Below are 288,358 nucleotides of genomic sequence, written 5' to 3' on the forward strand. Positions count from 1 at the left end.
TGTTTAGCAAGTATTACTTATGAGGACACCAGCAAATGTATTACAGTTGTAGTGACCGATGCAAACGCACCACCTTTATTAGGTAGAAATTTTCTACGTGCATTTAAATTTTTGCTAGTGCAAATGGATCAAAATCATGAGAACCTTGTTCACTCGATTCGATCTCCAGAGAATCGAAGTTTGTCCGTAATTGTAGACCAAATTAAAAGTCAATTTTCAGAACTTTTCGATGGCCAATTGGGCAAATATACTGTTTGTGAAATTTCATTGCAAATTGATAGTCAAGCCAAGCCGGTATTTTGTAAGCCACGACCAATTCCAATTGCTTGGAAGTCTGAAATTGAACAAAATCTGAGAGATTTAGTTGCAAACGGCGTTCTTGAACAAATTGAAACTGCGAAGTGGGGAACACCGTTAGTTCCCGTTCCTAAACCAGATGGCAAATTACGTGTTTGTGGTGACTACAAAACTACAATTAACAAGTTTCTTGTTGATGTTAAATACCCATTGCCTCTGATCGAGGAAATCTTCACATCGTTACAAGGTGGAGAATTATTTAGTAAATTAGACATGAGTGCTGCCTATAATCAATTGTGTTTGGATGAAACATCATCTCTATTGTGTGCTTGGAGTACTCATATTGGTACATTTAAAATGAAAAGATTACCTTTTGGCGTAAAGCCGGCAGCTGCTATTTTTCAAATGCACATGGAAAATTTACTAAGGGGTATCAATGGCGTAGTTGTATATCAAGATGATATCACAGTCACTGGAAGAGATTTCAAAGACCATCTCTTTAATTTAAAATCGGTTTTAAAAAAAATGGCCGATGCTGGTTTGAGATTGAATGCAGTTAAATGCATTTTCTTTCAAAAACAAATTTCTTATCTTGGTTTTACCATTGATAAAAATGGTCTGCATAAGAACAGAGAAAGATTTGCGTCTATTTTGGATGCACCTATTCCTAAAGATATTCATGAATTGAGAGCATTTATTGGCATGGCTAATTACTACTCACGCTTCATAAAAGATTTTTCAAATAAAATGAATCCGTTGTACATTTTGCTTCGGAAAGACGTTCAATTCATATGGAACACAGATTGTGAAAAGGCATACGATTTAATAAAACATGACATTTCGTCAGAGCAAGTGATGACTCATTTCAATCCAAAACTTCCAATCGTTCTAACGACTGATGCATGCAAACATTCTGTGGCAGGAGTCTTATCACACCGGTTTCCGGATGGGCTCAAACCCGTTGCTTTCATTTCGAGATCCTTATCCAAAAGTGAATTGAATTACTCCGTCATTGAAAAAGAAGCATTAGCCATATTTTTCTCTGTCACTAAATTGAAACAATATTTATTGGGAAACTTTTTCACCATCTCAACAGATCATAAACCCCTATTATCTATTTTTGGTGAAACACACGGTTTACCTTTGATGGCCGCAGCTCGCATGCAGCGCTGGGCCCTGATATTGAGTGGTTTCAATTATGAAATTAAATATGTAAAGGGCATCGATAATGAGGCTGACAGTTTATCACGTTTACCTCAGCTATCGTACATTGAAAAATATAATGATGCAAGCTATATAGATTTGATTGAAAAAGATAATGCTTTACGAATAAATTTTAAAAATATTGCCATTGAAACGAGACGCGACCCCATTCTCAGTAAACTTTTGGAAGCTATCGAAAGCACCACTATTGACAAATTGGATTCCAATTTTGATGTGTTCAAAAGCAAATCACTTGAACTTACCGTCCAATATGGATGCATCATGTGGGGGTTTCGAACGGTTGTGCCAACAAAACTTCGGCAATATATTCTTAATGAATTACATGCATCCCATATGGGAGTAGTCAAAACCAAATCATTGGCAAGATCATACGTATGGTGGCCAAAAATTGATTCTGAAATTGAAAATTTAATAAAAAAATGTGTTCCGTGTCAACAATTGCAGGCAAGTCCACCCAAAGCCGAGCTAATACCATTATTTTTTAATCGTGGTAGATTCACACACGAAATGGGCTGAAGTTTTTAAAACAAAAATAATCACATCTGCCTTTACTATTGGTAAATTGCGCGAGTTGTTTAGTCGCTATGGAATTCCAGACAAAATTGTTAGCGACAATGGAACTCAATTCAAGTCTGCCGAATTCAATGACTTTACCACACCTAACAATATTGAACACATTTTCACTTCCCCAGGTCATGCCGCAACAAATGGCCAGGCTGAGAATTTTGTAAAAACGTTCAAAAAGTCATTCATTGCTAGTGTAAACAGTGCAAAGTCAATGAATTCATCGCATAATATAGACACGATTATAAATCGAATTTTGCTCGATTATCGTAACACAATCCACTGTACAACAAATGAAACGCCAGCGAAATTATTTTTTGGACGCACTTTGCGTACACGCTTCAGTAATTTGCGACCACCAACCGTTAGTGAGGTAGTTGAAAGCAAGCAAAACAAACAAATAAAATATTTCAAAGGCAAACGAAATGTAACTTTTAATAAAGGTCAAAAAGTTATGATTAGAAATTACAAAGATCCTAACAATGCATCATGGTTGCCAGCAAAGATTAAACAAAAAATGGGTCCACGTACGTATACTTGTGTCTACACACACAACAATAAAGAAATAAATCGTCATTTGGATCAAATTCGTGATCAATCTATTGATACAGATAAACCTCTATATGAAGATGTTAAGGCAAATGCGACTGTGATCAGTGTTTCTGATGAGGGTTCAGGTAATGAATTGCAATCGTCACCGTCATCTAGCAACGATTCTAAGGCTAATGATCCGGACTGGATTCCAAATGCAACTCGAAGCACTTCGGATTCGGGCCATCATGAAAGACAAAGAAAATTGCGCTCGTACAGAAATCGTAAAGTTAGTTGAAAGTCTCCTTAATTGCCTGTTTGCCATAGAAATATGAATAGTTAATTTACTTTTAATTCAAATTTTATAATTGTTATGATTCAGTTAATTTTTATATTTTTCATCAGACTAGCAAACATATAATTTGTATTATAAAAAACTTTAGGGGGAGCGTGTTATATATATATGAGTAAATGCCTAAAAGAAATCTACTGTAGTAATAATACACTCTGTAAAACATATCGAAATCACCTTATCGAGTATCATGTAAGCTTTACTGAATACTTCATTATTCTTAATAAAATTCTATTCTATTCGCATACTTTGAACTATCAACAAGTCTTTTCTTTATTCAATACATTACAATGACAAAGTGCATCAAGAATTCTTACCACAAGCAATCCGAAAAAAACGCTCAGATTTATGGAAAAACAATTCATTTTGCACCACAATAACGCGGCTGCTCACTCGTCTTTGCTTGTTCGTAATTTGTTGGCCAAAAAGAATACCATAGTCATGCCCCAACCTCCGTATTCACTAGATATGTCTATGTATGACTTTTTCCGGTTTCCAAAGTTGAAGACACCCATGAAAGGACGTCGTTTTTCCTCGATTGAAGAAATAAGCGACGAATCGCTGAGAATGCTCAAGGACATAACAAAAAGTGAATATCAAGAGTGCTTCGAAGATTGTATAAAAGGCTGGCATACGTGTATTATATCTGGGGGGATGACCTTAAAGGGAACCATTTTGATATAATCGAATAAATTAATATTTTTTTATCAACTATATTTTACTTGAAAATCGGAGATTGGTTCTGAAGAAAGAGTTAAAAAATATCGGAAAACGGAGCAAGGTTTTACGAAAATCCAGTCAAATTCATGAAGACAGGTTTTGGAGCCTATAACCCTCTGTATAGCTTATAACAAATTTACATTCAAAAGAACATTTTTTTTAGCTTCATTATAGAGTTTACATCTTAAGACAGGTTCGTAAAAAATTTGTCCATATATTGTTAATGTTTTGTTTTTGGGTTTAATAAATAAAAAAGAGGCTGGGATGCGACCCACACTGATAACTTCCCATCCCGTCTGTCGATTTGTCTTGTTTAAAAATTTGTCTTTATGTACTCGTATATCAGTTTTTACCAAATTTGCGTACTATTTTTTGTAGATTTTATTTTTTATGAAAAAATGGATTTTTGGATTTTTATATAAAAATTGCTGAATAAAATAAGTTTGAAGCCAATATTTTTAATTTTTGAAAAGCTATTTGAGTCGAAAGTAAATTTTTAACAAGTTTTAGTATTGTTTTTGTAAGAGTTTTATTTTTTGTAAAAAAAACTGTCAATTTGTTTTTTTGCAAAATTTTACTGAATATTGAAAACATTATTTCTTATAAGATAAAATTAGCTTGAAGGCAATATTTCCAAATTTGAAAAGATATTTGAGTCGAAAATCAATTTTTACCAACTTTTATACATTTTTTTCAGATTTTTATTTTTTGTAAAAAAACTGTCCATTCGGTTTTTCTCAACATTTTTCAGAGTGTTGAAAACATTATTTCTTTATTTCTTATAAGATCCAATAAGTTTGAAGCCTAAATTTTAAGTTTTTGAAAAGATATTTGAATCGATAATTAATTTTTACCAACTTTGAGTAATGTTTTTTTTAGATTTTTATTTTTTATAAAAAAAACTGTCAATTCGATTTTTCTCAAAATTTTATCAGATGTTCTTAATTATAATAATTATATAATTTTTTTTACCAACTTTGAGTAATGTTTTTTTTAGGTTTTTATTTTTTATAAGAAAAACTGTCAATTCGATTTTTCTCAAAATTTTATCAGATGTCTAAAACATTAATTTTCGTTGCACAAAATAATTTTGGAGATGAAATCATATTTTATTCGTAAAAGTTTGGAGGTGACACATTTTTTTTCAGTTTTTTTGATTTATAAAAAGAACCGTTAAATGGATTTTTTTTCAAAAAATATACTTCTCTGATATATCGTTACAATATATTATATAAAATTTAATTCAAGTCTCTAGAGTTTCTGGTTCGTAAGATATTTAGGGTTAACCAAAATTTTCATTTTTTTTCAAACTGCCCTTTCTGCATCTTTCTGTTTTATTACCTGTACAACAAAATTTATTTGAAATCGATATCTCTTCTGGTTCTTGAGCTATGGACAACGAAAAAAAGGTCGCGAACGTACGAACATAGGTACACACGTACGCACCGACATCTTTCTAAAAATCTTTTAGTTCGATTCTAGGGACCTTGAAACTTCGAGAAATGTCAAAATTTTTAATTTGAAAAATCGGACCCATTAAACTTCCTATGAGAAGTTAAACATCAATTTTAACCGAAATTCAGATTTCGATGGCGTAAAATTCAGCGTACCTAGGTCTTAGCTCATTAATTTTTTTTTAATTGAGATAAATGAAAGCTTTACTTCTTTGTAGGTTTAATTTATACAAACATTACCTTTTGTAGAGTAAACTAAACTAAGAAATAACATCTTAAGTTGACATACAAAGGATTTCAACTAACACTATTGACAAGACAAAACAGCTTAAGTAAACTTTAGACAAAAGTACAAAATTATACTTTGTATAATGCGCTAGCCTTAAGAGCCTACAAAAATAAAATTTTGAAATAAAGAAAAGTAAAATTAGAATAACTTTTAATTTAACTCCTTTCTCGAAAACTTCAAAATGCTTTCCTGAAAAATGAGTAAAATAGACTTTTGTTGTTTTTCCTTATTTAACCACAGAAAAATCAAAATTAATTCTGAACATGTATAGATTGAGTTACTAATCCTGAGATTCGAAAACAGAAGCTTCCACAAGACACAATACATAACCACATTGAAACAATTTTAACTTTTTGAAATCAAGAAAAGTACTCATAAGCCCAAGTGACCAATTTTTTCAAATCTTACAAAATAACCTTGATAATATTTTTTTTTAATCGTCGTCTTGAGTACAAAAATAAATTAGGTGGCAAAACAGTCTGTTGCGAACTAGGGCCTAGGGACTTACAATTGACAACCATTCCTGTGTGCGAGTAATGTTGTCAGGAATAGAGGGGACCTCCACTTTTAAGCCGAATCCGAGCCACTAATTTAAGAAAGCACAAGAAATACTCTTGGAAGATTTTTCAATTTCTCGCAAGAGGCATTCGTCGCAAAGTTATGTACCGCAAAAAGCCCCAAAGCCATTTTTATAATATTATTTCCGTTTCTATAGGTAACTTAACTTGCTAAAATGTTAATCTTTCGTCCAACCGTTCAGTGATTAAAAGCAGAAAGCTTAATCCTCTTTTTTTGACAAAAATATTGAACGGGAGCTTATCACGATAAAGGGGCTTTCGTGGCTTTTAAATGCGGACATAAAATTTTGTGCAACTTTTTACACGAGTTTTCTTTCCAAAAGAAAGATATAAACACATTTTTAACTTACATCTCTTATTCCGAGTTGAAGCCCTATTTAACTGGACTATAGAATACTGGTTTACTAATTTCTTTTGACTTTTACCAACATTTAATGCTACGTATTTTTATACAACCTTTAAGAGTAAGTTTATCAAATTTTATATATATTTTTAAAAATTAGAAGGAAAACCAAAAACAATTCATATTCCCAAATTCACAACATAGAAACTACTCTCTTATACTCAAAAAATGTCTTCACTTGAAATAGATGTATAAACTTCTAGCGACTTGTGAATTTTTGTAGAATAAATATCGAAGTTTAGTAATACAAAAGTCAATAGTCTTAAATCATATTAGTCATATTACAAAATACTTTCTTTGTGCATTATGTTATTTAAATATTCATATGATTAAGTATAATATCAAATGAATATGCAATTTCAAAAAGGGAATATGTCGGATATTTTGTCAAATACGTTTTTATACCAATGTGCCGTAAATGCTTGTCTACACCCATTAAGATCGAAAACGGCACATCTCTGGTAATAATACTACTATAAACGTCATCGCCTGTGCAAACAAAAAAAATGTATGCACTAGTTTGAAAAATAACCTTTTTTACAATTCCTAAACAATTTAAATTTTCAGAAATGTGCCCTTTTCGAAATTGCATATTCGAATTTAGTTTTTAAATTAACATTCCGACGGGTCTTGCTAAATCCGTCTTATCGTACGTAAGCACGTTTTTAAATAGATAGAATTTAATGAATGTGTTTTCACTATTTGAAATTATTTTTACAAATACTTTTTATTTATTTTATTAATATAATAATAATAAATTGTTTCCGAAAAACTCTCAGGAACAGAAAAGGTTTGGAGTTTTATCGTAACCACTTTATAAATTATATTTATCCAAGAGTGGTAATTTTTTAAAAAATACGAGAGTGGTAATCTTTCTTAAAATATAATTATTTATTTCAAATTAAAAAGTGTAGTGGAAGTTTTTTAAAGTTTATAGAACATTTTAGAGAGGTGGCGTTATTTAAAAAAATATTATCGAAGCGGTTTTAATGATTCCATTGATTATTGCCTTACTCATAAATAATAGTTCCTAAATATTACAAATTATTTTCTGGGCTCCAAAAAAAGTTACCAGTGCATTTTACTCTAAAGTTGGCTTGAACACGGTATTTTGAATAACTATTTTTTCAAGTAAGACCATTTTGAGTTAAAGATTATATTTATAAAAAATTTTATAGTAAACAAATTCCAATTTAATAACCTAGAATTAAAGAACAATAAGTTTAAGAAAAATTGAAATCATGATTAAGAAAGTTATCATGAAAGAAATTAGTGTGTTCTTCCGGCGCTATTCATTTAAAATTTACTTTCAAACTCTCGTTGGACATTCTAAATGTTCTTCATTTTTAAACCTCAGCTTATGATTTCAAGTACGAAAACCCAAAATAATATAAATTTAAAAATTGAATAAACTAATCTCAAAATCCCTCTTTTTTTCGTCTACACTAGGTAAGTTTTATATAATTTTGGACGATTTTTTAAATGAATTCCAGCACTTTATGAAATTGTTATACATGCACAAAAATCTTAGAGGGCGTAACTGCAAAATTTCAAAACTGTATATGAAGAACATCATTATTTCATTAATTTGTTTAGGTGTTCAAATTAATTAATTTAATTAGACTTGATTTAAGCTCAATTTTAAGAGAAAACCCAAACTTAAGTTAAATTAACTAAAATTTCCTACCTGTAGATTATCAGTCCTTAATCAAGGACTATATATAGGACATATTTTTGAAAACTTCTTCCAGCACTCCAACCACACTTTTATTAATCCACCACTTATACTCCACTAAACACATACACTCTCACTTTAAAATAAACTCTAAACGTTAATCACTTTTCATAACTTCAAAGTTTTTTCTTTCTTTTTTTTTTGTTGAACTAATAAAAATGTTAAGTTAACCAACAGACATTTCCAAGAGTTGTTTAAATTTGTATACTCCTTCTAGTTCAGCCAAAAGTCCTTTCAAAGCCCGAAGATCTTATCAAGCCAAGGGTAGTAAAACTAATGGAAGAATTTTAGAAGCAATAGCCTTTTTATACCCTTCGATGATGCTGATGATGGTAACGATGATGATGATGATGATGATGGCAGCGCAATTTCAATTCTTATAAGCCCCAACCAAAAGATGAGCCCAATTTTCTATATCATTTAACATCATCAGAATCAGAATGCAACAACCCGAACTCGCTCGAGCCCAATTGCTCGGTCGGTATTCGCAATTCGCAACGCGCAAAGAATTCACAACTCTGTTACTATTAACGCATGCGGCTTGCGACTCGTGGCAAGCGGCTGAGATGTTGAAGTTTTGAAAATCGAAACAGAATGCATCGCCTATTTGTATGCATTGGTGAGAGAGCAACAAATAGTCGAGGAACGAAACAATGGCAAAAATTTGAATGAAAAGATGAGGTAAATTCAAAGGAAATGGTTTCCATTTCCGGGATATCATTTTGAGTATAGCAAAAGTAACAGAAGTTGTTGTCGGTGGTGAGAGAAGAAATTTTGAATTGTATGCAGTTTAAGCTGATGAAGGTAGAGGTATGTACAATGTACATTTACTTTTGACCGAGTTTTGTTTAAAGAGAAGTATTCTAAAAGAGGTCTAGTTGAATGTTTTAAATGTTTTGTAAATAAAAAAAATGTTTAAATAGCCAAAGATGAATTTTTGAATTTAAAATGTGTGCAGTCACAGAGTTACAGGTAGGAATAGATATATATTTTTGCTAACCTGTATATTAAAAGTAGAAGCCTAATTTCTTAAGGTCTAACATATCAGTTTTTTAAGCAAGATGGTTGGTTTGTAGGTGATATCTTATCGTTATATGTATTTGGTCTTCCAAAAAGACGTTTCTTTTTGAACAGAATGCCAATTGGTTAGCTGTCAATACTGAAGCTGTAATTGTTTTAACATTTGACAAATAAAAACAGCTCTATGATTAAAAATGGAATTATACACGCTTTAGATAAATTAAAATAAAATAATAAATTGGGTGGCGCAACAATCCGTTGAGAACTCGGGCCTATTGACTTATAACTCTCAACCATTCCTGTGTGCGAGTACTGTTGTCTGGGATGGAGGGGACCTACAGTTTTAAACCGAATTTGAACGGCTACAAAAACTACTCTTGGAGAATTTGTCAATTCTTCTCAAGAGGCAATACCCGTGAAAGCAACTTTAGATGACATAGGCAGGAATCGAACCCAAGACATCTGGCATGACAGTCCAACGCATTAACCATCATGCCACGGGTACTGGCAATAGATAAATTAGGTAGCGCAAAAGTCCGTCGAAAACTAGTGTCCAGCGACTTACAATTCTCTATCAGGGATAGACTAAAAGTCCCAGTTTTTATGCCGAATCCGAATGGCTAATTTGAGAAGCACTTTTCATGACAAAAATTACTCTTGGAGGATTTGTTAATTTCCAGCAAGAGGCAGTACCAGTGAAAAATTGGATTGAAACCATTACTTCTATCATATAGTCTTACGTACTAACCAAATTGACAAAATTTACTTCAAAAATTTGTATGGGGGGAATACGCTATGAAACGGACGGGATATGAAACAGACACTATAGATATCTCAAAAACTTTTGAACGCAAAAAATTATTGTTTTGGTTGTTGGCACCACTGATGACCATATATAAACCCACAAAAAAGACAGACTCTGGCATCCATTATTTAGTTTACTTTTGCGCACGTGTTTAAGGCTCATTAGTTTTGTAAAAAAAGCGTATATTTGCAATGTGATTAAAAATTCAATATTATCCTAACCTACAATTGTGGTGTTTTTATCTGTTGTGATTATTTGTCAAAAATATAAGGAGCGGTGATTTATAGTTCTATCAGACCTTAATTAGTTAGAATTTGGTCGAACTGTTTAAAGATTAGATTTGCAATGAATTCGACAGGTGCCGTCGCTGTGAAACGGGCGTCCGATTCAATGGGCCAGTGGCTGTCCGATTCATTACTCCTGCATGGAGTTTGTTAATACTTATTAATTTCTAATCATTAGATGCCGCCGAAAGAGAGGTCTTCAACTGCGTTTACTTATGATCCAAATATTGGAAAAAAAGGATTTTTTACACGTGAACAAGAGCAACAACTTGCAGATTATTTAAAAAGATCTTCGATGATGTGCTATGGACACACAACGACAAAGGTGAAAGAGTTAGCTTATCAATTTGGAGCTGCAAATCATGTAGAACCCGAAAAATGGATTAAGCAAAAAAGGCCACAAAGGATTTGTTTCGTGGGTTAATGAAGAGAAATTCTTCATTATCAGTAAGCAAACCTGAAAATACATATATATTCAGGGCAACATCTTTTAACCAAGAAAATGTGTGTAAGTTTAACGAAAATATTGCAAGCATATTAAATAAATAGAAAATTGACCCTCATATTATATGGAACCTTGACGAAATTGGGGGTTCAACAGTGACCAATCCGCCAAAAGTAGTCGCAGCCTGAGGGTGCAAAGAATTTTGACAGGTGACATTGGCAGAAAGAGGACAGTTAGTCACAATGCTTGGATTTATTAATGCTTCTGGTGGTACCGTTCCTCCTGTGTTTGTGTTTTCTAGAGTCCATTTTAAGGAATTTATGTTACAAGGTGGTCCAAAGGTATCACTGGGTCTAACCAACCCAAGTGATTGGATAACTGAGAGAGTTTCTACAATAGTATGGAGTCCATACCTGCGAAGCATATTCAAGATGAGGACGAACATGGCAATTATACAAAGAAAGGGTAACATAGGGATCATTGAACTCCCTTGCCCAGCGTTTTATAAAACCAAGCATAGAACTTGCCTTATTAACAATAAAATTAATGTGATGTGTAAACTCTAAGTTGGAACAGAAATGTACACCTAAATCTTTAAATGTGGAGACACGACAGAGTTTTTGCTGTGATATACAGTAGTCAAATACGTTACTGATTAGTTTTTTAGTGAAAGTAATAGTCTGGCATTTTAAAGGGTTGAGTAAAATGCTATTTTTCCCACACCAAAATGTGAAACTATCAATGTCGGCTTGTAAAAGAATACGATCATGGTTGGACTTTATTATTTTGAAAATCTTCATATCGTCAGCAAAAATGAGAAGTTCACTTGAGCGTAGACATGACGATACATCGTTAATAGACAGGATGAACAGAAAAGGGCCAAGATGGCTTCCCTGGGGAACACCAGATTGAGCAACAAAAGGTTCAGAATGACAATTTCTAAATTTTACCTCGTAGGATCTGTTTTTAAGGTATGACTTAATCCAAGCTAAGAAAAATGGTGGAAAACCAAGAGCCTTAAGTTTAAGTAAAATAATTCCGTGGCTAAGTTGGTCAAAAGCTTTAGAAAAGTCAGTGTATACACAGTCATCTTCATAACCTTGTTCTAAAGCGTTTGAACATATGTTTGAGAATGTGAGAAGATTAGTGACGGTTGATCTTTTTTTTTACAAAACCATGTGGCTGTTCGCAAATGATATTTTTACTTAAATATGCTACGCTTTCACAAACAACTTGTTCAAATACTTTAGGAATGCAAGAAAGCTTTGCAATGGGAATGTAGTTGCTTATATCCGACTTGTTACCTTTCTTGAAAATTGGTGTTAGAAATGACTTCTTCCATATACTGGGAAATTTGCGTGTTTTTAGAGAAAGTTTGAATAAAAACGTAAGGGGTTCAACTAAAGCATTACTACACTTTTTTAGTACTATCGGGGGAATACCATCAGGACCGGCTGAACAGTCATCATTCATCGCAGATAAAAGATCAAGGACCGTACTCTGTAGCACAGGTATGTGACTACAGCTAGTTTGCGAAAAAGTGTGAAGATTATGAAAATATACTTCATCAACTTCTTGAGGGCTATTAAAAAATGACTCACGGAAATTCGTTGCGAAAGAGTTACAGATATCAAAAGTTTTATCTAACGAAAGGTTCTTGTAAGTGAAGTTAACTGGAAAGCCATCTGTTTTTTTCTTTGAGTTTACAAAATTTCAAATTTTTTTAGGATTCTCTTTCAAAGACGTGCCCATATCAGTCACATAACAAGCATATAAAAAATTAGAAAGAGATTTAAATTGGTTAAAGAGTTCAACATAAAAAGAGAAGTTGACTGGAGACATAGTTTTGAGATACGTTTTCCATGCCTTATTTCTTTTATTACGCAGTAAACGCAATTCTTTCGTGTACCAAGGATTTCTTGATTTCTTTATCGGTACATTTTTTTCAAAACAATAATTAAGGATCCTATAAAAAGTTGAAACTGCTTCGTCAATGTTAGAAAATGCTATTGTATCAGCAATTCCAGAAATGTTTAAATCTTCAGACAACTGCTGGAAATTGGCTCTTCTGAAATCAAAATTATGTAAGCAATCAAAAGAATTACTGTGATTAGTAAGGTGATTACTTAAGTCAAAAAAAATGTCCAAAGGGGGGTGATATTTGTCAATATTAGTAATTCCTGATCTAGATTCTAGAACAAGAGTACTAATAGCGTCAGAAGAAAAGACTAAATCGAAAATTCGATTTTTTGAGTTTTTAATACTGCTTGTTTGCTGTAAGATAGTAAGAAGGACTTTATCGAGAAGAGATAGTTCCATTTGTGAAGAAGAAGGAGAGTTTCCATTTACGAGGCAGCTCAATTTGCCAACACCGCGTATATTGCTGCATTTTCTAGTGAAAACAATATTTCGGGTTTTCAGAAAACTGGTATACATCCATTTAATAGAAATATGTTCACTGAAGATGACTTCTTAACATCCTTCATCACTGGCAGACCTATACCTAAGCTCCATAATGCTGAAGTATCAACTAATAATGCTCCTGCAATAATTGTTGAATTTCCGTATACCAGCGATGACCCCACAACCTCTGCTGCCATCTCGTCTTGCTCCGCTCCACAAATAACAAGCTCAGAATTGAATCCATCAACTATCGTTTTATCTCCTGAATGTATGCGACCATATCCGAAGGCGTTGCCTAGAAAAAAAAAACTCAGAACCGATCCAGGATGATGAAGAGCACGATTGTAACTGACACGACTGAGAAGGACGCATTAATGGAAAAACATTCAGCTAAAAAGGAAGTAAATAAAAAGATTATCAAGATGAAAACTTCTAAAAACATTAAAAAGCTTGAACAGTCATCTTCAGAGTCGTCGGATGTAGATTTTTCACTTCGAGAATCAGATGATTCTACTGAGACTTAATATAATCTACCAACTACATCTACATCTACATCTCATGCTAAGGGCGAACGCAGGACCCCAAATACCGCAAAAAAACAATACAGAAGAGAACTATTGTATTGTTTGTAATGGGGCTTATTTATGCAGCAATGTTGACTGGCTAATGTGTGCTATTTGTAAAAAATGGGCACGATAGACATGTGGCTTGAAGGGCATGAAGAATTATTTTTGTACTAATTGCAACTAATGCATCGGTTACGGAAAGCTATTTATTTTCACCAAATTGAAATCAAGAATAAGAAATTTATAGTCTAAATATTTTATTATGTTGTTTTTTTTTTTGTTTATCATTATTATTACAGTCATTATTATTATTATTATTTTTATCACAGTTTACTAAAATGTTTAAATAAAAGTTATTACAAACATTGTATAATAATATCGCTCAAGACAACCATTGTCCTATTCAATGCTACATGTATTATGAAAAGGACATAAGTAAGTTCTAGAAATGACGATCTCAAGGCAACCTAGCCTGAGATCCAATTAGCGCTGTAGTGCGCCGTTTTGATATAAGTAAGTTCAATGGCGGATCCAAGGGGGGGTCGTAGGGGTCATGACCCCCCCCCCTGGGAGATAATTTGTTTGCTTTTTCACAGGAATTCCCTTCAATACAAAACTAATCGTATTGCGTTAATGGATATGACCCCTATTATATTTTGAATTATTTATTTTTTGTATATGAAAACAACATTTATATATTACTTCCTTAAACTTTGTTGCTAAAAGTACTACTTTTGACTGAAGATTGAACCAAGAACATAATAAGAATCGGATATTCATCCTTATTCCAAAAAACAGAACTAATTCATCAACTTTTGACCAATTGACGATCCAGGGGGGGGGTCACATGAGCCAAAAAGCTTATAACAGTTAAGTTGTAAAAGTAAAGATTGCATTTAAAGATTTATTAGTAATTTAACGACATTCACCAAAAAGTGGTTTGCTGTCAAAAACAACTTAAATTTTTATTTTCGCTTAATTTAGAATTTGATAAAACTTTAGTCTATTTTCATAGAAATTGTTTCTAAGAAAAAAAAAATAAATATTCAGGTTCTTAAGAAGAAACTTTGAATAAGAGATCATGAATATTATATTAAGTTGCCTTTTGAATTCCTTAAACTCGCTTTCGATTTTATTATTACATTTTTTTGACACACATAAATAGTGATTATAGAAGTGATTTTTACTGCGACACATAGGAACTATATAGAAAGTTTTGTATAAGTTAACAATTTCAAACTAGAGTTTTTAATCAAATATGACATTACGACGGTAAAGAAGCCGAAAAAAAGTGGGAACCCCGATTCCTTTCGTCTGTCTGTCTTTCCAGCGCCCTACAGTCCCAACAATTGTGTTGATTTAAATTAAGATTTTCAGCCTATTAAAGTAAGGCGTTTTTTTCATTTTATTGATACGAAAGATAACAGCAGACCCCACAGAAATTTTTTTGTTCAAAATGTGATTTTTCTAAATCTTTCTCTAAATTTGGTGTTCTTAATTTGGCTTCTTTCTACAAGAAAAACATATTTTCGTATTGCTCCAGAAGTGTACCATTCAAAAAACCTTAATTTTGTTATTAAGTTTTCTCAAGAACTAATAGAACGATTTCAAAATTCTACTCTTTCTGTGCAAGCTCTTGTCAATGATCAAATTTATGATGATATTTTATGATCAAAAATGTATTTTTTTTATTTTTAATAAAATACTTATTTTGTTTACAAAATCCGATATTTCAGAAAGGGGACAACATGTTTTGACGAAATTTCAATGTAAAATGTTCATATATTTATAAGCTCTTTATTTAGTGCTTATACCTACCAAAAATATTTTTAAGACAAAATTTGAAATGATTTAAAAAAAAAATAGGTTAATCTAGATTTTGACAAATAAAATGGCATTTAAATTTTTGAAAAAAACTTATTTTGCAGGTACATTTTTAAATCTTAAAATATGATAAATATTTTTAAACAGACATTTTGGAAGAAATTATCAAGTTCTAGCGACCCAGACGTGCGTTTCATTTCTTTCAAAATTGGTTTTCTGTTGAATACAAAAGCTTTAAAAAAATAAATAAATCTACTCTTAAAGTGAATTTGCTTTGGATGCTCTAGAACTGAGCTTCAAACACCAATTTCAATAGTACAAATGTCCCAAAAAAATCAAGTGACACTTTTTTTAAATTAATCGCTAATTGAAAAACATAATAAATGTTTCATATCTATTGATATAAAAGCTTTGAAACGTGTAATTTGTGAGTACTACAAAACTTTTCTTCCCAACTTATTTGTTTACTTACCTTACTTTGTTTTAATCTAATTTTTTAGAGAAATTATATACTTAAATGCAGCTATTTTCTTGAATTCAAGAATCAAGCCTTTTTGTCTCTACAATTTTTAAGTTTTGTTGACGCCTTTATAAGATCAAAATAAAAGTAAGTAGACTGATAACGAGAGTAATAAAAGACTCCAGGAAATTGATTTCGAAAAAACTAAATTTAGCTCTTAAATATGGTATATTCAGAAAACTGTTAGAATCTTGGAATGCTTTCAAATGAGTCATCCAAATTAAATAGTAAAACCATACCTTTGCTGGACAGCAGTGTTATCAATAATTTGATAACTAAACTTGGCATTTTAGCAATTATTAAATTTTGTTGGCATCCTTTACAAAACATTAAAGAACATTTTTAAGCGGTGAGTAAAAACTCATCTAAGTATGTGACCCCCCCTGATGAAAAGCCTGGATCCGCCCTTGAGTAAGTTCTAATAAAAAAAATATTTCTTATTAAAAAAATTAAATTTTTATAAAATAGGGTGTACCATATTATATCCGAAATAATTAGGACACTTTATGAGTTTCTAAGTTTTTAACTACAATATTTAAAATTAAGAAAAACGTCCGTTTAATAGCGTATCTCCTATGTACCCTACAAGCAAACAATAGCAATTTTTGAAAAAATAGTTTCTTGACTGTAATAATTGTAGTACCCGTGGCATGATGGTTTGTGCGTTGGACTGTCATGCAAGGGGTCTTGGGTTCAATCCCTGCCTGTGCCACCTTAATTTAAAAAAAATTAATTTTCGCGGGTACTGCCTCTTGCGAGGAATTGACAAATCCTTCAAGAGTAATTCTTGTCATGAAAAAGTGCTTTCTCAAACTAGCCGTTCGGATTCGGCATAAAATTGTAGGTCCCCTCCATTCCTGACAACATTACTCGCACACAGGAATGGTTGAGAGTTGTAAGTCACTAGGCCCTGGTTCACAACGGACTGTTGCGCCACCCCATTTGATTTTTTTTGACTGTAATAATTATTATTTGACCACGAAAAATCTCGTAATTGAAAACCTTTAGACTTTTTATTCGGGAGCACTTAAATAAGGTCTTTGTCAATTCTTACTAATCTATTAAGGACTTAAAAGATAGAAACCTTGAAACATTGAAAAGGATGGTTAAATTTTAGGGCCGGTGTAAATGTGAACTAATACTAAACTTCAAGATTTTGTCTGCATTTTATTTGACACTTAAGTTAAAGTTATTCGGGATAATTATGAAAATAGAGGTTCAAATCAAAATGCATATCATGCACTTCGTGATTTTTTCAGCCAGAAAAATAGTGAGGTTTGAGGAGATGCATAAGGACTTGCATTTACACGCTATGTTTCCAAAATAAGGTCATTCAGGCAGTTACTGTGAGTGTGAATGGTTTTCGATGTCGTGAGATTATAACTAACTTTGAACAATGTTCGTCGATAAGCCAGGAACATTTAAAGAGCTAAAGAACCCTAAAATATGCCTCAGCATCATCGAAAATTTGGACCATCGGATGTACGCCGCCGACGTCGTCGCTAACTGAACCATATCAATATTATCATAATAAAAAGAAATGACAATAGTATCCTAAACAATTTGTGTTTTATACAAAATCAACATCGGCTCTTAACATTTAACCATCCTTTAAATAAAATGCATATATAGTATGTTCCTGAAAATAAACTACCGAAGTGAAACCTGAACAGCTGTCAATTAAATTATTCTTTAAACATTTTAAATGTTGAGGAATCACTAGCGCCACCACCACATCCGTCAATGTTTAAAACTAAAATTCATTGGGTCATGAGAGTACTAAACAAAACCACTATTTATGAAGACCTAAATCCTTCGTGCAAATCCCCCACCAAAACCGATTTATTTACATTGTTGTACCTGCAATGGTAAGATAGGTATTTCAACAAAAAAATCGCTTGTTTTTACGCATACATAGAATTAAGTAATGAGTTTTGCGGAGAAATGCCACGCACACATTTGAGTTTTGAGGGGAAATGTCTCGCACACATTTAATCGCTTTATGAATCAGCTGTTTGGTTAAACTTGTAGGCAATCTAAGATGGCTAACGAGGACGTGAGAGTTTTTTTGGTACTAAATATATACTCCAAAGATATCTTCGCAACATTGTTTCATTTACATCGTAAAGAAATTAATAAAGTTTTGTTTCAATCAAACGCCACAAGCTAAAAGTCTACTTCATCTATCACCAAAACACCCTATAGTGAAATTTTGATTATAATTTTCATTTTAGAACAGCAAACAATATAATTTGCCAAAGCCAACAGTTGTTTTTGATAACAAAAAAAAACACACAAAAATAAATAAAAGTAAGTGCCCTATACCTAGATACTCATATAAACGAAAACTAAAACACATACAACGTTACACACGCCTCATCTCAACACGTTTGTGTCGTTGATTGGTTAAAAATCGTTGCCATAAAAATTATTTTAATTATAGCAAAAAGGTGTAGATATTATCAGTGCTTTGCTTTATGGACGAGTTAAATGTCTGTTACCTTTTGTTTGCCTCTGCATTTTTAATTTATTGCAAGGTCGATCGTCAATCGGGCATGTTGTTTGAAAATATTTTTAAAAGAAGCGTTTTGTAAAAAAAAAAACTGAGAGAAGTTAATCCAATATCTTGTTTATTTACCTGCTATAACTATAATATTAAAAAGGTAATTACCTATAATTGTAACTGTTTTAAAATAAATGTTCTGCGTTTTGTTGTTAAATTCGTTTAACTCAAAAAATGTATTTTTACTAGTGATATATTTGCATAAGTGATATTTATGATAAAATATACAAAATAGTTTAAATTGTGTCAAATTAAACAATAACAAACTGTGACTAAAAAAAAGTTTTGAAGATCTGTTATTTAAATAAATAAATCTTAAGACCAGAATTGCATTTCAATATCAAAATCAAGTGTTTAACACATTATTTATTCAAGATTTCAAAAAAATTGTTTCACTCTACTTTATAAATAAAATGATAAACTATTTCATTTACGTTTCGAACTGTCAAATATGTTTGTAAAGATTACGATCGATTTTCATTAATCTTAGTTTTATTTTATTTGTCTCAATGACACTTGATACAGTTTTTACAAACACAGAATTGTGACATCCATGATTCAATATTTAACTTGAATAAATTAACTCAACTACTTGACATAAGCCACTTGAAATCGCCAAAATACTAAAGCCTTAAACGCCTTAAAAAAAAGTCGCGATTGTACAATATAGTCCTTTTTAGAACTGAATTACTACCTCTGAGTTAGCAAGATTTTCATTCATTCTAATAATTTTTGAATGTTTCTCAATTTTCTAGTTATTTAATTTCAAACAAGTTAAGCATAATTTGCTATCATTTACCAAATAAGTCACATTTTTTGAAATCCGTTAAGACATCAGTCTTTAATTCTTATCTATGGTAACAAAAAAAAACCTTCAAGGTCTACAGGAGACAGATTTTATACCGTTTTTATTTTGTTTGCTCTTAAATACTTAATCATGAATAACATAGTTATTTGTTGTACAGAAATGAAGATTATCTCTTTTTTCTTAATAATTAATTAAGGATCCATAATAATCAAACAGTGTTTGTTGACGTTTTTCCACAAATCGTTCCATTTTCCAGTCTATGTCGGATCAACTTAATCCAAAATTAAAGATCTTGATGACAGTTATTTTTTACGTCAAAAATATTATAATCATTATTAATTTAAAGTAATCTCATTATTCTAAGAAATGTGTATGCTCTTACAAATCTTATGACTTTCCAAGAATTTTTTTATGTAAATATACCTGCAGCTATAAAGAAAAAAAAAGCAGGATAGATGTATATGCCATAAAAACCAAATGTGTGTTCTGCACTTCAAATATGCACAAAAAAAAGGATAGACAATCTTGAAATCACGCAAGTTAGATAGAGATAGTAGACGAAAAATACTAAAATATTCATAAATGTAGATTAAATAAAATGCTATAATGCAGATATGAAGACGAACATGTTGAACAAAAACACTCTTTATGAAGATATAAATCCTTCCAAAACACATTCCTTGTCATTGGTATACCTACTTGCAATGTTGATTAAAAGATGTGAATTCCAAGAATCATTTTTGGCTTGTTTTAACGCATGCTTAGAACTAACTTATGAGTTTTAAGCGCAAAAGCGTTAATTACATCAACTAATAAATAGGATCTTCGCTTTAACTTCTAGGCAAACCAAGATGGTTACTGAGGATTTCAGTATATCTTCATATAGATCGTTTTTATGTTCATAATCTTGAATCACTCTTTCAAACTTTCGGTTTTTGGTTTACAACTATACAATTTTTTCTTAATAATTCCAGATGCAGTTACATGTTCATCCACCATTAGTTCTTACATCTGCATTATGATATTTCCTATAATTTAGAATTACAACAACAATAACATTTTATATAGATTTCAATATTTTCATTCTCTTCTAATGCAAAAATAAAAGTTAAAAAAAAACCATTAAGATTAATTTGTTTAACTTCTTAATTTAAAAATAGAAGTCTTCACATAAATTCGAAAAAAAAAAACAATGATATAATGAAAAGGGAGTATTTCTGTTTACCATGTTAGTTCGGAAATCAATCATGAACAAACTGAATTCCAGTTAATTCTTAATTAAATGTAGCTTTTCGAGTTAAATTGTTCTGAAGTTCACTTCTTACCATAAATTAATTGATTAAAGTTTTATCCAAAAAAAACGCATTATATGATTAACAACTTTAATAATCCTTAAAGTGGATTTACATGTATGTATCTGCATCGGTAGAATTCAGAAAGGTAGAGAAGGAGGCAGATGTGTATATGTCCAAGCCCGAAAGTGAGACAGAATGCACTAGTGGTAATACCTTTTTACTTCCTATAAAATACCATAACTTTTTGACAGTACAGTGCTGCCGCAAGCCTTCAAGCAAATTTAATGAAATAAATCAAAAAACCTAATGCAGAGATTAATTTCTTTCTCAAAATCATTAGTTTTATAATATGTAGTACCTATACTTAAATCAACAAACTTTTCTACTATTATTTTTGATAGAGAAACACATCTTGTAATACGCTGAACGCACTCACATAAATATAATTCACATCCTTATAGAAAACCACAACTGACACGTCGCTGTTTTCATTATCGCAGTTTTCCTTTCACCCTGACATTTCTAGCAAATTATTCTCAAACCCAAGTTTTCTTTTTGTTTGTGGTTTGATTTTACGATGGAGAAGAAGTGAAATTAAAAGAAAAAATATAACTTTTGCAATTAAAAATCTAGTTTTTCTTCTTCCAATCCAATACAGACTAGTTTCAGTTCTTAATCTTGAATATACCAATTTCAATTAATCTCAACAAAACAAAATAAACATCAATGTAAGTAGAAAAAAGGGTATAAAAAAGTGTCAATTTTGGTGGAAATCGATTTTACTTTCGAGGGAACACCTTTTTGTCGAATCGAAAGTAAAAACTTTAACAAAAAATTAACTTTATACTAAATCTAACAACTTATTCCTAAGTGCCACATCAACATGGTTAGTTGCTCAATTCTCGTACATAGTTACGAAGTTAGATCACTTCATTTTGCCCCCGAGTCTGCTTTCCTCATTTTGTTGAGAATTTTGTCAACGAGATTCAAACCTAAAGTTATCAGTACTTGCGTTGCGATAAAGTTTACTCAATTTATTTATGCCTATGTTTGTTTCCATTTAGTTTATATTATGGTAATGGGGCTTTTGATCTTTTGTGTATTTTTATTTATATTTTGACCATACAGCTGTTTTTTGTTGATATCGTATCTTGATTTGGTTGGGGGACACCTCAACTCTGTTGCTCTTCGTCATCACTTTTCTGTTCACCATATTTGATCCCCCTTCTCAGTTGACCCCTCAACATTGTCTTGAATTCGCAAATTTTGTATAAGAGGAAATTTTTCCAACTTGATAATTTTTCTAGGGCAAAATTTATTTATACAATAACAAAAAAGAAACTGCTTATCAGCTTTTTTATTTGTTTGTCTTTTTTCAAGTATACAATAATTTAATTTTATTTCAATTTGTTGGCATTTAGAGACTTTTTATAGTATGTACGTGATGTAGGTATGTGGAGAGCGGGTGGACGGCTGGCGTGGCGGCGGCGGTAGCGTCGTCGGTTGTTTATTTAACTGAAAAGTATTCGCGATCACTGCTCCAGCTCTTCTAATACTTGTTGTGTGTACATTTTCTAGTTTTTAACCTTTTTTTATATATTTTTGTTTTGCCGATCTCTTGAAGCCGAGAAATGGGTAGGGTAGGTAGGTATACCTTTACAGCTTAAACTAGAAATTGTAGGCGTTAGTTTGTTGCTGTTGTTGTCGTCTGCTGGATGTTGTTTTGCCATTATTTTTGCAAATATAATTTTCGCGATCGATTTGGTGTTTTGTTTTTAATAATTTTAAGACACGTATGTAAATCTTTTGAAGTTGTTCCTTTTCACTTAACTCAGTAAAAATTTAACGTTGATGTTAATGTTTTTCGATTTTGCGTTTCTTGTCTAGAACGTTAAATGTATTACAAAAATTTCGGTCTCAATCAGATTGTGTATCTCCTTTCTGACTTAAAAATAAAACAACTTTTTCTTTTTTCTTTTTGTTTCAAACCAACATTTTTAATATATTTTTTGTGTTATTGTTGATAACAAAAGCCCGTTTGTACTTTACGGTTCCATGATCAGAGCTCTTAAAGTTAGAGAATATATCGCAAAGAGTATACCTATCTACATATACAAGCTTCTATACCTAAATATTAGTCGCAATTTATTAAAAACCGGTGTGTTACAGAATGACCGACAAATGTCGTCATTCTCTTTATAAATTAATTCAACTTCAATTGAATGAAAAGTTTTGTTTGAGTGTTGTTGCATAACAAAATGTTTTGTTGATATTTTAAAGATATCCTGTTTTTTGTTTGGCTTTATTTATTTATGTTTTGATTGCTCTATGCCGAAATAATTGACTTTTAATATAATTATTATTCATTAGGCTTTTAAACAACACAGACAATGCTCTTCAATTTGTTTCGAGTATAAACATTTAGTGATATCGATTCAAGGGGTGACATTTAACACTTTACCAGAAATCTTTATTTAGTACGATGGTTGTTGTATTTTTTTTTAAAAGGACCAATTTTAAAGGGAAATAATCCAGTCTATAACACTGAAAAACCGTTGAAAATAAAATTTTAAGAGGTTCCTAAAAGGTGGTTTAGTTTTAAGGGCCGACATTGATTTTGAACAAAACACAAATACTTAAATTATTGTTATCAACTTCCCATAGGAAGTTATTGAAATGGTTCCGATTTTTCGAATTGAACATTTTGACATTTCTCGACGTTTCAAGGTCCCTAGAGTCGAAATGAAAGATTTTTAGAAAGATGCCTGTTCGTGCGTGTGTACGTACGTTTTTTTGTCGTCCATAGCTCAAGAACCAATAGAGATATCGATTTCAAATACATTTTGTTATACAGATAATAATGCAGAAAGGGCTCTCAAGAAAATTGCGTGAGCGGTTTTTTTACCATAGCAGTTTGAAAAAAAGGTGACCCTAAATATCTTACAAACCAAAAACGCTAGAGACTTGTATTAAATTTTATATAATATACTGTAACGTGATATCAAAGAAGTATATTTTTGGAAAAAAATCCATTTAACGGTTTTTTTTATAAATAAAAAAAAACTGAACAAAAATTTGTCACCACCAAAATTTTACGACTTAAATATGATTTCATCTTCAAAACAATTTTGTGCAACGAAGAATAATGTTTTTGACATCTGATAAAATAAAAAATAAAAATTAAACAAAAATTAATAAAAGTTGGTAAAAATTGATTTTCGACTCAAATATCTTTTCAAAAATTGTAGATATTAGCTTTAAACTCATTTTATTTTTCAAAAAATATTGTTTCTAACATTCAGTAAAATTTTGAAAAAAATCGAATTGACAGTTTTTGTACAAAAAATTTAACAAAAGTTGGTAAAAATTAATTTTCGACTCAAATATTTTTAAAAAATTTGAAATATTGGCTTCAAACTAATTTTATCTTATAAGAAATATTGTTTTCAACATTCGATAAAATTGACAGTTTTTTTTACAAAAACTAAAACTCTAAAAAAACAATACTAAGACTTGGTAAAAATTTACTTTCGACTCAATTAGCTTTTCAAAAATTAAAAATATTGGCTTGAAATTAAAAATATTGATTCAGATATTGGATTTAATTTACTTTTATTTTTCAAAAAATATTGTTGTCAACATTCAGTAACATTTTGAAAAAAATCGAATTGACAATTTTTAGTACAAAAAATTGAAAACCGGAAAAGAATAACAAAAGTTGGTAAAAATTGATTTTCGACTCAAAAAACTTTTCAAAAATTAAAAATATTGGCTTCAAACTTATTTTATTTCACAGAAAATATTGTTTTCGATATTCAGTAATTTTTATACAAAAATCCAAAAGTCCGTTTTTTCATGAAAATAAAATCTACAAAAAATAGTACGCAAATTTGGTAAAAATTGATACGAGTACATATAGACAAACTTTTAAGCAAGACAAATCGACAGACGGGATGGGAAGTTATCAGTGTGGGTCGCATCCCAGCCTTTTTTTACGATTATTTTAAAACGGTTCAATAATGTATGAAACAATATATTGGCCAAATGGCCGCTGCCACACCTCTATTCGATGGTCCAAATGTTCGTTGACTCTGAGACATATTTGAAGTTCTTTGTCTTTAATATGCCGAATAATCTTATCATTGTGCTTATTGACGAATCCACTGAGGTCAAAATGTGCCTCATCACTTAGATGATTTTCTTCGAAAATTGATCATCCAATGTTGACATTTCTTGCCACCATTTCAACCATTGATGAAGCTTGAAATGGTAAAGAATCTTTAGTTCTTCAGTAAATTGCACCTTGTAAACGTGTAAATGAAAATCTTTATGCATAATGTTCATCGACGGCGAGCGTGAGATGTGCAATTTTTAGACACGACAACGAGTTTAGGTGGGCGGTTCTTGAGACACACTATCCCGAGCAGCAATATTTTCTGCAGTTCGAGCTTTTCAATAGCCGGGTCTTTTTGGTATTCCATATATCCGCAGTAATGCGGTTTTTATATTTGAAAGTTGATACAATTGAATATTTGCCAGAATAATTTATCAAAAAATTGCGAAACTCTCACCAAGGGTGAAATCGTGTAAGCTGATTTTCGATAGTTGACTATCAAAATCAAGAAAATACGTCTCTGTAATTTGATAGTCGATTTCAAAGTTTTAACCAAACAATTTAACATAAAATAGAAGCTTCAAGACGTGAGTTTGTTCGTAGACTACTACATTAACATGTGGTGTTGAAGCGAGCTTGATACTCGCTCAAATTCTTTATATGCCTGAATCGAGTTGAAATGAGCTTGATTCACTTCGATTCCGGTCGGGGATCGGAGTCGAGTCAAAATTAGTGAAGAAAAACCTGTGTGGAGGAGTTGGCTTTACAGATAATGCATTATGGTCTGTTTATTTGCATGTTTGTGTAAAAATATAGTTTTGTTTTAATCAAATTAAAAATAGCACATACAGTAGGTAGCATATTCTAATAATGGGGCTGAGCTATTCAGTTTATCATTATTTAACACGAATCAGTATCAGTTAGTCCATTTTCATTAACAAAACTAAATAAAATAAAAAGTAACAGATTTATTATTTCCAAAATGGAAAACATATGATTCTAAATGCACAACTACTCAACGAACAAAGCCATCGGGATACAAATGCAATATCAATCGTACCAACATTTGAGAACGAAATCACCCATCCGTAGTTAGATTCTACTTTAACTTATAACGTTAGTATTCACACTGCCGATATTGTTTTTGTTATTCGTGTAAAATCCTACTATACTATGGATAGATTGTTCATCAAAACACGGGTAACGGACGGTTTTATTATGTTATTAAAAAACGAGTATTTGTTTGGAGAGACGAATGGATGTTTATTTCATTTAAAGGAGGAAAAAGCTTTTCTGTTTATCCTTGATTACTTACGATTTCCATATTACCTTATCTTAACTTGATGCTAAAAAAAAGTCTTAAGATGTAAAAAACTATGATCTAAGTGAAAAATTGTGATAACGCAAAATAAGACGAGCAGGAAACTTTTCTTGAAAATTTTTGATTGTTACTTATGTGCCGGTTGTTGAAAATAAAAGTTGTCCACATCAATATCTTCTGCGATTGTGCTACTTTTTAGGTTTTAATAGAAAACAATAAAATTGTTTAAAATTTATATTACAGATTTCCGCCAAGACAGCTCGAATAAAAAGCTTCGAACAGAAGCAGGATTTTGAAAATAAAATTAAATTGAGCTCCTTGAGTAAACTAGAGTAGATGGTTTGTAATTCTAGTTACGTTTTAGTTTTCTAACTTATTATTATTATGATAATTGCGTGTGTTATGACTCTTCCTGTACTTGAATTTTTCAGCTGACGGCTATACCAAAACTTTATAAAATTCGTTAAGTTTATTCAAACTGTATTAAAATATTTATAAATAAATGAATTACTTGCTTAATTACTTGAATTTTGTCTGGGACTAATCTACAGTCGAACTCATGCAGTTGCAAAAAGAACCTACTGAAGTACCCTTCGTAGCAATAAGTCACCGGTGGTTTAATAATTTATCTTACCAAAAAATAAAACAAATCCTTACATCGTTTTGAAGAAAATAAGGTGTTTCGTTGGATATTAAAAAAAAAAACATTTTATAGATTTTGGCACAAGAAAATGCGTGCGTTTGCTATTAATCAATTTCTCTTTTCCCTTCTAACCGTTATGGTAAACTGGGGCACATTTAACGCCAGGGCACATTTGACTTTGTGATGGTGAGAAACTACAAGAGAAATACAAATAGGATGCAATCGACGAAGAAAAGGTGAAGAGGGCTATTACAGACATACGGAAAAAAACTTGAAACGCAAACATCAGCTGCTGAAAAATATGGGATAAATAGAACCACATTGATAATGCGTATGAAAAAACAGGATCCCTTAAAAGATTGGTCACATTCGGGTAATGAAAATAGCCCTGACGAAGGTTTCACTTTTCAATCGAAATATACGCCGTGCCAAACCCTTTCAAAGCTGCAAGAAAAAGAACTGGTAGAATATGTGAAAAAAATGATCTTTTCAGGCGTACGGCTTGTCAAACGATTCTTTCAAAAAATGTGTCTATGACTTAATTAAGGCTAACAATATTAGCTGCCAACCAACTGGGATAATTTCAAAAAAAAAATCATTAAAAAAGCCCGACAACTTGAATTAGACTCGTCGGATGAGATCGATAAAAGCGTTTCCTATGCCGAATCTGATAAATCTAACAGTTTCATTTCTAAACAAGATAATTTCGAAATGGAAAAAACAGAGCTCTTTGACTATAAGCTTACAGATGATAAGAAATTGGAAGTCGGCGGGCATTATGTTCTTGTGTAATTCGGTGAAAATTCTAGGAAGCCATTTTACTATGCGGGGGCATAGTAAAATGGCTTCCACAGTGACTCTACTTACGCTGTTAACTATCTAAGAAAAGCATCATTGAGAGGTTGACTTTTTACTAAACCAGCCGTTGAAGATATTTCTTTGACTTTAAGGAGTGAAATCAAATTCAAACTTCCACAACAAACACAAATCCAGCCTCAACTTCTCGTTGTCGCCAAAAATATTTCATTTGACGTTGACTTCGGCAATCTCTATATTAAATAAGATATTTATAAATGTTCCTATGAATAATTCTTAACGACCTCATGGACTGATAGTTTTTAAAATGAAGTTTTATAACCTGTTATTTTTTTTAAAGAAAGTGAATTTATTGATTTATGCTTTTTATATTGTTAAAATAAATCGTTAAAACAATTTTTGACTTTTTTTTCATTCAGAATATAGACCCGCGGAATAGACCCGCTAATCCTTTTTATACATATGATCATGAGATAAAACTAAAATTGTCAAATTTTCCCCGCGTAAAGTCAAAGGTTCCCCATGCCCGGGACACTTTTGTCAAAATTACTTTTTTAAACAAATTTAAAAATAATGTATGCAGTTGTTGTAACAGTAAAATGTATTTGTGAGTCTTATCTAGAATAGTTAAAGTATTGGAATTTATATATAATCTTATATAAAATTAAGTGTCAAATGTGCCCCAGTTTCCCCTATATACAAAAGCTGGTGTCCCTCAGGGCTCCGTTTTGTCTCCGACTTTCTTAGTTATATTCATAAACGATCTCTTGTCTTCATCTTTAATCCATTAAAGCGTTTCGATGATGACATTAACCTCAGCTTTTCATATTAATTTCTTGATTCATTTGGAATGTGAATCCTCAAAAGCATTGTGAAATGGAGAATCATTAACCGTGTTGAGTTAAATGCTTCAAAAACCTAATTCTGTGTTCTTTCGTTAAAGCGTCACCCATTTCTAATGCCACTATCTATGACATGGGCTGCACTTCCATCTAGGAAACTAATCACACAATTCACAATAGTCATTGCTTATCACAGATCACCGTTTATGGAATGCCAACATATTTGACATTACCAAAAATGGTGCTAGGTGATTAGGACTTCTCCGACGGTGAAAGAAATTTGTCAGTCCCTCTAATCTGGCTGTAATTTACAGAGTCTTCATTCGTCTAAAACTTGAATAACTCTCGCATATTGAGGCAATTCCTTAAAGCGTGAATAAGTCTCTTAAATAGAATCCAAAAACAAATTGTGGAAAGGATTGGCGACGAAACTACACATAACCCAAACATTTATATCACTTTAACACCCTCGCAATGTTTCTTGCCTTTCGTTGTTTTACCAATATTTTTAAAAAAATCTTCTGTCCCTGTCCCCTCAAACAATTCAGCCATAATACTCGTTCTTCTAGGAATGCACACCCGTTTAAAGAGATTCTTTTCTAACCGCACATCGGGAATGTGGAATGCTTTACCCAGCTCTGTTTTTCCCTATCGTTTTGATATTCAAAACTTTAAGACCAATGTGCATTGCTATCTCCTCTTTAATCCTTCCCTATTTTCCTAAAGCTCTCACTGTGTTTAAACATGTTAAGGGTATTAAAATCAACCATTTCTATTTTGAGTTTGACCCAAAACATTTTTGGTCACACGGAATTTTTAAAGGTGTTATAAGTTTCACCTGAACAACATTTTTTCTTCAGAAAATAACCAAAATTTCAAAAAGCCTTAAAACTTCCGAAGAAGTAAGCAAACATTTCATTCTTGAATTGAATAAAATTTCTAACAAAATAAATAAGTGATCTTCCGGGTAGACCTTATAGTGAAAAGAGAAATTAAGTTTTTCCGGTTAAACCGCATAACTCAATGCCTTCTGTTATTCGTTGTTTTCCGAGCTTTCGCTTAGCAATATTTCATTACATTATATTTTTTTACTGAATTTTGTTATATTTTTGATATTGTAACAAATTTATTTCTTTTATAGCCAACAAATTCCAACAACCCATAACAACAACAAAAAACAAATAACATCCTTAAAATGGCTGATGACTGTAGCTGCGAGTGTGTTTGGACGCATGAAATGGCAATCCGTCGATTATTGTCTTTGGTATGAATTTAAATTAAAATCACAAAAATTATAATAATATAAATAAATTTAATTCTTTTGAATTTTAGATTCGACAAAGCCAGTCCCACTGCACAGACACAGAATGTATAGACCGTAAGTTCTTCTCCTTTATTTTAAATTGTATGAATAATTCCTGATTCTTGAATAGAGTTTGAATTGATGAAATTTGGAAGTTGTCTTATTGAAATAAAAGTTCTCTAGAAACATAAGAATTACGATTCAAACTTTTGACGATGTTAAAAATGTTAAAATTTATTTTCTCTTTTAAATTAATATCTAGTGCCTAGTCTTCCAAGTCCAACAGGAGGAGAAGAAACTAGTTTTACCATGATGACAATGTTCATGGTTTTGGCTGTGATCTTGTATTTCATTAAACCCGATTCCATAATGAAGGTTTATAATTCAAAGAAACCCAATGGTGGACGGCCATCTGGTGGGCGGGTAAGAAACTTAAAAAAAAAAAGAAATAAATTATTTTGAAAGTAATGTTTTTATTTCTAAACAGGATCCCCCAAGTGGTGATGCACCGCCAGCTGTAAATTAATATTAATTTCTTTTTGGTTTAAATACAATTATCAAAAAAGACAAACAGAAATAACACAAGTATATAAGTACCAAAACAAAGTATATTATGTACACTTAGCCGATATTAAATGTATTTCATTCAAAAACAAACAAAAAACATCACAAACCACAATATTATTATCTTTTAAAATTTAGTAATAATATCAAAAACAACAACAACAATAAGAAGAAGAAGAAAAACAACAACAACAAAAAAGAGCTTACTTATCCCTTTTTTTATACATGCAAAAAAAAACTTGTGTATTTCAAAATAATTACATTACATATTAATGTATAGGTATTTTTTTTGTTTGTATTTATTAGCCTCTGGTGCAATATTGAATAATATCTTAATTTGGTTTATTTAAAATTTGAAATATTAAAAAAAAATACAAAACCTTTTCTTCTATTTTTAACTATCATAATTATTATTGAATTTAAAGATGATCTTATTGATTTATAGATGCATGAAAAATGAATGTAAACTTTATTTATTTTAAAACATTGAAATACAGAAATAAATTATTCCAAATCTAAAACAAAATATTGTTTATAATTTGTTCGATGACCAGAAGAAATCCGCAGTATTCTTCTTATCAATTTTTGAAAAGAAATTAAACTTTGGTTTTCAGAAAAGACCTGAACACCAAAAAAATTGTTTTTGGGATTTTGTATCCAAAAAAATTGTAATGAGTGGAAAATATAGAGCTAAGTAAAGCGTTCCACATCCGTGTAGTGCGGCTAAAGAAAAAATCCCTTTACTTATTAGTACTTCCGAAATTGGATTCAAGGGTAAACTGATGAGCATTCCTAGAAGGAATGGTATTACTGTTAAATTACGTAAGAGAAGGAATACAACTGCCTATTTCACTAGATAATTGTTTTTGAAAATATCGATAATACATTGACAAGCATGAAAGCAAATGTCTCAATAATGGAACGATAGTCTATCATTTTCAATTCTATCCAAAAGAAGTAATAGTCCATAAATGAGAATTATACTTAAGTTTTGGACGAGTAATAGCTGTGTAAATTATAGCCCATTACAGAAGTGCTAAAAAAACCTCTTCCATCGTTGGAGGAAACCTAAAAACAGCATTTTTTGTGAAGTCAAATATGTGATCAATCCACAAGAAGTGGTTTATGATGCACATACTTAGAACTTTAAAAGAACAACAAAGCAGCTGGGCTGGATGGGATATCTGCCGAATTCATCGAAGTGGACCCAGACTTGGCTGCCGGTATCTTGTTGCCACTTGTTAAGTCTGTTTGGGAAAACGAAACCTTTCCCAGGGAATGGAAATACGGGGTAATCATCAAGCTACCAAAAAAGGTGATCTTAAGAACTGCAAAAACTGGCGTGGAATCACCATTCTGTCCATATTTCCAAAGTTAATGGCAACCATCATTCTCGAGAGGATACAATCTAAGATCGATTCTACGCTCAAGAGGCATCAAGTGGGATTTCACAGTGGTCGATCATGGGTCGACTACATTAACACCTTGCGAATTATTCTTGAACAATCGTCGGAGTACCAATCGCATCTTTACCTCATGTTCGTCGATTTTGAAAAGGCTTTCCTTCGCGTTAATCGTCAGATCGCTTGTTGCCAGAGGCATTCCTGATAAAATTGTTGCTATAGTAAAAGAGTCTTACAACAACGCAACGTATTTCGTTTGCATTTGAAGTGCGACAGGAAGCAAGACAGGGTGATGTATTGTCACCGATTCTTTTCTTGCTTACTATTGATAATGTTATGACTGCTACGGTGGGTGAACACGAGAGACTGGGTATCCAATGGCACCTGAAAGAAACATTAAGCCATTTAGACTTTGCTGACGACATATGCTTAATGGATACCTCAGCCAAATGTGCCACTCTTTTCAACAAAATGAGGAGGTGGTGAGCTTAAGCATTAATGCCAATAAGACTAAGTTAATGCACACCAGCCGAAACCAACAACAACAGGTTATTGTGAGACAAGTAGAAGTAGAAGAGGTCACCCAATTCAACTATCTAGGAAGCTGTTTGGCACTCGATGGTGGAACGGACCTGGATGTCACCAATAGAATAAATAAAGCCCGTAGTGCATTCGTTTGCTTTATAAAGGGTGGAATTCCAGGAAAATAGCGCTCCGTTCTAAGTTAAAGTTATTTGAATCCAACGTAAAATCCGTGCTGCTATATGCCTGCGAAACGTGAAAGTGCTCTGCTATCATCTCGAGAAGGTTGCTTGCACATTGTTGTCAACCGCTGTCTACGTTACATCCTGAACATCCGGTGGCCACAAACCTTATCTAACGATGAACTTTGGCTTAGTACTTTGCAAACCAAAGTGGATGTTGACATCGCGCAGAGAAAGTGGCGCTGGATTGGCCATACATTGAGGAAGCCGGACGACAAAATAGCAAAGCAGTGCTTTCAATGGAATCCTCAAGGTAGAAGACGGCCTGGAAGACCAAGCGAAACATGGAGATCATCTGTCATGAAGGAAGCTCGGTGCCAAAACTTGGAGACGTGGTCCCAGCTGAGGTATCGTGCTAGGAATAGGGAGAGATGTAAGGAACTGGTTGCCGCCCTATGCTCGCTCGAGAGATGGCTTTATTACTCAATTGCTTTCTTAGCCCAAAAAAACAACAGTTAGCAAGAGTAATTCTTCCTTTGATCTCAAAGCTGATGTTGTGTATAGCGGAGCCTAAGTAATGAAAGCACTTAACTACCTCAAAGTTACGTCTGTCAATCGTGACGATTGGCCCTAGAAGTCGATGTTGTAGGTCCTTTATTGATGACAGCATGTACTTTGTTTAGCTCTCATTAACCGCTAAACTAATTTTAGTGACTTCTGCCTCTAAACTTACAAAAGCTCCATTGACATCACGCTGAGTTCTTCCGATTATGTCAATGTCGTCAGCATATGCTAATAATTGGACAGACTATTGAAAGATAGTGCCTCTAGTATCGACGTAGAAGCTGTGTGCAATTCTTTCAAGGATGATGTCTTAAGCCTTTTTTGACATCGAAAGGTTTTGTTAAGCTGTTTCCAAGCAGCAGTGAATTCTACATGGTCATCCTGCACAAACAAATGAGTTTGGTAGGAATGCTAAGACTAGACATGACTATAAAGTTCGTTCCTGTAGATGCTGTAATATACGGCCTTGAAGTCGATGAGAAGATGTCTTTGATATTTGCAGTATATGTCGTAATGTGAATATTTCGTCGACTGTGGACTTTCCTGGTCTAAAACCACACTAATAAGGACCTATCAGGTTGTTGACGATGGGTTTAAGACATTCACATATTATGCCAGAGAAGATTTTGCAAGCGATGTTAAGTAGACTGATTCCTCTATAGTTAGTGCTCTTTAGAGGGTCTCTATTTTTAAGGATCAGGCAAGCAATATTGAGGTTCCATTCATCGGGCATGCTTTCTTCAGACCATATCTTACAGATAAGTTGGTGACTACTTCTTATCAAATTATGTCCAGCTACTTTGAAAAGTACACCTAGGTACTGTACTTCCGTTATTATTTCTAAGTTTTCATTATCAACTTTAATGTTTGTCACACTTTCCCTTGTATTATTACCAATAATCATCACTTTTGTTTTCCATACATTTAATTTTAGCTTGTTTGCTTTAAGCCAACTTAGATTATCCAAATCTTCCTGAATTTTAGCGACACCTTCTTTTAAATTATCACAACTAACATACAAGAACCCATCATCGGCAAATAAAGCATATTCACTGTTTTGTATTAAACTGCCGATATAAACGTTAAACAGAAAAGTGCCAAGGATGGACCTCTGTGGTACACCAATATCATTTAAGATTTCATCCGATAAAATGTTCTTCACTTTAGTCTTTTGTGATCAACCTGATAGAAACGAAATCATCCAAGATAGTGATTTAGTTGTGACCAATTCGGAGAAGGATTTGATGATTTTTTGCGATTGCAGCCTTTCGGTTGTTTTGCCTTAGGTCTGGAAGCCCGAAATGCTGCCTTGGCTACAACGAGGTAATGGTCATGATGCTGGAAGCGTCTCAAGCGCCGATGAAAATATGGTTAATTTTGTCGACGGTAGATAGATCTGAAGAACTCCAAGTTTGTCTCGTGTGAAAAACGCGTACTTTCAACCATAATGTTTCTCCCCACAGCAAAATAGATGAGCCTGAATCCGTTAAGTTAAAAACAAAATATGGTGCCAAGAAACTTCGATAATATTAATACACAGCTCTGGAACGTGTATAAAAAATTTAAACATAAGAATTGTCTAAACGTTTACGGTTTCTATATTTTTTTTTTTTTGTGGAAAAAAGTGTGATCAAAAATCTTAATTTATGTAATTTATATTTACTTCAATTTTGTATCATGATTCTTAAAAAAAAGAAAATGATCTCTAAATATTTCTTTTTAAATTGAAACAATTTATGTTTGTTTTTTTTTCGTAAAAACTCAAAAATGTATGAAAAATATCCCCTAGCCATGCACTTCCTCTAATCCGACAAAATATCATCAAGAATCTTCACTATTAAGCTTAGTCACTATCGTCCGAACTTTCTTGATGACACCTTTCATTTTCTCATAGGTACCCGTTGAATCGGGTAGGTTTTCAAAATTAATCACGTCACTTACACCCACCTTGAAATTATCACCACATGGAAGTTTATCGAATGGAGAGAATTTCAATAGCGGTGTACCTAGAACCGATTCCATTGTATTAGTGACGGCGGTGGGAGTTTGTGGAGGGAGTGATTCTGACTCTGTTTGTGATTCATCAATATTCACAACAACCTCCACCGGCGAATTAGTGTTCTCTTCTTTCTCCGCAATTGGAACAGTTGGTAATTTTACTTCATTTTGAGATTTATTCGGCGTCGAAGTGAAACTAAGTTTACTTGTTTGGCCAGTTTCCAGTTCGAGTACTTCGTCAATCAGAGAGTCTTCATTGTCCGATATTGTTATGGCACTCGAGTTCATGAGTTCTCTTAGCAGTCGCTTTTGTTTTTCCTGGAGATCTTCAAGCGTCGGTGAGGGCGATCGTTTTAATATTTTATTAGTTGAATCTGGTTCGGGTACTGGTGGTGGCGGTGGAGGTGGTGCTGGTGAATCGGCATTCTGCGGTGGAGATGGTGGCGGCGGAGGACGTGTGAATTCAACATTGACAATGGAAGTATTCTCTCCATCATCGATATCCATTTCTGAGAGTTCTAGAGATGGCTTCTCTATTGGATCACACTCCCCTAGGTCTATAAGCTTTTTGCGCTTATATCCCTTGACAACATTGTCACCTAACGATTCAATGAACTTTTCTTTAGCGTCTTCTCGATTCATCGGTGGAACGTTATGATGTTTGTAGTCCTGGAAACAACATTTAAGTTAAAGCAAAAAATATAGTTTAGGGCTTAAACTTACATCATAGAAACTTTGACCAGGACTTGCATTGAATCCTGGAAATGCAATTATTTTATTAACGTCATATTTGTTTTTGTCAGCATCTACTTGGCCTTCTTCTTCTTCTGGATCTCTCACAGACCGACCCTAAAATATTGAGAAAACCAAATTAAATTTAACAAGGAACATTTTTGCTGTGGAAAAAGCAGCCAATTTAACTTACCTCCGAATCAAAAAGTGAAATCCCAGAATGAGCTACTCTGGCGTCTTCTAGCCAACCCGGTGGATATCCCAATACTCTCATGCGGTAAAAGAAAAATGGCAGTTCCCCTCCTCGAATGCCTAACGCTTCTCTCAGCAATTTGCTCACCTGTCCGGGTCGTAGATGAGCGAAACGTTGTTCGATATCAACATGATACCGATCGCGTCTAAAATTCATATTTTTTTTGGCTTTGTTAATTTTTGCATTATTGCGAGGTTTCGGACAAGATCGCAAATCATGGTCATGTTCACCGCAATTGAAGCAAGACTTCATTTGCTTCGGACGCGAGCACTCGTCCTCGTCGTTCTTCTTTTTCTTCTGAGCCGAACTTTCGTTGAGAATTTCCTTGATTGTTCGCTTATACGATGGAATCTGCACAGCATCAACTTTCTCTGCTGGTTGAGTGTCAACCATGAACAATCCCGCGATGCCCATGTCGTCATCTTCAGAAGATGGTTTTGTATCTTCTTCGGATTCAGGTCCTTCTTTCTTTAACTCACCAACGTCTCTTGACTCGTCTTTAACTTCTACAACGGATTCACTCAGAATTGATGATACGTCACCAGCGCCTGTGTCTTCTTGTTCATCACCATCAACCTCAGCTTTAGTTGAGTCTCGAAAAACTTGAATTGTAGAGTCGCCTTCAACGAGTAAAAAACCCTTATGTTGAAGAGATCGGCATAAACTTTCCAACACTAGTTCTTTGTATTCAGTGAAAAGTTCTTCATTCTTGAAATTAACCTCAAATACTAAATGATCGTCATTGAATTTGGAAATCTCATTTTCATTTGTTGTGTCCAGCAAAACCGATTGGTGGTCATCTTGTTCTTCGTCGTTGTTGATGATGACTGCACTGGCTTCGGGTGAATCTGGGATTGTTATTGATTTGGTATCAATTTCTTGAATTTCACAATCACTATCGGAAAGTGTAATTTGTTCTATGTTCTTTGGGCGTTTGGAACCCATGGCTATTTTATTTAAATTTCAAAAGAAAATTTAATAATTTCTTGTTTTAAATGAGAGGAATTAGAAAAATCAGAATGAAAACAAACATAAAATTCAGATAATAATTAAATGACAGTGACAGATGTCAAACAAAGTAACGAATGAATTGAAAACAGCGTCCCTTCAGGGACGGAATGCGTTTCGATGGCAGCTACAGTAGAATAGAGAATTCATTAAAAAGTACCGAGTAATTTTTAAAATAAATCAAGGGATGTTTATTTCATAGTAGCATTATGATGGTTATGTCTGAAACACAAACACGCTTCAGCTTCGGCTTCGCCTGACGTTTACGAGTTCAGCCATAGGAATTCAATGCATGCTATCACAATGGAGCTTCGACCTCACGTTTCGTTTGACAATCGTAAGGAAAAGGACGTAATGTAACGTAATGTGACTCCAAACGGAAGCTCTAGTTCAATTATCTGAACATTTGCTTTGTCTGACAGCTCAACAGCTGTAAAAAAAATGTCAACAAACAAAATATTTGCTCTTTGGAGGGATGAAATAATTGAAATGTCATTCAAAGCAACCTCAAAGCAGGCCTACCGTAACGCAGACGAAACCAAAGCTGAAGCGTGTTTGTGATTCAGCCATTAGTGCGTTGGACTGTCATGCGAGAGGTCTTGGGTTCGATCCCTGCCTGTGCCACATAAAGTTTTATTCATGGGTACTGCCTATTGCGAGGCTTTGGCAAATTCTCCAAGAGTAATTCTTGTCATGAAAAAAAACTTTCTCAAATTAGCGGTCGGTCCCCTCCATCACTGTAATTACTTGCACACAGGAATGGTTGAGAGGTGTAAGTCACTAGGCCCTGGTTCTCCACGGACTGTTGCGCCACCTAATTTGTTTATTTTTATGTTTACTTCATTGGAAAAAGGGGAAGACATGCCAATCAAAAATATTTCACTTCACTAGTGAGCACATTTGTAACTAACTTCACGAAGTCCATCTTTATGGCTGAATCACAAACACGTTTCTGCTTCGGCTTCGCCTGACGTATATGAGTTTAGCCATAGGAATTCAATGCATCTATTTCCTTACGATTGTCACGTTTCGTTTGACAATCGTAAGGAAAAGGACGTCATGTGAGGCTTGTTTGTGATTCAGCCATTAAGTTCTCGAATCGATTGTGCAGTATAAGTATTGAACACATGGCCCAAAAGTGTGTTATTACACTCAGACTTTCTGTATGCAGTGTGTTTCGCATATTTTCTTTTGAACACTTATCCCGTCAATCTCGCATTATTGTACTCGGATGTTTTTCGGTTGCGTGCTTTTGACACTTCTCTTTCATTTGTTGATCTTATCTCATCCGATGAAGAAATGTTGTTAGTTGTGTAAGACCTTTGTGAGGATGCTTTAAAAATTTCCAAACAAAAGAAAAAAGCGAATTGGATTAAAATCTAGATCGGATCTTTCACTTTCTTGACAAATAAACTAAAATCTAATGATAAAGCATCGTTTTAAAATTATATAAAGATAAATGAAGAAAATTTGAATCTGCTTTTGTCGTTCATTGAAAACGCCATTAAAAAATAAAATTTTGAGGGACCCAATATCGCATTGTGACTAGTTGGCTGCCACTTTGTTTTAACGGGTGAACGGGTAGTTTGGAATGCAAAGCTTAAATTATCAAGCTAGACTCTCTCAACTATTCCTTCATTTACATTAATTTGGTTATAAGGTTTTTTCTTCACTTGAAATTGTCACCTTTTCAAGTAATACATTTAACGGACAGAAAACTGTTCTTGCCAAACTGCAGAGTTTCAAAATTTTCCCAACTACTGTTGTGAATTTTAAATGTTATATTAAAGAACGTATTATTCCATTGTATATTGATGGCATACGTTTTACTTGTCAAATGTTCAATTTGGACAGTTTCAAAAGTGACTACTATCTAAATAGGGACATAATCAAAATGAAGGCTCTGGCGTGAAAATGCTGCTAACACACCAGGGAACGTGGCCTTGCTCTATCCACTTTTAGAATTGTCACCCATTTAAAATGATTTATGAAAAATTCAATTAAAAGAAAAATACATTGATATAAAAATAATACATTGCTCTGGTCTCGACGTTACTGCATTTAATGTAACCTACCAAAATATGTTTATATAAAAGGTGGTTAAATTTTAAGGACCGATGCTAATTTTGAATAAAACACGAATTGCTTGGGAAATTATTGTCATTTATCTGTATTATTATTATTATTATTATTATTATTATTATTCGTATGGTTCAATTACGTATGCAACTAATTATCGGCCAAATGGCCACCATTGAATTAGTTGTACCATGTAAGTGTTTAAATGCAAGTCTTTATGCATAACGTTCATCAACGACGTGCAATTGTTGGACACAATGACGAATTGAGGTGGACGGCTCCTAAGCCACACTATCTTGAACAGCAGCCAGCAATATTTTCTGCTGTACGAGGGGTACGAGCTTGCTCTAGTGTTTTCACATTTCCTTCAGGCTTGAATGTAGGAATATCTTGTTGCGTTGCTCTATTCTCTATTCTGTATCTTTAAATGGTTCAAATTGAATTAGTCTGATATTGAGAAATGTCAAATCAAAAAAAGACAACCATTTGACTTAAAGATGTGTTAACATTCAACATCGGCCTTTAAAATTTAACTACACTTTACAAATTTAACTTGTTTCAGTCCTAAAAGTAACCTTGTATCTGGCTCGGCCTTTTAAGAATGTCAAAGTACACATGTCAATAGTGAGTTAATATTTCCAAACATTTATGTACACTTGACAGGCTTAAATCGTCTAACCTCACTTTCTGTTTATATGTTCACCAATGTGAACCCTCGACTATGGATACGATTTAAAAAAAAGATAATGAAATGTCCATATTTCTTGGTTGATAAGCCTTCGGAAAAAATAAATAATCTCAAAAATGTTTCGGAAGTATCAATCAATTTAGTTTATTTTTTTTTCATACCATGTGCACTGATATATGTCATTAAAATAAAATTTGCTTCAAGTTTGACAAGCTTACCTTCAGATTCTTAAAATCAAAAAAATGTTGATATTCATCCATTGTATTTGACAATTTGGTCATATTTTCGAATTCAAGTAAATCAAACTATATTTCTCAATCGTTTTTGAGATTCATATAGATTCTAATGTGAACACACTCATTACTGAAATGTGACGTCAGCCTTAAACCACCACTTGTCAAAATCAATTGTTTAATTTTCTTTCGGCATGAAGTTGGTAAACCTTTAAATTTTGTTTAACCGCCTCAACAGAAAAAAAACACGAATTTCACAAAGAATCAATTTTTGTTTGTATATTTTTTAATATTAAACATTTTTATCTTATTCCCGATATAAAATTTAAAAATCCAATAAAAAAGAAAACAATTAAGTGCATTAGTCCTTCTCAAATTCGTGTGTTCTAAGATGTCCCATCAACAGCTCATAATCGATTTGAAAACTTCCCGCGAATCAGCCATCAAAGCCTTAAATGAAATTTATTCGAAATTAATAAAATGCAAAGATAACACAAAAGCTAAGAGCAGCGTCTCTTACAATGCCGTCCATGCTATGTGTATGGCCATCAAGGATAAAGGACATTTCTACGATATCTACGCTGAGGCAATCGAGAAATTGGTCCCTGATATTCAGGAGGCCCATTGGAATATGTTCGTTGAACTTCTTCGATTCATACTCGCTGAATTCTATTCAAAGGTTTGTAATTTGAAATTAAATTTAAATTTAAAAATGTTGCCGTTTCATAAATGTTTTCTATTTTGTTTTTTGAATCGCATTAAACAATTTGCAGAATCTCTTTGAACGCTCAATTAACTTGGCGTTCCTCGTCACAGCCGATCACATAGTCACTCCAGCCGATGTGAAATCCCATTTAAAACTCTTCTCCCGGCAACTTTACAACACTCACATGCATCTCCCTCCGGAACAATTGAAAGAATTGTTCAAAAACATCGCCCGCGTCGTAGTCAAATCCAAAGAAATTCAATTCGAAGACTTAATCGAGGATTTCCACACAAATATCCTTGGATTTCCATCGATGCTTCAGACCATTTTGGTCAAACATCTAGACAAAGCTTCGATTTTGTTTGAGAAGTTCTTCTCAGCCATAGCTTCACTCAAAATCGCTTCAAATAAAATCAATGATTCCCTAATTCTGCTCATGAAGTACCTGATCCATTTTATTTATCTCGACGTAACCGATAAGAATAGTGTATTCTCACAGAATTTTCTCAGAGCCTGCAAAGATAATCAGTCTTTCAAGGCGCACAAATATCAGAGCTACTCTTTAAATCTATTTTACTACTTCATTAAGCTCATGCTCTTCCCAAACTCTCACGACTTTAACAAGAACTTCGCAGAAATAATTGATAAATTCACGGTTTTCTTCGAACGTTCGGAGTTGTCGAATGATCCATGGTTTATGGATTCTATTGTGACCATAGCCAGAGTCTTGGATGCTTTCAAAGGCCAAAAAGTACTCCTTGAGTCAATGGATGAGGACAGTCATAGACAATTGTACTCTCTGATCGAGAAACTGATAAAACTCGCCCACGGAGTGAACTATGAAAGTGGCCTTTGGACGTGTTGCAATAGCACTAGGAAACACATCATCTTTAAGCTGTGCATTCTCCAATTGACGCTGTTTGAAACCGCTGCTGAAAAAGGATTCAACCGACCCGAACTCAGTAGAGCTGTGATGACCATCTTGAAGCACACCATTGTCGTGGCAGAGTGTTTTAACTGTACCACACTGAACTATGAGGTTGCCTTGATCATGAACTCTCTCAGTCGATGTGCTCAACAAACAAAAACCAAAGAACACGGTGAACTCTTGGCCAAGATGTTGCTCATCCCAACAAAGCTGAGTAAACATCTTCCCGAGAATAGTGTAAGGACAATATTGAAGTGCCTGATGCATGTCCACAAGATCAGTGGTAACACGGAAGGCCAAGCTGAAGCCTGTGCTTTGTATTTGGCACATCTGATGGAGTCCCAAAATATTGACACTGAGTTGGTAAAGAAATACATTCACGCGTTCTATGGCTTTGAGCCTTGTATGAGCGTCTGCGAGACGTTGGCAGAATCCACCTTTCCCTTAAAGCCATCATCATTTAGTCGTCGTTTACTGCACTCGATCGAGACTGGAGTCTATCACAAGACGAGGGCCAACAATATTCTCGTGATAACATCTCTCCTCAAATCAGCAACAAATTGTCTTGATTTCGTTCTCGTGGCTCGTCTCTTTCCTCAAGTGAGTGTCATCAAAAAGTTGGAGAGAAAATATGCCGAACTGAAATCCAACTCCTCTCGTCAACTTTCACCCTTGGAACACCTTGCACTCGGGCATATCTGTAAATTCCGAGCTGTTCAACAAATGGACGACCTCAAGAATCTCTATCAAATCCCAAAAGTAAACGATGAGTCACTCAACCAGATATCAGATCTTGGGAAGCTCAAACAGATCGATGTTGTGGCAGAGATGCAGATCATGAATCTAGCCCACGAGGGAATCGAAGAGTTTGAGAAGTTCTTTGAGTGTTCATCGCAGAAATCTCTGTCCGAGGAGGGCTTCTCTGTGGATTGGGTGGCAATTATCGATGATGTGGCTATGTTAGCGCGATTGTTCCACTTTCGTGGTTACATCGATTTCGCCTATAAAGCGTGGCGATTCCTCCTCCGTATCACCACCTATGTGAATGACATTCTTAATCGAATCAGAGCGTTGGGATTCTTATGTGACGAGTGTCTGTTCATCGAACTCTATGATCCAGACTTCGACATTGAGCAGGAAATTATAAACACCGAGGGAGCAATTTACGAGTGCCTGATGAATCTCGAATACCTTACCCCACGTCGACAGAACTATGTGCTCATTTGTCTGTGCAACATCGGATGGTTTCTGGCCACAAAAGGACGCTTCCGCGAAAGTCAAATTCTCTTGGACATGACTCTGGGAAAAATCGAAGAACTCGCGGAGCGAAAGAACAAATTCGAATTGGTTCGAGCGACGCATTTGGCGACGAGCTTTCGAATCAAATGGAAACTCCAAAAGGAAATATCCAAAAAGAAGGCATTTGCTCAGGTTGATAGAATTCTGGACGAGATTAGGGCGGTGGTTTATTACACCTCCGAGGACTCGGTGAATTTCCCAACTCTGCTCTTTTCGGTGGTCAATGATATAAGTGAATTTACTACGAATCGATTGAGTGAACCAGCGACATTGCCCTATGTCCAGATGGTCCTGAAATTGGCTTTGGATACAGGAGCTGCTTTTCGCATTGTGCAGTTCTTGATCCTATGGACTCATATCAATTTACAGTCGGAAAATGCCTCCAAGTGTCAGGTAAGGACGATAGAAAAGAAAAATTGGCAAAGGAACTTATTTTGTTTGTTTCTTAGACCAAATTAGATCTCATTGACTTGCTATACCGAAACCCACGTCCCTCGAATCCTGAACTCCACATTAACTCCATCACCAGTGTCAAAAAAACCTTCGACATCAATCCTGCCGACACTCGACTCATTTATGAAGGAGAATCTGTCCGGAAGGCAGTGGAAATCAATCCAATATCACCTGTACGAATTGTAAGTATATCTCTAGGCATTTTAGGATTATTTTTTTCATGAAATTGGTCTTCCCCAGAAACACAAACCACCAGCAATTCATCGAGATCTGGTATCGTTCCTTATATCCCATGGTTCATCGTGCAGTTGTGAAAAATGCTCCCACACATTCCTAAGTTGGCAATTCTTTAAAATCGGTTGTCTCAATGCAAGACTTTTGTACCTGGGCGATGTCTACAATGAACCCAAAGTATTCTATGCCAAAGCCATCAAATGGTGTGCCAATAAGTTGCACAAGAAACACACAAAGTTCCATTTCAGGGAATATGAATTCTCGATGTTAATTCATTACATAAATCTCCTGCGTAGAACAAAGAATTTCAATGAAGCTATCGAAACCAGCGAATGTTCGATAGAAGCTTACAATAAGTTAAGAAATACCCTGGATGGAGCTTATCGTGTAAATCTGTCGGTGCAGTTGGAATCGACAAGAACTGAGATGAATAGAAAACCTGATACACCAAAATCCCCCAAAATAAGGAGATTTTTGAAATTTAGTCCAATTGAATCGCAGAGTTCTTCTACAGAAGTTATATGTTCATCGTCATCGTCTTCGTCTGCGTCATCATTGACCACAACAAAACGTCGAGGAAGAGCCAAGAAAGAATCACCACAGACAATCAAGGAGAACATAGAAAATATCATTTACAAAGATCCTGAAGTGAAGAAATCATCATCGCAAGCTTCCAGAGCACGAAGTGCACGACGCAAAGAGAAACAATCTGCCGATACTGAGGCTGTTGATGATATTTGTAAAATTGTCGAAAATATTCAAATATCAGATGAAGTCATGCCAAAGAAGCCACCTTCCTCTCGTAGAAGGGGTGGAAATCAGAATCTCAATACAGCAATTATAATAATTGATGACGATGATTCGCCAGTTCCGTCAGCTGCAAAGTCCACCATTCCAAAGTCAGTTAGCAAAATCGAGTGTACGCCAAGAACTCGAGGACGAACCAAGAAAACACAACCACAACAACCACAGTCAGCTACAGTCTCAAAGTCTGGAGATGCAGAGTCTCGAAGTAAATTGTTAAGAAGACGAATTTGATGAAAAATACTCTCGAACGTTTTTTACTTTTAGAGGAATTATTATATTTTTAAATTAGTTTAGTTTCTTTTTGTTTTTCTGATATTTTATTCATATTTTTTGTTCAATGTACTTCTTTTATGTATGTAGTTATTTATGCAATGTCAAATAAATAAATCTCAAGAGACGCATTTGTTTTTTAGAAAACATTCTATCCTAATGATTCTAAACTGAAGCAGGAGTCAAACAAGGCTGACTTCTTAGACCACTTTTATTTTCGTTGTCATAGATTACAATGGTCCACAAAATTACGTTTTTTTGTGTTTTTTTTTACAATAGTGTAAGCTTTTCCATGTGTCCTATTCTGAAGGTATCTTTCCGAGTCGATGTCCAGTTTGTTTCTAAAAAAATTCAAATGGCTCTTTCGTCCCTTCTTTCCAAGGTCATGGAAACGCGTGAAGAACGAAAGCTTTTTAATGACGGGCAGTATCACCTTCGTAGTACCCGTAGCGTCGTTAGTGCGTTGGACTGTCCTGGTGTTGGGTTCTATCCCTGCCTGTGCCACATAATTTTTTTACGGGTACTGCCTCTTGCGAGGGATTGACATATCCTCCAAGAGTAATTCTTGTCATGAAAAGTGCTTTCTCAAATTAGCCATTCATATTCGGCATATAAACTGTAGGTGATGTAGGTCCCCTGCATCTCTGACAACATTACTCGCACACAGGAATGGTTGAGAGTTGTAAGTCACTAGGCCCTGGTTCTTCATGGACTGTTGCGCCACCTAATTTGTTTTTATTTTTTGTATGGCTTTCATTGCAAAAGATCCACTGGTGATCTAATGGTTAATCTCACGAACAGTGGAACAGAAACAAACAGTGTTCGCGGACGATATAGTTTTAATAGCTGAAACTATAGACGGGATGCAGCAAATGATAAATAGGCTTCAAATTTATTGCAAAACATGGAATCTAGAGGTAAATCTTTCTAAATCAAAAATGATGATATTCAGAAACGGTTGTGGGAGATATTCCAGTACAAGTATCTGGGAGTTTTGATTGCATCTAACTTAAATCTAGAAAAAAATTTACAATCCAAATTATCGGAAGCAAAGCTTGCTATGTGTTCTGTGTGGAGAAGTTGCATTCTAAGAAATAGCGTTTCGCACATAGCTAAACACAAAGTATTTCGAGCTATCGCAATTGTAATACTGTTTTACAGAGGGCAAGTATGGGGGTATCGATGGTTTGAAGTTGTGGAAAAGTTCCTCCGTTTTTTTATTAATAGTACTTTTAAGTTGTCAAGTACGACGCCCAACTATATATTACATCTTGAAACAAGAATGGGACCCCTCTTTTTAGACACATTTAAATTACATTTCAACTACGTGTCAAGAGTTTTGGAGATGCAAGGTGACGAAAGAATTCCGCGAATAGTACTCACACAAGCTATCAATTCTGAAGTTTCGTGTTTTAAAAGAGTGGAAGAAACTGACAATTGAATGTTCAACTACTTTTTCAAGCAGACGAAAGTATGGAAGTGCTTAAGTTGAATTTTGATGACTTGCTGAAAAAAGGCGGCAACATGATGAACGATAAGCATCTATTTACAGATCTTACTACAGTAAAGTTAACTATTTCTTGAACCACAACACCTACTTCTTGGCCAAAAGCAGTTCACAAAAAATCAGCTTGTTACTTAAAGTAAGAGGTGAACTCATCAATTTGAACTACATTCCTCACCGTCCAGAATTGCCAGTATTGTGCGATTTATGCAATTGCAAAGAAGCGAAAATGTATTTCATTTCCTGGGAGTTTGTCCAATACTTAAGGAGTTGCGAAAGCGCTATTTTGGGATATATATATACTCGGTTTAGAAGAAATGATCAACATCTTAAATGGAGAATTAGGTTGGGACCTTCTGTATGAATACTCATTGGACTCTCTTCGCTATAGAACCAGAGAAGTTGAAGAAAATTTGTAAGGTTTGAAAATTTTGAAGATTATTTTATTGAATTTAAAAAAATATCAGTCTGGTAGACGGACTTCGGCCAAACCATTTAAAGACTTGTGTAATCTTACAATTAAGAATATAATGCTTTGTTCTTGTATCTTCTGAAGTCAATAAAACTAACTAACTTATTAAGTTTATTAAAAACTTGTATTACGGCAATACAGTGGAACAAATCTTTACATCGTTTTTGGGAAAGTAAGATTATTGGACTTGATGAAGGCATTTAATAAAGTTTGGCATCAAGCTCCCTTATCGAAAATGTGTTCTTTTGGTATTGAAGAATCTATTCTTTGTTGGGTTAGAAATTACCTTTCAGATTAAATTATTTATTATTGAACGGGTTAAAATCTGACGTTCACAAAATAAACGCTGGTGTGCCTCAGGGCTCCGTTTTGTGTCCGACACTCTTAACTTATTTTTATAATTGATCGGATGTATGAAACTTCTAACCCTCTAAATTGTTTCTCTGATGACAATACCTTCATTTTTCATATCCGTTTTTAGATTCTCATCTTTGTTCTTCGGATGTAGACTACCAACGGCAACATATGATAACCTCATTAAATTCTGATCTTGACAGCATTGTTTAATGGGGAATCATAAACCGTGTACAATTTAATTCTTTGAAAACTCAATGCTGTCTATTGTCGCAAAAGCGTAGCCCTTCCCTAATGCCAATATCCAATACTTGCGTCGAGGAGACTGAACAACCATCAGTCCTAGGTATGTGGATTACATAGCACTTGTTGTGAAGTGATCACATATTTGACATCGCCAAAAATATTGCAAAGTGTTTAGGTTTTCTCAGGATGTAAAAAGTTTTTTTTTACTCCTTCTGATCTGGATATAATTTATAAATCTTTTATTTGTCCGAAACTCGAGTATAATTCTCATATTTGGGCTGGTGCCCCAATAATGTACTTGAGTTTTGGATAGAATTAAAAAAAGAGCTCTAAATACATAGGAGATCGTTCCCTTCCCGAGACAATTGCTTCTCTGGAACACCGCCGCAATGAACATCGATTTCTCCTTTCTAATCCTATCCTCTTTTCCTAATGCTCGCACTGTGTCTAATCATTATGAGCGTATATTCATAACCCCTTTAGTGTGCGCACAATATCAAAAAAAGGGAGCCTAAGCCAATTATAGTATACCTTCAATTAGCTCCTCTTTGCTTTTGTACTGCTTAGCACTTTCATAAACCTTGCTTCTAAGCTAAGCCCGATGGAACCACATGTCGTCTAGGTTCAAATGGTTCAATTCGGGCCATAAGAAATAAGTGATCATCGTTATGTAGCGCTCGCTGTTGACGGTGACCAATTGGTGTTCAAAAAGCACAGACCAATTACGCCATCATCGCGCCGGCGGCGCGGCGTTCCGAGATCCACACCAAACAGTAGCTTTAAGCTCCTGTGTCAGTTAAGTCCAGGCGCAAAATTCACCAAGTTCAAGTCTGCGAAAGGCCGAGTTCTGTTGACGGCGAGGAATAAATTCAACAATAATTTTGATAATAGTCTTATCATTTGAACGTGCTGTTCAATCGTGTAACTTGCCATGATGATTTGGCATAAATAACTGAATAATAAACAAAAGATTTGACAGATGTCACCAAAACAAAATGGCCGCCATGAGGCACCAAAATCTACCCGCACCAATGGAAAAACCTTATATATGAACTTTTGAAATCTTGAATTTAATGATTTAGTGATTTCGAAAAATATGTTTTGAAGTAATTTGTAGCGCGGATTTCGAATCAGAACTTTAATTTAACTATTATATGCTCAAATTTTAAAGCTTTGCATTTTATATTTTTGCAATTTATATATTTCAAAAACTTGATCTTGTAGCATTTTTCAAAGGACAACTACGTTACAAAGACAAAAATTGTATTCAAACCGTGCTGCCCTTTTTTGTCAAAAACCTTTTTACCATAAACGGCTCAGCGTTTCTAAAGATCTAAATAAGACAAGTGAATTCTAAAACATAATGAAGATTTTTTGAACATTTTATGAGATACTTTGAAAATGTTTAAACTTAGTATTGATGATATTTTGATTGCCAAGAACAAAAACCTTGTGGACCAGTATTATCAAGCAAAAGCCATCATAATTTCAGCAACAAGGTCTGGTTTATTTTGGAATTGAAAGAAGTGAAGAAACTTGTGGAGGACTATCGCGAAAAAAAGTAATTAGCTGACTTGGTGAAAATCTACGTTTAATTTCTCATTGACGTTATTTGGAAACGCCCTTATTTGCCTTTGGCTGCGTCCAATTTCAGACAGTTAGGGTATCCGGATACCTTTTTCTTAATTTTTTACGTGTAAAATAACAGCTCAGATTTCAAAAAAAGAATCCAAAGGTATCTAAGAATTTCTGGGGCATGTGTTTATCTGACAGAACAGAAAGAAACTTAAAAATTGATTTTAGCTTTTTGTATTTGTTGGTAAACAAAAATATGCAAAATGTTAGTTGAAGTTGTTTTTGCGAATGTTCTGCACATAACAGATGATGAAGAGGCTATATGTATTTGCCTCCGAATCTTAGAAAGTAATTATGATCTATTTTTTTAAACTTCAAAATTAAAAAAAAGTATTAAATTGTTACACACCTATCAACTCATCATCGTTTGACGAATCAATTGAATTATCCATTAAATGTTTTATCTTACAACAATTTTGACTTCGAAGCTTGTTTATCTGCTTTTGTGAACAGCTGAAAGTTGTTTTTATTTTTTGACAGCAATACAACTGTCCAACTCGTTCAATAAGATATCAAAAAATCCACCTATCCAAGATACCCTATCCAGCACGAGATTGAACGCAGCCATTGTATTATAATAATTCCATGTACGTGTAAACGATTGCAGTAGATCTGTCAAATTCCCTGCTTAACATTTTTTAAAAAAAGAAAAAAACTGATCTGCGGATTTGATCTTAAATCAAAAATTAATCAATTGGTTTTGCCCATGAATTGAAAAAACAGTGGAACTTTGTGATATGAACGATCTAGATAAAATATAAATTGATTTATTATACTAATGGAAACTCCCATTTGTCTGTTCTTTTATTTCCGCCAATGTCGTGTAGCTTCCTTGGGCAATGTCAGAACAGTTTTGATTTTATGACAAGGCGCAAATGACTTAGATTGTCGTTGGGCTATCGATAGATGTGTCTCATGTTTTTGTTTACTAAATTTTGGGCAAAGGAAAGTCTATTGTGGCTGTATTTGTATCTCTGCTTGCAATAGACTTCATGTGCCTGGAAGATTTGTTGATCTTTCTAGAGGAGGATGAAGCGATGTCAAACACTACCTTCCACTTTTTTTTTGTATTATGGCCTTTTTTCCATCCATACCATAGCAGATAACATTATGTTAGTTTGACAGAAAGTAGGATGAACCTGTGGGGAGCTTTAAAAAGGTACATGATTTCTTGGCACGACACAGACCTCAAAACCATATTTGTAATGGTAACAATCTGGGTATTATAATGTCTACAATTCCCAAAGCTAAAATTGAACTTCAGCTTCAAACTTTATACCATACATAGCGGATTTAAACTCTGCATGTATTTTATGGAATACCAGAGAGAGAGAGAAGCACTTCCTTGGAAGAATTTCATAGCGCTGTCTAAAAAAGGTTTAACAACGCCATCCCTGAAAACATTATTCGCACACAAGAATGGTCGTGAGTTGTAAGTCACTAGGCCCTAGCTCTCAATGGACTGTATGAATTTTTTTTAAGACCTATTTATGGGGTCTGATTTGAAATTATAAAAGAACCTTTAGGTCGTATTTCTAAAGAATCGTTAAATGGTTATTGGGTATTTTGAAGACCTAGACCAATTTTTCGATTAACAAATCCTTCATGGGACAGAAATATACACTACGTAGGGCACAGCGAGCTAAAGATCTATTGTACCCATTTTAGAACTGAATAAGGGCATCAATTCAACAATTTGTTTCTAAGTGTATCGCTTTTAGAAACTTAAGTATTTTAAAAATTGTCGGCTCCCGTGCGTCGGAGAGGGAATGTTTTTTTTCTAGTTGGTTGTGTCTCGAGCGTTTCATCTTTTGGTGTATAAGTACTTCTTAATTTCTGAAAAAAATATTATTGAACTGTATGCAATCTTCCTCTTAGCAGATTTCGCGAAAAAATTAACCCCGGTAGACTCAGGTGGGTGACTAGCTCCCATAAGAGTAGAAGAACCAGTCTGGAAAGTCGTTTGGAGTATATTTTATGGTAAGACTACCATCAGCGAGCTATACCATGCTTACGTTGCAGGAAAGAGGATCCTTCAACCTTGAACTGTATCTACACTTCAAAAAATTTCCATTATAAGTCCCAACATAATCTTGTGTGGAGATTTCAATAGCAACCTTTTAACCGAAAATCACTTAGTCGATAAAATGGTTTCAATGAATTTAATCCCCGTGAACACCACTGAATCTACACACTTCATCAGTCATACATCAACACTGCTTGATCTTTTTCTTGTAAGTGAGGCAAATAAGGTACTTACATATATATAGTCAGCTGCCTGTTCATATGTTCTCTAAGCACGACCTTATATATTTAACGTTTGATATTTGTGTCACAGTTTCTCCTAGAATCTTCCAGTTTCTTAAATTTAATAGTATTGATTCGATGGCCTTAGAACGGAGCGTACACGGTATAAACTGGGATATTATTTATACCCTGCAAGCCTCTCATTCTCAAGTCGAGTTCCATAACGTTAATTTGGTAGCATTATTCAATGAACATGTTAATTTAGTAACTAAAACAATAAGTTCAAATAACTACTCTACTGGGTGGTTCACGAGTAGTTTACGCGATCTCATGCTCAGGCGTGACCAAGTTTATAAGCAATGGAAGCGTTTTCGCTATAACGAACTTCACAATCTTTACCGCTCACCGCGTAACAGAGTTTTAATGGAAAATCGAGTTTTTTATACCCGTTGAAATGTTTCTGGGAACGGCAAAAGGATGTGGAGAAACTTACGATCTGTTGGTATCGGAAAATCTAAAGACAGTAACAGTGTAGACGTTGAATTAAATATGCTTAATAAAAAGTTTCATTAGTGGAACTGAAGATTCTTTACTCAGTCTTTTTCTACCAGTTTTGGATTAAGGGGAGTAAATTGTGCTGATGTACTAGAAAGCATACTTTCTATTAAATCTAATGCAGCTGGGCTCGATTGTGTACATCCTCTATTTCTAAAGATTATTCTACCCGTGTTATTGCCCTACTTAACACACATATTTAACACAGTACTTATGACTGGAGAGTTTCCTCCTCAGTGGAAAGTAGAAAAGATATTTCCTATTCCAAAAAATTCCCAAATGGATGATTTTAGGCCTATATCTATTCTACCGTACTTATCAAAAGCCTTAGAAAAATCATGCAACAGCAAATAAGCCAGTATATGAGACCAAGGAACATTTTAACAAACACACAATCAGGCTTTCGGAAGAACCACAGCTGCTTTACAGCTCTCATAAATGTTACAGAAGATTTCCGACAGGTTATAAATGAAGATGGGGTTACATTTCTAGTCCTACGGGATTTCTCTAAGGTTTTTGATATTGTTGATCACAATTCCTTATGTAGTAAGCTCCTAAATAAGTTCAACTTTTCCCCATGCGCTGTAAGGTTGATTTGATCCTATTTGAGAAATAGGATCCAAGCTGTTGAATCAAATAACATTCTCTCAGACTTTTTACTAACTGTGAGTGGAGTCCCTCAGGGTTCAATCTTGGGACCTTTAATTTTTTTGATTGTACATCATGAACTCCCATCGATTATTAGGCAATGTTCTGTACATTTGTACGCCGATGACGTTCAACTTTATGTTAGCTGCCCATTGGGTCTAATCGAGCACACTGTTAGCTGTATAAACGATGATTTGGCAGAAATATCACGTTGGTCTTCAGAAAATGAACTCCTTTTAAACCCCATTAAATTGAAATATTTGGTAATTTCTAGAAAAACACTGGACTTAACGTATTTTCCAATTGTCAGCTTAAATAACTAATACCGCTCGTAGCCTTAGATTTATTTTCAATCGAAATTTAACCTGGGACAACCATATAAATATTGCCGTTGGTAAGCCTTACGGTATCCTTCGTTCATTGTGGAACACACAATCTTTTACTCCCCTGGCTACTAAAGTTATAATTGCCTTAACTTTAATTATTATGCATGTACTAACTTATGGTTGTGAAATATTTTCAAAATGTAGCTATGCTAGTAAGCGAAAACTGAATGTTGTTTTCAATTCCATAATACGTTACATTTATGGTTCTATTTAAGCTTAGCAATAACCTTAAAGATGTTCTTACTTTGTATAAGCCATTAATGAAATAAATATGAAATATGAAATATGCAAACTACTTCTTAGCAGATGTCGCGAAAAAATTAACCTCGGTACACTTCTGTGGGCTGGACATCTCGATTCCATAAGCATAGAAGAACCAGTCCCGAAAGTCCTTTGAGGTGTATTTTATGGAAAGCCTACCAGCGAGCTATACCATGCTTACGTTGCAGACGCCTTGGCGTGTAGAACTGGATAACATCGGCTCTCTGTCGGGATAAATGTTGAATTTTGTTGAGTGAGGCCAGAACCAGATCCCGGTTGTCGAGCCGATGATGATGAAACAGAGGTTAGTGCTTTTTTTTACAAATTCGTCAGCGTTGCAGTTTTCTAAAAATGTTTCTTTTTCTCCCCATCCAAAAGGTGTGATTATTTAACTCTGTTGTCATCTCTTCAAAATTGGTCAACAATTCATGGTTATAAGAACAGAGTTCAATGTTTTTAAAATAGCCAAATGAGGAGTTTCTTGATGACCTGAATTTGTCACCTGGAACAATGGCTAGCTAGTAGGCTTGTTACTATAATTAGCTTATTCCGTTTTGGATATATGTATACATATTTCTAAAATCATGATTTTTTATTCCACAGTAGGCTTCAGGTCCTTTCACTGAACTTATGGCATCAATTTTTGATGTTATATATAAATTACGGTAGATTTCTCAAGGTTGTTGTTGGGTTTATCGATCTTTTAGTTAGAGCATTGCTTGGAATTATATGGAACAAAGATTTGGCTTAGATCAAGCTCCAGATTTCCCTCCATAAATCAAAACCTTTCATATATTTTGTCGTGTAATGTTTATGTCAAACAATAACTGCAATAGCATGGTAACATATAAACCTTGATATACAACTTACATATAACTATAACTATTCCTAAATTCATTAGCTCTAAAAACAAGTTTCTAACACGCGATGCGACAACCTCTACGTAAAGGTAGACAATCCTTATTTCTATTTCAACATATGGAAGCCACCAAAATCATGTGTGCGGTATCACTTTACGATACCATATCTAAAGTTATATAGAGAAGCAAGTCTCCCTCCACATTATATGGCATCGCGTTTCTTGGCTTAGGATTGATTTCCTAGGAACGCTATAAGCTGCATATTCCAACCATACCATTGTTAGACCGTAAAATATAGAACAAAACCACAAATCAATCGTTAGCGTTGAAGATTCACCCGAACAAGAAAGAGCTTGGTATGGTAAGTAATTGCGAGTACTTCACATTTTATGCTTCCATTTAACCACCCTATGGGATGGAATGGCACACTAAAAACCAAAATCCCTCACACTCTCCGTTCCAATCCAAGAAGCATAATACCACATTACCATGACATGCAATCGTCGTAGTGGGTAGAAAGTGAATTGTTAGGAGAGGCTCGTCCTCGTCGTCCTCATAATTTTTGTCGTTGTGACTATCGTTTGAGTTTGCCTTTGACTTCATGAAAGATTTAAAGAGGGTTCACAAAGTTGCCGTGAATACTTTCACTTTCAGTTCAGTCTGAAAACCGACACAATTGGCGACACAAATCTAGAAAACTTCTTGAGAAAATAATAATCGTACGCATATTTTGACATTATAAAGAAAGTTGTCAACTTATTTTTGACAAATGACGATGCTACGTGGCATTGATGAGAACTTTAGAGAAGAATATATGGGTGAAAATGCGAGTACGTTTCTGATATCCCATCCAGGTGGATACTTTAAAGGAACCTACAAGCCGATTTATTTGCGTGGATTCAAAGGAACGATTAACCCTCAAAAGAAGACTGAAATTCAATGGAAAGGTCAAACTAAGGAGCTTAAATGGCATGGACAAGACACGTTACGGAAAATAAACGGAGCTGCGTATTCTATGGCGAATGTTGGAAAATTAGTGAGACAACGAAGTGAGCGAGAAGTGTCAATTAGAGAAGCTCACATGGATGGATTCCGACCTTATGTCGTATACCATCCGGGAGGAATTTATAAAGGCTGCTACAAGAAGAGTCATTTCAGTGGATATGGGGTAAAGACTTTCGCTCAGAAGAATCTAATTTATGACGGTCAATGGAAGGACTCCAAGTGTCATGGACAAGGGACGTTGCGGAAAATCAACCCAGATGGATCATCATCTCGATTGTATGTTGGACAATGGATAAAGGGTAAACGTTGTGGCGAAGGTAAGATGTTCCATGCCGATGGAATTTATTATGGATTCTGGAAGGAGAACAAACGTTGTGGCCTGGGGATAATGTGGTACACAGATGGTGGGATTTTTATTGGAGAATGGAATAATGGCATGATTCATGGCAGAGGGATATTATTCTATGCCAATGGCAGTCGTTATGAAGGATTTTTTGAGAATGGCATGAAACATGGCGAGGGATTGTATATGCACAAAGAAACCGGGCAGATTCAAAAAGGAATGTGGTATCAGGATGTTTGTAAGACTTCGATGATGTTTGATGATTTCAGTCAAGAGGCTAGCAAGCCACTGAAGTATGATTTTAAAGAGGTTTTAATCAATTTTATTGTTATGTTATTGAGTATACTTTGAAATTATGGTTCTTTTTCAAATTTTAGCTCAAGCTTCTGGAACCAAACGAGGTTATCAAGAGGGTTTTTAAGGAGTACATGCCAAAACCTCAAAAAATAGGAAGGGTAAGTATGACATTTTAATGATTCATACATATTTTTGAAATCAATTTTGATTCTATAGAACTGTAGATACGAGCTTACAGAATTCAGTTTGAAAAGTGCTTCCTGAATGGAAAATTATACAGTATACAAAAGTTGATGGTTTTTGATCTTAAAACGATTTAACGACGTTAATATTTTCTTATCTAATCTGCACTTTATCCACCGTTGTACCCTTAAAGTTAGAAAATAATTGCAGATAGTTTCCCGAAGTCGACTGAAATCATATTTGAAAATTTAGTTTTTTTTTCGTTTGATTTTAAAAACTTTGCCAAAGCCATTCAAGTCAAATCAATGTTCATCAGTTTTTCTAGATATTTAATTTAATGGTATAGGTATCGATGTTGTCAAAAACGACAATTAATTGTTGTGGTTCAAAAATTGAAATTGTTTGCATCTTATCCTAACCTGGAAAGAACTTTAAAGCTTCCAACATACTGCAGTTTCTTTTAAACGGGTAATCACGTTCCTTGTCGATAGTCATGTGGCAATCAAGGCCATCACTACCATTTTCACAAAATCAAAACCTGTAAGACAGTGCCGTAGGGAGCTACTTTGCCCAGTAAAGCCAACGTGTGTAACCTTCGTTGGGTCTCAAGACGCCGATGAAAGGACTAAACAGATTATTCAAAAACAAATTACTACATCGGATTCAAAACGTTACAATGGGCAAGTGCAGACAAAATAAGGGACTTCATTTGCAGTCAACTGCATAACTTGAACGTACATTTTGACCAAGGCAACTAGTTAGCTTTTCAGGTTTCATAAACTTCAAACTCATAACTTTACTTCCCTAACTTCTACCTTCAGCTTACCTTACAAAAACTACCAACAAAATTACTGTCTAAAAAACGGCCCTCAGGCAAACTACAAGTCCATCCCAATTTGCATTTCGTATTGTAAAGAAATATTACTTATTTCCATTCCAATGTGATAAGGAACCCTTTGAAATAAAACAATAAAAGGAATTCTGCAGAAAATAAAGGTAATACAGTTTAGTTTTCAGTTCAATAAAAAAACAGGATCAATTGTCCTTTTAACATAAGTTGACTTGACTTTATAGTTAGGGAGATTGGGCAGGTAAGGGACATGAAAGTAGGGCAAGTTTCTAGCCTCTGATTGGCCAGCTGCCAAAAATTACCTTGGCAATTTTTATGCAAAGTTGACTGGAAAGTTAGCCAAGAAAAATCTCCCTTAATATTAAGTTAAGTCTACTTCTATCAAAATGACAATTGATCATGCTTTTTCATTCAATTAAAAGCTGAACTTTATTACTCTATGATTTATTTATCTTCTACACAACTCCATTTAATGTTTACTTGTCAATTCGGAAAAGAAATAAGTAATATTTCTTTACAATACAAAATACAAATCGTGGATGCCTGAGAAGTGTTTTTAGCCCAATAATGTTTTTGGTAGTTTTTGTACTATGAACATAAAAACTTGAAAAAGTAACTAGTTGCCTTCTACAAAATTTCAGTTCAAAAAATGAAGTTGACTGCAAATGAAGTCCCTTTCCAGTCAACTTTCCAAGAAAGTTGCCTTAATTGGAAAGCAATTAACTTTCAAGTCCATTATGTCACCTGAACTTGCCCATTGTAAAGAAATATTAACTATTTATTTTCAAAATCGATAGGCAAACCTTCCACAGAAAACATTAAATGAAGTTATTCTTACAATAAACAAACCATAGAGTAATAAAGTTCAGCTTTCAGTTGAATGAAAAAACATAATCAACTGTCATTTTAAAATAAGTTGGGAGATTTTTCTTGACTTACTTTCCAGACAACTTTCCAATAAAGTTGCCTTAATTGGAAGGCATTTTTTTTGGCAGCTCGCCAATCAGATACTAGAAACTTGCCTTACTTTCAAGTCCCTTATGTTGCCTGAACCTGCCCGTTCTTCTTGACTTACTTTTCATTAAAGTTGCTTTAATTGAAGGATAATTTTTTGGCGGGTGGCCAATTAGATATGTACTAGAAACTAACCTAATTTTCAAGTCGCTTATGTCGTCTGAACCTGCTCAATATATAGTGTTTTACCCTGGCGCTAAGAACCACATTTTTTGTTGTATTTTACATTTTTAGGAAGGCATAATTCAAAAACCTTATGTGATAGAAAAAATTATAAGACCACACTAATATTTAGGACAACTTAAAACTTTAAAAATATATTGTTTTGTTTGAAGGACAGATAATATACTTAATTTTGCAGAGCAGTGTAATCAATTTGTATTCTTTTTTTGAGGAAATTCGAAATGCTTGTATAAGCTTTCATTTTGAAAAGCTATGTGTAGTTTATAAAAACCATTTTTTTAGCATTCTTCTCTTATGAACCCAGCTATTCTGAAATTATTATATCTCACACAGAAGAAAGTGGAAACTTATTAGTAACAGTTTCTCCACACTAATGGATTTTTTTATAATTGTATTTCGGTATTTCTCTTCCTTTTTTTTAGAGATTGTCCAACTCTGGGTTTTTGTTTTCGAGTTTCTTGCATTTTAGACTTTTGCTTTCAAGATTATAGTTAAAAAATGTAGAATTTGTATAGGTACTTTTAAGTGGTTTATTTAAGCAACAGTTAAAGTCAGGGTCTATCAGAGTCATCAAAAGAAATAATACTGACTGTAACTGCAATCTTTTGAACAAAATTACCAGGTTTACAGCTATTTTATGACGTGTCTGTTTTTTTTTTTTGACAGGAGGAAATCTTCAAAAGACACTTGGCAGTATTCCACTGAAACCACCTACCTCTTCATCAGGACCAATCTTGAAGGATCGACTTCCGATTTGTCTTTCTTAATTTTGTACAATCACTTTGGGGGAAGTTTAAACTTTTAATACTTTCCCATATTTTTTTAGACCATAAGCTCGTGAGGCTTGGTTCTTCTTAATCTCCGAACATGGTTTCTTATATTCAAAACGGACTCCATTTCAGAATTAGTATAACTTTGCAGTCTCTGGTTGTGCGATACAGCGTATTTTTTAACAACTTCTGTAACCATTTCTATTTGTAAGTCACGATGTAGATCGGTATTTCTTATGTACCAAGGTGCATTAACTGTTGCACGAAGGACTTTGTTTTGGAATTTTTGAATGATTTCGGTATTTGTTTTCTTTGTACAGCCCCATAATTGGATTCCATAGGTCCAAACAGGCTTTAGTACTTGATTATACAGCATTATTTTGTTTTGGATTGATAAATCAGAGTTGTTACCAAGCAACCAGTACATTTTTCTATATTTCAAGTTTAGTTCTTCTCTTTTCTTTCTTTCCACTTAAGCTTTGCATCCGAAGTCGTTCCAAGGTATTTGGCCGTATTGGCGTAAGGTACAGCTTGATTATTATTGATTATTGGAATATTATTTATCTTTTTATTTGTAAAGTTTATATGCGAAGATTTTGTTTCATTGAGTTTGATACGCCATTTTTCGGTCCAAGCTCTCACTGTGTCGACGGCATTTTGTAGTTTTACTGCTGCCTTAGAGACACATTTGTCGGGTACCAAAATTGCGGTATCATCTGCAAAAGTAGCCATTATGGTGTGATTACCAACTGGAATATCCCTTGTGTATAGTAAATACAGGGTAGGACCTAGAACACTTCCTTGTGGTAAGACAGCTTCTATTTCTTCAATTCCGAGTATTCTTGATCGTACCTTACTCTAAACAATCGGTCTGAGATGTACGATTTCAATATTTCAAAGTACTGCCTGGGAAGATTCCTTTGCAGGTTGTACTCAAGTCCCTCATGCCAAACCTTGTCAAAAGCTTGAGCAACATCTAGGAAAATAACTGAACATACTTGTTTTTCTTCTAATGCTTTTTCTATTACATCCGATATTCTATGAACTTGATCTATCGTGGAATGTTTATTTCTAAAGCCAAACTGTTGGTTTGAGATTAACCTTCTTTCTTCTATGATTTTGCTAAGTCTCTTCAGAAGCAGTTTTTCAAAAACTTTTGCCACAAACAAACGATATTGGTTTGTAAGCCGTCACTTCTGTAGGTAGTTTACCTTGCTTTGGTATGACAATTACTTCAGCAATTTTCCAATGGTGCGGGACATACCGTTGCTTAAGGCATATATTTAATATATATTGGAGTTTTATGAAGGCTTTCAATGGCATTTCTTTCATAACCTGAGCAGTAATTAGATCATAACCTGGTGATTTTTTATTTGGTTGTTGATGACGTGTCTATGCAACAAAATGTGATATATGGTTGCTACAAGTCTTCAGAGAAGATAAATTATAGCTATTTTTATTTTTGCTATCGGACATTTGAAGATGAAATGTTTGACTGTTAACAATCGAATTGTTATTTAATGAACACCGTTTAATTTAATAAATATGATTTAAGATAATGAAAAATTGTTCAAATCATATTTATTAATGTGTAATGGTCATCTTCTGATGAGCCCAACCACTGCATCGGGGCGAAACGCATATTTGAACACCATGCTGGTTTATTTTTATATTCATTTTTCATGATTTTAAATCATATTTATTAAAATGAATATTTTACTTTAAGCATCATGACTATGATTTATTAAAACTTGGATATTTATTTTTTCTTTTCAGAAAATTACTTGCAGCGACTATATTCTTAAAATGAGAAGGTAAGTTAATTTTATATTATGTTTTTATTTTATTATTAAAATAATTGGTCGTATAATTATATACTTTTTGAGAGATAACTTAAACTTATTTTAAGTACTTAATATTTAAAAACAATCATCCATACTCCAGATATCTCGATTGAAGTTAAATTTTCATAAGACTCTTTGAATTTTAATATATTAAGTTTTGTTTTTTGTAGAAGGACATGAATTCAGCTCCAAGTAATTTGAACACAGTTCTATTTATGTCGTACTAATTAATGTCTAAAATCGAGTTACAAGGAATTTGAATGATATCTTTATACATAATTATACAAAATAAAAAAATAATAACAATTTTAACAATTGCAGTGAAAACTATTTTAGATACAAAATATAAATATCTATAAATCTATAAATTTAAAAATACATACAAAATATGTCTTTAAAGGAAGACTATAAATAAGTATACACACATCTATTGCAAGTAATGAGGTCAATATCAAGAAGTCATATAGTTTAACTACAAACAATCTTACAATTAGTCAAAACTAACGAATTGACAATCAAAAAACGGCAATAGAAATGCCAACTACTTACATATTTAAACTCTATTGAAAATTTACAATCTCACAATCCCAAAATAAATCATAAGAACGCGTTTCAAAATAATCAACTTTAGAAAAATATCTATATTAAATTACATTTATGTTACATAAATATATAAACTAGGTTTTGTGTCTTTAGGGTAAAATTAATTTTAAGAACAATTTAAATAAATTTTAAGTATATTCTCCTATTTAAATAAAAATTTAAGGTTGAACAAAATTAATTTAAAAAAAAGTATAAAAATTCTTCGATGACAATATTTATTAAGGCCAATACTGTTTTTCTTAGTATTGTTGCTTAGTAATTTATCACATTAGCATTTCGAGTACAGTCAAAATTGGTTTTCTACATCGTAATAAATTTATTAAAAAACTTGATTTTTATTATTTTTCAGTACTCAACTCCTTGAGCATAAAAACTAAATTAAAAGTATTTCCTTAACCATTGCTTTTTCTATTATTTTGTGGCTTTTGCCTTTTTTAAATCAGGGCTTCTTAGCTTATAAAGGTTTTAAAATCAAAATTTACTAGTACTCTAACTTGTAAAAAACTAAATCCAAATGACTTTCGACTCGCAAACTTTCCTGTTTGCGAGGAATGCCAAAATTTCTGTCGAACTTGAAGGCACTCTTCTTGATAAAACTAACTGATGGAAAATTTTCCAATTCCTCGCAGAGGCAGTTCACGTAAAAGAAGAACTTTCAAATACCACTGGTAGACCTTGGCAAGACAGTCCGACGCTGTTTGCGAGGAATGCCAATGGAGGTGACATAAAGTTTCTGTTGAACTTGAAGGCACCATTCTTGATAAAACTAACTGATGGAGAATTTTCCAATTCCTCGCAGAGGCAGTACACGTAAAAGAAGAACTTTTAAATACCACTGGTAGACCTTGGCAAGACAGTCCGACGCACTAACCAAGTAACCAATAAGCAGGCACGGGTCTTGAAATGTTTAATAATTGTTTCCAAACTTTCCGTCCTCCGCGTTTTAAAGGCTCTTAACCAATAAATTTGTGTCTTTCGGAAAAAAAAAGCCCTGGAGAAGGAAAACTTTTAATTTAGTGTACGATTAAGAAACTTCTTTTGAGGCTACACGAGAAAGTAAAGGGGAATGGGTTTACATAGCTATCGACCCTTTTCCTATTCTGAATCCGTTTCAGTATCGAGTAACATAAAAAGAATCTAGTGAAGCCTTCGCTCTTGTCTGGATTGAATTTAATCTGTTTTGACTGTACTTTTAAATGTTTTTGTTTTTCCTCTGGTTTTTTTTTGTTGAGTTATTACAATTTAATTATTTTGTTTATATCTTTTTTATGTATAAAATTAATATGGTTCATTATTTGTTTTTTATTTGCAGGAAACTTATAGAAGTAGGTCTCACAATTTAAGTGATCATCGGCGTCACACAGCTTTTACACTCATTTTCAAATATCACATTTAAATCGTTTGTTTGTTTTTATGTTTTGTTTAAAACTTTTAAGTAGCGATTATTTTTTTGCTACGAGAAAATTCTATACTACAAAAATTTACATAAAATAATTATTAAACAATTTCACCACTGGCTCCATAATTAAGTCCATTGTTACGATGATGATGATCCATGTGATCTTGTTCCATTTGTTCTTTGAGAATTTCCAATTCTCTTATTCCCGACACTGTGACCTCGTATTTGTGGGTGACCAGTGAACGATAGAAGTGTATGGCAAAAGCAAGAAAAATAACCAAAACCGGGATGAGGACAATACACGCAGACCAAGCTGCTGGTTGACTTAGATCGTAGAACTTCACCCAACAAAGAATTGCTATTTCGAGAAGGAACAATATCAGACCGAGCAGGGTGGAGAAGGCCCAGGCTGTTTCGATGTACCAATGGAGACGTTCGTGCGGTGATTCGTGGACAAGTGAGATACTGTGGAGATTGCAAACAACTTCGATATTTGGCAGTATACACGTACTAATCATCAGAGCTAGCATGTGGACTGCAACGAGCAGGGTTGTACAGATGGCGAATGCAACAAGCATTCCCGCAGGTACTTGTGTGTCGTTATTTAGTTGAACTTCAACCATTGCAACCTGAAATTGGAGAAGAATTTATGTAAATTAATAAAATAGACTTTAGAATTATTGCCAAAATAAAAATTAATTAAATTTGAGATTTAAGTGTAATTAAATGAGCTATACCTCTATAAATCTATCTTGCATGGGTTTGATATGTTGGTCGAAAAACAGTTAAGGGACCTACAGTTTTCTGTCAAAGTTATCATTAAATCTGTTGGAATTTCGAGAAAAGTCCATTCATCCTTCAAAAACATAGCTTTCTACGTCAATTAACGTGACCTTTCGTAATTTTGCTAAAGCACCCACTTGAGCTGCATATTGCCGGCTTTTTAAAGAAAAGACAAATAGTCAAATGCCTTTTCTGACTCATGGTTTATAATTCATACGTTTTTATACTATTTTCTTATTACTTGACAAATAGCCAAGAACTTGTTTAATAGATCTTTGAATTTGTTTATTTTCTGTTATTAATTTATTTGAAATTCGCAACGCACTATCTATGTTTAATATTGTAAAAATTGTTATGTGCAAAAGAGAATTTGTTTTCGAGAGGGTGCTCATTGGACAGTAAAGATGAGGACTCATTTTGCTCAAGAAAAAATACACTAAACTAAAATAAAACATTCAAAAACAATTTGTTTTTTGGCATACTTTTCAATTCTATCGCGTCTGGCCGATGACATTGTTATGAAATTGTTTTTTTTTTTCACTTGCATTCTTTTGTCGATAAAACTTAGATGTGATTAAAAATCTTTTGAAAATTGAACATTCGTGAAGACAATAATAATGGATATTGCTTTTTTTTCTTGCTTTTTAAATCTATTTTAAGATTGATTTCTTTTTTTTTTGTTGAAATTTCAACAATAAGGTGAACAATAAGTAAAAATCACTGTGGCGTGGTAAACAAAAGAAAACAAAAATTGAAGAAAATTAGCAAATCGATCATTGTCACTAGGTTAATGACTATATAGACAACAAATAATAGATATTTTGTTGCAACAATTTATTTCTTATAGGAATTACATTTAAACCAAACTAGCAGACCTGTAGTCGCTTTGCTTCACAATCTTTAGACTTTTTTTTTAGAATAAAGTTATTCAGGGCTATATGGCTATATATTATTTCTGCTTCTCAAGCTACTCGTTTCTGAATCTGGATAAAAGTTTTTTGAAGAGTTTGAAGAGTTTGAAGTTTTTGTCAATTTATTTTGAAACTATATAGACTTACCGGTGGTCTTTTGCAAAGTCTTTCTTTTTTTAAGAATCTTCATTTTATTTTGAACTTTTTTTTTTAATTTATTTTATTTGAAATGCCTTATGAGACGAAATCCTGGTAATAAACATAAATAACATAAAGTTTTTTTTACGGAAATATAAATCTGATTCCGATATAACTTGGTGGTTATGATGGCTACTTCTTGAAGATAATTCGGTATTAGAAAATACTGTTGAATGTGCCATTTTCTAAATGTCTAACCATACAAATTTGGAGCTGGTTATAAATACAACGAGTGTTTGGAATTATAACCAAATCCGAATACTTTGAACCAGGCTGTGAACTGCTGTACCCCATATATTGATTTAGACTTTCAGGTACGTTAATACGAATTCGCCCGAGATCTTCAGCTGAAACTTTTAGGGATGAAAGTTTTATCAATAGTTTTGATATGTGGTATTTTCAGTTTCAGTTTTCAGTGATAAGACCACCTAAAGTCCAAGATATTTAAACTGGCTAACTTGATCCAAAGTTGAGCCAGCCTTGATAGACAATGTTAAGTAGTGTATTCGATATGCTGAAGACTATATTTTTTTTTTGCATTGACACAGAATTTTTGGGCATTCATCCAAGATTGAATCTTAACAATATCATTATTCATCTGTTCTTCGTGTTCAGTAGCAGATCGCGCAGAATAAATAAGACTGATATCATCTGCAAATAATACTTGATATGAATTTAGAATCAAGTTTGTAAGATCTTTGATATATAGACAAAAAAGTGTTGGTCCAAGTACACTACCTTGTGGTACCCCCATCTCAACTGGCTGCTTTTAGCTTGTACATGTACATCCGTCCAAACTTATGTACTGATATCAATTTTTGAGGTAAGGTTTGAACCAATTAAATGAAAAACATCTTACTCCTAGAGCACAAATCTTTCGTATCAGTATTTTATAATTGACAGTGTAGAATGCTTTTGACAAGTCTATGAAAAGCGAGGTGCGAAGGTTGCGATTGTCTTTATTATTTTGAAGGTGTGATATCATGTCAATCAGAGCTGTTTTAGTGTCTGATTTTTTCCGGAAACCATATTGTGTTTTGCTTGACAGTTTATTTCGCTCGATATAGTTTAGTAATTGGTTGTAAGCAACTTTTTCGATAAGATTGGTAAAATTGAGATGGGACGATAATTGGGCTGTTTTCATAATACTTGAAAAGTAGCAAACTTTGAAGGATTTGATGATAAGTGTTGTTATCGGAACACACAAATCTTCTTTGCAATTCTTAATTATTTCGGTAGAGAGATTATCAATGTCCTTAGCTTTTGATGGATTCAATCCAGAAATGACATTTTAAATTTCACCAGGTGATGTCGGTTCGATTACAAAACTTTCTAGTTGCCTTTAAAATGGAAAGACTATATTTTCAGATGTGAATTTTGAGATGATTGTTTTGCCTATGCTAGAGAAGAATTTGTTTAGTTCAAGTTTTTGCTTTCCCTGAACAATTTTTCTGCAATGGACAATCCGTATTCTTTTTGGGTTTTATTATATAATAATAAACTATTTATACTCTCCCAGGTTTTCCTGTTGTCAGTTAAGGATTTTTCAAATTGATTCCCAAAATAATAATTCTTCATTTGTCGCTATCGAATTGTCACTTCCTTACACAATTTGCTAAACTATTTGTCTTTAATCAAGGATAACAATTCGTTGCATATATTGGTTTCTTTGTTTTTACTTTTATGGATGTGCTTTTGATGATGTAATTGGATTATCCTTAAGTTTTTCTTTAGCTTATAAGGATCGAAGATTCGAAATACAAGGCTTTCTTTGAGACCTGCGAATTTCTAGGTCAATAATAATAACATTGTGATCTACTAGATCAAGCTTAGCGTAATGTGCAACGATGCTATAAGTCGGGTTGTTTACAAAAAAGTGATCGATATTAGGTTCTTTACGTGTAACAATATTTTTGTTGACATTAAAATAGTTGTGCAAACGAAACAGGTTTAAATATTTTAGAAGAAAAGACTCTTTAATGTAAATAACAATATTGAAATCGCCAACAAACATTGAGTTCCGTTTAGAATTTTTTGAGATGTTTGATGCGTCTCACAATTCATTGAACTCTCTTGAACAAGTTGTATGCCAAAAATCAAATGTATTTTAAATTTTTTGACAAAATGCATTTTCTTAAACATCAGAATAAAGCAAATTTCTTGGGTTAAGCTGGGATCGGACAGTTTTACAGTAGGTATATTTCATTTATGCTTAAAGTAAAATAATATATTGCAAATGTTTAATACAGATCATTTTGAAATAAGCTTAGGCAAGTTGCAAGTTTTTTTTTTATAAAGCATGGACAAATGTTTACATCTACTTCTATTTGATCAATGGTAACGTTGATGTTCAAATAAGAAATGGATTTCAACAACGTTTGATAAAAGAGATCCAAACCAAATAGGAAAATATCTGCTGGGATACTCATTGGAAAACTCTCTAATTTGATTGAAAGTGAAAGCATATTTCATTAAAAAATAAATAAATAACAGGCCGTTGAGAACTAGGGCCTAGTGAACTTACAACTCTTAACCATTCACGTGTGCGAGTTATATCAGGAACGCCAGGGACCTACAGTTTTTTTTGTACCGAATCTGAACGGCTAGTTTCAGAAAGCACTTTTTATGAAAAGAATCACTCTTGGAAGATTTGACAATTCCTTGCAAGAGGCATTTATTCGATGTTGATTTCACAGTAGCATTCGACTCTGTCAACAAGTGGACTTTGATAAATAAATGAAAATCAGCTGTCCTGAAGCTGTCTTTAAATTCTTAGAAATTCAAAACACTCGCCGGTGTTCCACAAGGATGCATTCTGAGACCATTAGATACATGTACTTTTTAGCATTGTCGTTGAAATGTTCTTATCTTTGAGAATTTGTATTCGAAGATTGTTATGGAGAGCAGTTTCCTTTGAAAAAAAAAGAAATAAGTTGACTTTATTTTCGGTAACTAATTTAACGGCGATTTTTCGAGGCAAGAACGAATTGATCAGCTTAAATTTGATATAGAAGCAATTAGCTGTTAAAATAGATAGTTGTGTTTCAAATCTTATAGATGTGGTGTGGGTCTTCCACAAGGCAGTCATTTGGGTCCACTTCTTTTTTTTTTATAATCTTTATAAATGATTTAACTTCAATTTTTAAATTTTGTAAGTGCTTGATGTACGCCGATGATGTGAAAGTATTCAAAGCAACACCTTCATTTGAATTTTACTTATTAATGTAGTTCGACTACAATCATTTTCAGCTGAATAAATCGAAGTGTAAAATTTTTAGTGTATCTAAATCCTCATCTCTTATTGACTTTGAGTATAAATTCTATGATGTTAGTCTTCTGAGGATAATGTAAGTAAATGATTTTGATTCAAAGATTGACTTTAGATTTCATGTTGATTACATTGTATCGAATGGTAATTCACTTTTAGGTTTCTTGAAGCGGAACTCCAAAGATTTAAAGGATGCCTATACTTTGAAGACTTAAATTATGTCCATATTTCTATCTGTTTTATAGTCTGGTCTCCTTTTTATGAAAATAGTATTTTGAAAATCAAAAGAGTTCAGAAAAGATTTACTTATGCACTTCAATAACTTAACTGGGTTGGGTCTTTACCAGATTATAAATCAAGTAGCGCTCTTATTGCCTTAAAAACGCTTAAGTGTGGGAGACAATTCCAAATTGTTTTGTTTATTAAGTATATTATTGATAAGAAAATAACCTCTTTCGATTTGGTTTCATTAATTCCATTCCATGTTGCATCACGAGTTTTTCGCAACATAAGTGACTTATTTTTTCCACATCTTCATAGAACTAATTATGGTCTAAATTAACTATTAAAGCGTTCTCTGTATCTATTTGATATGGTTTATAATGAAATTGACCTTTTGTAAGAATAAAGTTTGTTTTAAGAACAAAATTCTTGAAATATGTATTTGATTAATTATTATTTAATTAAAAATTAAAACAAATTCCTTGTAAATATGTATAAACATATCTTAGTAGCTTCATTATTTTAAAGTAATTTTGTAATCAGCAATGACTTCAATCCTAGACTCCCTTGGCTCAGCTCAGAAGAAGTTCGTAAAAGACATCTAAAATCAGTTATTGTGACAAATATAGTCGATTGTATGAATCACTTCCTAACAAATGGTAACCTATTTCTTGGCAAATTTGGACAAGGAGTCGCTATTACTTGAGGTACGTGCAATGGTGAATTCAAAATTGTATATAAACATTTCTTTGTCAAAAATATTTGTCAAAATGCAGAAAAAATATAAAAGACTTGATTCATATTTCGTCATAAAGCTATGGTGCTTTAGTTCAAACAACTGAATTTGTGAACAATCAAATATTGATTTGAAGGCTTATCTATTATAGATCTGTGACTAATTATATAATAATACCCTTTTATCGAGAAAAAATTCAATAATAAATAAATAATTTCAATAATCTTGTTTGCTTAAAAAAGACAAATTTTTGTTAGAAATTTACGAAAGTATGTCTAAATTTTATTTAGATATGCCACCAATGCAACAAAATACTGTACTTAAAAATATCTTGAAGTCGTTTTATAACTGAAAAATAGAGGCATATCCATAAGTAAGGTAGCCAAAGTATTTCGGAAGTTCTCTAGGAATCATACTTATACTTATTTACTTATTATTTTTTTTTATTATAAATGCGAAAGTAACTCTTTCTGTCTGTTATTCAATCACGCCTAAACTACTGAACCAATTTGCATGAAATTTAGTATGGAGATATTTTGATACCCGAGAAAGGACATATGCTACTTTTTACCCCGGGAAAATGACACGTTCCTATGAGAAAATTCAGATGGGCCGATCGCTTTTACCCCAAAACTACTAAACAGATTTAAATGAAATTTAGTAAGGAGATAGTTTGAGACTTAAGAAAGGACATGAGTTACTTTTGACCTCTGTGAAAACAACGCATTCCTATGGGAAAAATTACTTTCCGGGGAATCTGATCGCTTTTAGTCCTAAACTACCAAAGATTTGAATAATATTTAGATAAAATTGGTATTACGGGAAAACAATGCATTCCCAAACTTATGAAATAGGTTTTCGAACATGTTAAACTTATCATACACGTATATTAACGCGGGCTTCGCGCGACACGTGCCTCAAGCTCTCAACGTTAGACGCAAACTGTGACTGTGATTTTAAACCTAAACTTTGCTATGCTCAACCTTTTATCGTCGAACTCGAACCATGTAGGTACAACAAATAATTCACTGGGTCTGTTTTCTGCTTCTGATAATTCTGTTTCGGCTGAGAAGCGGGCTTGGGTCGCACGCGGTAGACGAGGCAGGTGGTGGCGCCGAACTACCGAACGGGCACACACGTGAGGACACATTCAAATTGCAAAGAAATCCTGCAAAAATTGTATTTGTCGTATAAATTTAATTGTTTCTTTAATGATTTACTCGGTAAGTCTTTGGTCATTTAATTTACCAAAAGTAGATAGGTAGATTTAAGTTAGTTTCTTTAATTCATCTGCGTATTTCTTTTAATACCTGCTTAATTTCGATTTATTTTGGTTCCTTTTAGTCTGTAAGTAAAACTAAAATGTAAATAGCTACGACAGTCTTAATAATACGTATGTGATTGATCATATAATCCCATCTCAGCACAATTAAAACATACGTACAAAAATGTACAGCTCAGGTTTTTTCATACTACTATCACGGGTAAAAGCTAGTGTTACATAAATGGAAAAAATACACCGAAGTCTGAAGAAGTCCGTTTAAAATTTATTTTTGACACAAAGAAACTTTAATAAGAACATTTTTACAAACCATCAAATATCTGCAGTTAAATTTTGACGGTTTTCTGCATCTCGCAGTAGGCTAACTCTAACGCACCACATCCTCATAGAAGGTAAAATTGGAAAAATAGGGACTGTGAGAACCATCGCCTCTAAGTCATTAAGAAAGCCAGGTAAGTTTAGAAAACAAATTTATTTATTTATTTGAAAAATTTGAGAAGAATTTAACAAAGTCGTTAAAAAAATAATTGTTTTATTCAGCGCATGATCAAATCAAGTAGACATATGGCTTTATTTAAGCTTGCAGCAAATGGACTCCAAAATCTTGCAATACAATATTTCCTTTTAAAAACCATATATTAAGAAACATCTAAAAAAATATTTATTAAGTTGGGATATAACGGCAAGGCAATATGTTTCTAAGACTATATAAATACTTTACAGAACTCGATTCTTGTATTTATGAGATGTTATTAAAAATCATTTTATTGAACAACTTTTTCTGCAATTTGTGATTTTTACTATTCGATTAGCAAGATATAGGAAGGCCGAAAAGTATGCCTATACTGAGTTAACACCATTATCAAATTTGTACCAAAAAGTATCATTCCATTTTTCAACTACAAAATATAATCCTAACAAAGTCGTAAGGTTATGATGGCTTTTACGTATCTATCTACCTAAATTTAATTGTGAGATTCAGTAGGTAGTAACACGTACTTTTAAGGTTAGCTTAGTTCAATATAATAGAGTGGTTAAGTTCTATCTAATCTCTAAAACCCTTAAGATATTAACAGTCTATACTCTGACAGTATTTAAAAATCATTAAAGATTGGTATTTTGAACTCCAGGGGCCTTACTATGTAACTCGATTCTACAATGACCATGTATTTTGACTACTTTCGAAATAACGAGTATCGAATAGTTCTAGTAGTGCCAACTATATTCTTATGAACTTTCGAATAAACGAGGAACTACATAACTCCAAGGTAGAATTCAAAAAAATGAAAAATCGAAAATAATCACTCTACATCAAATGTGTTTGCGAGCGAGTTTTTTTCTTAAGGTGTACGAGTAAGTAGAATGTTGAATATAAGTTCCAACTACACTGCCAAATCGTGATTTTTGCCAAAAATGTCGGTTGGATTTTGGTTTTTCTTACTCATTTATTTCAAAATTCATCATCAGCGGGCACATGACTCTTTCGATTAAAGGCAAAAACTTCGGCAAGTATTTTTGACATGGTTTTCACCGATATGTTTTTGGTCACCTCCTATTGCCAAAAACTTCAATGCTGTTAACTTAATGATAATCCGAAAATCATTTAGTCTTCTGCGAGTAGTCATGTCGGATGATATGGTGTTAAGTAAGAACATAAATCGGTCTTTAGAAAGACGATAGTTCTTAACAAAAGTATATATTTTCCATTAAGAATGTTTAAATATTTTACCGTAAAAATATATATGTATATAGAGAAAGTTTTTCTCACTAAGCGAAATTATGTTGGAAGTATGTATCTTTTATTCTTCTGCGTTCAATTTGCTCGTAGCGTTCTTCATTTCCTTGCAAATTATTTTTCTCCAAAAAATTGATGTTTTATTCTTGTTTCTTGTTTTTTGTTTTTAAAACTGTCATCCAACTCGATACTCGTTCGAAAGTAGAACATTTTTTGAAAACAAGTTGGTATAACCGGCATCCTATTCTACTTTCATAAGTGGTACAATTCGGAAATGAGTTTCGAATAGAACCAAAAGTAGAACCAAGTTTAATAATTTAAAGTGTTTTTTATTTATTGAAATATTTTTTTTTAATGCATCAAGATAGTCAAACTGTTTCTTGAGTATATTTACAATAAAATTTTATATTCAATTAATTTGGATACTGAACCAAATTGGAGAAATAAGAAATATATGTATATGAAGGCTGCAAAATTTTGGCAAAGTTTGCAATAAGGTCGGGTGATAGTGAATCAACTTGTCAAGAAAAAATACATTCGATATCGTTCAATACAATAATATCGTTCGATAATTTCTACACTGCTCAAGATTTTGTAGTACAAAATGAATTCCTCTTTACAATTTAAACAATTTTCTAATAATTGATAAAAATAATTAAAATTTCGATGACATAATTTTCATTAATGCAGGTTATTGATGCATTAACCCTGCTGTCGCTTGAACACTTCATTTCTGTATGTTTGCCATCAGAATATAAAATATATATACGAACTAATTAAAATGCTTCGAATGTTAACCGAAAATTTATCGCAATTAATTAAAAAATCAACATGTTTGTTTCCTCTGCTGTTTTTCCTTATTGAAATTAATGAATTAATGAATTCCCATAGAAAATAATTATTGTATATTCCAAACGGTTCTGACTTCTAACTAATCAACCAGATAAAAACAAGTAGTTCACAAGCAATAAAACAAAACCAAATACAACAACAATGACATGAGAAATCTGTAAATAGGCAGCAAATTGTAAAGCCTATTATAGTAGAGAGTTCTAACTACTTCCATTGAAGAAAACCTATTTCGAGTGTAGTCTAAGCTTATTCCGGATTATTTTTGTTTTTATGGTTCATTGTTAAGCTTAAGTCAGGCATGAACAAAAATCACATCAAATTTTTAAATGAATAACAAATGAAACAAGAAATTAAATTAATAACAAAACAAACTTAAACTTACCATTGCAAAACCGGACAACAAGGCTGATGTCTTACTTGAGGCCTTGAGTTTGGCTCGACTTAGCTGCAACTTCCTCCATGATAGATAACTGGGCGAATGAAGATCCTCTCCGGACTGTGACATACTGCTGCTGGCGGTACGCCTAGGCTGAAAACGAAATTGAGACAATTGTTGTAAGCGATAGGGATTATTTAGACGCGCTGCAGCTGGAGGAAAATTCGTATTCGCATTGGCTGTAGATGGCGGTGTAAAACGCAACGGACTCGGCCGACAACAATCACAGAAATTATAATCGTGCGATAAATTATTACTATGATGGACGACGACGGGGCTGTTTAAGGGCGTAGTCTCCGATCGTGTGTTACAACTCAAATTCGAACGCGAACAACTGAGACTCGAATACATTTTCGTAGGAGAATAATTCAGATTTTTCAGCTTAAAGTACACGAAAATATAATTATTTTTTTTTGTTTTTTTAATTTTCTTTTTCTGTTTTCTTGATTCTTGATTTCTTTTGTGTGTGTGTTTTATTTCATAAAATTATAGTTAAATAAAATAAATTATCTTTTGAGATCACTCGAGGAGATTTTCCCAGAAAGTCTATGTGGGCAAGGGTGATGGCCACATACATTTGGGTGGATTTCGTTTGAAGGGGAAGTTAGAGGAAAAGACTGCACAATTTGGTTCAAATCACTCAACTCAGAACAGAGATCGGATCAAAGAAAGAAAAGGGTGAAACGGGTGCACAATTTTGTGTGATTTAATTAAACATTCACGATGGATTGCACGCAGAGCCATAGAACTATGAGTAAAACAATGGGCATATGAAAATTAAAAATAATTAAATAGTTTTCACCCGATTGTCGCGAGATAGTAAGTATAGTAGCGCGACACGGTTAGTATTCAACACACACTGCCTGCAAATGTGGCAGTCTGAGAAACTCACGGCCACCGGCAGTGGCGACGGAGACAAGCACCTTGCGGAATGGAAATACAAATTTATTTTCCCCTGAGAACAAAACATAAGCACTCGTATTGAATATTGTTTTGCATTTTTATTATATTTATTTTTTCAAGTTCACTAAGCGTCAACGATTTTTCCCATTTCTGGGTTTAATTGGTATTGACTTCTTTTGATGGGAAACAACTTAAAAACTACCCTAAAAGGTTAGGGAACCAATCAAACAAACAATAATATGGTCTTTAAAGAGCTTAAGAGCCATCAATCAACACGAGAACCAGGTAAAGAATTCTCGACGAGTGGACGAATAAGAAAAGCAGCAAGAAAAAAGAAACAACATTTTTATGTGACCATATGACACAGACAGCGGAAAGTTTATATTATTCTTCTTGGTTGTGGTTTATTTTTATAACTTTAGCTTTGGATGAATATAGATTGAATGTGGATGGACATCAATGTTCGAAGAGGAAGACAAGACACCACCATCACATCACACGACAAACGGAAGCGATGATATGACCGGCTTTGGGCCAGAGCTAAAAACACTCTGACTATGTGGGTGGGATAGTTTAGTGGGTGTTTACATCAAATCTCAAAAATGAGTCTTGCTCGACAATTGTTTGTTGTATGGTTGGGAAAATTTGATGATTTTTTTCTCAGAACATTTTCAGTTTGCTTTGAGCTTTTATTTCAAATTGTGATTTCTTTGATTGTGATACGTAATTGAAAGAGAGCTTTTTTTATTTATTACACACGCATAGTAAAAGCTGTTCCGTTTTTAATCAGTAGGGTTGCCAAGAATGTTGAAGAGTTTGTTTTTGAATAAGTTTATGTTTAATTCGAAAGCTTTTAATCGAGAGAAATAGAAAAGTTAAAATCGAAAAAAGTTGAATAAAGCTTAAGGAGCAATCATGGGCTTAGAGTTAGAAGCTTCTCAGTCTATTTTAATGGAAGTTTAAGTATAGATGACTTAAAGGGTGTTTTTTAGCTGCATAAGAACATGAGATTGTCAAACTGAGTTAACATTTCGCTAAACTAATTTTTGCCTATAAACCTGGTCAGTTTATGGTGTTAAGTGTTGAAGTTCATTTCTGTTTAAACGGCTTGCACTAAAATTTAATTTTAAGCGTAGTTTACACGCCAGCTACATCATCGGTTATTTATTTTCGATATTAGGAAACAGCCAAGCTGATTAATTTCGTATTTCTAAAAATAAATCAGATGAACGTTAACGACATTTGGTTTCAAAAAAACCCGGAACTTGTCATAACCATTAATTAAAATTAATTATAAAATCAATTTGGGTAATACTCTATCCCGAAAAAGGGTCGTGCCGCTTAACACCTTACGATTCATTTGTATCTAATATTTAATATACAGTACTGTGCAAATTATTTGAAATTCGAACCTCCAACATTTTTCATTTAAGAAAAATTGTATAGAAAATCAAACAGTTTAGTTTTCTAAACTTTTTTTGATATTACGTTACAATTGTTGGAAATAATAACACTCTTCACTTAAACAAAAAATAAATAACAAAATACTTAAATAGTTGGTCAAATTGCTATGCAAAACATTTGCAACTTAGACCCCACAACTAAATTTTAAACTTTTTTCTTACTTAAAGGTAAGGAAATGTTAATATTTAATTGGGTACCCTTTATTTTTTATAACGGCTGTATATCTTCTGGGTATCGAAGCTATAAGGTTATTAACAACCGTTTTCGGAATGCCCTTCCCCTGCCTCTGAATTCCAGCGAATAGGTCACTTTTGTGCTTAAAAATGTTGCTCCCATTTCTTCTCTTCACAATTTCCCACAGGATCTCTATTGGGTTTCAGTCTGAGGATTTGCCTGGCCATGCTAAAAACTCTATTTTTTTCTGTAATCCATTTTGTGGCCAACTTTGGGATCATTGTCGTGTTGGAAGGTCCATTTTCCAATGGGCATAAGGCAGAATGGTGTTAAAAGGGATGTCTTAATAGTCTTCGGACTTCAATAAGCCCTTCACTTGTCGAATTGGCTCGATTCCTTGGCCAGAAGAGCAGCCCAAGACCAAAATTGAAACACCTGCATGTTTGAAAGTCCTTTTAGTGTATTTTGGATTTAGCCTCTCACCTCTTGGTGTCCCAACATGTTGCTTTCCACCCGATCCGTACATATTGAACTTTATTTCGTCAGAAAACAAGACCGCTTTCCATTTTTGAGGACTTCAATTGAGATGAGTTTTTGCAAAAGCCAAATGGCCCTTTTGCTATCTGAAAACCACGCAATCCGGCATGCAGTGCGAGGTGTTTGATAGCAGATGGGTCAAGTAAAATAAGTTCAATTTTTGCTTCCCTGGATGACGCCGTGCGGTTTCTTCGGAAGAAATTTGTTATTTTCAGTCATCTTTTGCTTCTCTATGATGGCATAACAACTTTCCACTTTTTATGATTCTACAAATAGTTCATTTTTAAATGGAATATTTCTTTGAAAAATCTTTTTGTGATGCTCCTCTTTTGAAATCACTCAATATTCTGGATTTTACATTCGATGAATATTTATACCCACATTTTTAAAACAAATTCTTTTTTTTTTTAATTTAAAAAAGAAATTATTTAAAAAAATCGTTTTATCGTTCATAGTCCCGGATCAAATGTAGCTACACGTATTAACTTAAAAAGCTCCAAATAAATCAGATAAACCGTTATCAAAATGAGAAAAAAGAGACGTTGAAAATGTTTTGCACATCTGAAATCATGTTTTTGTAAAAGCAGTGCATTTGTAGAATTTGCCGGATCAGTGCTTTAAGATTATGAACAGTAAGGTGACATTACACAAAAGACTAAGGCAATACAAATAATTTGATTGGAACAACTTGTACAAATACGAATTAGGGATGTTGCGAATATTCGCATCTACATCCGCAATTGCGGATTATTCACAATGATTCCAACATCAGCATCCGCATAAACTGATGCGGAGTTTGTTGGGGATGCGGATGTTTTTTAACGCTTTTTTCAAATTCGAAAAATAGCAAAAGAACGGCATACTATACCATGATCAATAAAAACGACCCTTTAACCAGTAAAAATTAAAACATCTCGTTCTCAAGTAGGCAACGACAAAAGCAACAACAAGTCATATGTAATGGTCACAGATTTGAGGATATAAAAGCTCTTGCTAAGTGGCCAGGGGACACAGTTTATTTTTATATATTAAGTGAAAAAGTGATACAAATACAGAACATAGATGCCGCCACCAAAGAAAAGCAGCATCTGAATCCAAAATATGTCGTAAAACATACTCACGAGAAGGTCAAGGAAGCACGACTTCTTCGTTGAAAAACCACCTGAAGTCAAAGCACCCAGAAAAGTTTGTTTTATTTGAGAGCGCCAACAATGAAAATCTTTTAAAGAAAAGAAAGAAGATGCAGGTATAATATTTTTCTATAAACATAAAATATAGGCTTGCTTCAAAAGCGATATGGAAATGATGCTAGATTCATCAACTGAAGACGAAGGTGAAAGAAAATCTGATAACGCTAGTCACGAAGCACTTTTCCGAAGGGAGTTAGCATTTTACCGAAATAAAAAAAGACTAGAATTGGATAATAATCTACTTGATTGGTGGAAAGTCCATGAAACAGACTTTAAAAGGCTCTCCAAAGTTGCATTGAGGTATTTATCACTTCCACCAGTCAGTGTTCTCAGCGAACAACTATTTAGCGAAGCTGGATACGATCCACTAGGAAACAGATTACTGTCTGAGAAGGCTGCAATCTTGCTTTTTATTAAATATAACTCACTCATTTTTAAATTTAATTATTAAACGCAAAGATAATCAATACAATTTTCCTTTATTTACGGACTTAAAATTGTTTTTATGTAATAAATTCTAAAATCCGCATCCACATCCGCGGATGTGAGTCTCAAAAAATCCGCATCCGCTTCCGCCAAAATTTGTACATCCCCAACAACCCTGATACGAATGTTTGTTTTTTTTTTATAGGCGGTGATAGTTGTAAAAGTTTTGCGCAGTAATGCATTTCGCAAATTTGTGCGGGTTGCTGAAAATAAGTTTAAGTAAAAAAAGTGTTTTGAAAATAAAAGGTGAAAGTCAAAAATCAGGGTAATATGTTGTATATTGTTCCTGTCTATCTTAATTGCAACTATTGGGAACGAGATTTTGAATCGCTTTATGACTGTCTTTGCGGTTTGAAATCGCAAAACTTGTTGATCATTGGAGATTTAAATGCAAGAACAGCGGCTGAAGAATCGGTAAAAACGATAACAGATCATACACGTCAATCGAAAGATAAAAAAGTGAATGGAGAGGGTCGAAAGATCATAGAATTAGCAAACGAATTTGGTCTGAGCATATTAAATGGGGCTTCAGAAGGAGACTTCGAGGGTGAATATACATTTGTCGGAAAACAGGGTAGTTCTGTTATTGATTATGGCATCTTGGGTGGCGACTGGTGGACATTTTTCGAATATTTCAAGGTAGGAAAGGAAACATTTTCCGATCATCTGCCAATAACGATAACAATTCAAAATAACAAATCCTGCAGTACTCGAGCAGACGCTCGTGATTTGGGTAATAAAATCCTCAAATGGAACAAAACTAAAAAAGAAGAATATAAAACAAAAATGGATGCACTGCTTCAAACAAAACAAAGTGGATCGATTGCAAATTATTTGCCTTTATGTGACCTCGAATCAATCGTCATAAAATCGGCGACATCAATTCCCAAATCAGGTACACTCCATAAGAAATCCGTATGGTATGATCGTGAATGCGAAAAACTTAGAAAAAAGTGTTTAGCCTTGCTCAACTTGTTAAGAAAAAATGAATCCCAGTCGATTAGAATAGATTATATAGAAGCAAATAAGCACTATAAACGGACTGTAAAAATAAAAAAGCGAGCTCATGAAGAAAAATTGGCATGTGAACTAAGTCAAAGCAAGGATGCAAAAGAATTTTGGTCCTTAACCAGAAAATTGTCTGGTAACTTCCAATCAAAAGAACAAATTTCGATTCCCTTGGAAAGCTTACGACTCCATTTTGAATCACTATTATATCAAACGGATCAAATTACGTGGAGTTTTGCACAGCCCAACATTGTGAACGATCTTTTAGATAAAGAAATTAGATTTGAAGAAGTCGAATTGGTACTTAATTCCTTAAGAGATGGCAAAGCATCAGGACCTGACGGCATACCGGCCGAATTCTACAAATATAGCTCCCAAACCTTCAAAGATTACTTCGCAAAAGCACTCGACATCATATTTAACTTTGGAACACTACCTGATCAGTTTTATGAGTCCTTGATATTACCAATATACAAAAAAGGTGACAGCTCAAATCCAGCCAATTATAGGGGGATCACTTTGTTGAACTCGGTGCTAAAAGCTTATACAACATTATTATACAAAAGACTCGAAGAGTGGGTTTCCGTGAACGAAAAACTCAGCGAGTTTCAAGCTGGTTTCCGCTCTGGTTACGCTACTGTCGATAACATTTTCATCTTAACTTCAATAGCACAAATGAAAATTGACCATAATAAAAAGCTCTATACTTTTTTTGTCGATTTTAGGGCTGCATTTGACATGATAAATCGAAATGCAATGTTCTACAAGCTGTACAATTTAGGAATATCTACAAAATTCGTACGTGCATTGATAAAACTTTATCAGCAAACAACAGCAAATATAAGCAATGGTAGAGACAGATCAGAAAGACTGATTGCAAACCGAGGTGTCAAACAAGGCTGCAACCTCAGCCCCTTACTGTTCGCACTCTTTCTCGATGACCTTGTGGAGTGGCTTACATGTGGGGTTGATATGGACAACACAAAGGTAAAGGTTATCATGTACGCGGATGACATAGTCATTCTTGCCGAATCACCATCTTCATTGCAACTGATGATAAACAAGCTCTATCAGTATTGCTTAATATGGGGTCTGGAGGTAAATGTGGAAAAATCAAAGGTTATGATTTTCCAAAAAGGGTCCGGAAGAATAGCAAGCGGTGAAAAGTGGAAATATGGCGAACGTAAGCTAGAAGTAGTAAAAAAATATACCTATCTCGGATTGGAATTATCGTTCAATTTAAAAATGGAAAACCACCTAATAAATAAAGTAGATAAGGCGAAATCAGCAATATGCCAGAATTGGAAAAACATTTTCAGCAACAATCTAATAACTTTAAGCACCAAATATAGTGTATTTAATGCTACAGCCAAATCTATTATGCTTTATGGTGCACAAGTTTGGGGGATAGAACGACAGGAGGTAACTGAAAGCCTGCTGCGGTTCTTTCTAAGGAAAATCTTTTCCCTTCCATTAAACACGCCAAAATATATGTATCACCTGGAGTCGGGATTGCCAACAATGTTTATTTCTGCTCTTAAACTTCATGCAGATTATTTATTAAGGGTGATTAATATGGAAGAATCAAGACTTCCAAAGATGATTCTTAAGTATGCATTGAAAAAGAAAACTCTCTTCGTCAAAACTTGGGTTAAACTTGCCGGAAACTGTGGAATGACGATTAACCTGTCAGAAGCTAACTCAAACCAGTGGAAAAAGATCTTTTATGAAATAATTCAACTGACTGATGAAAATGAAAGATATGCCTTTATCGAAAAAGCTCGCAGTTCAACAGACCGAAAGTATTATTCATTAATCAATTACAATCTTAATGAAAATAACTATTTTAAAAGCTGTTTCTCGTGCTACAACATAGGGACCATTTTCAAAATTAGGGGTGAACTCATCAAATTAAACTTTACTCCACATCGAACGGCGGGGAACTGTAGTTTATGTAATCTGCAAGAGAGGGAAGACATCCTTCATTTTATTGGGGTTTGCCCCGTGCTTAAAGAAATAAGGCGTCACTACTTTGGTAAAAATGTTCTACTCATCGAGGAAGTAAAGAGTTATCTAAATGGCTTCGACTGGCAGCTTCTATTCAACTATTATAGTAAGGCCTATGCTTATAGAACAAGGATAATCACCGAAAGTTTTTAATTAGCTATACAATAATGTATGTTTTAGCATTAGTTCAAATTTTAATTTTTGTTTTAACTAAACTAAAAGTCATTCCGTTTTAACTAAACTCAAAGTCCACGAAAATTGTTTTAAAAATTGTAATATTACAAATATTTGGCAAAATCAGTTAAAAATCAAATTAATGTTTAAAAATTATAAACGAATTATTGTCACTTAATATTAATATTGTATACTACAGACACACGACAAACTTTGTCATGTCTTAATTTATTCATGTTCACTATTCAATACATTGTATAAAAATTTGTTTTTCATGAATAAAATTTATCTATCTATCTAATCTATCTATCTAAAAGGTGAAAGACCTATAACCCGAACTTTTTTTACATTGCTCGAACTCCGACGCAATGCCTCATGCCTCTCGTTGTTTAAGCGATATTTTTACAAACAATGTTCTGTTAAATTAACCAGTTGCACTCCTCTCACTCCCCTCACTGCACAAACACTTCAACTTTATTTAATGCACTTCTAGAAATACCCCATCAGTTTACCCTTGAACTCAATTTTGGACTAATATTCAAAGAGATTCTTTTCTTAGACGTACATTAGGAATGTGATATTTATCCAATTCTGTTTCCTCCAGCCAATTTTTAGTAATAAAGGTTTTTCCATTAAAAGCTTTGATTTTGGATAGCCTGCTATTTTTTTCAGCTGTAACTTTTGAAGTTGCCATAAGTAGAACTACCCCATTACTGGAGCCCTACTATGTAACTCGATTCTACTTTTATTCTATTCGAAACTCATTTCGATTCTACTTTCAAATCGTACTATATACCAACTTGTTTTCAAAAAATGTTCTACTTTCTAACGAGTATCGAGTTGTTTGACAGTTTTAGAAACAAAATAATAAAACAACAAATTTTTGGACAAGAATAATAATTATTACAAAATTGGACACCGTTGGAATTTGGTTCAATTTGCAAGGAAATGAAGAACGGTACGAGCAAATTAAACACAGAATAAGAAAGGTTTGTGTGAATGTATGTACATAGATACGGTAGAATATTTTAACGCGTTCTTAATGAAAAACATATACTTTTGTTTTAGTTTTGTTAAGAGCTATCGTCTTTCTAAAGACGAATTTATGTTCATACTTAAAACCATACCATCCCACATGACTACTCGCAAAAAACGAAATGCTGTTCCGATTATCATTAAGTTATCAGCAGCATTGAATTTTTTGACAACAAGAGTTACCTAAACCAAATCGGTGGTGACAAGAACGCTGGAATTACACAGCAAACCATATTAAAAATACTTGCCGAAGATTAGATCTCAATCGAAGGAGTCTTGTAATGCGTCAAATGCACCTCGAGGTCTATGTTGATAAACAGTATTGTCGAATTTGGCGCTCAGAAAATCGCATTGACCTACCGGGCTATGATAGATAGATTTTCAATTCTGGAATTGGAAGATACGACGGAATTTTCTCCACACAATCAACAAAAATGCAAAACAATTTTTGTGACTGTGTTATTAACTTTCCATAGGAAGTTATTGTAATGGGACCGATTTTTTGACATTTCTCGACGTTTCAAGGTCCCTCGAGTAGAAATAAAATATTTTTAGGAAAATGTCTGTGCGTGCGTGTCTATAGCTCAAGGACCAGTACAGGTATCGACTTCAAATAAATTTTGTTATACAGATGGAAACATCATAGTGGAACCGCAGTCAAACCTGAGGATAAAGAAGGACCACTTCTTCAGACTGTACAACGGCGATGACGAAATGAATTCCCCTGTCAGGCAGGATGATTCATTCAACATAGACGACGAAAGCCAACAATCCCTACCTCCCGACTTAGAAGAAGTAAAGATTGTCATATCTAAGCTGAAGTCTAATAAAACCGCTAGAGCGGGTGGCATGAATGGCGAGCTCTTTAAAGCAGCTGGAGATAAGTTGGTTTGGAGCATGCACCAACTCATCGGTAAGATATGGTCGAAAGAAAGTATGACCGATGAATGGAACCTCAGTATTGATTGACCGATCCTGAAAAAAGGAGACCCTCTACTTAACATCGCCTACAAAATCTTCTCTGCCGTAATTTGTGAACGTCTAAAACCCATCGTCAACAACCTGATAGGTCCTTATCAGTTTGATTTTAGACCAGGAAAGTCCACAGTCGATCAAATATTCACATTACGGCAGATCCTGAAAAAAACCCAAGAACACCAAATCGGCACCCACCATCTTTTCATCGATTTCAAGCCGCTTATGACAGCATCACAGGGACGAACTGTATAGAGCCATGTCTAGATTTGGCATCCCTGCCAAACTCGTCCGTTTGTGCAGGATGACCATGGAGAATTCACGCTGCTCCATAAAGGTTGGAAAAAACTTAAGAAAAAAAAGGTTTTAGACAAGGTGATGCGCTGTCATGTGATTTTTTTAACATCGTGCTTGAAAGAATAGTGCAGAGCTCACACGTCAACACTAGAGGCACTATCTTTCAAAAGTCTATCCAATTACTGGCATATGCTGATGACATTGACATAATCGGAAGAACTCAGCGTGATGTCAATGGGGCTTATGTGAGTATTGAGGCAGAGGCGGCAAAAATGGGTTTAACGGTTAATGAGGGCAAAACAAAATACATGCTGTCGTCAAGAAAGGACATACGATACCGACGTCTTGGTCATAACGTCACCATTGACAGACGTAACTTTGAGGTAGTCAAGGACTTCGTCTACCTAGGCTCCGCTTTAAACGCAGAAAACAACACCAGCGCTGAGATCAAACGCAGAATAACTCTTGCTAACCGCTGTTTCTTTGGACTAAGAAAGCAATTGAGTGGTAAAGTCCTCTCTCGAGAAACTTAAGTGTTATCATATAAGACCCTTATCATCCCCGTCGTGCTATACGGTGCAGAAGCATGGACTATGACAAAAGCGGATGAAAGCCCCTTGGGTCGGTTCGAGAGAAAAGTTCTTCGTGTGATCTACAGTCCCGTATGTATCGAAGGGGAATGGAGGAGAAGATGGATCGAGGAGCTGTACAGCGACGTAAACTTAGCCAGGAGAGTAAAAGTCCAACGACTAAGATGGCTGGGTCACGTAGAGCGCATGGAAACCGATGCTCCGGCAAGGAAAGTCTTCGAATCTAAACCCACAGGACAGCACAGTAGAAGAAGACCGCGGATCAGGTGGCGCGCACAAGTGAAAAGTGACCTCACCCACCTTGGAGCGCGAAACTGGAGACATCTAGCTAGGTACCAAGCTAGATGGAGAAGTTTGTTGGGTGAGGCCCTAGTTCACACAGGACTGTAGCGCCGCCTTAAGTAAGTATACAGGTATTGATGCAGAAAGATGCAGAAAGGACTCTCGAGAAAATGAGTGGGTGGTTTTTTTTACCATTGCAGTTTAAAAAAAAGGTGAACATTTTGGCTAACCCTAAATAAGTACGAACAAATAACGCTAGAGAAAAAACTGAAAGTAAAATTTGCCACCTCAAAAATTGTATGAATAAAAAATTATTTTATCTCCAAAACAATTTTGTGCTACGAAAAATAACGTTTTTAGCAACTGGACAAATTTTGAGAAAAATCGAATTGAAAGTTTTTTGTACAAAAAATAAAAACCTAAGAAAAATTAATAAAATTTAGTAAAAATTGATTTTCGACTTAAATAACTTTTCAAATCTTTGAGGTTTTGGCTTAAATTTAATTTTATCTTATGAGAAATATTGTTTTGAACATTCGGTAAATTTTTTTGAAAAATCGAATTGAAAGTTTTTTAACAAAAAATAAAAAAAAAGGATTCCTAAATGTTCGTAAAAATTGATTTTCGACTCAAATATTTTTTTAAAAATTAATAATATTGGTTTCAAACTTCTTTATCTCACATAAAATATTTGTTTCGACATTCAGATTTTTTTTTATAAAAATCCAACAGGAGAAATTGGTTAACGAATAAAAATGTCTTTAACAAAAATAGATTTTGAAATCAATCGATTTCATCATTTGCAAAATATTGTGGGTTATTTTAAATTTTTTTAGAATAATTTGACTGATAACTTTTTTAATAAAATACGAAAACCTACAAACCTTTTAAGAAAGACAAATCGACAAACAGGATGGGAAGTTATCAGTGTGGGTCGCATCCCAGCATTTTTTTTTCTTAAGAGATGATCACCGCGATTTTGAAACGATTCAAGCAAATATTCCACAAAAGATTCAAGACCTTCAAGATCAAGGTCACGTATGATGCTATTTGTATGTAAGTTTGGGGCGTTTTCCCTGATTGTTTTCTATTGTAACAATGGGCAGATTGAGACGACGATTTCTGGTATCTGATTGGCCAGCTGCCAAAAAATTACCTTCCAGTTAAGGCAACTTTAATGGAAAGGTGACTGTAAAGTTAGTCAAGAAAAATCTACCTAACTATTAATTCAAGTCTACTTCTATCAAAATGACAGTTGCTCATGTTTTTCCATTTAAATTAAAGTTGAACTTTATTACTCTATGATTTATTTATTTTCTTCATAACTTCATTTAATGATTTCTGTAAAAGGGTTCCTTGTCAATTTTGAAAAGAAATAACTTATATTTCTTTATATTACAAAATACAAATCGTGATTGACTTGTAGCTTGCCAGAGGAGTGCTTTGTAGACTATAATTTTGTTGGCCCTTTTTGTGCTATGAACTTAAAGTAGAGGTTTGTTAAGTTAAGTTCTAAATTTGAAATTCATGACACTTGATAAACTAACTACAGTGATTTTATCATGCAATTTCTTTTTTCATATTTTCCACTTATAAACATTATTATAAATCTTAGTATTTGTTTATTTTATTTATGAATGAATATATTCTTTATAATTGATCAAAAAATTATCCGCCATTTACCATCCTCCGCTAAGATTATTAGATGTAAACGCATAAAGGCTGAATGTAAACGCTGCATTAATATTCGGTTTTTTCTTCCTATGCTTGTTTTGACATTTCTTAAGACTAACAGTTTGTTTTCTTTTTTTAATGTAAAATTAAACCAAACTAGTCTGTAGGTTTTCTGCATACATTTGTAAAGTAATTAGAAGTCAAACATTATAGAATTATTCAATAAATAAAACATGGGTCGTAAAGGACAAAATTCGAGTCTTGAAACAAGAAAACTTGTGATTAATCAACACGAAAAGGTGAAACTTACAAGAAAATTGCAGAGTTATTAAATATGAAGCGAAACACTGTCGGGGATATAGTCCAGAGATAAAAAATGAAGGAAGAATCGAGCCAAAGAAGCAGTTGGGCCAACCAAAAAAACTTACGGCGAAAGAAGAACGGCTTATAGTACGAAAGATCAAAGCTAATCCTCGTTTACGTGCCCCAAAAATAGTTGAAGAAGTCATAATTGAATGCACAAAGCAAATATCTGCATCAACCATTCGTCGTGCCATCAAAGCATATGGCTAAGGTGGGTTGCCCGAAAGAAGCCCTTCATTAATATGCGCAATAGGAAAATTCGAGTCAACTTCGCGAAGGAGCATAAAAACAAGGATGCAAGTTGGTGGGACGACGTTATTTTTGCCGACGAGAGTAAGTTTAATCTCTTTGGTTCAGACAGAAGGGTTATGGTTTCTCGGAAACCTAACGAAGAGCTAAAGGGCAAACATTTAAAACCAACTGTGAAACATGGCGGCGGGCACGTCATGGTTTGGGATTGCATATCTGCAAAAGGCATGAGGAATCTTCTTTTCATCGACGGCATTATGAATAAAAAACAATATTTGAGAATTTTGATAAAAAATTTAAGACAAAGTGCTGAGAGAATGGGTGTTTTGCGCAGTTTCAAGTTTTACCAGGACAACGATCCGAAACATAAGGCTCATGTTGTTAGAAAGTGGCTACTCTATAACTGTCCAAAAATTATCCAAACGCCTGCGCAATCCCACGACTTAAACCCCATTGAAAATTTGTAGGATGAATTGGATCGAAGAGTTCGTGAAAACCCCGTTACTTTAATAAGTGGACTTAAAATTCGAGACCAAGAAGAATGGAACAAGATTAGTGTTGAATATCTTTCCAAAATTATAGAAAACATGCCTCAAAGACTTCTAGGAGTCATATCCAATCAAGGTTATCCCACAAAATATTAAATCATTTCTTAAAAAAATGAATTTCTTAACGATGCATTTGTGTTTTAAGAAAAAACCGAATATTAATGAACTTTGTTTAGCTTTTAGTTTGGTAACCAAAAATTATACCATTTAATAAGAAATAATAAATTCTTTTTCTACAAGCAAGAAATAGTTGTATATATTTTATTTTTAAACACCAAGTCGAAGTAAAAAAAAAATAACAAAAACCGAATATTAATGGCAGTCACTGTAGTTGCCTTGGTCAAAATTTACGTTCAAAGAATGAAGTTGACTGCAAATGAAGTCACTATGTTGGCTGAACCTGTCCAATGAAGTAATCTATTGATGTCGCCAAAAAAGACAGTTCTTGTTTAAGTATCTAAATGAAACTAATTGAAAAGCCTGTAAAATATCGATTTTTTTGTTCAGGTAGCAAACATATTTTCAAAACTGACAGTTTATTTTTGAATGAAGGTTTTCAAATTAATTTAATTTGTCTGTTATTTACTCTGAATGTCAAAGATTTTTTTTGCAATTTTAATAAAAAAAATGTTCAAACAAATAGAACTTGGACCTAAAAATCACAGACATTCAGTATAAAATAAAAACAAAAACGAACAACGAGTATTATGTTTTTAGCTTTAAGCAACTTTAAGTAAACAAGTCTCAAACATATTTAGTCGGTAATTTTTGCTTGTGATTTGCAATCTTACCAAACAACTTATGAGACGAATTCTAAGACGATAACGAGAGTTATTGAAAACAAAAATCAGTTCTGAACTTACGAACCAAAGAACCACTGATAATGAATTCACTATCATCAAAAATATATAAATCGAAAGCAATACACATAATATGAATGTATGTCATGTGCTGCTTAGCTCAGCGCTCATGCATAGAACATTGCTTTGAAATATGTGTACCTACATATGCCCACTCGTGCAACGAGAATAGACACAACATACACAACAACATTCGTGGCTCAGGGCCACCTATGTAATTCTCAAGCATTGCTTATTGGAAGGAAAGACCTAAGCAATAAGCAACCATATGCAAAACTAATTAAAAATCAAAACCCACCGACGTCGACGTGAAATCTAAAATGTAAACACAAAGGTATGCCGAAGAGCCGAGCCGCCTTCTACACCACCTGCCTGCCGCCAAAGTAAACGAAATTTAAAAATTATTGTTATCAAGACCCAATTCTATTTTTTGTTGTTCAATTAATTTGCACTCACCTTATTGTTGTACTGTTGTTGTTGCTGATAGAGTTGCTGCTGAGACTGAGACTGGCTGTTCCTCTTCCAGTTGGCTAAAATCGAGATCTGCGACTGAACAGAGGCGATATTGTTGTTGTTACTGATTTGATGATGTAGACTCGCAGCTGCCGATTGCAAATTCGGGTTATTTTGTGAAGATGCTGGCAAAATTAATGTTGATCCATTTATTTGATGTAGACTTGATGATTTTCCATTTATGTTAGTTGGAGTTCCAAGTGCTCCAAGGGCAGTCTCTATGCCAGATGTTGTTGTGGTCCACACTGACATTGCGATTTAACAGGAATTCTGTGAAAAGCCATTGTGATGCGATGAGTTTTGAAGCTTTTTAAAGATTAATATTTGCGATAAATTGCAATTAAAGAGCAGTTAATAAAAATATATAAAATAATAACAATAGAAACACAACAAATTAAAACACAAAAAATAACAAAACAAGATAAAGATTGCTAAGCCGGGGTCTGTTAAATAAAAAATAATAAAGAATTCCTGAGAATTCTCTTTGGCCGATGCAATATGAATTGAAATAATTGAAAACTCAAACTTGTTTAACAACTGGAAAAGTCGAATCGAATAGAAATGGAAAGGGTAAAATGTCAGAATGACGTTTTGTTTATTCCAAAGAAGAGATAATCAGCGATTGTATCTGTCAGACAAGAGATGGCAGTTGAATCGATAGAAGGAGAAAAATGGTTAGGGTGTAATTACATTATGGAGATAAAGATGTTCGTTGGAATTTAAATGTCAGAAAAATAATAAAAATAAAATTAAAAAGTTCCAGTGAAATGTGAGTTGTAGAATGATTTTAGGTGAAGAAAAAATAGCTTACTTGGAAATAATTAAACCCAAGTGACAGTTAGTATTAATTAAGATACTGAGAAAAACATATTTTAATGAATATTGTTACTGCTTATTTTTGATTTAGAGATACATGTATATTTTTTATATATGTATGTATATATTTTACTGTGTTTCCCTTTTATTAATAATATAAATTATATACTGAACGATCGGAAATTACAAAAAGATTTTTTTTGAGAAAAAAAAGTGGAGAATTATGTTAAGCAACCAATAATTCTTCCAAAGTCACATGCGATTACCACACTAATTATTATGGAGCCACGAAACGTTAATAAACGAACTTCGCCAATGGTTTCATATCTCTCAAATGAGAACCGTCTTTAAGAAGATACGAAAATCCTGCCAAACATGCAAGAACGCTAAAGCTCAACCGCAACCACCAATAATGGCTCAACTGCCTATCGCTCGCCTATACTCGTTTAGTAGACCCTTCTCCTTTGTCGGAGTAGATTACTTTGGTTCAATGAAGGTACTCGTAGGGCGAACAACAGAAAAGAGGGGGGGGGGGGTGGCTTGACTGTTAGAGCGGTCCACATTGAAATCGCACATAGCCTTACGACTGACTCCTGTATTCTAGCCTTACGTAATTTTATGGCCAGACGTGGAATACCGATTGAGATCTACAGTGACAATGGCACAAACTTCATAGGAGCCGAGAGAGAACTGAAAGAAGCCTTAGAAAGAGTTGAAACCGAAAAATTGGCGGAACAATTTAGTTCCCAACTGCCTCACATGGGAGGCAGTTGGGAACGTATAGCGCCATCCATCAAGACCGTCCTCTATTCTATTTCATTAGCTAACAATCCTTCAGACGAGCTCTTAAAAAGCATGTTAATAGAAGCAGATAGCATCGTAAATTCGCGACCTCTGACATATATCCTCATAGAAACGGAAAATTAAGAGGCACTCACTCACTTTATTGGCGTCATCTAGCGGCGAAAAACCGTTTGCGGTATTCAACGACGATAGAAGGGTGGTTAGAAAAAAATGGCTTATTTTACAGCAGTTTGCGGATAGATTTTGGAAACGCTGGGTAAAGGAATATATTCCTACAATAACTAGACGCACAAAATGGTTCACACCAGTGAAACCAGTTGAGGTCGGAGACATCGTCCTCATCGTGGACCCAAATAATCCGACGGGGTCATGGTACAAAAGCAAAATTATTCAAACGAAAACTTCAAGTGAAGGATAAGTAAGAAGTGCCACAGTACAAAGACAAACCCAAAGTGGGGTTTACGAAAGACCTATCATACAACTGGCAGTGCTCGACGTTGGCATTCCAGAAACAGCTAAGTCGGTCGGAGTTGCTACAAGGGGGGAGTGTTGTGAACATATTCCCACATTGGAACAGGGCGCTCTGAAACACGCCGTGCAAAAATAATGAAGCTATCTCCTTATGACTAAAAGCTTAATTTCATATGTCATACCCACAGGTGGCCAAATATTCAAAACGGAGAATTTCATATAATTTCAATTTTCATTTCATCATTAACATTCACCAGCGACAGTAATAATTGAATCTTATAAATTAAAAATTGTTAAATATCTTGAGCAATTAATAACTGTAAAATTCTGAATTAATAATTTAATTGTTAAAATTTGTCTTAAGATAACTCTTTTCAGTACAAAGATTACGGCTGTTGCTAAAACACATTGCAGATATTGCAAGTGGCTAAAGTGCCGCAAGTTTAACAAGCACCGGTTCTTTTAGCTTTGTGCAGCAACACCTCGGATGGATTTACTGTCAAAACGTCACCATCGGCAGACGTAACTTTGAGGTAGTCAAGGACTTCGTCTACCTAGGTTCCGCTGTAAACGAAGAAAACAACACCAGCGCTGAGATCAAACGCAGAATAACTCTTGCTAACCGCTGTTTCTTTGGACTAAGAAAGCAATTAAGTGGTAAAGTCCTCTCTCAAGGGACCAAAGTGTTGCTATATAAGACCCTTATCATCCCCGTCCTGCTATACGGATGAAAGCACCTTGGGTCGGTTCGAGAGAAAAGTTCTTCGAAGGGGAGTGAAGGAGAAGTGACGTAGAATTACCCAGAAGGGTAAAAGTCCAACGACTAAGATGGCTGGGTCACGTAGAGTGCATGGAAACCAATGCTCCGGCCCGGAAACTCTTCGAATCCACACCCAAATGACAGCGCAGTAGAGGAGGACCGCGGATCAGGTGGCGCACACAAGTGCAAAGTGACCTCACCAACTTTGATATTTACTATGGTGACTGCTACCACGAAAAGCAACAGCGCTTTTTTGGATGCGGCTTCGTCATTGGAGCCAGACTTAGGCAAGAAGTCTTGAGCTATACAAACTTGAGCATCAACAAACGCCTCATGATCATCCGTATCAAGGCTAAATTCGGCAACATTAGCCTGATATGCGCGCACGACCCCACAGAAGAGAAGGATGATATGTTCTTCAAGCTCTTAGACGATTTCAAAATTGTCATGGGCAATTTTAATGCCAAGCTAGGAAGGGAAGACATCTTTGGTGGAATAATCGGAAAACAGCCTGCAAGACAACGGATTCAGGCTCATAGATTTTGCTGCGGGGTAAAACGTAATGGTAGCCAGTACGGGTTTTCCACACCTCAACATCCACTTGGAGTTCTCCAGATCAATCTACCGTCAACCAGATTGACCATATTACGATCGACGCCAGACACGCTTCCAGCATCATGGATGTCCGAACAAAACAGGGAGGTGCTGAGAGAAGATACAACGTCGAACGGATACAATCTCCACAGATCGCCAAATCCATTTTTGACCGAGTTACAAGTAACCTCTCTCGAAGTTCTCTGCCGTCAACACAATGTATCGAAAACCAGTGGCAACATTGTCAAATTGCAATCAGAGAAGCCACCTCTGATGTGCTGGGTTTCAAGCAGCCACCAACAAGTAACCTGGTTTGATGAGGAATGTCGGCAGGCAAATGCAGCCAAACAACAGGCACGCAAAACGGCGCTGCATAAAAGGACGAGAGCTGCTCATGAGCTCTATAAGCAAAAGAGGCGAGATGAACACCGACTTCTCAGAAGGAAAAAGATAGGGCATGAGAAGAGTGCGGTCGAATATGTTTAGAGGTTTAAAATCCGGAATGAAGTTCGAACATTTTATGAACAGGTGAAACGAAATTCACAGGTACGAGTACATAAACCTATAGAACCGAAGCCTGCAAAGACGAAAGTGGAAACATTAAAGTGGAACCGCAGTAAATGCTGAGGATATGGAAGGACCACTTCTGCAGACTGTATAACGGCGACGACGAATCGAATTTCGCTGTCAGGCAGGATGATCCATTCAACATAGACGACGAAAGGCAACAATTCCGTCCTCCCGACTTAGATGAAGTAAAGATTGCCATTGCTGAAGTCTAATAAAGCCGCTGGAGGGGATGGCTTGAATGTCGAGCACTTTAAAGCAGCTGGAGATCAGTTGTTAAGAAGCATGCACCAACTTATCTGTAAGATATGGTTGGAAGAAAGCATGCCCGATGAATGGAACCTTAGTATTGTTTGCCTAATTCTGAAAAAAGGAGACCCTCTTAACTGCATCAACTATAGAGGAATCAGTCTACAAAACATCGCCTACTGAATCCTCTCTGCCGTAATATGTGAACGTCTAAAGCCCATCGTCAACAACCTGATAGGACAGTGTGGTTTTAGACCAGGATAGTCCACAGTCGATCAAATATTCATATTACGGCAGATCCTGCAAAAAAATCCAAGAACACCAAATCGGCATCCACCATCTACAGGGACGAGCTGTATAGAGCCATGTCTAGTTTTGGCATCCCTGCCAAACTCGTCCGTTTGTGCAGGATGACCATGGAGAACTGTGCTCCATAAAGTTTGGATGTTGGAAAAAACTTAACATAACTTTTCGATGTCAAAATAGATTTTAGACAAGGTGATGCGCTGTCATGCGATTTTTTTAACATCGTGCTTGAAAGAATAGTACAGAGCTCACACGTCAACACTAGAGGCACTATCTTTCAAAAGTCTGTTCAATTACTAGCATACGCTAATGACATTGACATAATCGAGAGAACTCAACGTGATGTCAATGGGGCTTTTGCGAGTATTGAGGCAGTGGAAGCAGAAATGGATTTAACGGTTAATGAGGGCAAAACAAAGTACATGCTGTCGTTAACAAAGGACATACAATTGAGTGGCAAATATAAGACCCTTATCATCCCCGTCCTGCAATGCAGTGCATAAGCATGGACTATGACAAAAGCGGATGAAAGCACCTTGGGTTGGTTTGAGAGAAGTTCTTCGTGTAATCTACGGTCCCGTATGCATCGAAGGGGATTGGAGGAGAAGATGGAACGACGAGCTGCACGGGCTGTATCACGACGTAGACTTAGCCAGAATTGTAAAAGACCAACGACTAAGATGGCTAGGTCACGTAGACCGCATGGAAACCAATGCTCTGGCCCGGTAACTCTTCTAATTCACACCCACAGGACAGCACAGTAGAGGAAGACCGCGGATCAGGTGGCGCGCACAAGTGGAAAGTGACCTCACCAAACTTGGAGCGCGAAACTGGAGACATCCAGCTAGGGACCGAGCTAGATGGAGAAGTTTGTTGTGGGAGGCCTTAGTTCACACAGGACTATAACGCCAACTTAAGTAAGGGAGGGGACCTACAGTTTTAAGTACTTTTGGAGGATTTGTCGATTTATTCTAGTATCTAGTGTCATTCTTTTTGAATTGCGACTGCCACAGCATATCTCGCTTCGGTTATCCTAAAAGGCTGGATTATTTAGCAGGTTTTTCTTTGTTGTTCTTTTGTATCTTTCTTTCTTTTTTGTTTTTCTATTATTTTCTGCGCTTTGTTCTTTGAATAACAAAATCCTTCCAATTTTTTATAAAAAAAAACATTAGACATAACTTTTTTACTTAAGTTCACAGAAATCAAAATTCCAAAAATATAACAGACTATACATATATTTTGTATTTTACTAAAATTGACTGTTGTTGAAGTTCCACGAATTATCTTATTAAGTTTTTTTTTGAAATTATTATAATCGGCCAGACTTTTTGAATAGTAAACGTTCTCAGAGAGATGTTAATGTGCATATGTATCAATTTGTTAAAACCTTAATATTTCAGCAATCAAGCTATCGGTTTCGATACAATTTTATTTTACGTCACACACAATATCTAGCCATAAAGTGACAAAATAATAAACCCAAAGTATTTTCCCTATAAAAAAAAACAACAAAACAAAGGAGTTTCTAATAAAATACTTCTTTTTGAATAGTCAACCAAAAATAAATGAGTATTTTTGTAGTCAACTATCTAAACAGCTGTCCCTTTTGAAGCTGTCATCTTTTGACACTTGACAAGAAAAAAAACTACACCATTACTTTAAAGGTAATCATAAACGCCTCAACGATTAGTTGAAATCGTTTTAAATCAGTGCAAAATGTTTCTATGTGTCACAGAAGTACCGACAAAATCGTAACTTTCCAAACAAAATTTTCTGGAAGGTGACAGAAATCACAGTTCTACCATAAAATACTACTTTATTAATATAATAAAAGAAAACAGCATAAATATCAATTTTTAATTAAATGAATAATTTGGTTTCCGCAAAAATTTGATTTATATTGTTAACAGAAATCATTTTTCCGAACAGCTGATTCTATAATGTCAAAAATGAACCGAATCGATCCACACAAAAATTGGCAGTGTTCAATCTCGTGTCGAATAGAGTATCATGGATATGTGAATTTTTAGATACCTTACGAGTCGAATAACTAAATTGAGATAGTTGTAAAAAAACAATTTTCAGTTGTCCATAAAAAGCAGGCAAATATTTAGTCCAAAATTATTGTAAAACAAAGTTATCAATGGATAGCTTTCATAATTTACTGAATTATCACCAAGAAACATTCAAATTTGAAATCAGTTCTTAGTTCAAATTTTACCATACGTTTAATCAGCTGTAGTACCGTGGCATGATGGTTAGTGCGTTGGACTGTCATGCGAGAGGTCTTGGATTCGATCCCTGCCTGTGCCACCTAAAGTTTTATTCATGGGTACTGCCTCTGGCTAGAAATTGACAAATTCTCCAAGAGTAATTCTTGTCATGAAAAAGTGCTTTCTCAAATTAGCCGTTCGGATTCGGCAAATAAACTGTAGGTCCCTTCCATCTCTGGCAACATTACTCGCACAGAGGAATGGTTGAGAGTTGTCAATCACCAGATCCTGGTTCTCAACGGACTGTTGCGCCACCTAATTTATTTATTTTATGAATCAGCTGTTCTGTCAGATAACCACATAAGACAGAAATCCTTGAATACCTTTGGATTCCGTTTTTGATAATTCAGTTGTTTTTTACTTTCAATATTGTTAATTTCAACTGCAACTAATGTTTGAGTTATGGAACATGAAAAATGAGCACAGTCTTAAAATCATCTGTCATATCTTATGATACTGATAAAGTTCCTAGATTAAATGCTTTGGTACGATTCTCTCAAGAACACATAATTTCAACATAACTAAAGCTTTTCCAAATTTAGAAAGTGGTATTTAACATTTTTTTTTGCATTTATAAGCTTTTTAAATTAAACGACTTATTTTTAATCCCATTATCTTGGACTTATTTTTTGTATCCAAGTGCCAATAATTTCCGATTCTCTTTTCGACTTCTTTAAATCGATACAATGAGTAGACACTTAAGAAATCAACCATCAAAGAACCATCAACTGTTGACGAAAGAGGTGGTAATGACCACTATAAAAGTTCATATAGCGGTCAATGATTTACATTGACAAGGTTGCGAATGCATCTTGTCACAACTTTACCTCAGCTACAACATAGCCTTTATATCGATTGGGACATGTGCTTCTAAATATTATAAAACAACAATATCTACGTATAAAAGTGGTCGATAACGACATCAGCAGTCGACAGAATGATGTTGACCATGAACGTTCTATAAAATAATTCTTGGCAATTGTTTATTTTTAGTTCAACACATAACATATGGCTAGCGGTTCAGTTACCCTTCTAGAAGTTGACAATATTCGATTAAGGGTATTTTTGTGTGTTTTTTGAAAAAATTAAATCAATAATCATTTAAAAAGGAAAGTAATTGTTGAGTGTTTTTGAAGCTAGAGGGTTTATAATAAGATGATTCGTTTTGATGTTAATAAAATTAGTGTTTTTTGAAGAGAGATGTTTTTTGAGAAATTTATTATTACTTCACTGTTAACAATGTAAAACGATGTTTGAGCGTGCTTAGGTCCATTTTTTATAAATTGACTTTTCACTTGCCAAATGTCAAAAAATGACTCCTTTCAAAGTGACATTTGCTGCGCAAATAACAAGCTACTTAAAATGCAACTTTTTATCGTTTAAAACTTTATGAGTTAGTGAAAAATTCCGTTCTGACTTATTTTATGTTGTCAGTTAAATTAAAAACTTCGATTGCCATTTTAGTACAAAATTATCGACTTAACAAGACAATCAAAAGTTATGACTGTGACAAAATAATGCATAAATTAAGTATCATTTAGTTTGTAAAATTAGCAATTAACTTCAAATAAAAAAGGAATCTTAATTTTGTGACAGTTTTTCAGGATTTGGTTAAAAAGTCATGATTTTGTTTAACATATAAATAAACTCTTCAAATTTCTTATCATTTCCCCAAATAGTTGACATCTGACAGTTCACTGTCCGAAATCTGAACAAAAAATATTTTAAAAACAGGGCGGACCAACCTAACGGCGAAAAAATTGCTTGTTTATGCACCAAGATACCCTAGAGGGGATCCAGGGTTCAAAAATGGTGTGAACAACCCTATTATTAATTTGTTTACGATTGAAACATGTCAAAAATTGTTAATTTATTTGTGCCTAAGAATAATTGTATTCTCATCTTAATAGATTTTCTCATTCTCAATTAAATTAGTTATAACTTTATTCATTATGATCAAATCAAAACTATTCGGCCATGTGGTTTTCTTTGCTATAAGTCATAATTTATTATTCAAGGTGCATGTAGGCGTTACACGTGTTTACTATCCAATAAGGAACGGATACAAAAAAAAAACAACTAATAACCGCAAATTGTATGATTTGGTTTGTAACAACAATTAATACAATACTTCTAATTAATAACAATTTATTGATTTTATTCATTCTACCTACGTAATTTCAAAACTTAGCGATGTTTTACAGAATTACTAACAAATTTGTTAAATGGTTTGTGAAAGTTCTTGAGATAATAATCAAGATGTGAATGTTATTTATATGACATTAGGTACATATTGCACAAAAGTTCACAAAGTGTCACATATATTTATGACAACAATATGGCGCATATATATTATAATGACACATAATGCATAAATAATTACAAAATGCTGTTGAAGTGAAGTATATGGAATCTGTGCTTAACGTAAGCACATATATGTAGGTTATTTAGTTGAGGTTGAGAAAGTGTAGTCAAACCACAAGTTACAATAAGTCATTGGCATAATGTGTACTGTGCCTTAGTATACAATAATAATTACAATGTAGAAATTGGGATTGAGTATTCATAAAAGATATTTTATTACAACATCTTATCTGTCATCTCATAATCTCAATCAATAAATAAAATGATTGTGGTATACAACAGTTTTCATCTTAACCATTTAATTTGTATGAAACCAAATATTTAAATACTTAAGACATAAAGTCGAAAGTACTTGATTTTACAAACAATTTAATGTTTATGTTTTTACCATTTTTGGAATGCAATATTTTAAACAATAACTAAGTGAAAAATGTTCTTACTTCAAAAAAAAAAAAAATATGACAAAGCTGAGTTTTGGTGATTGCATTTATACGTCATAAACACACCCTTCAAAGTACACAAAATTCCAAACTTTTCTCTTAAAGTTCGAACAGTGAGTGCAAATTTTTCACCATTTTTTGTAGTGACTTTAAACAATTTCATTGAGCTGTTGGAGCGTATAGTTCCTACTTGTCAAATGTCAAAAGAAGACAGCTCCAAAAAATGACAGGCGTCTTTGAAAACGCTATGGTATTACTAAAAAGTGATATTTTGCGACTTCTTTACGAAAGTCGCACTGATTTTATAGCAGCCAAATGTCCAATTGGGGATTGGATGAATAGCTTTGAATTTTGTTTCATGATTTGTATAGTTCTCATATAATCTTTAAATTGACTTCCATTGTCAAAATTCCAAAAAAGGTTTTTGCATTAGAAGACAATTGCGCTCAAAACATTTATACCTATAACTTAATTTTCAGATGTTTCAGACATCCGTCCAAAATAGTTTTATTGCAAAACTGCGACTATGACTGTAAAATTTTCACCAGTTTTTAGGCAATTTAAGTGCGTTATTGTAGCGTTAATAGCTCCATTTTTGATAATGGCATAGTTTATAGCTGACAAATAATGTTAAAAGATGAAAGCTGGTCAATCAGCATTTTGTTTTATTTTTTTTTTAAAAACCGTATGCATATAATTTCTTTGGTGCATATACTATATTTGACATTCAAATTTTGCTTCCAAGTTTTGAGTACAACTTGAAATAAAGGTACGGTTCAACTTATGTATTTCCTTTAAGTCTGTCAATCTTCTGAACGGACCCAATATGTCACTTGCATTTAAGAAAATCTTACTGTGATTAGAACAGTTCGGAGACGAACGATTTTGTGGATTCTATTTCTTAATTAAAGTTTTAGACGTTTTTCTGTTTTGATTCAGAGCAGAGCCTAATGGCTGAAACACAAACACGCTTCAGCTTCGGCTTCGCCTGAAGCCTTCGTTTACGAGTACGTCCGTACGTCCGTACGTTCGCGACGTTTTTTTCGCTCAAGAACCAGAAGAGATATTGACTTCAAATAAATTTTGTTATACAGATAATAAGCCAGAAAGATGCAGAAAGGGCTCTCAAAAAAATTGCGTGGGTGGTTTTTTTTACCATAGCAGTTTGAAAAAAGGTGAACATTTTGGTTAACCTTAAATATCTTACGAACCAAAAACGCTAGAGACTTAAATTAAATTTTATATAATATATTGTAACGTGATACCAAACAGGAATATTTTTTGAAAAAAATCAATATAACGGTTTTTTTATAAATCAATAAAACTGAAAAAAAAACTGTCACCTCCAAAATTTTACGACTGAAATATGATTTCATCTTTAAAACAATTTTATGCAACGAAGAATAATGTTTTTGACATCTGATAAAATTTTGAGAAAAATCTAATTGACAGTTTTTTTTACAAAAAATAAAAACCTAACAAAAAATGTATAAAAGTTGATAAAAATTGATTTTCGACTCAAATATCTTTTCAAAACTTTGAGATATTGGCTTCAATTAACTTTTATCTTTCAAAAAATCTTGTTGTCAACATTCAGTTAAAGTTTGAAAAAAATCAAATTGACAGTTTTTGTAAAAAAAATTAAAAACACAAAAAAAAAATTAACAAAAGTTCGTAAAAAATGATTTTCGACTCAAATATCTTTTAAAAACTTTGAGATAATTTGTTATAACTAATTTATTCTTATAAGAAATATAGTTTTCAACATAAGGACAAATTTTGAGAAAAATCGAATTGACAGTTTTCTTACAAAAAATAAAAACCTAAAAAGAAATGTATAAAACTTGGTAAAAATTTACTTTCGGCTCAAATAGCTTTTTAAAAATGAAAAATATTGGCTTTAAACTTATTTTATTTCACAGAAAATATTGTTTTCAGTAATTTTTATATAAAAATCAAACAGTCCGTTTTTTCCTACTAAATAAAATCTACAAAAAATAGTGCGCAAATTTGGTAAAAATACATATAGACAAAATTTTAAGCAAGACAAATCGACAGACGGGATGGGAAGTTATCAGTGTGGGTCGCATCCCAGCCTCTTTTTTTTTTTTAGTTCAGAGCTGAGCACTGAGCAGAGTCTGAGCGAACAGAGTAGAATAGAATATTGCTCTGAGCAGATTATGTTCAGAGCTCTCTGATTCAATTATGAAAAAACTTGACCACTAAGCTGTCATGATTTAAAAAACTAGCGTTTTTCCATTTGACGCCTGATATAAATTTGATTCATAAAACTGCTATATGCAAATAGTTTTTTCTAAATTATCTTATATTCTGCACTAGAGCGTCCAGCCTAATCCACCATTTTTATTGTTCTGACGATGATTTTTTTTAATTTCCCGGCTTTCAAATATCGAATTGTTTGTGTTCAGCATTTTATTCTGTTATATTATTCTGAGCTCGCAGACCGCGCTCCGAACATGTTCAGAACTAAAAACACGAAACACGAATTTGAGCTCTGAACGAAAAAAAAAACACAATTATTTTTTTTTGACAGTTCGAGCTGTGCTCTGAACTAATAAGATAAACGCCAAAACAAAACATTTTGTTTTTTTGTACCTCTGAATGTTTAGGACTTAAAATTTGTTTTTCTTCCTTCATTCTGAACGTGTTTTGAGCTTGTTCAGATCATGCTCTATGAGTTCAGAATAAATGGATTACGCAGACAGATTTGCTGAACTCAAGTATCAGAATCTCCATCTTGACTTTCTTTAAAACATAAATTGCTTGATTTTAATTAGTTTTTCAATTAGTTGTAAGTAGTAGTAATAAAATGTTTCTTATTTTCAACTTAATATTTTTATACATTTTTGAGTTTAACTTGAAAGAAAGTTATGTTGAAAGATTTAAAAAACTTACTACAATGACATAAAGAGTCGTCTGTCGGGTAAGTGAAAAGATACAAATTATTTTACATTTAAGTACATTTATAAAAAAGATAACATTTTTTATTTTAGATGAATTTAAAAAGAAATCCTAAATTTTAAAGTTTTAAAGTCATGTGTACACGTTCATAGTTCACAATATTTTCAATTCAAATAAACTCTGCTAAGATCTGTTTTCTATAGCTTATAGCCACGTAAATATAACTCGAGAGTCTGTTCCAATTAGCTCTGCAATTTCCGTTAAGGACAGCACTAATTTCAGCTTCATTTAGAGTTGCCTTTTAAAAATGTCTGAATTCTCTTAGTACGGGATACCTTTCTAGGAAATGTTGTAATTCTTCTTCTTCTCTCATGTTGCACAGGCTACATAATGTTGATGCGTTGCCTCCACGCCTATTTCCGTTGAGTGAGATAATATCGCATCTAGTTTTGTAAATCCATGGTATTTTGGTATTGAATAATCCAACAACTTAAAAATTCGTGTGCTGCATCCTGTCGCTCTCTGTTCTGCTTCTTGATTTGCATACGATTTTAGTTGATCAAGAATTTGTGAGTTACTGACAATCCGATCTCTATCATTTGTCATGTTCTCATCCCAATGCAAGCCGAACCTGTTTCCGATCATTATAATCTCCTTAACCCAAAAAAGTTGTTTTGCTAAGAGGATTTTGGTAAGTTGCTTAGGTAGTCTCGCGTCACTATATTCAAATATTTATAGTCTTTTGTACATATCTAAGGTGTAAGTCCAGCTGCGGTTACAATCGGTAATGCATAGTTTGGAGTGCAAGATGGTAATTTTAAAACTCTTTTCAGAAACTATCGTTGAAGCTTATCTACTTCATCAAAAGTTCCAAAACCCCAGGCTTATGCACTATAAGTTTGAATAGCTCTGCATACTGCCAAAAAGAGTTTCCATTTTGAACTGAGGTTGATATTCTGCTTACTAAAAAACAATGCCATGTCGCGTTGATACTGTTCTTTGCTGCTGCATTTCTTTTCTCTACATGCTTAAAAAGGTTTATCTTTGGAATGAGCAGAACACCAAGATATGTGTACTGAGGTACTATCCGAATTTCTTCTCTGTTGAAAATCCACTTTTCCCTATTTGTTAGCCTGTCACCATTTCGAAAGACCATGATTTTGAGAGGTTCACTTCGAGATTACAATTTTTGCAGTACTCTTCAAAGCGTTCTATCATGCGTTGCGAAAACCTCCACATCCTCTGCTAAGATCACCATGTCGTCAGCATACAGCAACAACCTTATATTCAAACTGTCGATATTAAGACCTCCTTCAATAAGCGCATATAGATCATTTATATATAAAGCAAATAATAAAGGTGATAAAAGGCATACTTGTTTCAACAAATATAGTGTTTCGAAGTACTCCGATAACTCCCTTCCTGTCCACACTGCTGATTGAGTATCAGAGTATATGCACTCTAGCAGGTTTACAAATTTAGTTGAGACTCCCATTTCACGTAACTTGAGCATCTGTCTGGAGATTTTATCAAAAGCCGCCTTTAAGTCCACGAAAAAGCCATAAACTTTCATTTTTTCAGCCAGCTTAATATGTATAATAGACGCCAAGTTATAGATACCATCCACTGTAGAATATTTCTTTCTAAAGCCAGCCTGATATTCTGTTAATATATTATTTTGTTCCACCCAATTAAACAACCTTTCATTAAGGACTCCCATCATGATTTTTGCTATACAATTCATGAACAAAATTCTCCTGTAATTGCTTGGATCATATGTGTCGCCCTTTTTGAAAATTGGAAAAATCACAGATTTAGTGAAAGTTTCTTCTATCCTGCATGTTTCTAATATTTTTCTGTATCTCGTTACGAGTTGTTCCAAAAAAGTATCTGTAGCATTTATTATGAACTCATATGAATTCTACGAGTACCTTCTCCTGGCGCCTTATTGAGCTTAACGTTTCTCAGCATATTCCTTAATTCACCAACACAAAATGGCATATCTAATGTTGAGTCCTCGACGTAGTTCGCTACATAAAGTATGCTGCTCATTTCTTGCCTTGGATTTAGAAGGTCTCTGAAATATGCTTGAAATTCCAAAGCAGTTATGTCAGCAATCACATGTTGGTATTGGTGTTTTATCCCCTAGGCTAAACGCCACCGGTCTCTGCTGACTCGAATTGTATTCATTTTCAATTCTATTTGTTATTAATAAAATTTTTTTACAAACATTTTTATAGTCTTGTTGAGATTTCAAATAGCATAGTTTAGTCTCTTGACTTTTTAATTTGCGAAATGCATTGAGTGATTTGAAAGCTTTTCTTCGTGCGATTTTACATTCGGAACTGTACCACTTGTTTTTCGGATTGAACGTTTTTGAATTGTTGTTTTGAAGGGGTGCAGACAACCTTTTTTATGTTGTTTATATCTGCTAAAACGATTGTTTCTTTTTCGATCTTGACTTGCTGAAGATTTAAGTTTACATTTGTTTGGTAGTCTGCTTTTTTGGTCTCATTCTGTTTGAGTTCCGGCAGGTTCCGCTATCAGTGTTGTTTTTCTGAAAGCTCAATATTATTGGTAAGTGATCCGACCTTATAGCATTTTCTACTTTTAACCGGTTGACAAACATCAGCATATCCTATGAAACCGCACAAATATCATTCACCGATTCTCCTATATTACTAAAGTAAGTTAGATTCCCTTCTTCTTCTTCTTTCGTTCCGCCATTAAGAATAATGAGTCCGTTGTCGTTGCAAAACTCCAAAAACTCGTTCCCTTTTGTATTAACAGTGATATCTTTAGAACGACGTATTTTGAGTCCAGCAGTTAATCTTGATATATAAAAATCCTCGATATCTTACCCAATCTTACATTCATATCACCCATAACTATGAGATTTTCAAAAGTATTTTTATTAAGAAAGGATTTAACTGCCTCGAGATCATTTTGCCAGTTTGCCGTTCTTGGGTACATACATTGGTAAAAGAGTTGACACTTTGCCATCAATTTTTATATAAATTATGTTAACGCTTTCGCCGCTTATAAATTCATGGCGTATATCATCTTAGATCAGGCTCTTTTTCATTCCATAAACCATTTCCCCACTTGCTCTTCCAAAACGGCTACTTCTCGGCTGGCCTCCAATATATGTGGAAGTCTTTAAAGTATTTATTTAACTGATTTATTTTATCGTCTTGTAAATGTGTTTCTATAAGTACAAATATCTCGTGTGATATTATATAACTGAAAAAGTGAGTGAGTAGAATTTTGTTCTCTAAACCGTGTACATCTTATGACATGATTCTAATAGCTTCTTTTAGTTTACAATACCCGTGTTTTGTTGGGAAATCTATCCATAGTAAAGTAGGATTTTTCACAAATAACAAAAACAATATCCATAGTGAGAATAGCACCGATAAAAGTTAGAGTAGAATCTCACTATGGATAGGTTTTTGACATTTATACGAGCCTCGAATGGATCTTATGTGATTTCGTTCTCAAATGTTGGTACGATTGATATTGAATTTGTATCTCGATGGCTGTGTTCGTTGAGTAGTTCTGCATTTTGAATCATGTGTGTTTTCAATTGCGAAAAAAACGAATCTATTACTGTTGATATTATTTAGTTTTGTTAGTGAAAATGGACTAGCTGGGCTTATTTTACAAGAAAAAACAATAGAAAAGATATTTATGTTTTGCTATGTTTCCAAAAAAGGTATATCTCAGTTTAGAATAGATAAATCTCAAGTCGATTCAGGTATATAAAGAATTGAGGCTAGCTTCAATCTAGCTTCAACACCACATTTTAATGTAGTAGTCTACGAACAAACCTCCTTTTTGAAGTATTTTATTATTATTGACAGATCTTCTTTCAGTCGTACCAATTTTTAAATACAAAAATCTGGCCACCGTGGATCGTTTTGTTGGGAATTTCTCACTTTACTGTATATGAAATGCGAACAAAACGCACGTAATATTGTTAATGTTTACAATATCATTATTAACTAGATTTGACATAAAGTGGGACATATTAAAGTTACGACGACAGACAATTTTTAGTTTTTTTGTTGTGGGCTCTCGATTAGTGCATTGAAATTGCAGTTTAGGCTATCAATTTATTCATTATACAGCTCCTTGAGTACGCCTTCACCTTTAAGGGTTCCACATGCAAGTTCATTTTGGCTATACCACTTGAACCATTTAACACCGATACGCATCTTCTCATTGAGTTTTAAAATTTAATTTTGTAGTTTTCAAGTTTGTAAATTATTTATGTAAAAGCAAATGACAAGTAAATTGACAAATGTCAAAAAGTAACAACTAAATTTTCAGTTGTGTTTCACTCTTTGCAGAGGTTGTTTGGAGATTGCTTGATATGCTTGGACTCTGTTCTGTAATTTTTCAAATTTTCTCAATTCAATTTATGATAAAAATAATATGTTTCTGATTGACAGCTTTTCATAACTGAGAATTATTGGCTGCGTTCAATCTCGTGTTGGATAGGGTATCTTGGATAGGTGGATTTTAAGATACCTTGTTGAACGAGTTGGGTAGCTGTAAAAAGTAAAACAACTTTCAGTTGTTCATAAAAAGCAGAGAAACATTTAAGCTTCGAAGTCAAAATTGTTGTAAGATAAAACACAATAAGTCAATTTTGAAGTTTAAAAAAATAAATCATAATTACCTTGTAAAATTCGGAGGCAAATAGCTTCTTCATTGTCTACAGAACATCCTCAAATACAACTTCAACTACCATTTTGTATCTTTTTGTTTACTAACAAAAATACAAAAAGCGGAAATCCATTTTCAAGTTTCTTGAAATTCAACCATGTGTTGAATCAGCTGTTCTGTCAGATATCTACATACCCCAGAAATTCTTGGATACATTTGGATTCCTTTTTTGACATCTCAGCTGTTTTTGATCAGCTGTTATTTTACACGTAAAACACTAACAAAAAGGTATCCGGATACCCTATCTGTCTGAGATTGATCGTAGCCATTATGTTTTACCAAATAAATTTTTTTCCGTCAAAGTGACATTGAAATTTCATTGATATTTTGTTAAATGTCACTTATCCAAAACTTTCACAAACTTCAAAATCCTGTTATATTTAAAGCTTCCCATTGGAAATTCTCAATGCGGGTTATTATCAATGAACTTTAAATTTGACATTTGATATCATAGATTTATAGTTTCTATTAATATTTCCGTTAATCCATCAACGTTATCCTTTGTAGGTAAGTTACAAATATAGCAACAATGAACCTTATACATTATGTTATATCTACGTTTATTTGAAAGACCTCAAACTATTTAGGAATATAATACACTTGTGCGTATCTAGATGTATTTTAGGAAACTCTATAGCAATTTACTGATTAAATGTGTAATCAAATCACTAATTCTGTAGCCCACACAATTGAAATATTTCAATAGATATAAATACTTACACTAATCGACTTTTAGCTTAGAATCACATCAAACATCAATTCATTGCATGCATTCCACTAGAAATTATTATAGCTTAAGTAGATACTAAATGAAAAAACTAGTGATGTTTGTATAGATTAAAATTATATTGTAACCAAATTATTCATATTTTTATTTATAAATAATTGAGAATTATAGTAAAAATTATTACACAAGTACTTATATCAGGTAATAATGCAATTTGTTGAGTGTCTATAAATCTAATGACGAGTTTAAGTTGTGTTGTAAACATTTGATTGTAGAAATTAATTCCTAGTTAGGTGAAGGTATTTGAAGATATACTAAGTTATAGCAAGTTCATCATATTTATTATCAACTTTATTTTTTTAAGCCAAATGTGGAATATAATAATTGACGGGTGCGTCTATACGTACAATTATATTACATGACAACAAAACTCATCGTATATTTTATTTTATTAAACATATGTTTTCTTTTGTCAATGTTTTTGTCTTTATTTGTTTATTATGAAATTGACAACTATTGTAAATTATTGCCACAGGAGATTTGTTTTTGTATAATTAAAAAACACAAAGTTTGTCGCATAAAAATCGTGCAATTCAATTTCGTTTTTGTCTACTAAATAAAATTTGTTGACACTAGGGTTGCCACTATCAGGAATATAATAATTACTGATTAATCAAATCTTTTGTCCTATAATTATGGCTCCAAGAAGTAAACTAACATTACTTGTACGCCATCTTTGGTGTCATTGTATAAAATTTTGACACTACGTTCCGTGTAGTTCCGGAAGAAAAGTGACATATGTCAAAAATAAATTATCAACAAATCAAATTGTTAGAACTTTAAATTCAATTTGAAAAATGAAAAATTTACCTTCACTACATTTTAAAACCTTGTTTTTCAGGCAAACATTTTCAACTAAATCTAAAAGTGAAAACTTTAATCAAGCCTCTTTTGACAGCGGCAACCATGCTTTAATCATATGCCTTGAAAAATTAAACAATAACAAACTAAAGCGGTCACCTGGTTTGAAATAATAATAACATATGTATTTATAATAAAATTGAAAAACGGTGCTGATGACCTTCTGACATTGGGTTGTGCTTTATAGGGAAACGGAAACTACCTATTTATGTAATGTGGTCGCAGTCATTGTTATGATCTAGAAAATAACATAGTAGGTAAAGTACGAGTTGTTTTTTTAAATATATAAATTCGCTTTGTTTAAGCAATCAGTCGCAGTCATATATGATTTTTTTGTTTAAATTTTAAAAACCTGTAATTATTAATGTTTACATATTCGTTCTATAGTTAATAAAATACACACTTCCCTATGTCATTTGACATAATACCAAAATGACAAAAAAAGTTGTTATTAAATTTTAATTGCACTTTACAATCGTGTGCTTTAAAGTTAAATATTATTCCAAGTGCACGATGTAGTTTTTTATTTTTTACATCAGGGTTAAAGATCAAAGTGCATAAATATTAAATAATGCATTCTTTACATTGTTATGGTGTTGATGTAATTAAGTTACGTTACGTTAAGTTCAAAGTGATAAAATGGCTTTATTATAAATGAACACCTAAGAGGTTTTTTTTTGTGAAATTAATGAACTCTTTCCTAGAAACCATGAGGTTGAAAGTTAAGGTCAAGGTCAATTTAAATGGTTTATAATATTTTAAAACATTTTTTTTTGAACTCAATAAGTTTGCGATTAAATATTGTCTTTTTTTTAAAGTGTTTTCAGAAAGAAATCAAAAAAGAAAAGGGGTTCTCTTCGAAGCCCTTAATAGAACATGACTTGTAGGAGTCATAACCCCCCCTAGAAGATAATTTGTTTGTATTTTTGTAGAAGCTCCCTTCAATTTAAAACTAACCGTATTGAGTTAATGGACATGACCCTATTTTATTTTGAGTTATTTAGTTTTTGTATATGAAAACAAAACATGTGCCCATGTATGTCGTGGAGACAGGTCAAAGTAGTTTTTATCCCGAATGTGGGTAGGCGAGGTCACGAATCCGAGAAGGATTTCGGACCAATAAGCTTAACATCTTTTGTGCTTAAAAAGCTCTCAGCATGCTTATCTTAAGGGCAAATCTACGGAGACTGCCCTCCATGAAGTAGTGCGTACTGTAGAACAAACAATCCATTATAAAGAAACTCTTGCCACCTTCCTAGACATAGAAGGTGCTTTTAACAACGTCCTTACCGAATCCATAGAAGCATCGCTCGTTAAGTTCGGTGTAGAGGACTTCATTCGAGAATGGATTATTTCCATGCTCAGTGGTAGGAAGATTCGAGCCACTCTAGGCAATACAATCGCAACAAAACACGTGAATAGGGGAACACCCCAGGGTGGTGTCCTTTCGCCTCTTCTATGTCTTCTGGTCATGGATACAATTCTCGGCAAATTAGAGAGATGTGGAGTGAAGGCGATAGCCTACGCGGAAGATTTGGTGCTATTGGTGTCAGGAAAGTACACCTCTGTGATTAATAAAATCACGGAGTCAGCTTTGAAGAAAGTTAGCAACTGGGCCACTAGTTGTGGACTAGGAGTTAACCAAAGTAAAACTGAAGTGTTGCTCTTTACCACCAAAACTAAAGTACCGCCCTTCACGATACCTCGACTCAACGGTCAAATCATATCATTGTCTTCCAGTGCAAAATATTTGGGAGGTATACTCGACCCTAAAATAAACTGGAAACTAAATATTGAAGTACGGGTTAAGAAGACCTGTGTTGCATTCTACGCCTGCAGCAAAACTTTCGGCAAAAAGTGGGGACTTCAGTCGAAGATGATTTTATGGACGTACACAGCCGTAATACGTCTAATCTTAACATATGGTTCGATTGTGTGGTGGCCTGCTCTTTGCAAAGCCTATAATATTGATTAGCTAAACAAGGTTCAGAGCACAGCTTGCGTGGGCACCACAGGGGCCATGCGTACTGGCCCAACGGACGCCTTAAACGTTATTGTGGATCTTCTACCAATCGACCTTTTTATTAAATACATAGTTTCCTGCAGCGCTATTAGGCTGAAGGAATCAAAAAGCTGGTTGTCAAAACCTTATGGTCACAGCAACAAAACGAAATTGATTCCCTCAGATATTATCTCAGTAGACACTGACCACTGCACTCCTACTTTGAGCCTTAGGAAGGGTTTTAAGGTTATTTTCCCATCCAGAGAAGATTGGGAGGATGACATCGTGTCGATAGGTTTCGACACAACCATCTTTACTGACCGCTCAAAGATGGAGTGCGGAGTTGCTTCTGGGATCTTTTCTGAGTCCCTAAATGTAGCCAAATCCATTAGGCTTCCTGACTTTGCTAGCGTTTTTCAGGCTGAACTGCTGGCGATAAGGGAGGCATGTAAGACACTTAAACAAAGCCCAAACCAAAACCGAAATGCGGCTATCTTTACAGATCTTTGACGGGCAGCTGTCAAAGCCATTAACTCGGCCACATCCTCATCTAAATTGGTCCAGCAATGTCGCGATGAGCTTGTGAGGCTGAATATTAACCTCGGTGTCACTCTGATCTAGATTCCGGGCCATAGTGGTATCGTGGGAAATGAACGGGCTGACGAGCTAGCCAGGCAAGGATCGGCCCTTCATAGCTCACTTGCGGAAATGGTTAACATTCCTCTTGGTGCTATGAAGGATAAAATCTTTTCTAGCTACCAAACTGAATCAAACCGAAGGTGGAGCAATTTACCCAACTGCATTATATCTAGGAAGATATGGCCCACCTATAACAAAACCCGGATTGTTGCGGTTTGTACCGGACATTTGCCTATAGAAGTTCATGCAGAGAAGTTGGGTATCTCTTACAACACCTTTTGCCGTAGCTGTAGTGACCAAAGAGAAAGTGAAACGATAATCCATTTCCTCTGCAAATGTGCTGCAAAATGTCATCAAATTTTGACCAATGGACGGGCCAGGCGGGGGTCATATGAGCCATAAAGATTATAAAGTTAAGTTGTATAAGTAAAGATTTGTTAGTAATTTAACGACATTCACCAAAAAGTAGTTTTCTGTCAAAAACATATACAATTTGTGTCACTTAAGTAATGCTTTAAATTATTTTCATAAAATTTGTTTTCAAGAAAAAAAACAAATATTCAGGTTTTTAAGAGACCTTGAATTAGAGATCTTCAATTTTATATTCAATTCTATTCCTGTTTTAGATTCCTGAAACTAGCCTTCAATTCTATCTTATTTTTTTCATATACATAAATATTGAACATTGAAGTGATTTTTACTTCCGACACATAGAAACTATGTATATGGTAACTATTTCATTCGTAAAAAAATTCGAATCAAACTTGACATTACAAAGCAATGGTAGAAAAGTCAAAAACAGTGGGTCCCCCCATTCCATCCCCATGTCGGTCCTGGCCCCTAATGCCTAAACCACTTTACCGATTGAAACTAAGCCGATTAGCTTGAGGCGTTTTTTTTTTCATTTTTGAATACTAAAAATAACAGCAGTCCCCATACAATTTTTTTCAGAAATGAACCGATAGATTTTTTTAGAACTTTCTCTAATTTTTTTTTATTATTTCGGCTTCTTTCTACAAAAAAAAAACATGTTTTGGTATTGCTCCAAAAGCAGTTATTTTGTTTTCAAATTTTCTCAAAAACCTAATCAACAGATTTCATTAATCTTGTATTTCAATGCCATCTCACCGAACAGTGGAGCAAATCTTTACATCGTTTTGGAGAAAGTAAGATTATTGTATTTATATTTCAAAAGCATTTGATAGAGTTTGGCATCAGGCTCTCTTATAAAAAATGCGTGCTTTCGGTTTTCACGAATCCCGATATTAGATAGTTCAATACAAGTTGTATTGTGATAGATTCAAGTCTGAAAACCACAAAATAAATGCTGGTGTGCCTCAGGGCTCCGTTTTATCTCCAACACTCTTTATCATTTTTATTTACGATCTCCTGTCTGCAACTTCTAATCCAATATATTGTTTTGCTGACGATAGTACTCTTAGCTTTTTATATTCGTTTTCAGAATCACATCCCTCACCTATTAATGTCTAATTACAACGACAACATATTATAGGTTCAATAATATCTGATCTAAACAGCATTGTACAATGGAAATAGCCAGCTGCATTCCTCCCCTTAAACAATACAACCGTAATACTCGCGATTCTAGAAATGCTCTGAGTATACCCTCGAGCCCAACTTCGGTCGTACTGTCAAGTACAGAGATTCGTTCTTCAGCCGTACTACGCGAATGTGGAATTTCTTACCACATTCTGTCTTTCCCAGCCATTGCAATATTCAGGAATTAAAAACCAATGTGCACCGACACCTTTCAACTCCTCTCTTCCTTTCCTAGTGCTCACACTGTGTCTTTACATAATAAGGGAAGTAAAATCCCCTTAAGTGTGCACTTATTAAAAAAAAAATTCTGGATAATATTCTTAATTAGGAGGTCTGTTAAAAAAGTATTATGCGAGTTTTAAATTTTTTGGGGGTTTCATAATTTAGATTTTCAATTTTTTGTTGGCATCATGTTGATAGTCTTGACCCTAATTTATGTTGACAAACTAGGCCATGTTAAGTTTAATTTTACTTTTTCAAAAAACCCATCAAGGGATCTGTATTAAAACACGTTCTCAATGTTGACTATGGGCTTTGGTGAAGATACTATCGGTGTTATAAAATGTTCTCAGAAGGCCAAAAAAATGCAATCAATAAAGAGCTTTTGTTTTCTAATTCAGACGTGTTTCTTTAGTTTCTTCCACAGGATAGAAAGAACAATAAATTTAAAATATTATCTGCCTGTTCTAGAAATTAAAGAAGCCTATGAAGCGATTGAGTAGATAAGGACAACATCGAAAGAGCGCCAACAATTATTTTTTAAAGTGTTTCAGGGTTTGGAAAAAATGTTAGAACAATGTTTATTTTTGAACAAACCCCATGTGTATTTACAAAAAAATGTATGATCAAAATGCTATAAGTCAAAATTGTATATCTCAGGTTGTTCAATATTTTTCATAATTCTGTTAATAGGCTGATAGTCTTTACCGCATTTTAAAGTAAGTTCTTTTTAAAACATACTTTTTTTGAGAACAATTTTGCATAATATCAATCAACAGTCTTTGAATGAACGTTTCGTGATCCTACACAAATATTCCTTTATTTTTTGAATGATGACAAGAATTTCTCTTGAAGAATTTGTCAATTTCTGGCAAGAGGCAGTACACGTGATAAAACCTTTTTTTTTGATTGCACATGCAGGGATTGAGCCCAAGACCTCTTACATGACAGTCCTACGCACTTACCATCATGACACGGGTCCTATCGTTTCGCTCGTGCCCCTGAAAATATGCCTGCTGTAAGTGAAAGTGTTACCAAAGTCTCAAAAGTGTCGATTCCTTGTCGTTCTCAGGAGTAAGAACTGTCTTACGATACATTATGGTGTATTTTGCTTTGGATCTACATCCATATAGAGTCCAGTTCACATCACAACAACTGATCATTCACAATGTAGTAGATGCGTCGAATGGGTGCTTGAAATGTAGGCGGTGGTCGGTGATGTTTAGAATGAAATTTTTTTCAAAGAAGAAGCACATTTCTCGCTCAGTTGGTATCTTAATAGACAAATTGTGTTCTTTAAGGTTCTAAGAATCCTTGAGTAATTGAAGAGAGGCCAATAAATCCACAAAAGTCACTTTTGGGTGTGTTCTTTGGTCCGAAAGTGTGGTTGGACTTTACTTCTTCGAAAACGATTCCGAGCGTATTGATCATTTGTAAACCGAATTTTTCTTGCCTGTTATTGCCGCGTAATTTCTCGTCGTGGCGATATCAACTGTCCACCAAGATCATGCGATTTGACACCGCTGGAATTTTTTTTTCTACGCAAAATACAGTGTTGTTTATACAGATAAACCTTTAACTTTTGAGTACTTAAAAACCAACCTATATCTAGTTTTGGCTGAGATACCAATCAATATGTGTCAAAAAGTGGTCGAAAATTACCACAAAAGAATCAATTCTTGCAACATTTTGCATGGTGGCCATTTAAATTATGAAGGTTTTTGAACATATTGTCAAAGTTCAAACTTTAAAATAAAAAATAAATATCATGAACACAGAATGTTTAATATGAGTATTTTAAAACGAGATGCAATATTCTAGTATTAATTGTTTTTTATACATCATTTTGATTTTCTAAATTTTTTAATATTTTAAAATACAAAATTGTAAGCTTTCAGTATAAAGACTTAACCATTATGAAAAGTAAATATTCAGAATTTTAATCATACGAAACTTAAAAATAGAATATTTTGACCGTCTTCGGTACTGAAAATATTAAAATCCTATTAATAAGTTGTGTTTCGTATTTATTAAAAACATTTTTGAAATATATAACTCTAAGGCACAAAAACCATGAAAACAAACAAAACAACAGATATCTAACAATGAGCTAATTTATTTTGTAGACACTTAAATTTATGAAATGATAAATATTAAGACAGATTTTTGCTAAATGAAATGTGTATTCAACAAGATCAACAAAAAAACGCATTGATATGTACTTAAATAAAATTTGTTGATTTAAAATTATAAAGCGTATAAAAATGTTTAATTAAGAGATTACCTCATCAGTTTTTCGAAACTTCAGGAAGAATTAAAAACGTCTTCACAAACAAAAACTATACAAGATAAGAAGTTATGAAAACAAAAATTGGTTAGCAAAACACAAAATGTCTGTAATTTTTTAGAAAGCAAAGTCTACAAGAAAATTAGAACTTGATAAGATGATTTTAATCCAAGCACAAATAAATGCAAACTGTTTTCCAAGCATCACTCATTCTCATTTGTTGGTTTTTGACTTTTGAATCTCGTTATCATAATAAAATAATATTTGTTTTGACTGCATAAAAAATGTAGATACGTTTATGATTGAATAAACATCATAATAAATATTTTTAAAAGTTCATCATTTATTTTATGAATTCAAATACAATTTCGCTTTAACGTTTATTGCGCTGTTCTTTTGAACTCTTCCATTATTGTGCGCTTAGTTTCATCACAACAATAAATCATCATTATTATCCCGACTTCATATCCGCATTTCTATCTCACAAATCCTATTACAAGACGCTTATGGATGGCATCCTCTTCAGATCTTCTTCAAACCTATAAACGCAACTATTTTTAACGAGCAATTGACTTTGTATCATTCTTTTAGCAAAGTAAGAGTCATCAAAAAATAGAAAAACTGACAATAAAATTATAGACATAAAAACATTTATAGACTTGCTACTGTCATACCAAAACCACCGGCATTGACCCCAGCCTCATACCCCTCCTTTTTGAAACCCTTGCAAGCCATCATACGCCTATAAAACATAGACAGATAAATATAAAGTAAAGCATTTGAATTCAATTGAAATTAATTTGAATAAGTTGATGTCGTTACTTGTTATGGGATTGTGGCGCGGAGGCGCCATTAATAATTATATTTTAGTGATGCAGCATTATGAAATAATATTTCATCACGGTTATCACACAAAATAACCATTCAACGATTTGATTGATTTTCCTTTGGTATAAAATTGAAAGTTTTATTTAATTTATGGAATGTGAGGTATTATTTTGACCCGCGTCAAAAGAACTCTCAGATAATAACGATTTTACTAGGAAAAGCTTTTACTTTGATGTTATTCAAAAATACATCAAATATTTAATTTACAAAATTTATCATTAATAAAACTTTATTATGGTTGAAGAGCTCTTATATTCCTTTAGGCCAATATTATTATAAATAAGTTATGGAATCAACTAAAAGTTTTTCCAGAAAGAGGTTTCATTTTGAATTGTGCCGTTTATTTTTCTAATGTATTTGAAAAATTTCTCAGACGAATTGACAGACCAGGAGCATGAACTAGCTTTCCATTTATGTTCTTCCTTTTCGAAATAAGCAGTAGAGAATTTTAGAGAAATCCAAATTCTCCAACAGCAAAAACGAAAAAAATTGGAATGAGACATTTTCTTTGTATTTCTGAGAATACGGAAGTCTTTGAGATCTTAAAACTATAAAATGGGCAAATGTCTTGCTATTTTGACAGCTGTTACTTTTGAATCTGTCATATTTTGACATTTGACAAACAAAAACTAAACCATTTCTAAAAATGGAATGATTCAGCGCAGCGTGAGACACTAGTAACAAAATAATCGTAATATTTTAAGGAAAGATTTTTGACAATTGGTCACAAATTTTACCATTTAACATTTTAACACTTTTTTTTCAGTGAACGTACGAGAAAGAAAGGGCATATACGAATGCTCCATGATTAGTTCAAGCCCTTGAAAATGGAATTCAAGAAGTGAAAATATGCTTATTAATTAATTAAGGTGCTAGAGACTAGAATGGACCTGGGCCTCCACCACCATGTGTGTCCAGCGAACTTGGTCCCTAACTACCTCTCTCGAAGACCTTCCGAGCTGGATCGTTGGTGTACATTACGAACCAAAAACTCTAGAGACTTGAATTAAATTTTATATTATATATTGTAACGTGATACCAAACAAGTATTTTTCTGGATAAAAATCCAATTAATAAATATTACTCAAAGTTTGTAAAAATTGGTACCCAATATCTTTTAAAAAACTTGACATTATGGCTTCCAACTAATTTTCGACACTACAAGAAGTTTTTGACTATCTTCCTATAACGTAAAAAGTCTTCTTAGACTTGGGAATGATTCTCATAGTGGGGTGGTGTTCCAATAAAGTATTCAAATATTCTGTATAGACTTAAAAAAAAGAGCTTTGAAGTGATAAGCCATCTTTCTATTCGATCCGCAAGGTTTCATGCCTATATCATTGTTTTATCGCTATTTTCACAAACAACAGCTTAAGTAATTCAATTGTAATACCCGTACTTCTAATAATGCTCATCAATTTACCCTGAGCCCAATTTCGAACATACTGTGAAGTATATGGATTTTGTCTTTAGCTACACTATACGAAAGAAGAAGTCCAAGAAGTCACAGGCCAATCAATACCAACGCAAAGCTGAGAGGATTCTAGCCGCAGTCGGTGTCATACCGGCGGAACCGGAAAGAAACCCAGAGCAAACGCGTAAACTCGAGTGGGCTAGTGGTTTCCTAGCAAAAAAGCTAAACCGACCTGCGGCGACTAAACGTCAAAGCGCAATAGGTCTTTCGAGGGCGACAAGCCCGAACCAAAAAGGCAGAAGGTGCTTTCTAACAGCACAACAGCCGTCAACAAAGATCTTTCCATCAGCGACGCGCTCAAAGGTAAGATCATTGCCGCGGTCATCTCTTATGATCATTGGGCAGAGGTCAAGGCTCACCTCGGTTTCAGATTTTTATCTGTCATCGAGGAAAATCCGGGGCCTCTCCTAGACACAGCCGATGCAGGATGGTACCAAAATTGTATCAAACTCATCGCCTGTGGTGATCAGAGATCTTTCGATCTCTTTTTCGCATTCGAAAAAAGTTGGTCTCCTTATTGGTTCAGACGCTAACGCCCATCACACGGTATGGGGTAGCTCTGATATAAATGAGAGAGTTGAGTCCTTATTTGATTATTTACTAAGCACTAACCTACTCATAATAATATTGGTAATGAACCCACTTTTGTAACCAAGAATAGGAAAGAGGTACTTGATATTACACTTACCTCTGACTCGATCCACAATATGATTTCAAACTGGCATGTCTCAAAAGAGAATTCCTTCTCTGACCACAAATACATTCAGTTTGAGCTCAAAGATGTGGCAAATACATCTACGGACTTTCGAAATCACCGGAATACAAACTGGGAGCGATATAGGGAAGTACTAGCACAACTGCTTGATCACAACCTTCTTAAAAGCTCCTCCAGTAAAGATGAACTAGACCTTTCTGTAAATCATCTCACCGAAGCCTTAAATAAATCAATGAGATCTTCATGCCCTGTAACCATTTTAAAGGGTAAAAAGAAAAGTCATTGGTGGCGTAAAGAACTAGAACCATTCAGAAGGAGCTGTCGCAAACTCTTCAACAGATCTAAGTACACTAGATCTCTTTCTAACTGGGACTTATACAAACAAGCTCTAAAGCAATATAAAAAAGAATTAAGGAAGAGTAAGAGGTCTTCATGGAGAAACTTTTGTGGTAAAATAGAAAATACTTCAGAAGCCTCAAGACTCAGAAACGTCAGTTACCAGGCTATCACAACAGCAATGGATAAGCTGAAATTAGAGAAATCACTCATAGATCTTATAAGTTCATGCTCAAAAGCAGGACAATAATTTCTAACATGAGAAGTTTTACTACCACCAGATCGGTGAATCGAGGCACTCCCCAAGGTGGAGTCCTTTCGACTCTTTTATGGAACATGGTAGTAAACGACCTACTTACAGCATTGGAAGCAGAGGGTTTCAAGGTGATTGCTGACAACGTTGCGATATCCGTATCTGGGAAGCACCCCCAAGTTCTCTCGGAACAAAATTAATACTCTTTTCGAGAAGATATAAAATTCCTCAGATTAGCCCACCCAAGATTAGATTAATACCATTAGGCTTTTCCGACCAAGCTAAATATCTGGGCCTCATTTTAGACAAAAAACTAAATTGGAACGCAAATATTGATGAAAGAGTTAAAAAGGCTACTGTAGCGCTTTTTACTTGTAAAAAGGCCAAGGATCAATTTGTTTCACAATAATCTCAAAAATTACAACTTCGACTATCCTTCCATTATTACTCTGTCTTCAATTTCAGTATAAAAGTTATTGCGAAATAATTCATTATTTCTAACTACTCAAAACTTGATTTTGTAAAAATCAAAAAATAAGATATTTTTGATCAAAAAATAATATTTTCACAATATAAACGCTTTTTACAGAAAAAATATTGAAACGGTTGATTAGTTTTTGACATCAAAAAGGCAGTTTTTTTGGAACTGAATATTTACTTGGATATAGAAAATTCCTCCAACCAAGCGGAGATTAAGCTAAAAAATATAATTAATATAGTAATATTAATTTACTACACCATTCTGAAATACTTACAAATAATACTGCAATAGGATATGATATAGTTAAGTTCTTTGTTGAAAAGATGTGGCATTGAAAACTCTATACTTTCGATAAGATCTTCAATACTTTTTAACTTATAAAAACGTAATTTTTAATAAAAAACCTACCCCGTTATCTTATCCAATCTCTTTATGATCTTTCTTAAATAGACACTTTTTATAATTTTAAAGATAATTTATTATGATTAAATTTACAAGCTTATTAGTCTTAAAATAATTATAGATGCCATAACTTTAAGCATCATATACTTTTATTTAATCATCGAGAAAGTACTCATATACCTTATCTGTGAGTAATTTTGTTTTTATTAGTTGGTGTTAACTTACTCTATAATTAATATTTTACTGACAGTAAGTAATAAGCCCTTCACGTTCGTCTATAATCAAGTTGTATAGGTATATTCTTTTCGTTTTTTGTTCTGTTTGAATAATGTTTGTCTAGAGATATACAAGCTTTAATAATAATCTTGAAAATTCTAGGAATTAGAATTTTCTCAAATAAGAAAGAAGAGAAGTATTCAACATTAGTCGCACGTACTTGTTCTTATAGAAATTAAAACAACAAAAAAACATAAAATAGGTAAATAAAATTGTTAGTTTAATTAGTCTTACAAATTTTAAAACTGAAAACAATATTTTTCATATAAAGAAATAGTTTAGTTTGAAAGTTAAATAGATTTTTAGTCGAAAACAAATTTTTAAAAATTTAAGTAGATTTTATTAAATTTTGATAAATTGGATGAATTAATTAATAATTTGAGAGAAATCAAGAACCGAACATCAAGTTTTAAGAAATTTGCGTGACTGTTCTTACCTTCTTACATACTAAAGGTGGCGCTACAGTCCTGTTTGAACTAGGGCCTCACCCAACAAACTTCTCCATCTAGCTCGGTCCCTAGCTAGATGTCTCCAGTTTCGTGCTCCAAGTTGGGTAAGGTCACTTTCTACTTGTGCGCACCACCTGATCCGCGGTCTTCCTCTACTGCGCTGTCCTAGGGGTGTGGATTCGAAGACTTTCCGGACCTGAGCATTGGTTTCCATAAGGTCTACGTGACCTAGCCATTTTAGTCGTTGGACTTTTACCCTTCTGGCTAAGTCTACGTCACTGTACAGCTCGTCGTTCCATCTTCTGCTCCAATCCCCTTCGGGATCGTTGATCACACGAAGAAATTTTCTCTCAAACCGACCCAAGGTGCTTTCATCCGCTTTTGTCATAATTCACGCTTCTGCAACGTATAGCAGGACGGGATGATAAGGGTCTTATATGATAACACTTTAGTTCCTCGAGAGAGGACTTTACCACTCAATTGCTTTCATAGTCCAAAGAAACAGCGGTTAGCAAGAGTTATTCTGCGTTTGATCTCAGCGCTGGTGTTGTTTTCTGCTTTTACAGCGGAGCCTAGGTAGACGAAGTCCTTGACTACCTCAAAGTTACGTCTGTCGATGGTGACGTTTTGAACAAGACGTCGGTGTTGTATGTCCTTTCTTGACGACAGCATGTACTTTGTTTTGCCCTCATTAACCGTTAAGGTCATTTTTGCTGACTCTGCCTCAATACTCACGCTGAGTTCTTCCGATTATGCCAATGTCATCAGCATATGCCAGTATTTGGACAGACTTTTGAAAAATAGAGCCTCTAGCGTTGACGTTGTCTCCAACCTTTATGGAGCAGCGTGAATTCTCCATGATCATTCTGCACAAACGGACGAGTTTGGCAGGGATGCCAAACTAGACATGGCTCTATACAGCTCGTCCCTGTAGATCGTGCCATATGCGGCCTTGAAATCGATGAAAAGATGGTGGGTGTCGATTTGATGTTCTGGGGTTGTGAATATCGATCGACTGTGGACTTTCCTGGTCTCAAACCACACTGATAAGGACCTACCGGGTTTTTGACGATGGGCTTTAGACGTTCACATATTACGGCAGAGAAGATTTTATAGGCGATGTTAGGTAGACTGATTCCTCTATAGTTGGTGCAGTTTAGAGGGTCTACTTTTTTTCAAAAAAAGGACTGTTCGATTTAAAAAAAAAACTACTGAATATCGAAAACACTATTTTCTGTGAACTAAAAAGAGTTTGAAGTCAATATTTTTAATTTTTGGAAAGCTATTTGAGTCGAAAGTATATTTTTACCAAGTTTTAGTATTGTTTTTATTTAATTATTATTTTAAAAAAAAAAACTGTAAATTCGATTTTTCAATGTTTCCAAATGTTGAAAACAATATTTCTTATTTCTAACAGCATTTTTGGAGTTGTTAAATTGTGATCACTCAACAACAATTGGCTTGTGAGGCGCATATCTAGAACTGAAAGCTTTTCAGTCTCCTCAGTGCAAGTACCACCCATGGATAGTGGCATTTAGGGTGGGTTGCGCTTTTGCAACGGAAGACAGCATCGAGTTTTCGAAGCATTAAATTCTACATGGTTTTTGGTATTCCACTTCCGAAAACAAGGATGAGAATCTAAGAACGAAAAGCTGGTGGGATCGACACCAACTAGCAAGGGATTGAGCTGGCTGGACACGCATGTTGGTTCTGTCTGTCTTGGATTGTAGTGCCACCTTAAGTAAGAAACTAAGTAAAGGTGTCCCAAAATTAACGCAAGATTTAAATTTGCCACCATTTGTGCAGTGAAGTGTTGGCAACCCTGAAAAAAAGCAATTTGACAGCTAACAGTATAGGGTTATTAAAAATGGAGCGTAACACGATAGAACAACGTGTCTTCATTATTAAAGAATATTTCAAAAATAGTGAAAGCTTGTTAGCGTTTTAACTTCGTCAACTGTGAAGAGATTAATTGAAAAATTCATGGAGATTGGATCCATTGGAGACGCAAAACACACTGGTCGTCCAAAAACAAGCCGGTAAAATGTGAATGTCGAAGCAGTGCGTGAGGGTGTTGCTGACAATCCAGGAACCTCAATTCGAAGTCGTGGACAAAAATTGCAAATTTCAAGAACCTCTCTACAGCGTATACTCACCAAAGATCTGTATAATCTGCATAATTGGGCCATATTTTTTTGAAAATGATGCTGGTCAAGCAGTGACTGTTACTGGTGCTCGATATCGCGACATGATTACACAGTTCTTTCTGCCAAAATTGGATGATATTGATGTGTCTAATATGTGGTTTCAACAAGACGGTGCCACATGTCATACAGCCCGTGAAACAATTCAATTACTGCATGAGACATTTCCAGGTCGTGTACTCTCTCGTTTCGGTGATCAAAATTGGCCTCCTTGATTGTGTGATTTAACACCATTAGACTTCTTTTTATGGGGTTATTTGAAATCACAAGTCTATGTCAACAAGAAAACAACCACCCGTGCATTAAAGGAAGAGATTCAACGCTGCATCAACGAAATTCAGCCACATTTATGCAGAATGGTCATGGAAAATTTCAACAAAAGAGTGCGCATGATCATGCAAAGCCGTGGAGACCATTTGTCCGATGTGTTATTCCATACATAACCCTATCCTATGTACTTTACGAGTCAATAAAAATATAACTATCAAAAGACTAAAAACGGCGTTTTCTATTTAATTCAAATCTTGCGTCAATTTTGGGACACCCTTTATATTGTGCTATACTGATATTTCTTTACATTATACTGCTACGTCCGTATTCGGAAAAATTCTAATATTAAATATGATAATCAACTATAGTTCCATTTTGCTAAAATAAGGAAATCATTTCAAGAACACATAAAATGGATTACCTAAATTTTTGATATTCATTTTAAACAAAACTTAAAACCACGATAATTATTATAATTGCAACCGAATTCAAGGAATTTTGCATCCTATTTATGCGCAGTGCAACGTGCATTTGACTCGCTGATGTTCAATCGTGCATATAAATTTACATATGTACATATATCTATATACATTTATAGGTAAATGAAAAGATTTTGGTTATAACTTAAGCCGCAATCCATAAATTAATGAGTATTCTATCTCCCAATAAATGTAGTGTAGGTAATAATTATCTATTGAAGCAATTAATTTAATACATTTTCCATTCGACAAAATGTACAATTGAGTTTCCAATATAAATTAATTACCATCTTCATTATAAGATATTATATACATATTTATATCTGTGTATCTTTTAGTATGAATAATGTACATTCATCTGGCTCATTTAAATATCATGATGATGATGATCTGATCATCATATATGTATATGCGGGTATTTTATTAATTTTAGTTATTCAAGTCACGTTGGAAAATAAACAACACCAAAAACACTATAAAAGACGGCAGTTCATTGAAATGAAAAGTTTTGGAGGAGTGTGCCAGATTTTGTACCTTAACTACATCTACATTAAACTTGTGGCTAGATGGTTAATAATGAAAACAAAATAAAAGAAAAATCCAAAATTTATTGTGGATTAGACACCACTCATTGTTATGGTTTGGAATACTAAAGTTATAATATTATGAATCATTTATTTGGTAATAATGTTTAGCAACTTATTAAAGAGCACTGTAGGTATTTCACAATTAAACTTATTTATGGAATTTTGTGTACGTACATAAGCTGAGTAAGCTTGTAAGAGAATTAGGTGTATGCAACAGTAATAATAATTGAAATGAAAATAATGAATTATTTTTGACATTTCACAACAATTCCAATACTTTTAAGTTATCCACATGACAAATGCATAAGAAGTTCTAAAAAGTTTTTCAAAATGAGAGTGATGAAGCGTTGATTCATGTGTTTATGAAACATTTGTTATTTTCAGATGTTCTATTTGGACGGGAAACGTCAAAAATTAGAAAATTTTCTTCGAAAAACATGACAAAGTTGGGTTTCAAGAGAGCTTCATTTATATGTACTTAACTTTTGCTAAAAAGAAGCTTTCTTTTGTAGTGGACCAACACGTTTTAGGAGGATTAAGCAGTTTTTTATTCTTTTCCCTAATAATAATTTGTGTATCTTCTGTTGACAAAATATTTTAAAACAAGTGATAATAATTTAAAAAAGACCAAGAAATGATCCCTTTTTGCATGTTGGAATCAAAATATAAATATTAATAACAAAATTTTGTGTATACAAAATTTGAAGTCAATATCTTAATCGTTGTACTGATAATTGAGTCGAAAACCATTTCTTAACAGTTTTTTTTTTTTAAATTGTTTTTATAGGTTTTCCTTTTTTTGAAAAAAGCTGCTATTAAAATTTTTCCAAAAAATAAACTAAAAAGAGGTTGGGCTGTGACCCACACTGATAACTTCCCATCCCTTCTGTCGATTTGTCTTGCTCAAAAGGTTTGTGGGATTTCGTGTTTTGTTAAAAAAGTTATCAGTTAAATTTTTCTAAACAATTTAAAAATAACCAACAATATTTTGCATGGTGATGAAATAGTTTGATTTCAAAACTAATTTTTGGTAACCAATTTTTGTTAACCAATTTTTACCAATTTTACTAGCATTCCTTTAAAGTTTTCTAATATAAACCAATACAAATTGAATGAATGAAATTAATTTGAAGTCAATACCTTCTATTGTTCACGAGATATCGAAAACCGAACAACAATTTTTAAAAATTTTGAGTAATCCTTTTTGAATATTTTAATTTTTTATGAAAAAAACTGTCTGTTAGATTTTAATAAAAAATTACTGAATGTTGAAAACAATATTTTTTATAAAATAGATTTAATTTGAAACCTATATCTTAAATTTTTGAGAAGATATTTGAGTCGGAAATCAATTTTTATGAACTTTTATTAATTTTCTTAGGTATTTTTCTTGTGTTGAAAAACTGTCAATTCCATTTTTCTCAAAATTGTATCGAATGTTCAAAACAATTCCGACCAGTATCTAATTGGTGCTAAGCTGCGCGTAGGAAGAGCCATGGAAGCTCTAAGGCGAAAATCAACCTCGTGGAGAAGATTCAAAGTTGGAGACTGCTGCAGGAGGATACCCCCAATGTATTTGGCGACCGAGTATCCCTAGAGCTTGCGAGAAACCCAACAACGAACGAAATGTGCCCAGAGACTCACTGGCAGCTTTGCAAACAATCCATCAGGAATGCTGCAAAAGAGCTGCCAGGTTTCTCCCAGCCGCCACCAAGGAACCCCTCGTTTGACTCTGAATGTGCTCAGGCAAACAAAGCCAAAACGGAGGCAACCAGCTGCTTAATGGTGATGAAGTCAAATATTCCGCCAGCGAGCAGCCACGTCAAATCCATTTGGTTGACGTTTCATCCACCCGACCAGAGAGAGAGATCAATCTATTCATCACCAGGCTGAAGTCGAACAAAGCGGCTGGTGATGACGGTCTGCAGGCGGAGCTTTTTAAGTACGCTGGAGCAGATCTGTGTAAGGAGCATGCACCAGCAAGTTACTATAATTTGGTCAGAATAAAGCATGTCCGACGAGTGGAATTTAAGCACCATCTGCCCGATCCATAAAAAAAGTGCCCTTCTCTGCGCCAACTACAGAGACGTTAGTCTTTTAAACATAGCATGCAAGATCTTATGCAGCGTAATTTGTGAACGCCTGAAGCCATTTACTGAAGAACTAATTGACCCTTACCAGTGTGGCTTCAGGCTTGGAAAATCTACTATCGACCAAATTTTCACTCTACGACAAATCCTGGAAAAGACCCAAAAATATAACATCGAAACCTACAATCTTTTCATCGATTTTAAAGCAGCTTATGACAGTGTAGACAGGAACGAACTATACCGTGCCATGTTGAGTTTTGGTATCCCTACGAAACTGATACGACTTATCAAGATGACGCTGGAAAATTCTCGTTGCTGCGTCAAAATTGGAAGAGACTCGACTGAAACCTTCCAAACCACTAGAGGGCTTCGAAAACTTTAATCATCTCAGTCTTGCTGTATAATGCAGAAGCATGGACCCTCTCCCAGTCGGATGAAGGATCTCTTGGTATCTTCGAGAGGAAGGTTCTGCGTACGATCTATGGTCCGGTTTGTGTCGACAGGCAAAGTAACATCAGGCGGAGAAGAAGGAGTTATACAAGCTGCACAGCAGCTTGCCGCTGGTCAAAAAACTTCGTGTACAACTTGGTATTCGAAACTGAATGTAGCAAGGGAAAGTTATTACTTGAGGCCCAGGAGCATAATGCGCTGTACCGCCAACTAAAGTAAGTTAGTTCAAAACAATATTTCTTATAATATAAAATCGCAGTTGTCAATAAAATATGTGTTAAAAACTCTGTACTTTTGTCTAATGATGATTTTTTTGATTTCAACAAAGGAGATTTCGTTGCACTTAACAATTACCTTCAGTCCATTGACTGGATGTATGATCTTTCCGATTTATCACTTCAAGGTGCGTATGAAAAGCTTATAGATATTTTTTCGGTTGGTTTAAGACAATATATTCCAAAAAGGAAATGTTTGAAATCAGTTAAAACACCTTGGTCTAATAAACGATTAATTAATTTAAAAATGTTAAGAATAAAGCTTTTAACAAATTTAGAAAATCAAATTCCGAAGCTGACAGAAAGTTTTTCTGCCGATTTCGAAAAGAATATGATTTTCTAAACAAGTATTTGCACAAGCAATACATATTGAACATCCCAAGCCGTATTTCTTCGGATTCCAAAGCCTTTTGGACTTTCTTAAATGGAAAGAAACTTTCTTTAGCTCTTCAAGAAAATATGGAATTTGTTGGTAGTATTTCTTCTGATTTACAGAGTTCATGTGAACTTTTCTCAAAATTTTTTAAGTCGTTTTATATTCAACATACCAAATTAAATCTTCGTCAAACAGAAAATGTATGCATTAACAATGCTAATATCTCAAAACTTCATCTCCTTGAGTCTGACATTCTTAATCGTATCTCAAAATTAAAATCTAGCTCAAATCCTGGTCCAGATGGAATTCCATCTCTAGTTCTGAAGCAATGTCAATTCACATTAGTGTTCCCACTACTAATAATTTTTAGTAAATCTCTCTGTACTGGCGTATTTCTTGATGAGTGGAAGTTCTCATACATAAGTCCTATTTACAAAGCTGGTCCAAAAAATCTTGTAACAAATTACCGCGCTATAACTAAGCTCTCTGCAATACCTAAATTATTTGAGCTGATAGTAAAAGATCGTTTATATTTTAGTATAAAAGAGCATATTTGCGTTGAACAACATGGATTTATGTCAGGCAAGTCTACTTCAACAAATCTCATGCTTTATTGTAAATATGTCGTCGATTCATTAGAATCTGGTTATCAGGTAGATACTATCTACACAGACTTTATAAAAGCATTTGATTCTATTTGTTATGAAATTCTTTTAGTTAAACTTCGAGCTTTCGGCATTCACGGATTGCTTCTGAAATGGATTTCCAGCTACCTTTATAAAAGAACACAATGTGTGAAATTGGGGAAATTCTTCTCTAATATCATACAAGCTTCATCAGGACTTCCTCAAGGTAGCCATTTGGGACCACTTCTTTTTAATATATTTGTAAATGATATCCCCTCTCTTCTTAAAAATGCATCTTGTTTGATGTATGCTGATGACATGCAAATTTTTCTTTGTATCAAAAATAGAATTGATCAGCAAAATCTTCAAAATGATTTAAATGTTTTATCTGATTAGTGTGATAGAAATATCCTTCCATTAAATATCACATAGTGTAATGTGTTTACGGCACATCGTATTTTAGTTCCTATGATCCACAACTACCATATGTTCAACCAGATTCTTGATCGCAAATCTGAGATCCGTGATCTTGGAGTCATTTTTGATCCGAAGTTGTCTTTTTCGTTACATATAGATTATGTAATTGCAAGGGCTAATTCAATGCTTGGTTTCGTCAAGCGAAACTGCAACGAGTTTTCTAACCCTTATGCTCTGAAATCAGTGTACATGTCATTAGTTCGTCCGATCCCTGAGTACTGTTCAATTGTTTGGTGTCCTTCTACTTCCATTGGCATAACTCGTATTGAAAGAGTTCAAAAGGCTTTCACAAGATTTGTTGTTAGGCAACTGAAATGGAGAATTGATACTCCTTCATATCCGTCAAGATGTGCTTTGATTGGACTTGATTCTTTACAAAAAAGGCGTTCTGTCCAATGTGTACTGTTTGTCCATGATGTATTTTCATACCGTATCAAATGCCCAAAAATCATTTATAATTTTGAAATCTATATTCCGGAAAGAAGATTGCGTCTTCGTCATTTCTTTAACAATCCTAAACATAGATGTAATTATGGTTGCAACGAACCATTTACTAGATGCATAAAATTTTTCAACACTTTATGTAATGAACTTGATCTTTCTACAAACAGATGTAAATTTAAAATCCAATTGCAAAGCATATTATAAATTAGCTTTAAGTATTTCATTATATTTTTATATCAAAATTGTCAGTAATCTGTAAGATTTATATCTGTAGATGAATAAATAAATAAATAAATAAATAAAAATATTTTAGTTTAAATTTTGATTAATATTGAAGTATTAAATAATTAAAACCTTTAAGAAGTTAAATTTTAGGGGCGTTTCAATTCAATGTTCATCATTGCTCTAAATGTTGCTTACATTCAAAATATTTCGTATATCATGAATATCAGATAAACTATCAATTTGTTCCAGTTCTTTCCACATTAACCAAATATTTTAAGAACTAATTGGTCTTATTTAGAAATGTATAAATAAACCTATGCACTGCACTATTGTCGACCTTTGTCAGATTTTTCTTCCGGTCTAGAGAATGTTACAACTTTTGAAATATCTGAATTTAATAATATTTTGTTTAATTAAAAATCGATTATTGAAAATTTATATGAATGTTGAAATTTCAGTTGGAAATCACTTTAAAAATCAAAATTAAACTATTTTTTAATTTGAAGATTTCGATAATTCACTGAATGTCGTAGCTGAAGCTGATCTTGTCATTGTTCGTTTCTCGTTAACCATATCTGAAGAATGGTCAAGAAACAAGACATTCAAAAATTTAGAACATTCTTTTTTGTTACTCAAAAATTTCAAAAACGAAAAAATAATGGTTTTTAACTAAGAATAAAGACGATTTTGAAAGAATTGCTATTATTTTCGAATATATGTAAATATGTTTTACACGATTAAAACTATCTAAAAAACTAAAATTATTGTTGCTTTTTGCGTCGAATATTTTTACAAAAAAAAACAAAGGTTTCTCAAAATAGTCTTACATCTCTATGTTTAAAGTTACAGAGAAAATATATAAGTTGTAATTTTTCAAAGAATACTTTCGACATCTTAGCATTTTCTCTGTGAATTTCTGATCAGCTAACTAATTTGTTTCAACAAAAACGTCCTAATAAAAAAAATAAACTACAGTTTTGTTAGTTAGGTAAATTATTTGTTCTCATTGATTAAATAATAACTTTCTTAAGGTCATAATTTATTTCATTGAGGTAATTTCCAATAGACAAATAGAGGTCACAATTTCCAATAGACAAAAACCAAGTTTAATAATATTTTTAAGTTATCGAACAAGTATTAGCTTTCGTTGAAATTATTTTTAAATTTCAGTTATCTTATACTGAAAACCAGTGTTTTTCAATCTCTTACATGAGACGGACCCTTTAGTACGAAGAAATATATCGCGATCCCTCTATCCATTGCTTTTTTTCCGTATTGTCAAACTTCTATAGCTCGAACTTCGATAGCTCGAATTTTGTTTAAATAAAATAATGTGGCAACATCTCGAACTTGTTTGCTTCTATAATTGTATGAAGGAATTCATAAGTCGACCGGAAAACCTCATACAATTGCTGATTCTACCAAGTTTGTGACCAAGTTTCGCACTCAGTTTACTTTATTGGACATTAAAGCAACCACACGAATGCGTACAGTGCGTACAGAAGAGAATATTGCGTCTGTTTCTGAGAGTGTTGCTGAAGACCGTGAAATGTCGATTCGTCGCAGTTCGCAGCAATTGGGTTTGTGTTATTCGACCACATGGAAGATTTTACGCAAAGATCTTGGTGTAAAACCGTATAAAATACAGCTCGTGCAAGAACTGAAGCCGAACGATCTGCCACAACGTCGAATTGTCAGTGAATGGGCCCTAGAAAAGTTGGCAGAAAATCCGCTTTTTTATCGACAAATTTTGTTCAGCGATGAGGCTCATTTCTGGTTGAATGGCTACGTAAATAAGCAAAATTGCCGCATTTGGAGTGAAGAGCAACCAGAAGCCGTTCAAGAACTGCCCATGCATCCCGAAAAATGCACTGTTTGGTGTGGTTTGTACGCTGGTGGAATCATTGGACCGTATTTGTTCAAAGATGCTGTTGGACGCAACGTTACGGTGAATGGTGATCGCTATCGTTCAATGCTAACAAACTTTTTGTTGCCAAAAATGGAAGAACTGAACTTGGTTGACATGTGGTTTCAACAAGATGGCGCTACATGCCACACAGCTCGCGATTCTATGGCCATTTTGAGGGAAAACTTCGGAGAACAATTCATCTCAAGGAATGGACCGGTAAGTTGGCCACCAAGATCATGTGATTTGACGCCTTTAGACTATTTTTTGTGGTGCTACGTCAAGTCTAAAGTCTACACAAATAAGCCAGCAACTATTCCAGCTTTGGAAGACAACATTTCCGAAGAAATTCGGGCTATTCCGGCCGATAATAAAGAAACGATGAGATTTTGCAAATTGTATGCGTTTTTTTTTTTTAAAGTTCTCAAGCTCTTAAAAAATCACCGTTTACTAAATAAGCAAATTAAAAATTAACTTATATGTTGAAATTATAGTTACATCTTCGGTTTCAAAAAATAAAAACATTAACAATTAACACCACAAAATAGTTGGAAAGTTTTTTAAAAAGCAACTTATTGCAAATTTTCACAATTTCCAATAGACAAAAACCAAGTTTAATAATATTTTTAAGTTATCAAACAAGTATTAGCTTTCGTTGAATTCATTTTTAAATTTCAGTTATCTTATACTGAAAACCAGTGTTTTTCAACCTTTTACATGAGACGGACCCTATGGTACGAAATATATCGCGACCCCTGTATCCATTGCTTTTTTTCCGTACTGTCAAACTTCTATAGCTCGAACTTCGATAGCTCGAATTTTGTTTAAATAAAATAATGTGGCAGCATCTCGAACTTGTTCGCTTCTATAATTGTATGAAGGAATTCATAGGTCGGCCAGAAAACCTCATACTATTTCTGAAAATTTGATTCTACCAGCGGCCTTAAATATTGTAGAGATTATGTTTGGCAAAGAAGAGGTCGAAAAACTCAAAACTATACCTGTCTCTGACATTCAACACAGAATAAGCGATATGGCGACTGATTTTAGTGATCAAGTCATAGATAAAATAAAAGAAAGTACTTTTGTGTCCTTGCAATTTGACGAGTCTACAGATATTTGTGGATTGTGCGTAGTTTGTGGCTTTTGTGCGATTTGAATCCAACAAAAAATTAATGGAAGAAATATTGTCTTGAAGAGCACTTCCCTCAAATACTACTGGATAGTGCTTGCATAATGCGTTCATTGAAACTACGTAAAATATGAATATTTTTTTGGAAAAGAAGTGCATTGCTATTTGTAGCAAAAGCCATGACTGGTGCAAACAGTGGCTTTATTACCAGATTAAAAGAACAGACGCCAAACGCTTATTGGACGCATTGTTTTCTCCATCGCCAAGCTCTTGCCGCATGAATACTGTCAAGTTCTAAATATCATTATAAAAATTGTGAATCCTATTAAAGGCAAAACGTTATATGGGAGCACTCCATTAAAATTTACTTTACCATACTGAGGTTAGGTGGTTGTCGAGAGGCAACGTACTAGCCAGAGTGTTGGAACTTCGAGCTGAACTTTTATTAAAATTGCAGCAGGCCAAGTCGGAATACTTTATTTCATTTGTGAGCCGGAATTCCTTTTGAAATTGGCTTTTCTTTCTGACTTATTTGAGCATTTAATTATCTTGAATAAAATTCTTCAAGAGCGAGGTGAAAACCACTGCTAAAGACGAAATTTATGGCCTTACAAACTAAATTGAATTTTGATCATCGTCTTTCAATCAAAACCACATGGATTTTTTGTTAACTGCAGTACTTTCTCAACCTTTTTGGAATGAAAGTTAAGAATTTTCGTGACCCCCTTAAAAAGGCTTCGCGACCCATACACGAAAAACACTGCTGAAAGCGATAGACGAGACAATAGTGACAAAGTTACATGAAGCAAGTTGCTGACAATATCGTAAATGATAATCGTTTTAACGATTTTTCGTTCAGCCACAAAAATGCACTTGATGAAAGGTTTCAAGCTTTTACAAAAAATATTAATATTCCTTTGCCTTAACGATACTTAAAATTTTAATATTTTAAACTAAGCAATCTTTTTTTAATCATTTTCATACAAACATTAAATTTATGACTTTACTACTTGGAACACTTTAAGGAAAAAAATTGCAAAAGTTCCAGAGAGATGATTATTCTTTCATATAATTTTTTTTAATTTTGTAAGACCGTAAACATTCTCGTTATGAAAAGTTTTAAATGTGGTTAAATATTAAATCTATTATATTTTTTGTTCAGCCTTAAAGATCTCGAATTTATTTCATAAAACCATCAAAGAAAAAATTCTCCTAATTTCCATTTTATAACCAAAATATTTCATTGTGATGAAATTCCAAGTTTAACTTTCGGAAAATTATCATTAAAAAGTTTAAAAACATCACAGGTGTGTTAAATTTTCTGTGAATTTGTTAAAATTTTAACAAAGTTACCTTTAAAAAAATACAAAAAAAACATCAAATATTTATTTATTTAATAAAGATTCGAAGAAAATTTTAATTATCAATGTGTTACTGATGTATCTCTCACATTAAAATTGATGTTTGATATTTTGATTGTGTGAAAATTTGAGTTCCTGTACTTTTCCATTTTTTCATCTAATTTTTAAGAGAATTTCACGTTTCATCCTCCTACATAATCCCTTTGCTTAAAAATTAATTTTTTGAATTCTATTGAAATTAAGTATATCTTTATTCAATAGAAACCTAAACAGCACATTTTTAACTTGTCAAAAACACCATAAACACATGTCAATGAATTCATATAAATTTTTGCATATTTTTCCTATGAAAACTGTAAACCGAACTTTATACGAATAATTAATTCTATAAAATTCATTCAGAAATACTAATGAAATGAGATTAAATAATACCGAAAATCATTTTCCGATCACGTAGTTTTTATAATTGAAACCATGAGTTTTACGAAAAGAATGTTTTACGTTAACGGAAGCTTTGCATTGCACTTTAAGAATTTAAAATACAAAAATTATGTTATTCTCATCAATAATAATAATAAAAGGAATTTAATTAAATTCATATTTGCCGACATTCTTTTATTTGCAGTTCTTACGTTTCAGGTGTTTGTATTGAAATCAACGTCATTATAATGCATTGAAAATTTCCATAGATATTTTTCACAACTTGAGTCAATATTAACTTACCTATTAAAACCAATTAAAATACATCTTTCTCGAAAAAATCACATGTAGTTTAAGTTGTAGAATCAATCGTAAAATAAACGTAAACAAAAATAAATTATCTTTTATTGTATACGTCAAGTTGACATACCGCGAAAATTATCTATGAATTCTGAAACCTCCGAAGAAGGCACGTCTCATAAAAACAAAAAATCAGAAACACCAATTAAAGCCCTATCAACTTCACATTCAGAGACTTGAAATAAAAACAAAACCCACAATCTTTTTAAGTACTAGACAATAATATTTATATTTGTTTAAAAGTCACTTAGCTGATAAAAACAATCAAATTACAATAATTAAAAACAAAGGAAATAAAACAATATAAATCCCTAAGTACACACACTTTCATCATCTTTCATTGATATTGTACACAAAATAATGTTTAATACGACAAGACTGTTTTGTTATAAATTATAAAATTATTAAGAAAATTATTTAAGTATAATAAAAAAGGAAGAGTAATTTTCTTTTTAAGATAATATCAGACATATAAAATTTTTTGAATAAGATCTTAGAAGTGATGAGGATCAATTGAACCGAGGGACTTCTTGCGCTCGTTCACCTCAAAACGCTGCATTATCTTGGCAACAATACTCGATGGCGGTATATCTGGGTTGCCGGTCAGTCCTCGATAACCCAGAACGCTGTTTTCATGCAAGTGGCTGGCCAGTTGGAGTCGTTTGACAAACGCCTCTGTATCAACGCCCCGCACTTGAGATGGCTTGAGAAACCTCTTTGGTATGCGTGAGAGAATGTCTTCCGAGTCGACTGGCCCGAAGCCCAGGTTGATGAGGATCGCCTCTGGATCGGGCTTTCTTGACTCCAACAGACTATCGACACTCGAATAATGGCTTGAGTCGGAGTGAACCGAACTGTCTCGAATGAGGAAGGCTTTGCGACGAGTTCGCGGGCTGGCTATGTCCCTAACAGTCGGGCCACACTTCACGATCGGACTTATGGGCATGAAACTTGGCAAGCTGCAGCAGCTGATATTGTGATCACTCGCACAGTGATGTGTGCTGTCCATTATGTCAATGGTGAGGGGATTGCAACCGGAGTTGTTGGGGGTACTGCCACTGCCTGAGCGGGAATCACTGATCACGTCGTGATAGCTTCGCGATCGTTCCATACTCATTTTTGTATAGCTCGACTCGACTCGGGTCACTTCTCTTATCACACAAAAATCACAGTCAAAACGAAATAATTATCCGCAAGCAAAGCTCGACCCCCCGTTTAGTCTAGAGGTCGCCAGCCAACACTGTTACCTTACCGACGACGACGCGACGCGACGTTTGTGAGTTTTCTTTGGTTTGTAATCTTTCTCAGTTGTTTTTTCGTTTTTTCGTTTTTACCTACTTTTTTATTTCAAGATCAAGTTTTGTTTGTTTTGCTTACTGTTATTCAACACACTGAAGTTGATGATGAAGCGGGATGAGAAGACGGCGGGGCCGGAGCCGGAGCTGGGGTTGGGGCCAACAAGTTGGTTATAAAGAAGGTATAGGTTAAGTACGAAAAGTATCTATGTGTAGGCTTGAGCGAAAGCTTTTTGCGCGCGTTCCCTTTCGTGCACGTTCGTAGCGATAGCTCTGCCAGAAACAGAAACACAACTGGTGCGTTGTTAATTGTTTACTTGGAAGATCACTATTTGCTGACATTATAATCGAGAAGTAAAGTTTATTATATTTTTGTTGTTGCTTCGATCGTTTCGTTATTTTATTTTTTTTCCTTGATTATTCAACTCGAAGTCGAGTGTTATCACGCGCACGCGTCATTAAATTAACCCGTGGATAAATTAAACTTCATTTCGAAAAAATATGTCGAGAAAATACTTAATAAATCTTTTCCACTTGGTTTTATAATTTTTTGAGATTGAAAATTTCACTTTTGCTCACTACATAATGTCAAGTTGTGGTTTTTTGGTGCCTTTCTGTTTTCTTTGGGTCTTGACTTTGAATGTAATGCCCACAGCTGGCTAAGAGGCTTAATTAAACTGACTGCCTGTCCAGCTGGATTTAGTTTACTGGCTGTCTCACTCTTGGTGGCGCTTAATTGAACCTTGTCCAAGTCTACAACCAACAACACACAAACTTTATTATTGTACAATGGGAGAGAGGAATAAAGAAAAAGATCACAAAGCTTATAAGTAAATCGCTGAGCTCTATAAGCTGTCTCCAACTCTAAGTCTCAAAGCCTCGTATCACTGTGTGTATAGGTTTGTTGCTTTTGTTACGATCTCTCAAGTAAGTCGTTTATTCGAGTTTCGTTTGGAGCCCAAAAACAGTCGCGGACGGTCGGAGAGATAAATTAATTCGCACAGTGAGCAGAGCACAAAAAGCGAATGACAATGTTGCAAGTGCCGCACGGTAATTATATTTTCAAAAAAAAGAATGAAAAATGGAAGAGCTTGCTGTGCTGTAGCCTGTAGAGCTAGAGCTAAGGCAAGAAACTATACAAGGTGTGATTGTTGACTATACACAATAAATATTTATGTATGAAGTTCATATATACATATATGAGGGCTGGAGCTTCTGTTTTGATATTTAAATTAAAAGAATGCTGGGGTAGCCAACCTTTTTTTCGTATTAAGCTCAAGACGTTCTTATCTTGGAATTTAATGATATGATTACAAAGTTTTTTTTTCTCGCGTTTACGCTCTTATTCATGTCTATTAGTGAGTGAGTAATAATCCAAACAATAAGTACATAAATTAACAATCTTTAAACATTGGAATAATTCGATTATTGCTAACAAGCGACTTAAAACTGTACCAATAAATTCAAAGTGAGCACACAGAGTTATAAAGGTTCTTTTTCGAAAATGTTCGTTTTTAGGTTATACCTAGATTCTTAACGATAATTTTTACAAACAAATTTCGTAAGCTTAACTTTTCAAACCATGGGACACACTATTCCAAAAACGTAAATTTTGTATTATTTATTGCTAAATAATATATTTTATTTTTTATTACATGGGAAAAGCCAAATTTAAGCTTTAAAATGGCAATGCTATTGAAAAATATCGTATGCCTTAATAATTATGTTACTATCTAAAAAGGAGAATCGATTTTCGCTTTCCACATGCAGGAAATATTTACATTTTACGGTAACAATACGTTTTTACGTTAGTAATGACTTTGTCCGCCAATTCCGGATATGACCTATATTAGTCGGTTTGGAATTCATTTTTTTGTTTTGAAAATTTGGACCCAGGAATCACGGAAAGCTTCGATAAAATTGTCCTTTTCTTCAAATTGGCCAAACGTTTTCAAATATGTTAAAGTACAGTGAATATGGGGGCCATGGCAAAAGTTCTACGTCTAATGATTGAATTCATTTTCTAAAAACCCTTAAAGTGTGAAAGAGGGTGTTTTGTTTTGGAAAATCCAAGGCAGGAGTCCCAAAATGCTTTTCATTTTGAAAAATAATCGTTCCAGCAAACATTTATAGTTCTTGAACTAACCTCTTTTTTCATGATCTTTTTGTTTCTGCCTTGAAATCTTTTTGATTTTTGCTTACAACTTTCTTGCTTCTATTAAGACTCTTTGCTATTTCTAGTCCTAAGAGTCCTTAATCTTTAAAAACATAAATTTTTGCTCTTTCTATAGCTGTCAAAGTCCTTCCAGAGCTTATGTGTGTTTCAAATTAAATTGAAAGAATTGTGTTCAACACTCTTTTGAATATTCTATATAAGAATTTTTAAAAGATCGCACTTGTAAACTCCTGCACGGAAATATTTACAATGGTCTCATCCAAGTGAAGCAAGGCTTTTTTAGTAGTTCATTTTTTCACATTGGCAAGTCGCAAAACTCGTTTCTAATATTATTAATGTACTTACTTACTTACTTAAGGTGGTGCTACAGTCCGGGGCGGACCTGGGCCTCAACCAACATGCGTCTCCAGCCAGCTCGGTCCCTAGCTAGCTGTCTCCAGTTTCGCACGCCAAGTTGGTTGAGGTCCTCTCCCACCTGGATGTGCTACCTGAGTCGCGGTAACTGCGCCGTCCCTCGGGATTGGATTAGAAGACTTTCCCGGCTGGAGCGTTGATATCCATCCGCTCTACATGACCTAGCCATCTAAGCCGTTGGACTTTAATTCTGCTAACTAGATCAGTGTCGCTGTACAGCCCGTACAGTTCGTCGTTATATCTTCTCCTCCATTCTCCATCTATGCATACGGGACCAAAAATCACCCGAAGAATTTTTCTCTCGAAGCATCCTTAGACGCTCTCATCTTTCTTTGACAGGGTCCAGGCCCCAGCACCATAAATGAGAACCGGGATGATGAGTGTCTTACAGATGGTGATTTTACATGCTCGAGAGAGGACTTTACTTCTCAATTGCTTTCTAAGTCCAAAGAAGCAGTGATTTGCAAGAGTTATTCTTCGTTTGATTTCAGCGCTGGTGTCGTTGTCTGTATTAATAGCGGTGCCTAGGTAGACAAAGCCCTTAACTACCTCAATGTTATAGCTGTCCATGGTGACGTTTTGTCCAAGACGTCGTCGTTCAGTTTCCTTTTTTGATGACAGCATAGACTTGCTCTTGCCCTCGTTGACCACTAAACTCATCTTGTTCTCTTCCGTCGCAATGCTCAAAAACGCTCCACTGACATCACGCTTTGATCTTCCAATTATGTCAATATCATCTGCGTATCCGAGTAATTGGTTGGACCTTTGGAAGATTGTGCCTCTAGTGTTGACGGTTGAGTTTTGCACAATTCTTTGCAGAACGATGTTAAAGAAGTAGCATGACAGTGCATCGCCTTGTCTAAAACCTTTTTTGACATTAAATGCATCGGTAAGATCTTTTCCGACCTTGATAGAGCAGCGTACATTCTCCATCGTCATTCTGCACAAAAGGATAAGTTTGAAAGGGATGCCAAAACTAGACATTCCTCGGTAGAGCTCTTCCCTATAGATGCTGTCATACGCGGCTTTAAAATCGATAAAGAGATGGTGGGAATCGATTTGAAGTTCCTGGGTTTTTTCCAAGATCTGCCGTAGTGTGAATATTTGGTCGATAGTGGACTTTCCTGGTCTGAAGCCACACTGATAAGGACCAATCAGGTTGTTGACGAATGGCTTCAGACGTTCACATAATACGACAGAGAGGATCTTATACGCAATGTTAAGGAGACTGATGCCTCTGTAGTTGGCGCAGTTTAGAGGGTCTCCTTTCTTATGTATCGGGCACACTATGCTTAGATTCCACTCATCGGGCATGCTTTCTTCCGACCATATTTTGTAGATGAGTTGGTGCATGCTCCGTACCAAGTCATCGCCTGCTGCTTTGAATAGTTCGGCAGCGATGCCGATTATTAATGTGTTGTGGTGAAATACCTGCCCATTCACAGACAGTCAACATTTTCGGATACAACAATTCCACCATCTATAAAAAACGAAAATCGATTTATAAATTTGTGGCCTGATCATAGTGGTTGGCATTGTATTTATTTCTAAAAATTAACTTTCTTTGTTTTTGTATCTTTTGCTACTTTGACAGCTGTCACTTGATTTATGCTCAATTCGGGTTTCAATAAGACTTATTCCTGACCAAAAAACAATGGTTCGGTTCAATTTATTGAAGAAATCTTTCTCTCGTCCTGGGTCTGTGGCCTGGCCTCCATCGCCGCCTTACTATTTCTTGTGGGGTTATGTGAAGTCGTTTGTTACGCAGATAAGCCCGAAACGACTGACGCCTGACTCAACCAGCCATTTTAAAAAAAAAGAGGGTGGGATGCGACCCACACTGATAACTTCCCATCCCGTCTGTCAATTTGTCTTGCTTAAAAGTGTGTCTATATATACTCGTATCAATTTTTACCAAATTTGCGTACTATTTTTGTAGATTTTATTTTTTATGAAAAAACGGACTGTTGGATTTTTATATAAAAATTACTGAATATTGAAAACAATATTTACTGTGAAATAAAATAAGTTTGAAGCCAATATTTTTAAGTTTTAAAAAGCTATTTGAGCCGAAAGTAAATATTTACCAAATTTTAGTATTGTTTTTTTTAGAGTTTTATTTTTTGCAAAAAAACTGTCAATTTTACAAAATAAAATTTTACCAAATGTTGAAAACAATATTTCTTATAAGATAAAATTACTTTGAAGCCAATATTTAAAATTTTTGAAGAGATATTTGAGTCGAAAATCAATTTTTACCAACTTTTATACATTTTTTTTTCAGGTTTTTATTTTTTGTAAAAAAACTGTCAATTCGATTTTTCTCAAAATTTGTCCTAATGTTGAAAACAATATTTCTTATAAGACAAAATTAGTTAGAACCTATTATCTCAAAGTTTTTAAAAGATATTTGAGTCGAAAATCATTTTTTACGAACTTTTGTTAATTTTTTTTCGGTTTTTAATTTTTTGTACAAAAACTGTCAAATCGATTTTTTTCAAACTTTAACTGAATGTTGACAACAAGAAGTTTTGAAAGATAAAAGTAAATTAAAGCCAATATCTCAAAGTTTTGAAAAGATATTTGAGTCGAAAATCAATTTTTACCAACTTATATACATTTTTTTTTAGGTTTTTATTTTTTGTAAAAAAAACAATCAATTAGATTTTTCTCAAAATTTTATCAGATGTCAAAAACATTATTCTTCGTTGCACAAAATTGTTTTAAAGATGAAATCATATTTCAGTCTTAAAATTTTGGAGGTGACAAATTTATATACAAAAAATATACCTGTTTGGTATCACGTTACAATATATTATATAAAATTTAGTTCAAGTCTCTAGCGTTTTTGGTTCGTAAAATATTTAAGGTTAACCAAAATGTTCACCTTTTTTTCAAACTGCTATGGTAAAAAAACCACAAACGCAATTTTCTTGAGAGCACTTTCTGCCCTATTATCTGTATAACAAAATTTATTTGAAGTCGATATCTCTTCTGCTTTTTGAGACGGAAAAAACGTCGCGAACGTACGGACGTACAAACGTACGTACACACGCACGCGCAGACATCTTTCTAAAAATCTTTTATTTCGACTCTAGGGACCTTGAAACATCGAAAAATGTCAAAATTTTCAATTTGACAAATCGGACCCATTACAATAACTTCCTATGGGAAGTTTAAGGGGCACTCATATGAGAATGGCTGCTTGCCCAACATGAATCAATTACGTTATGCAAAAGAAGGAACGTTAACACGTGTCCCTAATCCCTAAGGGGTCTGAATAGGGTTTTTTTTTAAATAAAGCTGTAATATCTAGATGAGGAGGTGGACCATAGTAAAAAATAAAACATTATTTGAAAACTGTATAATTCTCTAGGTGCCGTAAAATAAATCCAAGTGAAAAATGCCAAATTTCAAGAATTGGTCCTATTTCACTTTTGTAAAGTGTAATAAAGCCAATTTCCAAATATTGGTCTTATTACACTTAAAAAAACTGAATTAAAACCAAATCGGTTTTCTTTCACTTTAAAAAAAGCTTTGCATGTACTCAAACTCTCATCTACTCCAAAATGTATAATTTGGGAATTAGGGGGGTTTCAGGGCGCATCCTCCCTTGCAAACCTTACCGTAAAATAAGTTGGTGTTATTTCTTTAAATAGTTTGGAATTATTTTACTTTATAAAAGTGCAATATAACTAACTACTGAAAATTGCCCTTATTTCATTTTTAAAAATGCAATAAGTCCAATTTTTCAAAGTTTTCTTGACCTATTATTTATATGTATTGAGATCGTTATGAGTGTAAGGCAGCATAATTTCTCCATTAATAACAAAGTTACCATTTTGCCAACCCTTTTCTTTGAAAACTGAATTTTTAACCCCTGAAGAGACTTATTGATTCATTGATTCACAATAAAAATTTATCTTCAAACAGCTTTAGTGTAAGCTCCTACCAAAGTTAAATTATTATTATATTTAAAGCTTCATTAAATTTTTTAAACATGGTTCCGTCTACTTGAGATTTCAAAGCCCTGCAAAATTGGTTTCTCATAACTTAAACGATTTGTAATCATAAAGAAAGCTTAAAAAATCGACGACATTTGCTCAGCTGGTTGGGTACAACATACAATCATCGTATAGCGTCGTTGTTGTCGTTGTCGTCGTTTTCGCTGTCATCGTTCAAAACAAACAAATCTAAGTTAAGACTTTTTTAAATTCCAAAAACGTGACTATAGAAAAAGACAACAAAATATTTTAGAGTGAAAGGAAACATTTATGTTTAGTTTTATTGTCAATTTATTGAGTGCTTTTTTCCGTCTTTGAGCGTGGCTTTTTTTGTTTTGAGAGTTTTTACCATCTCAAGACTTTTTTGAATTGAAATAAGTTCTGTCTAGTGGAGACTTGCATGTTGCAGTCCACTTCACTCATCAGAGACAGGGGTAACTTTTAAACAATAAATTAATAGAATTGATTTTAGATTGCTTCAATTGATCGGTGTTGCCTTCGTTATTGTCTTGTGTGTCATCATTTTTGATTTCTAGATTTCCTAAGCGGAAACAATTAAGAACAAATTTGGATGTTCTTTTGTTATCACACCAATCGATTGCATAAGCTTTCTTAAGTCAACGTTGCTTACCACTTAGAGGTATATTTTTAAATTTTAATTTGAAATAAAATTTAATGACAGACAGTCAGACATTTAAATAATATAGACAAACAAAAAAGTAAGTCATCAACTTTTGGTGATAGAATTTTTAATGAGGTGAGATATGAGTAGTTTTTGAATTTGTTATTAAAGAAAACTGGTAACTAACTTTAAGTGAACACAAACAAATGTTTGAATAGAGGTGCTGGTTAGTTGAACATTTATTTGTAGACTCTTTATAGAGATCTGAATAAAATATAAATTTTGCCAAAAATGGTAGACTAAATTATACCCGTCAATTGTTCAGGTGTTTTTCTTTTTCTTTTTATTTAAAATATTTTTGAATAAAAGAATTTTCGATACTTATGGATTTCCCATTCTTTGAACAGATGTGGGAGAATGAAATCGATACGTTAACAATTAAAATTTGAAGGATTTTTTTTTTCAAAAATAAACAATTAATGGTGGTATTTTTGTTTGTTTGTTTGTTTGTGTGGAAAAAAACAAACTTAATAGGTTATAAATTGTAGAATTTGTATAAAAGTTAATTAAAATAACTGACGGAAATGTCGATATAATAATGGTTAGCTATAAAATCAGCAATTTATTTCTTGTTATTTATTATTAATATTCTAAAATTTATAAATGTGTAAAATTCTATTCCCAAAATTGTATGATTAATAATAACCAGTTAAAAATTTTATTTTAAACAATGCAAGGTATTTAAGGTTAGGTTAGGTTAAAGAGGCTGTTCGGAGTAGGTGGAGTAGGATACACTTAGATCAGTTTATTGGCCCATTGTGATACCACATACATACATCTTGGGGCTTTCTTCCGAGCTCAATGAAAACATTTTTAGTTCCTTATTTAACGTGAAAGACTGATTGTGTTAATATGATTGAGATCATACGTTAAGATCGCTATAGAAAAATTCTACTAGGAAGGTTTTGCATTTTTGAGCTAGTGAACAACTTTTGCTCCTCTTCCTTACCTATTATACAGTTTCTAAAAAAGTCATTTGAGAAGTAATCTTGAGGGTTGGCGTGTTTCCCTATTAGACAGTGCCAATTATTGAGCTTATATACGATCTGTTTAGAGATACGTCCTGCATTACCAATAGTTAACATAGCGATTAGTATGCCAGCATTTGCCAAACGTAGTAGAATGGGTTGTACTGTACCATTCCAGATGAGATTATCTGCCTAACAGTTTCCTGGAATGTCTCTATGGGTCAGCACCTAGCAAAGTGAATATTAAACTGTTGTGCCATCTCCATTAGAGATTTAATAGCGGCCTGACTATCTGAGAAAATACGGATATCATATGTTGACAAGACGTCTTTTACTGCCAAAAGTTCCGCCTGGAACACTCTACAAAGTTTGGAAAGGCGACAGTACAAAGATTTGGTGGAAATAATAAGGGGAATCATTTACTTGCAATTACTCTGCAACTCTTTTGGATTCCGAATTCTGAATGGTACGAGTGATGGAGATGAGTTTGGTGAACATACCATTGTTGGAAAACAGTGAAGTTCTGTCATTTGTTATAAACTTGCTGGAGAGAAATGGAATTTTGTGATTGCTGATTTTGAGGTGGAGCAAGTACCTTTTTCTGATCATATGTCAACTGTCATCCATTTTAGCATTGACAGAATGGATAAAGAGGAAAACAGGAACCAAAAATTAATGCCCAAACTTCATTGGAATCATTCAAATGCAATTACGTACAAGAATCGGTTCGACATAAATCTAATGACAGACGAAAATTATAATTTGAGAAAAATTGAAGATTGCATTAAGAAAGCCGCTCCAATACCAAAGAATTACGATGGAAAGAGAATATTTAAACAACCTTGGTTTGATTCGGAGTGCGTGTCGGTAAGAAAATTAGTTTATACTTGGCTTCTAGGCTACGCTACCTCCAACTAAACAGAAAAGGAAAAGTACTATGTAAGGAGAAAAAAATAACCTACTATGAAAACGAGACAAAAAGTTTAGTAAGTTGTAAGAGTACGAGTGATTTTTGGGAAAAAATACATAAAATAAATGGTAAGGTATTTGTTATTAATAAAAATCCACTTTGTGAGGCGTTAAGAATACACTTTACCGAACTTCTGAATCATTCACTTACCGCCACTGACATAATGCAATTTGCGCAGCCAACTTTTAGTAATGAGATCTTAGAAGGTATAATACAGAAGGAGGAAATAGATACAGCCCTCAATGGACTCAAGGATGGAAAGGCCGCTGGATCAGATAGAATACCTTCAGAATTCTAATAATATGGAACAGAGAATATGATAAACAAATAATGGTATCAAACAATAACATCATTGAGTTACAAAATGTTTGGATTAGGAATGTCATAAAATTTCGGACAATTACTTTTGAATCTTTATCTGGAAACAAAGGCTGCAGTATGGGATGGAGAAAATATTCCAACACAGTTTGAAACGAAAACAGGGGTAGCAAGGGTATGCAGATATAACGGATTGTCTTCCAGGAGGAGTATGCTGGTATTCTTATCAAGACTCACTTTCTTGTATATTGCGTTTTCAAATTGTTTTTTTTTTCTAAAATAAGGCCGAGATACTTAGCCTCTTCTGAGAAATTTAATTGGATATCTTACGTATATCGAGGGTTAGTTTTTGTTCGAAGGAGTATTTGATGGTGTGCACTAAGGTGTGTAACGTTGTTTCCACCGATTTGAACTTACAGCATTCATGTCAAAACCTAAACAGAAGTTTTGTATCAATACATCTTTAAGTATTAAAAAAACAAACCCCTCAAACTTTCGAAAACACTTCAACTTCTATCAAAATGGATTTGTTTGCAATGTTTTATTATAGTTTTGTTTATTAATTTTCAAAAACTAGATTCAATAAATTCAGAATACTCAGTTCAAATTCAAAGTTGACAGTTTAAAATTACCAACAATATTTTACTGAATGTCAAAAACAATATTTTCTGTGAGATCAAATTGGTTTAAAGCTAACAGTTTTAGCATTCAATAGGACGTTATTGAAATGGGTCCGATTTGTTAAATTGAAAATTTTAACATTTCTCTACGTTTCAAGGTTCCTAGAGTTGAAATAAAAGATTTATAGAAAGATGTCTGTGCGTGCTTCTGTAAAGTACGTTCGTACGTCCGTAAGTCTGTACGCCCGTACGTCCTTACGTTCGCAACGTTTTTTTCGTCGTCCAAGTCTCAAGAACCAGTAAAGATATGGCCTTCAAATAAATTTTGTTATACAGATAATAAGGCAGATAGATGTAGAAAGGGCTCTCAAGAAAATTGCGTGGGTGTTTTTTTTTACCAAAGCAGTTTAAAAAAAGGAGAACATTTTGGTTAACCCTAAATATCTTATGAACCAAAAACGCTAGAGGCTTAAATTAAATTTTATATAATATATTGTAACGTGATAGCAAACAAGTATGTTAAAAAAAGACGTTTTTTTATAAATCAAAAAAACTGAACAAACAAATTTGTCACCTCGAAAATTTTACGAATACAAAATGATTTTATCTCTTAAAAAATTGTGTACAGTTAAAAAAAAAACTTTTTTAACATCTGGTAAAATATTAAGAAAAATCGAATTAACATTTTTTTTTATAAAAAGTAAAAAGTAATATTTTGAGAAAAATCTAATTGATAGTTCATTTACAAAAAATAAAACTTAAAAGAAAATTTAACAAAAGTTGGCAAAAATTTTATTTCGACTTAAATTTCTCTGATTATGGCTTCAAACTCATTTTACCTTATAAGATATACTGTTTTCAACATTTGAACAAATTCTGAGAAAAATAGAATTGACAGTTTTCTTAGAAAAAATAAAAACCTAAACAACAAAATTAATAAAAGTTGGTGAAAATTGATTTTCGGCTCAAATATCTTTTCAAAATTTTGAGATATTGACCCTAAATTACTTTTATCTTTTAAAAAATATTGTGGTCAACATTCATTAAAATTTTGTGTAAAATCGAATTGACAGTTTTTTTTACAAAAAATAAAAACCTAACAAAAAAACAATACTAAAACTTGGTACAAATTTACTTTCGACTTTTTTTAACTTTTTTAATTTCACAGGAAATATTTCAAAAAAAATAAAATCTACACAAAAATTGATGTTCGGTGTTTGGTGTCGCTCAAATTAATTTGAATCACCCAATTTGTTAAAATTTAAGGAATGCTACTAAATTTGGTAAAAATTTTCGACTAAAAACTAGATTTTAAAACTAAACTATTTCCTTATATGAAAAATATTGTTGTTAATTTTAAAATTCTTAAGAATAATTCAATTGAGAACTTCTAACCCAAAAACAAAAACCTACAAACTTTTAAGAAAGACAAATCAACAGACGGGATGGGAAGTTATCAGTGTGGGTTGCATCCCAGCTTCTTCTTGAAAAAAGCAGTCGAAATCAGGTTTTACTAACTTTAAAAAAGGTTTTTTGATTTTTCTCAAAATTTTACCAAGGCAAATAGAGTTTTAAGTTTCTAGCAGTTTGGGTCCGTGAAAAATTATGTGTTAATCAAAATGTTGACCTTTTTTTCAAACTGCTAAAAAAAACACCCACTCGATATTTTTGAAAGCCCTTTCTGCATCTTTCTGCAATATGATCTGTATAACAAAATTATATAAATGTCAACATTTTCAATTCGACAAATCGAACCAATTCCTATGGGAAGTTAAAAAAAAAACTTTAGAATCTTACTACGTTCAACTTGTTTAAACGTCTCGAATATTCCGTCAGAAAATGTCATTTTCAAGATTTTAACGGAGGCTATCATTGTGAGTTGCATCCTATCTCCTTTTTTTTTTTTAATTAATTTGACCTTTCTTTTTAATATTGAAAATCAATGTTTTAATGTTTCAAAACTTTAAGGTTAGAGATGATAGCTTCTTAAACTTATTGGTATAATAGAATTGGTTTAAATTACAAGCATAAACTTAGACATATATTTTCAGAACCTGCTTATATTTTGGTATTTATTGGACTTGGATAAATATGTACATGCCACTTGAAAATTTTATTTTCATTTTTTAATATTTTCCAACAAGTGGATGGTGTTTTTTGAAACAATCAAAAATGGTTCAATCGATAATTTAAGAAATATTTATACTCTTAAATAATTTTAATCTGGCTATCACAGAACTCTCATTACATGGAAAAACAATGGAAAATTTATATATATGTATACATTAATAAAATAAACAATTTAAAGAATTAATTTACATACATTTATGCCTCTGGCTAAAGTTGTAATATTATTATTTTAATTAATCAAATCTTTTGTATATTTACCTAATTAATTATTATTTGTATGGAAATCGATACAGAAATTTATTTTAAATAAAATAAAAAACTTTATTGACATAAAATACTTTTTTTCTTGTCATTTTATGAATTTATTAACCGATTTCATTAATTAAATTTATTTTTTTAACTATTAAATTAAATCACATTGTATATGTATGTATGTTATGTAAATATAAATTCGTTTGATTGAATAAAACTTAAACTGAAATCTATATTTTTCTCAGTTAAAAAACAATGTTTGTAATGAAAAGTAAAGTTTTTTTCTGAGCTTAACAATTCCTCTTTTAAATAATATATTAAATGTAAATCAATTAAAATATAAACTTTTTTATTTATTTAAAGTGTTATAATTTCCTTAGTATAAATAAAAAGTTTGAATACTTGAAGATAAAAATTAAATAATTAGATCACCCTAACATTTAAACTTTTATGAAAACTATGTTTGCAAATAAAAACAAATATCTTAAAATAAGAAAAAAAGGAATAAGTCATTTCATTTGAGAACATAGCCTTGTGTGTTGTCTGTTGTCTTAACTAATATTATATGCGTATTCAAATATTCACAAGTTTAAACATATTCAGAAAAACACTTGTTAAAATTTTAAAATTATGAACTTGTGTATTAACATTAAACAATGTTTACTTTTAAGAAACGTGTTTCAATTATTTGAAAACACATTCAAAGCACTTAAACCATTTGCTTTAAAAACAAAATAATTCCTTAAATAAAAAAAAAAAAACATATCAGAAAATGGAAAAATTGTTGTTTAAAGGGTGCTTTTTTTGTCGTTAGTTTTCATGAAGAAAAAAAGAATAAATTCTAGCCGAGATGACAAATGTTATATCACTTTTTGCAGTGATTGCGGCAGTATGCCAGCAATAATGTTCTTTCAATGCTTCAATCTTCTCGGGCTTATCTCGGTAGACAAGTGACCTCACATAGCCACCAGAAAAAATAGTCCATCGGTGTTACATCACACGATCTTTTAGGCCACGGGGCGCTACAGTATCAGGACAGTTTGGAACAGTTTTTTTATTTAATGTTTTATATGTGAAATGTTTCATTTCATTTCTGTTTTAGAATATTTTTGTTATGCTGTTTTTTAAAATATAATAAATTACAATTTATATTTGATTTGGCAAAAAGGTGTTGACCCATTTTTGAGAAATGATATTATGAATATAAAATATTTGTTTAAAGAATCAAAACAAAAAAGTTGACATTTTTTTATAACAAACAATTTTAAAACATTAAATGAATTAAAACATTAAATGAATCAACGAATATCATCTCTCTTAATTTGAATGCACAAAGTCTTCAGGATCACTTTAAGTCCCTCCTTAATACAACATTATTTTCTCCTCTGTTCCTGTACGCGCCCTTTTGTGATAGACGACTTCCTTGATGCACCTTTTTCGATAGCTGAAGTTAAAAATATCATTGAAAACTGCAAATTAAACAAAGCACCAGGAGATGACCGAATTCCGTATGAATTCTACAAAAATGCCACTGATGAGTACATTGCCCTACTAACAAATGAATTTAACCGAATCTTCCAAAACTCAATAATTCCTGATGAATTCAAGAAGTCCATTGTTTTCCCACTCTTCAAGAAAGGAAACGCTGAAGATCCAGCTAATTATAGGGGAATTGCTTTCTTAAACACCATCGCAAAACTGTTTGCTGGGATTATTGAAAATAGATTGTCGGATTGGGTTCGAAGAAAAAGAATTTTGTCAGAGTTCCAGGCCGGCTTCAGGAGGAGCTACTCAACGATCGACCATATATTTTCACTATACAACATAGTTGACTATTATCTTCTGAACAAGAAAAAACTGTATGTGTTTTTCGTTGATTTCCGTGCAGCCTTTGACTCCGTCACCCGTGATCACCTCTTCTATAAGTTATCCACGATTGGTTTGTCAAGCAAAATAATAAATACGCTAAGAGCACTGTACACCAACAACACAGCTTATGTTTGGGACGGAAAATCTATCTCCGATGAATTTAGAACAGAAATGGGACTCAAACAAGGATGTATCCTAAGTGCTTTGCTTTTTGTCTTATATATAAACGACATAACAGATGCTGTTGGCGGTGGTATCTCGTTTGGAGGAATCAAAATACCAGCCCTAATGTATGCAGATGATATAGTTTTCTTCTCGGAAAGAGTAGATGGCTTGCAACTTATGATGAACAAATTGAAGGACTATTGCAAATGTTGGAACCTACAAGTCAACTTATCGAAATCGAAGGTAATGATATTCAGAGGTGGTGGTGGCAGAAATGCTAGAAATGAAAAGTGGTCTTATAATGGGGAAACGGTAGAAATAGTGCGAGAATATAAATACCTCGGGGTTTTATTTACTTCGAATCTTAACATGAAAAAACATCTAGAAGGAAAGTTGAAAGAAGCAAAGCGTGGAATTTCAGCAGTTTGGGAACGCTGTTTCAAAAATAGATGTATTGAGCATAGTGCTAAGCAAAAACTTTTTCGATCTACAGCGTCAGCTATCCTTCTATATGGCTCCCAGGTATGGGGATACAACTCTTTCGAACTAGTTGAAAAATGCCTCCGATACTTCATCAAAAGAATATTTTGTCTTCCAAATAATACACCAAACTACATGCTGTATCTTGAGACAGGAGTCGCTCCAATGTTTATGGAAACATTACACCTACATTTTAACTACATCGTTAAAATTTTCGAAATGTCAGATGAGAGATTGCCAAAAATCATACTGAAAAACACCATTAGAACATCAGGAAGTATGCCATCAGAGTGGAGAAATCTTGCGGCTTTCTGTAACTCAACGCTAACGGTAAACCAAAATGAACAACTCGTTTTGCTCCAGGAAAAGTTCAAAGCATTATTAGAACGATTTGGAAAAGCGCTCTATGACAGATACTTATCCGAGGCACGAGAGTCAACTTTTAGAAGCTACTACAGTCGGTTGATTTTTGACAATAGACTCAATACATATTTCCTCAACTCGAACCAATTACATAAGATTAGTATTATCTTCAAAACACGAGGAGAACTTCTCCCTCTCAATTTTATTCCCCACCGTCCTGACCTGCCAATACTCTGCAGTCTGTGCAATCGCAACGAACGTGAAGACATAAAGCATTTCATCGCAATTTGTCCAATTTTAAATGAGTTTAGGATCAGACACTTCGGTAAACAAAGTCTGAATGATACTGAGCTGCTTGACATTCTAAACGGATCCGTTGGATGGGATGCACTTTACTCGTATGTTGTTGCTGCGCTTCGATATAGAAATTTTATAGTAAACGAAGATTTCTAGATACCTAAAATTGTTATTTGCTATAATTTTGTTTTAACCATTGCCACTATAAATATTATTTGTATATTTCAAAATGTCAGTCTGGTAGACGGCCATAGGCCAAACCATTGTGACGATAAACTTTTGTTGAATATATAACAAATTGTTACTTTGTACTTAAAATGAAATAAAGAGTCAATTAAAACTAAAACTAAACTAACTATAACAAAATTTCAAAAAATTAAATCAGTTATTGAGTTCTCGAGAAAATTTAAAGACAAAATAAGTGTATTGGAGCAATATATAAATATATGTCTTCTATTGAAAAAAGCTAAGTTTAGAAAAATGTTTAGAGAAAATTTAATGAAAATCTATCAGTTCGTCTAAGAGATAATTCTTATTTTCAATGTTTGACCAACAAATTTTATGGGGACTACTTTTATTAAATTAATGAAAAACTTACGAAAATCCGCTTAAAACCTTGGTTTCGAAATTGGACCTCAATCGACCCAGTGGTTCGGGATGTAGTGTCGAGGACAGACAGACGGACTTTTCATGTCATGTTTGATTAAAATCTCGCCTCGCAAGTAAAAAGGAAATCCTAACACTTCAACACAGTAACAGTTCGTAAAAATAAAGAAGAGGCTGGGATGTGACCCACACTGATTTGTAGGTTTTTGTGTTTGGTTAAAAAAGTTGTTAGGTGAAATATTCTTACAAATTTCAAAATTACCAACAATATTTTTCATGTAAAGAAATAGTTTAGTTTAAAAACGTAGTTTTGTTAAAAAGGTGTTTAATCAAAAACTACTTTTTACCAATTTTAGTAGCATTTCTTAAACTTTTACAAATTGGATAAATGGAATAAATGGAAATTTTACCAAATCTGCGTACTATTTTTTGTAGCGTTTATTTTTCTATGAAAAAACGGACTGTTTGATTTTTTTAAAAAAACTACTGAATATATTGAAAACAATATTAAAAAAAAATAATGAAAAAGTTTGTAGACAATATTTTTAAGTTTTGAAATCTATTCAAGTCGAAAGTAAATTTTTACCAAGTTTTATTATTGTTTTTGTATGAAAACTGCTAATTCGATTTTTCTCAAAATTTAACCGAATATTGAAAACAATATTTCTTATAATTTAAAACTACCTGGAAGTCAATATCTCAAATTGTTGAAATGATATTTGGGTTAAAATTAAATTTTTTACTAACTTTTAGTAATGTTTTTCTTAGGTTTTCATTTTTTATAAAAAAACTGTCTATTTGATTTTTCTTAAGACTTTACCGAATGTTTTCTTACATTTCTTATATGCAAAAAATAGTTTAAAGTTTCTAGTGGTATTGGTTCGTGAGAAACTTTGGGTTAACCAAAATGTGCACTTTTTTTTAAACTGCTTTGGTAAAAAAACCACCCACACAATTTTTTTGATAGACCTTTCTGCATCTTTCTGCACGAAAAAAGCGTCTCGAACGTACGCACGTATGGACGTACGAACTAACGTACACAAGCACGCACAAACATTTTTCTATAAATCTATTATTTCGACTTCAAGGACCTTGAAATGTCGAGAAATGACAAAATTTTCAATTCGACAAATTAGACCCGTTACAAAATTCCTATAGAAAGTTAAAAAGGCCAACTCATCTCTTAGCTTTATCAAATGTTGTTCTAAAACATTCTAGAACTCCTGTATCACTTAATAACTATACACCACCTTTGATAGACCTCTCCTTGAATACGGTTGTTAGGTTTGGTCTGCTCAACAGAACTTTCACTCTTAAAGAATTAAAACTGTACAACAAAGATTTCTTCGATTTGAAATCCGCGGTCTTCCTTGGGATTATAATCTATTCTCATACCAGCTTATGAAGATCGTTTTAAACTTATCTGAAAATCCTTCGAAGTCGCTCATATTCTCTTTCTACACTAGCTTTTAGCAGGTACCATAAATTCATCATTTCTTTAAGAAAAGATTCCTATTTTCCACTTCTTTCACCTTCCTTACCAATACAGAATATACCTCTAATTGAGCCACTCAGGAAGAACTTCTTGTGACTGCCATATCTACTTTGGGGTCAATCAATTTTTAACTTCCCATAGGAAGTTATTGTAATGGGTTCTATTTGTCGAATTGAAAATTTTGAAATTTCTCGACGTTTCAAGGCCCCTAGAGTCAAAATAAAAGATGCAGAAAGGGCTCTCAAGAAAATTGTGTGGGTGGGTTTTTTACCAAAGCAGTTTTATAAATAGGTGAATATTTTTTTGTTAACCCTAAATATCTCACGAACCAATTACGCTAGAGACTTCAATTAAATTTTATATTAGTATTGTAACATGATAATAAATCAGTATATTTTTGGAAAAAAAACCAATCAACAGTTTTTCTATAAATCAAAAAAACTGAAAAAAAAATTTCAACTCGAACTTTTTACGAATAGAAAATGATTTCAACTCCAAAACCATTTTTATGCAACGACAAAAACCCTTTTTTTATAACGTGGCAACATTTTAAGAACAATCAAATTGACAGTTTTCTTTTATAAAAAAATGAAAACCTAAAAAAAACATTACTCAAAGTTGGTAAAAATTGATTTTCGACACAAATACCTTTTCAAATCTTTGAGATTATGGCTTTCAATTAATTTTCACTTATAAGAAGTATTGTTTTCAACATTCAGTAACATTTTGGGAAAAATCGAATTGACAGGTTTTTTACGAATAAACTACAAACCCAAACAAAATCTTACAAAAATAGGTAAACATTGATGATCCGTTCTTGATATCTCTTTAATTAATTTCGTTCATCCAATTTGTAAAAATTTAAGAAATGCTACTAAAATTGGCAGAAATTTGTTTTCGGCTAAAAATCTATTTAACAAAACAAGATTTTCAAACTAAACTATTTCTTAATATGAAAAATATTTTTGGTAGTTTTAAAATTATTAAGATTAATTCAACTGACAACTTTTTTAAACCAACAGAAAACCTACAAACTTTTAAGCAAGGCAAATCGACAGGCGGGATGGGAAGTTATCAGTGTGTGTCGCATCCCGCATCTTTTTAAATTTTGAATTTGTTTTAAAGCCATTCTTCTTTCTTTTAAGCAAAATGTATTTAAAGCCGATATCTTTAAGACAAATAAAAAGATACTATAAACATACGGGATTTCAAAAACGTAAAGTATTTAAAATGTTTCAATTTGGAAAATCGTACCTGCTAAACAGTAACTTCCAATGGAAAGTTAAAAAATTGAATATCAAAATGTTATTTCAAAAATTTAATGTTATTAAATTCATTTGAATAATTGTTTTGGTTTCAATTCAACTCTTGCTCAATTTAGATACATCTTAAGGTATAAATTACTCAAATCTGCAAAATAAATTTTCTACAAGCAAATAATTGTTAAATTTCAAAACGCAATATCACAAATCTCCCCCAAAAATTTGCTTAATCAGTTTTCCAAGTAATACCCATGCACAGCAAACCCTCGGATTATTCAAATGCATATTTATTATAATATTAGGCACGCTACCCAGAGGCGAAAACGTTTAATTCAACTGAGCTTAAAATGTATTTCATAGTAAATCAAATTTCTCAGAATATCTATCTGTGTAAAATATTTAATAATTCAATTACCTAAAATTTACATAAAATAAGAAACAGAAATAATGGAAAAAATATTTGTTTTTTATTATATTTTTTTACTTTTTACAGAAGATATATTTACATATATCAGTTTCAATTGGTACTAGACTGCATAAGTCAGGTTGGTATACAGATAATTGATTTGTGGTTAACCAAATAGCATGCAATTTCCTGAAAATATTATCAAATTGAGGAAATATTTTACACCGTCGAAACCACAAAAATATTGCCAATAATATTTCAGCTAAATTAATATTCAACTTTTTTCAGAGATACTTAACATATTCGTATGTTTACTAAAATTATTCATCGTTATGGCTGTAATTTTATTTGGATAATTGGTCATGGGGATTTTTATCTCTGAAATCTCCGAAAAAGAAATAATACTATTTATTTATTCAATTTGTTTGTCTCAGGTGAAAAAAGGAGCATTTATCGTGCACATGAGCTCCTTATTTTAATTTGCATGTAATTTATTATTTTTGTTAACAACATTCCTGAGAAGTCATAAGCAAATTCCCAGAAAAGGAGTAACAAAGTAAATCACAGATTTATCACATCATTATATTTTTAATCAAATAAATCCCCTTCATAAAGTAGATGCTTATAATAAAGTGTAAATAAATGATAAGGTAGCAACAATTAAATAATTTTCAGAAATATTGTTGGTACATGAATAACAAAAATTGTTATTTATATGAATATAGTTTTTGTTCAAAATGTGTCATTTATATTCTTAATTTAAACAATTTAACACTACAATTGCCATTTTTCTATATTTAAATAATAGGAGTAAATAATTATATCTTAATTAAGGTGATAATTGCATTCAAACAAAACAAAACAAAAAAATATACTAATTTTATAACAATTAACATTATAACCATTATACATATGAGGCTTTTGTATAATCAACATTATTATTTTAATACGAGTGTGACTATAATAAATGTTATTGTTTTTTTTTGTTTAATCCATTAAAGAAATTAATAATCGTATTATTATATTTTGAAAATATGAATTAATAGAAATGATGCTATGGTAATAGGTTTTCTAATGGAGTGTAGAGGTAATTGAGCGTTGGGACTTTTCAAAACTTTTTTTTTTATAAATTAATATTTGAAATTATGTACATTCTTTAGAGTTATCGAGGTGTTAAAATTTAGTTATGCTTAAAAACAATAGTAATTGTTTATTATTGTAAGGTTGGGACGACACTAAGGCGTATGAGTAATAAAAAATAATCAGAAAGTTTCATTTTTATATATAAAAACAAGTATTTGTTAAGGATGTGCGTCCTCTATAAAATGACTAATCCCATCTTCAAGCTCTTTAATCGATTGTGGATCCTCAGCATAGACTCTAAAGAACTCTAATTGTAATCACCAGTCATCTTTGATTTTTAAGTTCCCATAGTAAGTTATTGTAATGGTTATGATTTGTCGAACTGAATCTTTTGACATTTCTCGACGTTTCAAGGTCCCTAGAGTCGAAATAAAAGATTTTAAGAAAGATGTCTGTGCGTGCGTGTGTACGAACGTTCGCGAAGTTTTTTTCGTCGTCCATAGATCAAGAACCAGAAGAGATATCGACTCCAAATAAATGTTGGTATACAGATAATAATTTTGAAAGATGCAGAAACTGCTCTGCGTAGGTGGTTTTTTACCATAGCAGTTTAAAACTTTGGTTAACCCTAAATATCTCACAAACCACTAACGCTAGAGAGTTGAATTAAATTTTATAAACGGTGATTTTTTAAGAGCTTGAGAACTTTATAAAAAAAAACGCATAAAATTTGCAAAATCTCATCGATTCTTTATTTGAAACGTTAGATTGGTCCATGACATTTACTTTTTGAAGATAATTTCATTTAAATGTTGACCGCGGCTGCGTCTTAGGTGGTCCATTCGGAAAGTCCAATTTTGGGTAACTTTTTCGAGCATTTCGGCCGGAATAGCCCGAATTTCTTCGGAAATGTTGTCTTCCAAAGCTGGAATAGTTGCTGGCTTATTTGTGTAGACTTAAGACTTGACGTAGCCCCACAAAAAATAGTCTAAAGGCGTCAAATCGCATGATCTTGGTGGCCAACTTACAGGTCCATTCCTTGAGATGAATTGTTCTCCGAAGTTTTCCCTCAAAATGGCCATAGAATCGCGAGCTGTGTGGCATGTAGCGCCATCTTGTTGAAACCACATGTCAACCAAGTTCAGTTCTTCCATTTTTGGCAACAAAAAGTTTGTTAGCATTGAACGATAGCGATCGCCATTCACCGCAACATTGCGTCCAACAGCATCTTTGAAAAAATACGGTCCAATGATTCCACCAGCGTACAAACCACACCAAACAGTGCATTTTTCGGGATGCATGGGCAGTTCTTGAACGGCTTCTGGTTGCTCTTCACTCCAAATGCGGCAATTTTGCTTATTTACGTAGCCATTCAACCAGAAATGAGCCTCATCGCTGAACAAAATTTGTCGATAAAAACACATTTCGAACCGAGCACTGATTTTGGTAATAAAATTCAATGATTTGCAAGCGTTGCTCGTTAGTAAGTCTATTCATGATGAAATGTCAAAGCATACTGAGCATCTTTCTCTTTGACACCATGTCTGAAATCCCGCGTGATCTGTCAAATACTAATGCATAAAAATCCTAACCTCAAAAAATCACCTTTTTTTATAAATTGTAACGTGATACCAAACAAAAATATTTTTCACAAATCAAAAAAAACTGAAAAAAAATGTCCACCTCGAAAATTTTACGAATAAAATATGATTTTATCTCCAAAACAATTTTTTGCAACAAATAATAATGCTTTTAAAATCTGGTCAAATTTTGAGAAAACACAAATTGACAGTTTTTTTTTTTTTATAAAAAATAAAAACCTAAAATAAAAACATTACTCAAAGTTGGTAAAGATTGATTTTCGAATTTAATAATTTTTCAAAATTAATAAAAGTTTATAAAAATTAATTTTCGACTCAAATAGCTTTTCAAAAATTGGAAATATTGGTTTCAAACTACTCGTTATTATATCTTACAGAAAATATTGTTTTCGACATTCAGTATTGTTTTTATAAAAATCCAACAGTCCGTTTTTTTCATAAAAAAATAAAATCTACAAAAAATAGTACGCAAATTTGGTAAAAATTGATGTTGATATTGACTTTAAATTAATTTCATTAATCAAAGAAATGCTACTTAAATTGGTTAAAATGGTTAACGACTAAAAATTTTATTAACAACGATGGATTTTGAAATCAAATTCTTTTATTATACTTGTATGCAAAATATTGCGTTGGTTATTTTTAATTTTTTTGAATAGTTTAACTGATAACTTTTTAAACCAAGCACGAAAACCAAGAAGCTTTTTAAAACAAATCGACAGACGGGATGGGAAGTTATCAGTGTGGGTCGCCCTCCAGCCTCTTTTCTTTTAATTTGTGTTGCTTGCAAGGACCAAATCAGCCACCACTAAAGATGAAATCCTGATCATTTTGATGAATTTCAAGGACTCAATCTGCGAAAATACAACGCACAGTAGTTCCAGGTATACATAAATCAATAGTGATTCAGCTATGGTTAGGATTTGTTCTATGATTTCAGTTTTTAATTAAATAAAATTTTGAGCTGCAAAGTTGATCAACCAAATTCAGTGATTTTGAAGTAAAAAACAAGTCTTTTATAAAGACTATAATTTCTGTTATAATTCTTTTGTGATTTTTTCTTTATTGGGTACATACAAATAAAACTAAATTTTGAGAAAACAAACTTAAAATCTGTGTTCACGAATTTTTAAAATAAGTATATTTTTTTCAAAATCAAATGGGGTGGCGCAACAGTCCGTTGTGAACCAGGGCCTAGTGACTTACAACTCTCAACCATTCCTGTGTGCGAGTACTGTTGTCAGGAATGGAAGGGACCTACAATTTAAGGCCGAATCCGAACGGCTAGTTTGAGAAAGCACTTTTTCATGACAAGAATTACTCTTGAAGGATTTGTCAATTCCTCGCAGGAGGCAGTACCCGCGAAATTAATTTTTTTAAATTAAGCTGTCACAGGCAGGGATTGAACCCAAGACCCCTTGCATGACAGTCCAACGCACTAACCATCATGCCACGGGTACCACGGTATATTTTTTTAGTTAAATTAAAAATTCACCTAAGAAAAAGCTAATAGCTTTTGGTTTTCCCCGGTCGTATACATAGTACAATTTATACATGAAACCGTATCGAAAACCATAAATGACCACAACTAATTTGTGTCTTTTCACAAACTTTTGTTTATCTTTTCAGAAAATAATATATACAGATTTCGTAAAAGCTTTCGATAGAGTCCACCACAGACTTCTTATAAGAAAGTTTATAACAATTTGTTTTTTAAAATGTTTGGAATCATATTTATCAAATCGTTAACAGTTTGTAAGTTTTGTCAGGCCTGGCTCAGGGTAGCCATTTTAGTCCTCTCCTTTTAAACCAAATCGTTAATGAGCTACAAAATTTTTTAAAATTTGCTAATTTTTAAGTGTTTGCAGACGTTTTGAATGTATACTTAATGGCTGTCTTAAGTTCCATCAAGATTCATAGATGCGTTTTTTTTATTGATTTAAATGTTACCGTCTTGAGCTTAATATCTCTTAATGTATACAATTTAAAGGTGCTATTCAGTTAAAGTCTTGGTTCAGTGATAATTTTTCACACAAAGTCGTCTTTTTTTCAAAAAAAAAAATTAATTCCTAAATATCTTAACTGAATTCGTTGTTAGGGTTTTTAAAGCGCAACCATGTTGAAAACGATTTACACATCTTTAATGATACCGATATTGGAATATTTCAAAATTGGTTGCCATTCTTTTTATCAAAACAGGATAAAATAAATAAACAAGATGGCGCAAAAGTACGTTCGGAACTAGTTCGTAGTGACTTACAACTCCCAACCATTTCTGTGTGTGAATACTGTTGTCATGTTAGATGCAGTCCTCAGCTGAATCCGAACGGCTAATGTGAGAGAGCACTTACTTAGCAAAATTTGCTCTTGGAGAATTTGTCAATTTCTATGCACTAACCATATAACTGGTACTTTATCAAAAGAGGATAGTATTTAAAATGTTCAAACAAGATTCATACGTTTTGCTTTTAGGAACTAAGTGTGGTCGGAGAGTTTGTCCAGCTATAGTAGTAGATGCGTATCAATAGATTTGAAGACTCTAAAAAGTCGAAGAGTTCTTTTTATAAATGACATTCTAAGTAACAGAATAAAATTTCTGGATTTACTAGATCTTATGCTTTTTATATCGTTAAGAGGAATCTAAGAAACAGGGACTTTCTCTTTTTGATTTCATACCACACATCATTTTTCGCTTATTATTTAACATTTTTTTAGTTTTACCATAACAAACGTCTAATAACTATTGAACTTATTTAAAAGGCACTAAAAAACACCAAGATCCAACATCATCAGCAAGTATATATATTCACATATATTTTTTGAATTTAACATATGTAAATAAACTCAGCAAAAAATTATATGAAATTACGTTATTTACAACTATTTTTTTAAAAACACAGCCCTTATTTATTTCTTCTATGACAGTTTGAAGACCTTTTTTAAGTAGGTGTGTCATATTATGCGCCTGTAAGGTCTAATAGTAGGTAGTGAACCAACCTTCGTCATTAAAAATCGACAAGAAGTTTAAGATTTGACTCTGGTCGCGTTAAATCTCTCGAATAAAATATTGAATTGAAGAGTATCCAATTCACACTTATTGAAGGGACCCCAAAACCGATCTAATTGCGGAATTATAGGAAAACAGATTGGCCAAAATATAGGGCGACTCTGAAAAATCTGATTAAACCAGAACTTTCGGATCCGCCCTCGGTTAAAAGGTTGATGAGCTTACAGCAGCCCTTAATAAAGCCAAAGAAACTGCATTCCCCTTCACTACAGTGTGAGGAAAGAAGAAACCATATTGGTGGGCTGCTTAACTTAATATACTCAGGAAAGGTTGTAAAAGCCTTTTCAATCGAGCAAAAAAGACTAGAAATCTCCAAGATTGGGACTCTTATAAAGAATCCTTCAAAAAGTATAAACTAGAATTGAGAATAGATAAAAGATCCTCATGGAGATCATTCTGTAACTCCATAGAAGAATCTTCGGAGGCATCAAGGACAAGGAAGATTCTCGTTAGACAAATCCAACCATACCTAGTTGTCTTAAAAACTCAGATGGTACGTGGACTAACTCTCTCGAAGAAACGTTAAACCTGCTACTAGACACCCACTTCCCGGATAGCTCCCAATCCGTTAAACAAACGGATATTAACTTAATTTTTCCTCAAGGTCTGGTTACAAAATAAAAATTGACATGGGCTCTGAATAGTTTCAAACCTTACAAATCTCCAGGTCCAGATCAAATCGTACAATATACCATTAATATAGCTTTGCCCATCATTGAGATGATCTTCAAAGGTTGTATAAATCTGGTCTATATACTTCAGCGATGGAGGGATGTAAAGGTAGTTTTCATTCCCAAAGCGGACAAATGCTCGCATGACACCCTAAAGACCTAAAACCTATTAGCCTATCATCATTCATTCTCAAACCTCTGGAACGATTGATCGATATCCATATACGTAATAGCATTGATAAGAGACTATCAATGTCTCAGCATGCTTACTGCAAAGGGAAATCGGTAGAAACAGCCTTGCACACTCTGGTAAGAACTATCGAATACTCCCTAGAGCAAAATGAATATACTATGGTGGCCTTCCTGGATATTGAGGGCGCTTTCAACAACGTTGACACATTCGCTATCACTTCTGCTATGATGACCTTAAACGTCGAATACTCAATCTGTGAGTTGATTAATCTAATGCTAAAAAGCAGGATCATCAATTCTAAGTTGGAGGATTTTTGCACAAAAAGGTCTGTCAGTAGAGGCACTTTGTAAGGTGGTGTTCTGTCCCCTCTCCTGTGGAACATAGTGGTTAACAAACTACTCATATCCCTTGAGAGAGAATGCTACAGAGTGGTTGCATATGGCGATGATGTTGCTATAACCTCCTCCAAAACACACTCAATATGCTTAGTAGATGGGCTGATCACTGCGGACTTAGTATTAATCCTCAAAAAACAGACCTCATCCTCTTTACACGGAAATACAAGACCCCAGTAATTATACCTTCTTCAATAAAAGGTGTACCACTAATTTTTACCAATGAAGCCAAATATCTTGGTCTAATATTGGACAAAAATTAAGTTGGAAACCTAGCATTCAGGAAAGAGTTAAAAAAGCTACAGTAGCTCTTTTCCTTTGCAAGAAAGCCATAGGTAGCAAATGGAGTTTTCAATCTCGCATTACCTATTGGCTATACACATCGGTCATCCGACCAATACTTATGTATTATAGAAAGTCACATACTGTGACAAGCTCAGTAGAGTCCAACGCACTGCATGTCTCTGCATAAGCGGGGTATTAAGAACCACACCCTCAGCAGCGTTGGATACTCTCCTCCATCTGACACCCCTGACAAACAAATGGCAGCGAGTACAGCTATAAGGCTCAACGCCTCATCTCAATGGACCAACAACAATGTGGGGCACTCCATCATTTTGAGCCTCTTTCGTTCTATACCAAAGTTCCCTATTTGGAAAAAACTTCCAGGTATCCATTCCATCCAGATATGAATGGGAAGACAAAAAACTCCTGGATAACAAAAGTATTAATTTTTATACAGATGGATCCAAGACAAATGAGGGAATTGGTAGTGGTGTGTATTCAGAAAGGCTTAATCTAAGCATCTCATTCCACCTCCCTAATCATTGTAGCGTCTTCCAAGCGGAAATTTTAGCTATCAAAGAGGTTCTCTCCTGGCTTAGAGAAAACGTGATATCAACTGCTGATATCCGCATCTTCTCTGACAGTCAGGCTGTTATTAAATCTCTTGACGGTGCGTGCCTCAACCAAATCTCAAACGGCCCTTGATTGTTGATCGTCTCTTATGGAGATGGCGCAGCAATTTAACATTCACCTATGTTGGGTGCCGGGCCACAGAGATATTACGGGAAATTGTAGAGCCGATGAACTCGCTAAAAAAGGAACCGTCATGCCTATTTCACCTGAAAGGGAGGAGATAGGTATACCGATAGCTACATGTAAACTTATGGGTAAAAAAACAACTTTTGCGATAGCAAATTCTAGGTGGCACAATTTACCAACAAGCGCAACCACAAAACTCATATGGCCTTCACTGGACCTAAAGCGCTCTAAAGGTTTGTTATCTCAAAACAGCTCCCTAATAGGTGTCTGTCTTATAGGCAGACACGCAATACGACTTGGGGTAGCCTCAAATGACTTCTGCAGGAGCTGTATGGACGAAGAAGAAGAGCAAACAATCTCTCGTCTTCTCTGCACTTGCCTTGCTCTTTCACTAAGACGCAAACTTCATCTGGGAGACTACTCTTTTGATAATCCAAGTGAACTAGTTAAAAGGGATATCAAATTCGTTTTATAAAAAGCTCAAAATGGTTCGACTAGTAAGATGTAATTACCTAGATTTATGTGGTATCACAATGGGCCTTTCTTTTGGCCTAAGTGGGTGGATTCTAAATCCGCATCCACTTTAACCTAACCTAACCTAAGGTCAAATACACTCAAATGTTAAGATTCAAGGCTATCCACTTCTAGGAGCTGCTTAAAAAAATAAATTGTTGCACATAGGTTTTGAAAACCCGTACTAGTAAGATGTAAAATTCTTACAGATTTGTAAATACTACCAATGGTTGTTACAGAGCCACACTATCCGCTTTTTTTTCATTTAAAATTTAAGAAACAGACTTGGAAGACCGCTTGTTCAATAAGTATGGTGTATCACGCCACTTGAGCGATCTTGACAATGTTACCTGGTCACCTCTATGTGGACTTCTTTTCATAGGTTATAGTGTTTATAGGCAAACACAAACGAATTTCACGTGATTTTAAATGCACAGACCCATTTAAGGTAGAAAAAAGCTCACATTTTTGGAATTCTTGATAATCGCAGTTTTAATTTGGAACACAAACATTTCTGTTCTATACTATTCCCAGATATTTTAAATAAAGCTTTCAAATTAGGTTTTCTGCTAACCTAGCTTATTCAAAATATTCATCCAATTTTGTAATTAGGTAAAAGTAACTAAACCTTATCAAAGGGATCTAAATACAGCGAATATTGTTTATTAGAAAATTCTTTCAAATCTATTAAATAGATAAAATAGGAATTTTAATAAATTATGTGAACTAAATAGTTCATTCACATCATTTAACCGCTTTTTGTTTTTGTTAAAATACCGTGCAAAGAATTATTTACATATAATTTAATTAAAAAAATAAGTGCAATTTTTCTTAATTGATCCATTGTTTGGCTTTTAATTTTCATTAAAAGTATTCACTATAAACAAAAGGTATTTTTTTTAAAAGACTTAACACAGCTCCAAGTGTAATCAAGTGAATTTATTTAAATTAGTTTTTCCTTTTCAATATTAGATAGATAGATACTTTATTTTTTTAATAGATTAAGGCTTTACAAAAATTTGTGTAATACGCAGCTTGCACAGAAATTTGATATGTGAAATATATTTTACAACTGAAAGTTAATAAATACATTCAAATTCAATATTAAAAAAGAATAATTTAGAAAATTACTTTTTCGTGTTAATCGGCATTTTTGAAAAGAATCAAGATGTTTTAGCTACACAAACATGTCCTCAGATACAATCTTTATATTTATGATAAGATATTAAGTTATGTAATATAGCTCTAGGGAATTCAAGTTTAACACATTAACATCAAGGTTCTTCTCCGGAAATATACACAAATCACATTTTTCTTCTGAATGTCAAAACAAAACATTAGAATTGTGTGTCTGACTTATAAAATCTACAAAACCTATAATTTATCTTTTATTGACTTGAAATCACGCATACTTATTATATTTATCTCATAATAAATAATAAATTAATAACTGTCTTCTTTGTGTACTTTGTAGAGTTTAGTATGCATCTTTATGACATCTCAAAACACAATGAGAATTGTACAAACTTCAATCATTCAAGTATAATCTATCTACGTATTTACATGCATTCATAATTTTTGTTTTTATTAAAAACATGACACTTTATGAATAATTTCCAGAATTCAAAGTTATTTAACAAAATACACACAAATTAACTAATGTGTTTATAGAGATAGACTTTATCTATGATGAGATAAACAAATTTACAAGTCTTAATGAAGGGTTTTGTTGTACTAACTTGACGCAGGTTTGAATTAACATTAATAATATATAACCTTAGGAGCTAAGTTTTGTAAATAAAATTTCTCAGTCATGAATCATGATAAAAATAATAACATTTGGATAAAGAATAGAATTTTTAAAAAAAGTGATGATAGATTCATTCTGTTCATAGCACATTACAAGATCATAATAGAAGCTTCATAAAACAACAAAAAATAAACAACATCTTGATTTCAATCTTCAAATGAAAACATCATGAATGAAAACCAACACAAAAAAATAAGATGGTTTTCCTGAATGTCTGACGTCTTAATTTGGGTAGAATATCTTTTTTATCACGCAACAACAACGCACGCAAAATATTTAGGGGTACTACCATCAACTATTTGAATAGAGGGTAGTAGAATAAAATGTCTTCCACAAAACATTATCTTGACGTGAGCTTGTAGATCTTTTTTTTTAGTTTTTACTTCTGTACATATTTTTTGTGGGAAGGTAGGGTAAAAGAAACAAAAACATCTTCTTGCTGTTGAAAAATAATAAATAAAAAAATAAAACCGAAAGATAATTAATACATCACTACCATTTTTACTTGGCTTAAGAAAACTTAATTAGTGCGAAAGATACGTAGTATGTATTTACTGAGTAGGTTTCTTAAATAAACTATAACATGTAAACATTAGGAACTTGAATAACTATCTATGAATCTACTCATAGAGAGTTCATTTTTCATTCATGGAAGTCCTTTTGTTTAAGCCCACAATAAGTTTCTGATCTAAAGAACACATTAATATGCTTCGTACTGGTTTTTGTTTTGATATTTCTGAAGAAGTGGCTTAAGAATTTTTCCGTGGAAAAATTTTATCCAGGTATTAGAAAGTTATATTAAAAGGAAGCATAAGTAGTTACATATTTTCTTTATAATATTTTAAGGTTTTTGTAGAATCTTAGAAAATTTTCATTAAGAACTAGAGAATGAACAAGAGATTTGTGAATGGAAACGTATCTGTGTAATATGAACTGATATAATTCCTACTCCTTTGAAAACTGACAAATGCTTGATTTGACTCACTTATGTGCGTAATTATTAAAGTAGTTTTTTGAAAGTAGTTTTAATCTTTAAGTTTAATTAAAAAAAGGTTTGTAAGTGAGATAAAAACATTAGTAAATTAGTAGATTAATTACTCTTTTAAAACACTTAATTTATACTTTTTTTTAAAAAATGTCGGAAATAATTTTGGGTAAAGTTCAATTTTATTCTTCACGCAATAACGCTGTACAGAATTTTTATGTAAATTATATTTTAGCTTAAACAAGTAATAATAATATTAGAATTATTTTAATTTACGGCAAAAGACATTTTTGAAATATTGTCAATTTTTTTTACAAACAAAACAAGGACAGGAAAAATTTTAACTCTTCTTTTTCCTTTAATAGTTTTCAGGCACTCAAGGGGTTTTAAATATCCCTTATATGTTCACGTTTTAATACAGTGTGAGTTATCTTGAAAAATTGGGAAGAATTTAACGAGAATAAAATGGGAGGGAAAAAGAGAGGTTATTGGTCCAGAAATGACTTTTATTTCTAGATGTAAAACAAAACAAAACTTTTTTTAACAGCCCATAGGTAGTTATTGTAATGGGTCCGATTTGTCGAATTGAAAATTTTGACATTTCTTCGTTTCAAGTTCACTAGAGTCGAAATAAAAGATTTTTAGAAAGATGTCTGTGCGTGCGTGTGTCTGTACGTTCGTACGTCAGTACGTTCGCGACGTTTTTTTCGTCGTCCATAGCTCAAGAACCAGAAGAGATATTGATTACAAATAAATTTCAGAAAGGTGCAGAAAGGGCTCTCAAGAAAATTGCGTCGGATGTTTTTTTACCAAAGCAGTTTAAAAAAAGGTGACAATTTTGGTTAACCCTAAATATCTTACGAACCAAAAACGCTAGAGACTTGAATTAAATTTTATATAGTATATTGTAACGTGAAAGTATTATATTTTTTGAAAAAAGTCCATTTAACGGTTTTTTTTTTTATAAATCAAAAAAACTGAAAAAAAAATTGTCACCTCCAAAATTTTACGACGTAAATATGATTTCATCTCTAAAACAATTTTGAGCAACGAAAATTAATGTTTTTAAAATCTGATAAAATTTTGAGAAAAATCGAACTGACAGTTTTTTTACAAAAAATTAAAAACCGAAAAAAATTAAAAAAAGTTGGTAAAAATGATTTTCGACTCAAATATCTTTTCAAAAATTGTAGATATTGGCTTTAAACTACTTTTATCTTTCAAAAAATATTGAAGAAAATAAAAACCTAAAAAAAACAATACTAAAACTTGGTAAAAGTTTACTTTCGACTCAAATAGCTTTTCAAAAATTAAAAATATTGTATGTTTTTTCATACAAAAATAAAATCTACAAAAAGTAGTACACAAATTTGGTAAAAATTGATGTATGGTTCTTGATATCTCGTGAATTATAGAAGTCTTTAAATAAATATTATTCATCCCATTTGTATTTGTTTATGTTAGAACCTTTAAAAATGCTACTAAATTGGTAAAAATTGGTTTTCAAATAAAACCCTCGTTAACCAAAATATATTTTGAATTCAAACTGTGTGGGTCGCATTCCAGCCTCTTTTTTTTTAATGAGTTGAGATGTCCTAAATTGGGATCTTGTCTATAATTTTATCCACCACATCATGTTTTTAAAACAATCAATTTTAAAAATTCTAAAGATAATCAAAAACGATCTACGTTGTTGTCGAATTTGCAAAGTACAAGTTCCTATCTTCTAGACAAATTTAAAACCATGTTAGTATTTTACTTAGCTTTGAGATTACTTATGGGTCTTTATTTGACTCTGGTTGAAGTTTCGAAAAAATCTAGAATGTAATTCTATTATGCTTCTAAATTATTTGTTTTAGATTTAATTTTAGGTGCTGATTTGGAAGCCAAACCTCGATTTTAGCTATTTCTGATCATATACAGAAATAGTAGCTTTCAAAATATTAATATACAAAAATCAAGTATCCTGATGTTTGTTTCCAGTGAACTCTCAGCGAAGTTAACCCATTATCTTATTCCATTAATGGTTGCAGTATTTTTTAATAAATAATTTAATGATTACTTACTTTAATTATTGTTATTTTTATTGTAATTTCCAATAGTCTGAAGTATGTAGGCTTATTTTTTCTGTAGCATTCCTTAGGATCAGAGCTTAATATTAATTACTTTTACTTTTAATTGATTTTTTTTTTAATTCTTTATTATATAATGAGCTTGTTTTTTTCTTATTTTATTTTAATTGAAAACAGTCGTAGTCAAAGTGTTACAACTGCTCAGAAACCTGTGAAGCAAGGTGCAGACAGAATTGCTGTTTAAAGGACTAAGACAGTAGAGAGTCTTAACTTATAATCAAGAGATTTTGTAAATTCTTTAAGACATATCAAGAATGCCACCATTCAATCTTCGATTTAAAATTAGGCTATCGATTATACTACTCCGTAATTTGATCTAATATAAACTATGCAACCGAATATATTTGGTGCTTTTGACCATCAATCACAGAAAACGTTCTTGAAGCAACTATTTTGACAAAAAGTTTAAAGGAGCAATTGTTTTGTTACCACGTATTTCGATGATTCCATCAGATCCCCTTTACAAAGTTGCTTAGCTTTTGCGATGTATGTTAATAAATCTCGAGGCCAAAAATGTTTGTTTCTCTCATAGGCTGTAGATGGCTTGTTCACGAGTAGAAATAGCATCGAGTTTAAATGTACGAGTATTAAAATTGTATAAGAAAGGATCGATTAAAAATATAGTACATCGATTGACGCTTCATTAAACAGAAGCTGTGATTTATGTATAACAGTTAAACATTTTTATCTAAAGTATTTATTAAACTAATGCCAGTATGTGTTAAATTTTGTTGCAAGTTATTTTAATATTTTTGTCAATATATTTTAAAAACTTGATGTTATCACTTTAAGACTACGAATTCTTAACAAGATCAAAAATTGAGTTTATACCCTTTTGCGTTTTTCTGTTAAGAACCGTTTTATCATAAATGTTTCAGCGTTCTTTTAAGGTAAATGTATGGCATGAGAAGACTTACTGCTAATGAGGATTGTTTTGAAAAATAAGTAAAATACTGAAGACTTTAAATTATAAACTTAAAGAAAGTGATTGTAGATTTGGAAAATCATTACGATTTGTATTCTTATTTAAAAAAGAAAATACTTAATCAATTTAAATAGCCTCAAAATTATAATAGATTGTGTCTCAAAAACTTTATGAAAAATTCATTTTTATATCGGACTACACCCAAAGCAATTCAAAACCTTAGAAAAAGTAAATTTGATTGCCACCTACATTGCAAATTGAATACTTTCAAAAGCTTAGAAATTTGGTTCTTTACCACAAAAATATCAGAAGCAACTTTTTGAAGCACCAATGAGAAATTATTCGTGCCATTTCAGTATTTATTTTTTCAATTTTGTATTTGTCTCTAGTTTTCAAAATATTGAAATTTTACTCTGAAATGAATATGAACAGCTTTTGATTCAATCCATTAAAAAATGTCCTTCTGTATAAAATGTACAGGGATGAGATGTAATGTGCTTAAAGACTTCTACAGTCAATTGTAGAAAGTAATATGGAATGGCACTAATTTCTCAGGTTGATGTCTTTCTACCTGATGACTTAAACAAGGCTGCAGCTTTAGTCCACGAACTTTATATGTATTCGTACATTGAAGAACTTCATAAGATCATGCCTTACCGAACGGAATCACTTCTGACGGTCTCCAAATCAAAATCTTAATGTACGCCGAGGATATGGTCTTTTTGTAAGCATCTCCTAAGACTTTCCAGTTGTAATCAACAGTTTGCGTAGCTATGGAACTTGACTGTCAATATAAACAAGTCATAACATAATGGTCTTTCAGGAAGGTACTTAGGCTTTACAATATTAAGCAACCTCAATATTGAGAAGCACCTTATGCAAAAACTATCAGTGCAATAGGAACAGTTTGTCAAAATGTGTTCAGAACAAGGACCCTTTTTTCAGTTCAAACTACAAAATTTATGTTGGTATTTCTGAAGGAAATTTGATTTATGAATGCGCAATCTTGGGGGCAGTAAACGTCAAATACAGCTTTTAGACATAGCACAAAACTACAAACTCCTCACAGAAACAGGTTTCTCATCTCTTTACATACCTGGCATCTAAATCTGATAGTATAAAATTGACTTAAGCCCGATTTTGAACAATAAAAATAGTTGCCATATTTAAGAAAATGTGAAGCCTTTGGACAAAAATGCACATCTTCAAAATTTTTAATAGTGCATTGGCTTAATTTGTTCGTGAATCTTGGTGTATTTAAATGATCAATCAATCCCTTATTTCCTGTTCTCTTATTTGAGTCCTTAAAAACTCAAATATATAATATTTGGAGGCAACGGCCTAGTAACTGATAAAGCTTTGGTTAACATCGATCACCGAAATCAAGCTTCAGTGAGAATGGTGAGTAGACAGATGGGGGACTGTCTCGAAACCTTCCGCGTGCTGTTGTGATGTGTTCTATTCTATTCATGTCTTGTGTTGTTATAACTTTACATAGTCTAGTCGCTCAAGGCACTGTGTTATCTACTCTATACATATCAAAATGGGGTGGCGCAACAGTCCGTTGTGAACCATGGCCTAGTGACTTACAACTCTCAACCATTCCTGTGTGCGAGTACTGTTGTCAGGAATGGAAGGGGCCTACAATTTTGGGCCGAATCCGAACGGCGAATTTGAGAAAGCACTTTTTCATGACAAGAATTACTCTTGAAGGATTTGTCAATTCCTCGCAAGAGGCAGTACCCGCGAAAATTATTTTTTTTTTTAAATTAAGGTGGCACAGGCAGGGATTGAACCCAAGACCCCTTGCATGACAGTCCAACGCACTAACCATCATGCTACGGGTACTACACTCTATACATATACTCTATACATATACATTAGTATATTGTGTGCACTTGGGCGTATACGTACTTTTTTCCTTTCTATGTTTTACTAATTTTCAGCACATTAGTTTCGATACGACTTAATAATTATAAGATCTACTTTAGCTATTATAAAGGCTTGAAGGCTTATTTAAACTTTATTTTTTCATTTTTCTGACCACAAACAATGTTTAACTCCTTTTTTTTCATTTAAGAATTGTAAAGAAATAACGTATAGTTAAATTTAATTGAAGTTCATATTTTTGTGGTCAACTAAAATTTTCTAATAGTTTTTTTTTTTTTAAATTGCAAAAATTATTGAATTTGGTTGAAGGTTCTTGGTGTTCATAAATAACTTTTTAAACGTAAAAATTATAAAAAATATTCAACTTGTCAATTTGTACTGACTACCATAAAGTTCAATGCAAATCAATTATAAAAGTACACTGAGGCGTATACGTACTTTTTTACAAATTTGTTTTTTTTTCGAGTTCCTGCTTAATTGATTTCAGATATAATATAGCTAACTTATTAAATGTGACAAATTAATTTAACTAATTAATTTTTACCTATCTTTACCTCAAAAATTAGGTCAATATAATTAAATCTTTTCAAGTTTTCATAAAAAAAATGTAAATGCAAAATGTTTGCATTTAATTATATTTCATAGTTCACAACTTTTATTTTCTCACCTACATATATGTATGTATGAATGAAGGTATAAGACCCAACTATTGTTTACCTTGATAAAGTTGACATTATAAACAAAATGTTGTCTGATATTAGTCGCATAAATATCAAACAAATTATGCTGAATTAACTAGAAATAAAATAATCATGTTACTAAGCAAAAAACAAAAAAATACATTCTCCATCTTAGACAAAAATAAAAAGAAAAACAAGCAAACGAATACAAAACGAACAAAAAAAATAAGAAGAAAGAAAGAAAGATACTTAAAGACTTTCAACAACTTCTATTCAATATACCAATATTGTCTACACGAAGCTTACTACAATACTATAGAGTAGACGAAACTATAGACTATACCCGATTGCACCATCAGCTGATGATTGAATTAAAAATGCAATTAAATAGTCGCACTTGCAATCAAGTTGAAATTAAGCATTAATTAGTAACTTACCCAGGAGGAATTAAATCGATATATGCACAGAACTGAGCGGAGCAGGGATGAGCAGCAGCAGCAGCAGCAACAGCAGCACAGACAAACAGGGAGTGAGAATGCAATCCAATCAATGAGTAGGGTTATTTGTATCTTTTATATTTGTTTGTTGTTGTTGCTGTTTTTATTTGTTTCCCTTTTTTTATATTTATAAATTAATTTCGATTAACCAGTTGTTGTTGATGATGATGATAATGATGATGGTTGTTCTAGAGATATTTATATTATTTTTTAAAACTCTTTCTCTTTTCGAATTAAGTTCACTGCTTACGCGTCCGCCGTCGTTGTACACCTATCCCACTTCCTTGTGTGTGCCACTTAATCAAAAACTCGTGGAAATAAATAAATTGGCCAACATTTAATAAAAAATATATAACGGGGTAAAACCAATAACACTTTTTATAACCAGAATTATAAAGCAACAACAATACAAAAAAAGTAACTACGAGTGTACAAAGAAACTCTCTTAAGGTTGATATCTATGTATCTAGAGTTATGTTCACGACGACAACGATGACGACGACCACTACGATGACGACGACCACTACGATGATGACGACGCGCCAAAATGCATTTCTTTTCAAGATATATAACTTTCAGAAGAGGAAACAACTCAAGTGGAAGCAACCGGCCTGGTTGGTCATTTCATATTTAACTTTGGAAGAAAATTCTGTGTTGAAACTCCAAAGAACACACACTCACCAACAGTCACTCAGAAACAGAAACCGAAACAGAAAGTCTTTAGCCGAAAAAGTCGTTGCACTCGCGGGAGTATAGGAATCTATCTATCTGTGTCTTGTCTACAAACAGCTAGCTATGAAGTTCAACTCCAAATGCACTTATGAATTCCAAGCACACAAAATGTATCTGCATTTGGTTTAAGTTGGAGTTGCAAACGAAAGTCGAGGGCGGCGGTAAGAGACGCGAAAGATGATGATGACGATGGTATTTTTGTTTAAAGATTCAACTCACTTCTGCACAATTTGAGAATTTTATAGGTACTCGTAGAATTGAGCAAATCTTATCTTTTACAAAGATACGAGAAGATAGAGTTTATAGTATCTTGATGAAATTTAATATCTTTTACAGCCGGCACTATATAAACAAAATGTGTCTGTTTTACAGTCTATTTTATCTTTACTTATTACTTTTTTGGCGCAAGATCAGATCGGTGGTCTTGACGAACTTTAGTTTTTTTTTCTTTTGTTTCTATTTACACAAGTTAGAAGCGAACAATGATGAGGTTTGCACCCATTAAGGGTGCTTGGTTGAATGTACCGAACCGATCACACGCTGAGAAAACACAACAAGACAATGCAGCCGACAGACAGACAACCCACAAAACCAAAGCATGAACAAAAATAATAAATTTAAACAAAACAAAAATAACAAAACCTACGAGATACACTACACGAAAGAGAGACTTTATGATTGTGAAGAGACATCAAAGAGTGATCAGAGTTCTGTTTGTTTATAGATTGAGCAAAGGTATGTAGGTACTTTCTGTTTTTAGAGACCCAACAATCCCCACCAAAAAAAACAAAACTCCACATAAATCAAGCATTCAATTTAACGGTGTACTAGTTACTCATAGGTTGGTTTGATTAACTTGAGTAAATAAATTAATTTCAAATAAAGAGAACATATAAAAAGTAAAAGCTTTTATAAGAGAGAGAGAAGAGAAGAGCTTTTGGTATTTTATAAAATTCAAACTTAACAACCGGATCTGTAGTAATTTGGACGTTAGTTTTAAAATTAAAATTTTCTTAACAGTGATTAACGTTCTTATATTTAAACGATAAGGAGTTGAAGTAAAAACATTGATTCTAAATAATGTGCTTGGGACTTTATAAATTTGACAGCTGTCAAATAAAGTGAGCTTGCAGAAAACTTTCTTCGTAAGATAAACTGTGTGTAATAAATCAAGAAACTAAACATAAGGTTGAAATTTGTTGAAAAAAGGTTAATAAGTTTCAATAATTCATCAAAAGAAATCGGTTCAATTAAAGTTGACATTTTGTATTCTAAATCTGTAAATAATTAATAAAACGTTTAATAACTTGCCCCTAATAAGTTATTTTAGGTTATTGTGAACATTTTAATTGTTTTATGCATTTGTGTTTCTATTTTAAGTATTGCAGCTTTGAAAACTTATTGATATCAGTAATGAAAATAACACTAAAATGTGTTTAAAAAAGGTTTTCAAGTATTAGTTTAGGAACATTCTTTCATTTTGAATATTACTGTATTTTGTAACTGTCACTTTTGAAGCTGTCATCTTTTAAAATTTGACATGTAAATACTATACCATTATAAAAATGGTGTCGTGAACTACGACAGAATCTTCCCACTGAGTAAAATAGTTTTAATGAAAAACAAAACAGTTCGGGATTGGTTATTTATTAATAGCTTAAAAGTTTTTTGTTTTTAAAATAAAGAAATAATTACATTAAATCCAATTTACTTTTAAGTGGAAAAAAGTATTCCCTTTCGTCTTCTTTTTCTTCTTCGAATGAAAATTGATTTGAAATTCCCGCCACGCCAGCTGCAACGCCACCTTCCATCTCTGCAGGAACTATTTGTTCTGTTTGTTTATAGATTCGATGCCGGAACTAATTTGCTCTGTTCGTCTTAACATTTATCCATGACAAATGGAACAATACAGACTACTATAAAACAGTAAAATGGTGAACAATTTGGAGTCATAGTTAGCAAAAATAAATGTTTTTATTTGGGTCAGAAGTAGTAAAGCTGGTTGAAAAGTTAGAGTTGCAGTCAAGAATAGAAAGCTTGTGTTGAGGAAGCCCTGGTTTGCCAATTTTTATTGATATTTGGAATTTGACATTCTGAAAATGAGCCTTGGCATGATGGTTAGTGCGTTGATCTGTCATGCCAGAGGTCTTGAGTTCAATCCCTGCCTCTGCCATCTACAGTTTTTCCACGAATACTGCCTCTTGCAAGGAATTGACAAATTCTCCAAGAGTAATTCTTGTCTTGCAAAAATGTTTTCTCAAATCAGCCGTTCGGATTCGGCTTACGACTATAGGTCCCTTACATCCCTGACAGCATTACTCGCACACAGGAATGGTTAAGAGCTGTTGGTTGTAAGTCACTAGGCCCTAGTTCTCAACGAATTGTTATGCCACCTAATTTATTTATTTAAAAATGATAGAGTACTTTACATAAAGATTAAGGTATTAATGCTTTTGCAGCCCAGTGAGCAGAAGAACATAAAACATGAAACTGATCTGGATTTTCTTGAAACATTCATTTTTCGTGGTGAAATACATTTAAACCTTTGAATTTACAACATGAAGTAGAACTGTCGCATTTCGAACTCGAACTATAAATGGTGATTAAATTTCAAGGGCCAAAGTTGAATTTAAATAAAACACATAATATTTTGGAAATTGTTGTGATTTATTATTATTATGATAATATTGGTATGGTAAGATTATGTTTGAAACAAAATATCAGCCAATTAGACCTCTGTGGTACACTTCCATCCGATGATCCAAACTTTCGATGATGCTAAGGCATATTTAAGGTTATATGCCATTTATGAGTGTTGATGGCGACAGCTCTTCAGCGACACTTTCGCGAAGAGCAGCACCATTTTTTGCTGGACGAGTTGTACGAGCTTTCACTGGTGTTTTAATATCTCCTACAGATCCGATTTGGTTAAATTTGTGTACGATTTTTCAGACCCTACGCACATTTGGACAATTAAATTGACCGAAAAAATCACGAAGTGCACGATATGCGTTATGTTTTGGACGCTCATATTACTTAGTAGATAACAAAGCTTAACAAAAGAATTCATAATAAGCTTGATTTACTTTAACGCTTAGATTTTTTGTGTATTTTTCCATAGTAAAAATGGGATAAGCATGAAATTGAGATATGTGAAACGAAATGCAGAAAAAAGCTTGACGTTTAGTTGTGGTTCAAATTCAACATCGGCCCTTAAAATTTGACCATACTTTACCAAAATGCTTGGTGAAAATCAACATGTGACTCTTCGGTACATTTTTTGAGATGTATTTTTTAGCTTACTTATTCAAAAATGAAACCGATACAACTTTTATGGAGCTATGCTCTGTTATTTGTGTGCCTGTAATTTTAAGATATTGATGCAAATGCAGTTTGTTTTCAACAGTAAGGCGCTACGAGCCACATTAATAAAAAAACAAAAGTTATTTTGAAAGAACTATTTCCCGATCGATATATTTTTCGAACAGGTCATCGCAATTTGGCAACAAGATGTACACAAATTCGTTTTTACTTTTTTCATCCAATGTATGTAAATAAATGAAGTAGCTCAGCTCATAAAAATTGAAAGGTAATAACTTTACAAATTTGAAGCATTTGTTCCACAAATTGTTGCGAAATTAACAAACCGAAATATATTATTATTATACTATATTATGATATAGGTTGGCGGAACAACGATCCGCAAATTCAACAAATCAAACCACGAAAACAAAAACGAAACGATTTATATAATTCTTTTATTGCAAACACTTGTAAATGTCAAATTCTAAGAAAGTCTATGGTTTAAATTTTGGTTTTTTAGAGCCAACCATAAATTTCCACAAAATACGAACGTACAAAACTCACTCGAAAGAAAAAAAAGTACTTAGCTTCTTTTGTTTGCAAAATAGATGCTGCCTCTTCCTTTTCCTTTCTAACGCCTTCCTCACAAATTTTATGTTTTTTTGTATCAATTTTTAATCTTATTATCACCCAACGCACCAACACGATTTTTTTTCTTTTTTTTTCTCAAGAATTGTACACTACTTTTTTTCTTTCGACTTCGCTCTTCTTAGCTTCTCTAAAAAGTGCCATATTCATGGCGAACTTCCCTCATCCAAGAGGCCACGATAAGTATGCCATCCTACTCTGACCTTTTGTTATGATCTGGTTTTCTCTTTCGGTCTAACTGCGACACTTCTTTTTCGCTGAGGTGCATGCCAACTTCAAAAACCAGCCAAACCTTTGTGGTCTCTTTCACATTGTTGATTTGAACACCAACCTTGGCTTAATGGGCGAGTTCGGTTCTTATTTGTCGAATCCAATTGGTCTAAAAATGTAAACGAAAAATGTTTGAGAGTTCGCGAATAAAATCCCTCAGGCTAAACCGGACCAGTTTAATAACTGGAGCAAAGCGTTCTGGTAATTAGGAACCTTGGCATTTTTCAACCAAGATTGAGAGGCAATATCCGATAGTTCGCGATTTAGACTGTAAACCCTTAGACTTCCGTGCAGGCAATTTTACGGGAAGGGAAAAACACATCGCAAGGTGACCTTACTTAGTATTCCGACACTTTAGGCTGGGCATTAAGCCATACTAATTATAGGTTGGTGTGCAAATTATAGAAAGGATGCAAACTTTCGTTTTCTCCTTGTGTGTACCACCTGTCACACACTCAATAAGGCCGTCTTCGTGACTCATCCGTCACACAACTGTGTATTTTGTGACCGTCCGTCACAAATTTCAAAAGTAAATGAAAATGTGAACCTTCTGTCACACAACTCCGCATTACCACTGATACCTATTTTGTTTGCTTTTCTAAAATACAATAAGAGCAGGGCACTGACTGATGAAAAGCAAGATTCACTGAACTTTTAAAATATTTTGGAGCCGCAACAATGAAAGGAAGGTTAAATAAACCGAAAAAGGATATGAGATAGGCTAGTGAAACTTGTTGTATTAAATTTTACCGCAACAAATCGTGTTTTTCATAAAATACTGACAGGTGACAAATTTGGCAGAAAACAAAATGACAAATTTTTCTTGACATTTCATATACTGACACATTTGAAGTAATTCCTTTTTGTGGGATGCTGTTAACGTGCACCAATTATATATTCTATGGCTGTTTTTTCGAACAAAACTTGTCTTTAAACTTTAAGACATTTAAGGAATGTTTATTCATTATTTGTTTAAACTTCCGAGGGCACCGGTAACGCATTACACGAAGACCCAACTGAGAATCATCATCACTTTCATTTTCATTTCAAAATATATCTTTAATCAAATTAGGTCTTTTCACTATCAACACTTCACCGCAAATATGTTTTCTGTCGCAATGGCCAATTAAATACTAACAAATATGTAAATCGTATTTTTTATTTTTGTTTTTTTACTGTCGGAAAATTTCTGACAATTGTGGAAACTATTTGACAATTCACTGTCATGACAGTTTCTTTATAAAAAACGATGACAACTTTCGGGTATTTTCTAACGATTCTACAAAATGTTCAAATTATTCATGAAACTGATTTTTACAATTGTTAAGTTGTAAATTGTCATCTATCACCTGTCGCAATTGTCAATGTGTATGGAATAGACCACAGTTATAGTGTCTTATAACTCTCAACCAAACCTGTGTGCGAGTTATTTCGGGGATTTAGGGTACCTACAGTTTTATGTTGTCTCCAAACGTCACTTTTAATGAGAAGAGCTACTACTGAAGGCAGTACCTGTGTTATAATCTTTATGTGGCACAGTCAGGGATTGAACCCAAAGACGTCTAGAATGACTTCAGACTACTACAATGGGTGCAAATATCACACTTGGGTCTCGAAAAATCCAAAAATCATTGTTGAGCATCCTCCCCATCACCAAAGTGTCATTGATTGGTGCATTTCTTCGGCTAATTCTTGGACCATACTTATCGAAAATGGTCCTGATGCAACTATTACCATAAGTGGCTTGCATTAGTTAGGTTTGATCAATGAATTGTGTGACCGAAATATTTCTCGAATGAGTGAACGCAACTGACCACAGAAATCTAGTAATTTAATACCTCTTGACTTTTTTTCATCCATTAACTTTTGTTTTGGATGCTTTGCTAACTTATTGATATCAATGCATAAACACACCTCCCATTAATCGTTTAAAAATGTGAGTTAACTTTGAGAAGTAAATATTTACGGTGCAATATTTTCTACGTCACTCGTTACTAAAGGAAAACATTTTACAAAATTTTAGTAAGGGATCCGGCAAAAAGATCTCCCATATTTTAAAAGTGAACGCCGTGAAGTGTGTGCTGTGGCTTCATCTTGTTGCAACCAGACTTCTTTGTGGTTCCTAGTAAACTGATTTAAGTTTGGATGGAGGAAGGTTTCAATCATGTGACAGTAGCGATCCGCATTAACTGTAACTTTTTGCCCATTTTCTTCAAAAAAATACTGAAATACGGATATATGCGACAAATGCGCGATGCTTACCGTGCCACACCATTATGATTACTAAAAACGGAACGTAGACCTCTATCTATCTGTACCCGGAATACCATTTTATCTATAAATAGCTTTAAATATAAACGTCTAAAAATACGGGAGTTTTTTTTGTCGGACCCTGAAAAAATAACTTTCCTTTCAATAGCTGTGACAAATTAAATTTGATTGCGTCAAGATAAGACTTTTAAACACGTTTATATAATACCTTTTAAAAGAATTAATATTTTTTAAACTTCAGTCCTTCACAACATAGACATTTTTTGTATGAATTTATTCCAACACAACAATAAAATATACGGCCAGGTAGAATGAACTTGCTCATATATCTAAAGAGTGAGTCTGTTTTAAATATTTCCTATATTTTATGATTTAAACATGTATCTGCAAACAAAATTGTTTATAAAAATTTTCAAAAATCCTTTAATTTTTCAAAATTTGTATTTGAAAATCATTAAAGCTATTTTTTGAGTTAAAAAATATTTTTACTTTGCTTTTATTAATAACTTATTAATAAACGTTCTACATTTTTATTTCGTAAAAAAATGATGATCCATTTTCAAGATATCGAATTTAAAAAATAAATAATTTTTTTTTATTAAAAATACAAATGTAATTTTAAATAAAAAAATTGATCATCAAATGTTATTAAGACGGTTGAAATTTCGTTTTTTTATTGCAAAGAAAAAAAAAATAAAATAACTCTTCCTGAAAAATATGCAAATTTTTTTATTTTATTAAAAGAAGCCGAATTAAGAAAACAAATTTTAGCGAAATTTGAAAAAAATCTATCGTTTTGTTTTTAAAAAAATTCGAGTTTTCGGCTTTGACCACAAAATTTTTTAATAAAAAAAAAATGAGAATCCGTTTAAAACCTTAATTTGTAAATGTAAAATCAATCGAACCAATGGTTTGGACTGAAAGGGCGAGTACAGACAGACGCATAAACAGAATCACGAGCCCACGATTTTTTTTTGTAGAATTGGTTTTGAAACTTAAAAACTTGAAAAATTAAGAGAAAATAAAGTAAACTTAAGTTTCTTTTGTATACAAACATTCTTAATACAAAAAAATGGTTGATACGCAAACTAAAAAAACTCGCTTTAAAATTCATTTTAATGGTTTCGGCAAAAAATGTTCAAGTTTGAAAGAGTATAGACTTCATAGTAACCTAATCAAGTATTCAATTTCTTTCTTTCATCTACAAAATTGAAAAAGACGGTTGAGTGCGATCCACACTGATAACTTCTCTTCCCGTCTGTCGATTTGTTTTGCTTAAAAGATTTGTAGGTTTTTGTGTTTTGTTAAAAGATTTTTTAGTCGTTAACCGATTGATCCCAATTTTAGTAGCATTTGCGTACCTACTATTTTTCAAGGATTTTCATTTTTGATGAAATTTTTATAAAAAAACTGTCTGAATGTTGAAAACAATATTTTCTGTGAGATAAAATAAGTTTGAAGCCAATATTTTTAATTTTTGAAAATATATTTGAATCAAAAATCAGTTTTTTTGAAAGTCCTTTCTGCACTTTTCTGTATTATTATCTGTATAACAAAATTTATTTGAAGTCGATATCTCTACTGGTTTTCGAGCTATGGACGACGAAAAAAACTTCACAATCGTTTGGACGTACGAACATACGTACACACGCCCGCGCAGACATCTCTCTAAAAATCTTTTAACTCGACTCCAAGGCCCTTAAAACGTGGAGATATGTCAAAATTTCCAATTCGACAAATTGTACCGATTGCAATAGCTTTCTATTTGAAGTTAAAAAACAACTCCAACAAAACAAAACTTTTCTTTTTGAATTGAAGTTTTGACGGTTTTATTTTCTGGTAACTTTAAACATGTTTTTGATACTCAATAAAAATTATTTTTCAAATTATTATTTTTTAATTATATTACTTATTGGGATTTTCACTCATGTAGGTTTCGTTTGATCCAAATTGTTGTTAATACGGCCTCTTATATTAAATATATTACTTATATATGTATTCATTTCCCGAAAGGGGATTTGATTTAATTTCTTTTTTGCTCATTAATAAATAGCTTAATAATTATTTCGAAAACAATCAATCTTGCATTAAATTAAATCATTTGACTTAACTTTTCATTTTCAACTTATCTCAATTTTTTGTAAAAACAATAAAACATTAATAAATAAATCAAAAAATATAATGCATCCACTTCCGTTCATAAAATACAAATGTTCGTGTGTTAGCAATACTCTTGTACCCTTTGAGAGCGAAAAATTTAAATAAATAAAACTGAAATGCAATTGAAAATAAATTTAAAATTTACATATGTATTACGCTTGGATATACTCGCGTACTCTACTCATGTCAAGGGCCAATGGTAAAAACGTCAAATTATTATAATCACGCAAGCATATCAGACGAAAAAAAAATAAAAATGTGGAAAAACTTTGTGAGCGCACGGTAAACACTTCCGTCACAAAAATTATGTCCTCATCATAAAATGGCAAAAACGTTCTACCACACCTTCCCCCAAAAAAATAACAACAACAACAGAAAAAGTCTGCAAAAGTCAAAAAATACATACAAAATAAAATTTATATATAAAAATAAATAATAAAAATAAAAAAAGGAAATCCCCAGACGCGACAAGGACAACGTCAATGGCGTCAAATGCAAATGAAAAACAATTTTCCAATTTATATGCAAACAATTTCATTCCTGGCTGAAACTTAAATTGCCGCCGCCGCCACCGTCACACTGTGTGGCAGGCAGGGATCAGCCTTTCGCATACTGCACAGGCAACCAACCCACCCACCATCAAAACCACGACATACCGCCCATATAGACACATCCTTGACAGAGGCGATTATCAGGATGATGATGGCGATGATGGTTAAGTAAATAGCTTACTAGATGCTTGGAACAGTTTTACGAGAAGAAAATTTCAAAGGAAGCCCATCCTAGCCCAGCACCATGGATAACATGGCAGGACCCATATGTAAGACATATTTTTGTCTTTTTATGTATTTTTTCATTTTATTTTGATCCATTTTTTTTAGGAGATGAACTCGCATGGATTCACCTTCACCCCACTCCTCTCTAAAGCTTAGCTAGAACTGAGAGCTAAAGGAGATATTCTTCAGTTCAAAGAGTGAACCTTATTGAAATATGATATTTATTCAGGACCTCTGCTGACTTCAGTATACGTACACATCGCAGTTGGGCTGTTCCCGTGGGGCTTTTTGCAAAAAACCCATAAAGCACCCAACCTCCAGCTCCTAGCTCCTAGCTCTAGCTCAAGCTTCAGCTTCTGCCCCATCTCTCGTTCACATGTCACCTTTTTGAGAAGTTGGTTTATCTCAACGCCAGAAGGATGATAAGGCGTCTCTCTACCTTCTACCTATACTACATCACGACCCAACGATGATGATGACGATGATGCTAAGGCTGATGCTGATGCTGATGCTGAAGATAACGATGATGACAACAACGACTGTATACACACGAGTGGTATACAAGGACCTTAGTGCGAGTGTTGCCAAAGGCGGTAATGGTTTTATGCGTCCTTTTCTCTGTACCTACAAATTCTCTTTTCAGTTTAAACTTTTTTTTCGTAGTCCTAGGTCCTGGTGGTGCTGGTTTGAATGATGCCACACACTATGAGCAGATAACTAGAATGTAGATTCGTTCATCTCCTGAAGCCACTAGACGGCTTTTTCCTGTTAAATGAGATCTTCTTTTTGGGATCATCATCAGCTTTATTCCTTTTTTTTTCTTTTACCTAACATAAGGACTAGCTTTATAGTTATGTGTCTGTTTTTCCTATCCTTTTTCTTGTTGTTGTATTTTTTAACATTTCTTTTGGGGAAGTAAATTGAAATAAAAAAAATGCTATATGTAGAGTCTGCAGGATGGCTGGCTGGATATCTGGATGGCTAGATGGATGGATGCAAAGTGAGTACCTTTACGTTTACCTGTGCGCAAATTTAAAGTGATTTCCAGGAAATTTGAAGAAAAAGAAAAAACAAACCTTCTGCAGACTGCAAACTGCAATAAACCTTTTAGACAATTCAGAGGAAAATTGATAAAATCATTGCAAGGTCTGGTGAATAGATATTATACCCTATTTAGTGTAAAGTACTTTTCTATATTTCAATACTTTTGTTTTGTTCTTTTAACAAATAGAAAATCAGTTAATAGAAGGATGCTCATATAAGAGTTTTTATTGATATAATTAGGTATGCATTCTTGGAACAGAAGAGATGCAACATCGTTTGATGTAAATGAACTTTTACAAAACATTTGAACTTCAATGTTCGTTTTATCCATGGATTAGGTAGAAGTATCTTTTGGAAATCGGGCAACAATACATTTTATAATTTCCAGGAAAACAACAAAATTACCATATAGAGGTTTAGAATCCTTTTACACAAAGTGGTCATAAACTTTTTTGTACGAAATAAGCTACTAAAGCCTTTCTTAGAATAAACTTTTTTTTAAGTAAAAATTGTTAAGCGCATCTAAACTTCCCACATTTGAAGTTATTGTAGTCGGTGCGATTTGTCAAATTGAACACTTAGACATTTCTAGACGTTTTCAGATCACTAGAATCTTAATAAAAGGTTCTTAAGCAGATGTTTATGTGTCCTTAATTCCATGATACCTTTTTTCGAGGGCTAAATGCATGATTTTTTATTTTCTAAACAAAATATTTTTGACGTGAATATGTTTATATATGATGAACATTTTTTATCCCAAAAATAATGTATGTGCAATAAAGGTTTTGCTTGCTTTCAGAGCCCATCATGTATCACATCCATTGACGGAACAGCCCGCAACACATTCCTTCGCTTTCGGAATGGTCCCTGCGAAAAACTACTGCTGCTGCACCAACATATGTTGACAAAAAGTCACTCATCGATAAAATCAGACGTACAAAAATAAGAAAAAAAGAGGCTGGTATGCGACCTAACACTGATAGATTCCAACCCGTCTATAGATTTGTCTAGCTCAAAACTTTATAGGTTTTCGTGGTGTGTTAGAAAAGTTGCCAGTCGAATCATTCTTAAAAATTTAAAAACCAACAAAATTTTACATTTGATGAAATAGTTTGATTTCAAAATCTATTTTTGCTAACGAGATTTTCAGTCGAAAACCAATTTTTACCAATTTTAGGAGCATTTCTTAAAATTTTGTATTTCTTGTATAATCAAATAAAAATGGGATGAATTAAATTAATTTGAAGTTAATATCTTTTATCATTCCCGAGATATTGAGAACCGAACATCAGTTTTTACCAATTTTCCGTACTATTTTTTGTAGATTTTATTTTGTTTATGAAAAATACGTCTGTTGATTTCTTATAACAAAATTACTGAATGTCGAAAACAATATTTTCTGTGAGATAAATTAGTTTGAAGCCAATATTTTTAACTTGTAAAATGATATTCGTGTCGAAAATCAATTTTTACCAACTATACATTTTTTTAAGGTTTTAATTTTTTTTTTGTAAAAAAAAACTGTCAATTCGATTTTCTTAAAGTTTTTCCAAATGTTGACAACAATATTTCTTAAAAGATAAATTTAGATGGAAGCCATAATCTTCAATTTTTGAAAAGATATTTGAGTCGAAAATCAATTTTTTTAGGTTTTTTGTTTAATTTGTCAATTCGATATATTCTCGATGTCAAAAATGTTATTTTCTATTGCACAAAATTATTTTGGAGCCAAAATCATTTTATTTTCCTAAAATATTTAAGGTGACAAACATTTTTTTCAAGTTTTTTTCTTGATTTATAAAACCTCGAGAAATGTCAACATTTTCAATTCTATGAATCGGACTGATTACAATAAATTTCTTTATGGGAAGTTAAAAATTAAGTTTTAGCCTATGTTGAAAGTTAATTTATTTAGATTGACGTTTTTAGCTTTTTGTAAAACTTTCAAAAAAAATATCCGCAAATGCATTAATAATAAAATGCGCTACTGGACGAACTTGATCCTGTATCCAAGAGTCTGTTTAAAAAGCAAGTTTGTTTATTCAAAAAAACTTTATTTAACTTATTTTAAAATCATTTTTTTTTCTAATTAATTTTTATATAAATATTTGAGTGAACAAAAATATTTGAAGTGGGCAGTTATTAAGAGCTTATCAATATACTTTTTATTTCATTGGCATTGGATTCGAAGACCTTCCGGGCTGGAGCGTTGATGTCCATCCGCTCTATATGACCTAGCCATCTAAGACGTTGGACTTTAATTCTGCTAACTAGGTCAGTGTCGCTGTACAGGCCGTACAGTTCTTCGTTATATCTTCTCCTCCATTCTCCATCTATGCGTACGGGACCAAAAATCACCCGAAGAATTTTTCTCTCGAAGCATCCTAAGACGCTCTCATCTTTCTTTGACAGGGTCCAGGCCTCAGCGCCATAAATGAGAACCGGGATGATGAGTGTCTTATAGATGGTGATTTTACATGCTCGAGAGAGGACTTTACTTCTCAATTGCCTTCTAAGTCCAGAAGCAGCGGTTTGCAAGAGTTATTCTTCGTTTGATTTCAGCGTTAGTGTCGTTGTCTGACAAAGTAATTAACTACCTCAAAGTTATAGCTGTCCATGGTGACGTTTTGTCCAAGACGTCATCGTTCAATGTCCTTTTTTGATGACAGCATATACTTGGTCGTGCCCTCATTGACCACTAAACCCATCTTCTTCGCTTCCGTAGCAATGCTCAAAAACGATCCACTGACATCACGCTTTGATCTTCCAATTATGTCAATATCATCTGCGTATCCGAGTAATTGGATAGACCTTTGGAAGATTGTGCCTCTAGTGTTGACGGTTAAGTTTTGCACAATTCTTTCCAGAACGATGTTGAAGAAGTCGCATGACAGTGAACCGCCTTGTCTAAAACCTTTCTTGACATCAAATGCATCTGTAAGATCTTTTCCGACCTTGATAGAGCAGCGTGCATTCTCCATCGTCATTCTGCACAAACGGATAAGTTTGACAGGGATGCCAAAACTAGACATTGCTCAGTAGAGCTCTTCCCTATAGATGCTGTCATACGCGGCTTTAAAATCGATAAAGAGATGGTGGGTATCGATTTGAAGCTCCTGGGTTTTTTCCAAGATCTGTCGTAGTGTGAATATTTGGTCTATAGTGGACTTTCCTGGTCTGAAGCCACACTGATAAGGACCAATCAGGTTGTTGACGAATGGCTTCAGACGTTCACATAATACGGCAGAGAGGATCTTATACACAATGTTTAGGAGACTGATGCATCTGTAGTTGGCGTAGTTTAGAGGGTCTCCTTTTGTATGTTTTGGGCAAACTATGCTGAGATTCCAATCATCGGGCATGCTTTCTTCTGACCATATTTTGCAGATGAGTTGGTGCATGCTCCCTACCAAGTCACCGCCTGGTGCTTTGAATAGTTCGGCAGCTTTGTTTGACTTAAGTTTAGATATAGCTATCTTCACTTCGTCAAGGTCGTCAAGAGGTTGAGTGGTTCTATCTCCCTTACAGCGGAATTCGGTTCGTCATCGCCCTTATATAATTTCGAGATATGATCTTTCCATATTCTCGGCATCGACTGCGGTTCTACTACGATGTTCCCCTGATCGTTTTTACAGGCTTCGGTTCGTGGCTGGCACCCTTGGGATGTTTTTTACCTTTTGGTGAAATTTACGAACCTCATTCCTGCTGTGACATCCCTCTATCTCCTCGATCACGCGCTTCTCATGCTCTCTTTTTTTCCGTCTAAGAAGCCGCTGTTCCTATCTCCTCTTCTGCTCGTAGAGCTCGCAAGCAGCTCTAGTCCTTTTGTGCAGCGCCGTTTTGTATTCCTGTTGTTTCGCTGCTTGCGCTTGCCGGCATTCGTCGTCAAACCAGGGGTTTCGCTGTGGTGGCCGTTTGTTATCCGCACCAAATAATTGTCTTCTCTTTGCCAAAAATAACGTTTAACAGTCATCTCCAATTTCCGTAATTTGGAAACTGTTTATAACAAAGAACCTTGATTGTGCATCAACACAGTGCAAATAAAAAACATAAATATTTTATATTTATTTTATTAAAAAAAACAAATTTTTTATTGATTAAAGTCATATACGTATAGTGATTTTGAAAAGTATTCGATGTTTATGAAATCGATTAATTGAGAGAACTCTGAAAACTATTTCATTAGATTTGTTACTTAGGTTTAGATTACATTTCACTCGATTTGGGGAAACTGATTGCCTTTTTTATTTGAATCAATAATTTCGGTCTTTAAAGTCTTTTTCCAAGATCTTGGGGTGAAGAAATATTGTGACAGGAAAACGTTTGTTTAAGCAAAATTGTGATTTTTGTGTTTTATTGTTCCACAATAATTCTTGGATTTTTTCAAGCACTTAAAATGGTTTTGCTTACTAACATAGCGTCCGATGTGCATTTAAGACTTTAACGACTAAGTCGTTGGGCACATTTTTTTAAATTTAGGTGGGGGTAAAATTCCCATTTATTCGGCTTAATTCAAGCTCTAACTTAAGAACTAAGTAACTCATAGTTTAGGATGAGACCGGTGAAAAAACAGACAATGTCTTAGGCAAGAAGTGCTTACATTAAAATCAAAAAAGGTTTTGAATTGAAATTGCGTAGTAATAGTAGTAATAGGTTAATTTGAGTTATAAGAGTGTGTTGGAAGATAAAAAAGTTGAGAATTTTCAAATTACGGGTTTAATGTTAAGGAAGATAGACTTATAATGATTAGAACAGGTAATAGACTTAGAAAGCAGACGATAGAAGAACATGTCAGATATCTGTTTTTGTTCTTGTTGAATCTCGAGTTTAATTAATTTTAGGCGGTTTTGGAGGAAGACTTACGAGTATCAATTTAGGCCTCTAAGGGCAAATCGAACATAACGTCATTAAATGATTCCACCTGAAATATGTATGCCTTGGTAAGGGTTCCAAATTTGAGAGTCGTATTCGAGGAGTGCACAGACAATGGTGATGTAGAGCGGTTGGAAAACTCATTTGACCAACGTTTTACAAAACCGAGCGCTGAGCTGGCTTTTAATATGTAATCATATATATGAGCAGGGAAATCAAGTTTTCGGTCACATAAGAGCCCAATGCCACGAATAACCTTAACAGTGGGTATCGTCTGGTTATGGGACAAGTACTGACGGTGTAAAGTTATTAATTGCTCTGTGAAAAAGTAAATGAGTGATATTTGTTTCTATTTATGTATAAGCAGTTTTTTTTTCAAAAGACTGAGAAACTGTCGAGATAAGAATCATGGATTGGAAAAGATAGATATTGGAAATATTTAGAAATCAACTCCGTATCATTAATATTGAGGATACAAAATTGAGAAACTTAGTGGCTACCTCATGGTACTCCGGAGGAACATATAGAATGAACATTTTGTACACGCCTTTCTATCTAAAAAGAAATCTATTCCAACAAAATCAGTTCAAAGCTAAGATTAGAAAGTTTAATGAGTAAAAGTGTGTGGAATATTTTTATCAAGTCAAAGGCTTTGCAGTGGAAATTACTTCAACTTCGTCTACTTTTTCAGAATACAGTAAAATTTTGTTAGTGCAATGATTAATTTCTAATATCGATATATATCGGTATTATTCAAAAAATTAAAGTTGAGGTTTGGTAATATTTTTTAAGACTAAGAACTAAGGGCTTCCAGAAATACTGTACTTAATTGTTTGTAAGTCTTAAATATCTCAATAGAAAACAAGAAACAGCTCAAACTTTAATTTTTGTTTAAATGTTTTTCTAATAATGACAGTTTAGCTTATTACAAAAACATATGAATTAAACCAATAAAAAGTAAGCAGTGTTTGAGCATTTCAGAAATTGTTTGTCAAATAACCTTTTACTAATGATATAATAAGCAAATGTCGATTCTATAATCCCTCAAAAAATTGTCACCTTTATTTTTCTTCCACCTTTCCAAGGAAGAATTTATAAAGCATCTATCTTAACGCCTTATTTAAGAAAGTTCCTCAGTAAATTGCCTGTAATAAGTTGGTATAAGTTAAAAAAAAAACAAGTTCGTCATGCTGTCTTTTTTTGTTGATAGCTTGACTGTTTCAATACTAAAAAATTAAGTGAAATTAACTTTATAATTAATGGTTTATTGCTTATTAATTTACGCTAATTAGGTGTTAACTAGTCGTGGCGAATTAGATGGATTGAAAAAAGTTCAGCTATTAAACAAATTAAAATTGACAATGTAACCAATGGCTAATTAACAGGAAATTGTTAAATAAACAAAATTTTGGCAGGTTAATGTTATTTCCTAAGCTTGAAATTTATTAGAAAAATCATTACTAAGCAAACAAAGGTATTATTACTCTTTAGTTCGTCCAGTAATGATTTTTCTAATGAATGTCAAGCTTATTAAAGAAAAATGGAGAAATTTCATGCTGTTTAACTGTTGCTTGTTGAGTGCTGTAAAAGTGTAAGAAAAAAAAATTCGCGGTAAATTCAAAAGCTATTCTTGCTTTGAGACACCCTTAACGTAGTAAGCCAGTAGAAAGCCTTATCCCTCTATATGTTTAAATGTTTTAACTTTTTTAACTTTTGTGCAAAATGAATAATTGTTTAAATTATACACCTTCACATGTCAGTAAAGTACATTATCATCAACTCCTGCATTTGAAGTTGTTCGTGCCTCATTGCACAATGCACATAATAATTTGATATGCTATTTAAATTCGTATAAACATTATAATAATATGGCACATAAAATGCTGCTGTCAATTTTGTGTTTTAAATATTTCGAAATTTCATTTTGAACCATCTTTTCCTTTGTGTTTTCCATTTTCATTTCCATTGAAATTTATATAAATAGAAGTTGTTAAAATTTGAAAACAAACCCTAAATTCATAACATAAATCGACGTATGTATGGAATTTCTTCATAAACCGATTCCCTAAAAGAGGTTGTTGATGTAAATTTTGTAATTTGTTCAAACTTCTAAATTGCAATTACACAAAAATTAACTGTAAATTAACTTCTCATAGATGATGCATAGGTATACTAGAAATGGATACACAATAGTTTTGAGCACATAGCTAGATATATGAAATTAAAGTTCCAAACTTATCCCTTTAGCATATTGAAATATGAGAGTACGAGTACTCCTCTATAATAATGTGATTACATGTCTAAAACGAAAACCAACCAACTACCATCTAACAACCTAGGTGCATTGTGTGCCTTAGCAACTTTCATCATACACTCGATATCTAATGTACTCATAAAACATTGCAATCAAAGTACACAATTAGAACTTTTGATAGCTTAGCCATTCACGTTTGGAAATATGGTACATTTATAGTCCCTCTCTTAGTCAGAATCAGAATATGTCGGGCTACTTCAGCATCAGCCATCATCATCATCATCATTATAATGCCTAATATATTTTTCGTGTTAACATGGCAGGTTATTAGGCATCAGACAAAGCTTTTAACTTAAACTCAAAACCGTTCCTATTATACTCGTATAAACATTGTTGTTCATAGCTGGTTCTTTATATTCCCCTAGAACTTCACCAGTGGATATACTTGTAGTAGGTAGTTGTAAATTCGGAATAGTCTGACAGTTGATGTTGCGAATTCTGTCAGTCTGGTTTTTCAAGAACTTGTTGATGGTTTTGAACTGTAGTGTATGGATTGATTACATGATATTCGCCTTAAGCACTTGAATTGAATTTCTTTACAAAAAAAGTTCCATATGGGTCCAATAGCAGCTCTGCGATGATGAATCGAATTTACCAGTTTATTATATATTTGTTAATCCGGTATCTAAAATATTGGCTTGGGGAGTGTGTTGTAAACAGCCTGCCATTTCTTCAATTTCCATTGTAAGAAGAAGTAATTAAACTACACCCAAGCTTGGAAAAGAATGCAATCTTTTGGGAATGCAATCATTATTATTCATTTATTGAATTTAACTCAAAGATTGCATTAATTAATTTCACCTAAAGATTGGGATTTCAAATATTCGAAATCACCAATCATCTGACCTTAAGAACTTTTTCTTTTACAAATTTGAATGCAATCAATGAATCAATCAATGAATTATTTGAGACTAGGTAATACATTAGTTATATCACTTGTAGTTCTAGCATTTACTTGAAGTCTTTGCATTCTTTTGAAGTTTTTGCATTCACTTAAAATTTTTGCATTCAAATGATTGAAGAACAAATTATTGTAATTTTTAAGATAAAAAGTTTGGTGATTACAAAATTTGAAGTCTCAATCCTCATGTGAATTCAATTAATGCAGGTTTTATTTTCAAGTCATTAAAAATGGTATTCTTTTACAAGACTGCCATCACAGCGTCCAGATGAAAATACGACTCGTCAGAAAATATGAACTTCACAAAAATTGTTGTTTAGTTGAAGCTGCTTCTCCAAGTGTAAGAAGAAATAATTAATAAGGATAGTCTAACGCTTTCTATTTCTGAGTTGATTGGACCTTTTAAACTAATAAATGAAGATATCTGCAGAGAATTCATGGTCACTCAGACGGATACGTACTTTTTTAATTTAATATTTTTTTTTATATTTTAGCTAAAATAGTGTAAGCTTAGATTTATTTCAAAAGGGTTTTTTGTACAAAGCTTTTTGCAATGATGACTGTTTTTTGTTTGTCTGTTTTAATTTCAGAATGGTGTTCAAGTACAAACGAAAAACGGATCTAGTTTCTTGGTCAGAAAACTCAATACAAAATGTCATAGATGATGTGAAAAAGGAACAAATATCTATCAAATCATAGGCCAAAAAATGTGGTACACCTTATGCTACCTTGTACAGAGATCTTTAAGCTGGAAGCTCAACGAGGACGATAGGAAGCTTTTATGCTTACTATCAAACACAAAATTATGCATCTTTCTCAAATGGTAAGCAGACAAGGATTGGTTGTCTGGATTTAAGAAAATACAGCAATTGTCTTACGGGCACCAATACCCACTTCTATAGCATAAATGAAAAGATTTAATAGAAAAAAAGTTAAACGATTTTATTCCAAATATAAGTATCAAGTTGACATGCAGAAATTAGACCCTACAAACATTAACAACTTGGATGAGAAAGGAGTTTTAACTACAAGTTCTAAAACTCCCAAGTTGTTAAATATTATGGATAAAAGGCAAGTATGTGTAGTGCATAGCACAGAAAGAACTGTTTTCAAGGTTCTGAAAACGAATCAAAAGAAAATTATTATTTCGTTATATAGTTTTGAAAATTTTGAATAGCGACATTGGTGCTTCAAGATTCTGAAAAAATCACACGATTTTCAACAAAAATTATGACTTACAACTAGAAATGTCAGGAGAAGGGGATACCAAGCTAAACATCGTAGGACCCCCTTACCAAATATAAACAATGATAACAACGTCCCATTGGGTATTATTCATTTTTATAATACTAACACATTCTTTTATTGCAATGTTACCAAATCAAGATCTGGAGAATTTATTACCAGACAATGTCAACAAACTTTTTATCATTCGCGTAGTACGGCTAAAGAACAAATCTCTGTAGTTGACAGTACGTACGAAATTGGGTTAGAGGGTATACTGATGAGCATTCCTAGAAGCGCGAGTATTACAGTTGAAATGTTTAGGGGAGGAATGTAGCTGGCTATTTCACTAGAGCGCAAACCGGTAAAAAAAAAAGCGTGAGACAAGGAACTTTGCGACGATGTTTGAATGACGTAAATGATCCTATGACAGTATTATCATCAATCAATCCAAATGATCTACATTCAATACTGTCCAAGAGGCTTAAGTAAGTTTGAGGAACACCAGCCCAGATATGGGAGTAATGCTCAAGCTTTCATAATATAAGTCTTCTTCCTGCATCACTTTAGAAAACCCAAACATCAGCATTTTTGGCAACATCACGTATTTGATCGTTCCACAAAAGTTGGGTGCTGATGCACATTAGGATGTCAAGATTTTTAGTTTTGTTGAGGAATCCACTCACAAATAATGGTAAAGACGGTATATCTCTATTTAACAATAAAAGACAGCATTGGGTTTTCGAAGTATTAAATTACACGTGTTTTTTTATTTTCCACTGTTTGGGTCGGAATTTAATGAGCAGACGTTGCAGTTCCACATCCAAAGAAGAGGGATGTGATTCTGAAAACAAATATGAAAAGCTAAGAGTACTATCGTCAGCAAAACAATGTTCTGGATTAGAAGTTGCAGACAGGAGATCATTAACAAAAATGAGAAAGAATGTTGGAGATAAGACAGAGCCTTGTGGCACACCAGCATTTATTTTGTGTTTTTCAGACTTGAACCCATTCAATACTACTTGTATTGAACAATCTGAAAGTTAATTACTAATTCAATGTAGAAGGGATTCATAAAAGCCGGAAGCACGCATTTTCGTAGAGAGCCTGATGCCAAACCCTATCAAATGCTTTTGAAATATCAAGTGCAATAATCTTACTTTCTCTAAATCGATGTAAAGATTTGTTAATGAGATGAACCATGTGATTACTAGAGGACCTATTGCTGCAAAAGCAGTGTTGTTGGTTATTAAAAAGCTTCCGATCTTCGAGGTATTTCTTGAGTTGATAATTAATCAGCGTTTCCATGACCTTGGAAAGAAGGGACGTAGGTGCAATCGGTTTAAAATAAGAGTGTGAGGAAGATCCGCCTTTTTTTTAAGATAGGCTGTACCAATGCGGTTTGCAATCCTTTCAGAACGAGACCTGAGGAGTAGGACAGATCAAAAAGCTTACACAGTGGTATTGCCAGCGTTGAAGAACACCTGTTCAGAACAATAGAGGGGATATCATCCGCACCAGCGGATTTATGTATGTTAAGATCTTCAGTACGAATGCGAACAAAGATATGCCCCATAGAATCACTAACGCGTTTGATAACAGGCAGAGCCATAACACTCACTTGCAGCGCTGAATTGGTGGTGAACTGCCGAGCAAAGAGATTAGTTTTCTCTAAAGAGCTAAAAAATGAAGTGTAAAACAATTGTTCAGGTACTCTCGAAAGTGTTTTTTAATTTTTAGAATTTAAACTATTTTGAAAATTGAATTTGGTGTAAAGTTTCTCAAAGTAACATTTTTTTAGTGAAATAAAATTGCAAGTAAATTCCATTAATAACTTTTTTTTCTCACAACTAAAATTTAATTTCACTTTCAGAGTGAACTAACCCTCATCTTTTCCCCAAAAAAAATGTCCACCCAATGTAAGAACTAAGGCCATTTTGTTAAAGTGGATTTCATTCTCACTGAGTGGGAACTAAGTCCCCGGTGGATTATGTTTTGGGCGACTTATTTCCCTGCCTGAACCAATGATTAATGCTTATTATGCACTAATAAATACATAAACCCACCTCAATGTTCACAATGGGCTCACGAAGACTTCTTTCGTTCTGCGGATGTAAGAAACTGGCTTTCCTTTAACATTTCAAGAGGGAAAATCCGTCAGTGCCAAATAACCAATTACCTTGTAGCTTTTTACTTTTTCTAAACAAAATTAAAAACCAACTTAAGGAAATGTTTGCTTTCAATTGAATTATTAAGCAAAATTCCATCAACCTTACTTCTCAGACTAATCCAAATCATTTTATCTCACAAAACCAAATGCCAACAAAAACTGAATTCATCTGGATGTGAGTTTAAGCGAGTCAAAATGCAATTACAACAGCAGCCACTCTCTATCTCTCTAGTAATAGCTTTCCGCGAAACGAAGGCAATTTAATTATTAGTCTCGCAAAAGTAAGTTAGTTAATAATATTGACAGTGACTTTTTAACGAAGGTTTCAAAAACTAGTATCTGCCTGCATCCAGCTTTATACAAAACTACAAAACAAGATACAAGTATACCTAACTTTCCGCCGGCTTTTATGAAAATGTTTTTGAAAAAATTAACTCAATTATTGTTGAGTCATTTTCACACCCTATGGCAAACCAGAAGCCAGAAGATGTGATGAATAATAAAGGTAGACAAAGTGTAAGAGAGGTTCATAAAGCATAAATATTTTAGATGCTTTTGCGCTTGCATCGTCAACAGGTGTTGTATATATTATATGATTATAATAATTATCAAAGCAAGGCGATTAAGAAAGAATTCAGTGATTTGTGTTAAGAGAAAATATATGTTTTATTTGAACTTTTCATTCTTTTGTTTGAATTGAAATGACTTCTGACGAATTGGTCGTGAAAATGATTGTGATCATAATCAAGTTTGACATTAGGGGAGAGGCTTTCAGTCATCATTTAGCTCATGAATTTAATAATGTTATTCAATGGATATTATGTGTAAATAAAGCTTTAATTATGGATGAAGTTTTCTGATAACTTAGGTTGAAAGATACAGTTGCTCCCCGTAAAGGTTTCCCATTTCAATAAAGAAAAACACAATATTTTTCGTTAATTCTTGCCAAGTCCAAGGAAGTAATACATTTTCTGTTAAAAGTTTAAGTTTAAGTTTAAGTTTAAGTTTAAGTTTAAGTTTAAGTTTAAGTTTAAGTTTAAGTTTAAGTTTAAGTTTAAGTTTAAGTTTAAGTTTAAGTTTAAGTTTAAGTTTAAGTTTAAGTTTAAGTTTAAGTTTAAGTTTAAGTTTAAGTTTAAGTTTAAGTTTAAGTTTAAGTTTAAGTTTAAGTTTAAGTTTAAGTTTAAGTTTAAGTTTAAGTTTAAGTTTAAGTTTAAGTTTAAGTTTAAGTTTAAGTTTAAGTTTAAGTTTAAGTTTAAGTTTAAGTTTAAGTTTAAGTTTAAGTTTAAGTTTAAGTTTAAGTTTAAGTTTAAGTTTAAGTTTAAGTTTAAGTTTAAGTTTAAGTTTAAGTTTAAGTTTAAGTTTAAGTTTAAGTTTAAGTTTAAGTTTAAGTTTAAGTTTAAGTTTAAGTTTAAGTTTAAGTTTAAGTTTAAGTTTAAGTTTAAGTTTAAGTTTAAGTTTAAGTTTAAGTTTAAGTTTAAGTTTAAGTTTAAGTTTAAGTTTAAGTTTAAGTTTAAGTTTAAGTTTAAGTTTAAGTTTAAGTTTAAGTTTAAGTTTAAGTTTAAGTTTAAGTTTAAGTTTAAGTTTAAGTTTAAGTTTAAGTTTAAGTTTAAGTTTAAGTTTAAGTTTAAGTTTAAGTTTAAGTTTAAGTTTAAGTTTAAGTTTAAGTTTAAGTTTAAGTTTAAGTTTAAGTTTAAGTTTAAGTTTAAGTTTTAGTTTAAGTTTAAGTTTTAGTTTAATAATGAAACCCATTTCTATTAAACTTTTTGATTTGAGAATTTCCTTTTAGTCGTGAGAATGATTGTTTGACATTAAGGAGGAGTTCATGAAGTTAGAGATTTAAATGTAACTTAAGGGAAAAATATTGCTGGAAATATTAAAGTTGATATATTATCATTTTTTGAGACAAATTAATGTATATACTTACTGAAGATATTTTTAAAAAAGTCTCATAGCTTTGGAACCTTCTTAGAAAAAAAAATAGAAAACTGTTTTTGTATTCATGTTTTTTTTTTTTGTTCGAGTTATAAGTTGGGTTGGGTTTTCCAAGCATTTGTAACCATTTTAAAGTTGAAACTCCCATTTTGTGTTCTAAATTCAAATATACATAATTTGTGTTTCGATCCAATCTTATCCGTGAACTTTAGAACTTTGAATCTTCTGTCATTAGTTCCTTAAGCTTATAAAAACAATCAAGTTTATTTATATTTGGGATTTTTTCTTAAGCTTAAATACAAGTTTTACGGATTTTGTAGTTTGGATCATTTGCTTATTTTTGAGGCATCGCATTCTGACGCCAATAACCCATGGTTTTAAATTAGACTGATGTTAATCTTGAGATTAATCTGAACGATGTTCAGCGCGTTTTTAATTTTGAGTAGAGCCTGCTCAGCTAGGGACCACCGTATTATCGACAACATCATCACCACATTTTACTAGCGTCAAAACAAGTCTAGGGGCCCTTAATTGTATACAATCGGCAATTGAAGGTCATGCCTGACAACCTCACATAGAGTATTTGATAACATTGCTCTGGACGATGGCACATTACATTACGACCGTCAAGATTACTTTTTCTATTACCTAAACGGCTTTTTCTTGAATAGAGGGTCAGATCCTCTCCTCCAAGTACGGGGAGCCGGATAAACTGGTCTGCTGCCCCCAACAACTTTCTACTGCGGTTTAAAACCAATCTCCAGTTAAGGTACTAGGCACACGATGTTCACCACGGGGAGGTGAGAGTACTAGTTAATAGACTGAGGTGGGTTTAGAGAAAACCTGTGGACTCTTGAGGCCCTAGTTCACACAGGACTGAAGTGCCACCTTAAGTAAGTAAGTAAGCTAAGCTATGATTGGCTTTCCTATCCGATGGTTTGGATGGGTTTGTCGGTTTGGGAAACGCAGGAGTACTATCTGGCTGTTAATCACTGTACTCACTAAGGGTTTAGGAAGCATACAAAAATTAGAACTTCCAGTGCTGTTAATACTCCCCGTTATAGACTTGTGGCTGGAGGCTAAAAGTACTTCCTCAAAGTCAACGGATGGTTCGGCATCGAGTGTGGCCTCAAATTATTCTCTGTTGCGTTCCAGTATAACTTTTGCTACTATTTTGGCAACGGCTGGTAGAACGCAAATTCCTCTCCAGTTTTCGCACTTTGTTAGATCTCTTTTTTTTTGGGAGCTTGATGATCATTCTCTTCTTCCAATCATCGGTTAAGCTTTCTGTGGTCCAGGCTTCTTTTATGAGCGGATGAAGCAGTTCGCTTAATGACGTTGGTGCTGCTTGTGAAATCTCTGCGGTAATTCCATCAAATTCTAGCACTTTGATTTTCTTAAGTGCATTGATTGCGGCAACGTTCTTATCTGGAAGGTTCGGCGTGGATTCGGGGATTAGTTTGTTCAGGAGCTTCACAAGGCAACGGCTTCAAGTTGTTTGCAAACACTTTGTTTAAAACCGAGGAAAAGTATTCTTTCCACTTTTTGACTTGCTCATCCACAAAACTTATCACAGTACCGTCTATTTCTTCCACCACGTGTTGCTGTGAGCTGTGAGATCTTTGGTTATTCTGTAAACGGTTCTGCTGTCGCACCTGTTTGCAGCATCTTCTGCTTTTTGCGCCAATGCGTTGATGTAATTACGCTTCTCATGGCGCACATTGCAGTGAACCTCTCTCTTTTTCATGTGGTACGAGGACTCCACCTCATTTCTTTCTGCCCCTTGTGCAGCAAATAGCTGTTTGCGTTCGTTGATCCTTGCTCAAGATTCTTCTGAAAGCCACCAAGTGTTGTTGCTTCCTTCTTCCCGACTGACTATTCTGTACTTGAAATGAAAACATTTTTCACAACATTCCAATGGTGTTCGATGTCGTCATTTACTGTGCTGCTAATTGTTCTCATTTCATGAGAACCTTTAGTCTGGCGATGTAAAATTTGGAGGCTCGTGCCCGCGCCTGTTCTGTTTCGGAGATCCAAGAGACTGCTTCTAAAGAGTCGACTAATCGAAAAGTGGTCAGTATTAAGAGTTTCCTGTCCGTCAACACCCAGCTAATTTTATGACACAGTTTAGGTTCACCGATAACAAGGAATTGGCATTGCAGAAATCAATGAAACTCCGACCATTATCATTGCAATTGCAGACACCATGAACACTCATTACATGCCTTAGACCTTTGTTGTTACTACCAACCTTAGCATTGAGGTCTCCCATAGCCAAAATAATACCTTCGTGGGGAGTGTTATTGTTGGATCCTAGTTGACTGTAAAAGCATTCTTTCTCGTCATCAGATGCGAGCTCCGTCGTGGCGTGACACTGTGTAATGCTGCCGGGTCGTACTTTACTCTGAAACCTAGCTTTGATAAGCCTTTCCCCAATGGGCTCCCGCGAAACAGAGCTTCTGATTGCAGTTTTTGTAACGAGTAACCCTACTACAGCTCCTCGAGCGTTTCTTGGATCATGACCAGAGTAGGGCAGTACAGTGTTACTCGTCGGTCACTTGTACTTGCCCGATCCCAACCATCGCACTTCGCTCAATCCTAAGATATCTATCCTGTACTGCATAAATTCTCTCTCTAATGGGAGGAATCTAGTATTGTGCGGACCTTCACTTTCTGCATCCAGAAGCGCCCTCACATTCCAGAAACCAATCTTTGTCCGGGTACAATAGCCAAAAGTCGTCAACGAGTTATCATTAATTATCCGAGGCGTAATTTCAGTTTCCAATGCGGGATGGAGTTCAGTTACGAAGAGTGCTAATTTCCGTAACTTATCCTAGAGTCAATAAACTTCGACCTTGCAATTTTAGCTTACTTATGCATATAGGGATACACAAATCATTGCCCAGGTGCCACCACGTGGAGGTAAAGCAAGAACTTCAACATGGCAAGAAAGTTGCATTCCTGACCTAAACCAAGTTTTAGGCAATCACCAACTAACCGATCTGCCATGACGCAGGCACCCCAAACATAGAAGTACAAATACGGATCTGGTCCCTAGTCTTATTGAAACCTTTAGATAGAAACTAAGACCACAATTGAGTTAGAATTCACGGCCCTTGTCAAAACAGAACAATCATTATTATTCATAAGGCATTAAAATCATCGTTTGAAGATGGGTTCTGGTGCTAGCTGAATTGACAGTTGGTATATAAGGAACAGAAATATTAAAATTCTTATTTCCATTTCTGTATATATATGTATTTCCTGAGAACTACCTTTGGCTTACCCAAAATACATTCAACAATACGAAGCACAAACATGATCCAAGTTAATTCTTTCAGGAAACACTTTCTCTCTCTACATTCCCCCCCCCACACACAAAATCTTTATTCACGATTCTTCGTAAAAAGTTCACTTTAACCTTATTTTTGTATAAATATAAATATTCCTTATTCCTAATTCAAGGAATTCAAGTGAAGTGAAAAAAATGTATATGTATTTATATCGATTATAACGTCATTATATTCAACAAAAACTTCCATTTCCTGAGATGACAAAAATCCCACAAAAACATAAAAAAAAATAACCAAAAGAACTTTCAATGACAAGGTGTTTTTTAAGTACTTTCCGTCACCACTTGAACTTGAATAAAAGAAAGTGACTTTTGGCCTCACATATTATTTACCAAGCACTAAACTTAGAATCCATATATCCTTCTTTCTATAAGGATATTGGTATATGAACTCATAGTCATAGAAAAAAAATAGGGATTGAAGGCTTCAGTTCGGTTTTTTTGAGGGGTTGATCTTTAAAGTGAATAATGTGAAAACATTTTCTTCAAAACACTCCCAGGCCTCCACCCCCAACAATATCAACATATTCATACCCACATAGAGTAGGTATTGCCCATAGAATTTCGTGACAAATGGATTTAATGTAGTGTGCATAGAAATTGAAAGAAGAAGAAAATTATACAAAAACGAAAAGAAGAAGAAAAAAGAAAATAAAAAGGGTTTATGAAAGAACACGGAGGGAATATACACCTGTTATCCCATTTCCCTGGGAAAATAATAAATATACTGTCATGTGCCGGGAGCATTTTTCCTCTTTTAGGTTTGTTGTTTGTTTGTTGCTAAAGAGCAGCTCTATAGTTACATGTAGCTCGATTATTTTTTTCCGCTTCTTTGTATCTTTCAAGGAATATATACATTTATATGTATCAAGAACGAATGTCTATTGAGTGAGATTTTCATGGGAGGGGGCGTGGTGGGTGGGTGGTTGGTTGGTGAGTTTGGTGGGATATTCCTTTATATTTATTTGTCTCACTTTGAAGTGCTACTTCAGAAATGGAACAAACATTAACCTTTTCACCATCAAAACACAAAAAAAAGAATCCCTGCCTAAAGATGTTAGATGTTCCCACCATATAACTACCTAACTACCTACCTCCCTACCTAGAAATACCTACCTACCTACCAACAAAACTGCTATACGGTTATTTTACAGACGATACAATATTAATGGTCTTTCAATGGAAAAAAGGGGCTTCACGATGACAAATTTTTCACATTAAGTTTTTAAAGGGATTCTTTCTTTGTGAAAGCTTGTTAAGGATCAGAATCTCTGAACAGGTTGTTTTTGTTGAAATTTACTTCAACTTCAACCATTCACTGGAAATGAAGAAGAAGAACAAGAAAGAAAATGGAAACGAGATGGAAAAAAGCCTTTCTTGAAAAATAAAATATCGAAATTGATAATACCAACTTTTTTTTGTATACATTTTTTTATTTTATATTTTTAAAGTGAAGTTGGGTCTTGGGTGATTTACTTTCAAGGTAAATAAATGTGTCAACCTTAGAACAATTTTGTTGAGTTTTTAGAAAATTGACTTTAAGTTAACAGTATTGATGAACCAATAATAATATTAATGATGCTTTACTTTTTAAATATTTAATGTGTCCAATAAAATAACCTTTCAAATTTAAAATTTTCTTTGTAGGACTTTTTCTAGGAAATTTATTTATTTTTATAATTGTACCCAACGAAAAGGTTTCACAAATTTTTCAACAAAGCTTCTTAGAAATAAATAGCAGGACATTAATTCGATTACTTTGAGGATAAAATGTTATGATAAAAAATGAAAAGGATCATAATTAATAAGATTAATTTAGCGAAATTCTAAATAAAGCTTCTACAGAATTTAGGTTACTCTTTTTATAGGGGAGTCATACACTTTTAAGATCTTTGCCTTTGGGATATAATAATTTGGTTCGTTTCAGTAGGAATTGGTAAACATTTAAAATTGTAATAAATATAATTTTAAAGTCCCATCTAAGTTCCATTCTTGCTTCACTTTTTCCCAGCTAAGAAAATTTTGAAGAATTAATCGATACTTTTTCCAAATTAAGCGTATTTTTAAGAAAATATAGAGGGCCACCAACAAAGTTCAGCTTTGTCATAATTTTTCAAAGTAAATATATTATTATTCTTATTATACAGGGTTATTTTTTTGAGGTTAGGATTTTCATGCATTAGTAAAGGGTGATTTTTTTGTGGTTAGGATTTTCATGCATTAGTATTTGACAGATCACGCGGGATTTCAGACATGGTGTCAAAGAGAAAGATGCTTAGTATGCTTTGACATTGCATCATGAATAGACTTACTAACGAGCAACGCTTGCAAATCATTGAATTTTATTACCAAAATCAGTGTTCGGTTCGAAATGTGTTTCGCGCTTTACGTCCGATTTATGGTCTACATAACCGACCAAGTGAGCAAACAATTAATGCGATTGTGACCAAGTTTCGCATTCAGTTTACTTTATTGGACATTAAACCAACCACACGAATGCGTACAGTGCGTACAGAAGAGAATATTGCGTCTGTTTCTGAGAGTGTTGCTGAAGACCGTGAAATGTCGATTCGTCGCCGTTCGCAGCAATTGGGTTTGTGTTATTCGACCACATGGAAGATTTTACGCAAAGATCTTAGTGTAAAACCGTATAAAATACAGCTCGTGCAGGAACTGAAGCCGAACGATCTGCCACAACGTCGAATTTTCAGTGAATGGGCCCTAGAAAAGTTGGCAGAAAATCCGCTTTTTTTATCGACAAATTTTGTTCAGCGATGAGGCTCATTTCTGGTTGAATGGCTACGTAAATAAGCAAAATTGCCGCATTTGAAGTGAAGAGTTACCAGAAGCCGTTCAAGAACTGCCCCTGCATCCCGAAAAATGCACTGTTTGGTGTGGTTTGTACGCTGGTGGAATCATTGGACCGTATTTTTTCAAAGATGCTGTTGGACGCAACGTTACGGTGAATGGCGATCGCTATCGTTCAATGCTAACAAACTTTTTGTTGCCAAAAATGGAAGAACTGAACTTGGTTGACATGTGGTTTCAACAAGATGGCGCTACATGCCACACAGCTCGCGATTCTATGGCCATTTTGAGGGAAAACTTCGGAGAACAATTCATATCAAGGAATGGACCGGTAAGTTGGCCACCAAGATCATGCGATTTGACGCCTTTAGACTATTTTTTGTGGGGCTACGTCAAGTCTAAAGTCTACACCAGTAAGCCAGCAACTATTCCAGCTTTGGAAGACAACATTTCCGAAGAAATTCGGGCTATTCCGGCCGAAATGCTCGAAAAAGTTACCCAAAATTGGACTTTCCGAATGGACCACCTAAGACGCAGCCGCGGTCAACATTTAAATGAAATTATCTTCAAAAAGTAAATGTCATGAACCAATCTAACGTTTCAAATGGAGAATCGATGAGATTTTGTAAATTTTATGCGTTTTTTTTTTTTTTTAAAGTTCTCAAGCTCTTAAAAAATCACCGTTTATTTATTTTATTGTTTTTACGGTTATATACCGCGAACAATATGGCATGTGTCTAGTATTATCGATTTGTGTACTTTTCCAATTCATTTTTAATTGATTTTAAGTTCATGTAGATGTTTCTTGAGGTTCCTTTCTGCAATGATTGTTGCACTGAATGTGAGTGGCATAATCTTGACGCTCCGTAGGTTCCATTGGCTTTTTATATCCATCGCTAGATCTTCGTAACTCTTTCTTTTCTCATCTTAGGGACGGCAAAGTCGATGAGTACGGCTGTGTTGTCTCTTTTGTCTATTACCGTTACATCCGGTCGATTATGTTCAACGCGGTTGGTAATGTGGAGCGTTCGACCCTAGAGTATTTTCACCGTATCGTTTTCTAGAACGGCTTCTGGTTCATAGCGGTAGTAAGGCTGGGGTTCTTGTATGAAAAAGTTCTGATACAGTCTTTGATGAAACAATTAAGCGACGTTGTTATGTCTTCATATAAATCCGGAGATGATATGCTCAATTGCCTCATTAGTTTTGCCCTTCAGTTTCGGAAAACAACTCTCCTGCCTGGACCCATAAGTTTGACGTTTCTGTATCAACATTTTCGCTGCTAAGTGCATAAAAGTGTTTTACGTGTAAAGGTTTTGCAGCCCATGCACGTCTTTCGGTCATCTAAATTGGGTGTTTGCATGTGAAGTTGGTTCTTTACGTTTAGTGGTCTATAATTGTCGTCGGCTCCAATAGTTACTTTGACTAGGTTTGAGCTTAAGCTTTGCTCGGTGAAGTATTGTCTGAGTGACATTATTTGTTTAGTATGCATGCTTTGTAGATCTACGACGCCTCTTCTTCCCTCTCTTCGCGGCAGCGTCATCCCTTCTACCCATGATCTTAGGTGTTGGAGGTTGTATTGGGTCAGGATGGTACGGACTTTTCTTTGTAGGTCTGCGATATCTGTTGTGGACCATTTGATCACACTGAAGCTATAAGTCAGTACAGGTATGGCGTAGGAGTTGATCGCCTTGATGAGGTATTTCCCATTTAATTGTGATTTTCCAATTTTATATATGCGTCCTTTAAACTCGCTAGTGAGGTTTTTCTTTATTTTTGCTGAGTCCATTCTAGGTAGGTGTAGATTTCATTTTCTTGAATCTCTCTTATTCCATAGATTTCATCTTGGGCTGATGGCGATATTTTTCCTCTTACAATACGCAGGGTTTTGCATTTAATCAATCCAAATTCCATTTTTAAATCTCTGCTAAACATGCTTCTTATTTCCAGGAGATAGTTCAGGAGGGCCTTTGTTTGATGTGTAGTTCTTAAGGACGTCCATGTACAAGAGGTGGTTTATTTAAACTCCGAGTTAGTTTATTAAATTTTGAATCCTTACTTTCTGGAGTTGAGCATGTTGCTGAGCGGGTTAATTGCAATGCAAAACCATAGGGCACTGAAGCAGCCTCCCTGAAATATGCACGATTTAATGGGGATCTCTTTAGTTTTTAGTGATGTGCCGTTCTTAAACATCTCTTTGCATGTTTTTCACTTACTCATACTATGTTCAAGGAACGAAATAACTCTTGGGTGGATGTGGTATATTTTGAGGACTTCGATAAGCCAGGTTTGAGGTATTCTATCGAAAGTCTTCTTGTAGTCGATTAGCTGTTATAAACGTTTCTTTGGTTCTTTGTAGATTGCTCAATGATAATTTGGTCGATAGTAAGTTGTTCTTTGCATTCTTGAGCCCCTTTGATTTTTTCTATTCCTCGCATAGTGCCTAAGTGGTCGAAAACCATAGAGTTGCGAGAAAGGTGATGGGCCTACCATTTCCGGGGTTTCGGTTGAAGCCATTACTTTTTGGTAGGAGGTATGTAGCTCCTCTTACCAAGAAGTCTGGGAAATCTGTAGGTGTTTTAAGGGCTTGGTTAAGAAGGTCCAGCAGTTTCGCCTGTGTACTTTCAAAACGTTTGTACCAAAAATTCTGTATTCTATCAGTTCCTGGGGCTTTCCAGTTTTGGGCTTTTGCTAGAGTTTCTTTAAGGGTATTCATTGAAATATTGTTAGTAATCATCTCTGGCATTCCACAGAATCTTTCTTTTTCTTCTTTGATCTATTTGGGTCATTCTGTTTCGGGGTTGCCTAGATGTCTGACCAGAAGCGTTCAACATCGTTACTGTCAGGTATCTCGGCATCGTTATTTGTGTTGTCACTTCTCAGGTTTCTGTAGAATACTTTCTCTTTGGTACTAAAGGGTTTGTTGTTTTCGCTTCTAGCTAGAGAGTTCTTAATTTTCCTTTGCTTTGAGATCTGTACAGATAGTTTTTGGGTCAGGGTGTCCAGTACGAGAGTTGCATTTCTATGATTCGATTCATACCTAGAGTGGTTACGATGTTGGAAGCACATTGCCTTAACTCTGTTTTGCAATCTCCTCGCACGGTACCCTGCCAGAAAGGCTTTGGTTCTCTCGATCGAACTTCGAAGGTCTGCTATTTTACTTATGATTCTTTGCAGTGCTGCGTTGTGGGGAGATTTTTCCCTAGTTTGGTTATTGGTGTAAGTTTCTTGCGACACATTCTTACTACGGTAGCTGCAGTACAGTACATCATGGTGTGGTAGCTTTGTAGATCTGATATCGATTGAGGGGATCGGTTTCAATGAAAAGCGCTTGCTGTTGCCCAAACACGAAGCAAATTTCTTGCTCGAGTTGAAAGTTTGGTGTTACATGGCCCTCTCTTTGGGCCTCAGGATCTCTCGTGAGATAAGTGCCAGCGCTAAATTTAATCTTAATATTAATTTTCATTAATTTCATAAATATACAATTTTTGAGTGATTTGAAACACAAAGTGCGAATAATGTCAAAAACTATTTCTATATAAAAGGGGCAGCTTACAGAATTTGTACACTTTCGACCAACCCTCAGCACCATTTAATAACACATACAATCTTTTCACAGATATTATGCTCTCTTCAAAAAAGCAATCTTCTTATTACCTGCAAAATAGGACATACAGCAATGAAATGATGGAAGTTTTCTACTTCTCTTCTATTGCATAGATGGCATATTTCCTGCTGATCCATTCTATGTGGTATAAAGTTTAAATTAAATTGAAATATCCTACATGTATCTGCAATTGATAGTTGAGGTTTCGATAAATTGTTCTGGCTATGTTCGTTGAAGCTTTGCTAAGATGCTGTTTAAAAATATTTTCATCTATTTTCGCAGTGAGACGTGAAAATTGATCAAGCCACTCTGTTGTATTTATTAGTCAGTTCTTTCCACTCTTTAAAAGGTGATGCATTTGATCGTAGTGCTTTAGTCATTATTTGTTTATGTAGATTTGAATCTTTTCTACCCATGATTGTATTACAGTAATCTGCATTTTGTTTTAGACTTTTTATACAAATTGAGGGTAGTCCTGGCTCTACATAAATAGCATACGTTGGAGTTGACAAAGGTTACTTGAAGATTCGTTTGAAAAAGTTTCTTTGAATTATCTCAAACTCTTCGAATTGAGTAAAACCAAATGCTTGACTACCATATAGTCCATATAGCATATATGAATTAATGGTTACATTGAATACTTTGAATTTCGTGGCATTGCAAACGTTTATAAAGGGTGATTTTTTTGAGGTTAGGATTTTCATGCATTAGTATTTGACAGATCACGCGGGATTTCAGACATGGTGTCAATGAGAAAGATGCTCAGTATGCTTTGACATTTCATCATGAATAGACTTACTAACGAGCAACGCTTGCAAATCATTGAATTTTATTACCAAAATCAGTGTTCGGTTCGAAATGTGTTTCGCGCTTTACGTCCGATTTATGGTCTACATAATCGACCAAGTGAGCAAACAATTAATGCGATTGTGACCAAGTTTCGCACTCAGTTTACTTTATTGGACATTAAACCAACCACACGAATGCGTACAGTGCGTACAGAAGAGAATATTGCGTCTATTTCTGAGAGTGTTGCTGAAGACCGTGAAATGTCGATTCGTCGCCGTTCGCAGCAATTGGGTTTGTGCTATTCGACCACATGAAGATTTTACGCAAAGATCTTGGTGTAAAACCGTATAAAATACAGCTCGTGCAAGAACTGAAGCCGAACGATCTGCCACAACGTCGAATTTTCAGTGAATGGGCCCTAGAAAAGTTGGCAGAAAATCCGCATTTTTATCGATAAATTTTGTTCAGCGATGAGGCTCATTTCTGGTTGAATGGCTACGTAAATAAGCAAAATTGCCGCATTTGGAGTGAAGAGCAATCAGAAGCCGTTCAAGAACTGCCCATGCATCCCGAAAAATGCACTGTTTGGTGTGGTTTGTACGCTGGTGGAATCATTGGACCGTATTTTTTCAAAGATGCTGTTGGACGCAACGTTACGGTGAATGGCGATCGCTATCGTTCAATGCTAACAAACTTTTTGTTGCCAAAAATGGAAGAACTGAACTTGGTTGACATGTGGTTTCAACAAGATGGCGCTACATACCACACAGCTCGTGATTCTATGGCCATTTTGAGGGAAAACTTCGGAGAACAAGTCATCTCAAGGAATGGACCGGTAAGTTGGTCACCAAGATCATGCGATTTGACGCCTTTAGACTATTTTTTGTGGGGCTACGTCAAGTCTAAAGTCTACACAAATAAGCCAGCAACTATTCCAGCTTTGGAAGACAACATTTCCGAAGAAATTCGGGCTATTCCAACCGAAATGCTCGAAAAAGTTACCCAAAATTGGACTTTCCGAATGGAAATGTTAATAGTGTTAAAAGCTGCTACAAAGTCGACAAAACATAAGTAAAGTTTTCTGTTTTTTTCGGGATAATTTTTTCCGATACTTGTCAATGCATAAATTTGATCAACAGCTAAAAAACCTTTACAAAAGCCAGCTTGGAAGGCGCTTAATTTTTGTGTGTTTTCGATACATCCACCCACCTTACCTATTATAAAGTATCGCGGTGAAAACTTTTCGAAGGGAATTTAAAATCGGCAAGATTTCGGTCGCCCGTTTTGTAAAATAACATTTATAACAGCTTTGGTAAAATTCGGGGGTACATAACTGTTCTCATATAGTGAGTTGTAAAGGTCGAGGATATATTTTTTAATTTTTCTACTACTGTATTTGAATATATTCAACAGGAACTCCAACATTACCAGACGCTTTATTGTTTTTTAATTGTTGCAAAGTAAAATCAAGTTCCATTGGTGTTATATGAGCATCGATTTCGTCAAATTCAGTATTTGGAAATATATAAAGCTACTGGAATGCTTGGTATTGATTTAGTAAGTTATTGATTTATTAAACCATAACAATATAGAACATTTTTGTCATTATAATTATGATTTTTTGTATATAAATTTAAAATTTCAATAAGAGGCTTCATTTTCGTAATAAAAAATATTTATTTTGTTCTAAAGATGAAGAAATTACACTAAAAATTTAAAATAATAATAATAGCTTTATTTATTGAACCTTAAACAAATGTTTACAATTCCACATAATGATAAATAAAATTATAGCCGTGGTTTTGAAAACGTCTTACAAAATATATATTTTCAATATTAATAATTGAAGTAAGCTTTTTGATGTGTTTAAACATAAATTTAAATAAATTGCAATACAAAAATGGGTTTTTGTACAATATATACGCTAAAACACTTAATGAATACATTTTTGGGCTAAATATTGCGCAAGAAGTTTCCAGTTTCTTCCATTTAAGATACTTATAGAGTCTGATTCGCTTATTATTGACTTTTTAAAGTATACAAATCTTATTTCTTTTAGAATGGGGCACACTGATAAAAAGTGATAAGAGATTTCTTGTTGATTGGTCATTTAAATAAGGTTTGTAATTTAAGTCAAGAAGCTCTCCCCTAATGTAAGAAAAATGATATAAATTAGAAATAAGATCATTTTGTCTGTAAAATAATTGAGCTCATTCTTATAATTGAGCTTTAGATATAGAGATCTACGTGAGGAGCAGTTTGCTTTCTCAATTAGATCTAGTCTTATTTTGTCATCCAGCTTTTAGAAAATAAAATTTATCTTTTCTCTCATACTCCCATCTTCCATCTCCCAAGAATGCACGGAAATACCGTCAATATGGTTATATCAACCTATTTCCTGAACCAACTTTTTTAAAATCAATTTATCATCATAAGAAAGTATTTTGGCTACATAATCAAAGTGCATTTTCAAGGCAAAAATAAAAATAGGAGGAAGACCGGTTTCAGGCAGCAGCAGCAAATTTGACACTATGTGCAACATTCGTGTTCATAAACAAATTTTGCCAGGTTGATTTTATAGCAGATAACGATTTCTTCAGTTAATTTTGAAAGTGTTTCTTAGGTTTGAGTTGGGGTGTGAGAATCATTCCCAAGTAAGTAAATTTATTCACAGCTTCAATATTTTCACCATTTAGAAATAACGTTTAATTTTTACTGTGTCGTCCTTGCCATGTTCTAAATATCATAACTTTCGATTTTTATATATTTATTACCAGATTCTACATTTTACAGTACTTATCTAATCTATTTATCATGAGCTGAAGATTTTGTAGGGAGTCTGCAAGCAAAACGACATCGTTAGCATATAGTAGGCATTATAGATTAAGTCCTGCAAACAACTTTTGGTTTCAAACCATTCTGATATTTATTGACCGTCCCATACAGCTGATGTAGTGTCTTCGTAAAGTTTTCTTAGTACGTTAGAAATCTTAGAGGATAACCCCAGTAGATTTGATTAATAAAACAATGCTAATCGATCATTTGAAATAAATAAATATTGAATACAGCTTTTCCCATTTTCTGTGTAATAATCTACGATATTTTAGATTGAAAAAATGTGAATCGTTGTTGAATAAAATGCTCGGAAACCTGCTTGAAATTCGTTCATCAATTGTTTCTCATTAACCCAAAATTCAAGCCTTTTTAGTATAATTCCTGTAAATATCTTCGAAATCACATTTAGGAAAGAGATACCCCTATAATTTTCCACATTATTTATGCCCCCTTTTTTGTGTATTGGAAATACAATTGACTTTCTGAAAGTTTCAGGTACTTTAGTCTTGTGCAATATATTTGAATAAGTCCTACCTAAATTTTCAGAAAAATCATCTGGTTTGTTTTTGAAAAAGGAAAGGAACTCTATCGTACCCTGGGGCTTTGCTATTTTTAGCTTTATGTAAAACACTGTGAATTTCTTCTATGGTGACATCCCGATCTAAAGAATCAACAATTATGAAATTTCAGCGAATTGTAAAATAATATCTGCCAAATACTACATTTCTGCTAAGGCGTGTTTTTTTGGTATCGCTATCTGCAGATAAATTCGATTTCCCAAAACAGACGTATCCACGGTTGCGCATTTTTACGTTGGTAAACTTGTCAGATAATAATAACAAATAAAACGAATTTTATTCAAGATTATTTTTGAGTTGTTTCTACGAATTGTATTGTGTACCTGATTTATAATTTTAAATAAATACTAATTTACCTTGTCTCCTGATTTTCTATTTGTATATCCATCTGCATTTAGTCAAAGTTTGATTTGTTATTAACTTCCCATAGAAAACTATTGTAATGGGTCCGATTTGTCAAACTGAATATTTTGACATTTCTCTACGTTTCAAGGTCCCTAGAGTCGAAATAAAAGATGTTTAGAAAGATATCTGTGCGTGCGTGTGTTAGGACGCTCGCACGTCCATCGTCCATAGCTCAAGAACCAGAAGAGATATCGACTTCAAATAAATTTTGTTATACAGATAATAAGGCAGAAAGATGCAGAAAGGGCTCTTAAGAAAATTGCGTGGGTGGTTTTTTTTACCATAGCAGTTTGATAAAAAGGTGAAAATTTTGGTTAACCCTAAATATCTTACGAACCAAAAACGCTAAAGACTTGAATTAAATTTTATATAATATATTGTAACGTGATATCAAACAGGTATATTTTTTGAAAAAAATCAATATAACGGTTTTTTTATAAATCAATAAAACTGAAGAAAAATAATTTGTCACCTCTAAAATTTTACGACTGAAATATGATTTCATCTCTAAAACAATCTTGTGCAACTAAGAATAATGTTTTTGACATCTGTTAAAATTTTGATAAAAATCGAATTGACAGTTTTTTTTTACAAAAAAAATAAAATCTAAAAAAAACATTACTCAAAGTTGGTAAAAATTGAATATCGATTCAAATATCTTTTCAAAAACTTGAAATTTAGGCTTCAAGTTTATTTTATCTTATAAGAAATATTTTTTCAATATTTTGAAAAATGTTGAGAAAAATCGAATTGACAGTTTTTTTACAAAAACAAAAAACCTAAAAAATAAATTTATAAAAGTTGGTAAAAATTGATTTTCGACTCAAATATCGTTTCAAAACTTTGAGATATTGGCTTCAAAGTAATTTTTTCTCATAAGAAATATTGTTTTCAATTTTTAAAAAATCGAATTGACAGTTTTTTTTTTACAAAAAATATAACTCTAAAAAAAAACAATACTAAAACTTGGTAAAAATTTACTTTCGACTCAAATAGCTTTTCAAAACTTAAAAATATTGGCTTGAAACTTATTTTATTTCACAGAAAATATTGTTTTCGATATTCAGTAATTTTTATATGAAAATCCAACAGTCCGTTTTTTCATAAAAAATAAAATCTACAAAAATAGTACGCAAATTTGGTAAAAATTGATACGAGTACATATAGACAAACTTTTAAGCAAGACAAAACGACAGACGGGATGGGAAGTTATCATTGTGGGTCGCATCCCAGCCCCTTTTTTGTTCCAAATTCAAATGGCGCTACAAAGAAAAAAATTGAACTTATGTAAATGTCCCACTTTTTGCAAAAAGAAGAAAACAACATTACAGAAGAAAAATATTAAACACCATAGAGCAACTTTGTTTGACTCGTTCCTAGATTTGTGCGGTGCAATATCAATGCAATATCAAAAAGAACGCACTTAAGTTGCGTTGCACTTTGCGAACAAAGCCATCGAGACCCTTTGAGTTATCCAATTATCCGAGTTACCAACCTAAGAAATTCAATTTTTCTCTGATCGAGTATCGATACTAGAAAAAAAGTCAATATAGCTTCCAAGATGAAAATAGGTCCATCAATTAGGATTATTTTTCGATCAAAATTCAGATATTTGTCATACATTCGAGGTTCACGATGCTGATGGTGATCGAAAGGCTTGACTTTGTTTGTCGCCTGCCTTTTTAAAGTAATTGGACTTAAGTAATAAATACATTGCATCGTTCAAATTAAACATGTCATGACTCCTAAAACAGTTTCATTAACATTTTGGTTTTGTACGATTTGTGCAACCCTTGGGCGTTCAAACTTTTTTGGGTCTTATGACATTTGAAATAAAAAGAAGCTCGGTCTTATTGCCCAGTAAGTTATAACGACTCTATTGCCCAAAACTTTTTCCAAAAGAAAATGTTGCAAAGCCCAAAATCAATGTCATGTTGCCCAAATTAATTTTCAAAATATCAGATCGCCAAAAACTAGGAATCTCGAGAAATCGTAGCAAATCAGCTTGGACTTATTTCACTTTAAGAAAGTGCAATAAGGCCAATTTTGGAAGTGAAATAAAACGAATAAACTGTCAAGTAAGCACTGCACTTTTTGAAATTGTTAAAACTAAGTATGCAATGAGTGGAAGATTATTTGTTGTGAATTAGTTGTGAAAAGAACAAATTCCAAACAAAATTTTAAAAAAGGAGGTATGTTGTAAAACTTTGACACGAAGAACCCAGGCATTAAACAAATTTATTCCAATATGTAACGTGCAATTATTTCTAGCTTTTTTGTTTAAAAAATCCAAAAGCTTTGTATGTAGTATGTTAGTTATATAGTACTAACTTGACTCAAGTTTTTCAAATTTCCTTGTCTTATGCCCGGACACACCTTGTCAACTTAGCACTACTTACACTATTTAAAGAAAATATAAGCACAAAAATGTTTGTAATTTTTTTCTTTCCACAACTAATGTAAAACAAAAAAGGCTACAATTTATTGCATCTTTACATTTTCGAATATTCTGCATACTAAGACATAACTCCAATTTCAAGGATTGCCGAAGAATCAACTAACCTGAGTTTTTGTAAGCACCTCGATCTACAGCAAAAATATTCTATGTATGTTGTTATTAAAGGATTTTGATTGTTTAAGTCACTCAATATCCTCAACATTCTGAAACTAGTTTACTACTGCTAAAATAAAGAATTATTCAAACCGAAACATCATATTGAAAAACCCTTTTTGTATTAAACATATTTAAAACCAAAAAGCCCTCTTTCAATACAAAAAGTTTATAATTCTGAAATTTGAAAATTTTACAGAATCAGTTTGTTTAAAAAAATTACTGAAAAGTGATCAATTTATGAAAATCCAAAGTGGAAAATAAGTCTTCAAAAATTAGACTTATTTTAATCCAAAAAATTCTTAATAGTTTTGCACAAAAATTGATAAAATTCAACAAAACACTCATCGTCATCAGTATGCATCAATTTGGATTTCCTTGTTTTCAGGATATATTTATTCAAATCCATTTTGCACACTTCGTTAAGCATTAGAACACTGTCGAAACGTGTACACAATTTATCTTCATATGACTTATCTTTCTAAATATTTAATATTCAGATTCTCCCCTAAGAAACAATTTTATTTTCCATGAATTATTTAGGAAAAAAAAAACAACACAATTCCGCATAAAGAATTAAATTTCCTAGAACCTTATAAAAATGATCGATGGGGAATCTCTATACATGCATTTATTTCATACATCCGAGTACCAGTATTATAGGCTTCTTTATAAAACTTTCAAAAAATATAAATTTCTAATTTTAATGAAAATGAAAATGATGATAATGATGTTTGTCTAGAAATGTATTTAATTTTGCACTTATGAGAATATTTTTATTCAAATATCCTTCCATACGCCTAAAACGAGTAATGGAAGAAATATTAATTTTCTAAATATTTTAAATCATTTTCAGAATACAAAAAATATTTTTAAATACCCAAAAGTTATATAACATGAAAATCCCATTAACTGAGTTGTGGTGGGTTTGGAGCTTGAAGGTATATCTTTTCTACTGCGTATAAATATATCCTCCCTATTTTGGTGTTATTTTGACGGGAAGAGTATTTATTATGCCCTTTTGTGCCAAAGAGCAGGTAGTTAACCATGAAATAATGTATTTTTGTCTAATAACATTTTTCATAATTTTAAAAAGAGGGGTTTTATTGTAGTGCTGTGCAAAAATTTCTACCAACAAATCTGAATTTATGATTGACGATAAAGTCTAACAATATCGTAGCTGTTGTATATTTTCTAACAGTGTTAAGGTTTGAAAGTTTTACAGAGCAACACAGGGTTGTTAGTGTAAAGGCAACAATTGTAGACAATATTTAGAACATTCATTCAATAGTGTCTCCCGATTTTTCTTTACAGTGTTAAGGTATACAAGTTTTACAGATACAAAAATTGAGCATATGCGCAAATATTAAAAATACTTCAAACTGTCAAATAAAAGGCAATCAAATTCTGGACAACACCAAGAAAAAATATTCAACACTTAAACCAGCTTGTCAGAAGAGGGGTGTGAATCTGAAAACGAATATGAAAAGCTAAGAGTACTATCGTCAGCGAAACAATGTACTGGATTATAAGTTATAGACAGGAGATCATTAATAAAAATGAGAAAGAATGTTGGAGATAAAACAGAGCCCTGGGGCACACCAGCATTTATTTTATGGTTTTCAGACTTGAATCCATCCAATACAACTTGTATTGAACTATTCGAAAGGTAATTGCTCCTTCATTGGAGGGATTCATGAAAACCGAAAGCACGGATTTTCGATAAGAGAGCCTGATGCCAAACTATATCAAATGCTTTTGAAATATTAAGTGCAATAATCTTAATTTCTCCAAAACGATGTTAAGATTTGTTGCACTGATCGGTGAGAAGAACCATGACATCACCAGGGGACCTATTGCTACGAAAGCCGTATTGTCGGTCAATAAGATGTTTGAGATATTTCTTGAGCTGATAATTAATCATCGTTTCCATGACCTTGGAAAGAAGGGAGGTAAGTCCAAACGGTCCTTAATTAGACGGTGAGGAAGATTCGCCTTTTTTGGGAATAGGCTGGGCAAATGCTGTTTAACATCCGCTCGGAACGGGAGCTGAGGAGTAGGACAGATGAAAAAGCTAACACAGTGGTTTTGCCTGCGTTAAAGAACACGTTTTCAGAATCATAGTGTGGATACCATCCAGACCAGCAGGTTTATGTATGTTAAGATCTTTTAGGATTCTCGCTAAAGTTCGAGTGCAAAAGATTTGCCACATAGAATCATTAACTCGATCAAGTACAATCGGAGTCATAACACTCACTGGCAGCGTTTAATTGGCGGTGAACTGCCTAGCAAAGAGATTTGCTTCTCTAAAGAGCTAACAAATGGAGTGTCATTCACAACGAGCGTAGGAACCGAGGAAGAGGAAGAATTCCTCATATTTTTTTCAAACGGCCAACAATTTGTACTGCTTTTGGAACATTGCAGTATTTTTTGCCGTAATTTGTTTTCATTATTTATTATTTATGAATATGGGCGTTGCAGGCCTTCTTGAACTTATTCCGGTTTTCCTCAGTTGGATTGGCTTTAAAACAATGGACACTTACCTTCTTGACCCTAATAACCTCTTTACAGCTCGCATCGAACCATGCTTTTTCCTTAACCCTATTCGGGATAAAAGTTCTCATTACCAGAAGAATCAAACTTGTGATCATATCAGCGCTGGCGTCAAAGTCACTATCGAATAAGCATAGTGACCAGTTAAAGATCCTAAAATAATTGTTGCGACCGTCACAGTTGGCTTTATCGTATTGTCAAACGGTTCTCTTAGGAGATCTTTCTTTAACTGGAAAGTTTTTGCACGAGAAATTTGCTGATATGTGCATAGAACACTAATAGTGTACTTACCAGGGTCAGAGGTAAGAAACAAGTCAAGAGTGTTTTCTGCTCGACCTACTACGTCCGATATTCCAGTGGGCTCGTTGAATAGCTGAGTTAGGTGGTTCAACTCAGCGAAGATTTCTGCACACAATCCATCGGGTTTTATATGGCCTAAATTTTGAAGCCATGAAGAATTGTGTACATTGAAATTGCCCGTTACAACGATTTCAGTGCGAGGATAGGACGAATCAATTCTTTGAATTGTATCACACAAAGCATCAAATTAACGAGGAGTTGACAGTTGTCTAGATTGGGGCTTCGATAAAGGAAGCAATAGTGAATGATTTGCTTATTCACGGAAAATTTAACCCCCATAAAATTAAAAAAAGAATTGGTGTAGAGACCATATTGTGGCAAAAACTGATAACAACAACAACATCATTCCTAATGTATATGGCGAGACCATGATGGGAAAAGAATAATGGCACCAAGTTATACCCGTGAATAAAAAATGTAGTGTGATCGGAATCCTCACCCACTTGGGTTTCACTTAATGCCAATACAGCTGGCCTGGGATCACACAGAAAGAAAATTCGCTCTAAGCCCACGAATATTACAATAATCTATCTATCAAACTGTTTAAAAAGCAACACTTTAAAAAGTTTGAAAAAAAGTTGTTTTATCTAGCTTATTCACTGCATAATAAATCACTGTTAACACATATGCTTTTAATTTGATATCTGATACTGCCATAAATTTATACTCTAAACAATATTTTACTTTTTAAAGGAAAGGCTATAAGATCGAATATATGTATGTACACAGGCTAATTAAACATACTCATTTTAGCTTATACTGTAAATAATTAAAATTTGTATTACTGTCGATATATTTGCCTTTCACGGTTTTTAAATACTTCATACTGAGAACCTGTTTTACTAAACTTTAACACTGTTGTACTGTGAACCAAACAGAATCTGCACGTTAAAAATACTAATCTGTTCCATTTTCTAGAAACACTGTAACACACTGTACGAACTACATTTCTATCGATTTTCAACTGCTTTACCATATAATTGCTGTACGACGTTTATACTGTAAAATCGAAAATCAAATGAATTTGACACTGTCACACTGTTTCACTTTAAAATAAATTTATCTAAAATTCTAGACATTCATATCTCCTCATGGAGAATCACTGTAAAACACTGTAAATAATTTTTTGTTGGTAAATAATTTTTGTCACACTACTGTTTATAATATTTTCATAAGGATACGCACCTAAAAGTCTCACGTAAGTCATGAAAATACAATTTTGTTGAATGAGATGTACGCAGTCGACTAGATGAGTTACCATCAATGTCATAATCGTTATCAGGGCTGGATTGCCAAATTGAGGAAGTCAAGCGGAATGTGTTTCTTATTTCTGGGGCAGGATTTTCTCACGTGTTTTATTTTCAAGAAAATGTATGGAAATATTAAAAGCTTCAAGAAATATAGTTTCTTGCTCCCATAGTTTCCTTTTTTAAAAAGGTTGTAAACGGTCTGGAAGTAAATTTTTTTTTTTGAGAATTTCTTACAAACTTTAGTCTTGAATGTTTAAGAGGGTTTGAAATTTAAAAAACAGTGAATGGGGTAGAGGAATAAAGGTTTCGACTCTGGCATAGTTTTCAAATGTACCCTAATTTCAACTTGGTTTGTATCAAAAGGAATTTTTGAGCTCATAATTTTTTGAGAAGATCAAAAGCTTGCTTATAGGGAACTAAACCTTATAGGCTTTAGGAGTTTTCACTGCTTAAGTCCGACCATGTCTGTTTTTTAAAGATGTGTACCCAAATAATGGATTGTTCGCTTGCTTTATAGCTGCTCATCCCGGTGGGCGATGGGGTAGGTAGGTAATAGGCATAGGTACAGATATATGTGTGCTTCTATCTTGAAAATTCATGGATAACCTAACTGGTGGTTGAGTGTCAAAAAGGCGTTTAGGTAGGTACTCGTCTCTGTTTTAAGTAGACTGTTATATTAAGTCCACTCGTTAAAAGTGAAAAAGGTACTTCCGTTGGGAAATTTAAGGTAAACGTATATCTTTGGTCATTTTTTGTGGTGTTTTTTTATTGTAATTTTGTATTTCTGGACGTGAACATGAATATTGCCTTACACTGCCTATTTGGGGACTTGGAATGTTATTTTATGTATCTTAGTACGTTAGGTATGTTTATGGAAGAGATCTTAATTTTTAAATGAGCTTCAAAGATTTTTGCTTGTTTTTGCATTTTGTTTCCCTTAACAAACAAGGATACCTGCGGCTGGAGGCGGACGTTACCTCATTATGTGGAGTTTATTTGATATGAATCATAACTTCAAATTTCATTAAATTTATGAACTTGAATTTATTGAGAGAAAGTCAAGAGAGTCCCTCGAGTTATAAACAAGACCGCAGACGAAAAAAAATCTAATAAGATTTTTGTTTTGTTGTTTGAAAAAATAACGACGAAAAATAAAGCTTGTCATAGCTCATTTATAGCCTCCGTGGCGCAATCGGTTAGCGCGTTCGGCTGTTAACCGAAAGGTTGGTGGTTCGAGTCCACCCGGGGGCGGTAATAACTTTTTGCTTTTTGTTTCCCCGAAAACAAAATATATACTATATTTGAAGCATAGGTATTTTATTTGTATTTAATAAATTCAACAAAAACAAAAAATTATTCAGAGACGTTAAAATTTTCAAGGAAAACACTAAACTCTTTACTATTTCAAAAATACAGGTAATATATCAAATGTTGTTGACTTTTATTGTTTCAACAAAAGCTGTTGTACACTCTGCTCCACTGTTAAGGCTGAAGCTCAAACAGAATCAGAGTGATGTCATTGCTTAAATTTTACTTTAGAATAAGGCAAATATTTACATAAGGTTGCTGGATGGAATTTCGTTTAAATTAAAAAGAGTATACAATAATATAAAAACACAACTCAAAGTTTGAGGACTGTTTTTTTTTTAAATTCAAATTAACATTTTGAAGAATAGAATATTTTATTTTGAGCTTAGTTTACTAAATAAGATATTGCCAATGTTCAAAATAGAGGGCTTCCAATAATAGGTTTAATTTTTAACAGATCACCAACAGCTGACCGTTACTTTAAAAGCTACCATATTTAGACATCAAAGAGATAAAAACTTCGCCATTACTAAAAGAAGGAGGATAAACCCTAGAAGAATTGAAGGACTTTTTCATGTACGTTGCAAAGCTTTTGTTTACACTTGTTCTTGCATTTACAAGGAGAACCCAATTCACGAGCAGAATTAAGTTTTTTCGCCTTTTCGAAGAGATATTCTTGTCCTTTGTTTCGTCTTCTCTCATTTTTGACCCGATTGTAATTTGAATCACATCTTTGTCTCCAACGAGATGCTGAAGCTTTTTTTTCTGGTGTGGCCTTAGTTTCTGTGGCGATGGAGCGGAAAAGCTAAGTTCGGATTCATTTTCTGTCACAACACTACGTGCCACGCAAGCAATCGAAATAATTGCAATTTTGCTGATCCTGTAATTTCTCGAAGGGTAGATTTCAATCAGCCGGATTTTTTCGGGGACCAGGTCTCTTGTAAGACAAGTTCTATGCCAAGGTCAATTCAAGACCCTAGAAAGAATAGTGGAATTCTGGGAAAATATAGAAGCAAATGCGTAAATTTTTTGATGAACTATTTTTTTTATTTTGCAAAGACACTGTGCTTAAGGGAAAGAGGGTTTGAAAGAAGGTTCGGGTGCACATTGGTTTTGAATTTTTAAGTATTAGAATCACTGGGAAAGGTAGAAATTAGCAAAGCATTCCACGTTTGCGTAGTACTGCTAAAGAACGAATCTTTGTACTTGCAGTTTACCGATATTGGTCTCGACTTTATACCAATGAGCATTCATGGAAGTGCGTGTATTACGGTTGAACTTATTAAGGGGAAAAATTCTGTTGAATCCTGAATCGTAAATGCTTACACCGGGCCTCTGTCTCTACCCAGAATCAGTCTGTTGTCTGGTCCCTAAACATTGGAAATCTGCAAATTTGCTCGAAGGACCACACAGTGTCTACATATCAATCGAAAATACTCAATGGTGAGGCAGCATTGGGTTTCGGGAAGCATTAAATTTCAAGTACCTTTTTATTTCCCATAGTAAAGTCTGAAAGTGAATATGTTTATGTATATCAAAATGATATATTGTCAGCGAAGCAATTTATTGGATTAGAAGGAGACAGGAGATTATTAATAAAAATTGAAAAGAGTGCTGGAGACAAAAAAGAGCCCTGGGGCACACCAGTATTTATTTTGTGGTTTATAGAATTGTTATAAGGTAATTACTAGTCCAATAAACGAGGAATTCATAAAAACCGACAGCGCTAATTTGGATGCGGCTTCGTCATTGGAGCTAGACTTAGGCAAGAAGTCTTGGGCTATAGGTGCATCGATGAGCGCCTCATGACCATACGCATCAAGGCTAAATTCGGCAACATTAGCCTGATATGCGCGCACGCCCCCACAGAAGGGAAAGATGACGACACCAAAGATATGTTCTTCGAGCTCTTAGACGAAACATATGAGCAGTGTCCTAGCTACGATATTAAAATAGTAATGGGCGATTTTAATGCCAAGCTAGGAAGGTAAACATCTTTGGTGGAATAATCGGGAAGAATAGCCTGCACGACAACACTTCCGACAACGGATTCAGGCTTATAGATTTTGCTGCGGGGCGAAACGTCATTGTAGCCAGTACGCGTTTTCCACACCTCAACATCTACAAGAAACTTGGACTTCTAAAGATCAATCTACCGTCAACCAGATTGACCATTTTGCGATCGACGCCAGAAACGCTTCCAGCATCATGAATGTCTGAACTTTCCAAGGAGCTAACATCGACTCGGACCAGTACCTCGTTGTAGCCAAGGTAGCACTTCGGATTTCCAGACCCAAGGCAAAACAGGGAGGTGCTGGGAGAAGGTACAACGTCGAACGGCAACAACCGCCAGAGATCGCCAAATCCTTTTCCGACCGAGTTACAAGTAAGCTCTCACGAAGTTCTTTGCCGCCAACAAAATGTATCGAAAACCAGTGGCAACATTGCCAAGATGCAATCAGAGAAGCCGCCTCTGATGTGCTGGGTGTCAAACAGCCACCAACAAGGAACCCCTGGTTTGATGAGGAATGTCGGCAGTCAAATGCAGCCAAACAACAAACACGCAAAGTGGCGCTGCATAAAAGGACGAGTGCTGCTCATGAGCTCTATGAGCAGAAAAGGCGAGAGGAACACCGACTTCTCAGAAGGAAAAAGAGAGGGCATGAGAAGCGCGCGGTCGAAGATGTTGAGATGTTTAAAAGCAAGAATGAAGTTCAAAAGTTTTATGAACAGGTGAAACGAAATTCATAGCTACATAAACCTAGAACCGAAGGCTGCAAATACGAAAGTGGTAACATCATAGTGGAACCGCAGTCAATGCTAAGGATATGGAAAGACCACTTCTGCAGACTGTATAACGGCGACGACGAACCGAATTCCGATGTCAGGCAGGATGATCCATTCAATATAGACGACGAAACCCAACAATCCCTTCTCCTCGGCTTAGACGAAGTAAAGATTGCCATATCTAAGTTGAAGTCTAATAAAGCCGCTGGAGCAGATGGCTTGAATGCCGAGCTCTTTAAAGCAGCTGGGGATAAGCTGGTTAGGAGCATGCACCAACTTATCTGTAAGATATGGTCGGAAGAAAACATGCCCGGTGAATGGAACCTCAGTATTGTTTGCTCGATCCTGAAAAAAGGAGACCCTCTAAACTGCAACAACTATAGAGGAATCAGTCTACTTAACATCGGCTTTAAAATCTTCTCTGCCATGTAATGCGAACTCTAAAGCCCATCGTCAACAACCTGATAGGTCCTTATCAGTGTGGTTTTAGACCAAGAAAGTCCACAGTTGATCAAATATTTACAATACAGCAGATCCTGGAAAAAACCAAAGAACACCAAATCGACACCCACCATCTTTTCATCGATTTCAAGGCCGCATGTGACAGCATCTACAGGGACGAGCTGTATAGAGCCATGTCTAGTTTTGGCATCCCTGCCAAACTCGTCCGTTTGTGCAGGATGACCAAGACCATGGAGAATTCACCCTGCTCTATAAAGTTTGGAAACAACTTAACAGAACCTTTCGATGTCACAAAAGGTTTTATACAAGGTGATGCGCTGTCATACGATTTTTTGAACGTCGTACTTGAAAGATTAGTGCATAGCGCACACGTCAACACTAGAGGTACTACCTTTCAAAAGTCTGTCCAATTACTAGCATATGCTGATGGCATTGACATAAATGGAAGAACTCTGCGTGATGTCAATGGGGTTTTTTTCAGTATTGAGGCAGAGGCGGCAAGAATGCTTTTAACGGTTAATGAGGGCAAAACAAAATACATGCTGTCGTCAAGAAAGGACATACAATACCGACGTCTTGGTCATAACGTCACCATTGACAGACGTACCTTTGAGGTAGTCAAGGACTTCGTCTACCTAGGCTCCGCTTTAAACGCAGAAAACAACACCAACGCTGAGATCAAACGCAGAATAACTCTTGCTAACCGCTGTTTCTTTGGACTAAGAAAGCAATTGAGTGGTAAAGTAATCCTTCGAGGGACCAAAGTGTTGCTATATAAGATCCTTATCATCCCCGTCCTGCTAGACGGTGCAGAAATATGGACTTTGACAAAGGCGGATGAAAGCCACTTGGGTCGCTTCGAGAGAAAAGTTCTTCGTGTGTGGATACATGGTGCTGTTATGGAAGCCTTCTGCTAATTTTTGTCAACAAAATACTCGATCATTTTAAATATTAAAATGAGTCATATTATTTTAAAATATTATTGGAAAACATTGTTATAATGGGTTATGAATCAGAACTTGATTTAAATGGCTGGCTCTGGTTTTCCCCACAAGAAAGTCTCAATCGGTCAAACCACGGGTGATATTTGTTATCGCTATGGCATGGTTAACATGGCTTTGTAAAGCTTTTAGCTTCACTTCGGGCAAATTTTCGTACCCAAACATAATATTGACTACACAGCATTCAATCTTTTTATAAGAGTAAATAATCATTATTTAAAAACGTTGCTTATTTGTTAAGCGGCTTAATTAATTTTACGGACGTGTAAAAGTTGCCTTCTAACTTTCTGGGAATGAGCTATGTCAATCCTGAAAATGGAGTACCTTCTTCTAGATTTAAGCTCTTAAATATGGGAAAATGTTCTAATCAAACCTTAAGCATATTTATATAATCTCTTATTCAATTTTACAAGTTTACTTTTTTTACTTTCAAAACACTTTTTTAAGAGGTGGATTATCTTGTCACCAAAGTTTAACCTCTGATTATTATTGAATTTTTTCAATAATATTTCATCGCTCAAAAAATATGTTGCAGCCTCGAAATATGTAAGTTCTTAATTTAGAACAAAAACAAAACTCATCTCACCTTTATTACAACACCTCACCATCACATCATATCTCGAAAAAACCATAAAACTTTGACCTTGTAGACCTGATGCCTATATGTATATGTATGGACGAAATGAAAGCAATCTCCTTATTAAATAACTTCTTGTCCTTAATGAAGTTTTCCCTCCTTGGAACTTCTTCATCCTTGTGGAATATTGTAAACATTGTTATTCTGGTCGCAGGAAAAACTTGTTATATCATTATTTGAATAGTCTGTCCAAAAGAAAATTGACTTTTCGGAGAAAATTTAAATTCTTAATAAATTTTCTTTTTTTATTTCAAAAAGCTACATCCACGTTCTCATCGTCGTCGTCGTTGTCGGAGGAGAGGACGACTTGGCCTATGTTCGACGTTCGTTCGTATCGACGATGTCGTCGTCGTTGTGGGTAAATTAAAAACCAGCCCAAAACCAAAAACTTCTTTGAATAAGTTTCTTTCTTGTTGTTGTGTTGTTGGCTATGCGGGTAAGAGTTGTTCAACAACTTAAAATAAACACAAAACACCATAAATACAAAAAAAAAAGGTATATGTATTATGTATAACAACCTCAAAACATCCATTCCCAAAAGGATCGAAAATTGGTCCCATCTGTTTATGGTATCCCTTGGAAAAAGAAACAAAACCAACAACAACTATATACACAAAAGTAAGTTAACTTCTTCAATGATGCACAAAAGCAACCAGACCACTTGGTTATTCAACAACTTTATTGATTTTAATTTTTATTTCTTCTTTTGGTTTCCTTAAATATGAAAAGTCCTTGAGTGTAAAAAGCAACAAAACAAAAAGGAACAAAATTCAAAATATCTATCAGATCGGAAAACGCTACATAATTCCATAAGCCATTGCCACAACATATTTGCATGACAACCCAACCAACCCCCCTACCACCTAACAACCCCTCCCCTATCCTCTTCCACCCCATCAGTTGCTATTCATCCTCAACGATCTATTTCCAAAAAGAAAATAGCGTTTTTGAGAAAAAAGAAATACTTAAACTTTGCCCTTGAGTCCTCGAGGATATTTTCGAGAATCAAAAAAAAAAAAAAAAACAGAAAAAATTAAACAAAAAGAATTCCGAAGTTTGCATATATTTTTGTTTTTGAATGAAAAATGGCACCGGCAGCACTGCCACCCAAGACATTCACAACATTCCTGGCATACTAATGCAGCAGCTGACAAAAGGAAAGAAAACAAGTTAAAAAATATAAAACCAAATCAACCCCTCGAATAATTTTATTTGAAGTTTTTATTTTTTATTTTTCTCTTATTTTTAGACTAAACCCGCAAATATTCTAAAAGTTTTGAAAAACTTTTATGGCATCTTTTTATTTTATCATTTTGTCGTTATGATAATAAGATATCCCTTTGAAAGAGATATTCGAAGGATATGTACCTACCTACAGTCTACAACACCACCACCACCTATCTTCTTCTTCTTCTTCTTATAAATAAATGAAAATATTACCCTAGGGAATCGAGTACTGCATGATGTGGCACGTTATGGGTTGGTTTGTTGCAACTTATTTTGGTTTTTCTTTTTAACTCGAAATGTATTCAAAATTTGATATCCTTAATATTTACATAGAAGTTCCGATAGTTTGGATAAAAAAGTTAACGTGCTTGGAGCGTAAATTGGATTTAAAATGCTAAAACTTGAGGGTTCTACAAAATGAACGCTATCTCACCGTTATTGCCACTGCCACTGAAACCTCCACCTCCACTTCTACCCTCACCCCAACCAGCACCTCGACTGCAAGGTTATTTCTATTTTAAAAGAAAAACAAAATTTAAGCCAATTAAAAGTTTTAAAGCTTACTGTATTATTTAAATCAAATTGCTCTTTGAAGCATGGAGCAATAAATTGTCAAAGCTTTAACATGGGTTGTGATGTTTTCAAGAACTTATACATCTTTAGCAAAAATTATGTCAAACAGAACAAAGATGAACAGATTTAAAATAATAATGGTTCAAGAAAAGGTGGTTTGATCAGAGGAGAAATGGGCACTGGAAAACCCTGACTTAGGAAAAAAATTTAAGTTTGGACTTTTTTAAACTTTTTACCTTAGATCATTGTTATTAATATAAAAATTCAAGATTGATTTCTTTTAAATAAACCTCTGGCATGAACTATTTTTGGATTCAATCCCCGCCTGTTCCATCTAAAGTGTTGTTCATGAATTGTTTTATATTAGAAAAATGTATTTTGACAATTTAAAATGTTGTTCAAGGTAGTGGATCTACAACATTGAAGGCTGAACCACTGAAAATCTTGCATGAGCGTCTTGGAAACATGTGTGCTGGTCAAATAAGAAGCTGTCTAAAATGTAATGAAATTCAATTTTCTGATGAATTAAATTTTTTCTGTGATGCTTTGCAACTAGAAAAATGCATAGACTCCTTTTTCCTAAAAGTAGTTCTCGTGCTTAGGAGGATGGTGAATTGGTGCATCAAGACCTGTGTGGTCCAATGCAAGTTTCATCAATTGCTGGGTCAAAATATTTGTTTGCCTTTTCAAAGATTTACTTTATTAATGAGAAATCGCAAGCTTGTGCGATGATTGAAAAATATATAAACTTTGTCTGTTCTCAGTTTGATCGTCATATTAAAATTCTCCGATCTGATAATGGCTTTGAATTTAAAAATGAAGAAGTTCAAATCTTGCTTCAACGCCATGAAATCTGCCATCAGACAAGTGTCCCTTATACACCTCAGCAAAATGGCAGAGCAGAGCGAGATATGCGGTTTAGAGTTGAAACAATAACTTTGGGCTGAAGCGGTTAATATAGCTGCCTTCATAATAAACCGATTTGGACCTAGTCCTAACAAGTCAAAAACTCCCTTTGAATTGTTTTATAATAGAAAAATGTCTTTTGACAATTTCAGAGTTTTTGGAAGCAAAATTTGTTCACATATATCAAAAGAAAAAAGACAGAAATTAGATAAAAAATCAGAACCAGGAATTTTTGTTGGATACCCTGACAATGTTAAAGGTTACCGTGTATGGTTTCAAAAATTAAACAAAATAGAAATATCAAGAGGTATGTTGTTCAAAGAATTCTCATTAGTCGATATAAATTTAAACCGCCCTCATCTTATGGAGGAATATGATGTTGGAAGTTTGAAAAATGATTCAATTATTAAACCTGAAAAAACAAAGAGACAGGCACGTATCGATGCTGAGCCTACTTCGAAGTCATTCTGAAAGCGTCAAAACACTGGCTTATAAGTCGGATGTATGTGTTGAGGCAAATCCAATAGGAAGCAGCTATCGAGAAAAATTTCGTAGTCATTCCCAAAATAACTTAAAAGAAAGTTCTGGTTTATACACTAACGCCATAGAAGGGTATGCTTTTATTCGCAGTTTTTATGAGCCAGAAACATTTGAAGAGGCTCAAAAATCGGATGAAGCGGATGACTGGAACAAGGCTATGGATGAAGAGATGGAATCTCTGCAGGCTAATGGAACATGGGAGCTGGTTGACCTACCCAAACCGCAAAATAATCAAAAACAAATGGGTTTATAAAGAGAAGTTGTCATCGGAAAATACCATCGAGAGGTACAAGGCACGTATTTTTGCTAAAGGGTTTAATCTACAAGAAGAAATCGAATATGCAGAAACCCCTAGCCCCGTTGCACAATTCACATCGATTCGCACAATTTTCGCTATTGCAGCAGTCAATGCCTAGAACTCTACCAATTCGATGTCAAGACTGCGTTCCTAAAAGTTGAGCTAGACGAAGAAATCTTCATGTGCCAGCCACAGGGGTACAATGATGGTTCCGGCCGAGTTTGCAACGGCTTGAAACAAGCCTCCAGATGTTGGAATAACAGATTCACAAGTTTATTGGCCGATTTTGGTTTTAAGATCTCTAAAGCTGCCCATGTGTCTTCGTACTACAACACAAACAAAGGGCTGTTTATCTTGCAGTCTCGTATATTGATGATGGTTTGCTTGCTGTGCGAGAGGAACATGATATGGAGTACACCAAAAGTTTTTTAACTCAACATTTCGAGATTAAACTTTTTAAAGCAAACTATTATCTTGGACTTCAAATTTTTCACAAAGAAAATGGTGGATACATTGTTAATCAGTTGAATTATGTCGATAGGGTGCTTCGCAAGTTGAACATGTCAGATTCATGTCCAGTAACTACACCCAGTGATCTCGGAAGCAGATGTGCAGTAACAGAAATTTCATTACCTGTGACCAGATTTCCTTACCGTGAAGCAGTAGGTAGCTTGATGTATTTAGCTATTGAAATAAGGGCAGACATTTCGTATGCAGTAGTGAGCCCTTTTTAGGATAAACCAAGTTCTGATGGCGTGAAACCCGTCAAACTAATTTTCAAATATTTAAATTAAACTAAAAATGTTGGTATATTATTTAAACCCAATGTAAATTTGAATTTTTAGATTTATAGTGATACTAATTTTGCAGCAAATTATTCGACAAGACGTTCAACGAGTGGACAAGTTTGTCTTCTTGGAGGAAGTCCCATTTCTTGGTCGTCGAAAAAGCAACGATGTACAACATTAAGTACAACTGAGGCAGAGTATGTAGCTGCATCGGAAGCAGTTAAGGAGTTGATGTGGCTTGACGCGCTCATACACGATCTGCTAATTCCTCAAAACATTAAACCAGTGCTATTATATCGACAACCGAAGTATTTTAAAGCTGGTGAAGAACCCCGAATATCACGCTAGAACTAAACACATCGATGTTCGTGTTCACTTCATCCGAGAGAAATTGAACGAAGGCCGATTCGAGATTTGTTTTGTGTCATCAAACGAGCAGTTAGCTGGTGCTTTTACAAAGCCCCTCGCAGCAGTTTAATTTGAATTATTTTGCAAAAGTATTAATATTTTGAATTGTAATTAATTTATTTATTTGCATTATAATAATAAGTGGGAGTGTTAAAATTGTATTATTATACAAAGAACCTACTCTTTGTTACTTTCGGAGTTCTTTATATACCTCCCTACTCATATACCAATTCTGTTGGTAGATAGTGTTAGTAAGGTTCTCAATAAATTACCACTACTTGCCGAAAATCTTCTTAAGCGAACGGTCGTCTTTTTATTTTGCTAAGTTTAACAGGTATTGACTCTTGAAAAGAATTGACAACGCACTGTTGCCCTACCAAATTCTTTTATTTCTTAAGTAAATATTTTTGAGAAGTGAATTGAAAATATAACCAACAACATTCTCAACTTTAATTTCTTTTAAGATTTGACAGATGAAAATAATGTATTGATCTCTATTTCGTAAAATTAATTCCTGCAGCCTTTTGTAAGAACATATCAGTACAAAATTGTCAGTAAGTTCTTTTTTTTAACTATTATATTTATTTTCCGTAATTTTCCAAAAGTCAATATTTGTCTTTATCAAGATTGTATATGATACAAAAATTGATTCAAATGTAGAAAGCATGATTTACTAAAATAAAAAGTCCACAGCTACAGTTTATAAATTGATCCCCTAGGAATAGTTCTAAGGGGAAAATTTCTTCTTAAGCTAGGTGGGCTCAGATTAAAATACAATCGACAAAGAATAGTTGGGCAGAAAAACGTTCTATTCAATACACCTGATATTAAGCAGAACTGCAAATACTCTCTATGACCTTAAAGAGATGGGATATTTATCAAGAAAAGCATTTTAGTGTAGGAAAGGTAGTAAAAGTCTATACGGCCAGGGGAAAAAACGAAAACAAATTCTTAAAAAACAATGTTGATTACTTACAATTCAAATACGAAACAGTATGGCGCCCATAAAATTCTAGCGTATATAAGAATTGGTCTGACAAAAGAAACATACAGAATTTTAGTAAAATATAAATCACTCGAACTCTCGGGAAAATCCTTTTTCGAAACCAAGTGTTTTGTTAGCTCTTATTATAATATATTTATAGTGATCATTAAATGTTAATTTTGAGTCTAGTACAAGACCAAGGTCAGAAAAATGGATTTTATATTCAAACGTGACGATTTTAACACATAGTCATAACTAATTATATAACGTTCGCATTTAAAACGTATAATTTTACATTTGTCAATATTTAAAATCAAATGATTTGTTTGGCACCATTCCCAACACTAATTCAAATTTTTTTGTAGCTCTATCTACAATTTTTGAAAAGATATTTGAGTCGAAAATCAAGTTTTACCAACTTTTATACATCTTTTTTGTAGGTTTTTATTTTTTCTAAAAATACTGTCGATTTGACTTTTTTCAAAATTTGACTGAATGTTGACAAAAATATTTTTTAAAAGATAAAAGTAGATTAAAGCCAATATCTCAAAGATTTGAAAAGATATTTGAGTCAATATTTACCAGCTTTTATTAATTTTTTTTTGGGTTTTTATTTTTTTTTGTTAAAAATTGTCAATTCGCTTTTTTTCAAAATTTTAACAGATGTCGAAAACATTATTCTTCGTTGCACAAAATTGTTTTGGAGATGAAATCATATTTTAGTCGTAAAATTTTAGACGTGACAAATTTTGTTTATTTATAAAAAAACCGTTAAATGGATTTTTTTCAAAAAAAAATACTTCTTTGATATCACGTTACAATATATTATATAAAATTTAATTCAAGTCTCTAGCGTTTTTGGTTTGTAAGATATTTAGGGTTAACCAAAATTTTCAACTTTTTTTCAAACTGCTATGGTAAGAAAACCACCCACACAATTTTCTTGAGAGCCCTTTCTGCATCTTTCTGCCGTATTATCTGTATAACAAAATTTATTTGAAGTCGATATCTCTTCTGGTTCTTGAGCTATGGACGACGAAATAAGCGTCGCGAACGTACGTACACACACGCACATACATCTTTCTAAAAATATGTTATTTCAACTCTATGAGCCTTGAAACGTGGAGAAATTTCAAAATTTTCCATTTAACAAATCGGACCCATTACAATAACTTCCTATGGGAAGTTAATACAATATTTTTGCTCCTGAAAAACTGATCATAAACAAATTTACCGATCTGTGATTTTATTTTGGTTTCCTCATTTCTTACAAGTTCTGGGCATTCCTTAATGAACATGAACTTAATTGGACGGCAAAACATAGTAGAGAATAGAAGATTTTTCATAAGTCAACACCGGTATTTTCTTAAAATAATTTTAAAGGTGATAATGCTTTCAATAAAAAAATACTCATCCTTGTTTTTGGAACCGGAAAAACTTGTTTATATTGGCTATGGCCGGAACTTCCGTCAAAGCCCCATTTACATCTGAGAAGAAAATAGCATGTGTGTCGCGTTTCATTCAGAAATATCGGCAATACTTTCAACATTTTTTTTCGAGAAGTTCCTGATAGTCAACAGGATCAGTGGTTTCCGAAACTTTTTTTTTTTTTGGAAGCATTTGCTTTTTGAAATTTCTCAACTTATGTATACTATAAGTTATACTAGAAAATAAATCCTTATGGAAATCGTTAATTACAGATCTCATTACATTAAATTTTGTTCGGAAAGATCAAAATCTAAGTAGAGTGCTAACGTATCTTAAAGTGGTAACGTTTTTTTCATCTTACAAGAATCAACTCCAATTTTCGGAAACTTTCGCAGTGATTTAAAATACTGACAGGAAGTGTAAAATTATTATTAAGATAAGCATCGTGTCGCTTCATGAAAAAAGTATGACTCCTTGAATATACATAGCTTCCATTTCCGTTCCAAGTTTCCATAAAAGTTTTTTAATTTATTAACTTCCCATAGGAAGTTATTGTAATGGGTCCGATTTGTCAAATTGAAAATTTTGACATTTCTCGACGTTTCAAGGTCCCTAGAGTCGAAATAAAAGATTTTTAGAAAGATGTCTGTGCGTGCGTGTGTACGTACGTTTGTACGTCCGTACGTCCGTACGTCCGTACGTTCGCGACGTTTTTTTCGTTGTCCATAGCTCAAGAACCAGAAGAGATATCGACTTCAAATAAATTTTGTTATACAGATAATAAGGCAGAAAGATGCAGAAAGGGCTCTCAAGAAAATTGCGTGGGTGTTTTTTTTACTATAGCAGTTTAAAAAAATGGTGAAAATTTTGGTTAACCCTAAATATCTTACGAACCAAAAACGCTAGAGACTTGAATTAAATTTTATATAATAGATTGTAACGTGATACCAAACAGGTATATTTTTTGAAAAAAATCAATATAACGGTTTTTTTTTTAAATCAATAAAACTGAAAAAAAAAATTTGTCACCTCCAAAATTTTACGACTGAAATATGATTTTATCTCTAAAACAATTTTGTGCAACGAAGAATAATGTTTTTGACATCTGATAAAATTTTGAGAAAAATCTAATTGACAGTTTTTTTATAAAAAATAAAAATCTAAAAAAAAAACATTACTCAAAGTTCGTAAAAATTGAATATCGATTCAAATATCTTTTCAAAAACTTGAAATTAAGGCTTCAATTTTATTTTATCTTATAAGAAATATTGTTTTCAACATTCTGAAAAATTTTGAGAAAAATCGAATTGACAGTTTTTTTTACAAAAAATAAAAACCTAAAAAAAAATTTATAAAAGTTGGTAAAAATTGATTTTCGACTCGAATATCTTTTCAAAACTTTGAGATATTGGCTTTAATTTACTTTTATCTTTCAAAAAATTTTGTTGTCAACATACAATTAAAGTTTGAAAAAAATCGAATTGACAGTTTTTTTTACAAAAAATAAAAACCTAAACAAAAAATTTATAAAAGTTGGTAAAAATTGATTTTCGACTCAAATATCTTTTCAAAACTTTGAGATATTGGCTTTTATTTACTTTTATCTTTCAAAAAATCTTGTTGTCAACATTCAGTTAAAGTTTGAAAAAAATCGAATTGACAGTTTTTTTACATAATATAAAAACCTAAAAAAAAAAATTTATAAAAGTTGGTAAAAATTGATTTTCGACTCAAATATCTTTTCAAAACTTTGAGATATTGGCTTTTATTTACTTTTATCTTTTAAAAAATCTTGTTGTCAACATTCAGTTAAAGTTTGAAAAAAATCGAATTGACAGTTTTTTTACAAAAAATAAAAACCTAAAAAAAAAATTATAAAAGTTGGTAAAAATTGATTTTCGACTCAAATATCTTTTCAAAACTTTGAGATATTGGCTTCAATTATCTTTTATCTTTCAAAAAATCTTGTTGTCAACATACAATTAAAGTTTGAAAAAATCGAATTGATAGTTTTTTTTACAAAAACTAAAAACCTAAAAAAAATAATTTATAAAAGTTGGTAAAAATTGATTTTTGACTCAAATATCTTTTCAAAACTTTGAGATATTGGCTTTAATTTACTTTTATCTTTCAAAAAATCTTGTTGTCAACATACAATTAAAGTTTGAAAAAAATCGAATTGATAGTTTTTTTACAAAAAATAAAAACCTAAAAAAAATAATTTATAAAAGTTGGTAAAAATTGATTTTCGACTCAAATATCTTTTCAAAACTTTGAGATATTGGCTTTAATTTACTTTTATCTTTCAAAAAATCTTGCTGTCAACATTCAATTAAAGTTTGAAAAAATCGAATTGACAGTTTTTTTACAAAAAATAAAAACCTAAAAAAAATGTATAAAAGTTGGTAAAAATTTATTTTCGACTCAAATATCTCTTTAAAAATTTTATGTATTGGCTTTAAAGTAATTTTATCTCATAAATATTGTTGGTCAAATTTTTAAAAAATCGAATCGACAGTTTTTTTTTACAAAAAATAAAACTCTAAAATAAAAACAATACTAAAACTTGGTAAAAATTTACTTTCGGCTCAAATAGATTTTCAAAACTTAAAAATATTGGCTTGAAACTTATTTTATTTCACAAAAAATATTGTTTTCGATATTCAGTAATTTTAAAATAAAAATCCAACAGTCCGTTTTTTCATATAAAAAATAAAATGTTCAAAAAGAGTACGCAAATTTGATAAAAATTGATACGAGTACATAAAGACAAACTTTTAAGCAAGACAAATCGACAGACGGGATGGGAAGTTATCAGTGTGGGTCGCATCCCAGCCTCTTTTTTTTTTTATTTTTGTACACTGGTTAACGCACTGACATCATTCAGTTGCGTACTTAAGGCTTTGGGAATCCTGCTCTACCATAAAATGTACTACAAAGGACTTTCAATATTGTTCCTCTTAGCTAATGCGAGCTAGGTGTCCAGCTCACTGAAGTCTACCGAGCTTAATTTGTAGGAATTTATTAGTTTCGAGGTAGATTGCACACAGTTCTCGAACCTTATTAAACATGTTTTATTTTTTGTATTAAATCATCGCAAACTTTTTATTAAGCACCACCACGGCTAGATCAAAGGGGTGGGTTACAATAATTAATTTGATGGTTCAAATAAAATATTGTTATCAATCAATTAGATTAAACGAAATGATTTTTAATTACCACAGGTTGTAAGACCTGAAAAGTAAAAAGGCCACCATCAATTTTTTTTTATGAAAACTTAAGGAAATTTTAAAACCTTTGGAGCGGAACCGACGGTGAAAACGCTTTTAAATAATAGGAATACATTTATATTCCCGAAATGGGATTTTAATTCCTTTAATTGGTTTGAAAACTGGTTTGCTTGGGAAACCTTTTAAATAGGAGTAAAACCCAAGATCTTTTAAAGAACAAGAAAAGAACAATGGAAATTTTGAAATAAACGAAAAATGAACCGCTATTGCTTTGTCCCGAACGGACGAAAGAAAAATTTAATGCGTCACGCGTCTTGTAATTTCGACACAAAATTTAACGGACCACAAGTCAACCGATTTCTGGTCTTTTTCTAAAATTTTTCAACAGTATAATACAAAACGATTTTAAAGCAAAATAGTAAAAATCACTATTCTTATCTTTTTTTCTCTGCTCTGCCTCTGCCTTCTTGATTTCTTTTCCCCTTTGTTTTTCCACCTTTCTTCCTTCATCCACACTTCCTAGTTATTTTCTTCTCGATTTTTTTCCTTTAACTCACAAAATTTCTTGGGTTTCTTTTTTTTCACTTATAACACTCGAAATAAAATCCTTACACTTTGGTACTTTTCTCTCTGATTTGCTTTCTTTCTTCGAAAATATGATCTTGGTCTTTTTGTCATCAGTAAAGAAGTGATCTTTCCATGGTTTTTGATGTCTATCCAAACCTCTGCTTTACTCATCTCCTAATACTTTCGGCCAATCGGAACGCTCGGACTTCGATCACGTCATAAATCAGCATCATACAGCTTATTTGCTGAAGTGATCCGACGCTCTTGAAATCCAGCCGTCCTACCTACTCACACATAACTCCCAGGCTTATGCACAGTCATCGTTGAATTTGCCGACTGCCGGTGTCACTTCCAGGGCGACCATTTCAATGAGTGTGTTCAGACATTTTCCCACTATTTCTTTCGAGAAAGCCAAGCAGAAAGTTAAATACCAGGATTCAAGAATTCTACTTCGAATTAATGAATACATTAGACCCCTCCGAATCTAAGATACAATAATACTCATATAGCGAAAAAATAGGGAAGAAAGCGAAAATGATGGAAATGATACATAATTTCGAAGGAAAAGTTGGCAGTTATATTTATGTATATACGCGATTACAAAAAAAAGAGGCTGAGATGCGGCCCACACTGATAACTTCTCACCCCGTCTGTTGATTTGTCTTGCTTAAAAGTTTGTCTATATGTACTCGTATCAATTTTTACCAAATTTGCGTACTATATTTTGTAGATTTTATTTTTTATGAAAAAACGGACTGTTGGATTTTTATATAAAAATTACTGAACATCGAAAACAATATTTTCTGTAAAATAAAATAAGTTTGAAGCCAATATTTGTAATTTTTGAAAAGCTATTTGAGTCGAAATGTTGTAGTATTGTTTTTTTTAAGAGTTTTTTTTTTTGTACAAAAACTGTCAATTAAATTTTTTCAAAATTTTATCGAATGTTGAAAACAATATTTCTTATCAAATAAAGTTAGTTTGAAGCCAAAATTTCAAATTTTTGAAAAAATATTTGAGTCGAAAATCAATTTTTACCATCTTTTATTAATTTTTTTTAAGGTTTTTATTTTTTGTAAAAAAACAGTCAATTTGATTTTTTTCAACTTCTAAAAAAAAAAAAAAAAGAAACTCAAATTCAATAAATTCTGTTCGTTATATTTAAGACCTACATATCTACGTAATAATGTAGAAAAATTATTTACGTCAAAATGTGAACAATTTATTACTATTCTTAACACTTCTGAAAGATGTATGCATACAGAAACTTAAATTGCGTCACTCTGGCGTATGAGTAATTTTGTATTGGCCTTTTAAAAATGTGAGCGTTTTAAATTTAAATTTATAAGGATTGGCCTAATAGATAAAAACTAAATTTTATTTAGGACCTTAGGTTTGGATTTCATGTTTTATAGTTTATTTTCTCTCGAGAAATGTATCAAATAAAAAAAATTACAATCACAAAGAAAACAAAATATTGGTTGTAATTAATTCAATTCCTTTAAACATATTCGTTATATTTTTTTGACTCTTCCTGCTACAAAAAATAATATAATGTTCAAATGTTTGCTATTCTATAGACTACTCTTAACTTGCTTCAGTATCAAAATGCGTCCTAATTAAATTTAATGTAATATTGCACTCAAGTAAATATGCAGAAACAGCTTTAAAATTCTCATCAATATCTTACCTGCATAATGGATTATAATGATTAAAGTTAAATTAAATTTTGCAAAAGATTTATTAATCTATCCATCGCCCGCCATAGCTTCATCGGAAAGCAAATTTCCCAAAAACTTCTTTCATTAAGTCATTTTAACTTTCGCTTTTTTCGAACTCCAGCATAACAAACCCCCACCCTCCCCCACAAAAAAAAGAAACATCGTGGCACACTTTAAATTATTAACACTCCTTGGGCGCATTTCGGTTCGATTCGATTTGATTCGCGTCACAGAGTGTTGCTCTCGCCACTCTCAAAAACATGTTCATTTGATAAAATCTTTTTTTTTGAACTTTGAGAAGCTTCAAGCAGCAAGAACAAACCATCACCATCATCAGAAAAGAGAATCAAAATTAATGATTCGCCCATAAGTCTTAACGATTTGATTGATTGAAAGTTTTATCAGAAGTCCTTTTTCAAAACACCAACCGGCTTCCTTCAATGAAACTGTCATTTTATCTCTCACTTAATTTATAGCTCAATTTAAAACTTTCTATACTCAACAAACAGTAAGTGTTTGTTGTATCCTTATTTTATATATGTATGTACGACGTACGTACCTAGATAGATGTATAAATAGATGTTCCTTTATATGGTTCTCATAGAATTCCGGGTCCTTTGTCAAAATAAAAGGGACTCAACTCTCGAACTCATTGTGGTAATCAATTTCAAAATGTGGTGGTGTGATGGTGATAGCGGCCAAAAGAGGAAGGATTTTGAGGAGCAACAACTTTTGATATATCAAAGAGGAGGCAATTATTTTATAACTTTTCCCATATAACGTTTTACCAAAAATCATATCAATATTAATTGTTTCATTAAACGAGGGTGATTTGTTCGAATGATCATCAGAGTTTCACACACAACACTCATGTTGTAGATAAAACTTTTTTAATGTACGTATCTATAAAAATAGAACAAAAGGAAATTTACCTTTTTTGGTTTCATTTGGTAGATATTAAGGTTCAATGGGTAGCTCTTGCTTTGCGTATGTTATCTAGTAAGTGTCATCCATCAAGACTAATTAAAGTCCTGGTAGTTGTCCTTCAAGTAAAATATTTAAAAACAGATTTACTATTGTGAGTTTGATTAAAGGAATCGATAGTTCGAGTAAATTATTAATTTTCAAGAGCAAAAGATTTGAGTAGAATTGTGTTGATACTTATAAAGTTAACTATTGCAGAGTTTTCCAATAAAAGGCTTTATTTTGAAATTGAAAAACTAGTATTTTTCTTTTTGAACAAAACACAAAATGTTAATTACATTATTAAGATAAAAGTATTCCGTTAAAAATGGAATACTACGGTAGCTGAACCTTGTTTACATTTTGTGAAATTTTTCATCACTATTGCGTCTGTATGGGCTTAATAGCTTCATGATTTCCATCGATTGTGGACCGTATCTTTTATCTGCGGAAAGGAAAATGTCTAAAGATATAAGATTATAACATCTTGATATAGTCTATTGTAAGAACATTTTCTTGATGAAATGTGAAACACAATCTGAGACTGGAGAATTTTTAAATTTTTGTGGTTAATTTTAACAGTTTCAATGCCTTTTTGCGCAGTCAATGATGAGGAAATGGAAGGACCACTTCTGCAGACTGTATAACGGCAACGACGAATCGAATTCCGCTGTCAGGCAGGATGATCTATTCAACATAGACGACGAAAGCCAACAATCCCGTCCTCCCGACTTAGACGAAGTAAGATTGCCATATCTAAGCCGAACTCTAATAAAGCCGCTGGAGCGGATGGCTTGAATGCCGAGCTCTTTAAAGCAGCTGGAAATAAGTTGGTTAGGAGCATGAACCATCTGTAAGATATGGTCGGAAGAAAGCAAAACCGATGAATGGATCCTAAAAATTGAGACCCTCTAAACTACACCAACTATAGAGGAATCAGTCTATTTAACATTGCCTATAAAATCTTCTCTGCCGTAATATGTGAACGTCTAAAGCCCATCGTCAAAAACCTGATAGATCCTTATCAGTGTGGTTTTAGACCAGGAAAGTCCACAGTTGATCAAAGATTCACATTACGGCAGATCCTGAAAAAACCCAAGAACACTAAAAACTAGAGGCACTATCTTTCAAAAGTCTGTCCAATTACTGGCATATGCTGATGATATTGATATAATCGGAAGAACTCAGCGTGATGTCAATGGGGCTTTTGTGAGCATTGAGGCAGAGGCGGCAAAAATGGGTTTAACGGTTAATGAGGGCAAAACAAAGTACATGCTGTCGTCAAGAAAGGACATACAACACCGACGTCTTGGTCAAAACGTCACAATCGACAAACGTAACTTTGAGGTAGTCAAGGACTTCGTCTACCTAGGCACCGCTGTAAACGCAGAAAACAACACCAGCGCTGAGATCAAACGCAGAATAACTCTTGCTAACCGCTGTTTCTTTGGACTAAGAAATCAATTGAGTGGTAAAGTCCTCTCTCGAGGGACCAGAGTGTTGCTCTATAAGACCCTTATCATCCCCGTCCTGCTATACGGTGCAGAAGCATGGACTATGACAAAAGCGGATGAAAGGACCTTGGGTCGCTTCGAGAGAAAAGTTCTTCGTGTGATCTACGGTCCCGTATGGCTGGGTCACGTAGAGCGCATGGAAACCAATGCTCAGGCCCGGAAAGTCTTCGAATCCACACCCACAGGACAGCACAGTAGAGGAAGACCGCGAAACAGGTGGCACGCACAAGTGGAAGGTAACCTCACCCAACTTGGAGCGCGAAACTGGAGACATATAGCTAGGGAACGAGCTAGATGGAGAAGTTTGTTGGGTGAGGCCCTAGTTCACACAGGACTGTTGCACCACCTTAAATAAGTAAATAATGCCTTTTTGCGTAGTTATAGCTTGTGGTTTGTTAAATAGATGACAGCTTCAAAAGCAAAGAGTAGCTAGTAAAAGATATATTTAAAATGAAAGCTTTGCAATATTTAACTCTTTTAGAATCTACAAAAATCTACTTAAATCTTTTGCTTCTTAATATTAATTATCTACTTAAGAACATTTGATTCCTCTAATTAAAATCACAATAGTGAATTTGTCTTTAAATTTTGCATTTACATCAGCATTTTGATTTGACAAGATCAAGGCTTTTGCACCATAAATGAGAACCTGGATCATAAGTGTCTTGAATACAATAGAATGTGACTTAAGATACTAGAGAGGGGATCTTATACTATTGAATTGTATTCTAAGTCAAGAAACAGTGATTTGCAAGAGATATTCTCATTTTGAATTTAGAGCTGTTGTCGTTGTCTGAAACAAAGGAGACAAAGTCCTTAACTGCCTCAAAGTCGTTGGCTCAATGTCCTTTCTTGATAACAGTTTTGCCTTAATTAAACACTAAAACCTATCTTTTCCGCTTTGATCTTTTAGTTTAGTCCATATCATCGGCATATCTGAGTCAAATTTGCCAGGGATGCTAAAACCAGACACATCTATGTAAAGCTCTTCTCTATAGAATATTTCATACGCGGTCTTGAAATCGATGAAAATATGGTGGATATTGATTTAAAGTTCATGCGTCTTTTCCAAGATCTGCCGTAATGTGAATACTTTGTCAAAGCCTCCACAATGATTTGAACTTATCAGGTTATTTACAATCGGCCTCAGACACTCATATATTACGACAGATAGGAGAGTATGGCAGGGTTTAGGAGACTGATGCCTCTGTAGGTGATAAAAACTCATGCTAAGATTCCTCTTATCTTTCTTCAGAAAAACTTGTATTCCTTACTTCTATTCTGCTCACCGAGCGGAATCCCTGAATTATAAATCTCAATTTTCTTATAGGCGCAGAAGAGTTTAAATAATTCTACTAAAGGGTGACTTTTTAAAAGCTATAGGAAAGTTTTGAAAAAAACACCTACAATTTAAAAAAATGCATACAATTTTTATTTGAATCGATAGTACGCTCTACATAATTTAATCTTTAAAGATTATTTCATTCAAATGTTGACCTTGACTGCGCGTCAAATGGTCCATCCGCTTAGTCCAAATATAACAAAATATTTCCAACATTTCGGGCGGTATCTCACAAATAAATGCCTAAATGGGCATGAGCTTTTACATAGCCCTACAAAAATCGTCTAAAGAATCGCATGATATAGACGGCCAATTGACCTGTCCCGAACGTGAAATAACATATTCACCGAATTCGCCCCTCAATAAGTCCATTGTTGCCCAGGCTGTGTTTCATGTAGCACCGTCTTGTGGCTCTTGCATTTTGGCAAAAAAAAAGTTGGATATCATCTCACGGTAGCACTCACCATTTACAGTTACGATTCGCATCATCTTTAAAGAAGTACGGTCCAATGATGCCATCATGACGATTCATGGTTAAATTATAGACCAAACTGAAGATGTTTGACAGTGAAACAAAACACGAAACGTGCGTCAGCTTTTTTAACCAGTGTTGCCAAAAAATAATAGCTTTAAAATCACCCTTTATAAGCAAAGAAAAGAGGCTGGGATCCGACCCACACTGATAACTTCATATCCCATCTATCGATTTGTCTTGTTTAAAAAGTTTGTATTTTTTCGTGTTTCGTTAAAAAAGTTTTCAGTTGAATTTTCTAAAAAAATTTTCTAAAAATTACTAAAAATATTTTATGATGAAATAGTTTGATTTCAAAATCAATTTTTGTTAACAAGACTTTTAGTCGAAACCAATTTGTACCAAATTTCCAAAATATACTTGTCACGTCACAAAATATAATATAAAATTTATTTCGGCCCTAGTGTTGTTTGTTTGCGAGATATTTTGGGTTAACCAAATTTTTTTGAGAGTCTTTTCTGCGTCTTTCTGCATTATTATCTGCATACCGAAATTCATTTGAAGTCGATATCTCCACTGGTTCTTTAGATATGAAGGACGAAAAAAGCTTTCTGAACGAACGAACACAGGCACGAAAACACATCTCTCTAAAATTATTTTATTTAAACCCTAGGGACCTTGAAACGTCGAGAAATGTCAACATTTAAAATTTTACAAATCGGACCGATTACAATAACTTTCTATAAGAACTTAAAAACAGTTTTGAAATGTTTCAATTGAACGACTTTAGTTTTGTGTTAAAAATAATAATACAATAAAAAAAATTTATAAAAGTAGTAATGTAAAGGTTAATTCGTTGACATTATTATTGAGGCGATAGCTTGGCTTCTACTCAAATGGAACATAAACCTAAATAATACATCATATATTTTATTAAGAGTTTTAACCTTAAAGTGGATGGCTTTAAACTCAAGAAGGCCTACAGTCACTCACTCATCCATCAGACGCCTTAACACGCAATCAGAAACATTTACATGCAACCACATTCATAAAATTTGAACCTGTATATGACCTTGAATCACATTAGTTTTGAATTATAATGTTTATTACTGAACTTAAGTGCAATTGCAACGTCAAAAATGTTGCACGCAAATCTTTTAAAGTTAGTGAATCAATTCATGTGGTCATTTTATGCGTAAGAGGTTCGTTGCAACTCTTTTTTGACCTCACCCAGTTAAACAAATCAAACAAGCTCCAAGCTTCAGGAAGAAATCTGGAAAAAAACGTTTTATTCAGTTCATTGAGCTCCCACGAACTTTCAAAAAAAAAACCTTAATAAAAATAAACGTGTTTTAAAGTACGTAAAGGTACAGATATAAGTACTATAATCACATTCTGAAAATGTAATTATTGTGTATCAACAAATGGCCTACGGCTTCAACATCAACGAAACGAAATGAAACGACGATGGAAAAAAGAACCACTCAATTTTGTTGTATGTGTGTGTGTGTTATGTGTGTATGCGTGTATAACAAAGTTGTGCCAACCCGAAACTATACAAAACAACTCTTCATTATACTTCAACCCAGAATCCTTGCACCTGTTTTATGATGTGTTTCGAACTTATTTTAGTTGTTTTGTTTTTTCGTTCTGTTTTCGTTTTGTATTTTGTCCTGTTTCTCTCTGTGCACACTTCACAGACTGCTTTGGGCATTTTACTGACACTCTATACAGAAAACTTCAGTAGGAAAACATGTTCAAGTGGCAGAAGGGCGGGGGCGGCAACGGGACGCTACGATACCATAGAACACCCAGGACAAACCTTACCTCTATAAGGTTTACCAGCATCAGGACCAGCTCCAACATCAGTATCACCATCACCATCAGGAGCAAACAGAACCACTCGCATAATTTATTTGTTATGTTGTCCTGGTTGAAATGTGCACACACACTAACACACATAGACACAATTAAACTCACACTTACTCACTCAAAACAATATTTCTGTTATGCACTCAAAAACTTAACAAACCGAACGCCCCCGGATGCAGTTCATGTGCTCATGTTTACCAGATGTCGGTATTCTCGAGTCCTGGTGTCTCTATCTATCACTCTACCTTATCTACCTGCCTCCCTACGTACCTATATCTTGATTCAGGACTCTACCTAGGCGACTATAAGGTATGATGTTAATTCATTAACATTAACACCTTGTTAAGGAATAAAAATACGTGGGTACTGTTATCCTTGCCTTTCCTTTTTTTGATATTTTTTTAGTATTTCGTTCTCAGCCCAGTGAACGATATTAATCATCCTAAAAGCGAAAAAGTTTCGCATTGCAGATGTGCTCCTCGGCTCTTTGGCTCTTCCACTTGCGCTCCCGTCGTCGTCGCGTCGCGTTGTCCGTCGAGTTGTCTGTCTACCATACACTTGCCCATTTTGAAATCCTATTGTTTGTCCCGTCCTGTTCTGTTCTGAGGTTGCTTGAGGTTATGCCTAAAGATACGATAACATTCCTTAAACTGTAGTCCTTTGTACAGCACAACTGACAGGGACCGCATCTTGGTGTCAAAAGTTTGTTCGGTTAAAAATAAGTTACGGAAATTTTGTACGTATGTTTTTTTATACATAGACCGATACCAATTAAATGGAACCCAATATCCGAACTTATATAAGGGAATATAAAATGCAAAACTAGGTCGCTTGTGGACTTATTGGATACTTTTTGAATCGTAATGGTGACCAGCTGTCCTTTAATTCAAAGAGACAAGTTCTTTTAAAATCTCAAAATTCACATTGCTCTAAGTAATCAGCTTTCGAAGACTAAACATTTTGTTCGTAGTTTTTGACAATTTTTTTTCCAAATTACTTACTTAAGGTGGCGCTACAGTCCGGTGTGGACCTGGGCCTCAACCAACATGCTTCTTCAGACAATTTGGTCCCTAGCTAGCTGTCTCCAGTTTCGTATGCCAAGTTGGTTGGTGTCTTCTCCTACATACGTGCGCCACCTGATTCGTGATCTTCCTCTGCTGCACCGTCCCTCGGGATTGGTTTTGAAGACCTTTCAGGCTGGAGCATTGATGTCGATTCGCTCTACATGACCCATCCATCTAAGTCGTCAGACTTTTATTCTTCTTAGTAGGTTAGTGACGCTGTACAGACCGTGCAGCTGCGTGCCCTTGGCGGCATATGTTGACAAACCAGGGGTTTTACTGTGGTGGCCGGGTGAAACCTAGCACTTCAGAGGCGGCAACTTTGAAGGCTGCAAGGCAATATTGCCACAGTCGTTGCGTTTGACCGATCCATCCCATCGCACTTCTTGTAATATCTGCCTTGATGCAGTTTTAGGGCTTCCGCTAATTGTTGGGTTGCACGTGGTGTATAAAGGGACCTAACAATGCACTTACAGATCCAAAGTTTGTTGCCATTATATAGTTTGCTTGGTTCGTCATCAGTGAAGCCGTCTGTATTCGAGGCTTTCTACTTACTTAGGTCCTCAGACCTGTTAAGTCCGTTGGATTCCTTTAATGGGCATAGGGCCTCTAAGCGCCATCGAGTATGGTTTGCGGAGCTATGTTTCAGCTCCCTCCAACTATTGCCTAGAGACGTTGATTCCGCCTCGACTGTCCTGCGCCATGTGCTTCTCGGTCGTGCAGCTCTTCTTCCTTCTTGTGTGAGCGGATTCCACTGCATTGTTTGGCCTACAATGCAGTCGTTAAATTTTCAAAGCGTATGTCCAATCCATTGCCACTTACGTTTTCGTATTATAGATTCAATAGGTTCCTGACCTATGAAGGACCTCATTTGAAATACGGTTTGGCCAGAATATTCTTAGGATGTTACGAAGACATCTATTTAGATTTACGAAGGTTTGCAGCTTTGTTGTAATGGCTGAAGTAACCATAAAGAAGCACAGGTTCGACATTTGTGCGAAGCAGCCGTAGCTTTGTTATTAAGCTGATAGAGTTATTCCTCCAAATTTTTAACAGCATACCGAAAGCCTCTTTTGCTTTGACGATACGGCAGATGACATCTTGTTGGGTCCCGCTTTGCATGGAAACGATGCTTCTAAGGTATTAAAAGCTCTCCACTTTTTCCACAGGTTGCGAGAAAATATTTATTTGAGAGGATGGTCGGGCTCCGAGGCTGATCATTTTTGCCTTGCCGGAATTAATGGTCACCCCACAACTTCTGCTTCTCTCTCCCAACTTGTTGTCATTTGGTAGAGATCCATTATATATGTCAAAAACCATTGGATTCCTACCTGACAAGGCTGAGCGCAGTATATCGCTTATCACCGACAAACACAATATTGGCGATCATCTGACAACCTCCCATCGTACAGAATGTGACACTTGGATCCATCATATGTTGCTTTAATAATAGCAATTCTTTTTTCCGCAAAGCTTGCCAGATATACTTGCTGTTAACGCTATCAAAGGCCTTCTCGAAGTCGATGCACAGCAGGTATAGTGGTGATCGATGTTCAACGCAATGTTCAGTAGTCCTAGTTCCTGCTTGTTCGGCATCGAGTGTGGCTTCAAGGTGTTCTCTGATGAGTTCCAGTATGACTTTTGTTATTATTTTGGCAACCGCAATAAGAACGCAAATTCCTCTCCAGTTTTCGCACTTTGTAAGATCTATTTTTTCGGAGCTTGTAAAAGCTCTGCGGGAATTCCATCAAGTCCTACCGCTTTATTGTTCTTAAGGGCTTTAATTGCGGCAACGATCCCATCTTTACTGAGAGATGCGGTGTGGATTCGGTGATTAGTTTCTTCAGGAGCTTTAGAAGGTATCGGCTGCACGTTGTTTGCAAACACAGGGTTTAAAACCGAATTCTTTCCACCTTCTGACTTGCTCTTCCACCAAACTTATCACAGTACCGTCTACTTCTTTCACCGAGGCTTGTTGGGACTCTGGAACTATTAAGGATATTTTTAAGTATTTAGGAAGTCACCCCGATGGAACAATCCGCTCCTTGTATGCATAGGCTCCGAATATGTCATAGAAGCCCTTTAAGATGTTAACTAAGAAGTTTAATCTTATTGGAACTGTTATTGATTCCATTTCGGGAAGTCTCCGCTAACTTTTGTGCCTTAGTGGAAAATCTCTCCCCCTTCTCGTTATTCCAAATTGACTGATATTTTATGAATTTCAACTCTGTTGGTGGAAAAAAAATCTTGAACTTGGACACCCCAAATTTATTTTATATTTTGTCCGCCACTACTGGCGTTTCATGGTTTCAGCACCACAGTCTTTTAATTATAGTTTCCATGATAGATACGGTAGGTAGGTAGTGGGTTCTTTTATCCATCCATTTTTGAGTAATGATGAAGTTTTGACTTGTCAAAATGTCAAAAAATGATAGCTCTAAAGTATTCCCAATAACATCTTCAGTTTTTGAACGCTTGGTTTTGTTCAAGAAATTATGTAAAAACGAAGGGCGTTGTTCTTAGTCGGTTGGTTTTAAAGAAGAAATAAAATGCATATTGTTTAGTGTTATGTCCAAAAACTTTGCGTTTAACATTATGTTTTAAAAATGATTTAGAATGCATTTTAGCAGTCAGCCCCAGACAATGATTGGATTTGTGTCTGTTTTATCTAATTAAAAGAGTCCATAAATGAAAAATGATGCTTTGACACACTTTAAGTTGCTACAATGCTCTTTTGACACATTTCGAAGGATTATACAAATCACAATAAGCTTTTTAAAATATATACAAAGTAATAAAACCTTTCCATTTTAGTCATTTCACATTATACAAAAAAGTATATAAAAATGGTAACTCTAAGAGCCCAGTTAAAAATTTTGAAATATATTTTGTAATTGGAAATAAGCTTAGATTGAATATTTGATGAATAGCCGTAGATTTATTGTGTTTCTATCAATTCAAAAATGATGTATATTATATTGTATGTTAAAATAGTTTGGAATGCAAGTACTCAATACCATGTACTAGGCTTATATAGACCTTTCAATATCCTTCCTAAAAAACTATGGTAAATTCTATGTGGAGTATTTTTCAAATTCCCTTAAATTGAAGATTTTCTTGGAATTACTGTTTCATGATTGTTTGTAAAATTCTTCAAAACAATAATACAAAATAAAGAGTTGCTTCATTAGAATTAAAAAACTAAGGGAATTGTGCTAAGCTCAACATAGAAGATCGAAGAGAGTTTCCAATATTGATTTTTTTTTTAAAGAAAATAGTACGTTTCATTTTTTTTTGAGTTATTGTGAAAAGTTCATAATGAAATAAACTGAAGAGCTCTTCACCAAAATTCAGATTTATAGGAGATTTAAGGAGAATTTATACAAAGAATTAAATGTACACATTTCTTGGTTCATCAAGAAAAAAAAATGGGATACATTTTTTAAATTGATTTGAATGAAAGATTTCATATTAACCGGCTCACCGTTTAGGCAGTTGTCAGTTTTAAAGTCACCTTTTAAAATTTGGCAAGTGAAAACTACTTCTAAACTGTGAGCTTCGATTGAAAACAAATATGTATAGCAGTTGTAACCCTTGGTGTTCCACATTCATTACCATTACATTCCACAAACGGCCGCCGGCGGCGGCGCGCTGATCTTATTCCTTCAAAAATTAGGCTGGTGTAACTGTTGCAGTGATTGGGTTCAGCTGGTTGGTTTTACTTTGCATAGACCATGTTGCATCATACATTACACATGCTGCATCATACCTGTTCGATGTTTAAGTCTTAGTCTTAGTCTAAGTCTTAGTCTTAGTCTTAGTCTTAGTCTTAGTCTTAGTCTTAGTCTTAGTCTTAGTCTTAGTCTTAGTCTTAGTCTTAGTCTTAGTCTTAGTCTTAGTCTTAGTCTTAGTCTTAGTCTTAGTCTTAGTCTTAGTCTTAGTCTTAGTCTTAGTCTTAGTCTTAGTCTTAGTCTTAGTCTTAGTCTTAGTCTTAGTCTTAGTCTTAGTCTTAGTCTTAGTCTTAGTCTTAGTCTTAGTCTTAGTCTTAGTCTTAGTCTTAGTCTTAGTCTTAGTCTTAGTCTTAGTCTTAGTCTTAGTCTTAGTCTTAGTCTTAGTCTTAGTCTTAGTCTTAGTCTTAGTCTTAGTCTTAGTCTTAGTCTTAGTCTTAGTCTTAGTCTTAGTCTTAGTCTTAGTCTTAGTCTTAGTCTTAGTCTTAGTCTTAGTCTTAGTCTTAGTCTTAGTCTTAGTCTTAGTCTTAGTCTTAGTCTTAGTCTTAGTCTTAGTCTTAGTCTTAGTCTTAGTCTTAGTCTTAGTCTTAGTCTTAGTCTTAGTCTTAGTCTTAGTCTTAGTCTTAGTCTTAGTCTTAGTCTTAGTCTTAGTCTTAGTCTTAGTCTTAGTCTTAGTCTTAGTCTTAGTCTTAGTCTTAGTCTTAGTCTTAGTCTTAGTCTTAGTCTTAGTCTTAGTCTTAGTCTTAGTCTTAGTCTTAGTCTTAGTCTTAGTCTTAGTCTTAGTCTTAGTCTTAGTCTTAGTCTTAGTCTTAGTCTTAGTCTTAGTCTTAGTCTTAGTCTTAGTCTTAGTCTTAGTCTTAGTCTTAGTCTTAGTCTTAGTCTTAGTCTTAGTCTTAGTCTTAGTCTTAGTCTTAGTCTTAGTCTTAGTCTTAGTCTTAGTCTTAGTCTTAGTCTTAGTCTTAGTCTTAGTCTTAGTCTTAGTCTTAGTCTTAGTCTTAGTCTTAGTCTTAGTCTTAGTCTTAGTCTTAGTCTTAGTCTTAGTCTTAGTCTTAGTCTTAGTCTTAGTCTTAGTCTTAGTCTTAGTCTTAGTCTTAGTCTTAGTCTTAGTCTTAGTCTTAGTCTTAGTCTTAGTCTTAGTCTTAGTCTTAGTCTTAGTCTTAGTCTTAGTCTTAGTCTTAGTCTTAGTCTTAGTCTTAGTCTTAGTCTTAGTCTTAGTCTTAGTCTTAGTCTTAGTCTTAGTCTTAGTCTTAGTCTTAGTCTTAGTCTTAGTCTTAGTCTTAGTCTTAGTCTTAGTCTTAGTCTTAGTCTTAGTCTTAGTCTTAGTCTTAGTCTTAGTCTTAGTCTTAGTCTTAGTCTTAGTCTTAGTCTTAGTCTTAGTCTTAGTCTTAGTCTTAGTCTTAGTCTTAGTCTTAGTCTTAGTCTTAGTTTAATTTTTAGAAAAATAAACTCAAAAACAAAATCCTTTTCATTTTAATTTTAATAATTCTTTGTTTTCGTCTTCCTTCCAATAAATTCACATTTTCCAATCTCGCAAAATCATTTTTCAATTTTAGTAATTTCAGCTTTTTTTTCGGAAGTATAAACGGACTTCAAAAAATTGCGTTTAGCTGCAAAAGTTCTAATTTTAACTGACACATCACCCATTCAGCAGAATGATCCTTGAACTATTTCATTTGTATCTTTCGCTTAAAAGTCTTATGTCATATATGTGTCAAAAGTAAGTGTTGGAGGAGTTTTTGTTTTCGGTCTATTGTAAAATTCCTCCATAGAAAAACAATGTCTCATAAGTGAGAAAAAATAACTATCAAAAACAGCACATATCACAAATCTACAAAAACACACCAGCATTCACTTGAACTCAAAAGCTAGTATGTCAAATCTGAATGGATGGCGATGGATGGTCTAAAGCCGCCTGCACCTCCTGACATCCTCTCCAAGGACATCTCGTGACCATTCTAAATCTGGATCTCTACTTACAGTTGCAGCTTCGTCATCATCATCATTGTCCTCGTTCCTTGGTCGAGCTGGTTGTCGATGTCAACTCTCAACTGTCATATCCTCCTGCCCAGTCCAGCCCACAGCAGCTCAGCTCAGCTCAAGCCGGCCCCATCTGTGCGTTTTTCGTCCTGTTTTATTGTCAAAGACATGCAATTGTATATAATTCCCATGTTCGTGTTAATGTGAGAAAACAATATGTTGCAAAAGTGTTTCAGTGTTATACAATTTCAGTTCAGGTCAGTTCCCCACTTAAGTGAGGATGAAGGAGGACATCCAATTTATTGTTGTTGTTGTTGTTCTAGTGTCGCTTTTCTGCATTTGTAATTCCAATGAAAAATGCACAACAAAGTGGAAGCATCTGTGAAATTCTCTTGTACACAAGTTGCATTCTTGAAACATTTATTGTATTTATCCATTTCATCATCGTGTCGTCAGAATGATGTTCATCGCCTTGTTGTCCTTATCGTCGTCATCGTCGTTGTCGCTCATCGTTGTCGTCATTGTCCTTTGCCAACGTCATCGCATCATAATAATTGCACATTGTCCTTCTTCTGGTTCTTGGAATATAGAGTTTTTGAGTTTTTGAAAACGTATTTATCTATCATGTTGAATGACCTACATTGCAACATTCACATATTCCATATCTAAGAAAAAGAAACAGATAAAAGAAAATGAAACAAAACAAACATTCAAAAAGGATCAAATATAAAAGTCCTTATTTCATCATCGTTCTTTTTTTAAAATACAGAACTTTGAGCTTTTCGTTTCTTGCGTTTGAGTTGAAATTTTTCATGGCGTTCAGCTGCAATCTTGGGCAAAGTTTACATACTTTTGTTGAAGAGTGGAATTTTAGTTTTTAGTTTTTTGATTTTGTATTTTTGTTTATTTTTATTTTTTGATTTTTCCTTTGTAAAACTTTGTTTTTGTTTTTTTTTTTTTTAACTCTCAAAACAATTTGTTTGAGAGATTTTCTTGTGTACCGGAAAAGCTAAAATGCATTACACAACTGATTAAGCATTTTGCTAGAAAGAAAACTCGATGAATTGTTTTTTAAGTGTTTTTACTTTAAATTAAATTGCAAAAGGAATTGAAATTCATTTGATTGGTTTTTGAAAAAGTAAGAAGTAAAGGTTGAAGAGCAAAATTACAAATACTTTTGTTTTAAAATGTAAGGGTAAACGTTTGGAAAGAAATCTTAGACATAAGATGTTCAAAGACTGTTTTATGGAACAAAATGGAAGGACATAAAAAAAGCATCTATGGTTCTGATATACAAGAGGATATTTTAAGAAGAGGTTTCAATTTGATACTAAAAAACAAGCCGAATTTTTGAATGATATCAATGACATTTCATTCCATTCTAAGGAAAATGTATAAACATTAATAACTTCATTAGGCTCTTAAGAAAAAAAGCTGAAAGACTGGTCAATCATCAAATCTCTGTTGCTAATTATGATCAAGGTCTTATCATACCAACAAATGTAACATTTTAAAGAATGAGTGTCTTTAATTTTCTTATACCCATAAGTAAAAATTGTGCTTGTAAACATATATTTAAATTGGGCCTCATCACTGAAAATGTTTTGTCGATGAAAACTCATGTCATTTTGATACATTTGAGGGACTCAATCAGCGAAGAACCGACATTGCTGGTGGTCCGGTTCTTGTGTCAACTGAATCTACTGGAAGATTAAAGTCTTTAGGAAAATATAGTTTGTTTATTTGTGGATTTTTATCATTGCCTTGATTTAGTTTAAACTTGGAAATAAATTTTTTAACAGATCCGTTACTTTTTTAAGACCAAAAATAACAGTAGTCCCCATATAAATTTTTTAGTCAAAGTTCAAAAATTAAAATTCTCTTAAAATGTCTATTGATTTTAATAAAAAATGTCTATAATTTTGTTTCTTAATTGGTTTCTTTCGATATATGTATAAGGTTTTTTTTTTGACGTGTGGTCTTCGTTTAATCTGGCAATACTTTTTTCCGGGTTAATCTTTTTGAAAGCTGTCACTTGATTTATGTTGGGTTTCGTTTTGCATTACGTTGTAGATCTAAACAAAGTTTGCGAATCGTAAAAATGTATTACCAAAATAGTGGTTCAGTTCGCGCGATGAATCAAACTTTTCGTGAGTGAATTACCGGATTTTAACAACGTTGGACTATTTTTACTGGGGTTGTGAAGTCTCTTGTCTACGAAGACTAGCCCGACATGATTTAAGCCTTGAAAGATAAAACTCGGCATTTTTTTTCATACAATTAGAGTACATTTAAAGAATTTTTGAATACCTTTAATATGCCAAAGACTAAAAACTTAAACATTACAACGACAGGGAACGATAAGGCTATTAAAGGCATATTATATTCGCGAAGTATGGCTTAAAAACGAATTTCTATACTTCACAGTACGGCTTAAGTTGGGCTCCATTAAAATAAGGGTTAAAAAGGCTTTACGAGTTCAAATGACGTTATTCAATTGATGAAGTTATTGTTGCCAATTATTTAAAAGCCCTTTGACTATTGCTGTTCAAAAGGCTTAAGTAAGTTAATGGAGCACCAGCCCAGAGATGGGAATTATGCTCATGTTTGGGAAGTTATATAGGTTTTGTTAAATGTAGCCAGATCAAAAGAGGAAAGAAAAATTTCTTGAAGAGTATTAGAAAAACCGAATCATCTTCCAAAATTTTTTGGTGACATCACGTGCATCGAGTTTTTCAGTTTCATTAATGTAAGTGCATCATGTAATCGTTGTTGCGGTTCCACATCCAAAGAGAAGTCTTGTGAGTCTTAAAACAAATATAAAAATTAGGCTGGGATGCGATCCACACTGATAACTTCCCATCCCGTCTATCGATTTATCTTGCTTAAAAGTTTGTCCATATGTACTCGTATCAATTTTTAACAAATTTGCACACTATTTTTTGCAGATTTTATTTTTTAATGAAAAAAACGGACTGTTGGACTTTTATCTAAAAATTATTGAACATCGAAATCAATAGTTTTTGTAAAATAAAATTAATTTAAAGTCAATATTTTTAATTTTTCAAAAGCTTTTTGAGTCGAAAGTAAATTTTTACCAAGTTTTAGTATTGTTTTTTTTTTAGAGTTTTATTTTTTGTACATAAACTGTCAATTTGATTATTTTCAAAATTTTATCGAATGTTGAAAACAATATTTCTTATAAGATAAAATTAGGTTAAAGCCAATATTCCAAATTTTTGGAAAGATATTTGATTCGAAAATCAATTTTTACAAACTTTTGTTAATTTTTGTTTAGGTTTTTAATTTTTTGTACAAAAACTGTTAATTCGATTTTTTTTTTAAAATTTTAATGAGTGTTAACAACATGTTTTTTGAAATATAAAAGTAGTTTAAACCCAATACAAGTTTTTAAAAGTTTTTTTTCCCTATTTTTCAAGAACAAAAATCAAATTAATAATGAAATTTACGTGATGTCTTCTAAACTCAATATTTTTAAACATTTAAATGCGTTTCTGCATTCAAACATACCTTAATGTAAGACACAAAACAATATGGGGCATATTCATAGTCATGTTTTAGACCCGAGTCTATTTCAACTGGAGTCTAAATTTAACATAAGGTTTAAGGCATATTCTACTACCCTTTTTAAAAAATTTCACTTAAACCTATACAAAATGACTTTGTAGAGGGTAACAAAATAAATTGCGTTTGCTGGAGAGCCAAAATCGTTGAAACCCTTTAAACTATTTTATTTGCTATTAGTTGAGGAATTGTATAATGTCGGGCTGATATTAGCAAACATTTAATTGAATTTTGATCTATAATATTTTGAAGGTCAATCATAAACTTGACCGTTTTTTCTAGGCTCGATACCTTTCTTACAAATCGTCTTTATCTGCTTATTTCAAAAGGGTTTAATCATGTTAGGTAGAGCTTTCGTTTTTTGTTAGTTAGAAGTATTTCAGAATTCAGAAAAATATCAAAATATTGATTTATGTTTAATTCTTTTAACACTTCGACAGTATACCCGCAAAGTTTTTGAAAGAGTGCGCATGTAATTTGTCGAAGCCCTTGTGTTACATATTCAACCTATCTCCTCGAAGTGGTGAGTTTTTGGATACATAGAAATTTTCCTATATTACTCTCATATATAAATCTGGCTCTAAGCAATCTGTGGAAAATTATAGACCCATTGCAAAGTTGCAACTGATTCCAAAGATTTTTGAATCGATTGTGGAGAAGAAAATCTATGAAGTAGTGAAAAAATATATATTGGTTTACCAACCTGGTTTTGTTCACGGGCGATCTACTGCAACTATTTTTGTAAACTTTTGCTTGAATAACATGGAAATCAAACGTCAAACCGATGTAGTAGCCATCAAATTTTATTAAAAAAAACTTTCCTTCTTGGGATTTCACTCAACCCTCATTAAATGGTTCAGCAATTACTTATGCAATCGCTCACAATTTGTAAAAATTGGATCTAAATTATCTTTTAAAATTCATAATAACTCTGGTGTACCTCAAGGCAGTCACCTTGGACCCTTGTTATTCCTACTCTTTATTAATGATCTTCCTGTAGTGATTAATTGTTCAAAATCTCTGATGTTTGCGGATGATGTAAAAATTTTCAAGTCAATCAAGTCAGTTGCTGATTGTTTGGATTTACAAAGAGATATTGATAAATTGAACGAATGGTGTACTATTAGCTCCTTGTGCTTGAATATAAATAAATGTTTACTTATGCCTTTTTTAAGGTCCGTCGTACCTATAATGTTTGAATATAATATTGCTAATGTTTAATTGCAAAGGGTTGTAAGCCAAAAGGATTTAGGGGTCAGTTTTGATTCACACTTATCTTTCAATGTTCATATTGATTATGTTATATCGAGAGCTAACGCTATGTCTGGATTTATGTTCAGGAACTCTCAAGAATTTCGAGATCCTTACACACTGAAATCCCTATTCGTAGCTTTAGTTCGTCCCATTTTGGAATATTGTAGTACTGTATGGTCTCCTCTTTTTAAAAAAGATTTTATACGTATCGAAAAAATTCAAAAACGATTCTCCAAATATGCGATTCGAAAACTTAACTGGTCTAATTCCATGCCTTCTTATAATAGTAGGTGCTTACTAATTGGTTTAAAACCTTTATCTTGTAGAAGAACTTATTAGTCGGTAATATTCGCAAGAGATGTAATCAGGGGAAATATTGACTGTCCCCCTCTTTTGGCCTTGTTCGGTATATATGCTCCTTCTAGATCCTTAAGACCAAGAAGTAATGAAGTTTTGCATATTCCTCGGCATGTTACAAATTATGGTCAAAATGAACCACTTACTAATGCTTGTATAAATTTTAACAAGTATGCAAATGTTTTCGATCTTAATCAAAATAGAAATAGTTTTAAAGCTATTATTGTGGAAAGCATTGTCTAAAGTTATGTCAATCTTTTTTCTTTTTTGTATACATTTTTATCTTGTATATATATATTATATTTTATTATTTTAAGGAAATATTGTACTTAGTCTAAAAGAGTCATAATACTTATAGACGTAAATAAATAAATAAATGAAATTCAATTTTTTGATTTTAAATTTTTAAATAAAATGTCTCGAGATATTTCTTACGCTGCTAATTTATCACCCATCAGTAGCGGCGTTTATGAACACCTCTCCAGAATGAAAGCAGGGATACCGTAGGGACCAGAAGGTAAATCATTAAAGTACAGAGGGTCATAACACTTTTTGGTAGAGTTGAATTGGTGGCAAACTGCCTAGCAAAATAAAGCAGCTAACAAATCTACAAATCTAGTGATGTTGATAACGAGCATTCAGTCAAATATAAGCGTTGTAGGCCTTCCTGGCTCGCTTAAACTTTTTCCGGCCTACCTCAGATGGGTTGGCTTTAAAACAAATTAAACTCAACTCTTTAAACCTAATAACCTCTTTTCAACTCTAATCAGACCCAATTATTTTCTTTGATGATCAAGAATGTTTATTTTTTATTTTTGAACATTTAAAAAATATGAATTTTGTATTCAAAATTCGATATCTCAAAACAATATGGATTAAAATTTTTTAACGAAATTGAAATACAAAATTAAAAGCACTTAAAAACTGGATACTCCATTAAATATTTTTAAGAAGAATTGAACATTTTATGACATTATATGGTGTTTAAAATTTTAAAACTAACGTATTTTGCAAGTGATTTTTTTTTAACTTAAAATATAGGTATTATTTTCAAAAAAAACTCTTTGGATAAAGAAGCAAGTTGGTGCAAGCCAGTTGTGTATTTTATTTTATTGGTGTCAATGTCACTAGTCCAGAAGGTGATTTACAAAAATATTTATTGTTTCTGCAGTGAATTTCAACAAGTTTTAATAATGGTGGTGTTTCTTCTTGTCTAATGGTAAAAAATAACAGCTTCAAAAGTAACAAATGTCCAAAGTGAAATTTTTTATTGGAAAACCATCTTTTTAAAAAAATAAATAAATTCAATTAGTTCAATTATTATACGTTATTAATAATTTTATGCAAAGAACGAATGTAATAAACATTAATAATTAAAAACAAAAAAGAGGCTGGGATGCAACCCACACTGATAACTTCCCATCCCGTCTGTCTTGCTTAAAAGTTGTCTATATGTACTCGTATCCATTTTTACCGAATTTGTGTACTATTTTTTGTAGATTTTATTTTTTTATGAAAAAAACGGACTGTTGGATTTTTATATAAAAATTACTTAATATTGAAAACAATATTTTCTGTGAAATAAAATAAGTTTGAAGCCAATATTTTAAATTTTTGAAAAGCTATTTGAGCCGAAAGTAAATTTTTACCAAGTTTAAGTATTGGTTTTTTTAGAGTTTTATTTTTTGTAAAAAAACTGTCAATGCGAACTTTTTAAAAATTTTACCAAATGTTGAAAACAATGTTTCTTATAAGATAAAATTAGTTTAAAGCCAATATTTCAAATTTTTGAAGAGATATTTCAGTCGAAAATCAATTTTTACCAACTTTTATACATTTTTGTTAAGGTTTTTATTTTTTGTAAGAAAACTGTCATTTCGATTTTTCTCAAAATTTGTCCTAATGTTAAAAACAATATTTCTTATAAGAAAAAATTAGTAAGAACCTACTATCACAAAGTCTTTAAAAGATATTTTAGTCGAAAATCATTTTTTACAACCTTTGGTAAATTTTTTTTTCGGTTTTTAATTTTTTGTACAAAAACTGTCAATTCGTAACTGAATGTTGACAACAAGATTTTTTGAAAGACAAAAGTAAATTCAAGCCAATATCTTAAAGTTATGAAAAGATATTTGAGTCGAAAATCAATTTTTACCAACTTTTATACATTTTTTTTGTAAAAAAAACTGTCAATTCGATTTTTCTCAACATTTTTCAAAATGTTGAAAACAATATTTCTTATAAAATAAAATAAGCTTGAAGCCTAAATTTCAAGTTTTTGAAAAGATATTTAAATCAATATTCAATTTTTACGAACTTTGAATACTGTTTTTTTAGAGTTTTATTTTTTATAAAATAACTGTCAATTCGATTTTTCTCAAAATTGTATCAGATGTCAAAAACATTATTCTTCGTTGCGCAAAGTTGTTTTAGAAATGAAATCATATTTCAGTCGTAAAATTTTGGAGGTGACAATTTTTTTTTTCAGTTTTATTGATTTATAAAAAAAAAACGTTATATTGATTTTTTTTTCAAAAAATATACCTGTTTGGTATCACGTTACAATATATTATATAAAATTTAATTCAAGACTCTAGCGTTTTTGGTTCGTAAGATATTTAAGGTTAACCAAAATTTTCAACTTTTTTTTAAAACTGCTATGGTAAAAAAACCACCCACGCAATTTTGTTGAGAGCCCTTTTTGCATCTTTCTGCCTTATTATCTGCATAACAAAATTTATTTGAAGTCGATATCTCTTGTGGTTCTTAAGCTATGGAGGACGAAAAAAACGTCGCGAACGTACGGACGTACGGATGTACAGACGCACGCACAGACATCTTTCTAAAAATGTTTTATTTCAACTCTAGGGATCTTGAAACGTCGAGAAATGTCAAAATTTTCAGTTTGACGAATCGGACCCATTACAATAACTTAATATGAGAAGTTAATAATCAAAATCACTGTGTTTTAATAAACGGTGATTTTTTAAGAGCTTGAGAACTTTTTACAAAAAAAAACGCATAAATTGCAAAATCTCATCGATTCTTTATTTGAAACGTTAGATTGGTCTATGACATTTACTTTTTGAAGATAATTTCATTTTAATGTTGACCGCGGCTGCGTCTTAGGTGGTCCATTCGGAAAGTCCAATTTTGGGTAACTTTTTCGAGCATTTCGGCCGGAATAGCCCGAATTTCTTCGGGAATGTTGTCTTCCAAAGCTGGAATAGTTGCTGGCTTATTTGTGTAGACTTTAGACTTGACGTAGCCCCACAAAAAATAGTCTAAAGGCGTCAAATCGCATGATCTTGGTGGCCAACTTACCGGTCCATTCCTTGAGATGAATTGTTCTCCGAAGTTTTCCCTCAAAATGGCCATAGAATCGCGAGCTGAGTGGCATGTAGCGCCATCTTGTTGAAACCACATGTCAACCAAGTTCAGTTCTTCCATTTTTGGCAACAAAAAGTTTGTTAGCATTGAACGATAGCGATCGCCAATCACCGTAACGTTGCGTCCAACAGCATCTTTGAAAAAATACGGTCCAATGATCCCACCAGCGTACAAACCACACCAAACAGTGCATTTTTCGGGATGCATGGGCAGTTCTTGAACGGCTTCTGGTTGCTCTTCACTCCAAATGCGGCAATTTTGCTTATTTACGTAGCCATTCAACCAGAAATGAGCCTCATCGTTGAACAAAATTTGTCGATAAAAAAGCGGATTATTTTCGAATTTCGAACCGAACACTGATTTTGGTAATAAAATTCAATGATTTGCAAGCGTTGCTCGTTAGTAAGTCTATTCATGATGAAATGTCAAAGCATACTGAGCATCTTTCTCTTTGACACCATGTCTGAAATCCCGCGTGATCTGTCAAATACTAATGCATGAAAATCCTAACCTCAAAAAAATCACCCTTTATAAACATTCAAACAATCAATTAAGTTAATTCTTAATTTTTAAATTAACAAGAGAAAAAAAAAACAAATTATTAAAATACATACAAATAAACTCTTCACTCATATAAATAAATAAATACATTTATGAAAAAAATAAAAATTACGTAAAAGATGCAAAATTTTGAGTTTTACTGTATTTCATCAAGCCGAGTTTTTCTTTCCTTCTGTGTATGATAGGTTAAAAGTTAAGAAGCCCATGACCTTTTACAAGCCTCTAGAAACTTCCAAAGGCCAAACATGTGTAATATTTATTATTTTTAAACTGAACTTTAAACTCCTGTGTGCTTAAAGGTCTTTGCGGTTAAAATTTTCATATTTAAGGATTTCTTCTTCTTTTTTTATTTTAATGTTTATCCTGAATTAAACTGACAGATGTGCAACCTTCTTTCTTTTCTTTTTTCTTTCTCTTTTATGAACTGAACTGAACATGAGTGAAGTCTGAAGTATATATAATATTTCCGAACCGTTTATATTAAATATTAATACACACATCAATTGTATGCCTGGAATATCGAAATTCCCCAGTTGGATTTCATCTGCAACTGACACTTAAAGGAGTGAGTGGTGTAGCTTCCTCCATTGAATTACAAATCCAACATAATTCATATATTCTAAGTACGAATATTATGTGAGTACGAGTTCGAGTACAAGTACATACATATCTAATCTTTTTATTTTTGGATCTATTTTACTTTTTATCCAACGTCAAATATGAACACAATCCCTCAGAACGTTTCTAAGTTCTTTTATTTTCAATCAAAATGCAATTTTATCATGAATATTAGGTGTCTCAAGAGAAACAGAGACGAGAACCAGAACCAGAAACAGAACAGGAACAGGAATAGCACCAGGACTAGGATCAGGACCAAACGAAAGTAAGCATCTGCGTGAATGGGAAATTCGATCTGGATTGAAGATGAAGTTTTCCAAGCAAGCAGAAGGTAATACGGGTGAAAATCATTGGATTACATATTGAAATTTATTACAAGATTTTTTATTTTTTTTTTTTATTTTGTTGCTGTAGAAGGATAACAACCCTTCAGTCGATTGATTTGCAGTGTATTTTTGAATATTTATTTTTGTATTATTTATTATCCTTATAAAAATGTATGTAGCTTTGTATACAACAACCTCTGTGCAGTTCTCTCTCCTTTTTGTAGATTCCCGATGAGGATGATTTAAAATATGATCGAAGCAAAAAACAAAATAAAAATACGGAAAATAATAATAAAAAGTTCAATTGAAAATTCAATTTTCATGTTGATGCTATTTTACGTTGCGGTTTCCGCTTTCCTATTTTTTGACTTCACTACCACTACCACCGTCGCCACCGCGCAACATCATCGTGTATAAATATAAAAGTTGCTTTCTGACTTTATTATAATTTTGAAAATCATTATATTTTGTGTATAACAACGAATCGAATTTTGAGATTTAAGTGGAAATTTAACCGTCAAAGCGTTTTTCCGAAATTATATGATATCATAGGAGGACGACGAATTCAGTGAATTGCGCGACGACCCCAACTCTAACCTGAGCTGTGACTCGACGAGACTTTATATACTCAACGAAGGGCAAAGTTTCAATTATAGAAATGCAAATTCTATTTCGATTGAATTTTTATGCGAATACGGCGAGCGATGAAATGGATTTTTGCGGTTTTTATCCTTACAAAATTTTCATTTGTCTATGGGATGCCCTATAAATATTTTATTTCCATATCTTTATATACCTATATATATATATACACCCATATACGTTATATACTTTATATTATATCGAAGCTTTTATTTAGATTAAAATATTCTCATTATGCGTTTTCAATTGAATGATTTTTTTTTTTCAAAATAAAATATAAGTAAAGTAAAATAGAAATAGAAATAGATACAGAAACAAAAAGGAAGGAAAATAATAAAAAGTGGAAAATAATGAGCCTTATTTGGTTGTGGGTAGTTTTATTGGAAGCACACATAAGTTATTCTAATATTTATTGAGTATTAGGTAACAAGAGTAAATTGTAGTTTAGGCATCATTGCGGGGCATTACATTTTGGCCAAATGTAATTCCACATAATGAGGTTTCCCGGTAATTTGTGTGTTTGAATTGTGGACGTCATTTAAAGTTTAAATAATTCATAAATTGATTTTGAACAAAATTCAAATGGAAAATGATTTGTTAGTTAGGCATTGTGTAAGAGTATTTAAATGTGCAATGTGGCGTATACTTACTTTTTATTGCATTTTTAATTCTTTTCTTTAAAGTAGTAAAATCACTTCACTTTTCAGTCAAAATTTCGAATTTTAAAAATGAAAATTGTGTACAAAAATTAAGTTTCATATCAAATTGTATTTAAAAGCACTTAAGAATTTACAAAATTTCCTGAAAAATACAACAGGTAAAACATAGAAAACATCAATTTATTTTATATTTATTTCTTATTTTAAAATTTATAAGGTTGGGCATTGAAAACTACCTCAAGATTATTTATCATATATTTTGGCTACACCTCTTCCATAATTCCCCCATTAAAAGCCATTTTAAATAAAGTCAAAAAGGGCGATTTTAATTGACTTTTAAGACTTTGATTAGGATGACATCCTTAATTTATAATCATTAATAAATTATTATATATCCTATTATATAAACCTATATTTCCAGATTATTATATTGTCTTAATATAATTTGATGATGAAAAATGTCTAATTTTTAAGACATATTTTTTTTCAAAACTCGACAACTCCAGAAAGAAAATAAATTGACCCGTTTTTGAGATATACAATTTTGAATTGTATTATTTGGTATTTTATTACAAACATGAAAAGTAAAGTTTGACATTTTTGATCATAAAATATTACTAAGACTGTAAAAGAACTTGTGTAGAAAAAAATTGTTTAAAAATATATTGAAATCAGTTCGTTAGTTCTTGTGCTGAAACAAAAAAATTATAGAAAATTTGAGAAAACTCGAATTACGCACCTCAAAACCATGGTTTACGTCCCAACTTTATCCGTAACCTCCCCGCGGTGAACATTGGGTGCCTTGTACCTCAACTGGAGATTGGGTTCCGATCCCAGTGGAAAGTTGTTGGGGGCAGCAAACGAGGGAGGGGGGAGAGGTGTTTCCACTTAGTCACCTCTCCTTATCCAGACGTCAGCGGAGGAATTCCCGAGATGGAATCAACGGTGGCGTCTACAGTTCCAGTAAGGTTAAACTACTAAGTGAACACCTTATAGGTCTTCTTCCACTTATTCATAGCCCAGGCCTATAAGGAGCTGTTTATCCGGCTCCCCATCCTTGGAGTTATACTAAGGATCTGGCCCTCCAGGTTAGGGTTGTTCCGTGGTAGTGGCTTCCTACCCACGTAAAAAATACCTTTAGTTGTGAGGCACCAACAAGCCTCGGATACGAACGGATTCACTGTTGACAACCCACGCAAACGAAATAAGGACAACAATTTTCTGATCTGTACGTGGAATGTTAGGTCCCTTAACATACAACATGCAGCCGAACAATTAACGGAGGCCCTAAACTGCTGCAAGACAGATATTAACGAAATCCAAGAAGTGCGATGGGATGGACCGGGCAAATGCAAACTAAAAGACTGCGATGTATACTACGGCGACTGCTACCAAGAACAAAGACAGCGTCGTTTTGGGTGTGGATTTGTTGTTGGAACTAGACTCAGGCAAAAAGTCTTGAGTTTCAACAGTGTGAGCGAGCGCATCACGACAATCCACATCACGGCTAAATTTGTCAACATAAGCCTAATATACGCGCATGCCCCAACAGAGGAGAAAGATAAAGGCACCAAAAACATATTCTTCGAGCTCTTGGACAAGACATATGAGCAGTGCCCTGGCTATGACATCAAAATTATCTTAGAATATTTGAATACCATGCTAGGAAGAGAAGACATCTTTGGTGGCATAATCGGGAGATACAGCCTGCACGACACCACCTCCGACAACGGATTCAGGCTGGTCGATTTCGCTGCGGGGCGAGACGTTCTGGTAGCTAGTACGCAGTTCACGCACCTTAATATCCACAAGGGGACATGGAAATCTCCTGATCAATCAACCGTCAACCAGATTGATTATATTGCGATCGACGCACGAAACTTCTCCATTATACAGGATATGCGAACATTTCGAGAGGCCAACATTGACTCGGACCACTACCTCGTTGTAGCCAAGGTACGGCTACGGATATCCCGATCCAAGCCAAAACAAGAAAGTACTGTGAGAAAATTGGACGTTAGACGGCTACAATCGCAAGAGACTGCCATTTCCTTTTCCGATCGAGTCTCTAATAACTTTTTTAGGAGTTCTATGCTGCGTGCATTAAGCATTGAAAACCAGTGGCAACATTGCCTTGCAGCCATCAGAGATACCGCCTCTTAAGTGCTAGGTTTCACGCAGCCACAAATTCGATGATTTGGTAGAGAGCATGCACCAACTCATCTGCAAAATATGGTCGGAAGAAAGCATGCCCTATGAGTGGAATCTCAGCATAGTTTGCCCGATACAAAAAAAAGGAGATCCTCTAAATTGCGCCAACTACAGAGGCATCAGTTTCCTTAACATTGCATATAAGATCATCTCTGCCGTATTATGTGAACGTCTGAAGCCGTTCGTCAACAACCTGATTGGTCCTTATCAGTATGGCTTCAGACCAGGAAAGTCCACTATCGACCAAATATTCACACTACGGCAGATCTTGGAAAAAACCCAGGAGCTTCAAATCGATACCCACCATCTCTTTATCGATTTTAAAGCCGCGTATGACAGCATCTATAGGGAAGAGCTCTACCGAGCAATGTCTAGTTTTGGCAGAATGACGATATAGAATGCACGCTGCTTTATCAAGGTCGGAAAAGATCTTACCGATGCATTTGCTGTCAAAAAAGGTGCGACATGCGACTTCTTCAATATCGTTCTGGAAAGAATTGTGCAAAACTCAACCGTCAACACTAGAGGCACAATCTTCCAAAGGTCCATCCAATTACTCGGATACGCAGATGATATTGACATAATTGGAAGATCAAAGCGTTATGTCAGTGGAGCGTTTTTGAGCATTGCGAAGGAAGCGAAGAAGATGGGTTTAGTGGTTAATGAGGACAAGACAAAGTATATGCTTTCATCAAAAAAGGACACTGAACAACGACATCTTGGACAAAACGTCACCATGGACAGCTATAACTTTGAGGTAGGTAAGGACTTTGTCTACCTAGGCACCGCTATTAATGCAGACAACGACACCAGCGCTGATATCAAACGAAGAATAACTCTTGCAAATCGCTGCTTCTTTGTACTTAAAAGGCAATTGAGAAGTAAAGTCCTCTCTCCTTCGAATCCAATCCCAAGGGGGGCGGCGCAGTAGAGGAAGACCGCGACTCAGGTGGCGCATATTGGTTGAAGCCCAGGTCCACCCCGGACTGTAGCGCCACCTTAAGTAAGTAAGTAAACTTAACATGGAGAAAGATTTTCTGGAACAACCTTGTTTATTTGTCTAACTGATGCCAAGTTTTTATTTTATGTTATGCAGCTCAAGTTTATGGAATGGAAGAGTTTGAAGAAATTGAAAAATTTCAGAGGGGTTTCATCGGAAAAATCTTCAACTTACTAATCAACACGCCGAACTATGCGTTAGAAATTATTATTTTATTAAATTAGAAATTGGCTTACCAAAGTAATTTACTAGCACTTTGAAACCAGTTGAGCGACTGAGCAAAATGATGCTGCTTTACAATATAAGAAACAAAAACTGGTGGTATGACAAATGTCAACGAATTGCCTCTTCATTTGGTGAAGATATGCATATTGATGCAAGTAACATTCTTGATTTTAAGGAAAAAAATTTATAAAATTATCCAGCGTAATGATTACTCGGTTAAGAATCAATTTATAAAAACTGCTATTAAATCAGAAAGTCGAGTATTATATAGCCAGTTACAATTTAATCTGAGTAACAATAACTATTTCAATAAATTATCAATGACTACTGGATAGTCAAGTTTGGTAGTCAATTTGACAACCACGACATTCAATATGACAAATTTGATAGTCAATAGGACAATTTTGTTTGAAAACCGAAATATAATTTGACTACTGGTAGAAAATAGTTCTGTTGACTATCTAGTAGTCAATTTTTTAAAATAAGGTTGTCATATTGATAATTTGTTAGTCAAATTGACAATTTGGCCAAATTTCAAGTCGACTATCGATGACTTCTGTGTAGAGAGAATGAATTGAAGAAAAATGCATTTTGCAGGTATATTTTGAAAACTTCAAGAAAAAGGTAAAACAGACTCCTTGATGGTCGTGCCATATAGGAATGTATTTTTTTTTGTATAGATCTAAAGGTTTTCTAATAGGAACGGGTTAATTTTGCCATATTATTTCTTTCACTTTCCGTCAAATGGTCTTCTTTTCCGTCAAATGATCTTCTTTAAGCTTGAGACAAATTATCATGGCAAGGTACAGCATCGAGCAACACTTGCAAATGATAAAACTTTACTATCAAAATGGTTGTTCTCTAGTAACAACAATTAGCTTCGTGATTTGGACCTTCACCCATACAAAATCTGAATAGGCCCAATGACCATACACAGCGCTTGGTGTAGTTGGGAGTTGATTTCAAGTTTGGTTGAAGAATCATCTTTATTCAATCCAAATGAGATTTACGAGTAGCTGGCCAGGAAATTAACGGCGATAGCTAAAGGTCAATTATCACCAACTTTTTGTAGTCTGAAGTGGATAATATGAAAACCGAAATATATGCTTTCAACAGGATGGAGCTACGTATCACACAATTTAAGTCAAACAATCATTACCATCAGGTTCATGGTAACAGTTAAGTCGTGCCGAGGTGATGTTTTTGAAGAGGAAGTCTGTGCCACATAATAATTAAAAATGTAGTCAAAACTTATCACAGTAATTTTCTTCTTAAAATATTTGAGACGAAAAATATGTTTGTTCAGTGTAGAAAAAAAATAATTATTGTTGTTAACTTAACGTCCAATTTTATTATATTTTTTTTCTAGAAATGTAAGAAATCATTTTACAGGTCCCCATACTTTTTGAAAAAAATACGAATTATGTTAAGTCATTCCTTATCGTATTAAATTATTCTGTGTTCTTTAAATTTTCGAGCCAACACATATTTTTTTTAGTGTAGAATAAAAATAATGTTCAATCCAATACCTAATTTAATGTAATTTTCTTTTTAGTAATTGTTTTGAATGGACATTTTCATTGGCGCTTCATTAGTATTTAAAGTGACTTTTTATTAAATATAAAATAAAATAGTAAAAATATTTTTGCAAATTAATTTTTAAATTGATTTGTAAAACTTTTATTAGGAAATACATAAACTATTAAATTCAATTGAAAAATATAACCAAATAAATTTGTTGGTCCTCTGGGAATATCTACTCTACACATATAAGTTCTTCGAAAGAACGTAGTACATTTTTTTATGTCACTGAATCTATTTTGTTTTTAATTAACACTTTTTCTAAGAAAAAATGTGTTAAAATTTGTTTGAATTGCATCATTCATATGAACTGTTTCCAGATGTGAAAAATTCACGACCTTTTTCACATCCCTCATTTAAAGGGGTTCATGGATGTGAGCAACAAACATAATAATTTTCAACAAAATCAAAACATTGTAAAAGTTTTTTAATATCAAAAAGCTTTAAGAAAACAAACAAATAAACACAAATAAAAATTTAACTCTTTCCTATTTTTTTTCTTCATTTTTTCAGAGAAACAAAAATAAAATAAACATTTTTAAGCAAAACACAAAACAAAAAAATGTAAGCAGCTAAAACAACAAAGAAAGAACAATTAATCATAACTACAATGCTGCTCTACCACTTGCCAGTTCCCCGAAACCACCCGCTTCAACAATATTTTTTTACTTTTTTTTTAATTTTTTGTTTTGTTTATTGTTTCTACGTATTTTTTTTGTATTTTTGTAGAATCCGATGCTTTCTAAGAAAAGAACAAATAAAAGTTGAAAAAGAGGATTAATCCTCAGTTTCGTTGCAAGGAATTGCTTTGGTGCTTTTTGGAATGGTTTGAAACTATTTCGCTAAAATCCATATTTTCATAAAATTTTTTTAATCACAAAATGTGGGGTAAGTTTGAAACCAAATTTAAACCTTCATAAATTGATATCATAACGTTTGAACAAAATGGAGAATATCAAAGATTTTTAATTTTAAGTCATCGGTCTAGGCTTACCTGATTTTCGACTTTTGATCAACAGACATCCAAATAGTGTGCTTGAAAAGGTTAGGCTTTAGGCTTTGGGACAGGCTATTCGATGGTTAAACACATTTTAATCCTTAAAAGTATCACAGACACATTCCTGGATAGAGACAAGAAGCTATATACGTTTTTCGCTGACTTTAAATCTGCATTTGATATGATCGATAGACATGCCCTTATCTACAAGCTGTATACTTACGGAATGTCACGGAAGTTCGGAAGAGACAACTGCGGATGACATTGTTCTTTTGGCAGCATCACCTGAATCATTGCAGTTAATGATAAACCGCCTGTATCAATATTGTCAGCTTTGGAGTTTGATGGTGAATCATAATAAGTCCAACATTTTGATTTTTAAACGGCCGCAATTCGGCGGAAGAAAAATGGTTCTATAATAGAGAGGTCATTGAAGTTGTTACGGAATCCAAATACCTTGGAGTTCACTTAACGAAAAATTTGAGCATGGAAATTCATCTAAGAGAGAAACTAGTTAAGGCTAAATGTGCAATTAGTGCAAGTTGGAAAAGATGTTTCTTTTACAAAAGTATAGCACATTGCCGCAAGTTTAAGATATTTGAAGAGGTATCTGGGTCTGTCATGTTTTACGCAGCACAAGTTTGGGGAACGAAATAATAGGAAACAGTTGAGAAACTTCTCCGATACTTTATTAAGCGAATTTTTAGACTGCCATCAAATACGCCCAACTATATTATTATGTTAGAATCAGGATTATCACCTCTGTTCATTGGAACCCTAAAAATGCAAGTCGATTACATCTTGAGAGCTTTGAAGATGACCAATTTTAGGCTTCCAAAAATAGGAGCGCTTCAAGTAATACGAACCAAATCAAGTTGGTGTTCTGATTGGATAAATTTAGCAAGAGAATGTGGAATGGAACGTAACCTTTTGTGTAATAAAGCTTCTTTGTACCAGCTCATTTCCGCAGTTGACATAAAACAACGAGAGAAATAATTGAATGACGCCACAGGATCTATATACAGGCAGCTCTACTGTCAACTAAATTAGAAATTGGAAGAGAGGAATTATTTAAGGAAATTAATAGTATTGTCAAAATTTTAATGAAGAATAAATCGAGAGATGAAGTTTCACAGCTAAATTTTATAGATCATAGAGACTCATCTCTCATGAGCTCTATGAGCAGAACACCGACTTCTAAGAAGGAAAAAGGGGGGGCATGAGAAGCATGTGGTCGAAAGTTTTGAGAGGTTTAAAAGCAGGTGAAGTTCTAAAGTTTTATGGACAGGTGAAACTAAATTCACAGGTACATACATAAACCTAGAACCGAAGGCTGCAAATACGAAAGATTAAACAACATAGTGGAACCGCAGTCAATACTGAGGATATGGAAGGACCACTTCTGCAGACTGTATAAAGGCGGCGAAAAACCGAATTCCGCTGTCAGGCAGGAAGATCCTAGAAAAAAAACCCACGAACACAAAATCGACACCCACCATCTTTTAATCGATTTCAAGGCCGCATATAACAGCATCTACAGGGACGAGCTGTAAAGAGCCATGTCTAGTTTTGGCATCTCTGCCAAACTCGTCCGTTTGTGCAGGATGACAATGGAAAATTCACGCTGCTCCATAAAGGTTGGAAACAACTTAACAGAACCTTTTGATGTCAACAAAGGTTTTAGACAAGGTGATGCACTGTCATGCGATTTTTTTTAACATCGTGCTTGAAAGAATAATGCAGAGCTCACACGTCAACACTAGAGGCACTATCTTTCAAAAGTCTGTCCAATTACTAGCATATGCTGATAAAATTGACAACATCGGATGAACTCAGCGTGATGTCAATGAGGCTTTTGTGAGTATATAGGCGGCAAAAATGGGTTTAACGGTTAATGAGGGCAAAACAAAGTACATGCTGTCGTCAAGAAAGGACATACAACAAAACGTCACCATCGATAGACGTAACTTTGAGGTTGTCAAGGACTTTGTCTACCTAGGCTCCGCTGTAAACGCAGAAAACAACAAAAGTGCTGAGATCAAACGCAGAATAACTTTTGCTAACCGGTGTTCCTTTGGGCTAAGAAAGCAATTGAGTGGTAAAGTCCTCTCTCGAGGGACCATAGTGTTGCTACAGAAGACCCTTATCATCCTCGTCCTGCTATACGGTGCAGAAGCATGAACTATGACAAAAACGGATGAAAGCACCTTGGTTTGTTCGAGAGAAAAGTTCTTCGTTTGATCTGCGGTCCCGTATGCATCGAAGGGGAGTGGAGGAGAAGATGGAACGACGAGCTGTACGGGCTGTACAGCGAAGTAGACTTAGCCATAATGATAAAAGTCCAAGGACTTAGTTGACTCCGGCCAATGCTCCGGCGCGGAAAGTCCTAGAATCCACACCCACAGGACTGTGCATCAGGTTGCACGCAAAAACTTGGAGCGCGATACTGGAGAGATCTAGCTATGGATCGAGCTAGATGGAGTAGTTTGTTAGGTGAGGCCCTAGTTCACAAAGGACTGTAGCTCCACCCTAAGTAAGTTGTGCAATTTATAGGAAAGGGAGAATGCTTTACACTTTGTTGGAAGATGTCCAGTTCATAAAAAAATAAGAAGGAATATTTTTGATAGCGAAATATTGACGCAAAATCAAGTTATACTCTTGCTTAACAATATTTAAGTTAAAATTTATATCAATTCTGCCAGTTAGCTCTTCTCTATACAGATAGAGTTATAAATCAAAGTTTTTAAATATATTATTGAGCTATGTTATTTTTTTATGATTTGTCAACTTGACTGACGGAAGTATAGCCATGCCTTGTAAACATTGCTTGGAAAGTAAAATGTCAACATTTCATCTATTTATAGTATCAGCAAATGTATACCTCCAAGCTATAAGAACGAGGTTTCCAATAAACGATTCATCTCCAAATGAGCTTTTATTAACAGATGGTATGTGTGGTATGTATATCTTCGTGTGGCTTAAGTCAACTCAACGGTGTGAAGAACCATTTTGGAAAAAACATCCGTTCTGGTAATTGTCTATGAAACCATATAATCTGAAGTAGCTGTGATTCCTTCTGCTGTCAAAATTGTGGATGATGATTGCTATAATCCTGCTTAAGACATTTAATTATGACGTCACCTAAAACTGGAATTTAACTTAAGTATCAAAATGTAAAATTTTTAATTTAACTCTTTTTGTCCGTTTCTAAAAAACGATTCCATTTAAAAAACTTGAAATAACTAAAATGTTCCACAATCAATTTTGATTCTCACATTTAAAACTTATAAAAACTAAATTAACAAAGCTTGGATAAAGTATAATCAAAAAGGAACTGATGATGATTAAAGGACGTTCATTATAATAAAACATCTTTTCATTGAGTACTCTAACATCCTCCTTGATGACTACATTCGAAAAATTGAATTAAACCTTAAATATAATACTGATAGTGTTTGGAAATTTGTTAATTATGAGAAGAAAACATGTGGGAACCCCAACGTAATGACTGATTCGACATCAAATAGTAATTAGCCGAGGATAATTAAGAACTACTTCAAAGATGCTTTTGTAGATTATAATACCTTTAGTTTTCCTACCATATCTAACATTGTTTTAAATGTCCCCCACGTAAATTCTATCAATTTCGATATAAGTGAAACTGTCCAACTGTTACTTATCTATTTTATCTGGATGTTTTTGAAAGACGTCAATAAGTGGATTGTATCTTTACTGATCTCAGCAAGTTCTTCGACAAATTATGTCCTAAAACATTTTATAAACTGGATCTCCTCATATTTGAAAGAAAGACGTAAAGTAATGAGTTGAATTGAATGAATTTGTTGTAAATTCTGGTGTCCCCCAGGGTAACCTTCTTGGTCCTATTCTATTTGTTTTATTTGTAAATAATTTGGATTCGATCATGCAAAATACGTGTAAACTTTAGTTTGAGTAGTTCAAGTTTAAGACTCCAGAAACCATTGAATACTAATTTTAGTAGATCAAATTATGGTGTACATAGCCCCTTTAATCAATTAATTGAAATCTATAATAAATTTCACTCTTTTTTTAACTCTCCAAAATGGCTGTGGCGGCCATTTTATTTTGGTTAGATCTGTCAAATCTTTTGCTTATTATTCATTTGTTTATGCCAAATCATCATTTTTTTTATAAAGTACAGGCACTCAAAGGGATATTAATACTCTTAACACGTTTACGGTTAAACTCAGTGCAAGTATTAGGAAAATAGGGAAAGATGAAAGACTAGATACCAGTGCACATTCGTCTTAAAATTTTGAATATTGAAGTGGGAGGGGAAAACAAATTTGGGTAAAGCATTCCACATTCTAGATGAGTGGTTGAAAAAAAAAGTAACTCTACACTTAACAGTTTGTCCGAAATTGAGCTCGAGGATAAACTGATGAGCATTCCTGGAAGTGCGAGTATTACGGCTGAATTGTTTGAGGGGGGGAATGCAACTGGCTAATTCAACAGAAAATTGTTTGAAAAAGTATATGTAAAACAAAGGTATGAAACATTGCGCCGGTGTTCGATAAATGTAAATGTTTCGGTTAACATTCTATCGACGTCCATTTCAAATCCCTTTTTTGAATCCTATCTAAAAAGCTCAAACTTTTTTTATGGGCTCCTGCCCAAATATGCGAGTTATATTTAAGTTTTGGACGAATGAAGGCTTTGTTAATTACTGCCAGATCAGAAGGGTTGAACAATTTCTTGCAACCTCGGAGAAATCCTAAGAACCTGGCAGCATTTTTGGCAATATCATATATGTGATCATTCTATGAAAGGTGATCTGTGATACACATACCGAGTACTGAGTGACAGTTTATAAGTTTCCTGAATGCAAGTGCCACTCATAGATAGTGGCATCGGGGGTGCGTTATGCTTTAACGACAGGAGACAGCATTGAGTTTTCGAAACATTAAATTCTACACTGTTTTTGATTCACCATTTAGACAATGCTGTCAAGGTCGGAATTTAATGAGCTGCCGTTGAACTTCCACATCCGAAGGACAAGGATATGAATCTAGAAACGAATATGAAAAGCTAAAAGCGAAACAGTTTAATAGATTAGAAAAGAGTCGGAGACAAAACGGAGCTCTGGGGGACACCAGCATTTATTTTATGAATTTCAGACTTGAACGGTTAGAAAGGTAATTTCTAATCCAACGAAGAAGAGATTCATCAATACCAAAAGCACGCATTTTCGATAAGAGCTTGGTGCCAAACTCTATCAAATGCTTTTGAAGTATCAAGTGCAATCATCTTACTTTCTCCAAAACGGTATAAAAGATTTGTTACACTGTTCGGTGAGATGAACCATGAGATCACCAGTGGACCTATTGCTACGAAAGCCATACTGTCGGTCATTAAGAAGCTTCCGTTCTTCAAGATATTTCTTAATCTTAAAATTAATCAGCGTTTCCTTGACCTTGGAAAGAAACGACGTGAGTGCTATTGGACAATAGTTAGAGGGAGAGGAGGATTCGCTTTTTAGTTACCACTCGCAAAGAGACCTGTAGAATAGGACAGGTGGAAAAGCTTACGCAGTGGTTTTGCCAGCATTGAATAACACCTCTTCAGAACAATAGGGGGAATACCCTCCGGACTAGCGGATTTATGTGTGTTAAGTTGTTTAGGACTCTCGCCACAGTACAGTACTGACCAAGGAGCTCAAAGTTCATGATCATAAAAACAACGTTTGTCCGCTGACTGGGCCTCGAATCGTTTTTAAGAAGACCATAATTTTTACTGAAAAATTATCTTTAGTGACGTGGAGCTTTTTGGGATGAATGGTTGTGTTAACAAATAAAATTGCCCTATACAGGACGACACCAATTCAAGCGAGGTTCACCAAGTGATAATGCATCCTCAAAAAGTAACCGCTGGTTGTGGATTTTGGGCCGGCAGCGTGGCGTTGCGGTGGAGTAATTGGTCCGTACTTTTTTGAAAACGACGTTAGTGAGGCGGTCACCTTCAACAGCGACAGCTACATAACGATGGTAACCGATTTCTTATGGCTCAAATTAAACCGCAAGACGGAGCAACGTGCCACATAACACCTACCTGCCCTCATTGAAAAACCCGATATAAAAAGCATAAAAAGCATAGAATGGAAATTTTTCAACAGCCTTGTTTAAGTTTTAGACTTTAAGTATGTATTTTATTTACAAGAATTGATAACGTGAGTATTTAAAGAATAATAATAATAAAAGTTTAGACAGTTCTAGCCCTGCCTATCTACACATATTAAAGCTTTATAATATACGGCACTTACTTTTCTGGTCACTTAAAGGGTTGGTTTTTCTGAGTCTAGGTAAACCATGAGAAAACATAAATCAGGTGTGGGTCTACTCTCAAATCAAAACACTTCTTTACACAAAACTTCAGAAAACTTTTTTTTTCACGGCGACATAATTTGTCCTTACCATATTCGCCTAAACTGCATGCATGTCCTTGCCGATTGCCTTTTATGTAATGCATGTTCTGTACACAACCTACCCCTGAAAACTGGGCGACAACAAAACCGAGATTTATGACTCAGGCATTCATCTGTAAAGAAAGCAAAGGACACACAAAACAAAACAAAAAGGATCTCGGTTTGTTGTAGTACTACGTTTTTTTTTTCCCAGAAAATTACTTCACGCCTTACCCTTGAAAGTTAGTTGGGAAATGGAGGGTGGTGCTGATATGATGGCTTGAGTTTGGCTGCTTTTTTTTTCTTCTCTCATAAAATAAAAGTTTTTACGTCATCAGCACACACCATGCACTTATCCTTTGTACTTATCCTGTGTATGTTATGCAATAATAAAAAAAAAGGATCCTGAAAAAATTGTCGTCTCGAGGCAGGAGAGAAATTGTCCTTGCCACAGAGCCAAAGCGCTAGCGACATCAGCATCAGAACAACAATACACTACGGAAGCAACATAAAAAATCAAAAGTTTAATGTTCCTAGGTGACAGATTCTTTGGTGCTATGGTTTTATTTTTTGGTGTGTTTTGGGTTGGGGGTAAATATACTTACGAGAGGCGGTGTGTGTTTTTATTTCTATATTTTTTTTTCGTGATTCTAATATACTTGAGCTTCTAATGGATGTGGTATTGGGAAAATTGTTAAATTTTTAATCGTTTTTGTTTATGGATGGATTTAATATGTTGTTAAAATTAGTACTGGCTTGAGAATTTATCGCATGAAAAGAGGTTTCCAAGAAGAGCTTTCATTTTGAAAACCATACTTTTTCGAGAGTTGTCACTCTTGAGGTTGTCAGCTTTTGACATTTGGGATTTTGAAACAACGTCATAACTAATAATAGAAAGATGCATGATTCACAATTGGTAAAATTTTCTAATGGCGCTCCATAGCTTAGGATGTGGATACGAGATTTTATAGGACTTTTTTTATCTTATTGAGAACATCAAAAAGAGGTTTAAGCTAATTCCATCTAACTATCTCTCATTCCGAAGTGAAACCTTTATTTTAATGAACTTTATATTAAGATGTTAAAATTTAAGATGCAGTTCGAGTGTTTCGGTGAGAGGTTAAGGATTTAAGAGATTATACCAATAAACATTGGCCTTAAAGTCTTGCATATTAAAAAGGAAGGAATACCGTAGTTGAGTAAAATAAATTCTAGACGTGCGGTTCAAAAAGGAATCTATAGTCTTGACAGTATGCCTAAAATTGAGCTCAAGGGAACACTGATGGACATTCCTGGAAGTACAAGTATAATGTCTAAATTGTTTGAAGGGAGGGGGACTAAAACTGGATAATTCTACAGAACTGATTGTCAAAATATATCGGTAAAATAACGAGAGACATCAGACATAGTGACGAGGCAGTGTTCGAGCAATGTTTTTAGAGCTCTTTCTTGGACTTTGTTCAACAGAATTAAATATGTTAAAGCACCTGTCCAAATATGCAAGTTTTCGTCTGGATTTATGTACAATGTTTTTGGTCATCGTTAAACATCTTTTAGGCCAGAAATATATTGAAACTGTAAGACAAATTTCAGGTGTTCAAAAACAGAAGCTCGTTAATATTTCGAATTAGGCATTTAGCAAAAAAAAAAATTACAATGTATTCTTATTTGCGGCATCCATCCAAAAATTTGATCTCGAGACTTTTATCAAACATGATATAACGAGAGTAGAGAAATCGAAAATAGCCTTAGGCTATTAAAATTCAAGTAAAGCAAGAATTCAAACCGATTGATTACCAGCAACGTTACCCGGTTTCTTTCCGGCTTTCGGGCTCACCCAACAAACTTCTACATTTAGCTCGGTCCTTGGCAGATGTCTACAGTTTCACGTTCCAAGTTGGGTGAGGTCACTTTCCACTTGTGCGGTCTTCCTCTACTACGCTGTCCTGTAGGTGTGGGTTCGAATACTTTCGGGGTCGGAGCATTCTTTTCCATGTGCTCTACGTGACCCAGCGATCTTAGTCGTTAGACTTTTACCCTTCTGGCTAAGTCTACGTTGCTGTACAGCCCGTACAGCTTGTCGTTTCATCTTCTCCTCCATTCCCCTTCGATGCATACGGGACCGTAGATCACACGAAAAACTTTTCTCTGGAACCGACCCAAGGTGCTTTCATCCGCTTTTGTTATACTCCAATGTATGACTATGACTTTTGTCATAGTCCATGCTTCTGCACCGTATAGCAAGACGGGGATGATAAGGGTCTTGTATAGCAACACTTTGGTCCCTCGAGAGAGGTCTTAACCACTCAATTGTTTTCTTAGTCCAAAGAAACAGCGGTTAGCAAGAGATATTCTGCGTTTGATCTCAGCGCTTTTGTTGTTTTCTTCCTTTACAGCGAAGCCTAGGTAGACGAAGTCCTTGACTACGTCAAAGTTACGTCTGTCGATGGTGAAGTTTTTACCAAGACATCGGTGTCTTATGACCTTTTTTGACGACAGCATGTACTTTGTTTCGCCCTCATCAACCGTTTAACCCATTTTTGCCGCCTCTGCCTCAATACTCACAAAAGCCCCATTGACATCACGCTGAGTTCTTCCGATTATGTCAATGTCATCAGCATATGCCAGTAATTGGACAGACTTTTGAAAGATAGTGCCTCTAGTGTTGACGTGTGAGCTCTGCACTATTCTTTCAAGCAGGATGTTGAAAAAAAATCAAATGACAGCGCATCACCTTGTCTAAAACTTTTTTTGACATCGAAAGGTTCTGTTAAGTTGTTTCCAACCTTTATTTAGCAGCGTGAATTCTCCATGGTCATCCTGCGCAAACGGACGAGTTTGGCAGGGATGCCAAAACTAAACATGGCTCTATACAGCTCGTCCCTGTAGATGCTGTCATGTGCGGCCTTGAAATCGATGAAAAGATGGTGGGTGTCAATTTGGTGTTCTTGGGTTTTTTCCAGGATCTGCCGTAATGTGAATATTTGATCGACTATAGACGAGAGAAGATTTTAAGGCGATGTTAAGTAGACTGATTCCTCTATAGTTGGTGCAGTTTAGAGGGTCTCCTTTTTTGAGTAACAGGCAAACAATACTGAGGTTCCATTCATCGGGCATTCTTTCTTCCAACAATATCTTACAGATAACTTAGTGCATGCTCCTAACCAACTTATCTCCAGCTGCTTTAAAGAGATCGCCATTCAAGCCATCCACTCCAGCAGTTTTATTAGACTTCAGCTTAGATATGGCAATCTTTACTTCGTCTAAATCGGGAGGACGGGATTATTGGCTTTCGTCGTCTATGTTGAATGGATCATCCTGCCTGATGAGAAATTCAGCTCGTCATAGCCTTTATACAGTCTGCAGAAGTGGTCCTTCCATATCCTCAGCATTGACTGCGGTTCCACTATGATGTTTCCACTTTCGTCTTTGCAGCCTTCGGTTCTAGGTTTATGTACCTGTGAATTTCGTTTCACCTGTTCATAAAACTTCCGAACCTCATTCCTGCTTTTATACCTCTCAACATCTTCAACCGCACGCTTCTCATGCCCTCTCTTTTTTCCTTCTGGGAAGTTGGTGTTCCTCTCGCCTCTTCTGCTCGTAGAGCTCATGAGCAGCTCTCGTCCTTTTATGCAGCGCCGCCGCTTTGCGTGCCTGTTCTTTGGCTGCATTTGCCTGCCGACAGTCCTCATCAAACCAGCAGGGGTTCTTTGTTGGTGGCTGCTTGAAACTCAGCTCATCAGAGGCGGCTTCTCTGATTGCATGTTGGTAATGTTGCAACTGGTTTGCGATACATTGTGTTGGCGGCAGAGAACTTCGAGAGAGGTTACTTGTAACTCGGTCGGCAAAGGATTTGGCGATCTATAGCGATTGTTGCCGTTCGACGTTGTACCTTCTCCCAGCACCTCCCTGTTTTGCCTTGGGTCAATGAGTTAGTGATCCGAGTCTATGTTAGCTCCTCGAAAAGTTCGGACATCCTTGATGCTGGAAGCGTGTCTTGCGTCGATCGCAATATGGTCAATCTGGTTGGCGGTAGATTGATCTGGAGAAGTCCAAGTTCCTTTGTGGATGTTGAGGTGTGGAAAACGCGTACTGGCTACCATGACGTTTTGCCTCGCAGAAAGTCTTTGAGCCTGAATCCATTGTCGGAAGTGTTGTCGTGCAGGCTGTTCTTCCCGATTATTCCACCAAAGATGTCTTCCCTTCCTAGCTTTGCATTAAAATCGCCCAGGACAATTTTAATAACGTAGCTAGGACACTGCTCATATGTTTTGTCTAGGAGCTCGAAGAATATATCATTCTCTTTTCTTCTGTAGGGTCGTGCCTACATATCAGGCTCATGTTGCCGAATTTAGCGTTGATGCGTATTGTCATGAGGCGCTCATTGATGCACCTATAGCTCAAGACTTCTTGCCTAAATCTGCCTCTAATGACAGAGCCGCATCCAAATTTTTGCCCGGCCCATCCCATCGTATTACCTGGATGGCGGTGATGTCTGCTTTCTAGCAGTCTAGGGCCTCCGCTAATTCTTCGGCCGCACTTAGTCTGTAAAGGGACCTAACATTCCACGTGCGTATCCAAAGTTGGTTGTCCTTAATTCGTTTGCGTAGGTTGTCAACAGTAAATCTTTTACGTGGCCAGGAAGTCAAGCCAACGGCACAACCCCCAACCTGGAAGGCCAGATTCTTAGTATAACTACAAGGATGGGGAGCCGGATAAACCACTCCTTACAGGCCTGGGCTCCAAATATGTCGAAGAAGCCCTATAAGGTGTTCACTAAGTATTTCAACCTTACTGGAACTGTAGACACCACCGTGGGTTCCATTTCGAAAATTCATCTGCTGCCGTCTCTCGTTTGCTGCTCCCCAACAACTTTCTACTGGGGTTGGAACCCTATCTCCAGTTGAGGTACTTGGCACCCGATGTTCACCGCGGGGAGATGAGAGTAGGAGTTGATAGACAGAGGTGGGTTTTGAAAAAAATCTGTGGACACTTGTGTCCTTTGAACGCACATGTCTACCATTTGAACATCGTTTAATTAATACGCAGAAGTGTAAAATTTGATGCTCGAAAAATCTAATATTAATTGTCGAAATGCCTCTCGATTCTCAACATGTCACTATTTGGTGTGATTTTCGTGTTGGAAGGGTGTCAAAAATTATGGGAAGCTAACAGTGTGGGGCCCATCCCAGACTCTTTTTATTTTGTTTCTGTTTTGTAGCTTTTGTTTCGTTTTTTTTTGTATTATTTTGTTTTTAAATTTCATAACAAAAGATCAATTTTCTATAAAATAAAAAAAACTAATTCAAAGATGTTCCTTTACTCTTAATTTTGTGGGGTTCATCATTTGCATCATTAAATTGAAATTTTCAAAAGTTTAAGTTTCATTAACTTTTCTTTTAATTTAATAAAATCTTTGTTTTTTCATTATTTGATCATTAAAATAGTTTCCTTTCGGATAAATCCCATTTAGTGTTCCCAGCTTGTCCAAATGTCAAATCTTCTATTTAAAAGTCATTAATCATAGTTAAGGTCTATCAAATAAAGAATCTTAAATTCTAAAGGGTAGATGAGATTAATAATATTTAAAATTTACAAATAAACAAATGATGTAAAATTCTATCATCATTTTCTAACTTTAGGCAGAATTTACATAAACTTATTTTTTTATGGCTATGGTCCCCTTGTAGTTCAAATAAAATTAATAAACAAAGCCAAAAACAGGAAAACTTTTGAGAACAAAAATTATTTTAATTTTTTTCTTCTCCCATGAGACAAACATTTGTGTTGAAATGTTCCTCCTCCACCCCTCGAAGCCGCAATCTACAGGCTCATACCTACTACTTAAATAATATATACAACTTCCGCTCAGCCTATTCAAAAAATAACGCAACACTTCTTCAACCTATCTAACTCCTTTAATTTTATATTTTATTTTAGTGTCTTGCGTGAGTTGATTAAAACAAAATCACCCTCTAGAGAGTTTTATATTCGATAAATTAATTAATTCAACTAACTTCGTCATTAAACAAAAACTCTAAACTCATTCGTTATTACTTTACAACCCTTCTGTTTTTGACTCCCCTGATGTTGAAGAGTTGTTAGTGTATCTTTTCTATTGTTTCTACTGTATTTTGCAGGGCTGTCGTTTAAATAATAAAATTCATATTAAAGAAGCTTAATTTTTTTTAATGAGTACGACTGTGAAAATCTTTATCTCTAGGGATTTTTGATCGAAGTGTAAGAACTATTTTTTTACTATTAAGTAAAAAATCTTAAGTTTGATTCAGGATTAATTAAAAAATGAGTAAAAATTTTAATAAAGTTAATTTTTGTAGAAAAATAATTGTAATTTGCAGAATCAGGAATAAGTAAAATTTTAAGTCCACTTTACTTTAGTAACTTGAAACACAAATAAAATGATTTTAGTCAAATCTGACGATGTAAGCATCTTACTTGGAAAGTTTCTGACAATCCAAGTCAATAGGTGCGTTCCACGGATCAAGATTTGCTTCCTTTTTTTTTTTAAACAAAATGTCATTTTTAGGCGTTGTTTTTAATAAAAAAGTAATCAGTAATTTAAACTGAGAATATGTAAAGACTATACTTCTCCAAATTATATAAAGGCGTTGACGAATGGAATTCCGTTTAAAGGAAGATAGCACCATTTAACCTAGTCGAATCAGAATAACAATTCCGTCTACCCGAACGTCGCTTCGACGCAGTGAAGATAGCTAAAACTCGGATACGCAGATGATATTTAAATAATTAGAAGATCAAAGCGAAGAAGATCAGGAGCGTTTTTTAGCATTGTGACGGAAGCGAAGAAGATGGGTTTAGTGGTCAATGAGGGAAAGGCGAAGGATATTTTTTCATCAAAATAGGACGTCTTGGATAAAACGGCACCATTTATAGCTGTTACTTTGAGGTAGTTGAGGACTTTGTCTACCTAGGTCCCACCGCTATAAACTCAGATAACTACACCAGCGCTGAAATCAAACAAAGAATAACTCTGGCAAATCGCTTCTTTGGACTTAGACGTCAATTGAGAAGTAAAGTCCTCTCTCGATCATCTAAAGTCATCATCTATAAGACGCTCATCATATAGGTGTTCGTTTATGGCGCTGAGGCTTGGATCCTGGCAAAGAAAGATAAGAGCATCTTATAATGCTTCGAGGGACAATTTCTTCGGGTCTGCATAGATGGAGAGACCTCAGCTAATTTGAGATGCGATACTGAAGCCTAGCTAGGTGATCTTGAAGACATCATTTGACCACCAAGGTCAAGTTATTTGACATCCTTTTATTTGTTTTGTGAGACTTTGCATTATAATGTTTTAACGGGAATAATTCCAAACTTAAGAAGCGTAAGAAACCAATTATGTTTCTAGGTATGACCAAGATACCGTCCTTAATTTACTAGAATGAGACTTACATTTATTTACAATAGAAGAGCACGCTTCAAATGTTTTCGATACTGCTATTCCAATATTAATGTTTTTTATACTAAATGGTACAATAACCGGTACTAAATACCGTTTCGTATTTTATATTTTGTATTTAGTTTTAATTTCAAAAGCCAAAAAACTAATGACCCTGTACTAGCCATTTTTTAGAGTTATGTATGACAAATCTATATTTTTGATAATTCAGCCTTAAACAAACTATCTAACATTAGCAAAAATGTGATGGCATCGAATACGCGTTTTCCACAATTGAACATCTACAAAGGGGACTTGGAGTGCTCTAGATCAATCTTCCGTCACCCAGATTGACCATATTGCTATTGACGCCAGACACGCTTCCAACATCATGGATGTCCGAACTTTCCAAGAAGTTTACATCGACTGGGAGCACTAATAATATCAAATCGATACCCTCCATCTTTTCATCGATTTCAAGGCAGCATATGGCACCATCTACAGGGACTAGCTGTATAAAGCCATGTCTAGTTTTGGAATCCTTATCTAGCGCGTCCGTATGTGCAGGACGATCATGGGGAATTCACGCTGCTCCATAAAGGTTGGAAACAACTTGACGAAACCTTTTGATGTCAAAAAAGGTTTTAGACAATGTGATGCTCTGTCATGCGATTTCTTAAACATTTACCTTGAAAGAATAGTGCAAAGGTTCCACGTCAACAATTGAGGAATTATCTTTGAAAAGTCTGTCTAGTATGCAGATAATAATTGGAACAACTCACCCTGATGTCAAGAGGAGGCAAAGATGGGTTTAACGGTTTCTGAGGGCAAAACAAAGTACACGCTGTCATCAGGAAAGGACCTAAACACGTCTCATTCAAAACGTAACCATCGACAGACATTACTTTATGGTAGTTAAGAACTTAGTCTAGCTAGGTACCGCTATGAACGCAGAAAACAACACCAGCGCTGAGATCAAACGAAGAATTACTATTGCTAACCGCTGTTTCTTGAAAAAGCTTGAGCAGATGAAAGCACCTTGGGTCGTTCTGACTGAAAAGTTCTTCAAGTGATCTATGGTCCCGATTGCGTAGAAGGGTAATGGAGGAGAAGATGGAATGACAAGCTGTACGTGCTGCACATCACCGTGGACTTAGCCAGAAGGGTAAAAACCAATGCTCCGGCCCGGAAAGTCTTCGAATCCACTCTCACAGGACAGCACAGTAGAAGAAGACTTCTGATCATGCGCACAAGTGCAAAATGACATCGCCCAGCTTGGAGCGCAGACTGTAGGCATCCAACTAAGGATCGAGCTAGATGGAAAAATTTGTTGAGTAGGTTCACGCAGGACTGTAGCACCACCTTAAGTAAGTAAGAAACAAGTTTATTTCATAATCCAATCTTGTACAAAACTTTGAGAACATAGTGATTTCAGAATTAAAATATCTTATTTCGTTGAAACTGTTTCCAATCAGCAGAAACTTGTTATAACCTTTTCCTAAAAGAGAAAGTTCCCATATTTAGAATGTCTAAGAATCATTTTTTAAAAGCTCTTACAATTTTAAAGTCACTTTTCAAAGGTTGATAAGTTTGTCGTTAAATTTTGAAAAATTTTCGCTAAATTTTTCGAATGGACTTTGAAAGACGTTTTTCATATTAACTTTTTCCAAGCTTTGAGATCAAGCAAATTAAAGAAAACTCAAGGGCCACTTTAAAGTTCCTGCGTTCCGTTTGTTAGCCTGTTTAAATACTTCGAATATTATTACTCCTAAAATATCTATTTCCTACTCACTTCGACATCCCTGTTAACTTTACTTTGGCTGCGGTTTCGGCGAAAAAGGACAATTCACATCTCGTTCGTTTTCTCTGACACAAAAACCCTTCACACATAACATTTTGTTCGAAAACTTTTTAAGTATTGTTTTAGCGCTGTTTTTCGGTTTCCTCATATATTTCATTCCAATTGTGAATTCCTTTCCTTTCACTCTGCTGATCCTTCACCCTTTTGTCTTTCTACGCTCTAATATACCGTTATAAACCGTCTACCATCTACTAGTTCATATATAAATAATGCTTACTGATGCTCAGCTCATTGCAAAAATTCTCCCCCATTAGCGGTTAAGCTTAATGACATTTGAAAAGTTTTTTGACGTATACAGTAGTAATTAACGGTGAACAATGCTTATACCAACTCTATAGAAGTAAATGTGCGTGTGTGTGTATTTGAATGGAATGAATTCACAAACATAAATATCCTTCGTCCTTCGTAAATGTACACAATACGAGTAGAAACAATATGAAATGACGTAAAACAACTATTTTTGTCAGAGGAAATTTTATGCGATTATTCGCTATCCTCGTCCTCGTCCGTCCTCGTCGTCCTGTGTCGTGACATAAAAGCCGCCTTAATCTCATCCTCCATGAAATTATATGAAAATATATGTGGCTTTGATATTGGAACTTCCTGGATCCTATAGGGTTTATAGCGTAAACTCGTACTGAACTCTCATATTCTCGACTCAACTTAACTCAACTCAACTCGTTATGGGTCAAAATAAAATTGCACGTTTTATACTTTTACGGTGATGTTGTGCCTAAAGGGGTGCGATATGCAAAATGGATTATTCACACCGAGTAAATTATGCACACATTATATCGTTTCGTTTAAGTGGTAACCGAGAGTGGAATGTTAAATATTTCACCTACCCTTGTTTTGCCGGCCACCCGCCACGCCAGCCGTCGTCGCCGTGTGCTTTGCCTTAACCCACTTTTATTCCAGTTTTCAGAGCGGTACCTATATAATCGTAAAGCCAGACACAACATTTTCAATGGCCTGCAACTATAGCATTAATGACTTGCAAATTGCATTTATAAAGGGGGTGGTGGACGGTGGCACCCCGGATACAAAAACGGATATTGTTATGTGTGGAAGAATGTTTAGAGTCGGTAGAGCCTTTCTCACTTGGGGCAAATTTGGGATATACAACTTTGAACAGAAAACGGAAAAAGTTCAAATGGAAGGTTATATGGTTTAGAGTTGCAACCACTTGCTTATACTCGTATACGTATACAGGGTGTTCCATATTTGTATTGTTACAGTAGAGAACTTTTGGTATTTGAGGTAGTTAGGTGTCTCATCAGTATACGCTCGAGTCCAATTCCTGTCGTGCTGTCAATAGGTACAGATAATAGTTCTTTTGCCAAACTTAGCGAATGTGTAAAGATTTATTATATTGTTTATTTAGCTGTCATTGCAATGTTCAGGAATTAAGAAAATTGACACCGATCCCTCGTTTAATATCATTTTTTAGTTTTGGGGATAAGTGTCTTGGACATAAAGAGGATATCACATACCCCTTGCTCATAAGAAAAGAAAATACATACTTTTAAGTGCGATGACTGGGAATACCCTGCAGAAGAAGCTAGTGACAAATTTTAAATATTTAAAACTGTTAAGTAGCTGAGTATAAGTAGAACCATATAGGTACTTTGGTTGTTTAAAAAAAAACGACAAGTTGAAGAAGTTGTTTTCGTGCTTTTTGTAGGCCTCGAGAATTAAAAACTTGAATACAATAAATCTGTTTCGTTTAAGAACACCATTTAATATGATTTTGGTGTGAGGATAGAATTAGTAGATGACTATACTGCACAATTCTTCCTAAAATTTAGTTATAGTGTTTGGGAGTTTCAGAAAATGGTATGGTTTGTGTTTTTCTTTTCACAAGTCGCGTTTGTCTTTCCACATTTCTAGCGAATTTCAAATAATACTAAATATATTTTGGTCGATTATGTTTCTATTGGTATATTCCCTTAATCAAGCCTCCAAACAAGACGAGGTTTTCACTTTAATACAGAGCACGAACCCCCCACTTTTCAAGTGATTCATAGATTTCTATTTTTCAAAAAATAATCGTGGGACAAGGCTAGTTTCACACTACACGGTTTTGACCGTACGGAAAAAAACCGGACCGCATAAACCGGATCAATGGCTAATTACACATTATACGGTTTTAATCGTACCACGATATATGCAGGGTTCCCGTGCTTAGTATACTTTTCACAGGTTTAGTTTTATAACACGAGACGGTTTCATTCGTACGGTTAAAATCCGTACGATTTATTTCCGTACGGACTTTGTTTTCACACATTAAGTATTTTTCCGTGATTCGTCTACTACTTCAATTCAATGAAAACTTCTTTCCACCCGTTTCTTGTACCATTCCTATCTTTATAAGGTTCTAGTGATTTATCCCATAGCACAGGTCTAGCTTCGACAAGAGAAATAAGTAATTCTGTGTCAACGTCTTCAGTCATATTGACGCACAAACCCACTTAATTATAACACTAAATAATTATTAATAAAATATGATATCCAAATGCTTTAGTACAAGTGACCACAAAAACGGGCGGCAGAGGAATAAAAATCGTCTTATGTGCATGCGTTTGCGTAGTCACGTACGCCATCCACTGATAAGATATTTCAGGCGTTGAGACGGCTGTTTTAAATCGTCCGTATGGAAAAAACCCGTCTCTGTCCAGTGTAAAAGCTTTAGTTAATTTTATTAGTTTACTATTAATGGCTCACGGAAAAAAATCGTACGGATTTTAACCGTACGGACGAAATTGTCTTGTGTGACAGTGGCCTAAGATCGAACTCTGCCGCAATAATAGAATCGTATGATGTGAAAACATGAATTTCGTCATGTACGCCAGTAAGCTTATCGCGCCGTCCGGCTGCCGCAGACTACAGTGGAAGTTATCCCGAAAGTGGGTAGGCGAGGTCACGAATCCGCGAAGGATTTCAGACCAATAAGCTTAACATCTTTTGTGCTTGGAGCCTTGGAGCGCATTTTTGATTACCATATTAGAGAAATCCTAGTTGGACGACCTATTGAAAGCTCTCAGCATGCTTATCTTAAGGGAAAATCTACGGAGACTGCCCTCCATTAGGTAGTGCGTACTGTAGAACAAAGAAGCCATTATGAAGAATTTACTCTTGCGACCTTCCTAGACATAGAAGGTGCTTTTAACAACGTCCTTACCGAATCCATAGAAGAATCGCTCGTTAAGTTCGATGTAGAAGACTTCATTCGAGAATGGATTATTTCCATGCTCAGTGGTAGGAAGATTCGAGCCTCTCTAGGCAATACAATCGCAACAAAATACGTGAGTAGGGGAACACCCCAGGGTGGTGTTCTTTCGCCTCTTCTATGGCTTCTGGTCATGGATACAATTCTCGTTAAATTAGAGAGATGTGGAGTGAAGGCGGTAGCCTATGCGGATGATTTGGTGCTATTGGTGTCAAGAAAGTACACCTCTGTGATTAATGAAATCACGGAGTCAGCTTTGAAGAAAGTTAGCAACTGGGCCACTAGTTGTGGACTAGGAGTTAACCAAAGTAAAATTGAACTGTTGCTCTTTACCACCAAAACTAAAGTACCGCCCTTCACGCTACCTCGACTCAACGATCAAATCCTATCATTGTCTTCCAGTGCAAAATATTTGGGAGTTATACTCGACCCTAAACTTAACTGGAAACTAAATATTGAAGTATGGGTTAAGAAGGCCTGCGTTGCGTTCTACGCCTGCAGCAAAACTTTCGGCGAAAAATGGGGACTTCAGTCGAAGATGATTTTATGGACGTACACAGCCGTAGTACGTCCAATCTTAACATATGCTTCGATTGCGTGGTGGCCTGCTCTTAGCAAAGCCTATAACATTAATAAGCTAAAAAAGGTTCAGAGAACAGCTTGCGTGGGCACCACAGGGGCCATGCGTACTTGCCCAACGGACGCCTTAAACGTTATTTTGTATCTTCTACCAATCGACCTTAATCCATTTCCTCTGCAAATGTCCTGCTTTGGCAAACACTATGATGAAATACTTTGGAAAAGCATTCTTTCACGAACTTCATAAGCTATCTGAGACAAAGATTAGAGACCTAATCTTTTTTCTCAATGCTACAAAATGGCTCTAACATAATCGCTATGTAGCTTGTCTATAAATCTTTCCCTTTCAGTCACAGGTCAAACGAGTTTTTGGTATCAAAACGGAGCACTACTGTGCTAATTGGATCTCAGGCTAGGTTGCCTTGAGATTGCCATTTCTACCTACCTAGCTACCAAGGATGCTGCACGGCGCGGCGGCTGCATTTTCGCGTGACCGTATAATATGAAATATATGCTCTTCTTTGAGCCTCTAACAAAATGACGCCGTTGAGTTTTTTGCCGTACGGTCAAAACCGTGTAGTGTGAAGCGAGCCTAACACCTGTTCGAAAAAAGAAGTATTTTCAAAACTATATCCCACCCAATCAAAATTTTCAAACCCCGAAATTTCAAATATGTGAGCAAACTACGTAAATCCAAAATTTCAAATATGTGAGCAAACTACGTAAGGCGACTTGTAATTTTGTAATGCAATTGCTTGTCTTAATAGTTGTTGCTTAATGTTTTGTAACATTTGAGTACAGAAGTGCTTTAGGATCGGAATTTAAATTACAAAATGGAACTTATTATTAAAATACATTAATTAATTTTGGCCCAAGTAAAAGTGCCCAAGAAACTTCTATAAGGGCTGTGGATTAAATTTGAAATCTTCGATCCAATGGCAATAGACGGGGTTCTTGAGTTGAGAAAACTGATGATGACTTTTTGTTATGTAGTTCAGTTTGGATTCAGGAACAAACATTCCACGATAGACCGAGTACTCCTACATTAAATTACGAATGTAGTCAAAAAATGTACTTGAATGTACTTTAATAAGGTTTTGCACTTCTGGGACTTCAGTAAAAAAACTGGGGACCTATCCAGGCAGTTCTACGAAATATTGAAATAACATTGCAACCCGACTTTTAGAACTTTTTAGAATGCTGCAATACCAAAATTATTTCAAACTGAGGAAAATTAAAACAGATGTACCACAAGGAAAAGTCTTAGGGCCAACATTGTTTACATTCTTTATAGAATTGATGTTGATGATGTTCACATCATTACTATTATGGTCATTTTTGATGATGATCCTGCATGATGGTGATTTTAGGTAAACCTGTTATAGAGGCTACACAAAAAATTCCAAAGCGAATTGTATATAATTAAAGATTCTACTCAAAAATGATTTAAAAAACTTAACGAAACAAAAAAGACGCAGATCAACTTTAGAAACAAAAACATTAACAATATTTTGTATTCCAATCTAAAGACACAGTACAGAAGTTACTTATTCCAATACTGCTAATAACCTTAAAAAGACTATGGATGCAAAGTTTAAATGGAAGGAGGACATGAAACCAATAGAGAAGAGCCAATCTTGAAGTGTAAAGGGTTTTTCAATAAGTGCGAGTAGATTTTGAAATGGAATGGAATGGCGTTTGCTATGCGGCACGTAGCGTTATCCTGCTGGAACTACATGTCGTCTGGATCTATATGGTTCACTTTGAGCCGTAAGAAATTAGTTATAATCGTTATGACCGCCACACTAACGTCGTTTTCAAAAAATGCAGAGCAATTAAGCCAGCGGCTCAAAATCCACACCAAACGGTTGATTTTGATTGAGGATGTGTTATCACTTGGTTAACCTCGCGTGGGTTGCTCCTCGTCACTAAAAAAAATATACGTCAATTTTGTTTGTTGATTCACCCATTCATCCAAAAATGCTCCTCGTCACTAAAGATTATTTTTCGGACAAATTTGGTGTCCTCTTCCAAGCAATTCGAAGGCAAGTCAGCAAACAAACAGCGTTGTCTATGGTCATGAACTTTGAGCTCCTGGATCAGTATGATCTTGTACGGGTGTAGGCGAAAGTCCCGATGCAAAATTCACCAAGTTGAGGTCTGCAAAAGACCGAATTCTTGTGCACGGCGAGGAATAGACTGCCTCGGGTTCTGCTGTACACTTTCACGGACCGTTGTCCTGCGTTCCTTGAACGTACGGGTGTTCTCTGAATGTTTACTGAAGCGGTTGTCTCAAACGTTGAAGAGTTGACTGTGAAGTTCCACCACGTCAACCGTAAAATGGGGCAATGCGCGTTTGATGTTCAAATGGTAGACATGTGCATTCAAGAGGACACAAGCGTCCGTAGGTTTTTCTCAAAACCAACCTCTGTCTATCAACTCCTACTCTCACCTCCCCGCAGTGAACATCGGGTGCCTAGTACCTCAACTGGAGATTGGGTTCCAACCCCAGTGGAAAGTTGTTGGGGGCAGAGGTGTTTCCACAAAGCACTTCTCCTTATCCAGGCGGCAGCGGACGAATTCTCGAGATAGAATCAACGGTGGCGTCTACAGTTCCAGTAAGGTCGAACTACTTAGTGAACACCTTATAGGGCTTCTTCGACATATTCGGAGCCCAGGCCTGTAAGGAGCGGTTTATCTGGCTCCCCTTCCTTGGAGTTATACTAAGGATCTGGCCCTCCAGGTTGGGGGTTGTGCCGTCGGGGTGACTTCCTGGCCACGTAAAAACATCATAGTTGCGAAGCAACAACAAGCCTCGGATACGAACGGATTCACTGTTGACAACCCACGCAAACGAAATAAGGACAACGAACTTCGGATATGTACGTGGAATGTTAGGTCCCTTAACAGACCGCGTGCAGCCGAACAATTAGCGGAAGCCCTAA

The 288,358-nt window shown here is 33.8% G+C and overlaps 7 protein-coding genes and 1 non-coding gene across 11 annotated transcripts in view; 5 read left to right on the forward strand and 3 right to left on the reverse strand.

The window, feature by feature from the left end:
* Positions 1 to 2,914, forward strand: part of LOC129950386 (uncharacterized protein K02A2.6-like) — a 3,969-nt gene extending 1,055 nt beyond the window's left edge. Inside the window, exons 3-4 of the mRNA XM_056062328.1 lie at positions 8 to 1,969; positions 2,016 to 2,914. Of these exons, the coding sequence (XP_055918303.1) occupies positions 8 to 1,969; positions 2,016 to 2,914 (2,861 nt within the window). The remainder of the gene's footprint in view (positions 1 to 7; positions 1,970 to 2,015) is intronic.
* Positions 2,915 to 18,517: 15,603 nt separating this feature from the next.
* Positions 18,518 to 30,383, forward strand: LOC129951697 (small integral membrane protein 14). 3 transcript variants are annotated; one of them, XM_056063987.1, is made up of 5 exons: positions 18,518 to 18,677; positions 29,558 to 29,680; positions 29,749 to 29,794; positions 29,982 to 30,142; positions 30,207 to 30,383. In XM_056063987.1, the coding sequence occupies exons 2-5, from the start codon at positions 29,612 to 29,614 to the stop codon at positions 30,243 to 30,245; spliced, it is 315 nt and encodes a 104-aa protein (XP_055919962.1). In that variant the 5' UTR covers positions 18,518 to 18,677; positions 29,558 to 29,611; the 3' UTR covers positions 30,246 to 30,383. The 3 variants fall into 3 exon arrangements, with proteins under 3 accessions (XP_055919962.1, XP_055919963.1, XP_055919964.1); XM_056063988.1 differs by lacking the exon at positions 18,518 to 18,677 and adding an exon at positions 21,225 to 21,408; XM_056063989.1 differs by lacking the exon at positions 18,518 to 18,677 and adding an exon at positions 22,351 to 22,473.
* A 4,275-nt stretch (positions 30,384 to 34,658) lies between these two features.
* LOC129951906 (zinc finger CCHC domain-containing protein 8 homolog) lies at positions 34,659 to 36,988 on the reverse strand. The gene is made up of 3 exons (XM_056064266.1): positions 35,878 to 36,988; positions 35,676 to 35,801; positions 34,659 to 35,621 (listed from the first exon to the last, which is right to left on the reverse strand). The coding sequence occupies exons 1-3, from the start codon at positions 36,880 to 36,882 to the stop codon at positions 34,776 to 34,778; spliced, it is 1,977 nt and encodes a 658-aa protein (XP_055920241.1). The 5' UTR covers positions 36,883 to 36,988; the 3' UTR covers positions 34,659 to 34,775.
* Positions 36,989 to 40,319: 3,331 nt separating this feature from the next.
* On the forward strand, positions 40,320 to 44,765 carry LOC129952599 (protein three rows). The gene is made up of 4 exons (XM_056065271.1): positions 40,320 to 40,624; positions 40,719 to 43,271; positions 43,328 to 43,513; positions 43,572 to 44,765. Exons 1-4 carry the CDS (start codon positions 40,337 to 40,339, stop codon positions 44,601 to 44,603), a joined length of 4,059 nt encoding a protein of 1,352 aa, XP_055921246.1. The 5' UTR covers positions 40,320 to 40,336; the 3' UTR covers positions 44,604 to 44,765.
* A 9,631-nt stretch (positions 44,766 to 54,396) lies between these two features.
* On the forward strand, positions 54,397 to 63,010 carry LOC129952331 (MORN repeat-containing protein 3). Its single transcript, XM_056064867.1, has 4 exons — positions 54,397 to 55,467; positions 55,536 to 55,613; positions 60,232 to 60,269; positions 62,215 to 63,010. Exons 1-4 carry the CDS (start codon positions 54,580 to 54,582, stop codon positions 62,243 to 62,245), a joined length of 1,035 nt encoding a protein of 344 aa, XP_055920842.1. The 5' UTR covers positions 54,397 to 54,579; the 3' UTR covers positions 62,246 to 63,010.
* On the reverse strand, positions 60,275 to 172,297 carry LOC129952332 (calcium release-activated calcium channel protein 1). 2 transcript variants are annotated; one of them, XM_056064869.1, is made up of 5 exons: positions 171,170 to 172,297; positions 170,860 to 171,107; positions 87,997 to 88,323; positions 72,671 to 72,817; positions 60,275 to 62,930 (listed from the first exon to the last, which is right to left on the reverse strand). In XM_056064869.1, the coding sequence occupies exons 3-5, from the start codon at positions 88,303 to 88,305 to the stop codon at positions 62,400 to 62,402; spliced, it is 987 nt and encodes a 328-aa protein (XP_055920844.1). In that variant the 5' UTR covers positions 88,306 to 88,323; positions 170,860 to 171,107; positions 171,170 to 172,297; the 3' UTR covers positions 60,275 to 62,399. The 2 variants fall into 2 exon arrangements, with proteins under 2 accessions (XP_055920844.1, XP_055920843.1); XM_056064868.1 differs by having other exon boundaries at positions 170,860 to 172,297.
* On the reverse strand, positions 132,862 to 134,980 carry LOC129952333 (uncharacterized). The gene has a single exon (XM_056064870.1). The coding sequence runs from the start codon at positions 133,776 to 133,778 to the stop codon at positions 133,155 to 133,157; it is 624 nt and encodes a 207-aa protein (XP_055920845.1). The 5' UTR covers positions 133,779 to 134,980; the 3' UTR covers positions 132,862 to 133,154.
* A 45,564-nt stretch (positions 172,298 to 217,861) lies between the features above and the next one.
* On the forward strand, positions 217,862 to 217,935 carry Trnan-guu (transfer RNA asparagine (anticodon GUU)). The gene has a single exon. It is a non-coding gene; the product is annotated as a tRNA-Asn (tRNA).
* Positions 217,936 to 288,358: the final 70,423 nt, after the last annotated feature.

The sequence above is a fragment of the Eupeodes corollae genome, chromosome 3 (assembly GCF_945859685.1).
Source record: "Eupeodes corollae chromosome 3, idEupCoro1.1, whole genome shotgun sequence".
Taxonomy (NCBI): Eukaryota; Metazoa; Arthropoda; class Insecta; order Diptera; family Syrphidae; genus Eupeodes; species Eupeodes corollae.

Coding starts and splice junctions, on each gene's coding strand:
- LOC129951697 (XM_056063987.1), top strand. CDS start 29,612: ATGGCTGATGACTGTAGCTGCGAGTGTGTTTGGACGCATGAAATGGCA. Junction 29,681..29,748: donor TCCGTCGATTATTGTCTTTG/GTATGAATTTAA, acceptor TTTGAATTTTAG/ATTCGACAAAGCCAGTCCCA. Junction 30,143..30,206: donor GACGGCCATCTGGTGGGCGG/GTAAGAAACTTA, acceptor ATTTCTAAACAG/GATCCCCCAAGTGGTGATGC.
- LOC129951906 (XM_056064266.1), bottom strand. CDS start 36,882: ATGGGTTCCAAACGCCCAAAGAACATAGAACAAATTACACTTTCCGAT. Junction 35,802..35,877: donor TTTCACTTTTTGATTCGGAG/GTAAGTTAAATT, acceptor TCAATATTTTAG/GGTCGGTCTGTGAGAGATCC. Junction 35,622..35,675: donor CTGGTCAAAGTTTCTATGAT/GTAAGTTTAAGC, acceptor TGTTGTTTCCAG/GACTACAAACATCATAACGT.
- LOC129952599 (XM_056065271.1), top strand. CDS start 40,337: ATGTCCCATCAACAGCTCATAATCGATTTGAAAACTTCCCGCGAATCA. Junction 40,625..40,718: donor TCGCTGAATTCTATTCAAAG/GTTTGTAATTTG, acceptor AACAATTTGCAG/AATCTCTTTGAACGCTCAAT. Junction 43,272..43,327: donor AAAATGCCTCCAAGTGTCAG/GTAAGGACGATA, acceptor TTTGTTTCTTAG/ACCAAATTAGATCTCATTGA.
- LOC129952331 (XM_056064867.1), top strand. CDS start 54,580: ATGACGATGCTACGTGGCATTGATGAGAACTTTAGAGAAGAATATATG. Junction 55,468..55,535: donor TGAAGTATGATTTTAAAGAG/GTTTTAATCAAT, acceptor TTCAAATTTTAG/CTCAAGCTTCTGGAACCAAA. Junction 55,614..60,231: donor AACCTCAAAAAATAGGAAGG/GTAAGTATGACA, acceptor TTTTCTTTTCAG/AAAATTACTTGCAGCGACTA.
- LOC129952332 (XM_056064869.1), bottom strand. CDS start 88,305: ATGTCAGTGTGGACCACAACAACATCTGGCATAGAGACTGCCCTTGGA. Junction 72,818..87,996: donor AACAACAGTACAACAATAAG/GTGAGTGCAAAT, acceptor TTTCGTTTTCAG/CCTAGGCGTACCGCCAGCAG. Junction 62,931..72,670: donor TGTTGTCCGGTTTTGCAATG/GTAAGTTTAAGT, acceptor CTCCAATTTCAG/GTTGCAATGGTTGAAGTTCA.
- LOC129952333 (XM_056064870.1), bottom strand. CDS start 133,778: ATGAGTATGGAACGATCGCGAAGCTATCACGACGTGATCAGTGATTCC.